At 43.3% G+C, this 277249-nt stretch overlaps 1 protein-coding gene across 2 annotated transcripts; it reads right to left on the reverse strand.

Annotated features, from left to right (window-relative positions):
• Positions 1–18072: 18072 nt before the first annotated feature.
• LOC132827395 (apoptosis-inducing factor 3) lies at positions 18073–150052 on the reverse strand. 2 transcript variants are annotated; one of them, XM_060844062.1, is made up of 21 exons: positions 149988–150052; positions 112921–113191; positions 76945–77161; positions 74849–74958; positions 72311–72420; positions 68625–68669; positions 66115–66211; positions 62307–62419; positions 60236–60322; positions 57622–57713; positions 54011–54141; positions 51537–51652; positions 49429–49500; positions 47930–47993; positions 47180–47256; positions 46697–46814; positions 40139–40237; positions 34170–34245; positions 32291–32329; positions 24569–24673; positions 18073–18921 (listed from the first exon to the last, which is right to left on the reverse strand). In XM_060844062.1, exons 2-21 carry the CDS (start codon positions 112949–112951, stop codon positions 18882–18884), a joined length of 1839 nt encoding a protein of 612 aa, XP_060700045.1. In that variant the 5' UTR covers positions 112952–113191; positions 149988–150052; the 3' UTR covers positions 18073–18881. The 2 variants fall into 2 exon arrangements, with proteins under 2 accessions (XP_060700045.1, XP_060700046.1); XM_060844063.1 differs by lacking the exon at positions 32291–32329.
• Between the last annotated feature and the right edge of the window lie 127197 nt (positions 150053–277249).

Here is a 277249-nt window from a genome sequence, read left to right on the forward strand (position 1 = left end):
CTGGGTCAAATTCATAAGCTTTGCAGATCACAAGGCAATGCAGAGAGCAAAACTAATTAGATCACTTTTTCAAAGAGTCAGCTCAAACATAATCAACTAGATGGCCTTGTATTTTATAACCTTCTCCTTCTCCTTCTGAATTTTGTAGTGATTTTGAGGGTACCATTCACTTCTAAAAAGAAATTTTAGTTATTAACTGAAAGAATTATGCTACCAGTGTGTCATATTTTAACAAAAGCTTTTACTGTGTAAGAGTTAAGCAAATAAAGTACTATAAATTCAATGTTTCATATTGCATAAAAGTTTGTTTTAAGTCTGAAAGTCTCAATAGCACATCGTTTGTTCTGTTGTTATCTCTACCAAGGAGCTCTCCTGTGCTGTATGAGATCTTGAGGATTCCTTCACTTCATCTGGATTGAAACAAAGGTGTGCCACAGCTCTCAGAAATTCTCTTTGATTGCCCTCAGTATTCCGATATTTTTGTGGTATCCTTCCACTAGCCTTCAGCTAAGCAACCCTTCAACACCTGATGATTGAGAACATCCTAGCGCAAGCATGGATCTCTTCACTTCCTTGCTCAATGACTCCAAAATCTGACGACATTCTTTGGTTCTGATGATCTTTTTGCTTCTGATCTGTAGCATCTGACAAATTCCATCTTTGTACCTTAAAGTTGTTCCCGGGCTACAACTTAACTGCTGCAGTCACCCCCTCTCTCTGCCTGTTTCCAAGCTGTTCCAGTCGCACACATAAAGTTACCTAGTTTCTGTAAAAAAGTTCACAGGTAAACATAAAATTAAAAGTGTAGTTCCTGCACACTTATTCATAAAAACATAGAAATGTAAAACTAGGTGCAGATGTCGAACTTTTGGTCTTCAAGCATACTCTACCATTCAGTATCATCATCTCAGATGTTTTATCTCAATGTCATATTCCTGCTTTCTCTCCATATCCCTTGATGCTTTTAAAATTAAAAGGTTTATCTTTCTCAGTCTTGAGTATATTTATTGATTTGTCCTTCACAGCCATCTGTAGTGGAGAATTCCACAGGTTGACTTTGGATGCTGCCTGACCTGCTGTGCTTTAACCAGCAACGCATTTTCAACTGTGATCTCCAGCATCTGCAGACCTCATTTTTTATCCTTTGACTGAAGACGTTTTTCCTTATCTATGTCCTAAATGGTCTACTTTGTACCCTGAGATGCTATCCCCTGGTTCTAGACTCCCCTGGGAAAACATCCTCCTTGCATCTGGTATGTTTGGCCCTGTTAGAATTTTAGATGTTTCGATCAGACTCATCTTTTCTTCTAATCTCTAGTGAAATTAGATTCAGTCGAATCATTCTTTCCTCATAGGATGTCCTGCCAATTTAGCTAAACAAATATTTCCTGGTACTTTGTAAAGCTATAAGAGGTGAACAAATGATCAGCATTCTATGTAGTTTCCTTGTTCGCTGCTTAATACCGGTTTTAGACCTATAGATCAAGGTCACCATTCATCACAATGTCTAAGCTCTGAATCTATGTGAAATGTAGTGGCCTTTGCCTGGGCTTATGCTGATATTGATAGACTTTTGTTAAGCAAAGTTGTAAAGGTTTACAAGATCAATGTGGGTAAATGGAGCTAATGTGTATCAGCCAATATGTAATTGAATATCAAAGCAGGAATGATATACTGCGGTCCTGTGGCTGAGCAATTGCCTAGTCACTACACACCATTTTCATTTACAAAAACTATTATGAGATATTATTGAAGCAATTTTTTGAGTTATTGTGATCTTTATGCAGGAAGGTGAATATACCTGCTTGTTATCCAATTTTTGTTTCTCATCAATGCCTCAGATCCCATTTCCCAAGGACCACCATAAGCTATTTCTAGTTATGGTCGTTATTTTATGTTTCTAGGCTGACTGCTCTCCACAGCCATAAATCAGATCGATGTGCCACTTCTCCTGAAATCTCTCTCTTTCACTCACTCCCTCTCCCTCTCTTTCACTCTAAGATTGGCATAGCAACCACTAAAGAACAGGAGAGGATTCCATGGGACAGTGCTCAAAAGCTATCAGGAGTGGTAAACAAAAGTGATGGCAAAACAAAACATAGGCTGAAGGACAGGGATTTTTCCCAGAGACAAGGGAAAACATGGAAGGTGAATGGAATGATCCTCTGCACATTCCTCTGCATTTCCTCAGAACTTAATTCCAGAGAAGAACTGAAAGGGAGAAGAGGATTAGATCACATCTCCAACTATAGCCCAGGAAAGATATGCAAAGCTCTCAGATCCAAAAAAAAAGCTAACAGAAATAAATAGAAAGTTGAAGGAAAGTAATTCTCCTGATCCTTTTCAGCGAATACTCCTGGTTCAATTATAAAATCATGCAGCACAAGAGACTATTCAGCTCTTTGTATCCAAGCTCCTTGAAAGTGCATTTGAATTAATACCACTCCCTTGCTCTCCCCCGTAGCCCTTTTCAGATATTTATCTGGTTCTCTTCGGAAGTTAGTATTAAATATGTTTCCACCAGCCTTTCAGCAGTGCATTCCAATCTACAACTTACTGCATAAAGAAATGCATTCTGCTTCTCTCCACTTTTGACGATCCTCTTCATATAGTCATTTGGCAGTACAGAACTTGAGTTTTGTTGAAAGTAGATGCATTTTTCTTAAGGCTTTAGTGATGATCCGTAGCTCAGATTGTGGTTGAAGTTATTGGTCGGTTTGCAGAGCTGGTTGATTTTCCTGCAAACGTTTCTTGTCCCTCATGGGTGACACCTTCAGTGCTGTGTAGTCTCTGCATGAACTGCTGTTGTGATCTGCCCTGAATTGATAAGGTTCTGTCTGTTGTGATGGGTAGTCCTACCTCTGGTTTTGTGCTGTAGTGGTCTGCAGATGGGCTCTATTTCAACGTGTTTGTTTGTAGAACCAGTGGATGAATACCAGGTCTGCAGGACAAATGTGATATATAAAATACAATGCAGCAACTGCAGGAAACACCACATAGGACACACGGGCAGGAAACTCCCCACCAGAATACATGAGCATCAGCTTGCAACAAAAAAACATGACCAGTCCTTCCTCATATCAGTTTAGAGTGACAATAAAGGCCCACATTACGATACTGGGATAGGTTAAACAAAGACAGGCTCGGGAATTCCTGGAGGCCTGATATTCATCCACTGGTTCCATAAACTAACATGCTGAAATAGACCTCATCTACAGACCACTACAATATAAAACCGGTAATAGAATCATCTACCACATCGGACAGAAAGGTATAAATTTGGGGCAGATCACAACGACTGCGCTTCATCTGCAGGGTACCCAGAACCGAAGATGTCACCCAGGAGGGAGATGAAACGTTTGCAAGATAATCACATACATTTTCTCTTGCCCTCATCAGAAAAACACACTAGAAATACCAAAGTCAAAGGAAAACAACATTAAACCTTATGAGAGGAAAGGGCTGATTGGCTGCCAAGATATTAGCTGCTTCTACCAATCAGTGTCAACTTGCTAACCAGTCAGCACTCTCCTCTCATACAACGAGAACATGTAACAGTGAAAGCAGGACATTCAGCATCATGATCATCCCCAACTGTACTTTCCTGCCTTTTCCCAATGACATTTGATTCCTTTACTGGTTAAAAATTTGTCTATCTCAGCCTTAATGACCCAGCCTCTATTGCACTTTGTGGTAAAGGACTCCATTGATTCACTACCCTCTGAGAGAAAAAAATCCTCCTCCTCTCTCATAAATTTGCAACTTCTTATTCTGAGATTATGCCCTCGGTTCTAGACTGTCCCACAAAGGGAAACAACCTTTCCACATCTACACTGTCAAGACCCCTAAGAATCTTGTATGTTTCAATAAGATCACCTCTCACTCTTCTAAGTAATACAGATGCAAACTACTCAACCTCTTATCACAAGACATTCCTTCCTAGTGAGCCTTGTCTGGACTGCCTCCGATATATCTTTCCTTAGTTAAGGGGCCCTGGCATCGTGGCTCAGTGTTAGCACTGCTGCCTCACAGGACCTGGGTTCGATTCCAGCCTCGGGTGACTGTCTGTGTTGCGTTTGCAAGTTCTCTCTGTGTCCGTGTGGTTTCCTCCGGGTGCTCCAGTTTCCTCTCGCAGTCCAAAGATGTGCAAGTTAAGTGAATTGCCCATAGTGTTCAGGGATGTGGAGGTTAGGTGCATTAGTTAGGGGTAAATGTAGGGGAATGGGCCTGGGTAGGTTACTCTTCAGAGGGTTAGTTTGTTCTTGTAGAGCTGAATGGCCTGTTTCCACGCTGTAGGGATTCTAATAAAACTGTTCCCAGTGTGAATGCTGCTGTCCCTTTATTTTGGTTTTGTTTTATCTATTGCTCTGATGAACACAATTCATAGCGTCATAGAGATGTACAGCATGGAAACAGACCCTTCGGTCCAACCAGTCCATGCCGACCAGATATCCCAACCCAATCTAGTCCTACCTGCCAGCACCTGGCCTATATCCCTCCAAACCCTTCCTATTCATATACTATCCAAATGTCTCTTAAATGTTGCAATTGTACAAGCCTCCACCTCTTCCTGTGGCAGCTCATTCCATACACGTACCATCCTCTGTGTGAAAAAGTTGCCCCTTGGGTCTCTTTTATGTCTTTCCCCTCTCACCCTAAACCTATGCCCTCTAGTTCTGGACTCCCCTGCCCCAGGGAAAAGACCTTGGTTATTTACCCTATCCATAGCCCTCATGGTTTAATAAACCTCTGAGGTCAACCCTCAGCCTCCAACGCTCCAGGGAAAACTGCCCTCGCCTATTCAACCTCTTCCTATAGCTCAAATCGTCCAACCCTGGCAACATCCTTGTAAATCTTTTCTGAACCCTTTTGAGTTTCACAACATCTTTCTGATAGGAAGGAGACCAGAATTGCACGCAATATTCCAACAGTGGCCTAACCAATGATCTGTACAGCCGCAACATGACCTCCCAACTCCTGTATTCAATACTGTTACCAATAAAAGAACGCATACCAAACGCCTTCTTCACTATCCTATCTACCTGCGACTCCACTTTCTAGGAGCTGTGAATCTGCACTCCAAGGTCTCTTTGTTCAGCAACACTCCCTAGGACCTTACCACTAAGTGTATAAATCCTCTTCAACAAAATGTCTCAACAATGTTCGAGTTCTCTTCATGATGAGACACAGACCTGAAATGTCTCAGATTCAGCTTGAGTTAGCTCATCTCAGCTGGGTTGTGATGAAGTGCTGCAGCAGGACCCTGAGCCAAAGCTGTCACCATTCCCACCCAGAGTTCAAACAAAAACCACAGGTCAAAGGAAGGGACGAGGTTAGACTGTGACCTGGGTCGAGAGAGTGGTGCTGGAAAAGCACAGCAGGTCAGGCAGCATCCGAGGAGTAGGAGAATAGACATTTTGGGCCAAAGCCCTTCATCAGGAATCTTGCTGCTCAGAAGCTGCTGTGCTTTTCCAGCACCACACTCTCGACTCTAATCTCCAACATCTGCAGTCCTCACTTTTCCTTAGACCATGACCTGCCCTCCTGCCTTCCTTGTTTGTCTAGGCTCATACTCAAAACAAAATTGCCATTTATCTGAGCTGCTGAAGCCACCCCAGCATTGCAAGTAAATTATGATGCTGAAATAATGAAAAGCTTGATGCTTTGAGATCTCAATGATCCTAACAATTTTCTTTTTAATAGGATTTATTTTTAAATCAAATCACATTCAATATTCATGACCTTTCAGTGTGAAGAGGGGTCACAAGAATGGGAAAAATGTGTTTGGTGCTAGCAATTTAGGCTCCTCTTCTGTTTCAGGTTAATTCTGCAGTGTCCAATCCAGTGAGGAATTACCAGTTCTGCCGATAGAAATATAAGCACCTGATTGCAGACAACCCTTTATTCCCACCATAAGCAAGAGGACGTTCCTCTCCCTTTTCAGTGGACAAATGTCTTGTATGAACATTTAATTAAGGTACTCAAACTGTGAAGAGATTTTCTTACATTCAGTCCTTCCTTTGACTACTCAATTGAACTTGTACTACAGTTTTACTAATAAATGTTTTTTTTTTAACAAATATTGTGTGTTTGTCACTCATATTGTAGCTGATTGCATTCCAAATCTGTTAGAAACCCTACTATCTTATCTGTAAGGTATCAATGGAGAAAGTGAGGACTGCAGATGCTGGAAATCAGAGCTGAAAATGTGTTGCTGGAAAAACGCAGCAGGTCAGGCAGCATCCAAGGAGCAGGAGAATCGACGTTTCGGGCATGAGCCCTTCTTCAGGCTCATGCCCAAAACGTCGATTCTCCTGCTCCTTGGATGCTGCCTGACCTGCTGCGTTTTTCCAGCAACACATTTTCAGCGTGTAAGGTATCAATATTGAGCAATGATTTTAGATTTGATAAAGGTGACTGTGTCAGGTGTATATGATTCAGCTAGCAAACTCAGTTCAAATTCGGACTGAGTGCATCCATTTGCTGGAGAAGAAAATCTAAATCTTTAATTTGTACCAATTTAATTGAGTTTGTAGTTGGCATTAAACTGAAATCGATTGTTTAAATTCTGAAGGTATGTGCCTTTAGTGTTTTTTTTCCCCAAATCTTGCAGTGAAATAACAAATTCATTAAGAACCAGCTGAAACTGGATCCTGAGTCAGATTGACCCTTTGTGCTGGAAGCATAGAGTAGTAGCCAACTTCATATGACGAAGCACTGAAGTGTGGCTTAAAATACAATCCTGGAATTGAGTGTCTGATGGAGTTAAGTGGTGGAAGAACAGAGGTATTTGGTTGTTTTTTTTTCTAATCAAAGCAGCTGATTGGTGAATACTTTCAGTAGTGCAAGTAAGGTCTTTACTTTGTGTTTAGACCTCTAGCCTTTTGTGCCTCTATTCTTAAATATTGCTTGTTAGATATATTGGTGTAAAAACTAATATTTACAATCAAGGGTAAAGAGTAGGGATATTACAGTGAGGGAAGAGTGCTATGATAGACTTGAACAAATTACAATGAGAGGGTGAAGGAATTAGTGATTTTAGTGGGCTTAAAATTCAATTTGTCCCCAGGGTCAGGTGAAATATATCCCAAGCTACTCTGGGAGGTGATTGCACTGGCCCTGACAATCATTTGCAAATGGTCTTTGAACACAGCAGAGATACCAGAGGGTCAGGGGTCAGCTAACATGGTACCATTAATCAGGAAGGATGATAGAGATGAACCAGAGAACTATAGGCCAGTGAGTCTAGCAACAGTCCTCGGGAAACCTTTGGAAAAAGAAAAAGGACAGAATTAATCTTTGCTTTAATTAATTGAGGATAGATCACAGCTTTGTCAGAGGGAGAACATGTCTGACAGGCTTTTGACAACATCTTATCTGGGAGATTGGTTAGGAAGGTAAGAGCCAGTGGATCCAGGATAACTGGGGAACTGGATCTAAATTTGGCTTGATGGTTGATGGGTGGTTTGTGACTTAATGATGGGATGTATCCAGTAGCATAAGACTTAGGTGCAGAAGTAGGTATTTTGGTCCATTGAGTCTGAACCACCTTTCAATGAAAATGATTGATCTGATAATCCTTAACTTCATTTTTCTGTTTCTCCTCATAACCCTAGATTCCCATACTGATCAAAAATCTACCTCAGTCTTGAATAATGACCCAGCCTTGACAGTTCTTTGTGATAAAGAATTCCACTGAACCACTAACCTCTGAGAGAACAAATTCTTCCTCATCTCTGTCTTAAATGGGCAACTCCTTATCCTGTAATTATGCAGAATAAGGTCCTAGACTGTTGCCCAAGGGGAAACAGCCTCTTCACATCTACTCTGTCAAGCTCCCCAAGAAATTTAAATGTTTCAATAAATATGGTCTGTCATTCTTTTAAACTCCAATGACGACAAGTACAACCTACTCACCACTCATAAAACAACAAAGCCTTCCATAACCAGGATCATGTACATATGAATGATCCAGATTAAGAATGTAGGAGGTATGATCAGTAAATTTACAAATGACACGAACATTGGTGGTGTGGCAAATAATAAAAGGCCAGCCTTAAACTCCAGGGCAATATTGACAGGTTGGCCAGACGGGCACAACGGGTGGAAAGGCAGGTTGTAATAGGCATGCAAACAGTTTACAGGGAATTACTGATAGGTTAAGTGGGCAAGAAGTTGGAAAATGGAATATAATGTGAGAAAATGTGAACTTGTTCATTTTGGAAGGAAGAAAAGAAGAATATTTATATGGAGAAAAGCTGCAACACAAAGGGACTTGGAAATAATTGTGAACAAAACACAAAGTTTGCAAATAGGTGCAGCAGGTAATCAGGAAAGCTAATGGAATGTTGGCCCTTATTTCAAGGGAGATGCACTATAAGAGTAGGGAAGTCTTACTGCAACTGTACAAGGTGCTGTTGAGACCACATGTGGAGTACTGTAAGCAGCTTTAGTTCCCTTATTTCAGGAAAGGTATCATAAGACCATAGATTTAGCAGAATTAGGCCATTTAGCCCATTGAGTCTGCTCCACCATTCAATCATGGCTGATATGTTTCTCAACCCCATTCTCTAGCCTTCTCCCATGACCCTTGATCTCACTGGAGGCAGATCAGTGAAGGTTTGTTAGAATGCTGCCCGGTATGGAGGGATTGTCTCATGTGCAAAAGCTAAACAGGTTGTGACTTTGCTCACTGGAATTTAGAAGAATGAGAGGTGATCTCACTGAAACAAAGACAATTCTAAAGGGGATTGACAGGAAAAGTGCTGAGAGGAATTTTCCCCTCATGGGAGAATCTAGGACTACAAGGTATAGTCTCAGAATAAAGGGACACCAATTTAAGACTGAGATGAGGAGAGATTTCTTCTCTGAGGGTTGAGAGTCTTTGGGAATCCTTGCCATAGTAAGCTGTGAGAGCAGAGTCCTTCAATTTATTCAAAGCTGAGATAGATAAATTCTTGATTATTAGGGGAGATCAAAGGTTATGGGGAAAGGGCATGAAAGTAGAGGTGAGGAATGTTGGAGCAGCCATGATCCTATTGAATGGCAGAGCATGGTCAAGGGGCCAAATGGTCTTCTGTTCTTATCTCTTGAGATCTAACAGTGGCAAATGGAATTTAATTCTGATAAACATGTGGTGATGCATTTTAAGAGGAGTAACAAGGCTAGGGAGTACACGATGAATGGTAGGACCACAAGGAAATGCAAAGGATCAGAGGGACTTTGAATTGTATATCCACAGATCCTAGAAGGTTTTAAGACTGGTGGATAATGTTGTTAAGAAGGCCTGAGGGATGCTTATTTTTATTAGAGCTGAAAATGCATTGCTGGAAAAGCGCAGCAGGTCAGGCAGCATCCAAGGAGCAGGAGAATCGACGTTTCGGGCATAAGCCCTTCTTCCTGAAGAAGGGCTCATGCCCGAAACGTCGATTCTCCTGCATTCCTGAAGAAGGGCTTATGCCCGAAACGTCGATTCTCCTGTTCCTTGGATGCTGCCTGACCTGCTGCGCTTTTCCAGCAACACATTTTCAGCTCTGATCTCCAGCATCTGCAGTCCTCACTTTCTCCTCGCTTATTTTTATTAGTCAAGCATTGAATACAAGAGCAGGGGGGTTAGGATGGATGTGTTTAAGACATTAGTTAGACCATAGCTGGCAAACTATGTGCAATTTTAGTCACCATACTATAGGAAGGATGTGAACTAGTGAGGTTGCAGTGGAGATTGACCCAGGATGTTCCTTTGAATGGTGAACATCAGCAATGATGAGAGACTAGTTAGGTTCATTTTGTTTGGTGCAGAAAAGACTGGGAAGGGACCCAACTGAAGTGTCCAACGTTCTGAAACTGAAGTCTTCCAAAAGTCATTTGAAATCCCAAAGCCTGTATGACTATAGACAAAGTGCTGGAATGTGGGATTCGAACAGATAATGCTTAATGATCATTGTGGTCACAATAGGCTGAAGGGTGCCTTGCCATAAAACACTATAACCGTAGCAATTAATAAATTAAATACGATATGATAGAGATGGCAGGCCAGGTGATGTATTGCTGCTGCAGCTTGTGGGAGTTGCTGGACACCAAGAGGATCTAAGATGAATGTTTGTAGCTTGAGCAACTTCAGATATATATTGAGGAGCTGGAGTCTTAGCTGCAGACCTTACATTAGATCAGAAAGGGGGCAAGTGAACAGCACACTCTGCTCCAGCAGACAGATACAGCTTGTTCTGTGATCAGGGACAGGAGTGATGGCTGCAGGTGAGGCAGTTATAGGGACTAAGAGGTAGTATTTGGGGAGCTTCAACTCTTTCAATCATCTAACAGTTACAAGGTTCTTGCAAGCCAGATGAGAGCAGGTACGGCAGACAGGATGAGTGAATTGACCACAGCACCTTCATACAGGGAGTTGTTCATGGGTAGTAGTTGAGATATATACTATTCTGTACAGCTGTGAGCACACATCCTGAAGGCTGTGTTGTCTGCTCTGTGCCAAGGTAAAGGATATCTCCTCAAGGCTGGAGAAGAACTTTCAATGGGAAGGGAGGCAATCCAGTAGTTGTCATTTACCTTTGTGCCAACCACATTGGTAGGACTAATAAGGAGATTTTGGTGAAAGGTTTTGAGCAATAGGGACATAAATAAAAAGCAGAACCTCCAAGGAGACAATCACAGGATTATTACCTGAGACATGGACAAACTGGCATAGGGTAAATAAGGTCAAGGAGTAAAACGTATAGCTCAAAGATTGGCGAGGGACAAATGAGTTTCAGTTTGTGGGGCACTGGTACCAATACTGGGGTAGGAGTGAGCTATTCTGGTGGGATGGAGCTGTGCTGGGACTAGTGTCTTGGCAAATTGAATGATCACAGTTGTAGAGAGGTATTTAACCTAAGTAGAGGGAGGAGGATTCTGACAAGGGGATATGTATGCTTATAAAGTAAAAAGACTTGACAGTATTACAGGACAGCTATTTAGATATAGATTACCAGAGTGGAACAGGAAGGCAAATAGTATACAAACATAAAGTAAAACAGGAAAAAGGGTCAAAGGGTGAAAATGGCAAAAGGCAAAATCAATGACTTCTTCCTGAAATGCACGTAGGGCTCAGAATACATCAGTCTTCATAGTAGAAGATACTCATAGCATTCTCAAAATACAAAATCAAGGGGCAGAAAGAAGAGAGGAAATAAATGCAATCACTTTTACTTGAGAAAAAGTACTAAGGAAACTAATGAGGCTAAAGGCTGATAAATAGCCTGGACCTGAAGAGATTACACCTGAATATGATCATCAGATCAGCCATGATCCCATTGAAGACTGGAGTAAATTCAATGGGCTGAATGGCCACTCTCTGCTCCTATACCTTATGGGAATATGAGGAAGAACTATTTATATGACAAATGAACCTCTCAGTCTGTGAAGGTAATGGATATGAAAGATTTCAAAAGAAAATTGGATGGCGTTTTGAGCAAAATAAACTACAGGGATTGAGTGGGACAGTGGGACTGATTGAATTGCTGACAAAGAACCAGCACAGATTTCATAGACCAGCAATGATTCTGCTGTAGGAGTTTAGATTGTCTCTGGTGAGAAAAATGGATGGCAGTTTTACTGAGCAGGTAAATGCAGGATGTCCCATTGTCAGTCATACAACTTGGATCTTAAATGAGGATGTCATCTGGTGGATTCACGTTCAAAGACTGATGCATGTTCATTGTCTCTCTCCATCTTTCTGTGGAAGATTTGGGTTGACTTGATATAAAGTGATGGCTGGCTGGAAGTAACTTTTGAGGAAGATTTATTTCAGGAGGTTTGGATTGTTTATACACAATGAATACCTAGCTGATTAATCATTGGATTTATATCTAAAACAGCAGTCCTCTGGCAATGAGTTATAAACTAAGGTAACAGCAATTGCCTAAAACTGGGAGAACGTTCTCCTACAGTTAGCTGAGTTCTGTTCTGCAATGTCTGTTATTGCAGTGGAAGTACAACAGGGTCAATGGCATGTAAAGATTCAAGATGAGTCAGCGTTTTGTCTTCTGTCTTTGTCTGACATTCCCGTGTCTCACTATATCACTTAGGGCTGAGCCGGTTGAATTTTTGGAAGTATGGAATTTTTGTTGTTGACTGTAACTTGCTAACCTTAAGCTGTCAGCCACGATGCCAAGTATTTCTGATCTCTCTACCACCACCTCAGCCGACATGTCTAGACATTTACAGCTAGAGGGCCAATTGGATTTAAAAATACAGTTGATCCCAAGAGTTCAGATTTGCTGAAGGTTATCAAGAGCACATTCTTATCCTTTGCTGGTGGATCATGTATTTCGTGGAATGTCTGCCTCTGATATTTTGATTGGCCAGAACTAAACAGCTCCACTGCTTTCACTGAACTGTGGTGCTTTGATATCAGTCATGTCTCTAGAAGTAACACTCTCAATCCTGACTCAGCAGCTTGGATTCAAGCTCCACTTCACTAGCCTGACCACATCATCTAGACAAACATTTCAGTACTGTGTTGTCAAGACTAACCATCTTCTGAATGAGAATTTTTAATCAAGCCCCCACCTAATCCTCTCAGGTAAACATATAGGCTGCTCTGTCATTCAGTAAGATCACAATGATCTGATAGGTGGCCTTATTGCCTACCCCTGTTACCCTTTACAGCCCTGGTTAGTCAAGAATTTATCTACATCTGCTTTTAAATATTCAGTGATCCTGCCTTCACCATTCTCTGAGGGGAGAGGGCTGCACCAACTCATAGTCTATGAGAGATCCTCATCTCTATATTCAATGGGAAACCCCTTATTTTAAATGTGAGGACTGGAAGAAAGATACATTTTGCTGAGGGTTTTCATCTTCCACTCATCAGGACCTTTGCAAGAACTAAAAGGAAACAATATTTTGTACTGTATGAGGGGAGTATGCTAACTGATTCACAAATGATTCTGATTGGTAACCACATTGCCATGGACAACGCACCAGTTGGACAATGACTGACAGTTAACTGTCAAGTTTTTAATTTTGAAAATGTTTTTTCCTAGTTCCAATCTCTCCCACAAGGGAACCATCCTTTCACCTGAGTCGAACAAGTTCTCAAAATATCTGTGTTGTAACATGAACAACTTTGACACGAAGAAGTGGCGGTTAACATAAGTTGTGCAGAAATTTAAGACATCCATTAATGTAGGGTGTATTTCCATTGGACCCTGAGTTGAGGGAGGGATCTGGTGTTAATAACATCAAGAAACAATTTTGAAGTTATCCATGTAGAATTTGCAAGAAGCTTTCCCCTTTCCCTTTGCATTTCTTTGAGTTCCACTGCCATCAAGCTATTCATCTGTGGTTTAACAATGTACTCTATAGCATCTAATTTTTATTCCAGTTGGCAAGTGATCTGACTTTAAGACCATAAGACCATAAGACATAGGAGTGGAAGTAAGGCCATTCAGCCCATCGAGTCCACTCCGCCATTCAATCATGGCTGATGGGCATTTCAACTCCACTACTTTACTAACTAGAATCTTGTCAAAGGCTTTACTAAAGTCAAAGGAAGCACATTGGTGATGTATCTTGTGTGTAGTCACAGGGACTGTCTTTTGTGAATCCTGTTAAAGTTATTTCAGTGAGAGCAAATGCAAGGACCGTGGAGAGAGAAGGGAAGTTGAAAAGACGAAAGTTGGGCAGATTTTGTGATGAAGGAGCCCATTGCCAACATTAGCTAGCATGGGGACATTAAGGGATGTAGAAACTGAGAGAACAGGCGGTGGTCTTTTGGACAAAATGGGCTGAGAGAGGCACAAGGGGAGATCTGAGAAACTCAGGACTGACTTTTTATGGCCCTCCAGGAGCAGGGGTGGACAATGCCAAAATGTTTCGTGGCCAGCCAGTGTTCCAGCTTCCTGACCCAATTGCCAACACCTCGGATAAAATTAGTTTGAGGGCCAGCAAGAAATAGAATTGCTTGGCCCAATGTAACCTGTAGGCTCATTTTAATTTTTGTGTCTCTGGGAATGATGGAAGTCATGAACAAGTTCCTTGTGATAAAGAAAAACAAAGAACTGTGGTTACTGGAAATCAGAAACTGAAATTGCTGGAGGGAAAAGCTCAGCATGTCTGGCAGCATGTGTAGAGAGAAAGCAGAGTTAACATTTCAGGTCCATTGATCCTTCTTGAGAACTCTGTTTTGTCACTGGACCTGAAACGTTAATTCTGCTTTCTCTCCACACACGCTGCCAGACCTGCTGAGTTTTTTTTTCCCAGTAATTTATGTTTCTGATTTCCAACAATATCTGTTTGTGTTGCTTGTGATAAATCCCATCTGTCCAATGGCTGGGCTTTGACCATCATGATGAGGGTGGCCTTTATTAAACATGTTGAGGACACACCAGGGCCCTTGAGAAGCCCCTTTCCCCTCTGGGACCTCAGTACAAGTCCCTTAAACTCTTGTGGAATGACACAAGCAATGTTGCATTGTTATCGGTGAGAATGGCCTCTTCAGACAATGTGGTAGTTGAATCACCTCAAACTCAGCAAATGAGGAGGCAATTGCTTAGCTACAGGGATTTTGAGATGAGTAAATAACTGTTGCATTTGTCCACACCTTTCATGCCATTTTCAATGTCTTAGGGAAGATATTTAGTAAATTTTCAGCTATTTCTTTATGACATAATACAGAACTGTAAATGAAATTGAATAGATATGGCTGGGTCAAAAATTTCAACTGAATTGGCTTTGTCCTAAACAAAATTGCCCACCGCCCATAAGGTTGATGGGTGACTAAGCTCACGAAGAGACTTGTTAAGGGTAGGGAATGGAGACCAACTGGGATTCGGCTTGGGGACGGTGGTTAGTGGGGCAGGGGGAAGGGGGAGCTGATCAACTGCCTGTACAGCAGGCAGCAAGCTGGGGTGCCAACAGTCTGAGCAAGGTCTGCAGATCCTTTCTGCCAACCCTGGTGGTGGGCAGCTAAATGCTGCATTGTGGATGGGTTTCATCATCCCCCCTCTCCCCTTACTTTTTAATTCAAGTTGTTAACAAGTGCCAGAGGAGACATTATCACCTTGAAGCAGCCTCCCCATTCCTTCTCTTCTTTCCAGCTGGGATGCTTGCTCTGATTGGTCCTCCTGCTTTGAGAACCAGCCTGAATTGACAGGGACCTGTCACTACACCAGTAAAGGACTTGTTCGTGGAATAATTATTTTCCACTTGAGGATAGACTGGAAAAGCTCTGGCTCTGCAGGGAACACATAGCCCATGTATTCAGGACCATACTGGGAAAGAGGGGTTTCTGGGTGGAGGTTTGACTTGATGGGTAACTTCTCATACACATTGAAGATGAGAAGCCAGAGGAGGGGGCTTTGAGGAGATAGTGAAGAAAAAAGCCAAGGGTTATGCTTATCTGATAGTGCTGAAGTAATGTGGGATAGGAAAGAAGATTATCTCAAAGGCACAATAAAAGATAAAAACTATGGTTCTTTTATCTTTGCTCAGCCAATATTCCAGAATTCTCACTGTAACACCATTGTGAGAGCAATTTCAACAGAACCTTTCCTGCTTCCATCCTGATACGTCCCGTTGTGAAGGATTGTATTGTCTTGGAGGGAAAGCCCACCAACACCATCATTTCATGGCGATCAATGATGGGAATGAGATGTAGACCTGCCAACATCTTTAATATGTTGACAGTAATTTAAAAAGTAGCCTATGTGACTTGAATAGAACTGTCATGTTGAAAGAGGATGGTTAAGATTATTTCAGACACAAGATCATTTAACAGATATAATTAGGGCTGTTGGGTGTTTTATGGTATCCTACATTGATATTGGTTCCTTTCACTTTGTTTGCCTAAAGTAAACTGGTAGGAGACATTTCAACTTTAGTCCAAACACTTAGTTCTGATCAAGGTTTGTGCGAAGATTTGTAGCTCAGGTGCTCGTTGTTGTGGTTCTGTTCGCCGAGCTGGAAGTTTTTGTTGCAAACGTTTTGTCCCCTGGCTAGGAGACATCATCAGTGCTCTGGAGCCTCCTGCGAAGCGCTTCTTTGATGTTTCTTCCGGCATTTATAATGGTCTGTCCTTGCCGCTTCCGGTTGTCAGTTTCAGCTGTCCGCTGTAGTGGTTGATATATTGGGTCCAGGTCGATGTGTTTGTTGATGGAGTTTGTGGATGAATGCCATGCCTCTAGGAATTCCCTGGCTGTTCTCTGTCTGGCTTGCCCTATGATAGTGGTGTTGTCCCAGTCGAATTCATGTTGCTTGTTGTCTGTGTGTGTGGCTGCTAGGGATAGCTGGTCATGTCGTTTCGTGGCTAGTTGGGACAACACCACTATCATAGGGCAAGCCAGACAGAGAACAGCCAGGGAATTCCTAGAGGCATGGCATTCATCCACAAACTCCATCAACAAACACATCGACCTGGACCCAATATACCAACCACTACAGCGAACAGCTGAAACTGACACCCGGAAGTGGCAAGGACAGACCACTATAAATACCGGAAGAAACATCAAAGAAGCGCTTCGCAGGAGGCTCCAAAGCACTGATGATGTCGCCTATCCAGGGGACGAAACGTTTGCAACAAAAACTTCCAGCTTGGCAAACAGAACCACAACAACTTAGTTCTGAACCTGTTCCTGTTCATTATTCAAGATTCTTACCCACACAGTAAGCCCAATTCATGCCAGTGGTGTGAACTAGCCAAGCTTGCAGAATGTCAATAATGTTATACTTTGAAGAACTCCTCAACTTGTGTGATAAGGTTGGAAAGTCCAGGAATTGAAAATGATTCTATTGTTTGAAGACACAGTCTGATCAGAGACTAGTTAGTTTGTAATTCTGTACTATCTGTAATAGTCCTGTATAAAACCATTGATGACAGTGCATAATGAGATTCATTGTTGTGATTTGATTTATAAATATAATTGGGCCTGGAAATTATGACTGAGTCCTCCTGATTGCTCATTGACTGGCAGAAGATGCTAGGGAACGGAGTAGATGGGGTGGGTGTGGGGGGGGTGTTAAAGGCATGTTCTGTCGTCACTCTAGGTTCCACTAGTCTCCTGTTGAAGGAATTTTTAGTACTCAGGCCTGCATCAGGCCAGACCCATCTCTGAAGATGTACATGTAGGATATTAAGGCAGAAGTTCAGATGATTTGCCATTTCTGCATAACCAGTGATACTGGTGATAGAAGCCTGATTGACAATCTCCACCATTTCAACCTCAGAGAAGCCTCTCCCTGGGACTTGATAGAACCATAACAGCAGCATAAACACAGGGGAGATTAGGAAGCTTTGGTCATCATTTTAACAAATTCTGTAGAGAGAAAACAACAAGGTATACTCTCATAATTCTTGGCCACATCCCTAAACCTCTGCCAAACTGAATTTAGAAATGGAAACTGTTCTTTATGATTGAAAAGTGTAAATCTAGTGTTTGAAAATAGTCACCATTTCAATTATTATTGAAATAACTGGTTTATATATTGACTTACAAATGGCCAGCAAAAATGTCCTCAAAATGTCTCCATCATTGTAGTTACTTGGCCATAAGGATGTAATGATTCCAACCTTGCAGGAAGCTTTTTTGTGATAGTGATACCAGATTTGTCAGGTTTGTATCCCTCTTGCAGTGTCTGAGGAAACAGCTGGGTTAGGAAATTTAGGGTCTGAAGATGACCAGTGATCTCCTGCTGTATCTTCAACCATTGGTAAATCAATCAAAAATTACACTCTGCCCTCAAGTGCTCCCCAGGCAACCAGCTTCTCTACTTTCTGTGGATAAGCAGAAAGGAGGATACAGTGAGCATCATTTGAGTTAAATCCAGCTAACCATACTCCACCATATGATGTTGGTGTTAGCTGTGGTTCAGTGGTTTCTTATCTCTGAGGTTAAAGGTCATGTTCTCAAGTCCCTCTCCAACAATTTAGGCAGATAATCCAAACTGAGACTCTAGTGCAGTGATGCGATGATAGAGATGTCAAACTGAGTCTCTCAAAGGCCACCCAAATCAGATTACCAACCCCTGCCCCTCCAAATCATTACAAAATCACAGATCATCCTTTGGCCACTCCTCCTTTTATTGTATCAGATGCTGAAGCATGTGATCAGGACCACCAGAGTTGGAAGCCAAAGAGACAGAACAGTCATTTGAGAGAACCAGAATTACTTTTTTTTTAACAAAAGAAAAGTACATTTTCTCATTATTGCTGAAGACGTTTAGCAGAAGCCACACCAGCCTTTTATTTTGTTGTTGAAGATCAATGTGAGAGTCTTGTCTGACTCATTCTGCGACTCATTCCCTCAGAGCAGTGAGCTTCAGGAAGAGGTCTGGTCGATGGGAATGTGAGATGCAGGGAGAATGCCCACGGTCAGTCATTCCTGTCGCTGGACTGCAGGGTGAAGCATGCAGCAGGTGTGGCATCCATTGAGCGGCGTGCATTGGTAAGGGCACGGGTTAGAAGGCCTGCTTTGCCCTTCGTTTCGGTTGGCACCTTTGCACAATGAGCTGCTTCGTTTGCATCCAACATTGAAAGGTAGATATCATTTGGAACCTCACGCAGCCTGAAACTATGAGGAGCTGTGAGGCGGCCGCACCACTCACTGGGGCGGGAGTGGAGGTGGGGGGCATTCCTGCTGTGTAAAATGGGAGCCAGAGCACCTTTTGGTCAACGTGGCCGCAGCCGCCAAGGCGGAGGGGGAGGGTTGATCACCGCCTTGTCCTAAAGAGCACGGCCTCCCCCCACCCCGCTCCACCATCCCCCCTCAGCACGACCTACTGCCGGTGACCTCGTGCCTCCTTGGAAAGGACTGCCCAACTGAGCTGCTGAGGTCTGCTCTGAACCGCGGCGATGCCAATGGCCCAGGGCCCACTGGCGACTTCCTCCACTATGTACCTTTGCCAAAGAGCCAGCACATGTCCCCCGTCCTGAAAGACAGAAGAGATCCCGCAGGTTGTTGTAGAGTTTACACAGTGTAATCATTGCTTTAAACCCAGCCAAACGATAATGTACGGGAAAGTCAGCAACCCATCAGGGTTCAGGAATGAGTAATTAGATTAGATTAGATTAGATTACTTACAGTGTGGAAACAGGCCCTTCGGCCCAACAAGTCGACACCGACCCGCCGAAGCGCAACCCACCCATACCCCTACATTTACCCCTTACCTAACACTACGGGCAATTTAGCATGGCCAATTCACCTGCCCCGCACAGCTTTGGACTGTGGGAGGAAACCGGAGCACCCGGAGGAAACCCACGCAGACACGGGGAGAACGTGCAAACTCCACACAGTCAGTCGCCATGATTTGGCTCAGATTTTATGAAGGACTTGTTTAATGTGGTTTAGCCCCTGATAGCAATCCCCAGGTAAACCAGACGCACTCCACTGGGTTTGAGCAATCAACACAAAGGTTGGAGTTACCTTGGCCAAGAATTTTGGCTTTTGAATCTTGGCCTGCTGATTGTCACCAAACACGCCATCTATTATTCCTAAACTAGGTTTAGTCTGAAAACTTTTCACCTTGCTTTTCTTTTCCTGTAAGTGATGGATTGACATCTGCTCATGACATTAAACTACCCCTAAGAATCCAGGTGACTGGCTAAACTTACTTCCCTAACCACTGCTGCTGTATCCATTCTTTATTTAAAGGGCCCAGAGGCCGGAGTGTTGTTGGTATCACGTGTCATCGTTCAAATATAAAAGAATGAGAGGCAACCTTATTGAAACATATTAGATTTGCAGGGGACTTGAGAGCTGAGATGTGGAGAGGTTGTTTCCCCTTGTGGGAGAGCTTAGGACTAGAGGGCATCATCACAGAAGAAGGAGCCACCCTTTTAAGACAGTGAAAGGGGAGTGAATTCTTTACAGCAGAGGGTTGTTGACACAGGGTCAATAAGTGTATACAAGGCTGAGGTAGATTTTTAATCAGTAAGTGATTCAAGGGTGATGGGGAAAAGGCAGGAAAGTTTAGTTGAGGATTATCAGATCCACCATGATCTCACTGAGTGGCAGAATAGAGTCGATGGGTCGAACAGCCTACATCTGCTGCAAAGTCTTATGGGATTGAGGAAACCTAAGCAATGGTGTGAAGGCAGTTTCGTTTTAAGAGCTGTATGGGTGTATTCATTGTTCTTCTGGTGTGTTAATGAGGGGTTACGTTCACTGAGTATGAGCCTTCTTGTTTCTGAAAGCCCTGCACTTTCAGCTCTCGGTTTGTTCTATTGCTTGGTAACAATTCTAATTGTCTTGTTCTGATATCTCAGTGTGAACCCTTCAATCCCAAAGGCACAGATATCTGCTCAAAATCAGACAACCAGAGTTAAATAAAATGGAAAACAAGACATAATGCTCTCCAAAATGTACAATCTGATGAAACAATTAACTGTCTAGCCAAGAAAAAGCCCACTAACTGTTGACATCCAGTCAGATGGTCAGTTATTACTTAAAGGAGAAACATATGTCAAAGATTATGACCAGATAAAATGTTTACAACTACACAAAAATCACAGGCAGGAAATACCAGCGAGTCCATCAAGCCTCCCCTGCACTCTTGATTACCCAGAAAATGTGATTTGATACTTCCTAACCCCAGTGACAGGCAATTTTCTGTAAAAGGAATCCTTCCGTACCATAGCTCTGACTGTATATCTCTCTCTGGTTTTCCTCCACATTTCAGTCTTTGAGCTCCATTTAAGCCCTGAGTCCCACTGCTTGCTCTGTCAAACCCATTCTGAATAAACTGCTGGAGACCAACTTTCATTCCTGGTCTCCATGTTAGCTGATATTGTTAAAGACACTATCTTTATGTGTTGTCTCTCTCTCTCTCGCTCTCTCTCTCTCCTTTCAATCATCCCCTTCAAAATCAAACTGCTAAAACCACCATTCTTGAAAACTACCATCATATTCCTAACCTCCCATTCCTTTCCAAAGTCCTTGAACAGGTTGTCACTCCCCAAATCCATGTCCATCTTTTCCGCAACTCGGTGTCTGAATCATTCCAATTCAGGTTTCTGTTCCTATGTCTGTGCTAAAGCTGAACTATCTGTCCTTGTTCTTCTTGACCTTCAGGACTGGCAGGGATCAGAACATGTGGTGCTGCTTTAACTTTAATTGTCCCACCACTGACGGCAGTGCCTTTAGCTACTTGGGCATACGCTCTGGGGTTCTCTCCCTGTTTCAATAAATATTTCCACCTCTGTTTCCTGCCTTAAGTCACTCCTTTCTGACCAAATCTGCTTTTTGTGCCTTGGTGTCAAATTATATTCTTTCAAAATGGCTTGGAAAGCGTTAGTATGTTAATGATGCTGCATAAATGTATATTGGTGTCAGCTGTTATTGGGAGTGGCAAAACACAAGTTTAAAAAAAAGGAACAGTAAGACAGTATGAAATAGGGGCAGAATTAGGCCATTCGGCCCATTAGGTCTGCTCTGCCATTCAATCATGGCTGATATGTTTCTCAGCCCCATTCTCCTGCCTTCTCCCATAACCTTTGATCCCTTTATTAATCAAGAATCTATATCTCTCTGTCTTAAATACATTCAATGACTTGGCCTCCACAACCCTCTGCAGCAATGGGTTCCTCAGATTACTCAACCTCTAGTTGAAGAAATTCCTGCTCATTCTCAGTTCTAAAGGTTCATCTCTGCATTCTGAGGCTGTGCCCTCAGGTCCTAGTCTCTCCTTCCAATGGAAACATCTTTTCCACATCCAATCTATCCAGGTCTCTCAGTATTCTGTAAGTTTCAATGAGAGCCACCCCCCTCATCCTTCTAAACTTCATCAAGTACAGACCCAGAGTTCTCAACCTCATATGACAAGCCTTCATCTCTGGGATTATTCTTGTAAACCTCCTCTGGACCCCTCCAAGGCCTGCATATCCTTCCTGAGATACAGGACTCAAAACTGCTCACAATATTCCAAATGTGGTCTGACCAAAGCCTGATACAGCCTCAGCAGTACATCTCTGCTCCTGTATTTTAACCTCTTGAAATGAATGCCAACATTGCATTTGCCTTCCCAACCACCAACTGAACCTGCACGTTAATCTTAAGAGAATCCCAAACCAAGACTTCCAAGTCCCCGCCATGCTTCAAATTTATGAAGCTTTTCCCCATTCAGAGGATAGTCTACACCTCTATCCTTCTTACTAAAGTGTATAACCTCACACTTTCCTACACTGTGTTCCAACTGCCACTTCTGTGCCACTGCCCTAACCTATGAAGTCCTTCTGCAGCCTCCCTGCTTTCACAACCTGTGGTTGTGTCAGCTGCAAACCTAGCAACAATGCCCTCAGTTCCTTTGTCCAGATCATTTAATATCTCATGTGAATAGTAGTCCAATACTGACCCCTGCGGAATTCCATTAATCACCAGCTGCCATCCTGAAAAAGGCCCCTTTATCCCCACTCTCTGCCTTCTACCAGTCAGCCAATCTTCTTTCGCTCTTTCCTCTAACAAGGGTGAAAATAATGTGGAACATTCCTCTTCAACCCACCCTCCACCCCCCACACACACAAAAGTGATTGAAATTAATCCAAAAGATCACAGATATCCCACTTATGTTAACAGGTAAATAGCTAATGGAGGACAAAACTCCCAAATACCTACCATTCGTGATGTACAAACATCCTTGAGATCGAGAGCAAAAGAGGAAAAGAGAGAGATACCCTTAGGTGAACATTGTGAGACTATGTACATAATTGTTGAACCACTTCACTAGTCCCTTGTGCACAGTCTGCATGCAAGCTGTAGCTGATAAAACTTGACTTATGCATTCTGAAAATTGCAGTATATTATCAGTTCTTGTCTTCCCATGACAGGTATTACAGTAGAAGTGATAGGATGATGTCAGCAGTATTAATGGGTTTTGGTGAGGAGACCTCCCACAACGAACCACCTATTTTCAATCTTCTGTGTGAGGCAATTCTGAACAGAATGGTTAGAGACACTCTCAAAATTGAGTCAAGTGTTTTGATAATTCAGAAAGTAGCGGAGGAAAGGTAAACCTCTGTATGGATACTGTTATATTGTAAAGCAGACCTTTCTTCTCTTTTGGAAAAGGGTAGAATGAGCAGTTTGATGCTCTGCTGCTCCACTGCTCCAAGTGAATTAGCTCTTTCTCCTTGCCAGTGTAAATGAACAGACATATGGATGTATAGTAGATTGGAAATGGTAGGTAGTCCATTCAAGCTGCCCTATACAATTATGGTCTCTCACACGCTTCATTCACTCGGATCCATGCAGTCAGCTGGGAGAGGCAAGGAGAAAGCAGATCGAAAAACCAAAGCTAACTGAGGAGTAAAGTGTCAAGAAATGTTATATCCTAAGCTCTCAGGCAAACCTCACTGCATAAAAATGATATGCTTCTCATTGTAAGCAAATTCTCTGTGACAAAATGCACCTTTAAGAGAGGTTTGTTCTGTCCTGTTTCTCTGGAAGTGGGGTGTTGTAAGTGTCCTGGAGAACTGCCTGCTCTATGGAAAGCAGGTGAATAGCTTTGAGTCTATTTTTAGACAAAAGAAGCGTGACTGGGTAGAGTCAGGCTCACACAAACCCAAGGCTTAAGTTCTGCTTTCTTGAATTTGCGGTTATTGGAGTTGATGCAGCTCTCTTTCTGCTGCTGTTAAAAAGCTTGCGGGCTCTACCTGCTGCTAGATTCAGACTTTCGGGCTTTCCTTTCTCCTCGGCTGGACAAAATAGTAAGTGAGGGAAACCCGTTTTGCTGAACTTGCCTTTGCCAAGGGTGTGTTAATGAGATGCTGCTATATTGCTACAATTGATGATAATAGTTAAATAATGTATTATTTTGTTAAATATTTCAATATTGTTAAACTTATACCAATTCTTCTATATTTGTTTGTACTTCAACTGTGGCTAAGAATAAAATGTGATTTGATTAAAGCCTAGTGGTTTGACCAATCAAATCACCTCTGGAATGCAGTGCCTTTAAATAGGATAAAAGGTAGGGTGTAGGCTATCACTTTGATATGTTTTGAGGGGGTTTGGCTTGCTCCATAACAGTGACACAGGAAAATCTCTCACTCCATGCTGTTTTGCTTCTCTCCTGGCTTAGGATATTTTATAACAGGTGGAAGTAGGAAAATAAAAGTGAAAAATTTTTTAAAAAGTGTCTGTCCAACTTGACCAAATTGGGACTACAAAATCTGACTAAATTCAATCTCAGACAGGAAGCAATTTTGGACCAGAAATTAGCAATGGACATGGAAGATGCCTCCTTTATTTGAATATGATTTCTCAAGAGCTGTCAATCTCCGATGCTAATCTTTTCCAGCAACTTGGAGAGTGCTCAGAACAAAGAATAATTAATATTTCAGTCCTGCCCTCTTTAACATGCTGATTGGTCTTGCATTGACTTATTCTAAAATGTGAGGGAAACTGCTCCACTACTAGGTTCAACATGAGATGAGTGATCATCCTATCTGTGCATATGTGCAACCTCCCCTACCTTACTGAAGTCCCTGCTCCTGTCACAACATGCAATGAGGGCAATATCACACACACACACACACACACACACACACACACACACACACACACACAATAGTGACACTTACTCAACATCCCTTTTCTTGATTGTCCTTCCAGACTGCATGACCTCAGCTACTTTAGACACGATGGGGTCATAGTTCATGCTCGACACAGCAATTACCTCATCGCTCCTAGAGAACATGAACACAAAATAAGGTATCGTTCTTTCAACTGTAAATATTTATTTTGTGGAATTTTGCATTAGGTAGAGGGAAGGTCAAAAATGCTACTAAAGAAGAAACAAGAGCCACCTCGAGTTATCTAAGCATGTCGCCCATCTACATAGGTTAACTTAAAAGGAGAGAAAAGATCAAAGCAGCAAAGTTAGTTTTGAAATTCATCCAGCTGAAAGTGAACTTGTTAAGTTTGGTCTTTGTCAGTATGGGAAATGGTTAAATTTTGGATTACAAAACCCTTATTCTTATCGGACACCAGTGTCTGTCTTCCAGAATTTTTTTTTGTTCAAGCATTCAGGTTATATCCCTAGATGTTGTCAATATATTCTGTAAACATCTAGCTTGACATTTGTGATTCATGCTAGAGGCACAGCAATAGATTTCATGACTTCACTGATTTTTTTTATTCAACCTGTTAAGAGATGTTATGACATACCTCTGGAGCTGGTCAGACTTGAATCTGAACAACCTAGACTTTCAGAGTCAGGTACACTACCGCTGCACCACAGTGGCCCTGAGTTGTCTTTATTTTTATCCTGAGCTGTTTTGTGGTCACCTGAATGCAGAGCCAGATTCATGTGTGCTGAGGGCTGTTGATTGGTGGGGGTGGGGGAAAGAATCAGGGGAGAATCATAGAATTCCTACAGTGCAGGAAGAGACCATTAAGCAGATCATATCTGCATTGAACCTCTGAACAGCTTCCCACCCTATCACTGTAACCCTGCATTTCCCATGACTGACCCACCCAGCTTGCACATTCCTGGACCGACAAGGCAACTTAGCACTGCTAGTCCATGGGAGGAAACTGGAGCACCTGGAGGGAACCCACACAGACACAAGAGAATGGCTGTGTGGAATTTGCACAGTCACCCAAGGCTGGAATTGAACCTGGGTCCTTGATGTTCTGAGGCAGCAGTGCTAACCACTGAAGTACGCACCTCTGAAGTTGCTGTCTTTGGGGATCATCTACAACTTCAGCTCCCAGAGACACAGGGCAGCCAGTGAGCAAGATATTGCTGCTGAGTTATTTTTGCTGGCAGCTGAAACTATATAAATCTTACAGTTTTGTCGATGTGGTGGGCAGTCACTGATTCAAGTGCAGCAGAATAATGATGCTCCCCTGTTTCAGTTTGTTCAGCTGTTTTACTGCTCAGTCTGTCAGGGAATAAATCGGGTAAAGCCAGCTGACAGGACATGGCAGGTATCCTTAAATGATTCTTTGCATCATTTCTGATGAAGGAGGTTTATAACTTTCATCTTCAGTGTCTGGATCTAAATTGTTTGCCCACTTCTTAACCTCCAGCTCCCCGAGAGGGTTTTAGAATATATTAGGAAATCAACAGTGAGAAGATAATTAAGGTTTTTAAAAGTTCATTCATGGGCTATTATTACCCATTCTTTTTTCCACTTGAACTGAATGAGCTGCTAGGCATTCTAAGAGTCAACCACATTGCTGCAGGTCTGGAGTCATGTATAGGCCAGACCAGGTAAACATAACCAATTTCTTTCCCTAAAGGATGTTAGTGAACCAAATGTAAGCCAGGACTTTTTTCTATCTTTGGGAATGAGTAGGGTGAGTAATTTGATGCTCTGTAATCCCACATCTCATGCTGTATTCGCAATTTCATCCTTCCCGTAATCAATGATCTGATCACAGCCTCATGCAAAGTGCTTGAGAATGTGGGCGGAGCAAGTGACTGACTCCAAGAAGGTTCTAGACAGAACCATACTCCCTGCAGAGACAAGTGTGCGTTGAAAGATATCCAGCAACTAAACCTAAATATAATGGAGAACATCAATTTAAGCTTTAAGTGCCAAGGGCAATTAATTTATATCAGATCAAGGTATCAATATGGATATGAAGCAAAGGCACAGTACTGGTCAACCTTGATCTATGTGAATGGTAGAGATAGCTTAATGGCTTGTAGTGGTTCTGTTCGCCGAGCTGGAAGTTTTAGTTGCAAACGTTTCGTCCCCTGGCTAGGAGATATCATCAGTGCTGTGGAGCCTCCTGCGAAGCGCTTCTTTGATGTTTCTTCCGGTATTTATAGTGGTCTGTCCTTAATGGCTTGAATGGTCTGTGCCTAAACTTCCTATGATTATTGAACCTGATGATGAGGCTATGCTCTGAAAGCCTGTGATTTCAAGTAAACCTGTTGGACTCTAACCTGGTATCATGTGACTTCTGACTTTGTCCACTCCAGTCCAAAATCGGCACCTCCACATCATCCTATAATCCTGTAGGAGGTGCAGATCCACATTGTTAATGTGGTTAACTCTGACTGGCAATAGATTGGGAAAAGGGAAGATGCGACAAGGCTTGGGAGACTTTTACACCAGTAGCTGAAATTAAGCAGACAAATGCAGTTGGTATGAAGAAGGCAAATGGTATGTTGGCCCTACTGTAGTGAGGATTTGCCGACAGGAGGAGGGATGTCTTGCTGCAATTGTACAGAGTCTTGTCTGGAATATTGTGTCCAGTTTGGGTCTCCCCATCTGAGGAAGGATGTCCTAGCTATGGAGGGAACGCAACGAAGATTTCCCAGAGTGATTCCTGGGCTGGCAGGATTGATATATGAGGAGAGACCAGAGTCCCAGGTTCGATTCCAGCCTTGGGTGACTGTGTAGAGTTTGCACATTCTCCCCATGTCTGCGTGGGTTTCCTCCAGGTGCTCCCACAGTCCAAAGATGTACAGGTCAGATGAATTGGCCATGCTAAATTGCCTATAGTGTTAGGTGCATTAGTCAAAGGGAAATGGGTCTGGGTGGGTTACTTTTCGGAGAGTCGGTGTGGACTGGTTGGGCAGAAGGGCCTGTTTCCACACTGTAGGGAATCTAATCTGTATGGAATCTAATCAGTTCAAACTATGTTCACTGGAATGAGGGGGATTTCATAGAATCTTCCAAAATTCAGGGCAAATGCGCAAAGGATGTTTCCAACAACTGGAAGTCCAGAACTACCCAGAGAATGGTGAGCCCAAAACATTGAATGTTTTCAAGATAAAGTTCTTGTTGCTAAAGGAATCAAATTACACAGGGACAAAGAAGGAAGAGGGTACTGAATTTGGTGATCAGCCACGATCATATTGAGTGACGCGGCAGGTTCCTTTCAAGCCTTGTTTCTATTTTTTAATGTTTCAACATTTCTATTACAGCTGACAGGGGTCTGATAGGTAAAATCATTGGAAGTGTAAAGTGAACACAATAGGCAGGAGCGGGAGGAGATTATTCAGTCCACCGAGCCTTCTCTCACATTCTCTACGATCATAGCTGATCTCAGGCTGTAACTCCAAAATAATGGGCAGACAATCTGATTCCATCTATTGGGAGAGTTAGGTTCAGTTGACCCTTTTGCATTTCGAAACAGCCACAGAATCTACTGACCATCTGCAAAGGCTTGGAAGGCCCACTAATATTTACTCCCTCTAGACTTTATCTTCTCATGCATGCCTTATAGGGGCAGCATGGTGGTCCAGTGATTAGCACTACTGCCTCACAGCGCTAGGGACCTGGGATTGATTCAAGCCTCAGGCTACTGTCTGTGTGGGGTTTGCAAGTTCTCCCTGTGTCTACGTGGGTGTGCTCCGGTTTCCTCCCACAGTCCAAAGATATGCAATTCGGGGAAATGGCCATGCTAAATTGCCCATAGTGTTAGGTACATTAATCAGAGGGAAATGAGTCTGGGTGGGTTACTGTTCGGAGGGTCACTGTGGATCTGTTGGGCAAAATGGCCTGTTTCCACACTGTAGGGAATCCAAACGTTTTGTCACCATACTAGGTAACATCTTCAGTGAGCTTCCGGGTGAAACACTGCTGATAATTCTTGCTTTCTATTTATATATTTGAGTTTCTTTGGGTTGGTGTCATTTCCTGTGGTGATGTTATTTCACAAACACTACATTGGATAAACAGACAGAAATCTAGCCACCTGGGTACATGAACATCAACTAGCCACAAAATGACATGACCCCCTCTCACTAGTATCCTTACATATAGATAAGGAAGGACACCACTTCGACTGGGACTACACATCCATCCTTGGACAAGCCAAACAAAGACACGCACGAGAATTCCTAGAAGCATTCCAACCAGAACTCTATCAACCAACATATCGAGTTAGACTCCAACTACCACCCCCTGAAAAAAAACAGGAAATGACATCACTGCAGGAAATGGCATCACCAACCCAAAGAAACCCAAACATATAAATAGAAAGCAGGAATTATCAGCAGTGCTTCACCTGGAGGCTCACTGAAGATGTTACCTAGTATGGTGACGAAATGTCTGGAAATGAAGCTTCCAGCTCAGTGAGCAAACCTACATCCAGAACCTCAACCTTAGCTTCACAATTCGCTAAGAATAATACTTATGTTGGAGTGTATTATGTACAGAATACAGAGGACTCCCAGAATACCAACTCTTGTGCAGCAGCAAGTCTTTTCTATTGGATATCAGTGGCCAGTGTAATCAAGGATTTGGGAATAAGTTCAATTTTCATTGCTGGCTTTATAATTCAAGACAAAGCTGTTTAACCTCTTCACTGCCAGAGTACTTGGCCACACACAGGAAGCTATGTGACAGAGTTACTGATTAGCTAGGTTTCATGTCAGTTAAGTAATTTGTTTTAAACATCAGGGATCATGCTCTGCATACGGCAAATTAAATAAGGTAAACAGAAAGCTGTCAATGTATATATATCTATACATATACACATATCACTATATGTATATATATCAATGTCTCCTTTTTCTCCAGAAATTCATACATCAATACCCCTACCCTATACCTCTATATAATAGTGCATGTCCCTATACATTAATACCTGTACACTACACAATTATACCTCAATGCCCACGTCCCTTTACCTCCACACCATGCCTTATACCTCCATATTTGTTCTTCATCACAGTGTATCCCAAACCTCTAACCATCTATAGTCATACTCTCTCTTTCACTAGTTACTTTAATATAACATATATCTTTAGCTCCATACATCTACACACATGATGCTACATTTTTATATATCTATAGGTTACAATATTCCCTACTAACCTCCACCTATATGACCATCCCTCCAAAGCTCTATAGGTTGTGTTTCTAACCCTATGATCCTGTATTTCAATGCCCCTACAACTCTGGCATTGTAAAGTTACTTATGTGCTCTAGTGACCTATCAGCTCTACATTTGCATTCCTATGATATTATTTCATGGAATCATATACTTTTGCAGCACATGGTTGTAGATGGAAAGTATTCTGCCTGGAGGTCAGTGTTGAGTGGAGTCTCACAGGGCTCTGCTCTTTGTAGTTTTATAAATAACTTGGATGAGGAGGTTGAGGGGTGGGTTAGTAAATTTGCAGATGACACAAAGGTTGGAGGTGCCGTAGATAGTATTGAGGGCTATTGCAGGCTGCAGCACAACATAGACAGGATGCAGAGCTGGGCTGAGAAATGGCAGATGGAGTTCAACCTGAATAAATGCAAAGTGATGCATTTTGGAACGTCGAACTCTAATGCTGAATATAGGATTAAAGACAGGATTCTTGACAGAGGGATCTTGGTGTTCAAGGACATAGATTGCTCAAAGTTGTCACCCAAGTGGATAGGATTGTTAAGAAAGCACATGGTGTTTTCGCTTTCATTAACAGGAGGATCAAGTTTAAGAGCCGCGAGGTTTTACTACAGCTCTACAAGTCCCTGGTGAGACCACATTTGGAATATTGTGTCCAGTTCTGGTTGCGCTACTATAGGGAGGATACAAAGGCTTTAGATAGGGTGTAAAGAAGGTTTACCAGGATGCTGCCTGGACTGGAGGGCTTGCCTTATGAAGAGAGGTTGACTAAGCTTGGAATTTCTCTCTGGAGAGAAAGAGGAAGAGAGGTGACCTGATCGAGGTATACAAGATAATGAGAGGCATGTATAGAGACTTTTCCCAAGGCAGGATTGACTGGTACGAGGGGTCATAGTTTTAAGATATTGGGAGAAAGGTATAGAGGGGGCATTGGAGGAGGTTCTTTATGCAGAGAGTTGTGAATGAATGGAATGCGTTGCCAGCGGTGGTGGTGGAAGCAGAGTCATTAGGCACATTTAAGCGACTGCTGAACATGCACATGGACAGCAGTGAATTGAGGGGTGCGTAGGTTAATTTATTTTACCTTAGGACTAATCCTCAGCACAACACCATGGGTCAAAGGGCCTGTTCTATGCTGTACTTTTCTATGTTCTATGTTCTATAAGGAGGTCACTTAACCCTTGGTACCAATGCCAGTTCTTTGCAGGAACTACCAACTTATAATCAATTCTTCTCTCTTACTCCACAGTCCTGCTATTTTCCTTTCCACCAGTCACTTGGGAAAATTATTGTTGAATTTTCTTCCAGCACCATTTCAGCAACACATCCCAGATCACAACAGCTCGCTGTATATAAAATAAATTGTCTGTTCCTATTCCAGTTTATCTTAAAATTCGCTTATTATCTACATCCTTTCAAGGGAAAAAGGAAGTTTTTCTGATATTCACAGGACATAGCAACATAGGGCTTAGTAGTAAGAGTAGGTCATTCGGCCCTTCAACGCTGATCTGGTTGTGGTGTTAACTCCACTTTCCTGCCTGCATGCTTTAACTCTTGCTTCACTTGTCCATCAAAACTCCAACCCAGTCTTGAATAAATTCAATGATCCACCCTCCACTGTTTAAAGGCGAAAAGAATTCCACAATTAACCCTCTGAGAGAAAAAAATTATCTTCAACTGAATCTTAACAAGGGAGACTTCTTATTTTTAAACTGTTCTGGTATCTCCTACAAGAGGAAACATCTCCCAGTACCCATCCTGTTAGATACTGCCAGGATCATATAAATTTCAATAAGATCACTTTTCAGTCATCTGAACTTCAATGGTTAAGGCCCAAGCTTTCTTCACATGGTAAGGTATATACTGAATGAACTGTCTCTGAACTGCTTCTAATGCAATTATAACCTAGTTCATATAAGGAGACCAAACCTGTACACAGTGCTCCAGATATGGTCTCACCAAGCTGTAGTACACTACAAGACATCTTCCTGATTTGAATATCCAGTCTTCCTTGTAATAAATACCAACATGTCAAAGCACTGCCTGATCACTTGCTGTACCTGCACAATAGCTGTCTAGACACTTAGCTATTATCCTAATACTATTTGTGAGACATAATTGTGCACATATTGGCTGCTGCATTTCCCTGCTTTATAACAGAGACTGTGCATCAAAAGCGTTTCATTGACTGCGACATCCAGAGGTTGTGAAAGGTGCAATGTCAAAGCAAGATCTTTCTTTCTAACTGATCGATTATTAGCTTCCCACCAATGATTGATAAATCAGTTGGCATTTGAACTCCATTGGAGAGAGATTTGCCAGTGTTGCAAGGCATTTGACCCATACTGAGTGAGTGGCCAGCAGTGGGTAGAGAAGAGGTTAAACTGGGCTATGCGTGTGTGAGTAGGAATGGCCGTCAGCACCATGATTGTGAGAGACAGAGAGAAAAACTGTTGTTCTGATGGTTTGCACCACCAGTGAGCTCAATGCTCTGGTATTACCTCCAGGTCTGGATGCAGTTGTTCATTCCAGTAGCTTTCCTAAATTGTAAAATAATTTAAGTTTTAACACTGGACACACACTCAAGCATTATTTCATATAGAAAGAAACACTTATAAAGAGTCAAAAATGCCCATATAAAGCATTAGAGAGGTCCATTCTGCTTGGTTCAATGGATGATAAAAGACCTCTTATTATAATTTATCAAGCAGAATTATTGAGGTCCATTTTGTAATCATGATCCTGCCATCCCCTGCAGTGGTGGTGTCCAGCAATTTCTGTGAATCCTTTCCATGGAATTGTCTGTTCTAAAATATGCTAAAAGTAGAAGGGACTTCCATTTTCGGTGCAGCCCCCCAAATAGGAAGTGCAGAAAGTCAGCATACTTCTCACCATCTCAAGTTGTTCTGCATTAGGCACCACCCAAAGTCCATCCACTTCCATGAAAGTTTGGAAGGTTCAAAGGTGTGAGCCTCAAAAGTATCTCACTGGTCTCATCATGGCTATCGACTAGTTTGCCCTCTCCCCACTCTCCACCTGCCTTCACAAAAATGATCTGGCTTGGGAACATTGCAAATGGTGTTGGTGGCCCACCTGCATCAGTGAAAACCTAGCCCCAGAGAGGTTCCCTTACAGCCCCCCAGTTAATTGATTTGATTGATGGGTCTTTGGATTTTTTGCAGGGAACGGGGTCAGCATAAGACGAGTAGCCAGGTAGGGAGGGAGAGTGTAGCAAGTTTATTAATCTTGGGGAGAGCAAGTGAGGAGGTCAATTGACAAATTTATAATGAATATTTCAGGCACAGGGTGATTAAGGAAATATCAAAGCATGATTAAGCAGGTACTGGTTGTTTAAGGGGTAAGGCTCAATGGATGTTGCCAGAAATGATCCACTTGAGTGTTGGGTCCACTTTTGCACTAACTGTAAATGGATGATTTAGCTTTGGCACAAGCTAGAAATGTGCTGATGAAACAACAGTGGTTGGCAGCCAACAAGGAAGACAATAAAACATCAGGAAGACAAAGACAGGTCAATGGAGTGTGCACAGACTGGTTAGTGTGAGCTGGAGCTTAATGTGGATAAGTCTAAGGCAATGTATTATAGAAGGAAAGGAAGGTATTGAGGGTGCATGCAGCAGGGGTATCCTTATAATAGGCAACAGCTCTTGTAACGTCAGCTTTATACTATTGCCCCAAAACATCATTATGTTTAAAAGGAAAATGTTGAATCATGTGAGTGATGTACTGGTTACTGAATGTCCTGAATATCCCTGAGTCATCTTCTGACAAGGCTTTGTTTACTGGTGTTGGTATTGGCAGAGATCGGTGCAGAAAGCAAGATGCCTGAGGAACTTTGTCACTGTTACTGAATAGAATTATTTTCAATATTCGAATGGTTTGTGGGTAAATAGAACAACACCAAGTCTGGATGTTGTTGTGCACCCACATTTCCTACATCGCTGAAGTGAGGTCAAAGGTCCATTGGGATAGCAGGAGTCAGAGGTCAGGTATTCCATTGCAGGAACAGACTGGATCATAATAGGATTTCTGTACCCTACCCCCACCTCAATGTTCCTCAATGGAGTCATTATAATTACTCAGGGACAGAATTGTTGCTCGCTACTCATCAGCTACTAAAGTTAGTATGGCCACTCAATGTAGGAAGTCCTTTATCAAGTTGTCAGAAGAAAGAAAACGCAGTGTTTGATGATACTATGGTGATATTTTACCACCACATGTTGGGAAATTATTCTGGTTAATGCTTTGTTAGTCAAAGCTCTCTGATAAATGATCAATTGATTCAGAGTTATCAGCGTAAAAACACCCTATCATATACGACAAAGTAACATGAATGAACTGCCAAAGAGGACAGTCACTTACTTGGTGTAGAAAGCCACAAACTTCCGCTCGTCCAGGTCACCCTGGATGATGACATCATCGAACCCTTCCCCATGACCTGCAAGAACCAATGAATTGTAAAGACTGAAAGTTTTTCTATATCAGAAAGATTAAGAAGTATGTTGATAAATGGCATGGATTCATTGTGAGGTATGTCACTCATTGAAGAAACTGGCTGATTTTTCTAATGATGATTATATGTTGCTTCTCCTGAAATCCATTTTGAAAAGGGTGATATGATAGGGTGCAAGGCTGGAGAGATTAAATATGATCATCTAAATTAGAAGCAGGAATAGGTCAATCAGACCCTCGGGTCTGCTGCACCATTTGGTATGATCAGAGCTAATCTAACTCTAGTTTCCTGCTGACCCCCATAACCTTTGATTCCTTTGTTAGACAAGAATCTATTAAATACAGCCTTACAACTGTTCAATGCTCTGCTTCGACCACTCGTGTCCTTTCTGAAACAAGAGAGCAGAATTGCACACAGATGTGATCTCAGCAATGTCCTATACAGCGGTAGCAAAGCATCACTACTTTTAGCTTCCTTTCTCCTTCTAGTGAACAACAATGTTCTCTCTGCCTTCACTTTATTCAGTTATCAGCTTAAAGACACCCTCACTCTATACAATAAAGCTACATAAAAATTAACTGCCAAAGAGGACTTGCATATTAACTTTTGTAGATCCCAGATCTCTCTGCATCGCAGTATTCTGCAAACTAAGTAAAATCCTGTTTGTCTATTCTTCCTGCCAAAATGAACACAATCACATTTTCCCATTTTATGCTTCACCTACCAATTTAACTTATTTATATCTCTACAAATTCTTTATGTCTTCTTCACAATTAACTCTCTTACCTATCTTGTGGCATTAGCAAATTTAGCGATCGTTCATGTCTTCCACTGATGTGAATTATAAATAGTTGAGGTTCCAGCACTGTTCCGAATGCACTCTATTTGTCATCTCTTGTCCAAATCAAAAATGACAATCTAACCCTACTCTCTGCTTCCAGTTAGCTAACCAATCTTCTACATACACTAATATCTTCTTCCCTACACCATAAAATCTTTCTTTTTGTGTAATAACTTTTGATGTGGTTTCTTGTCAAATGTCTTCAGGATATATACAAATACATGGATTCCACTTTATCCACATTGTTTATTACCTTCTTCAAGAATACTAATAAATTAGTCAAACACAATATCCCTTCCATATTTATATTAAGATTTCATAAGTGTTGTGTCATAACCTCCTTAATAAGAGATGCCAGATGTTTCCCATGACAGATGTTAAACCAGCTGGTCTGTAGTTTTCTGATTTCCATTTCCCTCTTTAGCTTGCAGAAAGGAGTTCCATTCACAATTTTCCAAACTCTGGGACATTACCAAAAGCTCTTGAGTTTCAGAAAATTGAAACCAGTGTATTCAGTCTTTCAATCATTTCTTTCAAGAGACGAAGATGAAGTCCATTAGGACCTGGGAATATTGCCAGTCTTTAGTTCTAACAATTTTCTACATACTTTTTCCTTGGTGGTTATAATTGTTTTAAGCTCCTCCTTGTCTCTCCCCTCTTGATTTATAATTATTGCTAGAATATCATTTTGTCTACCATAGCAAAAACATATGCAAAATACCTGGTCCATTCACCTGCCATCTCTTTCCTTTCAATTAATAATTCAGCAGACTCACTTACTAGAAATCTGACACACACTTTAGTTACTCTTTTCCTTTTTACATACTGTAGAAACTTGTACTATTTGTTTTTATATTTAACTTAGTTTCCTCTCATGCTCTAATTTCTCCCCTTTGTTTAGTCAGTCTTTTTTTATATTATGTAATTGTCTGTTTTGCTACTAATCCTCACAATTGTATGCATTTTTTTTCAATTCCATACTTCTAACTTTCTTAGTTAGCCAGGGTTGGTGTGTACTACCGAGAATGTAGTTTTTCCCACTAGGATATATCTTTGCTAAGTATGAAGTAGCATCATAAACGTCTGCCATTGCATCTCTACTGACCTATCCCTTTACCTAATTCCTGGTTTACATTAGCTAGCTCTGTCTTCATACCCTCATTCTTGTCCTTATTTAAGTTTAAAACACTGGTCTTAGACACATATATCTCACCCTCAAATGGAACATGAAATTCAATGTGATATGGTCACTGTTCCCTAGAGTTGTTTATAATATGAGCTCATTGATTTTTCATTTGACCCACTTCTCTCCCTCAAAAGGAACAATTATTTTATGGTCACTGTTCTATAGTGGTGCTTCTAATGTAAGCTCATTAATCATTCCTGTTCCACTGCATAGTATCAGGTCTAGAATAGCCTGCTCACTGTTTGATCCTAGAACTCGGTGCTCTATGAATTCATTCTCCAGATCACCTTGCCAGTCAACTACTTCACCAATCCACATCTAGATTAAGACCACCCATGATTAGAGCCATACCCTTCTCACATTTCCCCACTATTTCTCCGACAAGTAGAGAAGCACCAAGGGCCATGACTTCTCTCCATGCCCTTGCCACCATTCAATCTAATCAAGTGACCTAAAGCTTCCAGCACATGTCATTTTAATTCCCTGAGTTGGTCCCCTCTGTGCTCTTTGTCACCATCCATTTGCAGTGTTTCAGTGGAGCTTGAACAAATTAGCTAGCTCTGTCTTCATACCCTCATTCTTGTCGATATTTAAGTTTAAAACACTGGTCTTAGACACATACTTCTCACCCTCAAATGGAACATGAAATTCAATGTGATATGGTTACTGTTCCCTAGAGTTGTTTATAATATGTGCTCATTGATTTTTCATTTGACCCACTTCTCTCCCTCAAAAGGAACAATTATTTTATAGTCACTGTTCCATAGAGGTGCTTCTAATGTAAGCTTATTAATCATCTCACCTGCCAATCTTGCTCAGTACCTTCACAGAATTTGCAGTTCTCTTTAACACAGGCAAGCTTGAGGGTCTGGAGGAACTTACCTTACGGATCCAGCCCTCCTTACCTCCTTTTAGCTGCCAGGTTTCCTGTGGCTATTCTGACTTGAATTAAAACAGGAAGTTTGTATAATTGAATGACAGATTCAGCTCCCAAGAGCCCATTAGTCCCTACTTGTTATCCCACGCCTATTACAAAAAATATGGATAGACTGAAGGAGTTTGAGCACAGGTTTCAAATTTTTCATATTTTACTTTCACCCACTTCATCCAAAACAAATGTTTTTGAGGATTAAAAATAGTTTTCACGTTGTGAAATCTTCAAAACACCTTTTCAAAAACCTGAACATCCTTCTCACTGAATTTCCTTTAACCACCCTTTAATTTTGGGGCCATCCTTTAACATCCTTTTGGGGCAGCACGGTGGCTCAGTGGTTAGCACTGTCGCCTCACAGGGCCAGGAACACAGGTTCAATTCCAGCCTCGGACGACTGTGTGTGTGGAGTTTGCACATTCTCCCTGTATCTGCATGGATTCTCTCCCATGAAGGGCTTTTGCCAGAAACGTCGATTTTCCTGCTCCTCAGATGCTGCCTGACCTGCTGTGCTTTTCTAGCACCTCTCTAATCTAAACTCAGGTCAGGTGAATTAGCCATGCTAAATTGCCCATAGTTCTCGGTGCATTAGTTAGTGGGAAATGGGTCTAGGTGAATTACTCTTCGGAGGGTCGGTGTGGACTGGTTGGGCTGAAGAGCCTGTTTCCACACTGTCGGTAATCTAATCTGAATTTATTTTCCTTCCACTTCACTTGGTTCTATCCCAGTTTAAATGATATTCTTCTTTCCAGTTCTAATATATATTCAACAACGGAGACAGAGAGGGTCTGAAACATTGGTCTGGATTTTGCGTTGAGAACAACAGTAGGGCTAACGGAGCCATTATTGCTGCACCCTTCTCACAATTGCCCATTATTTCTTTCTGTTCTTCCTATTATGGCAGATTAAATCAGACAATAACTGCCAGTGTCTGCACATCCATTATGAAACAGGGAAATCTGGAACTTGTAGCCCTGATTAACATGCTGCTCCACAGGCTGTGCTGTAACAGTACTAAGGTCATCAACTTGACATTGCAATTATTGTAAGGTTGTGAAGTTGTTCTGCTTCTTTGTTTAACACAACAGACAATGCTAATGCTTTCGATTGCATGTAAATGTTGAATGTAGTCATTCATAATTAATGCTGAAGCACCTCTCTAGCTGTGAAAACTTTATTTTACAAGTGTGGAATTTCACTCATTCCTTAGAACTTAGCATTGGAAAGTTGTTGAAATAATAAAGATTATTATTCTGTATCATTTCTTCTGATTTTTTAAATAATTCGGGTTTGCTTCCCCCTTTTTATTTTGCTTCCTGTGCCTGATTTAAATCTAATTTATACTTACTGATTTAGAATCTGCTTGTCTCAATGGCATTCTTCAATTAGCTTGATTCAAAAGCCAACATTGCTTATCCTCCTCAACCATCTTGCAGATCTCCCATACAGGCCTCCAGTTACAGCATTAACACTCCAATTACAGTTGCCTGCAGCTGAAAAGCTTATGAAAATTCTTTGGGTAGCTCTCAGCTCAGAGATCTGTAAACTGAATCTCTTCACTGCTGACTGCAAACTCTAAGCCATTGACCTATCTCCTCAGAGGCGAAAGGATCTTCTGTGTGTTTCCTACATGTTCACACTTATTTACAAGTCATAGAGTCATACAGCACAGAAACAGACTCTTCAGTTCAACCAGTCCATGCTGACTGTAATCTCAAACTAAATAGTCCCACCTGTCTGCACTTGGCCCATATCTCTCCAAGTATTTCTTATTCATGTACTAATCTAAACGTATTTTAAACATTGTAACTGTACCTGCATGCATTATATTCCTCTGGAAGTTCATTCCACACACAAACCACTCTGTGTAAAAACAATTGCCCTTCATGTCTTTTTTAAATCTTTCTCTTCTCATCTTTAAAAATATGCCCCCGAGTTTTGAAATCCCTCACCCTGAGAAAAGACACCTGCCATTCATGTTACCTATGCCCCTCATTATACTGTAAGCCTCCAAAAGGTCAACTCTCAAGCTCCTATGCGCCAGTGAAAAAAAGCCCAGCCTATCTAGCTTCTCCATAAAGTCAAAGCGTCAGTTCCTGGCAAAATCTTGGTAAATTTATTCTGAACCCTCTCCAGATATCCTTCCTGTAATAGGGAGACCAGAACTGGACACAAAAATCCAGAAGCGGCCTCACCAACTTCTTGTACGATCTTAACATAATGTCCCAACTCCTGTACTCAAAGCTCTGAACAGTGAAGGCATGCTAAATGCCTTCTTAACCACCTTATCTATATTTGATGCAAACTTCAAAAAATTATGTACCTGGACCTCTAGATATCTCTGTTCTACAACACTACCCAAGGCCCTACTTTTAGTTGTATAACTCTTGTCTTTGTTTGTTTTACCAAAATGCAATACCTCACATTTATCCAAATTAAACTTCATCTGTCACTTTTCAGCCCATTGATTCAATTGATCAAAATCTCTTAATAATCTTAGATAACCTTCTTCACTTCTATTATACCACCAATCTTGGTGTCATCACACACTGACTAACTACACTTTCTATATTCCCATCTAAATCATTTCTATAAATGACAAACAAAAGTGGACCCAGCTGTGATCTCTGTGACTGGTCATCACTGGTCACAGGGCTCCAGTCTTAAAATCAATCCTCCACCGTTACTCGCTGTCTCCTGCCAATTGGCAAGCTCGCCCTGAATCCCACATGATCTAATTTACTAATTGGTCTACCATGTGGAAACCTTACTACAATTTCCTGATCATTTATAAGAAGGAAAAGGTGACTTATTGCAATCTGATTTTGCTTCAGTGGAATTCTGAAATCCATGCAATGGTTTGACACCCATCCAAACTATGTAAATATTCCTGAAAGGCAAAAAATTAGTGTGGCGTTACCTGCATAGCGAATACTTTTCCCAAACATAGCAGTCCAGAAGTACGGCACTGTGTTAATCTCAATTCCTTTCCCCAGGATGTTGAGAGCAGCTATTCTACCTGGGAAGGACATAAACATAGGGACAATCAGTTAGTGCAAAGCCATAAGAAATAGAAACAGGTGTTAGCCAATCAGCCTTTGAGTCTACTCCATGTATCATTAAGATCATTGATAATTTTCTTCTTTAACACCATTTTACTATACTATTCCTGTATTCCTTAATTGTTTTTAATATTTATAAATCTATTAGTCTTGAACATACTCAATGACTGAACCTACACAATCAACTGGAATGGAGAATTCCAAAGATTCACCACGTACTGAGTGAAGAAACCCCTCCTCATCTCAGTCCTCAATAGCCAATCCTTTATTCTGAGGCCATGTCTCCTGGTTCCAGATACATCCAACAAGGTGATAACATTTTTTCTGCATCCACCCTATTGATCATTGCAAGGTAATCTCTCATTTTCCAAAATTCCAGAAATTGTAGGAATTAGTTTGGTAAACTTTCACTGCATTCCCACAATGGATAAGGAAACCAAAACTGCCCACAATACTCTTCTTCATAACTTACTACCCTACCTCTCTTTATGTCATCAGCAAACTTTGAATCTTACCTTTGGTCCCTTATCTAAATCATCCATATAAATTGTAAACAGTTGAGGACCCAGTACCGACTCCATGGTACATAATTCGCTACATCTTGCCAATCTGATCCATTTACAACCGCTTCCAGCTAATCTTCAATCCAATCCATTTGAACCCTCAACATTCACATTCACACTCATCCGTTGGTAAAGAAATTTCTCTTGAATTTCCTATTGAATATATGAGTAGCTTGGAGGTAGTGAAGACTGCTGATGATGGAAAGTCAGAGCTGATAAAGTGTGGAGCAGGAAAAAGCACAGCAGGTCAAGCAGATTCAAAGGAGCAGGGGAATCAATGTTTCAGTTCGGGACCTTTCTTCATGTCTGAGTAGCTACCTTGGATTTATGGCCTTTAGAAAATACTGCTTCTACTTTATATCTATCCTATCAAACCACTTCATTTTCTTAAAGATCACCCACTAAGCCACCTTCACGAGAGAACGGAGCCCCAACTAGTTAAATCTTTCATGATATTTACAACCTCTCAGTTTAGCCATCATCACTATGAACCTACTTATGTTTACACCAACACCTTGCAGACCTTTTTTAAAATTTGGAAACTGGAACTGATCATAGTTTGCAGTTGTCAGCTGTAAGTACAATAGCAGTTTGAGAATGATTTTATGTTTTTCAAACATTCCTAGAAATTAACCCCAGTTCTTGGTTTACTTTGTTATCGATTTATTACCTTCTGCTACTTATTTTCATTTTTTTTTACATTTAGATAATTTGTATTCCTAGATCCCATTCGGACTGTTATCCAATAATATGTTGTCTCTTTATTCTTCCTACAAAAATGCACCTTCTCATGTATATTCTCTTCCATTCTATGAGTTCCACAGTCAAAATCTCGTTCTTGGTTCACTATCTGTTGATGGTCCAGTCTGAGGAAGTTTCTTTGGCTGCTTCTTAATCAGTGGTGGTTTGTCATTGCCTTTCATTTGCAGAGTCAGGGTGACTATGTTAGCTGGAATGGGAATTGAATCTGCACTTTGGCAGGTTCTTTCTAGACCACAAGCTCGTTGTCTAAGCTCCCTCTCTCGTGTATGCATACAGACATGAATTTGTCAACTAACACTCATTCTGTAAATTTATTAATGTATTCAGGTACCTTGTTAAAAATTACACAACACCAGGTCATAGTCCAACAGGTTTATTTGGAAACATTAGCTTTCAGAAACACTAGCGCTGCTCCTTCATCAGGTGGTCGTGGAGTATAAGATCGTAAGACACAGAATTTATAGCAAAAGTTTACAGTGAGATGCAACTGAAATTATATATTGAAAAAGATCTGGATTGTTTATTAAGTCTCTCATCTTTTAGAATGACCATGTTGGTTTCAGTTCTTTCATATATAAATTCCAAAACTTTTTTAACTTACATTCTCAAGTGAACTTTAACAATAGGTGCCATGTCAGCTCAGATCATGCATTGAAGGTGGGAGGTGTCCTGTGTGAAGCTGTCTGAACCCCAATGTTCCGACTGATTCTATTTCTAAAAAGGGATTTCCAGAATCCTATATGGATTTTTGCCATTCTGTGGTCATTGTTTGTGAGTTTAGTTTGTGTTTCTGCTCAGTGCCCCTGCTCTTCAACATATGCTTGTAGAAGCAGCTGATGGTTGGTATGGAGAGCTGAGAACAGTCCTCACTTCTCTGATGGCTCTAAGGGGCAGCTTTTCGTGTTTGCTTTATTATTCGATCATGACGGATCTAATTATGGGTTAACTGGATTTTCCTGCCTGTACCCTCGACTCCCCTGTCAATGCAGTCAATCAATTTTGTTTTTTTTACATCAAGTTTCCTGTACTTGCAGTCTTGATTTTCAGGTCAGTTGCCTTCATTTCTACTCAATTACGTTTGACAGATCCAGTCTGCCTCGGTTGCCCCTCCAGGAGATTATGTGACCTTTGCAAGTTGGAGCAGTTTTGCTTTCTTACAGAAGTAAGAGAATGTTTTTTTTAAACATCAGAGAGACAGTTGTATGAAATCTTTGATTGATACCAGGGTCAGCTCAAATCATAAGAATTTAAATGACATTCAGTCTTGTTGAATCTAAAATTGAACTATTTCTGACCTGAGCTATATACTTTTAGCCCAATTCTTTTATGAGTTTCAAAGAGACATCTGTCCCTTTACTATTGTGTAACTGGGCACTAAAAAGGCTATTATCTCATTTACTCTCCATTTATGCTTTAGCCCCACAAAGCTATATACTCAGCCCCTATTAGACTCCCTATACACTCACGACTGTATGGCCAAATTCAGCTCTAAGTCCACTTACAACTTTGCTGTTGACACCACAGTAATGGGTCAGATCTCAAACAATGGCAAGACAAAGTACAGGAAGGAGGTAGACATCTTAGTGGTGGCATGGTATAAAGACAATCATCTCTCCCACAGTGTCAGCAAAATGAAGGGGCTAGTCATTGACTTCAGGAAGCGAAGAGGTGGGCACAGCCTGTCTGCATGAATGGTGCTGAGTTGGAGATGGTCGAGTGCTTGAAGTTCATTGAAGTAAATATCACCAATGATCTATCCTGGTTCTTCCATGTTGATGCTACAGTCAAGAAAGCACATCAATGCCTCTACTTCCTCAGAAGGCTAAGGAAAATTGGCATGTTGACAATGACTCATCAATTTCTACAGATGTACCGCAGAAAGCATTCTATCTAGGTGCATCATAGCTTGGTATGGCAACTGCTGTGCCCAAGGCAGCAAGAATTTACAGAGGGTTGTGAACACAGCCCAGTCCATCATGAAAACCAACCAACCTTCCATTGACTCAGTCTACACTCCTGCTGCCTCAGGAAAGCAGCCAACACATCCAAAGACTCCTCCCATCCTGGTTATACTCTCTTCCACCCTCTTCCATTGGGCAGAAGATACAGAAATTTGAAAACATGTGCCAATGGATTTAAAAATAGCTCCCCCCCCACCCCCGCCATTGTCAGACTTACGAATGGTCCTTTCATAATTAGATTTGATCTTTCTCTGCACCTTCTCTGTAGCTGTAACACTATATTCTGCATTCTGTTGTATTACCCTGTTGTACTTATATAAGATTCTGACTTGTCTGGTTAGCATGCAAAACAATACTTTTCACTGTATCTCAATACATGTGACAATAATAAGTCAAATCAAATTAAATCAAATCATTTGGACAGGGTGCACTCCTTGTGAAATATTAACCAATCTAAGAATGTCTTCCCTCGATCACTCCCTCTGCAAATTTATCCAGCACAGAACCAGTCTAACAGACAAGGAAGATTTTTTGGATCTTTGCTTTGTGATTGTTGACAACTTTTCCATCCTGCCCAGCCTAACATCATATGAACTTGTAGCTGCAAGAGCCAGACATTTACAGGTTATGGGTAATTAGCAGCAGAATTTCATTTAAAGCAAGGCCATTGGGTACATAATCAAAGTAGAAATGCATGTTCTTTTGAACGCAGAGTGTTTGAATCACCCACCTTACCAATCAGTTTGCAATTCCACGGTGACCACAGTGTATAATTGCTTACTGTTATCAACTTGCTAACGTTAGTCTTTAATAAATAGTCTTTGCATGGAACATCATTATTTAGACTACAGCCTTTGCACATTATTCAGATGCTTATAAATATTTTACTATTGCTTTTTATATTATTTAATAATTACATTTTCTCATCCAACTTTGTTTTTTCAATTACTTCTTGACCTCGTTTCTAACCTATTCATATTGCCTATTTATCATCCTCCTTTATTGTCTGTATTTATTGTGTGCCGTCTTCTTCAGTTTCAATTTTGCCCTTATCTCCCCTATTCATTCATGGGTTTCAGCGCTGGAGTGTTTGTTTTAATGTTTTTTTAAAGCCAAGTACAATTCTCCCAAACTCTATTAATCACTGTTTTCAAATTTCCCAATTTTCTCTCTGTTAACATCCTTCTCCAATTTTTCTTTCAAAGTTCCCATCTCATCTGTTCAGAATCAGCTTTATTTCCAATCTATTACATTAGTCTTTGTCTTCTATCTTCCCCAATTCTTATTTCAAATGAATGCTATTGCTAAGATATCAGCCTCTGGTTCCTTCCCTTATCTTTTCTGGTTCATTTCCCCTTACCAGATCCAAAATGAATCATCCTTATCAGTGTTTGCAATCAATCTTTCTTTCTTCGTAACTGAAGATGCTAGCCTGTCATACATACGGACATATCAAACAGACTATTCAGCTCCTTGAGTTTCTTTCACCACCCAGCAAGATCTTGAATAATCTGGCTGTGTTTTAAATTTGATATTCCTAATGAGCCCCAATAACCCTTGATTCCCATGTCTCACAAGAATCTATCCACCTCTACCTTAAAAATAGTTAATGACCCTGCCTTCTGAGGCAAAGAGTTCCAAAGTCACACAACCTTCTGAGAGAAATTCTCCTCATTCTCTGTCTTGATGGAGAGAATCCTAATTTTAAAAAACTCCCCCTAATCCTGGACAGAGCCACTGGAGGAAGCATCTTTTCTGTGGCGACCTTACCAAGACCACTCAGGATCCAGTTAAGTTCTCCCATCGTTGGATAACAACGGCAATGTCCATTCTTTCCTGCACTTCTGTCCTCACCTCTTCCAGTGCCTCCCAAAAGCCACCATAACGTTTTCTTTATTCTTAATTTCCACATCACTAACCTCTCCATTCAATGGATCCTCCTCTGGCATTTCTGCCACCCCCAGAATGATGCGGTCACCAAGTTTACCTGTCCCTACCCCCCAGCACTTTCAGCATTTAGAAGCAACTGTTACCCCTGTGACACATAGCTTCATTTCACCATCACTCACAACATGCCCTCTCTCCTACCCATGGCACCTTCCCATGCAGATGTAACACTTGCCCCTTTATACTCCCCCATCTTTCCCACTGTGCAAACATTCCTTCCAGGTGCCAGGGTGATTTACATTGCTTTCAATGTAATATATTTAACTCCCCGCTAATGACAATATCTCCTTGATATAGGGAAGTTCAAATGATGATTGGGTGATAGCTTTGCACAGCACCCCCATTCAATTTACAAATGCGTCACCAATCTTCCAGTTACTTGTCATTTTACTAATGGTGATCTTCCCTGTTCAGAGTGTGGTCCAGGTGTAATCAAGTGTAATATATTGCTTATTAACATTGACAGGAACCAAAGCAGAGGGAATGAATGAAATGAAAATATAATTAGCTCTATAATGGCTAATCTACTCCTTTAGATTAGTGGCAGGCAGAAAAATTATCCCCTCTCCTCATTGCCATCTTATTCACTCCATTCTCAAGCTCCATGTTTTATTGGCCCAGAAATTCTGGACAGTTTCTCCTCAATATATTATGAGTGATGTTCCTTTAAGAAACTCATCATGCAGATAAGCCTGGATGTCATCACATGACCAAAGTCACTCTGCATTGTAGCACCCAAAGGATGTTATTCTTTATTCTCTGTACTAGTTGAACTGTAGATAAACCCATTAGAAATCTTCAAGTCCATGTACCTCATTCATGCTGCACTTAGATAGCACAAGCAATTATTTTCTTCCTCATCTCCCATTCCAATCTTGACTGGACATCAGCAGGATTCCCAAAACCCTGCTGACCTTCCATCATGATTATAGCAGGAAGAATCCTTGCAGAATTCTGAGCCAGCCCCTTACATCTTTTCATCATGGGAATGTCATAAGGATAGCAAAATAATAATTCTGTGTAGGATCTTCATTCACACAGTCTGTGAATGGTGTTGTTAACCCTTTCTATAACTCCTCTGGTTAGTGACTGAATATGTGGACAGGTAGCACCCACAGCACTAGGATGCAGAAAGGTCTCACTGCCCTCTTGCCCAACTGTGCCATTGGGGAGTGTCACTTACCGTGCATATGCGCCATCTGCCAGTGACCCACGTTCACCTTCTTATTGTTGCGAAAGGCCAGTGGGAAAGTAACAACATCACCAGCGGCAAAGACCCCAGGTACATTCGTTTGCATGAGCTGCAGGCACAAGAGAAGGGGAAAGCTTGTCAGCTTCCTTTCTAGTTTCCTATAGCATGATGCTAAGCTGTAAACAAGTCATTTTAATGAATTATTAGGAGGTGTGTGTTATCGGCAAAGCTGACTTTATTTCCCTTCCCTAGTCACCTGGAAAATGTAGTGAGGCTTTGTCCTTAATAGAACTGTTTGATTTTATATTGTTATTTTGTGGGATGTGGATGTGCCTGGCTGGACCAGTATTGATAACCCTTCCCTGATTACCCTGGTGGGGAAGAGTTGCCTTTTCCAGCCACTGCAATCCTTGGGGTATCAGGGTGCAAATGTGTAACAAAACTCAAGCCACGTCTTTGTTGTATGCACATTACCTTATTGACAGGAAGGAAGCCTTTCGAATCCATGTTGATGCCACTCTGTTTTAGGAATGATGTAGCTGGAACTACGCCTACAGGAGAAGATTAAGAAGCGTGATGCATGGGCTGAGATGATGCAGTAATGTACATGGCAAGTGCCCACACCCCAAAGTAGGGAATTTAATTAACCTTGTTTCAAATGACTGGCCAATAGCTGGGTTTTAGAGCCCCAAAGAGGAAAACAGGTCATCTTAAAATCACTTCATTCACTAAGAAGTACTTTACACCAGTATCTGTTAGATTGTGCAGTCTGTTCACTGTCTCGCCATCATAATATGTCCTTTCACTGATTGTCTCCTGCAGTCAGCATGACACTATCCCATCACTATTTCACTGGGGTCACTACAACCTAACAAACCTGAATCAATGTTACATGGTCGGGTCAGTCACCCATTTTACCGTGATTGCAGGGAATGGAGAGGAAAATCTGAACCCATTAGTTTGTCACTAGATGGACTAAGTTAAAGGCAACCTCCCCAAAGTTCTAGATGGTGCGTTCTCTCTCCTTATGTCCCAGGTATATCTCAGGGCATTCTCACCATGAAAAGGGGCGGTGTCTGAATATATTACACCGAGAACTGCACATAGCTCATGGCACAGCCACGGGGGAGGAGTGAGCTCATTGTCCTCACCCTGGACCAAGGCTAAACAGAGCATCTAAGCTGTTTAATTAGAAGCCCCTGTAATTCTCGGAAACGCACTTACCAATTCCCACGATGCAAACATCTGCTCTTAGGATCTTCCCACTTTTCAGAACAACTTCTTTCACCTTTATTGAGATAAAACAGGAAGTGTCAGCAGTTAGACATTTCATAAATGCAAACCACTCCAGGGAAAAGTTTGTGTTTTGGGGAATGTCGGATCTGTTTTTTTTCCCTCCTTACCCAGTGTCATCGGCAAACACCATCCTTGCCCACCCCCCCTCAGTGAAGACAGAATGGAGTATGAGACTAATCTGTTCTCAGATCTCTGGTATTGAGCTGCTCTATAACCAGTGCTCCTTTATTCATGAGCCTATTGCTGGTGTCTCCCCCTGTGCTGGTCCAGCCGCACTGAGTGCCACTCATTCATTTGTCATGTTGTGCCTTCCCACAGATGCCAGTCACACTGGGAACATCCCATTGTCTTCAGACTTAAACCCAATATCTCACATGGGCGTCTGACTTACAACTACTGCCAACCTCCCCATTGCTTCCCTGGGATGCTGAGTGACATGATCACTGCCTGGTGAGTGTCGACTTACCTTCACCTCAAAGAACCACTGAATCAGAGTCGTACAGTAGGAAAGTAGACCATTCGGTCCAACCAATCCATGTTGACCATAATCTCAAACCAAACATAATCCCACCTGCTTGCTCCTGCAAATTCCTCCAAACCTTTCCTATTCATGAATTTATCCAAACGTCTTTTAAACATTTCAAGTGTACCTGCATCCGTCACTTCCTCTGGCAGTTCATTCCACACACGAACCATTCTCTGTGTAAATCAGTTGCTCCTCTGATCTTAAAAAATGCCCCCTAGTTTTGAACCACCCCACCCTTGGGAAAAGACCCTTATGATTCTCCTTATCCACAGTCTTTTGTAAACAGCAATGAGGCCACCCCTCAGTCTCCTATACTCCAGTGAAAAAAATGTCCTAGCCTTTTCAGTCTTTTTTTCATCACAAACCCTCCATTCCCAGCAACATCCAGGTAAATCTTTTCTGAACCGGCTCCAGTTTAATAATATCCTTCCTATTGTACGATGACCAGAACTGCACACTGTATTCCAGAAGAGGTCTCACCAACGTCCTGTACAGCCTCAACATGACATCCCAACTCCTACACTCAAAGGTCTGAGCAGCAAAGGCAGGTGTATCCAAATACCTTCTTAACCACCCTGTGAGGCAATTTTATCAAATGATGTCGCGGGGCCCTTAGATGTCTCTGTGCTTTACTGCTCTGTGAATCAGCCGTCTCCCACCCAACAACCTGAGCGACGTTTCCACCAGAAAACATTGCAAACAAAAGCAATGCTAATTGCAATAATGGACAGCTAACAATCAGGGGACAAAGCAGGAGACTGAGTTGGATGACCAGCTAGGATCATATTGAGTGGAGAAGCAGGCTCCGAGGGCTGAATGGCCTACTCCTGCTCCTGTTTTCCAGGTTTCTCTGTTAAAGGGGACCATTCTACAGCAACATCTTAATGCAACTTTTCAGTACCTTTCCATCCTGTCCCCGCAGCTCCGAGACCTCGTTCTGCAGATAGAACTTCACACGATTGGTCTCAAACATCTGCATCAGAGAAAACAAATGCAGCCAGTGAGTAGAATCAAGACGTGAGTAACATCATTGCTCATAGCTTGAAGGTCCAGATCAGTCACCCTCACGGAGGATCATGGGAGCTAACTGCTTACTTTATTCATTTGCAGGATAATTCCAGAACATTCTCTTTGGAAAATGACTTCGAACCTCACCTAGAGTGATCTGGAATAGTACAACCGGTGCCTTTTGAACTAATTTTAATAGTGGAGTTGGCGACGTAACTGTGCATGTTAAGCATTACTCCCTTCACATTTCCGTCAAATGTTTTTAAGGCTGAAAGGGAAAACAACTTGTACAGAAACAGCAATTTTCCTGACCTTCCAAAATGCTTTTCAGCCATTCAAATACTCCTGACATGTAATTACTGTTGTAACATGGTAATCACGGGAGCCAATCTGTGCACAGCAAAATCTCACCAATGGCAGCAATGTGAAACCACACAATCATCGATTTTAGCCATGCTGTTTATACAGTCATGAGGGGCATAGAATAGCCAAAGTCTTTTCCCCAGGGTAGGGGAGTCCAAACCTAGAGGGCATAGGTGTAGGATGAGAGGGGAAAGATTTAAAAGGGACCTAGGGGCCAACTTTTTCATGCAGAGGGTGGTGCATGGATGGTATGAACCAGAGGAGGTGGAGGCTGGTACAATTACAACATTTAAACAACATTTGGATGGGTACGTGGATATGAGAGGTTTGGAGGGATATTGCTGAAAATGTGTTGCTGGTTAAAGCACAGCAGGTCAGGCAGCATCCAAGGAACAGGAAATTCGACGTTTCGGGCCAGAGCCCTTCATCAGGCTGATGAAGGGCTCTGGCCCGAAACGTCGAATTTCCTGTTCCTTGGATGCTGCCTGACCTGCTGTGCTTTAACCAGCAACACATTTTCAGCTCTGATCTCTAGCATCTGCAGACCTCACTTTTCACTTGGAGGGATATTGTCAAATGCAGGCAAATGGGATTAGTTCAGTTTCAGAAACATGGTCAATATGGACAAATTAGGCCGAAGGGCCTGTTTCTGTGCTGTATGACTCTGTAAGAGGCAGAAAAAAATGTCTTAATGTTCACCTGAGAGGGCTGCAGGGCCCCAATTGTAGATCTTGTCTGAAAGATGGTACCTCTGTGAATAGTGTTCCCTCAACATTGCACAGAAATGCTGGTTATTAAGAGTGGGTCACAATTTCATTTTTGTTTATTCACAGGATTTGGCTGTCACTGGGTAGGTGGGCAATTATTGTCAGTCCATAATTGGTGGTGAATGAGGATTTTTACCCAGTGACAGTACAGGAACAGTAATGTACCGTATATACTCAAGTAATAGTTGATCTCATGTAAAAGTCGACCTCCTATTTTTGGCCAAATAATCTGGAATTTTCCATATATCTCGGGTAAACCCTAGTTCTTCACAGATAACAGATCAATGCTTATGAGTCAGTGTGCCAGCTGTCATGTCCCACTCCAGTCTTCCAGTTGTTCTGCTCCATTCCCAGTCTTCTAGTCCTGCTCCGGGTTTTCAGAATTACCGTAATTTTTTTTCTTCATTTGTTCATAGATCAATTGGGCTACTGTTAATGATATGGCATGAATTTCCGCCCCTCAAAAGTACAATCCGTGTAATAGTCAACCCCATAAATTTAACCTGAAAAAGTAGTGAAAAATAATCAACTATTACTCAAGTATTTAAGGTAGTTCTAGATCATGACAGTGAGTGGCCTGCAGGGGAACTGGCAGGTCAGGGTATCCCCATGTATCCGCCAATCTCACTCTTACCATTGAATCATATCTCCTCCATTGACACCCTTGTAAATCAATTAAGGCATGAACAAATTAACTGGGAATCATTTCATTAGCAAAACCAATCAAACTCTGTCCTTCAAGATACCTTTCGCTGCTGAGCATCTTGTCTGGTTTAGTCTACACGAAGATCTCTTCCTACAAGCAATCTTCACCTGTGCCTTCAATGTGTGCTCATTGCTAATTATTTCTCCTTTGCCTTCTCTTGCTTACCTTCATGATTGATCGTCCAACCTTCTCTCCCAGCACCTTCCTGAAAGGAATATTTTCCATCCCCACGACGGACACTGAGTGGGCTTTATCAGTGAGGTAGGCTGCTACTTCCATCCCTGAGGAGAACAAATCATTCTGTATTGCAATCTCCACTCTTGTCCTCAGATATAAGGTTTAACTTCCCTTGTATTTTACCAAAGCTGAATTCTTATTGAGTTTCTTTTTGAAGTAACCAGGTTTGAGATGTTCCCTTAATGTGACTTCACAACGTGTGTGGCAGACTGAATCAACCCAGCATCGTCGTGATGGAGGTCTTCACATTGCTGTCTGTGAAGGTGCACTGAGGACCAGGTTTGGGTGACCACAGTATGAACTGAACGTGCTTTTCAGCATTAGTTGGCAATGGCACTCAGAGAGGTGGCAGATATGGTTTGAATAGGATATGTGAACAGGTACCAAAATCATGATAGCACAGAATGAGGCCATTTGGTACATCACTCCTGTGCTAGCTTGGTCGGTCTCGTTTTCCTTTTCTATCCCTATCGTCCAGCAAGCTTACTGCCTCAAGTACTTTCCATTCCCTTTCAATATTATTGTCTGCCCCTAACTTCCGCATCCCCTGTTGACAATGAATCCAGAGCATAACCACTTGCTGAATGACACATTCTTCCTCATGTGTCACAGAGTCACTGCTTGTACTTTTTTTCAATCTCTCTGACTGTTCACTGCTTGCCGCGTGGTTTCCTGCATGTCAGGACAACAAACACAGACTGGGTGACCATTGGCAGAACACCTCAATTCAGTCTGCAAGCGTAAACCTGGTTGCTTGACTTTTGGATTGAGCAGCTTGCTCTCACACTCACATCTCTGTGCTTGGTCTGCCGCAACATTCCAGTGAGGATCAACATTAGCTCGAGGAACAGGACCCCATCCCCTAATTGGCCACTTTACAGACTTGAGTCGAGTGTACGGTGCTGGAAAGACACAGCAGGTCAGGCAGCATCTGAGGAGCAGCAGAATTGAGATCTCAGAGTTGACAAAACATCGATTCTCCTGCCCCTCAGATGCTGCCTGACCTGCTGTGTCTTTCCAGCACCAAACTCTCAACTCTGATCTTCAGCAATCCTCACTTTCTCCTAGACTCAACATTGAGTTTGTTATGGACCAGACCAGAAGTAACTGAACAGAATAATAGATGCAGTACCTATTACTAATCAACTGTTCCATAAACACACCCCTCTGGAGAAAAAGAATATTCAGATACAGATTCTTACATGCAGTTCTCCCACCCAGGAGGGAGACACATCAAGAGTAAATTCAGAGAGAGTAGCAGCCAGGAGACATTCACTGAAGGTTCCAACTCTTTTGAGACCCCAATAATTTTTTGCTTAAAGCGAAAACCTAAAAACCCAGAAATCCTGACCTATGAGAGTTGGCCACACCCACTCAAGCTGTTTTTTTTAAAAGAACAAGATCTCTGTTTACTGTAGTGCTTCTGGTAGACTGCTTGCTGCCTCTGCCTTACAACTTCTCATCAAAAAAACACCAGGAGGAAATAACTTCTTGGTCACAGTATTGTGATTGTCACAAGCTCAACAATTTCAGATCAAACCTGTCCCCCGTTCTGATTCTGTTTTCTGGACACACGTTGGTCTGAATCTTGTTCTTCATGTTTGCAGCATTCAGACCGAGCTGTTTGTGATTCTACTATTCACAGTGAGTCTGAACAAACGCCTTGTTTCTTTCATGATCAATCTCTTTGCCTTTTCTTTCACCGTCTGTTTGGTATTTAATCTCTCCCACCCTCCGCCGTAACCCTGAGCTTCCCCTTTTCCTCTTCTCCATCACCATCCTTCCATACAAACATATGGATTAGGAGCAAAGGTAGGCCATTCTGCCCTTCAATCCTGTTCCAATGTTCATTAAGATCATGACAGTTTGTGTTTTAAATTCCGCAGTGTCAACCCCATCACATTTCTACCTCCTTCAGTTCTGATGAATCATCATCTTCAACTTGAAACATTAGCTCTTTCTTTCTCCACAGACCTGCTGAGTATTTCTAGCACTTACTGTTTTTATTTCGCTGTGTTGTACTTGAACTGGAAGTGACAGATGGAGCTGATTGTATTGTGGGTAAGGTGGGAGGTGCATTTGAAGTTTGATTTGTGTGCTGCTTTTCTGAGCTAAAGTGCTGAATACCACTCTGCTTCAGACATTGGCACTACTGAGCATGGTGATAACTGAGGTATTGTTTTTTAACACAGTGAATCTATCATATCATTGCCATTTATAGCAACTCTAACAGTTAGTGTCAGAAGTGAGAGTTGTATATTCTAACTTTGCAAGTCCTGAATTTGAAACTGAAATTCCAACAAGCAGCAGTTTTAAATCGTGGACTTAAATACTCTCTGGGAAATATTGGAATAAGTTTACTCCTGATTGACTGGATGAAAGGATTATTCAAAAAGCCGTACCTATGAAGGAAGCTCCCACTATAACAGCGTTCCTGTCGTTGGCTAGTTTTGCGATGCAGTTTGCCTCCTCGGGTGTCCTGAGCTGGTACACGTTCTCCAAGTCTGCCCCTTGGCACTGAAGTGGTTTAGGTCTGAAACATAAGGAATGAGGCTGTGACTCTGGGGATGAGGCCTCCATGTGGTGAGAGAAGAGCAGGAAGGCAGGATTAAGCTGGGCAACTGGAATAGACAGGAGGGGCTGATTAGCCTCCTCTATTATCATGAAGTTTCTCTGATTTCTGTGGTGTCGTATGATGTTTCTGCATGGCCTCCCACTCTGTCTCCTCCATTCAAAGACACAAAGTCACACAGAAATCACAGGGCAGACTATCCTCCCCCTTCGCAGATTCATCCTTGAGAATAAAGCAAAGATCAACCCATGTATCTCTCGTCCAACATGGGACAGCAGATTGTTGTTTTAAAAATCGTTGGTTAGGCCTCAGCTCAAGATGATGTCCAGTTCCATTTGCCACAGTGTAGGCCAATCATGATCTTTAGAAGAATATGGTGGAGATTAACAATACCAAGGATGAGGAACCCAACAATGTGCAGATGCTAGAGAAGCTAGGGTGTTAGGGAGATATAGTCAAGGCAACATGAATGAGCTGAAAGAGTAAATGAGGAGAACTGCTGTCCATTTGCATTTGAATTAGAAACTAGATTTGAGACTAAAGTTAATAAAACAAACAGGGTACAAGAAAATAATTTTTTTGAGCAGCTTGTCTTTATGATGTGAAATTCTTATGATGGAAGCAAACTCAATAACATTCAAAGCAGAATTGGATAAATATTTGACAAGAAAACATTGCTGGGCCTTGGGGAAAGCACAAAAGGTAACTGATTGGCTAGGTCTAAGCATTGACAAGGACATAATGGGCCAAACGGCTTCCTTTGATGCTGTAAGACTTTTCTGGGGGGGGAGGGAAGTACATTAACCTCCCAGAGCAGGGAGTTGGGTCAAGTTGCAGTAAATAATTTTCAGCCTTTGAATCATGAACCCAAGCTTCCAGTCATTTCCAATATTAATGCTGACAGGACAAGGATGGACAAAGAACTCACTGGCAGGAAGCAAATCAGTCCCTGAAACCTTCCTATGAGGCAGTGTGTCTTCAATTAATCAAAGTCTCTATTCATAAACTCACCTGGGCCAGGTTTCTCAGACTTGGAAAAAGCAGGAGATGAGAAAGTGCTGATCAGAGATCTCCCTGAGCTGCGTGGATGCATGCTCACATAACAATCCAAATGTAACATTATGGTAACAACCAAGTCTCAGAGCAGAGGCAGTTCCTTTCAGATTTGCACAAATGTAGCTGCTCAACATCCTTAGAAAGACTACACAGTGCAACATAAAGTTACCCAATCCAAATTGAAATATACAGAACATTGGTCCTGATCCATAACGCTACGATTTTTACGGCACTGCTTGTGGGCCAGGAGGACCAGGAGTGTTTACCACAAGCTCCTATGTAACTCCAAACCCTGCAATTGGACAATCATTGCCAACTTTGTCAATCCCTCCCCCACATCCAAACCACACTCTGTGATCACTGACCTCCCCAAGCTTCTCCGTCGCCATCCATCACAATCAGTTCGCGCTCTCCTCTCACAATCACAAAGCCATTCTTCCAATCACACTTTGCCACAACCTCCCCACAATCTCTACCACCTCCTCCTGGCCTTAAGCAAGTCTCCCCTGATTGGTAGGTTGTACTTTAGGCTGACTTTCAGTTAGGGAATCTGGGCAAAAGGAATAAAGTGTGGCTGTCAAACCTTGCATCTTTCAGCAACACGGTACCTCTGATTCCACATCACTGACCCAATAAATTGAGGTCGTAGTGTAATATTTACGTGAATAAACAGAGGGGACAGTAATTTTGAAAGCAGACATTAATGATTGGAGTCTGCAGTTGGTGTAAGGCTTGGTGTGGATGTCCACTGTCTGTGACATTACTATCCCAACTCCCCACCAGCTCTTAGCAGCCTATCAAACATCACACTGATCGAAGCAGAATCTTAATTCTCACTCCATTGTGCCTTGTATAACTGCTGCCAAGCCAAGGCCATACAAAGAGAAAGTTGTAGAGTTTGAGAAGTTAGAGTGAGGTATATAATTGGGCAGTCATAGAGTCATCAAGACCTATAGCACCGAAACAGATCCTTCAATCCATCCTGTCCATGACAACCAGCTATCCCAATTTGATCTAGTTCCATTTGCCAGCATTTAGCCCATATCCTTCTAAATTCTTCCCATTCATATACCCAACCGGGCACTTTTTAAATGTTGTAATTTTACCAGCCTCCACCACTTCCTCTGGTAGTTCATTCCATACACACACCACCCTTTCTATGAAAAGTTTACCCCTCACCTTAAACCTGTGCCCTCTAGTTTTAGATTCCTCCACCCTAGGAAAAAGATATTGGCTATTCACCCTATCTATGTCCCTCATGATTTTATAATCCTCTATAAGGTCACCCATCAGCCTCCAATGCTCCAGGGAAAATAGCCCCAGCCATTTCAGCCTCTCTCTATAAATCAAACTCTCCAGTCCTGGCAACATCCTTGTAAGTTCTTTCTGCATCATCTCAAGTTTAACAACATCCTTCCTGTGGAAGGGTGATCAGAATTGTACACAGGATTTTAAAAGTTGCCTCACTAATGTCCTGTACAGCGGAACATAACGTCCTATAATCAATGTTCTGACCAATGAAGACAAACGTGCTAAACGCCACCTTCGCCAAGCGGAGAGTCCACTTTCAAGGAGCTATGCACTTGTACCCCTTGCTCAGCACAAATTACATACCTCTGTACAAATCCCAATGAAAGAAAAAGTAAACTCCTCAGCATCCTCTGCCCTTCCCTCTCCCCAGCACATGACCAAATGGATTTGTAGCATATTTACAGAAGGGGATGGAAAAGAGAGGCTGAAAATACATAGGGATGGCATGCACTGCCACATTGAATTTACCTATAAGGCTGTAAGACAGAGGAGCAGAAGTAGTCCATTCAGCCCATAGAGTCTGCTGCTCCATTCAATGAGATCATGGTGATCTAGTAATCCTGAACGACATATTCCTGCCTTATCCCTGTAACCCTTGATCCCCTTACTGATTAAAAATGTGTCTATCTCAGCCTTGAATATACTTAATGACCCAGCCTCGACGTATCAATCTACAGATAGTGAATTCCTCAAACCAAATTGGAGGGTATTGTTTTTGGCAGCCATTCTACACTATCAACATCCCCATAAACATCGAGTATCTAGTTCACCAATATTTCATGGTGTTGATTGAGAGAACAGTATTTTCATTGCCATCACAGGTTGATTTGAACCACTCCTCCAAGCAGTTTTACTCCAATGACACAGCAATCTAAGTTTGGATAATGGGGTCAGGTCCTGGGGCAAGGCCCCATTTCCTGTCACAGAGTGTTTTCAGAACAGTCAAGCTATCATTGGTGTATCAAGGAACGCTAGCTTTGTGCTCCATCTCCTGCTTTCTTCACTACACCCACCCCCCACTCCACCACATGAGGTAAATGGGAAAAGCAAAATGTCAAAAAAACATAAACTCACCTGCTCCCAGTTGCGATCAGCAATTTGTTGTACTCCATTTTGAGTCCATCTTTAAAGTGAACTACCTTACTCTTCACATCCACTGAGTGAACCTGCAACAAAGGACAGCTGAAGGTCAGTTTGGTATACACTGTTATAAAGGGAATTACAACCTTCCTTTATAGCAAGGATTGGTTCCATGGTTTCACACCTTCTCCTTATATGGGTGCCCCACACGAGATTTAAGAGCAGCTCCATAGGTCCCAGCATTTGAACTTACTCATATGCGAGAGTTGAAACAGGAACTGACTTGCTTTTGTTGCTACTGCAGCCAAATAGCTTGCTGATTGTCATAGTTCAGAAGGGAGGAATGGCTATTCAGGTGTCTCTGGAGCTCCAGGCCAGCACCTCTGGGAAAGGGATGGCAAGGGATGGCTTATTAAGTGTATGGTACTTTGCAGGAGGGGTATACTAAGAATGAGAGTTTGAATATTATTAGAAGTAGAGACATATTGACAAAGCTTTTCATCTATGATCTGCTTGTACTGCTCACAAAACAAAGCTTTTCACTTTACCTAGGTACAAGTGACGACATTAAATCAAATCAAGTCAAATCTTATACAAGATGCAAGAACACCAAATCAAATTGTCACTACAATTTATACTGCAGGAAATAAAGTTGCTAATTGATTATTGAGTAATCTCTGATTGTCCAGGGACCGGCCACATAGGGAAAGCACCAAGCAAAGAACATCAGTTTAGCTCATACCATGGCTCATTTACATGTGCTCGAAGTGACGTGTATTCATTTGCAGAAATCCCTTCTCTGAAATACATTCAAGCCTTGTGCCAGTTTCAAAATATCTGAGAACTTTGGAACTTATAGTTCCCTATTGTTCTCTCGAAGGCAATGTCTCAGTGAATCGGAGTTGACATGGCAACTAATTGACATTCTTTCCTCCTGTAGGTATAGATTATGAGGGCTTGATACTTGGCATTCTTGCACGGATCCTGATGAGTGCAAGGCAAAACCTTCAGCTACAAGTTCCTCCTTTCAGCAATATTCAAGGATGAGAGTACTTTCAGAATAGCAGGACATCTCATTACAGTGGTCTATGAATGCATTTTATGAGAGCATATTACAAGCATTATTGTTAAAACGAAGGTGGACATGATCTTTAAGAACCAAATCAAAGTGATGATATCATGATGGCTGATGGTATTACCAAGGATTATTTAAAAGATGGGATGTTTGTGAAAGTGGACGCATGTTGTGAAAATGGTGAAGTGTTCCTGCAAATTGTAATGAGGGTGGAGGTTACATGTGAGAACTGTAATGAGGGTAGAGGATATAGATGAGAATACAATAAGGTTGAAGGATGTCTGAGAATTGTAATGAGGGAGGAGGATATTACTGAAAACTCTAATGAGGGTGAAGGATATAACTGGGAATTGTAATGAGAGTGAAGGATATAGATGAGAGTTGTAATGAGGGTGTAGGATATAACAGAGAATTGTAATGAGAGTGGAGGATATGGCTGAGAATTGTAATGAGAGTGAAGGATATGGCTGAGAATTGTAATGACGGTGAAGGTTGTGGCTGAGAATTGTAATGAGATGGAGAATATAGCTGAGAATTGTAATGAGGATGGAGGATATAGCTGAGAATTGTAATGAGGGTGGAGGATATAGATGAGAGTTGTAATGAGGGTGTAGGATATAACTGAGAATTGTAATGAGAGTGGAGGATATGGCTGAGAATTGTAATGAGGGTGAAGGATATGGCTGAGAATTGTAATGAGGGTGGAGGATATGGCTGAGAATTGTAATGAAGGTGGAGGTTATCACTGAGAATTGTGATGAGGGTGGAGGATATGGCTGAGAATTGTAATGAAGGTGGAGGTTATCACTGAGAATTGTAATGAGGATGGAGGATATAGCTGAGAATTGTAATGAGGGTGGAGGATATGGCTGAGAATTGTAATGAGATGGAGAATATAGCTGAGAATTGTAATGAGGATGGAGGATATAGCTGAGAATTGTAATGAGGGTGGAGGATATGGCAGAGAATTGTAATGAGGGTGGAGGATATGGCAGAGAATTGTAATGAGGTGGAGAATATGGCTGAGAATTGTAATGAGGGAGGTGGATATGGCTGAGAATTGTAATGAAGGTGGAGGATATGGCTGAGAATTATAATGAGGGTGGAGGATATGGCTGAGAATTGTAATGAGAGTGAAGGATGTGGCTGAGAACTGTAATGAGGTTGAAGGTTATGGCTGAGAATTGTAATGAGGTTGAGAAGATGGCTGAGAATTTAAAGAGGATGGAGGATATGGCTGAGAATCGTAATGAGGATGGAGGATATAGCTAAGAATGGTAATGACGGTGGTGGATATGGCTGAGAATTATAATGAGGGTGGAGGATATGGCTGAGAATTGTAATGAGGGTGGAGGTTATGGGTGAGAATTGTAATGAGGCTGGAGGATATAGCTGAGAATTGTAATGAGGCTGGAGGATATAGCTGAGACTTGTAATGAGGACGGAGAGTAATACTGAGTTTTATACTGAGGAAGGACTACATTATCAGAAAGAAATGAAACAGTTGTTTGGTCAGCTCTGTTGTTCACTCACCTCCCTCTCTGTTTGCACCTCAATGTCATATTGGGATAAGAATTCTTTGGAACGTAGTGTTATCTGCTCAGCCTGACACTCGAGGGACTGAAAACACAAGAGATGGCTATGAACACTGTGACACAAACAAGCATTCAATCCCAATGGTGCAAAGCTCACTACTCCTCTCACAGACATGAGAGGTCCAGCCTTCCACAAGATGAAGAATTATGTAATGTACAATTCTGATATCTTTCTTTGTTAAAACAAGATTTATAAAGAGCCATGGGAAAGACGCATATACAAAGTGACACTGCACTCTCGTTGAACTTGATAATACTGCTCAAACTCTGTACTTTCACCATCTAGAATGACAAGCAGTAAGTGTATCAGCTGTAATTGCCTCTCCAAATGTTACACTATTCTAACTTAGACCCATATCAGTGCCCTTTCATTGTGGCTGAGTCAGAATCCTGGACTGCCCTACAGATTCAACAGGGAGACATTGTCTGCACTTGAGCACAAAAATGCACAGATTTAAAGTAAGTGTCATAAAGAAAAGTGTTTTTCATGCAGTGGTGGTTGAGGTCTGGAGTTTACAACCTGAGACTATGGTGGAGGCAGGTTCAATTGTAGGAATTACACTGTTATCTTATAATGGAAATGAGGAGGAATTTCACTTCTCAGAGTGCCAGGAATCTGTGGATAGTTTTGGAAGCTGCGTCACTGAATGTATTGAAGTCTGTGTTAGACAGATCTTTGATCCGCAAGGGAGGCTCAGATTTATGGGGAACAGACAGCAAAGTGGAAATGTGGCCAAGATTCAACCTTACTGAATAGGAATGAAGGCTCGATGGGCCACACAGCTTCCTCCTGTTGTTCTGTCTTATGTTCATAACCTGCTGGTATTTTCTGAGAGCAATAATGCATAAAGAAAGGCTCCTTGATAATATAGATGACCCAAGGCTGTGAGTTCCTGTCACTTCCAGACAGGAGGAAATAAAAATAATAAAAAGAAGGGTGGCATGGTGGCTCAATGGTTAGCACCGTTGTCTCACAGCACCAGGGACCTGGGTTCAATCCCAATCTCAGGTGACTGTCTGTGTGGAGTTTGCACATTCTTCCTGTGTCTGTTTGGGTTTCCTCCATGTGCTCTGGTTTCCTCCCATGGTCTAAAGATGTGCAGGTTAGGGTGAATTGGCCAAGCTAAATTGCCCATAGTGTTCAGGGGTATGTAGGTTAGGTGCATTCGTCAGGGGTGAATATAGAATATAGAGTTGCTCTTTGGAGAGTTGGTGCGGACCTGTTAGGCTGAAGGGCCTGTTTCCACGCTATGGGGATTCTAAGCTGTTCATAAAAAGGAATAAATGTGACAAGAAATGAGGAATAATCAACACAGTTCAGCCTTTATAAACGAGCTTAAGTTGGCACAGGGTGCAATGGAGACCAATCCCCTGTCATCTTCTGTGACTGACTGTTAGTGCACTCCTTGGAATATGGGAATGAAATTGGACCATTCAGTTCCTCATGTCTATTCTGCTATTCAATGAGATCTGGACTGCCTTACCATAGCGCCGGATCGCACAGAATGCTGATCTACTACAAGCCTCTTCAACTCAGTCCTGAAAGTTCCAAATATCTCAGAATCCAGTGGCCTTTTGATGGAAGGGAGTTCTAGATTTCAAATTAAAATAGCTAGACAGAAAAATTCCACTACTAAAATGCCCAGCTCATATTTTATTATATCCTCCTTTCCTGCACTCCTATCCCAGGCAAAATAGTTTCTGCTGAAGTAGCCTATCAAATCACTTGAGAACTTTAATTAGACCAGCCTCAACCTTCAAGGGAATGCAAGACAAATTTATGCGGGCCACCCACTTCATTTAATCCTTTTTAATCCCAGACTCATTCTTGTGTGTCTACACTGCACAACCTCCTGAGTCAATACATTCATCTCTTTGACTGTCACAGATTCTTGTCTGGAAATACCAGCTATCCAGCACAGTCCAGTATTCGCAAACAAGAGTTGGTTGTATTTGTTCGCATGTGCCATCACATTAGGCTGGGGTGGGTTTTAGATACAGATACAAACCTTACTTAGTTTAGGTCTGTCATAAGGCAGGTGTGTCTCCATGGTGCACATGACAATGCGTTCTGTGAAGCCTTCCTGTCTCAGTGTTTCTGCACAGACCAGTCCTGCAGGGCCTTAGGGAGGGGATTGAACACAAACAAACAATTAGCTTCCACTCACTGCCATGAACGAGATACTAGTAGCACCCACTAGGGGGAAGTGACAGTGTAATGGTAATGTTACTGGGCTAGCAATTGAGAGCCCCAGGCCTGGGGACATAGGTTCACATCCCACCATGGTAGGCCACAAGATGTCAAATCAATAAAATCTGGAATAAAGGACTGGCCTACTGTAATCAATATTGTCCCCAAAAACAAAATCTTAGTTCACTCATGTCCTTTAGCCTCTCCTCCTGTCAGGGAAGGAAATCTGCCTACATGTGATATGGGATATTGCTATAGGGTGCATATAGTTGACTCTTAACTGCCCTCTGGGCAATTAGGGATGGGTAATAAATCCTGACTTTGCCAGTGATACCCACATCCTGTGAATGAATTTGTCTTCATAGAGCACTTTTCACTTCATATACTATAGCTTGGCATTTCACAAAAACACAGATGGAATCGGCGCTAAACCAGTGAAGGAAGTTTTGGGACAGGAAATCAAATGTTGGTCAAAAGAGATAGATTTTAAGGAATGTTTTAAACAAGGTGAGAGACAGTGTGTGGTGAGGTTTAGATAGGTGTTTACGAGTAAAATGGCTGAAGGCACTGCCACTTGTCAATGTAGGGCAATGGAAATTAACAAGGTTATGCTAAGGTTTGAGGATGTTTGAGGCTCCAGTTGTATGGAGAGGTGAGGATGCAAAGTTTCTGAGAACTGTAAAACCAAGATGATGGTCTACTGAGACCCAGTGTAGGTCAGGGTAAATGGGAATTGTTCCGAATTCAGAAACAGACAGCAGTTAGCAGCACTAACTTCCACGAACTCTGTTCTTGACATATTATTCATTTCCCTGGAAGCTCAGGTATGTTGTCCTCTTCATCAATTATGAAAACTGAAGTAATTATTCAAGAAGTCTGTCATTTGCTTATTTTAATTTTCAATATTACCCTGATCTCTTCTTAAGGATTCCATTAACCCCAAACTATACTTTTTTTCCATTTGTAATAATCTCTGTAAGCTTATTTTTATATTTCCATTTTGCTTCTCAAGCCATCTTTACTCTTTCTTTGCTGTTTGTCATAATTCGGCTAGATTTACACTATTTTATGTTATCTCCTAATCGGTTTGCATAGAATCTACGTCCTCTGCACTGCATGCTGTATTGTTCATAAGACAACTAATCTGAATGTGACCCTATTACTCCTTGAATTACACTTAACTGATTGTTTCTCTTGTCATTCCTTGTCTCATGGGGCTTGTGCCTTGATTCAGTACAGGAAACACTCTGTTTCCTTGATCAAGATAGATGCTCCCTGTGTTTTAATATTCTTATGGACAGAGACACTTTAGCACATTGATCTGAAGTCTGTTATCACACTGTGGCTTGTCTTTGATTCGAATATCAGCTGTAGATCCAATGGTAACATTCTGTCCTTGAAGCTCTGGCCTCACTCTAGAGATTAAAATATACCCCCTTGGCTGATGCTACAGTGCATGGCTTCTGAGAAGTTGACAGCACATCTTTCGCATGAGACATTAAACTGAGGTCCTGCATGCAGATGTGGAAGATTCAGTGGCACTGTTTTATAGAAAAACATACCAATATTTATCTGTTGATCAACACATGAATAAATGTCCAAAGATGTGCAGGTTAGCTGGGTTGGCAATGCTAAATTGTCCAGAGTGTCCAGGGATGTGCAGCTTAGGCAGATTTGCCATTGGAAATGCAGGGCAACAGGGATAGGGTCGAGGGATGGGTCTGTGTGGGATGCTCTTCAAGGGTCGGTGTGGACTCAATAGGCCAAATAGCCTGCTTCCACACTGAAGGGTTTCTATGATTCAGTATGACCAGATGAAATAGACATTGGAGAAGGCCTTTCAGCTCTGCAGGCCTGTTCAGCCATTCACTAAGATCATGGCTGATTTGCTGGTGTTCAGAATTCCTCATTCCCATCTACCCCAAGAACCCTAGGTCCCTCTCCAATAAGTATCTGGCTAACCTGGCTTTAACACCATTCAACCACTTTGCCTCCACCACCTTCTGAGTCAGAGACTTCCAAAAGTTCAAACCCCCTCAATTAAAAAAGTTCCTCATTTTTGTCCCTTAATTTTGAAATGGTGTGACTCAATCACACAGGGAAGCATCTTTTCCACATCCAACTTTTCAAGAATTTTCCGGATCTTGTAAACTTCAATCAAATCATCCCCTCACTCTTCTAAACTCCAGTGAATACAAACCAAGTCTGTCTCATCTTTCCTCATAAGACAACCCATTCATACCGGGTATCAATCCAATAAACCTCCTCTGAACCACCTCCAAATGCATTGCTATCCTTCCTTTAATAAGGAGAGCATGAGAGATGTGGTGTCACCAATGATGTGTATAATTGAAGCATAACATCCTTACCTTTATGTTCAAACTCTCTCATAATGAAGGAAAACATCCCATTAGATTTCTTAATCACTTGCTGTTCCACAATCCTAACCACTTGTGACTCATTTGCTAGAACACTTCAATCCCTCTGTACCTCAGAATTCTGCAAATATTCTCCTTTAAAAAGTACTCTGTTTTTTCATTCTTCCTGTCAAAGTGAACATTTTGTCACATTGTACTCCTAACAGATTTTTGCTCACCCACTCAACTATATTGATCTGCATCCTTGTTATGTCACCTATGCAACCTGTTCCATCCAATCTTGATGTCTTCTGCAAATGTAGCCTCTTGCATTGATATAAGTTGTACAAGGTTGAGCCCCCAGCACAGACTCCTAAAGAAACCTTTCATCATGTCCACCCACCCTGAAAAGAAACGTTTGGTGAAAGTTATACTTACTACTTTTACAGTTTGATGCAACTGTTTCAGATACAAATTAATTTTGGGAAGTTGACAACAACGGATCCAATGCCTCATTAATTATCATTTTTAAGACCTTGGGACGAAGTCCTTGTGGATCTGGAGATTTATCAACCCCTAACCATTTACTCAGTGCTGCTTCCCTAAAGATTATAATTTCACCAGGTTCCTCTCTTCCTTCAAGCTGATGAGTTACAGTTATCACGAGGATGGTTTGGATCAGTGAAGACAAAAGGAAAACATTTAATAACTGCATCTGCTTTTTCTTTATTATCTCCTATTACTTTCCCATTCTCACCCTCCAGAGGACCAACACTCACCTTACCTACTATTTTCCTTTTTAAATACCTATAGAAAGTCTAGCTACCTGATTTCAAATTCCTGGCTAACTTCCTCTCATTCTATAATTTCTTCCTCCTGATTAATAATGTTTAGTCATTCTCCACACTTCTTTATATTCTAACCAGTCATTTGACCGGTCACTCACCTTTGCACAATTTATATACTTTCCCCCTAAGTTCAATGTTCTCTTTAACATCCAAAAACCAGATTATATCTGGTCATTATTATATTGCCTTTTGTGGCACTTGCAGTGTTCCTGGTTAGCCAGTGTCATACAGTTACAGCACTTCAAAAAGTACTCAGTTGGTCATGGGGGGGTGGGGGGTTGGTCTTTGGAACTTTCTTAGGTCATGAAGGTTGCTATATAAACGCAAATGTTTATTTCTTTTAAGCTGAAGTTCTCAATCCTTTCATTTTCCCCAACCCCACAACACACACACACACACACACACACACTTGCACAGTTACCTGAGCCAATGATGAGCACACTGGTGTTGCTGAAGCTACTGTCACTCAGAGTTGCACACCTTGACATCCGTTTCACCCTCTTTTGTGACTGAAGAGCCTGGGAGCGAAAGGACAGATGACAAAATCACAATGGCAACAATTCTGGGATGGAGAGCTTCAGCTGGTTCTGTGCTGATCGGAGCCGACAATGTGGTGAGACAGTGCTGTGTATGAATCCAATCCCTACAGAAGAATCATGGAAGTGTTGTGGTGCAACAGTAAGCCATTCTGTATATGTACCAGCTCTCCAAATGAGCAAGTCTCAATGTCATTCTCCTGCCGTGCCCCCATAACCCTTGCACAATATTCCTATTCAAATAAGCATCCACTAACATCTCAATTGAACCTACCTCCATCATACTTCAGGGCAGTGCATCCCAGACCCTTTATACACATTCTGTCAGAATGCTCTCTCTCCAATTAACATTGCTTCTTTTACAAATCTCTTTAAATCTGTGTCTTCTTGTAATCCCCTCGCGAACCATAACAATTACTCCCTGTGGGCTCGGTCCGGTGCCCTTATGATTCTGAAAACTTTTATCAGATCTCCTGTTAGCTTTCTTTCTCTCCAAGGAGGACAGTTCCACACTCTCCAATCTACCCTCATCACTGAGATTCCTTATCCTTGGAACATTCCCATTAACCCCTTGTGCACACTTTCCAATATATTCACATCCTTCCTACGGTGTGGCGACTAGAGTTGTACACAGGACTCCAGCTGAGCTGTAGCATGTGTGTTGTATAAGAGAACAATCCCACCAGAAGCAGTCAGCTGTCAGTATTCAAAGCAATGCACCTTTTCTCCTCAAAACCCAGTATCACACAAAAAAAACTCAATGAATGACACATCTGGTAACAGTGCAATTTGGACTGAGGGTTGAACTTTTATTGAAGGAACATTCAAAATCAAGATTTCAAATAGTTCTGGATTTCGATTGAGACCACAGCCTCTCAAATCAGTGACAGACTAAAGCAGCAAGTAACAGAATAAGCGTGCTCTACATTTAGAGCATGTCAGAAAAACAGAAGATATTGCAACCATTCAACGAGTTTGGAGAGATAAAGAGGGTTAACCTTTCAAGTTGCCCTTTCATCTCTTTTTTTTCTCTTTTAAGATTCAAATTTCCCACATCTGCTGTGCAGAATGTTGCTTTTGGTCAGAGTTAGTGACACAGTGCAACCACTAGTGGGCATCACTGAGTCTGGCAGTACAAACAGCTTGGAGGTTTCAGCCCTGCTGAAGAGAGAGGAATTGAGGGGTGCAGGGGTTGAGGGGAGAGAGATTGAGAGATTGAGGGGTGGAAGAGTTGAGAGGTGAAAGAGTTAAGGAGTCAAGGAGTTGTGGAGTTAAAAGGGTAGAAGGATTGGGGTGAGGGGGTTGAGGAACGGAGGAGTTGAGAGTTGGAGGGGTTGAGAGGTAGAAGGGTGAGGAGTTGGGGAATGGAAGAGTTGTGTGGTGGACCATAAGACCATAGAAGCAGAAATTAGACCATTCGGCCCATCAAATTGGCTCCCCAATTAAATCATGGCTGATAGGTTTTTCAATCCAATTTTCCCACTTAATTCCCAAGACCTTTAATCCCCTTGGCAATCAAGAATTTATCGATTCTATTTTAAATATACTCAATGAACTGGTCTCCACAGCCTTTTGGTGGAGGGTTGGAGAGTGGAGGAGTGGTGGAGGGATGGAGGAGTTGAGGGATTGAGCATTTAAGGAGTTGAGAGGCAGAGGGCTGGAGGTTCAACTCAGCCGTAGCATAGTGTGGGAACAGGTGCTGCACAAATAGAACCCCAACACTAAATTGGAAAAGCCACTGCTTTATTCTGAATGGTGTGTTTTCACCCCTCTCAAAGAGAAGAATAACCGATACCTTCTGGTCAGGTTAGTTGCAAGTAAAAGAGGAAAGCCATGTTGAACTCAAAACGTTAACTGTGTGTGTGTGTGTCTTTCTCTCCGTCCCTCCCTAGATGCTGCCAGACCTGCTGAGCTTCTCCATCACTTTCAGGTTTTGTTGCAGTTTTCCAGCTTCCTCAGTACTTTGCTTTTCTTTTAGGAGATTCCTTTACTAAGCGAGCTAGGGCCTGGAGTGTGCTATCTGAAAGGACAGTGGTGGAAGCAAGTTCAATGGGCACTCATTCAATCGGATTGGATAAATTCTTAAAAAAGAGAAAAATTATTGTGGAGAAAGAGTGAGGGGTGGGGCAAGGGTATACCTGTTTCAAAGGGCTGGTAGAGATACCATGGACGAAATGGCTTTAGGCTATACTGTACAAATTGATGATCAGATGCAATGGCTGGGACAGGTTTTGTTGTGAGGACCTGAGGGCACTCAGTGTGAGGTGATCTCACGCAAACCCAGTTGGTGTATTCCAGTTCAAGGGTAGTAAGGTGAGATTTTCATTTCAACAATCTGAGCCTGGATTCACCCCAAGAACAAATCGAAGGACAAACCTCATAAAGACACTGTTACCTGTTTACTTGCTCGGACCATCACTTTCTCCTTTTCTATTTTGACCTGCGAAGATGAACGGAAGTGGTTAGAGTGTCTGCTTACATAACAAGCTAACATGGATGTGCAGTTACCACAGACCCAGCAATACAGTGAGATCGCAGCCATGTTTGACAGTTTTACAATGACATTGGGTAAGTACACGAGGGAGAAAAGAGCAGAAGGACATGTCGATGAAGTGAAGGGGTGCAAGGAAGGCCGATGCGGAAATTAGCACTAACACAGACCATCTGCAACCAAAAGGTGAAAGCACAGAAGAGACCCTTTAGTCCAGCGGGTGTATACGACACCTATCTACATTAATCCAAAGTTCCAGCACTTGGCCCATTTACCTGATTATTATGACACTGCACGTGCTCATCCAGAAAATTCTTAAAGGTGGTGAGGTTTCCTGCCTCTACTGTCCTCCCAGGCAGTGCATATTGCCAACATTGCTAACCAGTGCCTCTTTCAGTGCTGATGGTCAGGTGGTAACTAAGAGTTTACAATTGTGTAATGTAGCCCTAACCCACTATTGCTCGGAGTGGCTGGGTGTAAAGTTCCCTAGTGACCCATTCTGACAAGAAGGACAGGGCACAGGCTCCCACAGTGAAGCTGGACCCTGAACAGTCGCAAACTCACTTTGTCAACAATGCCCCTGCAACTGTCCACACCACTGCACAGATATCCTGGGATTCCTGGCACCAGTACCAACTTTAAAAGCCCACCGTGCAACTGGTCAAGTGCTGCCAGTCCAGAGCTGCCTGGTGTGGCCCATAAAGAGGAACTGGTCTCCCGCTTTGTGGACAGGGTTCCTGTAAGTTCTGGTGGACAGGATGCTGCAGAAGAGGCCCACCCTCTACCCCCAGGACTGGCAGAGGAAGCTTGCCAGTTCAGTCTGAAGTCACCAGCTGTCTCAATGTCCATCAGTGTATGGCACAGCGGTCAAAGCTCCGTCTTCCCTCTGCACCCTCACACTCCCTCTATCTCCGCTCCTGCACTCACCTGCTACCAAGAACCATGCTCCACCATTTTCACTACGTGCCTTCTCTCACTCAATCTTACCGTTCTAAATCCCACACACCACTAACCCTGCATGCCCTCTGATCTGTCAATTCACTCACTTGGGGCACCTCACCATCTCTCTCCCACCTACACCAGCACCATCAGCTGTGCCACCCTCTTCTATCTCACTCAGTTCCTCTATTTGTCTAATTCCAGGAGTAAACAGCCGACAGTACAGTGAAGAGTGGGAAGATGGGCAGTGACTCCCTGATATTCGGCTCCTCACCCCCCACCAAGGACAGGGAAATGACCCTGTCCAATGAGGATTGAGACTACTCATGATGACTAAATTGCTTATGTTTCAAAACAAAATAAGAGTCATTGTCTATTGCTGTGCTACAGACCCTTTACTGCTGCTGCCCATGTACTGTTAACATTGCTGATCTTTAACCCTTTATATGTGAGAATGTCAGGGGATGTAGATGTGATGAGTCAGGCTTAGGGTCAGGGCTAGGGTCAGGGCTAGAGTTAGGGTTCGGCTCAGAGCTAAGATTAGGGTCAGGGCTAGGGTCAGCATTAGAGTTAGGGTTAGGCTCAAGGCTAGGGTTAGGGTCAGGGCTGGGGTCAGCATTAGGGTCAGGGTCAGGGTATGAGTTAGGGCTAGAGTCAGTGCTAGGGTTAGGATCAGGGCTATGATCAGAGTCAGAGCTAGGGTTAGGGTCAGGGCTAGGGTCAGGTTTAGGGTAAGGGTCAGTGCTAAAGTTAGGTTCAGGGCTAGGGTTAGTGCCGAGGTCGAGCTTAGGGTTAGGATTAGAGTTACGATTAGGGTCAGGATTAGCATTAGGTTCAGGGTCAGGGCTAGGGTTCATGTCAGGATTAGGGTCAGAGTCAAAGTTAGGGTCAGGGTCAGTTTCGGGTCAGGGTTAGGGTTAGTGTCAGGGTCAGGGTCGGAGTTAGGGTCAGGATTAGAATTAGGATTAGGGTCAGGATTAGGTTAGGATTACCGTTAGGTTTAGGGTCAGGGTTTGGGTTAGGGTCAGGGGTAGGGTTAAAGCCAGGATTAGGATTAGGGTCAATGTCAACATCAGGGTTAAGGTTGGGGTGGGGTTAAGATCAGTGCCAGTGTCAGGGTTAGCCTCAAGTTTTGGGTTAGGGTTTGGATTACTATTAGGGTCAGGGTTGGGTTAGGGTTAAGGTTAGAGTTCCGGTTAGGGTTAAGTCAGGGTTAGGGATATAGTAGGAGGGAAAGGAAGAAGATAATCTTCTGAGAGCATAGAAATGCCATGTGTAATACTTCTTTGGAAATTCGTTCTCATATTTGTAAATATATGTCCACGTTTCATCATTGGCTGTGAGAGTGAATGTCTGTCCAGCAGCAACTAAAAGATTGAAGGAACCGAGTCTCACAATCCTTTGCACTACGCAAGGTTTCATTGTTCTAAGTGTGGAGGTGAACTGTGTGAACCTTGGAAGGTACTTGCAATTTTGGCAATTAGGGTGAATCTTTCCAGACAGCAATACAGTGGCTTGGGCATCGAAGCTGTCAATGGAATTGGTTCCTGATGCTGCTTGATGTGGTGAAGGGAGCCTGGGGCCAGGATCTGATTCCACTCAGTGAGTAAATGCCTCAGGTTCATATCCAGCAGGTAGGTATCTTTTCCCTGTACTGTGTGGGGTCGGAGGAGGGGGGGGGGTGGTGGGGGGAGGTATATGCTTGATGCTGTTGCCCTTTGAACAGCCTTTCATTGGACATAATTGAAGCCCCCCATCCTCACAGACATAAACAAAACCAGAAATTGCTGGAAAAGCTCAGCAAATCTGGCAACATCTGTGGAGAGAAATCAAAGTTAACATTTCCTCAGAACACACAGACATACCCCTGGTTCCCCGGGAACCAAAGAGCTGACCATGACCCACTCCCTGGATGGTAGAGATACAGACACCCCAGAAATTAGAGATACAGGCACCCTGACCACCTCAACCTGACTGTGTCCAAGCCCCTGGACTGATACTGGAGGCTGCTCTTGACTTACTGTACAGGGAGCCCTAGCTGAAGGGTGGGTGCCTCGACTTGATTGAGGACAATCCCCCTTAGACTTTGAACCAGGCTGTTCAATTGAGGCACGGAGAGTATGGTTTCCAAGTAGGCTGCTGGTGTAGGTGTGGTGTAGGTGTGAGATTGATGTAGCACAGTGCCTTACAACACCATGGCCAGTCATTGACTGATGACCACTGACAACCATGACTAGCTGCCTGATAAAGGGTAAGTCAGGACAGGAGGACTGCAGGCTTCAGCTGAGGGGCCTAGAAACAAAAAGGCAAGACAAGGCAGAGATGCTGTGCCCAAGTAGGCTTACAGGGAGTGAGTGATGAGACAGCATCTTGAGATACAGCACGGTCCAACCATGACTTGGCAGGTAAAAAAATGTGAAAGGTGCCAATGTGCTCCAATGTGCCATGCTAATGTGGCACCTATCTGGTGCCAATGTCTGTAGATGGGGTGAGGGGGATATTGTGAGCAGTTGCTGCCTTTGGAATGTGCCCAGGTCAGTGACTGGCTACATCAGAGAAGCAATGGACAGTGCCAAGGTTGGGTCTGGGGGTGGGTGGGTGCGCGGGTGGTGTGGAGATCTTGTAGCGGTAGGGGACACGGCAACACTTACCTGAAACCTAGGTAGACTGTCCAGTCCAGGAAAGTCTTCGATATCCCCCGTTGCAACATTAAAACAGGCTCCATGCCAGGGGCACCGAACCCGCCCATTGGTCAGAACACCTGAGGATAGAAGGTCAAGCCATTTAGAATGAGTAAAATCACTGGTACAGTTACCACACAGAGGCTTTATTCTGTTTATACCTTGTGACTGTCACCAATATGGATGCAATGGAGAGTGGGAGATGTGGGTAATAAATCATTTCTGTCTTCTCGTCCAGCTGGTAGGTGTTCTTGTGCCAGTGTATGTCCCTGCACACCACAGCCTGGACAAATGGGAAACATTCACTCCCATCTGAGTCTGTACAGCTGATGTGTGCCTCATTCTGTCAAATTATTCCTACTCTAGGCTTAGGCAGCATCCCTCACCCCTCTTTAATTGCCCTGAACAAGGTGGTGGTGACAGGAATGGTGTAAGTACTTGCAGATTTTGACTCAGCGACAGTGAAGGATGAAGGACCCTGAATTGGGAATGGTGTGTGTCTTGGTGGGGAACTTGCAGTTTGTGGTGTCCCCAAACATCTGGAACTGAGGATGGTCTGGATGGGACAGCCTTACTGTGCTACATTATAAGCCTTGGCAATTCACTGCAGTGCAACCTATGGGAGGTATACACTTCATCCTCCTGTTAGGCCGATGTTCACAAATGGGCCAACATTTCCAGTTTGTCAAGCAACAGAGAGAAACAGGGTGCCTTCAATCACCATCAGCTTTAATCAGGAGAAAATCGAGGGCAGCACAGCAGCCATTTTCACTGTCACATCTTATATATGGCACCATAATGACTCCTTCATTAAAGCACTGCACAGGGACTGGCCATTATTGCTAAGAGCAGGCCCCCTAAGTTGAATCAACTAGGCAAAAGTGAGGACTGCAGATGCTGGAGATGAGAGTCGAGAGTGTGGTGCTGGAAAAGCACAGCAGGTCAGGCAGCATCTGAGGAACAGGAGAGTTGACGTTTTGGGCAAAAGCCTTTCATCAGGATTCCTGATGAAGGGCATTTGCCTGAAACATCGATTCTCCTGCTACGTGAATGTTGCCTGACCTGCTATGCTTTTCCAACACCACACTCTCGCCCCGAAGGTGAATGGCCATCCAACATCCATAATTGTGGACCTGAGCCCTGCATGGCCCCTCATGTCCTTTGCTTGTTAACTATTGTTCTCTGCCTCTTGAACCTGCATCAGTCAACAATTTGTTGGATGAATTTTTTTCAAGATACCCCATATAGTATTTGAGGTAGCATATTGGCATGGATAAATGATTGACCGGCTAAAAGGAAGTGCAGAATAGGCAGAAATGGGTCTTTTCTTGACTAACAGGATGGCACACAGATCGGTGCTAGAGCCTCAATTGTTTATAATTTATATCCATGATTTGGTGAAGGGAAATGATAGTTAAGTTCACTGATGACACAAAGCGAGGTAATAAAATGCATTGTGAAGAAGACATGAGGAGTCTACAAAGAAGCATGGATAGATTACATGAATGGACAAATGGAGTATAATGTGGGAAAATGTGAAATTGTCCACTTTGGCATGATAAATAAGAGAGAAGCACATTATCTAAATCAGAGATTGTAGAACTCCAAGATGGGTATGCTGGGACATGAAATGCAAAAGGCTAGTCTGCAGATACAGGAATTAATTAGGAAAGCTCATAAGAAGTTATAATTTATCCAAAAAGAAATTAGATACAAAGGTAGTGAGGTTTTGCTTCAGTTCTACAAGGCCCTGGGGAGACCACATCTGGAGTACTATCAAGGTAAAGTCATCATAGTCCTACCAGATCATAGGGATCATTAGAGAGAGAGGACTGATGCTGTGTTTAAACACCTCAGACAAGGAGAGAGATTGGGAAGGAGATTCCTTCTTGGTCAACTTATTCAATGCATTGTAGGCAAGTACAGAGAAGGTTAATGAGATGAATGCCTGGAGTGGGCCGTTTGTTCTATGAGGGTTAGTTGGACAGGTGGAGCTTAGATCTGTTGGATTTGTATAAAACATGTAAAATCCTGAAGTGATCCTGACAAGGTGAATATGGAGAGGATGTTTCCTCTTCTGGGAGAATCCAGAACTAGGAGTCACTGCCTAGAAAACATGGGTCATCCATTTAAAACAGAGATGAGAGGAAATCCTTTCTAGAAAAGGGTTGTGGGTCTTTGGGACTCTGTTCCTGAAGCAGAGTCTTGGAATATTTATTAAGGCCGAGGTAATTAGATTCTTGTTATTCTATTACCTGAATTTACTTTGTGTAGTATGATTTGCCTGTACTGCATGCAAAACAAAACCTTTCACTGTACCTAGGTTTTGTGACAATAATAAAACAAATCAAATCTTGTTCAGCACGGGGGTAAGAGGTTACTGGGGTTAGGTGGGAGTGTGGGTTGTTCTTACTATTAGATTAGTCATGATTTCATTGAATGTTAGAGCAGACTCAATGGGCTGAATGGCCTGAATTCATATGTTTGTATATAACTCTGTCCACTGACCTTTTACCAGGGGAGCTCCATAATGGGGACATTTATGACCTATTGCACAGTATTCTCCTCTCTCTTTAATCAGCAGGGCCTTCCCACAGGCCACATCCACTTCTCGCATCCTGTGGGTGAAAAACACTTCATTCAATCACAGTCTAGTATTTTTAGGCTTTACTCACACTTCTCTAAGCCTCACTCCACCCCACCTCACCCACAAGTAGGAACTCTCTGCAACTAGTACTGCCTGCCTGGTCCTGTAACTTGGTGACACAATGGGAGGAGGTGTACCCTATGAAACAGACTACTGTACCTCCTGTAATGTGCAAATGGCTCATCTTTAAAATCTCATTCAAATAGGTTTGACCATTTCTCCCCATTTCTGTAGCCTCTCCCAGCCCTAAAACCCTCTGCGATTGCTCTCCATTCCCAAGTGTGTATGAACAACCATCTCCACTGCCCTCCTCTGCTGGATATTCTAACAGAGATTCACTTGCCTTTTGAAGTTGTGAAAGAGCTGCAATATGGCTACATACCTGTTGGTGGCGCTGCTGGGTCACTTATGCCATTTTGCTGATTGACTCCTCAGAGTCCAGTTAGTTTCACTCTATTCGCAGGGCAGGTTGAATTAACCTGACAGTATGAGAAGGAAACACTGTTGTGTCCAAGGTGCACTTCCTTCTGACTATTTACCCGAGGTAGGTGCCAGTCATGCAGCAGGCTAAATTAGATGAGATTCCCTACAGTGTGGAAACTGGCATTTGATCCAATAAGTCCACACCGACTCTCCGGAGTGTAACCCACCCAGCCCCATTCCCCTACATTTACCCGTGACTAACATTTACCCACGACTAATGAACAATTTAGCATGGTCAATTCACCTGACATGCACATCTTAGGATTGTGGGAGGAAACCCACAGACACAAACTGTCAGTCACCCAAGTTGGGAATTGAACCCAGGTCCCTGGCGCTGTGAGGCAGCAGTGCTAACTGCTAGGCCACCGTGCCATCTCTAGTTTGGTACTGACAGCTATTCTATTTTGTAGGTTATTGACTGTCAGAGACAATAGCTCAGGGTCAATTCAATTCAACAAACTGATTGAACCCTGAATTTCAGATTGAGGTCACTTGTTTGAAAACAGCCAATGACTGCAAAGGAAATCTCCGAGCTACTCTCTGACCTTGAGTAGTGGTGTACATGAAACAATAGATTAATAATATTTCATTAAAAGTAAGTAAACAGTAAGTAAACAAATGAGGGGGATATCTCATAGAAACCTGTAAAATTCTAACAGGACTAGACAAGGTAAATGATGTTCCAGGTGACTAGGGAGTCCAGGACCAGAAATCACAATCTAAGGATATGGGGTAGACCAGTTAGGTCTGAGATGAGGAGAAATGTTTTCACCCAGAGAGTGGTGAGTCTGCGGAATTCTCTGCCACAAAAAGCAGTTGACGCCAAAACATTGAATGTTTTCAATGAAAAGTTAGATATAGTTTTTTTTTAGATTAGACTTACAGCGTGGAAACAGGCCCTTCGGCCCAACAAGTCCACACCGACCCGCCGAAGCGCAACCCACCCATACCCCTACATTTACCCCTACCTAACACTACGGGCAATTTAGCATGGCCAATTCACCTGACTCGCACATCTTTGTGACTGTGGGAGGAAACCGGAGCACCCGGAGGAAACCCACGCAGACACGGGGAGAACGTGCAAACTCCACACAGTCAGTCGGGAATTGAACCCGGGTCTCAGGCGCTGTGAGGCAGCAGTGCTAACCACTGTGCCACCGTGCCGCCCACCGTGCCGCCCAGTTCTCAGGGCTAGCGGGAAATCAAAGGCTATGAGGAGGAAGTAGGAACAGGGACTGCGCTGGATGATCAGGCATGATCATATTGTATGGTGGGGCAGGCTTGAGGGGCCGAATGGCCTCCTTTTCTCCTATTTTCTATATTTCTATGTCTCTGTCGCACTAAGAATTGTCTGAAACGAGGGCTTCAACTGCAATCTCGTCCTTTAGATGAACTAATTTAAGGTGGTTTCCCTGGTCCAATGTTAATCCTGTCACACAGTCATCTCAGTTGTTGCTCAGGCCCTAATACTTACTGTCCATCCTGGAGCTCATTGACATGACACACTGCTACCTCCACCATGTCCTTTGGATTCTGATAGAAGTCGACTGTGATGGGCCGCTCATCTATGTGCTTGGTGCTTCCATTGGCCTTGCACGTGGGCATAGGGCTGACTTTGCCATTGGGTGAAAGACTTTCCTTCTCTTTCTCTTTCTCCTTGTCAGGAGCCATCACTTCAACTTTGACTTCAACTGAAAAATAGACAGTGACCACAAAAGAAGGATAAACCAGCAGAACGCTAAATGCTAAAACCATTGAGGCATATTATTTGGAATAAGATTCACATGTCTTGCAAATACATCAATAGGTGTACTAGTATTGCAGCAAATTCCAGAATATTCCAAATCATAACTGAGCATGTTCAATCATTGACAGAATATGTGCCAAAAGTTTATATAGTCTTTAAAATGTTCGCTGATAAACTGTTTGCCGTGCCTGGAAGCTCACATAGTTTGCATTGTACATTAATATATTCTCATTGAAAACAAAAAATGATGAAAATGACAGCTGGTCAGACAGCATCCGTGAGAGACAGCAAGTCAATATTTCGGGTCTAGATAGCTCTTCATCAGAGCTCACATCAGCTCTATGAAGAATCACCGAAACCCGATATATTATCTTGCTCTCTCTCTCTGTGGATGCTGATTGCCCTATTTTAATTTTCAGCATTCTGTGTTTTCAGTACAGATTCCAGCATCAGCAGTAATTTGCTCCTATTTACTTTATTTTTCATTTACTTTACTTCCTCTTGCTGTAAAGGAACATCATCTCAAGGGCTAAGATTACAAAGGGAAGGACATTGTGCCTCGCTTGTACAGGGCCTTATTCCTGAACTTGGAGTTTGGCACCACACCACCACCACCACTACACTACCACACCACACCACCACGTCACACCTCACCACTCCACCTCAACTCACCACACCACCACCACCACTACACTACCACACCACACCACCACGTCACACCACCATTTCACACCTCACCACGCCACCTCACCACAGCACACCACCACCACTACACTACTACACCATACCACCACACCACACTACCACGTCACACCTCACCACGCCACCTCACCACACCACACCACACCATCACCACACCAAACCACCACACCATCACACCATATCACACCACACCAAACCACACCACACACCACCACACCACACCACCACACCACACCACCACACCATATTACCACACCACACCACACCATCACTACACAAAACCACCACACCATCACACCACACACACCACACCATCACACCACACACACCACACCAAACCACACCACACACCACCACACCACCACACCACACCACCACACCACTACACCACACCACCACACCACCACACCATATTACCACACCACACCACCACAACACCACACCACCACACCACAACACCACACCACCACACCACACCATCACCACACCATCACAACACCACACCACCACACCACAACACCACACCACCACACCACAACACCACACCATCACCACACCACCACAACACCACACCACCACACCACACCACACCACCACCCCACCCCACCATACCACAACACAACACAACACCACACCACCACCATACCACCACACCACAGCACAACTCCTTCACCTAGAAATAGCTGCAATGTAAATTCACCAAATTGATAGCAGGTTAAATTTGTCGTAATGTCAGACCTACACTGTTGTCACTGAACAGCAACAGCCTTTATTGAACATGATTCTCAACAGAGGATGGTACAGGAGTTGAGAGGCCATATTTCGGCTATACAGGATATTGATTAGGCCACTGTTGGAATATTGCGATAATTCTGGTCTCCTTCCTATCAGAAAGATGTTGTGATACCTGAAAGGGTTCAGAAAAAATCTACAAAGATATTGCCAGGATTGGAGGATTTGAGCTATAGGGAGAGGCTGAACTGGCTGGGGCTGTTTTCCCTGGAGCGACGGAGGCTGAGGGGTGACCTTATAGAGGTTTACAAAATTATGAGGGGCATGGATAGGATAAATAGGAAAAGTATTTTCCCTGGGGTCAAGGAGTCCAGAACTAGAGGTCATAGCTTTAGGATGAAGGGGAAAGATATAAAAGAGAACTAAGGGGCAGCTTTTTCACACAGAGGGTGGTACGTATATGGAATGAGCTGCCAGAGGAAGTGGTGGAGGCTGGTACAATTTCAACATTTAAGAGGCATTTGGATGGGTATATGAATAGGAAGGGTTTGGAAGGATATGGGCTGGGTGCTGGCAGGTGGGACTAGATTGGGTTGGGATATCTGGTCGGCATGGAAGGGTTGGACCAAAAGGTCTGTTTCCATGCTGTACATCTCCATGACTCTAAGCAAGGTCATCTCACCGGGAGCCCTGTTGAATCAGGTGCCATCATCATGTGATCTGAGACCATGACAACAGCACTGTTCACACATGCTGTATTTATAACAAAGGTGTACTTCCCTTGACTTTACAAAATTAGGAAAAACTGGTTATATAAACCTGGATTGTATTACTCAGAAAATAAGATTGAGAGATGGTCTGATCACAGTATTTAATATTAAAAGCATTTAATTGGATAAACACAAAGAAATGACTTCTTCTGTTGGAACAATCTACAGCAAAGTGACCTAATTTTCTAATTAGACTGAGGTCATTCAGAAAGGAGAAATGGTGATAGTACCCTGGAATTATTGTAGTTGTGGCGTAGTGGTGGTGTTATTGGATAAACAGTCCAGCAGCCAATGTTCTGAACAATTGGGTTCATGTTCCAGCGCTGCAGCTAAGGGAACTTGAAATCATATCCAGCTGAGCTCAGCGATTATCAACTGGTGTAAAAGCCCATCTGGTTCACTACTACCCTTTAGTGTAGGAACGTTTTCCCTCATTGCCTGGTCTGGAACATCTATAACTTCAGACCTAGACTCACCACGCAATGTGATTGATTCCCAACCACTTTGTGAATCGACGGTTAGGGATTGGCAATAAATGGTGACCTTGACTATTGTGTAAACGTCCCGTGAATGAATTAACAAAAATAAAGAGAATTGGACGTTTCAAGACTGAGATTGGCAGATTTTTATTAGTTCACAAAAGGCAAGTGTTTGGAATTCAGGCACAGTTCAGCCGTGGCTTAACTTTGCAGGTCTCTCACCTTCACATGTGATACTTCATATGCAATCACATGGGGCTAACAATGAAGTTGTGGAGTTTTTTTATAGCTTGAGCTAAGGAGCCCACATTAGCCCTACATCAGTGGTTGTCTATGAGTGTGAAAGTGTTCATACTGTTTGATTGAAAGTGTTTGTACTGTCTGAGTTCCACCCACAATGATGTCACCATTAGAACTAAAGAGAAGACTAACTAAGGATCGTGAAGGTGGTCGAGCTTGCCTCCTATCAGTGCCTGTAAGAATGTGTCTCATGTCACTGCAGCATGTAGATATTAGCAGAGGTGGAATAAGCTGTATCTTCTAGACACTTCTAGTTAAGGTGAGAAGATGTCTATTCTCATCCACAGGAGAATATGTGGATCTGGAGACAAGTATACCAACAATGTAGCGGCGATCAGCAGTGGTAAACTGCTCACGTACCTTGTGTGAAAATTATTAGTTGAGATCTGAAGATCTATTCAACCCCAGAGAACAAAACCCATCATTGAAGACTGCTTCAAAGAATTATGGAAAACCTTCCAGACCCACTTTCAAAACAGCTCTCTGGCAGAAGTGCAGGCTGCACCGTGATACAGTGGTCAGTGGCAGGGACTCCCAGTCTGAGTAAGGAGTCTATTATAAAGGATGAAATTACGACACACCTGGATAGTAGTAACAGGATAGGTCAGAGTCAGCATGGATTTATGAAGGGGAAATCATGCTTGACTAATCTTCTGGAATTCTTTGAGGATGTAACTCTGAAGATGGACACGGGAGATCCAGTAGATGTGGTTTACCTGGACTTTCAGAAAGCTTTTGATAAAGTCCCACATAGGAGGTTGGTGAGCAAAATTAAGGTGCATGGTATTGGGGGCGAAGTACTAACTTGGATTGAATGTTGGTTGGCTGACAGGAAACAAAGAGTAGTGATAAACAGCTCCATTTCGGAATGGCAGGCAGTGACCAGTGGGGTACCTCAGGGATCAGTACTAGGACCAGAACTTTTTGCAATATATGTTAATGATATAGAAGATGGTATTGGCAATAACATTAGCAAATTTGCTGATGATACTTAGCTGGGTGGCAGGGTGAAATGTGATGAGGATGTTAGGAGATTACAGGGTGACCTGAACAAGTTAGGTGAGTGATCAGATGCACGGCAGATGCAGTTTAATGTGGATAAATGTATGGTTATTCACTTTGGTGGCAAGAACAGGAAGGCAGATTACTACCTCAATGGAATCAATTCAGGTAAAGGGAGAGTACAGAGAGATCTGGGTGTTCTTGTACACCAGTCAATGAAGGCAAGCATGCAGGTACAGCAGGTAGTGAAGAAGGCTAATAGCATGCTGGCCTTCATAACAAGAGGGATTGAGTATAGAAACAAAGAGGTTCTTCTGCAGCTGTATAGGGCCCTGGTGAGACCACACCTGGAGTACTGTGTGCAGTTCTGGTCTCCAAATTTGAGGAAAGACATTCTGGCTATTGTGGGAGTGCAGCGTAGGTTCACGAGGTCAATTCCTGGAATGGCGGGATTACCTTACACTGAAAGACTGGAGTGACTGGGCTTATATACCCTTGAGTTTAGAAGACTGAGAGGGGATCTGATTGAAACATATAAGATTATTAAAGGTTTGGACACTCTCTGGCAGCAGGAAACATGTTTCCGCTGATGGGTGAGTGCCGAACCAGAGGACACAGCTTAAAAATACGGGGTAGACCATTTAGGACAGAGATGAGGAGAAACTTCTTCACCCAGAGAGTGGTGGCTGTGTGGAATGCTCTTCCCCAGAGGGCAGTGGAGGCCCAGTCTCTGGATTCATTTAAGAAAGAGTTGAATAGAACTCTCAAGGATAGTGGAATCAAAGGTTATGGAGATAAGGCAGGAACAAGATACTGATTAAGGATGATCAGCCATGATCATATTGAATGGTTGTGCAGGCTTGAAGGGCAGAATGGCCTACTCCTGCACCTATTGTCTATTGGCTATTGAGTACAGCCACTGAATAAGCAGACTTTGGCAATTTTATACTTTTATAACATCTCCGGTCCAAGGGAAAACTTTAATTGGTGCAGTAATTTAGGATGAAACAGCGAAATAACTTGCAGCTCAGTTAACACATAGATACCAACAGATTAGCAAAGCACAGAGATACCAAAGGCCAAGACATAGACTTGAAATCTGGGATCGATAAGTCAGGAGCCTCAAAAAAACGCAGTAATTAGAAGCGGGTAAGTGTTGGGCAAGTTAAAATGTGAGCAGTTTTGGGTTAACAGGGGAAACTTTCCAGGAAACTTCAATGAGGCTGTAAAGGCCACGATTCTTCCATTTCAGCTACAGTGGAGGCTTGCACAGTGCTAAGAAAGTAGTCATGGGATCATAGTTGGCCAGGTTGGATTTCTCCTGCTTTCTGTATACATACCTGGGCAATGTTCCACATTGTCAGGTAAATGCCAGTGTTGTAATTGTACTAGAAGCATTTGGCCATGGGAGCAGCATATTCTGATGCACAATTCTTTAATACTACAGCCGGCCTTTACAGTATCCAGTACCTCCAAGTGTTTCTTAATATCATGTGGAGTGAATTGAATTGGCTGAAAACTGGTATCTGTAATGCTGGGGGAGGCAAAGATGAATCATCCACTTTGCACTCCTGGCTGAAGATTGCTATGAATGCTTCAGGCTTATCTTTTGCTCTGATGTGCTTGGCTCGTCCAGCATTGGGGTATTTGTGGAGTCTCCTCACCCAGTGAGCTATTTTATTGTTCACCACCATTCACAACTAACTGTGGCAGGACTGTGGAGCTTAGATCTGATCTAATGGTTGTGGCATCATTTAGTTCTGTCTATCACTTGCTGCTTCCACTGTGCAGGTAATCTTGTCTTGCAGCTTCACCAGGTATATTTTAGGTATGCCTGGTGCTGCTGTTGGTGTGCCTTTGTGCACTTTTCACCGAAACGATAACACCGGCAAAGAATGGTGTACTCAACACGTGATAATTGAATATTGGGAAGTGGTAGCACTGTGTTATTCTGACTGACTATTAATCCAGAAACTAAGGCTAATGTTCTGTTGTATCATCTATAGCCATGGGTAAAGTGCTGGAGGACTAGAAGGTGGCTAAGGTTGTGCCTTTACTTAAGAAAGGCAGTAAAGAGAAGCCTTGGAGGGAACTATAGACTGGTGAGGCTGATATCAGTGGTGGGTAAGTTGTAGGAGGGTATTCTGAGAGATAGGATTTACATACATTTGGAGAGGCAAGGACTGTTTAGGCATAGTCAGCACAGCTTTGTGTATAGGAAATCGTGTTTCACTAACTCAATTGAGTTTTTTGAGGATGTCACCAAATGCATTTCTGAGGGCAGAGCTTTAGAAGTTGTCTAAATGGACTGTGGTAAAGCCTTTCACAAGGCTCCGCATGGCAGACTGGTTAGTGAAGTTAGATCACATGGGATTCAGGGTGAGCTTGCCAATTGCATACAAAATTGTCTTGACAGTAGGAGACAGAAGGTTGTTTTTTTTGGACTGGAGACTAATGACCAGCGGTGTTCCACAGGGATCAGTACAGGGTCCACTGTTGTTTGTCATTTATATAAATGTTTTGGATGAGATCTCAGAAGGGATGGTTAGTAAGTCGGCAGTTGGTATCAAAATTAGTGGCACAGTCATAAAGGTTACAGCTTAAAAATACGGGGTCGACCATTTAGGACAGAGATGAGGAAAAACTTCTTCATCCAGAGAGTGGTGGCTGTGTTGAATGCTCTGACCCAGAAGGCAGTGGAGGCCCAGTCTCTGGATTCATTTAAGAAAGAGTTGGATAGAGCTCTCAAAAATAGTGGAATCAAGGGTTATGGAGATAAGGCAGGAACAGGATACTGATTAAGGATGATCAGCCATGATCATATTGAATGGCGGTGTAGGCTCGAAGGGCTGAATGGCCTACTCCTGCACCTATTGTCTATTGTCTATTGTCTAGTCATCAGTGAAGAAGGTTATCTAAGACGCCAAAGAGATCTTGATCAATTGGGCCAATGGACTGAGGGTTGGCAGAATTTAATTTGCCTAAATGTGAGCTATTGCATTTTAGTAAAGAAAAAAAGGGCAGGACTTCTGTAGTTCATGGCCTAGGTAGTGTTGTTCAACAGAGAAAGCTAGGGGTTCAGGTATGTAGATATTTGAAAGTTGCAGCACAGATAGACAGGGTGGCTAAGAAGGCGCTTAGCACACTTGTTTTGGACATTGCTCGGACCAGTGAGTATAGGAGTTGGGACATCATGTTGAGGTTGTACAGGACATTGGTGAGGGCACTGTTTCAGTACAGTTCTGGTCATCCTGCTGTAGGAAGGATAATATTAAACTGGAGAGGGTTCAGAAAAGGTTGACTAGGATGTTGCTGGCACTGGAGGGTTTGAGTCATAAGGAAAGACTGGATAGACTGGGACTCTTTTCACTGGAGTGTAGGGGATTGAGAAGTGACTTTATTGAGGTTTATAAAATCATGAGGGGTGTAGATAGGGTGATTGACAGGTGCCTTTCCCTAGAGTGGGGGATTTCAAAACTAGAGGGCATATTTTTAAGGTGAGAGGAGAAACATTTAAAAAAAACATGAGGGGCAACTTTTTTACATAGAGAGTGCTTTATGTGTGGAATGAACTTCCACACATTGTACCTGCAGGTACAGGTACAATGTTTGAAAGGCATTTGATTAAGTAGATGAATAAGAAATGTTTGGAGGGATATGGACCAAGCACAAGCAGGTGGGATTAGTTTAGTTTTGGAACACAGTCAACATGGACTGGTTGGACCGAGGGGTCTGTTTCCATGCTGTATGACTCCATGACTGTGTGAGTTTGTAGCATGAGTTCAAATCCCATGGCCGAGGGCAAAATTTGAAATCAACAAAACTAAAGAAAGGCTACCCCAGTGACAACCGTGTGACCATGGCCGAGAGCCATAAAACCCATCTTTAGGGAAGGAAATCTGCTGGCCTAACCTGGTCTGGCCTACATGTGACTCCTAATAGCAACATGATTGACTCTGAAATGGCCCTGACAAAGTTCAAGGGGCAATTAGAACGGCTGGGCCCTGTGATGGTCACTTCTTTTTAAAAATAATAAGTAATGATGACAGATTCAAGTCGAGCTCGCGAAACCACAACTTGGTGGCTCCGTAGTTAGCACTGCTGACTAACAGGTAAACAATTGCAGTAAATAATGTTAATTCTGATAAGATAATGAGACCAGAACGTGTCTATCCTCACCCATTTAGACTACATCGGCCCTGGAGAAAAGTACACCCTAAAGGGTATTGGTAGCAGCACCTACAATATGGTATTTAGCCTCACCACATGACTACAGTGACCTCTGGAAGGGGATTGGGACAGGTTGACTTGAAGATCTTATCATCATTATTGTGTCCAGCCCAAAACTGAAATGTACCCTATTCTTCAGATTGCTGGCATTCAGGATTAATTTCACCGCAAAGAGCAGAACAACATCAAGAAAGAGTGAGTTATCCTTTATGACTCCCAAGTTTGGGATTATAAACCACACCCATTCATTGAAAACTTTCCAGAAATATCTTGAAGAAAATCCAATTGACCAGGCTCAACAAATTGTACAGATGGCCAAGTTGATTAGGATCTGCTAATCAAACAGTAAGAAGATGCAGGTGATACTAAAACAGGCGGCACAGTGACTAGGTCTGAGGGAAATAAGAAACTACAATTGGTTATTGGAAAGACTGGGGGAATAGGGTTCAGAAAAGAAGTGGGAGTTGAAATTTGATGTCGTTGGGTGAAATTGAAGAGGAATTTTACAGGGATAAAAATCAGTTGATATGGAAGCTTACGGTGTAATGTGAGGGTTCAGATGGAAAGCAAACACCTAATTTGAATAAAGATTCGTGCACCTTGTGTCTTTCACTGTGTCTCACACCTGCACACACACAACATGGGTCCTGGGGAAAAAAAATGAGCACTACTGCAGTTAGGCGGTAGTGTGGGGGTAAAAGAAAATAAAAAAAATTTAGAAAGCAAAAAAAAAGTGACACCTTGCAGTGGGTAAATTCATAAAACAACTCATTGAATTCTGGGTTGATGGCAGGAAGCAATAGTGTATAAAAAGTGAAATGCATTGTTAGCTATAATGTCATACTGAGTTTGAGTACTGTACATAGAATTTGGTTCAACATTAAAACCATTAGCAAAGTTACAGCATGAAAAGAGGCCATTCAGTCCATTGTGTCTATGATTGCTGTATAAATGAACAACCCTTCTAATCTCACTTTCCAGTACTTGTCATAGAGTCATACAGATGTACAGCACATCCTTCAGTCCAACTCATCCATGCCGACCAGATATCCTAGCCTAATCTAGTCCCATTTGCCAGCACTTGGCCCATATTCCTCTCAAACCTTCCTATCCAGATGCAGCTCGTTCCATACACGTACCACCCTCTGCAAGAAAAAGTTGCCTCTTAGGTCGCTTTTATATCTTTCCCCTCTCACCCTCTCATCCTCTACTTCTGGACTGTCCCACCCCAGGGAAAAAACCTTGTCTATTTATCCTATCCATACCCCTCATGATTTTATAACCCTCTACAAGATCCTCCCTCAGCCTCCGAGGCTATAGGGAAAACAGCCCCAGCCTATTCAGCCTCTCTCTATAGCTCAAAACCACCAACCCTGACAGCATCCTTGTAAATCTTTTCTGAACCCTATTCTTCCAAAAGGAGGAAGACCATCCCTTGGAGGTTGCAATGTTTCAGGTGCACATCAAGGTTCTTTGTAAATGAAGTGAAGATTTCAACCTCAAAGACCAAACTGGGGAGTGAATTACAGTCACCCACCAATCTTTGGACAGAGTTTTCTTGTGCTCCCTCTAATCCTTCCACCATTCAGTTTTAATCTGTGCTCCCTGATAATTGACCTCATTGCTAGCAGAAATAAGTCTTCCATGTCCACTTCATCCAAATCAGAAATCAGAAAGTGAGCACGATGTACCTTTGTCAGGATGTGATGAGTGGAGTTCTGAGTTCTGAAACCTCAAACCGTTACAATTTATCAGTGGCTCAGATAAGAAGAATGAAGTCATGAACTCAATTCACAGACAACACCGAGATAGATAGGAAAGTAGGTAACATAGAACACATATGGAAGTTGCAGATGGATAGAGACAGGTGGAGTGAGTCGGGAAATATTAGGCAGATGGGTTATAACATAGAAAAATGTGATGTCATTCACTTTGGCACGAAGAATAAAAAAGCGTAGCCTTCCTGAAATGGAGAAAGACTGCAGAATTCTGAGGTGCACACAGGTTTGCCTGTTTAGTGTGTTAGTCAGAAAATGTTAGTGATTGGATATAGCATGTAATCAAGAAAGTCAATAGATTGCTGCCTCACAGTGCCTGAGACCCGGGTTCAATTCCCGACTCAGGCGACAGACTGTGTGGAGTTTGCACGTTCTCCCCGTGTCTGCGTGGGTTTCCTCCGGGTGCTCCGGTTTCCTCCCACAGTCCAAAGATGTGCGGGTCAGGTGAATTGGCCATGCTAAATTGCCCGTAGTGTTAGGTAAGGGGTAAATGTAGGGGTATGGTGGGTTGCGCTTCGGCGGGTCGGTGTGGACTTGTTGGGCCGAAGGGCCTGTTTCCACACTGTAAATCTAATCTAATCTAATCTAATCTAATCACAGGACGAACTGCACATAAACGTAAGGCTGTCTTATTTCAGTTATACAAGACGTTAGTGACAGCACATCTCAAACACTGTGTATAGGTTTAGTCTCCTTATCTAAGGGAGGATGTAAATACATTGCAGGCAGCTCAAAAGGGATTTGTTAGATTAATACCTGGAATGAGTGGGTTGTGTTATGAAGATAGGTTGGGAAGGCTGGGCTTGTTTTCACTAGAGTTTTGAAGAATGAGGGGTGACTTGATTGAAGTTTACAAGATCTTGAATGGTTTTGACAAGGTGGATGTGGAAAGGATGTTTCTGCTTTTTGGTCAGTTTAGGATGAGGAGGCGCTGTTATAAAACTAGGGGTTGTTCTTTCAGCACAGAGATGAGGAGGTTTTTTTTCTCTCTTAGAGGATTGTGCCTCAGAAAGTCACGGAGGTGGGCACATTGAATGTTTCTTTCAGATAGAAATGAACAGATTCTTCTCAGGCAGAAGAACCGAGTGTGTCCAGGGGTGAGATGAAAATGTGTGATTTGAGGCATAAACAGATCAGCCATGATCTTATTGAATGCAGAGCAAGCTTGAGAGGTCAAATGATTTACTTCTGGACATACTTTGCTGTTTGTAAGGCCTTTGTATGTTTGTCACCCCTCATCCTTCAAGTACTGTCACTAATCCTTGATTAAACCATCACCAGTCACACTCCAAGGTCTCTCATTTCCTCTACCCCTCCCATCATCCTCCTGTTTACTTTATATTCCCTTACTCTGTTTGCCCATCCAAATGCATAACCTCACACCTCTCCAGATTGAAGTCCACTTGCTAATTTTCTGCCCACTCAACCAAACCATTGATATTTTCCTGCAGTTTGTAACCATCCTCTGCATTATCAAACAGATGGTCAATTTTGATGTCGTCTGTAAAGTTCCCAAACATGCCCCCACATTTATGTCTGAATCATGAACACACACCAATAACAGCAAGGGACCTCTGTGGAATGCCAATGTGATGGGAATTTCCAATCACAAAGACATCCATCAACCTTTACTTTTTGTCTTCTGCCACTGAACCAATTTTGGATCCAACTCACCACACTCCCCCATTTCCTAAGGGCTTTTATCTTTCTCAATATGGGACCTTGTCAAATGGTTTGCTAAAATCTATGTGCACCTAACATCCCCTGCATTATCCTTTTCAATCCTTGTTAGTTTCTCAAAAATTTTAATTGAATTAAAATGACCTTCCCTTAACAGAACCGTGCTGTCAGTCCCTGTTTAATCTGTGCCCCTCTGAGTAACAGTTAATCCTATCTCTCAATATTGATTCTAGTAATTTGCCAATGATTAAGGTCAGACGCATTGGTGGAAAATTGTTTGGCTTATTCCTCGCACACATTTTTTGAATAATGGTATGATGTTTGTATATTTGCCTCACAAACCAACAAATCTTCAATCCTTAGAGCATCCAACATTTCCTCCCTGGCTTCCAGTAGCAGCCTATCCATCCCTGATGACGTATCTACCTTCAGGAGTTAATTCCATCCAGTATTTCTCTTCTCATTCTGCTTATTTCATTGATTATGCAACGAAATTGCAAACAGATTGGCTGCCGTATTTCCTATATCCCAACAGAATTTGTTTGAAAACTTTTGAAGGACATTTAAGCGACTCTTGGATTGGGACATGGATGATAGTAAAATATAGGGTATGTAAGTTAGTTTGATCTTAAAGTAAGATAAAAAGTCAGCACAATAACGAGGGCCGAAGGGCCTGTACTGTGCTGTACTGTTCTATGTTCTATGTTTCCATCATCCCTGTCCTTTGCAAGACAGAGACAAAATACTCCCTTAGAACCTTGTCCACATCTTTTGTATCCATGCACAAGTTATCGCATACATCTGTAATAGTCCAACACTTTCCTTTACCTCTTAATGTACTGAAGTGAATTCACTTCAATTGAATAGCTTATTGTCACATGTATACAATATAAAATACGTTGAAATGTGTGTACCATCACCATGCACAGGCACCATTCATACTAACTTAAAATAAAACAAAAAATAAAGAAAGATAACTTTAAAGAGAGTCGAACGTTTCCTTCTCTGCTGCTACAGTCCTGCTCCAGGCTTCCCCAGTCCACACCATGTCATTGGCAGGGGTCCACTCCACACAGAAGCAAGAGTCTCGCTCCAGACTTCACTGCTAATAAAACATCTTTGGATTTTTCCTTATTTTAACAGGAGTATTTTTTCACATCCCTTTCCAAATTTCCCTTTTCACTTCACCTCTATTCTTCCTATATTCCTCTAAGCTTCCTAAAGTATTAATTTTTTTGAGATTGTCATAAGCTCTATTTTTCTGCCTTATCTTACAAAGATGATATAGTCCTAACAGATAATAGGGCTGCTCTGTCATTAGAGAGGGGCAACTAGTGGTGGTTTAATCTGAGGATCACCTTGCCTCAGGGGAGGTTAAAGGTTGAGATTCCTTTGTTGTAACCTTCGGCCATGAGGGAATTGAACCCACACTATTAGCGTCACTCTGTGTTTTAAACCAGCTATCCAGCCAACTGAGCCTCTGTCCGTAATTGAATAGTTACAGTATAGGTACAGTGAGGCATGGACTGATTTGGAGAAGTAGAAATACAAACAGAGACTTGAAAAAATTGGTCTGCTGTTAGTTAGAGCAGAAATTGTGACTTGATAGAGGTGTTTGAAATTATGAAAGGATGGGATAGAATAGATAGATGTTCTCTAATAGTCGAGGGTTCAACTGAACGTTAAACACCAACGCTGACCAGTTGGTCTGAAAGACGTCTAATTCTAACTCTAATTTCTGAGTAAAGTCTGAAAATGGCAGTGTTCAACATGATCATAAAGGTTTCTATGTAATTGTAAAGCGCCAGTGTGTTCCCACATGATAATCTTGATGTGAAACCATGCCGTTCAGCTTTAAGGTTGACGCAGAGAGGAGCCTGCTGTGCCTCACAGATGAACAAATCTGCTGACCAGTAAAAGTGAAGCTGCTGCAATCTGCTGTTCAGGATTTTACCCACTGTGTGAAATTTTAATTAGGAGAAATGGCAGAGCACGGTCACAGGACTTGAAGGGCCTTCAATCATTTTGCAGAGTTGGAAATTGCTGTTAACCTGTTTTTTTTTACAGACTGTGCTGTACAGTGTGGAAAAGAGTCATTGCACAATAAATGGGGCCACTTGCATCTTTCAAATAAGTGACCTGTCTTTGCTTTCCTTCAATTCATCAATTCCCTCATAAGTTGCTATTAATTCCACCCTCTTAGAGGATAACAATGAAGTCAGCACAATCCAACATGAATTTCTCTCCTCCTGTGAGACAGCTGTTAAAATGCACGGTGTTTTTAGTCGCTTGAGCTGAGATCTGAATCTTTAGCTGGCTTTCTCTGTCTATCTGATTTTACTTACTGTTCAGTGAATGCAAATCCCTAAGTACAAGCAACATCTCAGCTCTGTTGCTGAACTTAAGATGGAGAGGGGACTCTGCGCTGTCAGTAATGTACAGGATTGTCTGTGTGTCTCTCTGCGAGTGCACAGGGGTTTATACTGAGACCACAGTGATGGGGGCTGGCTGCAGCAGCTTGTCCTGAACGTGTTTAACTGCACTCTCATCACAGGAGTTCAGACCCTGCCATTCACCAGATGGCTTTTGTCACAAGACACTTGTTAGCCTGATTACATTCCTGTGAAACACCTTGGGCCATTTCTCTACATTAAAGATGCAATTTAAATGCACGTTATGGTTAATGAGATAAATTTCATCACACTCTGACACTAATGAAAGTGATATGACCTCAAGGAGTCTCTTAGCATCAATTCCACTCTCAGGCAATTGCCTATGTGGAGTTTGCACATTCTCCGCGTGTCTGCTTGGGTTTCCTCTGGATTCCCGATGAAGGGCTTATGCCCGAAACGTCGAATTTCCTGTTCCTTGGATGCTGCCTGACCTGCTGCGCTTTTCCAGCAACACATTTTCAGCTCTTTCCTCTGGGTGCTCTGGTTTCTTCCCACAGTCCAAAGTTTGGCCATGCTAAATTGCCTATAGTGTTCAGGGGTGTGTAGGTTAGGTGGATTAGCCATGGGAAATACAGGGTTACCGGGATACAGTAGAGGGTGACTCCAAGTGGGGTGCTCTTCCGAGCAAATCTATACCGAGTCGGTATAGACTTGTTGGGCCAAATGGCCAGCTGCCACACTGTAGGGATTCTATATGCAGGTTTAGTGGATTGGCCATGCTAAGTTGCCCCGTGGTGACCAGGGCTATGCAGGCTAGGTGGATTAGATGTGGTAAATGTGGGGTTACTAGGTCTGCGTGGGATGCTCTTTGGAGAATTGGTGCAGACATGGTGGGCTGAATGGTCTCTATCTGCACTGTATGATTCTACTATTGCTTCATTCAGGCCTTTGTGAGGAAAATGTTGCATCACTGCCCGTGATGGGTGGATTTTCTCAACTCTGCTCCCCAGCACTAAGAAAGAAATAATTAATTGCATTTATTTAACATCTGTCATAACCTCCTGACATCCCAAGACACTTTATGGCCAATTAACTACTTTTGAAGTGCATGCAAAGCTGATTTACACACAGGAGGCTCACCCAGTTGAAAATTAGTTAATGACTAGATAATCTGTTATTGTGATTGAGGTGTAAATAATGGCCAGAACGCCAGAGAACTCCCTCACTTCGAAGAGTGATGTGGGACCCAAGGGGACACACAGTAAGTAGATGGACAATATCTCAAATTCCATTGAGAGACCCTGCAGCCTTCAGGGCTCAATATGGGGTTCAATAAATTTAGAATCTGAACACCTCATTCCACCCCATCCCAACACCCCTCGCCCTTTCATGACATAGGCTGCTTTCAGCACAGCCAACCCATTTTCACCACTTCATGGTCCCTATTATCAGCTTTACTCCTTCCCTGGTTTACCATAATCTGTCCCTTCATCTGCCTAATTATCTTTCTTCCTCTGAGCTTTGTCTCCACCTATTCACCTCCTACCTCCCACCACCCCGTCTTCAGCTTTATAGACCATCTTTCCCTAGGTGCTATCAGCTCTGAAGAAGGGTCACTGGACCCGAAACATTAACTCTATTTTCTCTCCACAGATGCTGCCAGACCTGCTGAGTCTCTCCAGCAATTTCTATTTTTATTTGAGCACTAGGTTATTTGAGGACCTTGGTTAGCATCTCAGTTGAAAGACAGCGCCGCACTCTGACTCCTTGGTTAGCATCTCAGTTGAAAGACAGTGCCGCACTCTGACTGTGTCGCACCCCTTCAATGTTGCTGGTCAATACTAGCCTGGGTTTAAGTTTCTGAGGGGGTGACCTGAGCCCAACAGCTCCTGCCTGCGGCAATAGTGCTGCCCGGGGTGATTCTAGTTACCTTGAGTAGCACAACATTGAAGCACAACATAAATGTTAGAGTGAGATGGACCCGAAGTGCGGAAAGTGTTGTTAACTTGTTAGTCTGTGGTGAAGAGCCTGTCCCTTTAATAGGGCTGAGTAACTGTGCACAATTATTTCTTGCCCTTATTCCCTGAAAAAACTCAAAGGGGATTCTTATAGCTCATTCTCGGATGCCTCTGCAGCTAAGAAGTTTGAAATTAAAGTATACAGTAGTAACTTTGTTCTGACTTCCTGGGCCATGCTGTGTTCAATAATCCCTCTCTGTAATCCTTCAAGTAACAAACCTTTTAGCTGCTGATTAGTTCTCCTTGGGTTACTGAGCAAGAACTGTCATCTGCTCCCACTATTCCTGTGACATGCCATCCACATACAATCCCTACAGTGTGGGACCAGGCCATTCGGCCCATCAAGTCTACACTGACCCTCTGAAGAGCACCCACCCCTACCCTATCATCCTGCATTTTCCATGGCTAACCCATCTAGCCTGCACATCCTGGTAATCATGGACAATTTAGCACGGCCAGTCCATCGAACTTGTACATCTTTGGACTGAGGGAGGAAACTGGAGCACCAGAAGAAACAGATGCATGCACGGAAAGAACATGCAAACTCCATACAGACAGTCACCAAATTACCTGGTGCTGTGAGGCAGCAGGGCTAACCACTGAGCCAATGCGGCACAACTTTCCATCTTGATTCCTCCTTTTCCTCTGAGTTCCATTTTGTAACACAATCATCCCAGAGACAGACAATTGTGCATTCAACTTCCATTCTAGAAGATTGGGCTCAACACAGTAGGCTGACACTCCAGCGCAGTACTGACACAGTGCTGCTCTGTCAGAGCTTCCATCTTTTGAGTGAGGTGTTAAACTGAGACCCTGACTGCCCTGTCAGTCATCGAATATAATCCTATGATTCTATTCAGCAGACGAATAATGAATCATGCAGTATGGAAGAGGCTCTTCAGCCCATCAAGTTGGTCACGTCAAATTTGCACTAAATTTACACTAGTTTCACTTTCCAGAAGGATGGAAATAACTTTGAATGGCATTTCAAGAGTTCTGTTTAAAGATTATAAGGTTACCCACTCCAGAACAGATCTACCCAGTGTCTTAGGAGCGAAATCTCTCCCTGAATCAATATCACAAAGTCAGATTAGGTCATATAAGGTGCTATATTAATGCAAATTTTCCTGTCTCGTTTTTCTCTCCTCTGCAGTCACCACAGGAAATTTGCTGGGACAGAACTTTCACCTTTCCCTCATGGTCTGACACAAACTCTTGTTTAATCTTCAATGGGATGAACTGGCAAGGCTATCACTGATGATCCCGGGCTGCTCTGGAACCGTGTAGCTGGCTGGGCGATTTCAGAGGGAAGTTAAGAATCGATGTTGCAGTGGGTCTGCAGTCACCATGTAGGCCTGATCAGGTAAGGGTGGCAATGGACATTAGTGAACTAGATCAGTGATCGTTGTTGTGCCCAGATCACTGTTTATTCCAAATGTATTAATTGAATTGGAAGTGCCATGATGAGATGTGAACCAATGATCACAGAGCAATATTTGAGTTCTTGGGATTATCCATCCAGTGACATTGCCACCTGCAGCACCATCTCCCCAAACTGCCAGGGAAAGTCCTCTTTTAAGTATTTTTAGCAACTTTGTGCTGATATTATTGCCTGTGTTTGGGAACTCCCCACTGTTGTCAATTGTGGGGATGGGAATGACAGCGTCAGGAATTAGCAATTTATGTTCATTCACTTATGAGATGGGAGCACTGCTGGCTGTCCAGCATTTTATTGCCCGTACCTAGTTGCCCTTGAACTGCCATGCTGCAGGTTGACCCACAATTACAGGACTTTTACCCAGCAATAATGATGAAACACTCATATATTTCCACGTCAGGATGGTGAGTGGCTTGGAGGGGTACTTGGAGATGGTGTTCCCATGTATCTGCTGCCCTTGTCCTTCTAGATAAAAGTGATTGTGGGTTTGGAAGGTGCAGTCTGAGGAGCTTTGGTGAATTTCTGCAGTGCATCTTGTAGATAGTGCACACTGCTGCTACTGAGCGTCAGTGGTGGAGGGAGTGGATGTTTGTGAATGTTGCGCCAATCAACCGGGCAGTTTGGCCTGGATGGCGTCCACCTTCTTGAGTGTTGGGGCTGCATCCATTCAGGCAAGTGGAGAGTATTCCATCACACTCCTGACTTGTGTCTTGTAGAGAGAAGACAGGCTTTGGGGAATTAGGAGGTGAGTTACTCGGTGCAGTATTCCTCGCCTCTGACCTGATCTTATAGCCACTGTATTTATGTGATGGTTCCAGTTGAGCTTCTCATCAGTGATAACCCCCAGGATGTTGATAGTGGGGAATTCAATGACAGTAACTCCATTGAATGTCATGGGGAGGTCATTAGATTGTCCTTTATTGGGGTTTGTAATTGCTTGGCATTTGTGTGACACGGATGTTATTTGCCATTTGTCAGCACAAGCCAGAATATTGTCCAGATCTTGTTGCATTTGAACATGGACTGCTTCACTACCTTCAGAGTCACAAATGGTGCTGAACATTGTACAATCATTGACGGATATCCCCACCTTATGATGGAGGGAAGATTATTGTTGAAGCAGCTGAAGATGGTTTGGCCTAGGACAGTGCCCTGAGAATCTTCTGCAGAGGTGTCCTGGAGCTGAGATGACTGACTTCCAGCCGATCTCTGGAACTGCTGGAGTCAATGTGCTACAGCAATGTAAAGGACCAGGTCATCTCAAGCCAATGCATTGATTTACTGGAAAGGAAGAGAAGTTGCCTCAGTATTAATGCGACTTTTAAAAGTTGCGCCCTCTTATAGGGTGTTGGCTATGTCTTCTGCAGCAGCCAGTCTCAGCCGTTTCATGGTGGAGCAGCCAAAGGAGATGGCTCTGGGAGGGAAAGCAGCCCTCAGAAGGGCTTCCAGCTGTTCAGAGACATGTGGAGCTTTTGCTGGTCAAAGTTAGGGTCTCAGATGATATGATTATTTATGATGCTGTGAGGGAGTGTAGAAACTAGTGTAGAAACCATAGGCCTCCACCCCCCCCCCCCGAGGACAAGAGTTAATGATCTCTCAAGGGTTCCCAAGAAAAGCCAAGGCACATCCACTATCATTGATTCACTGCCTTTACTCACATTCCTACATACTCAGCTCCTTCCCAACCAGTGAGGTGGCACAGTGGCTCAGTGGTTAGCTCTACTGCCTCACAGAACCAGGAGCCTGGGTTCGATTCCCACCTCAGGTAACTGTCTGTGTGGATTTCGCATACTCTCCCTGTGTCTGTGTGGATTTCCTTCAGGTGCTCCCGTTTTCTCCCACAGTCCAAAGATGTGCAGGTCAGGTGAATTGGCCATCACAAATTGCCCATAGTGTTAGGTGCATTAGTCATGCGTAAGTATAGGGTAGGGGAATGGGTCTGGGTGGGTTACTCTTCGGAGGGTCGGTGTGGACTTGATGAGCCGAAGAGCCTGTTTCCACACTGTAGGAAATCTAATCTAATCGTATTTGGGTATCCTGATAAGTTACCTCTGTACAAAGTAGCATTGGACCCAAGGTGGCTCAGTGGTTAGCACTGCTGCCTCACAGCACCAGGGACCTTAGATTGATTCCAGCCTCAGGCAATTGTCGGTGTAGCATTTACACCTTTTCCCTGTGTCTGCATGGCTATGCTCTGGTTTCTTCCTACAATCCACAGATGTGCTGGTTAGATGGATTGGCCATGCTAAATTCACCATAGTGACCAGGAATGTGTAGGTTAGGAGAATTAGCCAATGGGAAATGCAAGGTTACATGGATAGGGTGGGTCTGGATGGGATACTGTTTGGAGGGTCGATGTGAACTTGATGGGCTGAATAGCCTGCTTCCACACTGTAGGGAATCGATGATGCTAGATACTGTTCTGGTATCCTTGTTCTTTGCGACAAGATTTCCTGCACGTTTTGAGATAGGCAAATAAGCTTTGTCTTTACTCCAAGGTGTTTATTGGAAAGATTGTATCAGACCACCAGTGTGAAAGCCAGTGGTTGGGTGAGGATGAAAATCCAAAGCATCCACAACTGTTATTGTCATGAAACCCTTGTGCTCATGGGGGAAAGTATCCATAGCATTCAAAGCTTTCTGCCTCATCTTCTTTCCTTCCAAAGGAATAGCTGGCTCATAACCAGCACTGAGGAACACAACCAGAGCGGGAGCATTGTAACTAAAACCCTTTAGTTCGCATTAACACCGTTAGACAGGCAGGGGAGGTTCTAGAAGACAAGAGAACATTGGAAGTGAGATGGCAATAAAAGTTGGTCCAGGTTGTAAAATGCTCATCACTGGCTTTGGCAGCTTTATGTGTTTTTCCCATATTAAGCAAGGGCCTCATCAGATGAGAGAGTACCATTTTGTGCTGGGTGGCTGAATAAATCCCACAGTGCTTTGGGTGGCTTACAGGAAGGAACCAGTCAATCCAATTACCGTTCAAGCACTCTCAGAACAGTATCTTCTGGCATGCTCAGAGCCACACTGTTACCCTTCATCACCTACTGTAACCTGACGCAACACAGCACCAGTTTACTCAGGTCCTCAGTCAGGGTGTGGTAGTTGACTGCTGCCATTTTGTTGAGTTGAAACAGGTGCAGTGTATGTCCATGTTCTTTCCATTTACAAAGATCAGGATCCCATCTAATAATAGATGTAGCTTCCAGCACATGCAGGTATGCCACTCTGTAAGCCTGACTGACTGCCCTAAATGGGTTGAAAGTGTAATTCTTTGCACACTCAGGGCTATCCAGCAAATGTTGTCTGTGTGTGAAATTCATATCTAATGCTGGACATTGTGTTGCAAGTTTCGCAGTTGGTTGAGTATAGTCAGTCCCATGCTTGTGACCATCCAAAGAGGGGTGTTGTTTTCTATGATATACCAGTCTTTCGGACATACTGCCTCCCTACCTGGTTTCAGACCAACACTGACATTCATATACTCATTTGTGTGCTCGGCAGAACATCTTTTTGTTTTGATGGCAGCATCCTGTTATTAATTCAAATTTACTGATGCCGCAAAGATACATAGAGGCATACAACACAAAAACAGGCCCTTCGGCCCAACTCGTCCATGCCGACCAGATTTCCTAAACTGGAAATTTAGGAAATTTCCTATCCATTTGTCCTACCAATGTACACACCTGTCCAAATGTCTTTGAAATGTTGTAATTTTATATGCCTCTACCACTTCCTCTGGCAACTCTTTCATATTCTCTGTGTGAAAAAGTTGCCCCTCAGGTCCCTTTTAAATCTTTCCTCTCTCATCTTAAACCTAGGCCCACTAGATTTGGACTCCCTCTTCCTGGGGAAAAGGCCTTGGCTATTCATTTTATCTATGTCCCTCATGATTTTATGAACCTCTATAACGTTTACAAATCTCCATAAACCTCAGCCTCCTACATTCCAGGGAAAGAAAGGTCAGAAAGGAAGCTCTCAAGAAGATATAAGGAGGTTATGAGGAGATGTACGTAAGTTAAGTCAGTGGGAAATTATTCGCAAATCAGGTATAATGTAGGAAAGTGTTGGCAGAAATAATTAAAGAGCATATTATTTGAATGGTGAGAGCTCCGAATTGCATGTGTTGCAAAAGATACACAGATGTGGTATGTAAGTAGTAAAGTTAATGGAATATAATAATTCATCATGAGAGGAAGTTAATACAGAGGTAGGGAGGTTTCATTTCAGTTTAGTAGGGCACGGGTGAGATCATATCTCGAGTACTGTGTAAAGTATTGCTCACCTTATTGACAGAAGGATGTAAAAGTGTTGGAGGTATTTCAGAGGTTTACCAGACTAATGCCTCCTGAAGAAGGGCTCATGCCTGAAACGTCGATTCTCCTGCTCTTTGGATGCTGCCTGACCTGCTGCACTTTTCCAGCAACACATTTTCAGCTAATGCCTTCAGTGAGCCAGTTGGCTGATGAGTAACAGTTGGCCAGGCTAGACTTGTATCTGATGGAGTTGAGGAGTGATACAGGTAACTCGATTGGAACATACAAGATCCCGAGGGGTTTTTGAAAGGGTAGATATGGAGACGATGTTTGCTCTTGTGGAAGAATCTAGAACTAGGAGTCGCTGTTTAATAATTAGGAGTAGACAATTTAAAACAGAGAGTAGGTATCATAGAACCATACAGTAAAGAGACCCTTCAGCCCATCAGATCTGCATTGATTAAGCTACTCAAAATCTACTCTAGCCCTACTTTCCAAAATTTGGCCCTTAGTGTTGAATGTTATGGCTTTTCAAATGGTCACTCAAGTACTTTTTAAAGGTATGTCAGGTTTCCTGCCTCAGTTACTCTCCCAGGCAATGCATTCCAAATTCCCGCTGTACTCAGTGACAATCCAATGTCTCAAATCCCCACTAAACCTCCTGGCTTTCATCTTAAAATGATGCCCACCTGTTATTGGTCCTTCAACTCAAGGGGAACAGCTACTTTCTATCCACCCTGTTCCTGCTCCTCATAATCTTGAACACCTTAATCAGATCCCCTCTCAGCATTCTCTGCTTGAAAGAAAATAATCCTACCTTTTCCGTTCCTTCTTAAGCAGTATCCTAGTGAATCTACAACCCCTCCATTACCATCAAGTGCACACAGTACTGCAGCTCTGGCCTCAAAATAGTTGTAACGTAACCTCCCTGCTCTTATAATCTATAGCCACAACTGATAAAAACAATTGTCCTGTGTGCCTTAACCCACCATATTAACCTTTCTGCTGCTTACAGGGATCTGTGGTTAAACATCCCAAGATCCCTGTGTTCCTCTGAGTTTCCTAGTGTCCTGTCATTCATTGAGCACTCCCTTGTCTTGTTATTTCTTCCAAAGTACATCATCTCTCACTTTTCAGTGTTACACTCCATCTGCCACTAATCTGACAATCTGACCAATTTGTCTATCACCTCCTGTAACCTAACACCTCCATTCTCACTGTCAAGTGCCCAGCCAATTTTTGTGCCCAGTCATCTGCAAACTTACTTATTATCCTTCCCACATCTCACCAAATGGTTAATATCATGGACAGAAAGAGACCCAGCACTGATCCCTGTGGTGTGCCACAGGACACTGGCCTCCAGTCACACAAACAGCCTTCTACCATAACACCTCCACCCCCTAAGCCGATGTTGGATCCAATTGGCACATTGCCGTTGATCCCACATGATTTCTTTCTTTCTCTCAAAGAATTCTAAGTTTTTGGAGCTCTCATCCTGAGAAGATGATGGAAGCAATGTCCTTGAATATTTTTAAAGCAGAAATAGATGGATTCTTGTGAAGTGAAGGTATGAAAAGTCATGAGGGGTATGCAGAAATGCAGATTTGAGGCTACAATCAGATCAGCCATGATCTTATTGAATGGCAGAACAGGTTTGAGGGGCTGAAGAGAACAAAGAACAAAGAAACTTTACAGCCCAGGAACAGGCTCTTCGGCCCTCCAAGCCTAAGCCAATCCAAATCCACTGTCTAAACCTGTCACCCAATTCCTAAGCATCGGTATTCCTCTTCTCCCCATCTACTCACGCATCTATCCAGATGCATTTTAAAGGAATCTCCTGTGCCTGCCTCTACTACCTCTACTGGCAACGCGTTCCACCCTTTGTGTAAAGTACTTGCCGCATGTACTCCTGCTCCTGATGTACATGTTCATATACATAGGGCCTTGTGCTTTGTAAAAATAAAGAACATGAACATGCACAGTGCTTGTTTCAACTCAATAAAATAGGTGACAGCCATTCTCTGGTTAATTTCTCAGGCCAATGCCCTGAGCAATCAGAATTAATCTAAGAGAAAGTGAGGACAGCAGGTGCTGGAGACCAGAGTTGAAAAATGTGGTGCTGGAAAACACAGTAGGCCAGGCAGCATCCGAGGAGCAGAAGAATCGACGTTTCGGGCATAAGCCGTTCTTCAGGAATTATTCTGCCTGGTTAAAATCTGAATGAAGTCTGGCAGTTAACTGTCAATTGCCATTAACTGCTGCACACTCCATGACAAGGCTGCTACCAATCAGAATCCTCTCGCCAACCAATCAGCACACTCCTCTCAGAGTGTGCTGATGAGTACGCAAATCAGGAGAGTTCTTATTGTATAAAACACTGATCCCTACTGAGAATAAATTGTGGAAATGAGGAGACTTCCTGTTCCTTCACAGAGGCAGGGGAATGACCATCCTCAGCTGAGGAATTTAAGGACCTAGATCTTCAGTATTCCTAAGAGCCAGTGTTCTTCTTATGTGCGGCTATTGGTAGTATTTCCATGCACAGTGTGTGGTTGAAACATTGGAGAAGTGGGAGGAATCCAGCTGCAGAAATTTGGAGACTGGAACTGTGGAGGAGATTTAAGACGAATAACTCCAAAGGATTCTGCCTTCTGCATCTGCTGGCACTACCTTGGGTGCTTTCAACAGATAATATTCATAAAGCTTCTCAGATCTAACTATGACAATTTAATGTGATGCCATGAACCACCAGCATCATTGAGCTTTGTGTCCAGCCCCAGTACTCAGCCAGTAAATGTCACTGTTTCTCCACAGGATGGCCCTGATATTGTTTCCTTAAGGCCTCCAACACTGATTGCATTAGAGGGAGTTTCAGTCAGTCAGTCAGACACACACACACACACACACACACACACACACACACACACACACACACACACACACACACACACACACACACACACACGAATTACTTGCCATGAACAGAGGAAGGCAATCAGAAGCCAGTTCCAATGGGACTGTTGTTTTGCTGAGACAGATGTTATATCTGGCTAACAAACCTTCAAGGAAACTATCCCAGTCACAGATCACTGCAGCTCAATTCATTTGGAAAGCTTCTATAGTTGACCTGATGTTTGATGAAGTAAGAAAGCTGATACAGAGGGTGTCAGGAATCTCCGTGGATAGCCTGAATGGGTGTTATGAAATCTTTGGGTGAAAAGTTTATGCAAAGTGTCCATGTTCTGAGTTCATTACTGTCTGTGTTTGGAACTTTCTAGAGTTTCCGATGTTGGCACAGGAACTTCCTTTGCTCTTGAAGGCACTGGGAAACTCTAACATATTGAACAGCTCATAACTGCATGTGGAACAACCTGGATAGCAGTTAGGCTGGACTGTCCGGTGGTAAATGAAATTTGCGCTCTGCAAATGCCAGGCATTGACCATCTGCAAGAGAGAATCAAACCAAATCTCCCTTTGACACATTACATTGCAGAATCCCTCTCCACCGAAAGCTTATCATTGACAAGAAAGTTAGCTGAGCCAGCCATTGTAAGTTCTGTTTTAACAAGAGCAGTTTTGAGGTTGTGAATTTTGCTGCAAGTAACTTGTCTCCTGTCTCCTCCAAGCCTATCATCATGTACAAGGTTCACTTCAGGAGAGTGATGACTTACTCTTCACTTACCTAGTTTACCCCAGCAACCCTCAGGAAACTCAATGCCATCCATTACAAAACCGCCAACCTGATAGGCACCTCATCTACCAGTCATACAGTCATAGATATCTACAGCACAGAAAAAGGCCCCTTTGGGGCTATCACATCCATGGGAGTCAAAAATCCCACTGACTGTGACTAGATGTTGGCTTTCCAAAGTCTGGGTGTTTTGTATATTTGCTTCTCTAGTTCTTTTTGTTTCTCGGGTTTCATTGAGAAGGAGGTGAGTAGAGTACCATAAGTCCAACCTCAGTCACTTTCTTGGTCTAGATGGTTAACCACAGTCTGACTCCTGTTCCAGAGGCCACCAATGGTTTCTCCTGCTCCTTCACACACCTGTTTGTGCATATAACTGGGGTATATGATGATGGGGCAGAGAAAGTTCCCAAAGCAACCCCACAGGAATTCAGGGTAATGGGGATTTTGACTGGTACAGAAACTGTTGTTCTCTTGAAATGAGCTTCCATCAGCAATCAGCAAATCCTTCCTGCGTTAAACAGAGATTTCCGTGCCACTGACAACCAGAACGATTTAAGTCAGACCGTCAGACTTGGGTTGTAAACAATGATAAGTGTATGTGTGTGTGTGGTCTCCCCTTCCCATATCTCTGTCACATCCACTAGTGGGTGTTCTATTTCTGGTTTCTTACACATTCTCCATTTCCTTCACCTTACCTTTGGTGATTGGGTCTTCGGTTGGTGGAATGCTCTCCCCAAATCTCTTTGTCTCTGCATCTTTTTCTCCATCTTTAAGACAATCTTCAAAACTTACTTCTTGGAGCAAGCTTTAATCATTAATCCTGTTATCTTCCTATGCAGTCTCACATTTTGTTTGATTGTAGTCCTCTGAACTTTTTTTGCATGTTTTTTTTAATGACATTAAAGACGCCATATAAATGCAACTTCGAAGCATCGAAAAGTAAGAATGGGAGTGTGCCATTCGGCCTATCGGGCCAACTCTACCATTCCTTTCCACAACAAAAGATTAAGAGGGATTCCCATTGAATGTTCCATGCTCTCAGACCAAAGCTGTCTCTTTTAGTGTAAATATTAAAACCCTTACACAATGTCTGGGACATTATATGGGTTACTAATCAGGAAAAGGAATATCAACTTTGTTAAGTTGGTTAAAAAGAAAAGGCCTCCTCCCAGCAGTAGGGGATGTAATGGTTTCATGGTAATGACATTGGACCAATAATCCCGAATCTCTCGGCCAGTATTCTGGGGACATGGGTTTGAATCCCACTAGGGGCTGATGATGAAATTGATTTCAGTACAATCTGGAATAAAATGATGGCCTAGTGGTGACCATGTTGGTTGTTGTTTAAAAACCTCTCTGGTTCACTCATGTCCTTCCTTCAGGGAGAGAAACTGGCTGGTGTGGCCTTTCTGTGACTCAGGGCTATCAGCAATGACCCTGAACTGCCCTCCAGACGATTAGAAATGGGCAATAAATACTGGCAACGCCCACATCCATGAATGAATAAAAGAACAATAATCCTCTGATATGATCTTTGAAAGCTCAAGTTGATGAAGATGGAACTCTCCAGTTGTGACAATCATATTTGGAGGAATAAATTGCCTGTTGTTTTGTATATGTAGCTCTCATAAAATTATACGCTTGGCTGCAATGACTCTTACTTATACATATATGTGGCAGGATGGCTCAGTGGTTAGCATTGTTGCCTCATAGCACGATTCCACTCTCGGGTGACTGTGTGGAGTTTACATGTTCTCCCTGTGTCTATGTGGGTTTCCTCTGGGAAATCCCACAATCCAAAGATGTGCAGGTTAGGTGGCTGGCCATGCTAAATTACCCATAGTGTTCATGGATGAGGAAGCTGGGTGAATTAGTCATAAAAAGTGCAGGGTTACAGTGATTGGGTAATGGGTGTAGGTCTGGATGGGATGCTCTTCGGACAGTCAATGTGGGCCAAATGGCCTGCTTCTACACTATAGGGATTCTACCATTCAACCGTGAGATAGACCAGGAGGATTTTGTTATCCTTGGTCATGGTTGTTAATGTTGCAAATACTGTGTCACTGTGGTAACAAAGAGCAGATGACACTCAATGGGGAAATTAGGGGAGAATCTGAAAATCTTCTCATCTATAAAACACATTCACTTAATAATGGCTTCTCATGGCTTGTTAATTGAGAGGATTAGTTCACTGGTGGAACACACATACAATCAAACTACTAATGCACCAGGCTGCAGTTGTGAGACCACATCTGGTGTACTGCATCCTGTTTTGGTCTCCCTACCTAAGAAAGGATATACTTGCCACAGAGGGAGTGCAGCAGAGGTTCAGAGTGTGAATGGGACCAGCATCGTATGAGGAGAGAATGGTTCAACAGAGCCTGAATTCAGTTGAGTTTAGAAGGATCAGAGGGGATCTGATCGAAATGCATAAAATTCAACAGAGTTGGATGGACGAGATACAGGAAGGATGTTTTCACTGCTGGGGGACATAGCCATTTAGGACTAAGTCATATATTCATACAGTCATAGAATTGTAAGAACAGAATCCAGTTCATCCATGCCGACCAGATATCCTAAATTAATTTAGTCCCATTTGTCAGCATTTGGCCCATACCTCTCTAAACCTTTCCTACTCATATACATCCAAATGCCTTCTAAATGTTGTAATTGTATCCACCTCTACCACTCCATCTGGCAGCTAATTCCATACATGCACCACCTTTTGTGTGAAAAAGTTGCCTCTTACGTCCCTTTTAAATTGTTCCCCTCTCACCTTAAACCTATGCCCTCCAGTTTGAACTCCCCCTTGGAGACCTTGGCTATTTATCCTATTCACGCCCCTCAAGATTTTATAAACCTCTGTAAGGTCATCCCTCAGCCTCTGATGCTCCAGGGAAAACAGTCCCAACCTATTCAGCCTCTCCCTCTAATTCAAACCCTCCAACTCCGGCAAAACCATGTATACCTTTTCTGAAACCTTTCAAGTTTCACTGCATTCTAGTTATAGCAGAGATAAAGAAATTATTTTCCATCAAAGGGTGGTGAACTTGGAAGACTATGGAAGACAAGTCAATGAATAGATTCAAGAAAGAGATAAATACGTCTTTAGATTTTAATCGCATCAAGGGGTGCGGGGATAAAGAAGGATTCTTTATGGCATTGGGATAGAGTTCAGCCACAATCATATTGATTGGCGAAGTGAGCTCAAAGGACTGAATATATATTCCTGCTCTTGGTTTCTATATCTGTGTCTAGGCCTGACTTCAATCGCTGTGGAGAAAGTGAGAACTGCAGATACTGGAGATCAGAGTCAAGAGTGTGGTGCTGGAAAAACACAGCAGGTCAGGCAGCATCCGAGAATCAATGTTTCGGGCAAAAGCCCGTCATCAGGAATCAGAATTCTCATTCCTGATGAAGGGCTTATGCCCGAAAAGCCAATTCGCTTGCTCCTCAGATGCTGCCTGATCGGCTGTGCTTTTCCAGCGCCACGCTCTCGACTTCAATCACTGTGCGAAACAATAACAAGCAGGGAACGTGCAGTACCAAAATCAGATGACTTATCATCTTTGACAAAAGGCTGCTTTTCTCAGGTCAGGCATTGACCTGAATTCTACAATTTTCAACACATCCCAGGTTGAAAAATGCTGGTGAAAACAAAGGTGGAAGATTATCTTAGCAAAGGACTTTGTATATAGCAAAGGATTCAGTCATCAGCCACTGGTATATACTATATCACTGCTGCACTCTTGAAGAGTGCATTTGGTTTTAAGTAGCTGCAGCAAGACCCATAGGTCAGAAGGGAAAAGAATTTTTGATTTCTAAATCCAGCTAATAGCCGTGAGCAAGTGGAATGAAATCTCTTTGAGGGAATTTAAAGTTTGAGGCACAGAGTTAATGGATTTGTCAAATCCTTCCAGAAAATGCAAATCGTTCCTCAGGGGGTAGGGGTGGGAGTTATTGGCACAGCTTACAGCAACAAGATTGCATTATGGGATGCATTATTGAATAACGCATCCGCCTGGATTTTACAGGATAGCGGTTAATTGCTACTGGTGTGACATTCCCGTCTGCCAAGTTGTCCACTTTGAATGGAAAGAATGAATTCAGTGCAGTCTGACTGACTCACTGTTGCAGTTTTGTAAAATAGAAATAAAACTTCTCAAACAAAATCACAAAATTCTGGAAAAACTCCACAGTTCAGACAATGCTTCACATCAGTGCCCTTTCATTGAAAACATGCTGAGCATTTCCAGCATTTTCTGCTTTTATTTCAGTTGGTTGGCATCTGCAATATTGTTCTTGTTTTAAATTAAGATTTCTCCCTTTACTCTGATCGTTAATGAATCGGATGCCGTGGATCTGTTGACTATCCACTTCCTTCTACACCACTGCACATCAAGAACACATTGAGTGTTCCTGCAATTAGTGTTTCGTTTGAATTTCCAAACTGAATTCCAGTTAGTCACTGTGTGGTATACAAGTGTGTTTGTAAAATGGGAAGGTCAATTAGCTTAGATGGCTATGGTGTGATTCAGAATTAAGCCAGTAGTGTGGGTTCAGTCCCCATACCAACTGTGGGAATAATGGAGGCACTGTCTCTTCACCCTGTAGAGTGGTTACTCTTATGTTAAACATAACCCATTGTCTGTCTCTAATGGAGAGAGATGCCAGTGCTGTTTTTGCGATCTACGGATCCTTTCAAAACCATTCATAAAAATTGAATTTGGTTATTGTTTCCTACAAAGTCATGAAGATCTTTGAATCATTAGGCTAGATCTTCAGGCACTGACACCACCTTCTGGTCAGTCTTCAGTTCCTCAAGGGTTAGTCTCCTGCTGGCTGGTATGGAATGCCACCCACCCTCTCTGTTCCCTCCTCCCCTCCCCCACACCTGCCTTCACCCACTCCAGCTTTTAGATTCCATTCAACTTCCATCATTGGATGGTGTGCCAGGATACTTGACAGCTCTTGGTGAGATCCGAGGGAATGGATTCCAGGGCAGAATCCTCTCCTCCTGAAGGTGGTGAGTTTGACAATGGAAAAGCAAGTTAATGAGATGGGTAGTGTCGTAGCAAAGCACAATGTAGTGATGCCCCTGGCATCAAGGCATCAAGGTTGCATTCAACAGAGTGCGGCATCAAGGAGCTTAGGCAAATATGGAATCCACAGGAATGGATGGAGCAAGCTCTCCATTGGTTGGTGTCATGCCTGGCCGATAAAAAGATGGTTTTGGTTGTTGGAGGTCAATCATCCCACGTCCAGGACGTCTCTGCAGGAGTTCTTCAGAATAGTGTCCTGGGTCCAACCTTCTTCAGCTGCTTCAGCAATGACCTTCCCTCTACCATAAAGTTAGATGTTCGCTAATGATTACATTTGCAAATCCTCAGATCCTGAAGCAGTCCATTTTCAAATGCAACAAGGTCTGGACAAAATCCTGGCTTGGGACGACAAGTGGAAAGCAACATTCACACCATACAAATGCCAAGCAATGACTATCTCCAAAGAGAGACAAGTTAACCATTGTCCTTTGAAATTCAATGGTGTTACCATCAGTGAATGTCCCACTATTAACATCCCGCGTGTTGCTGTTGACCAGAAACTGAACTGAACTCGCCAAAAAAACACAAAGGCTACAAGAGCAGGTCGGAGGATAGGAATACGGCAGTGAGTAACTCACCTCCTGACACCCAAAGCCTGTCCATTATCTACAAGGCACAAGTCAGGAATGTGAAGGAATACTCCCCATTTGCCTGGATGAGTACAGGTCCAACTTAACATCAACTAGGACAGAGCAGTGACATGACTGGCTCCACATCCACAAACATCCACTCCCTCCACCACCTATGCTCAGTAGCAATAGTGTATACTATGTACAAGATGCATTGCAGAAATTCACCAGAGATACTCAGAAAGCACCTTCCAAATCCATGACCACTTCCATCTAGAAGGACTAGGGCAGCAGATACATGGGAACACCAAAACCTATACATTCCTTTTCAAGCCACTCACCATCCTGACTTGGAAATATATCGCCGTTTCTTTATTGTCGATGGATCAAAATCCTGGAATTCCCTCCCTAAGGGCATTGTGGGTCAACCCACAGCAGGTGGACTGCAATGGTTCAAAAAGGCAGCTCAAAAGGTGCAAGCAGGAATGGGCAATAAATGCTGGTCCAGTCACGTACGCCCTAGTCCCATGAGTGAACAAAAAAAAGGAAGAACCAAACTAGACTCTGAAGTATTTTGATTTTATTTAACTATTTGCCTCAACTAGCTGTTTTCTGTCCTGATGGCAATATTTCTTTAACCAAAGTGATACTGACCCTCTTTTTCCTTGAGTCCCATTTGTGTGAACCAGCCTTTTATGTGGCATTTCATATTCACTCCAGAACCAATGGTAACCTCATTAATCTGGTCAGCTTTAGACTTGAGGATCTTGGATCTTAAAAGAGAATCTCTTTTGGCCATTTTAGTTGATGGAATTTAACCAAAAGTAGAAAAATGCAGGATGATGTTGCTACTTAGTTTTCCTAATAGCTCAATTGCAATCAATCTTTGCAGTAGCTTTTGACTACACTATAGACGTTTCAAAGCCTCTCTTTTAGGAGCCCTCTGTTTTTGCTTTAACATCTCTCTTTCCGTTAAAGAGCTGTGAGGTTATTTCTTTATACTGCAAGACGGTGTTGCCAGCGCGGGAGATTGTGTTCAGGCACCTGAACTCACTCGCTCCAAGCTGACAGCATCCTTCTCTTTCTCTCCTTTCTCACCTTTTCCTTTCTCTTCTTTCTTTCCTTCATCCTCTGACAGTCATGGGAAAGCTGGACGGTGCTTGGCAGGTTGTCAGCTGTGGCGGAGGCAGTAGCTGCTGTGAGAACTTCTGGCTGCAGTAGGCCAGGAGCATGGACTCAGTGGGTTGTCAGCTCCTGACTGCGGAAGGTCTGAAGCCTTGAAACTCTAGAGGCCTGGGACACTTTGCAAAACCCCTAGAGCTGTGTTTGAAGGCTCCTTGTACAGAGGATGAACTCTATTTATGTAATTTCTTTTCATCTTTTTGTAACTCAAAATGACATTGGATTGTGGCAATAAAACACTTTTCACGGTATTTTTCTAGCTGTATGTGACAATAAGTAACTCATAATACACGAAGTACCTTGTTCGAGATTCTCTGCTTTTGCTGAGTCGCTCTCCTTCCTTTGCACTTTAGTAGGCACCTGGATAATGAATGAGTGGCTCCAGCTTAATTTTGCTTCCAGTGCTGAATCAACACCATTACTGGACTAAGCAATAACTCCTAAGTCTTCCACTGTCAGCACTTGAACCTGGCCCCAAACTCAGTGCATAAGCAGTTCAGTTTGTGAGCCTGAGTGGACAGTGGCTGCCAGTCACAGTTCACAAAGGAAGAGAAGTAAGGATGTTGTATCTAGATCTTGTTCTAAAACATATACGTTGAACTGAATTGGGTTTATTGTCACATATACTCAGATGAGGACAGAGAAAAGCGTATAAGTCACCAGTTATGGGGCCATCTTCGGTACAAAGAAGCCAGGTACAGAATCATATTGAACGGGCCTACATCTCTCACTGCACAATGGTCCTGAAATTCTGCTGGGAAATTTCCCAACCTTCTGCTGCAAGTCCATCAGAAACTGAGGAGAAAATGGTCCAACTAGAAAGGATTCATTCCCCACTAGCTTTACTTCACATAAGGACCAGCATAACCAGGTAACAGATCTGGAATTAAGTGCAATTAAGAGTCACGTATGTTAGTCATAAGTAGGATGCCTCATCCATAAGTGCTGATATTAATTGCAGTACCTGATATACCTTCACCACCCCATGCAGCTACCTGACGACCTTTGAATTTGTAAAGATTAATACAACACCATTTGATGCGTTTATCACTCCATATCAGGTTCAGAAAAAAATTGTTAGGTGGTGGCTGGGAATTGAAGGTTTGAGTTGTAATGAAAGGCTGGATAGTCTGGGACTTTTTTCACCAGAGTGCAGGAGGTTAAGGGGTGACATTATATATTAGATTAGATTAGATTACTTACAGTGTGGAAACAGGCCCTTTGGCCCAACAAGTCCACACCGACCCGCTGAAGCGCAACCCACTCATATCCCTACATTTACCCCTTTACCTAACACTACAGGCAATTCAGCACGGCCAATTCACCTGACCCGCACATCTTTGGACTGTGGGAGGAAACCGGAGCACCCGGAGGAAACCCACGCAGACACGTAGATGGTTATAATATAATGATGATGGGTACATGAATAGGAAAGTTTTAGAGGGATATGGGCCAAATGCTGGCAAATGGCAGATTAATTTAGGATATTTGGTCAGCATGGACGAGTTGGACCGAAGGGTCTGTTTCCATTGTGTATGACTCTATGAGGGGTATAGATAAGGTGAATGGCAGGTGTCCTTTCCCTAGGGTGGGGGATTTCAAGACTAAGGAGCATACTTTTAAGGTGAGAGGAGAAGGTTTAAAAAAGACACTAGGAACAATTTGTTTTACACAGAGGGTGGTTCGTGTGTGGAATGAAGTGCCAGAGGAAATGGTAGATGCGGGTACAGTTACAAAGTTTAAAAGGCATTTAGATAAGTATATGACTAGGAAGATTAATTTAGGATATTTGGTCAGCATGGACGAGTTGGACCGAAGGGTCTGTTTCCATTGTGTATAACTCTATGACTCTATGAGGGGTATAGATAAGGTGAATAAGAGGGATATGGGCCAAACGCAGACAAATGAGACCAGTTTGAGATTATGGTCAGCATGGACTGGCTGGACCGAAGGGTCTTTTTCCATGCAGTATAACTCTATGACTCTATAAGCTGGGCATTTTGTGTTTTACTGATATTAGACCTTCTCACCTGCATTGCTTGGTTCAGTAATTCCACCTGGTCAGCACATTGTATGCATATCTGCAGCCTAGAAAGTGGATGAGGGCATTATCTATTCACAAAACATTCCACCATTCCCCTTTTAACAGAAACACTCATCTGTTTATTTTAAATTGGTTGGCACCGTCAAATGTTAGATGACCACATTGAGCAGTCAATCAATAATACTGACAGCAATAATTTCTTCGTTTGTATCCTTGGACTTTCCAAATTAATAAATCTGACCCAGCCAGCTCTCCAAATTATATCAGTTTTCATAATTTTAATATAAAGGATGCAGAATATTGCACAGAAATGAAACAGGGTGGCATAGTGGCTGTGTAGCTATCGCTGTTGCCTCATAGAACCAGGGATCTGGGTTTGATCCCACCCTCGGGTAACTGTTATGTGGAGTTTGCACATTCTCCCTGTGTGTACATGGGTTTCCTCCCAAGATGTGCAGGTTTAGGGTAGATTTGCTTTGCTAAATTGCCTATAGTGTCCAGGCATATATAAGCTAAGTGGATTAGATTAGATTACATACAGTGTGGAAACAGGCCCTTCGGCCCAACAAGTCCACACCAACCCTCCAAAGAGCAACCCACCCAGACCCATTCCCCTACACCTAAAACTATGGGCAATTTAGCATGGCCAAGTCACCTAACCTGCACATTTTTGGACTGTAGGAGGAAACTGGAGCAAACCCACACAGACACAAGGAGAATGTGCAAACTCCACACAGACAGTTGCCTGAGGTGGGGATTGAACCTGGGTCTCTAGTACTGTGAGGCAACAGTGCTGACCACTGTGCCACCCGATTAGACCTGGGAAATGCAGTGTTACAGAGATAGGGTAGGGGGCACGTAGAGGGATGCTCTTTGATGGGTCAGTATGGGCTCAATGGGCCACATGCAGCCTGCTTCCACACTGTAGGGATTCTCTGACTTTGCAAATGATTTATTCTTAAAGGTGTCAAAATTGGTTTTAGTCTTGATGAGTGTGATTATTCATGTGGAGAATCAAGCTGAATAAATAAAGTCAGTAACACAGTGCAGCTTTAAGCGTACTGAGAAATTGAGAGCTCTCATGATCAGTGAGAGAAATGTTTTTTTTAATAGGATTGTGTTGGAAGCTGTTGTGGAAATTTGGTGCTCTCAGGGATAAACAAGTTTTCAAAGGCTCCCTAAGCTGCAATGAGTATGGATGAAAGAGATTTAAAATTCCTCTGAGCTCCCCCTCACTCAGCACGTTGACATACTTCAGTCAGAATTATTCAAAATGTATTGAACCCTCCTTAATTAGGAGGAGAAATTAATGCAGCATTTGAAAGGGTAGTCACCTGGTTTTGGCTTTGAGAAACATCCTCCCATGACTGGGCCAAGCGAAAAGGTTGGTGCGTTGCTATAGAAACTGAGGAACAAAGAACCGCTGTATCTTGATGTGGCTGATGAGCAGCTGTTTCGAGCCACCGAGTGTTGTCTACGTCAGATGGAAGGTCGTTACAAGAAAGCCATGTTTGTAGGGCCCGTGCTTGTTAGACGTGGCTGTTCAGACAAATCCATGATAATGACCAATCCATGCTGGGCCAGTGATTATCCACTTGTCACAGCCTAAGAAAAACACCAATAACAAAGAGGAAATATTCATATTCTTTCTAAACTGTTTTGCACAATAGCTAAACTGAAACCAAAGCATAAACACTCAACCCACATCCCAATATAGTTTCCTACAGTACTTCTGATATTTTTATTAACAACCAGTTTAGACACATTTCTGGTGGGACTTGAACTTTTGCCTTCTGCCTCAGAGATAGGGACACTACCACTGTGCCACAAGACAGCCTCCTTTATGTTTCTATATGCTGCATTTCCCTATTCATTCATGAAATATGGGCATTGCTGGCTGGGTCAGTATCTCTTACCCATCCCTAATTCCCTTTGTGCAGGGGATGCCAGGCTGTTGTCTTGAAACTCTGCAAGCCATGTTGAGAAAGAACAGCCATAACACTTTGAGGGAGAGAGTTCCAGGATTTTGACCCAACAGCACTGAAGGAATAGCGATATATGTCCAAGACTGGATAGTGAATGGCTTGGAGGGGAACTTGCAGTTAGTGGCGTTCCCATGTATCTACTGCCCTTGTGACTCTAGGTGGAAGAAGTCATGGATTTGGAAGGTGATGACTCAGGAGTCTTGGTGTGTTGTTGCAGTACATCTTTGAGAAGGTGTACATTGCTACTACTGAGAGAGTGAATGTTGAAGGTGTTAGATGGGGTGCCAATCAAATGGACTCCTTTATCCTGGATTGTGTCAAGCTGCTGGAGTGTTGTTGGAACTGTTGCATAGAGTGGTTGTATGTTTAATATCTCTGACAGCACAGCACTCCCTCAGTAATGCACTGAAATGTCATCCTGGATGTTGTGGTCAATTCTCTAGAGTGGGGCTGGGAATCTGCAACCATTTGAGCATGCTACCATTGAGCCACAGTTCTGTAGTTCAAGAGTCATCTGCAACCCTTCCACCTCCGCTTTTGACTCCTGGCAATGTGATTGGTTCACTATCCTTCTTTGTTCACACTCTACTCATGGTGGAGTACAGACTAAAGTTTCAACAAAATAGCTCAGATCTGAAATGTTTAACTGTGTTTCTCTGACCTGTTGTGTATTTCCAGCTTCTTCTGCTTTTAATTCAAGTGTCTGTGCATCCCAGTATTTTGCTTTTGTTTTAAATTGAACCATTGGTTTTATTTCTGTTTCTCTTGCTAGCCTGTTTTCCTTTGGGCATAATCAGTGTCTGAGGGTCGTGGTTAAACACAGACCCATCATCATTTCCTGCAGTGAATTGAAATTGATGGTGGTTCTTAGAAGCAAAATGGGTCAGATTACACATGATTGGCAGGTAATGGTTAGCGTTATTGTTTCATTTTGAGGTTTGCATCATGTATCTGTTTAAAGGGAAACTTCTCTACCTGTACGTTTGGCAGTTTATGCTTATGTTGCTTAGCCTTGCATTACAGGGATTTAGAGGGATATAGAGTCATAGGGATGTACAGCACAGAAACAGACCCTTCGGTCCAACTTGCCCATGCCATATATTGCAAGTTAATCTACTCCCATTTGCCAGCATTTGGTCCATATCCCTCTAAACCCTTCCTGTTCATGTACCCAACTAGATGACTTTTAAATGTTGTAACAGTACCAGCCCTCACCACTTCCTCTGGCAGCTCATTCCATACACGCATCACCCTCTGTGTGAAAAAGTTACCCCTTAAGCCTCTTTTAAATCCTTCCCAATTTAAACCTAAGTCCTCTAGATTGAACTCCCCTACCCTGAGGAAAAGACCTTGTCTATTCACCCTATCCATGTCCCTCATGGTTTTATAAATCTTTGTAAGGTCACCCCTCAGCCTTCGACACACCAGGAATATTAGCCCCAGCCTATTTAGCCTCTCCCTATAGTTCAAACCCTCTATCCATGCAAACTTCCTGTAAATCTTTTATACACTCTTTCGAATTTAACAACATCTTTCCTGTAGCAGGGAGACCAGAACTCAATGTTGTATTCCAAAAGTGGCCTAACCAATGTCCTATACAGCTGCAACATAATGTCCCAACTCCTATACTCAATGCACTGCCTATGATATATGAAACATGAGCAAAGATGCTTGACAAACAGTGCTGACTACAGAGACGGGTTGGGTGAGAGGAACACTGAAAGTCTTGAGGATATATTGAATACGAATAAAATCATTAGAACATGGTTTGAACAGGAATCACTGCTGAAAATTCAAAAAAGAGACAGTTTGAGAGCATTTGAAGAATGGATACAGCTAGAATATCTCCCGTAGCCTGATGTACAGGATTACACAGATTTCAGAGAGCTGTATAAACAATGTCTTGTCACAGGAAGTTACTGAAATGGCCAAGTGTGTTCAGAACTGACAACAAGGAGACAATGGGGACTGCAGATGCTGGAGAAATCAGAGTTTCAGATCCTGACCAAAAAGGTGACTCTTCTGCTTCTTGGATGCTGCCTGACCTGCTGTACCTTTTCCAATGCCATGCCCCATTATCAGTGACAGACAAGTGTTTAGGAGTTTAATGCTATGAGCTGTATCTGTGGGGTGGCTGTGAATTTGGAGCAGTCAGTGGATGCTGGCATTTCAATGCGTGAAAGTAATTGTATTTTGTCGCCTCACTGTGGAAGGGGCTGGTAGTGTAACCTTACCTCTAACCCTATTGCAATGTATTCAGTTGATGAGCAGTGTGTTAAGTGACCAGATCGTTTATTCTGGTGATGTTGATTGAGGGATAAATATTAGGAATAGCTTGCCTGTTCTTTTTCAAAATGGGATTTCATTAATTTTTATAAAATAGGTCAGGTGGCTGGCTCACCCCATCGTACCAAACCCTGAAATGGTCCCTATAACAGTGAGGGGTCAGCCATGGGTAAGACCCAACTCTGTGGAAATTAATTAATCCACCTCCACTGCCACTTGCTGCTGGGAGTTGAAAGTAGGTAAGAATATGAAGGCTGTTTTCTCAACAAAGTTGGTGCAAGGACAGGAAGGAAGGGGGTGTTGCTTCGTTGGACGACATGGGTGTATTGTGCATGCCCTAAAACCATAAGCCCTCCCCTTTGTGCCTATCTGCCTATCACCTTGTCCACCTATCCCTCCACCCAACCATTCCGTACAGTGCTCAATCCCTCTGACTGTCTCCGATGTCCATGGCACTTCTGTGTGAGCTTCCTTCAGTTCACCATTCTCTTCTGACACCGTTGGCACTGCAAAAGCTGCCCACCAATCAGAGCACAGGCTCAAATGACTCAATGTCACCTCATAAGCCAATCCCTTTATACCTACCTAGTGAACTTTCTCTGGTGTGCCCCCAATGTCAGTATATCTTACCATCAATAAAAAGCCCAATTGTGCACAGTATTCCCATTGTGGTCTGACTAGTGTGCTGTATAGTTTTAGCAAAACCTCCCTATTGTGAAAATCCAATCTCTTTGAAATCAAAGCAAACACTCCATTTGCCTTCCTATTTCTCGCTGAACGTGGATGATTCGTTTTTGAGATTCATAGATGAGGATTCCCAAATCCCTCAGTCCTGTAGTTTCCTGAAGACTTTCTCCTTTTAAATAATATTCAGCTCCTCTACCCTTCATGTCAAAGTGCATAGGGTCATGGAATCTTAGAGGTGTACAGCATGGAAACGGATTCTTCAGTCCAACTCACCCATCCTGACCAGATATCCCAACTAATCTAGTCCCATTTGCCAGCATCTGCCCCATACCCCTCCAAACCCATATACCCATCCAGATACCTTTTAAATGTTACAAGCGTCAACCACTTCCTTTAACCCCACATTTCCCCACATTTTATTCCATCCAAATTTTCACCTACTAGCCTTCTAACCTTTGATTGGGATAATCCAAAAATATCTCCCTTATGCCAGTTCTCCACCTTCCACTAGTCAGCTGTTCCTCTGTCCATGCTATTATATTATCTCCAACAGCATAGAGTCATAGAGATGTACAGCATGGAAACAGACCCTTCGGTCCAACCCGTCCATGCCGACCAGATATCCCAACCCAATCTAGTTCCACCTGCCAGTGCCGGCCCATATCCCTTCAATCATAAATCTGATTTGTAAACCAAGTTGGAACACAACACAGTACAATTGTAAGTACAAGAAACATTCACACGTTGGATCTTTAAAATGAATATTAATACAGCCTGATATGAGATCTCATTCATAAATACAAGCATATGTAAGACAGAGAGCGGCGCGAGCTGGGCGGAAGTGAGGTTGGAGCGCAGAGCTGGTCGGGAAGGTAAGTGATTGGTATTTGAGTGGGTGTGTTCTAGACCTCAGGCCCTCCTTCGTAGGGCCTCCCTCCCATCCTCCTCCTCTAACCTAACTTTAAAGTCCACAGGTAAGCGACTCAGTGTTATTGACTCAGTGTTCTTGTTTTGGAGACAAAGCGTATAGTCATGGCAGCGCAGGCAGTGGAATGTTCCTCCTGCAGGATGTTTGAGGTAGGGGTGACCACCGATACTCCTGCCGACTTCGTCTGCAGGAAATGCAGTCAGATCCTGCTCCTCACCGAACGAGTTAGGGAACTGGAACTGGAGTTGGATGAACTGAGGATTATTCAAGAGGCTGAGAGGCTGATTGATAGAAGCTACAGGGACATAGTTACGCCGGAGAACAGAGGTAGCTGGATAACAGTTAGAGGTGGGAAGGGGAAGAAGCAGGCAGTACAGGGTTCCCCTGTGGTCGTTCCCCTAAACAATAAGTATACAGCTTTGGAAACTGTTGGGGGGGACAGCCTTGCAGGTGTAAGCTGTAGTGACGGGGTCTGTGGCGTGAGGTCTGGCTCTGAGACTCAGAAGGGAAAGGGGGAGAGGAGGAGAGCGCTAGTTATAGGAGACTCTCTAGTTAGAGGGACGGACAGGCGGTTCTGTGGACATGGGCGAGACTCTCGGATGGTTTGTTGCCTCCTGGGTGCCAGGGTCCGAGACGTCTTGGACCGTGTCTTCAGAATCCTTAAGGGGGAGGGTGTGCAGCCAGAAGTCGTGGTACACATTGGCACCAACGACATAGGTAGGAAGAGGGGTGGGGAGGTCATTCAAGAGCTCAGGGAGTTAGGCTGGAAGCTAAAAGCTAGGACAGACAGAGTCGTCATCTCTGGGTTGTTGCCAGTGCCACGTGACAGTGAGGCAAGGAACAGGGAGAGAGTGCAGTTGAACACGTGGCTGCAAGGATGGTGTAGGAGGGAGGGCTTCAGGTATTTGGACAATTGGACTGCATTCTGGGGAAGGTGGGACCTGTACAAACTGGACGGGTTGCACCTGAACCAGAAGGGCACCAATATCCCGGGGGGTAGGTTTGCTAGCACTCTTCGGGGGGGGTTAAACTAATTTGGCAGGGGGATGGGATCCGGACTTGTAGTCCAGCAAGTAAGCTAGCTGTTTGTCAGGATGTCCAAGAATGTAGGGAGGCTGTGGAGAAGGTAGCACTGACAGGGAATACTTGCGGACACAGAGGTGGGCTCAAGTGCGTATACTTCAACGCAAGGAGTATCAGAAATAAGGTGGGTGAACTTAAGGCGTGGATCGGTACCTGGGACTACGATGTTGTGGCCATCACGGAAACGTGGATAGATGAGGGACAGGAATGGTTGTTGGAGGTTCCTGGTTACAGATGTTTCAGTAAGATTAGGGAGGGTGGTAAAAAAGGAGGGGGGCTGGCATTGCTAATTAGAAATGGTATAACGGCTGCAGAAAGGAAGTTTGAGGGGGATCTGCCTTTGGAGGTAGTATGGGCTGAAGTCAGAAATAGGAAAGGTGCAGTCACCTTGTTGGATGTTTACTATAGGCCCCCCAATAGCAGCAGAGATGTGGAGAAACAGATTGGGAAACAGATTTTGGAAAGGTGCAGAAGCCACAGGGTCGTAGTCATGGGTGACTTCAACTTCCCAAATATTGATTGGAAGCTCTTTAGATCAAGTAGATTGGATGGGGCGGTGTTTGTGCAGTGTGTCCAGGAAGCTTTTCTAACTCAGTATGTAGATTGTCCAACCAGAGGGGAGGCCATATTGGATTTGGTACTCGGTAATGAACCGAGACAAGTGATGGGCTTGTTAGTGGGTGAACATTTTGGTGATGGTGACCACAATTCTGTGACTTTCACCTTGGTTATGGAGAGAGATAGGTGCGCACAACTGGGTAGATTTTACAATTGGGGGAAGGGAAATTACGATGCTGTAAGACAGGATTTGAGGAGCATAAGTTGGGAGCATAGGCTGTCAGGGAAGGATGTGGTGGAAATGTGGAACTTTTTCAAGGAGCAGATACGACGTGTCCTTGATATGTATGTACCTATCAGGCAGGAAAGAAATGGTCGTGTGAGGGAGCCTTGGTTGACGAGGAAGGTTGAATGTCTAGTAAAGAGGAAGAAGGAGGCTTACATAAGGCTGAGGAAACAGGGTTCAGACAGAGCAGTGGAGGGATACAGGATAGCCAGAAGGGACCTGAAGAAAGGGATTAGGAGAACTAAGAGAGGGCATGAAAAATCCTTGGCGGATAGGATCAAGGATAACCCCGAAGCATTTTATGCGTATGTGAGAAACATGAGAATGACGAGAACGAGGGTAGGTCCGATCAAGGACAGTAGTGGGAGATTGTGTATTGAGTCGGAAGAGATAGGAGAGGTCTTGAATGAGTACTTTTCTTCAGTATTTACGAACGAGAGGGACCATATTGTTGAAGAGGAGAGTGTGAAATGGACTGGTAAGCTAGAAGAGATACTTGTTAGGAAGGAAGATGTGTTGGATATTTTGAACAACTTGAGGATAGACAAGTCCCCCGGGCCTGACGGGATATATCCTAGGATTATGTGGGAAGCAAGAGAGAAAATTGCAGTACCGTTGGCAATGATCTTTTCGTCTTCACTGTCAACGGGGGTGGTACCAGGGGACTGGAGAGTAGCGAATGTTGTGCCCCTGTTCAAAAAAGGGAATAGGGATAACCCCGGGAATTACAGGCCAGTTAGTCTTACTTCTGTGGTAGGCAAAGTAATGGAAAGGGTACTGAGGGATAGGATTTATGAGTATCTGGAAAGACACTGCTTGATTAGGGACAGCCAGCACGGATTTGTGAAGGGTAGGTCTTGCCTTACAAGTCTTATTGAATTCTTTGAGGAGGTGACCAAGCATGTGGATGAGGGTAGAGCAGTGGATGTAGTGTACATGGATTTTAGTAAGGCATTTGATAAGGTTCCCCATGGTAGGCTTATGTGGAAAGTCAGGAGGCATGGGATAGAGGGAAATTTGGCCAATTGGATAGAAAACTGGCTAACCGGTCGAAGTCAGAGAGTGGTGCTAGATGGTAAATATTCAGCCTGGAGCCCAGTTACAAGTGGAGTTCCGCAGGGATCAGTTCTGGGTCCTCTGCTGTTTGTAATTTTTATTGATGACTTGGATGAGGGAGTCGAAGGGTGGGTCAGTAAATTTGCAGATGATACGAAGATTGGTGGAGTTGTGGACAGTGAGGAGGGCTGTTGTCGGCTGCAAAGGGACTTAGATATGATGTAGAGCTGGGCTGAGGAGTGGCAGATGGAGTTCAACCCTGCCAAGTGTGAGGTTGTCCATTTTGGAAGAACAAATAAGAATGCGGAATACAGGGTTAACGGTAGGGTTCTTAGTCAGTTGGAGGAACAGAGGGATCTTGGGGTCTATGTACATAGATCTTTGAAAGTTGCTACTCAGGTGGATAGAGCTTGTAAGAAGGCCTATGGTGTATTAGCGTTCATTAGCAGAGGGATTGAATTCAAGAGTCGTGAAGTGATGTTGCAGCTGTACAGGACTTTGGTTAGGCCACATTTGGAGTACTGTGTGCAGTTCTGGGCGCCTCACTTTAGAAAAGATGTGGAAGCTTTGGAGAGGGTGCAGAGAAGATTTACCAGGATGTTGCCTGGAATGGAGAATAGGTCATACGAGGATAGGTCGAGAGTTCTCAGCCTTTTCTCGTTGGAACGGCGAAGGATGAGGGATGACTTGATAGAGGTTTATAAGATGATCAGAGGAATAGATAGAGTAGACAGTCAGAAACTTTTTCCCCGGGTACAACAGAGTGTTACAAGGGGACATAAATTTAAGGTGAAGGGTGGAAGGTATAGGGGAGATGTCAGGGGTGGGTTCTTTACCCAGAGAGTGGTGGGGGCATGGAATGCGCTGCCCATGGGAGTGGTAGAGTCAGAATCATTGGCGACCTTTAAGCGGCAATTGGATAGGTACATGGATGGGTGCTTAATCTAGGATAGATGTTCGGCACAACATCGTGGGCCGAAGGGCCTGTTCTGTGCTGTATTGTTCTATGTTCTATGTTCTAGATATGTGTAAATCAGGGATTGTCTGTAACTTAATGTGTGGCACAGTTTTGAAGACATGGCTATGTTTTGAAGAAGACCAGCAAAGTTACTCCTGATATTCTGCTCAATATGTGTCCCTCAGGCAACATGACAAAACTAAATGATCGGGTCATGTGAGAGTTTGCTGAAGGCAAATTAGCTGCTGAAACAAAACCAGAAATTGCTGGAAAACCTAAACAGGGCTGGCAGCATGTGTGGAGAGAAATCAGAGTTAACGTTTCGGGTCCACTGACCTTTCCTCAGAACTGCTGATTTCCTGACACTGCAACAGTGACAACAGTTTTAAAGAAGTATTTCATTGACTGTAAGTACTTTCAAATGGTCATTTACAAAAAAAGAGTATAAATGCAGGGCTGTCTTTCTCTTTTCTTTGTTCAAGAACGTGGCTTTGATACTATGTTGTACCATGTTGTACCACGGCGTAGGTGGAATAATTGGCACTGTAATGTGTATGGAGGTTGGCACCAATAGTGTTAAATAGTGCTGATGCTACCAAATGACTGCGAGTCCCACCATTGTATCTGTTAGACTGCAGCATAGTGTGTGGGGCTGTGGCTATGAAGTATTTGGCTCCTTATCATCACTGCAGGCATTATCTGTGGAGTTGGCACCACCGTGAAGAGAGTGCAGGAAGCGTGCTGATGGGCAGACCTCTAGACTAGGCATAAGTCTTTAACTTCTGTGTTCGGTATAGCCAGCTCCTGTAGGGTTTTCATATGTGGTTGCCAATTCTCCAGGATGGGCCTGGGAGTCCCCTGGAATGGAAAAGCGATCTCCTGGAAGTGGTAGTGGGAAACCCTGGAGAAAACCTACAGTGGTGATCACAAGAACCGTGTGTGTACCATTTTTTATATACTCTTGTTTTTTCTTTATAAAATTATCGCTGCTAGGGCAAAGGCTTTCTGAAAGTTTGTGATTTTGAAGTAATTGTGGATTAAGATCTGTATTCCAACAATTAAATGATCTGGAGGAAGGTATAGGTGGTAGGACTATCATGCTTGAAGATGACACTAAGGTTGGTGGATTAACAGATAGTGAAGGGGACTGTCAGAGACTGCAGCAGAATGTAGATAGATTGGAGAGTTGGGCAGAGAAATGGCAGATGGAGTTCAATCTGGCAAAAGCGAGGTGATGCATTTTGAAAGATCCCATTCAAGAGTGAATTAGATGGTAAATGGATAAACTTTGGGGAAAATTGATGTACAGAAAAATCTGGGTGGTCAGGTCCACTGTACCCTGAAGGTGGCAATGCATGTCAATAGAGTGGTCAAGAAGGCACTCAGCATGCTTTCCTTCATCGGAGGGGGTATTGAGTACAAGAATTGGCAAGTCATGTTTGTAGTCATATTAGACTTTGGTTCGGCCATATTTGGAATACTGCGTACAGTTCTGCTTGCTACATTACCAGGAGGATGTGGATGCTTTGGAGAAGGTGCAGAGGAGGTTCACCAGGATGTCACCTAGTGTGGATGGCACTAACTATGAAGAGAGGTTGAGTAAATTAAGATAATTTTCATTAGAAATACCAAGGTTGAGGATGGACCTGACTGAGGTCTACAAAATCATGAGAGGTATAGACAGGATGGATAGCAAGAAGCTTTTTCCCAGAATGAGAGATTCAATTACTAGGGGTCACAAGTTCAAGGTGAGAGGGGAAAAATTTAGGGGAGATATGTGTGGAAAGTTCTTTACACAGAGGGTGATGGGTGCTTGGAATGTGTTGCCAGCGGACATGGTAGAGGTGGGCACGACAGCGTCAGTTAAGGTGTATCCTGACAGATACATGAATGAGCACGGAGCAGAGGGATACAGATCCTTAGAAAATAGGCGATGAGTTTAGATAGAGGATTGAAGGACCTGTTCCTGTGCTTTCTTTGTTATTTGTTCTTTAGAGGAAACCCACACAGATGGGGGAAAATGTGCAAACTCCGCATAGGCAGTTCCCAAAAGTGGAATTGAAACCGGATCCCTAGCGCTGTTAGGTAACATATTGAACAGCCAAGACTGGGAGTGTGGAGACAGGAGTTCATGACACAAAATCTCCAGGAAGACCTTCAACCAGAAATTGCAATCCAGATGAAATGAGCTTGGAATTCTCTATTCAGTCCTATGTAAGTGGTGGTTAACTGCACATTCCAGTGATCCTATGGGGTTGGTTGCTGTGGGGTGGTTGCTATGGGACATGTCACATGATGAAGGAAAGCAGTGGGGTCATGATTAACACTTGCTTCTATAAAATGTAATCCCCTATCTGATGGAATATTACTACCCAGTACTGTAGCCTCTGCTTTGGCTAACAGATATACCGGGTGTCCCTAGCACTTTCCCTGTTAATATTTCTGCTTGTATTTTACGTTTTTTTTATCATCTTGAAGAGTATTGAAATGTGCAAATGAGATACCAAAGACTCAACTTTGCTGTTTGTCTCAATACAATTGCCATTCTACCTACTTGAGGTCATTTCAAATTAAGCTGCCTGTGCCCTTACGCATACCAAGTACTGTTATCTATTACCATGTGTTTGCCCGTTTAAATTGGCTCCTGTTCAAGCAAAGCCTCATTTTAAGCTTCAGCCTCCCCCCCCCCCCATTTCTTCATGCTTCCTGAGAGAGCTATTGATGCCATGTTGCTTTGATAGTCTGCTGATCGCCAAGTGCTGGCTAAGAGGTCACTGGGACACCTTACAGAACCTCTAGACCAGTGATGAACAATGTTGGGTTTAAATATCATTACAAGTTGTCTTTCAAACTCAAAGCGCAACACCCTGTTGTAATCGACATTGCACTGTTACACAACTCATTGAGCACTTGAGATTGTCCCTGCCATACAAACCAGATTTCAACACAACAACCAAAGATTACTTTGGAGTCAACAATTGCCTGCTCCAGCCAGTTCTCATCTATTAGAACAATGGGGTCAGTGAGGTTCTGTCTGGATTGTAACACCTGCCACAACCGTGCTCAGTTGCGGACAATGACAGCTTCCTCTGATGCCTTCGCTGTCCTCCTCCTCCTCTCCTCGGAAGACTGCTCCTGTTTCCCCAGTTCCTCAGTATCCAGCACTTCGCCACATTGCCTGCTCCAGTTGTGAAAGGCACAACATGGCAGGATGATGTGGCACATTCTGTCTGGACAATACTTCCAAACTCATGAATGGTCCAAGCAGAGGAACCACATCTTCAGCAGCCCTTTACTCTGCTCCACCATGGCACTGGATGGGCATCATTCAACTTGTGCTCTGCATCAGTCAGGGCTTACACAAAGGTGTCATGAGCCATGGTCACGTGGAGTAGCCTTGTCCCAGTAACCAACCTTGAAAGGCAGTCAGTCTCTCAAACCCAACAGGTACAGGAGAGTGCTCCAGGATGTTGGCGTCATGGGGTAGTGGGCACACACTTCCAGGAAGTGGTAACAGTGATGACAGATCACCTGAACATGCAAGGAAAGAAATGATGGTGAATTCTGCAGCATTGTGACTTGGGTCTGTCAGTGTTGTGTGTGTCTGGTTGATGGTATCCTACACCTGGGGAAGCCAGCTTTGTTCCTGAATCCTCCTGACCAGGGCTGCAGTGTGGAACCTTGTCTTGGGGGAGTCAACTGAACTGATGTGACCTTGCACGGATGGAATCAAGCATTGTCCTAAAGCACTAGTGGAAGCATGACTGAGAGATCATACACCCGGGCAGCCATCACTCCCTGAAAGGAGCAAGTTCCAAACTGTGACCTCCCACTGCTGTAGCCCTCGGGTCCCACTGCAGTATCTGGCACCGGGTCCCAGAGCATACATCGCGCTGCAGCTCACTCAGGTCAGAGGTGAGCGCTAACATCTCAGAACAGACAGATTAGCAAATTAGTCTGGGCTGGGAACCTCTGGGCAGCCTATACATCCCACCATCCCTTCCCGGCTGCTCCTCTGCTACTTGGGCCTCCATTTTCACTGTGTCTGGTAGGCCACCACAGTGACCAGCAGCAAGCTCCATCACACTCAGTCAAAAGGACCTACTGTCGAGTCCAGAAGGACTGAAAGAGTCTCTTAGATCACAGACCTGCAAGTGAGGGCCAGGCACAGTGGATGTGGAAATTGGGAGACAGGTTTGCACTGGGTGTCAGCAGGTTTAGTTCCCTGCAGAAGGTGTTGTGCTGGCTAAGGGATGCCCAACCTATACTCACTTCAATCACTAAAACTCACACTGTGTTCAGTACTTTGATTATGATAGAACACTCACACAGAACCCTTGGGAGGTGCGTCAATTGTGGTTGGCTTTCATCCAGCTGTAGCCCTATTTATATTTTCCTAATCTGCCTGTTCTGATATGTTAGTGCTTAACTCTGGAGCAGGTGGGACTTTAACCTGACTCCCCAGCTCAGAGGTATGGACGCTACCACTGGAGCTATGGACATTATCTCTGTGACCCCTGGCTCAGAGGTACAGACATTACTACTGTCCCACTGGTCTTTTACTTTTAAAAAAAATTCTAATCTACCTATTCAGAGTTAGCCCCTGGTTTGTATGTGAATTGTGCTTGTCACTGACAGTATCCATACTCCTCAACAGACAGCAACATCTCTCTTGACTTGAATGAGGCCCAGCTCCAGCAGTTTCTGCCCAGTCTATGTGATTGAATGAAGAGTAGTGCATTTGCTACACAGACAGCTGGCACATGCTGTCGATTTCAGATTGATGTCTCAGTGCCCTATCCAGCAAGATCATCCCCATGCCCCCCCCCCTCCCCCCCCCCAGGACATTCTATGTGTCTGCACCTAAAAGCCCCCTTTGAACAGCAAAGATGGCAGTCAATAGTTAGTTTGCTAACAGGCGTGACCTGGCATGGCAAATCAATGCAATACAACACAAGGCCTACATGCAGATAGGCACAAAGTAAGTGAGTGTGAAGGAAGAAGCAGCCGTGAGGTGCAGTCTGGAACATTCTGTGAGCTGGACTTCTGCTCTTCCACGCAATGTGCTCCTCACTGCAGCTTCTCAATGCTGCTATGCCCTGCAATGTATGCCTATGTCTTGTGAGCAGGCTGCCAGTGCACGAGGTTGGTGACAGGATGGTTGCAATGGGTTTGGAGATGCCCAGATGCCTCTGTCCACAGACGATGGATGCGTGAGATGTCACTTGCTGCCCGGTGCCCAAGATAGAGGTTGTTGGCAGCAAGTGGGCATTGAATTCCCCCAGTTCCATGATCTGATCTCCCCATCAAGTTTTCCCCAATGTTTAGTTTGTTTGGTCAGAAAGAAGGGGTGACTACTGTTAATCCCCTTCAATTGATACCTCACCATTGCCTGGCAGGCATCTCGCTATGCCACCTGTGAATAGATGGAGTGGGATAATCTCAGTGTCCGGGTGGGCTTTGTTACACTTAACACCTGATTCCACCACAGCATCTCGCTGTAGCTCACATTACTGAGACCCCTATAAAAGAGACCCCTTATTTCAACATGCATGCAAATGGTGCATTAAGCAGACTCAGACAGGACATGGGTAGCAAGTCAGATTATTTAATTCTGTTATAGCCCTTTAGTAATTAACAGCCACTTTCAAATGGCTGGTCCGGAAATTCTCTTGCTGTCCCAACATAGCTTTGGGAGCCAAATGGAGAAATTGCCAGTATATGCAGGATCTCCGCCTGAAGGATTTGCACTCCCTCGGAATCTAGAGAGGACTTCCTGGAGAGTATCATGGCCCGTGGCCCCGGCAGCAATCTGCACAATATTGTGTCTGTTGTTCAAGTGGACATCAGCTGTGTGAATGTGAGATGAGCCAAGTCACCCATTCACATGCAAATGTGCTGCGTTTGTCCAGATTCATGTCTTCCTGAGAGTTTCGCCGGAAGTTATGCAAATAAGTGCTTTGAGTTTGGAGAAAAATGATCCAACTGGAGTCTCTGAAGACAATGAGATAAGCCACAGTTCCTCTGGCTGCTGAGGAATTAATTAAAAGCACGAGACGTGCTAAAATAAAATGCTGGGAGGTGTCAGCACACCCTGCAAATACTGTGCCATCGAAATGTACACTAACTTTATTCATCCATTCTGCTTCACTTTAGGGAAGGAATATATTGACCTTGGCTACTTGTGACTCTTACCTGATGTCTCAGTGGTCTAGAAAGCCAATTAAGAATGGGCAACAAATGAAGGCCTTGCCATGTAAAGGCTTCAAAATGGCCAACCATTAAGTGCTCAGAAGCAATGAGCGTAAATCATCAGAGCCTTCTGTCAACTAGACAGCATTAGCTTCATTTGTTCTCTTTGCTCCCAGGAGGTTTTAATACTGCCCTTAATAGACAGGCCCTGAAATACAATGGACATTCTTACAATCTCCAGATAGAATGCTTCAAATCATAGAATCATACAGCATGGAAACAGACCCTTCGGTACAACCAATCCATGTTGACTATGTTCCCAAACTAAACTAGCCCCGCCTGCCTGCCCATATGCCTCCAAACATTTCCGATTCATGTACTTATCCAAATGACTTCTAACTGTACCTGCATCTATCACTTCCTCTGGAAGTTCATTCCACCACGAATCACTCTCTGTGTAAAAATGTTGCCCCTTTAATATGTTTCCCCCGCACTTTAAAAATATGCCCCCTAGTTTTAAAATCCCCCAACTCCAGGGAAAAGGCACCTGTCATTCACCTTATCTATGCCCCTTATGATTTTATAGACCTTAATAAGGTCACCTCTCAACCTCCTACATGTCCCAGTTGATCCAAACTCTCTTCATAATTCAAATCCTCCATTCCCGCCATTCTCCTGGTACATCTTGATATCTGCCCCCCTGAAGTCTCACCAGTCTCCACCCCTTCTCATTGATAGACAACATTCTGGTGGAAAGAGCAGAATTTCAGAAGCTGGGGCTGCATGGTGACTCCTTCCTATTGACTCCTTCCTCCTCAAGAGATGCTACTCTTTCAGCTCTGAAACAATGCCAGCTGCCCACTAGATTCGACGGAGATAGTCTGGCTGGCTATTCAGAGATCTATTGGAGCTGAGGGTCTGGGAAAGTGAAGGACTGAGTAGCAGAACAGGCGTGTAGAGAGGGGGGCAGCAATTGGAGGAGGTGAGGAAGAGAGCTCTGCTATCCTAGAAAGGCAGAAGAATTCTCTTTCGGTTGATGGTGGTGAATCTGAGACAGAATTCAGAGCTTTCAAAGCAGTGTTGCAACTCCTTGCCCTCACCCTCACCCTCACCCCTACCTCTCAACCAATGCCACACCCTCCCCTACCTTCCCCCTTGTGGCCCTGCCTGTTCACACTCTGGGCTCACACCGATTTACTTCCTAATCAACCTATTCATAGATGTTATTGTACAACTCTGGATCAAGCCAGGCCTCCTATCCCACACACTACCACTGTGCCACAGGAGGGCCCTCACAAGCCCTTCAGAACTGCACAGCCTGCAGATAATGAGGAAACCAGGTTGCACATTGAAATACGATAGTGCAGACCACAGGCTGCTTGAATCCCGTACCCCCCCGACCCCCAATTGCCTGGATCACTCTGAAGCCATCGCATAGGACACCAGAGGGCACAGTGTCAACGTCCAGCTCTTGGTGCCAGCCAATCAGCAAGCAGCTGAGGAAAAGGAGCTAATGAATGAGTACACGGCACAGTGAACAGCTTTGTAATGGTGGATGTAAGTATACATGCCGGCATTCCTATCAGTGTGCTGCTGGAGGGTTTCCCAGCAAAACGCACCTCTGCAGTCAAACTCAGACTGGCACCTAAATCTTACCCCCTGACTTAGCAGCAGGTCACTGTACCCAATGTCTCACCACATACAGATCCCGCCTCAAATCTATCCTCTTAATTATTCTGCGTCAACAGTTATCTGCCAGTTTAAAGCTGACCACCTTTCTCACCACTGTCTCCATGGTGTTGGTCCACTGTGTGTCGAGGAGACACCTCCTGGGTATCTGAAAGAAGAGAGTGAAAAGGCTAACGTTGTGCTTTTCAGAGTGTAGTGGGGATGTGAGACAGATTTGAACTATCTGCAGCTTGTAAACTGTGCGATGAGAGAAGGAGCATTGTGTACGGGGGTCTTGCCATCTGCAATGGTTTTAGTTGTGCCCAGCAGCATCTCTGCTACAGATTGTGTCTGTCCCACTCCAGTTAGTTCCTGTTGCCTTCTCAGTTGCGCGCCACCTTTTCTAGCCAGACCGAGTGAAGTGTGTCAGTGAGCGTTGCTCACTGCATGTTTGAGGAATTTGTCATGGCTGAATAGTTGGCAGAGTGTGCAAGCTGTGAGATGTGGGTGTGAGGGTATGCTGGAGGACGAGAATGTCAGGTATGCATTCTGATTGAAAGAGCCATGGGGGTGTGTGGTAAATTGAGCAGGATAGAAGGTTAGTGCAGCTGATCAGATGTAACATTCAGTGACCTCAGCTACTTGTGTGAGGTCAATGGATTTTCTGGCGTGTGGTAACTAGGTCCTGTGGCTTTACACCTGTGAGAGGCCTCCCGAAACACCTCCCTGTGGACACAGGACATCTTTTCTCCTCTCTATCTTCTCCTCAATGTCTCTTGTGTCCATAAAGCTCACAGCTGACACCATGTAGTGTCACTTCTCATTGTGTCTTAATTTACAGTCACTTTCTGCATGCCTGCTGCATCCACAATGCAGCTCACATTTAAGGAATGCTTTTAAACAGGGCTGATCACTGTGTCCACTACTGAAACATTCAGCAAATCAACAGCCTGGTCACAAGTTAAGCTCTGGACCATATCGTAATTTTTAAAACCTTCCGGTATGTAAGTTGGCCATTCAGTCTGTCTTACCAGTATTGCCTCTTCGAAAGAATTATCAATTAGTCCCAATCACTTACTGTCTCCTCATATTTTTACTTCAGGAGTATGCATGTAGACTATACTCTAGATGTATTACCTGTGCAAGCCTATTTAGGGGAGGCAATGGCCTGGAAGGGATTATCGCTGGACTGTTAATCCAGACACCCAGGTAATATACTGGGGACCTACATCTGAATCTTGCCAATGGCTGATGGTGGCACTTGAACTTAATGACAATAAAAATCTGGAATTAATAATCTACGGATGACCATGAATCCATGGTCAATTGTCAGGAAAAAACCCATCTGGGTCACTAATATCCTTTAAGGAAGGAAATGGTAATTTTTGTCTGGTCAAACCTACATGTGACTCGGGACCCACAGCAATGTGGTTGACTCTTAACTGCCTTCTGGGCAATTAGGGATAGACAATGAATATTGGCCGATCCAATGATGCTGCCATCCCATGAATAAATAGGAATAAAAATTATATTATTGTGATTTGTGTATTAACGTATTTAAGAAGCTGGCATGAATTACTCTGTTTCTGCTGTTAATTGTCCAAAGAGTACATTTGTTTGCCATTTTATAAGACAAGGAGCATGGAATCAGTGGGCGACATAATTGCTAACAAGGCATACACCTAATTAGAACCAGCTACTTGCCCAAGGTAAACTATATCCAACAGCGTGAGGAGCCCATGCTCTATTACAGGAACAAATAAAGTACATGCATCTATGGAACGTGCAAGAACTCAAAGAAACTAACAACATGTGCTCTTAAAAAGCATAGGTTCTTGCTTGTTTCACCATCTCCCCAACCCACCACTCAAATACAGGCTAAGATATACCGAGAATGCCCATCCCGAGTGGAATCTCTCTCCCTGGGGCAGCAGTGGCAGCATCAGAGAGGTCACAGGAAGAACATTGAAGAATGCAGAGTTGGAGTACATGGTGGGGCAATGGGTGAAGACCAACCTCATGAACTGCAGAAGCAATGATCAGCAGCAAACTGGGCAGAGGAATGAAGAAAGAAAGAATTTGGGATTTCCATCCCCAGCTCGCTGGGCTGTAAAACGGTGAAGGAGATTGTCCAACTGATTATCAAACCCAACCAGATGCTCATGTCCATTGAAATCATGAAAATCCGGTGTTTCTTCTAACAGTCTGTGACACCACTATCACACCAATCTAACATTTAAATAGCACCTTGCATGTCTTAAAATCCGATACAGCCCAATTCAATATTTAAGAGACACTATGGTGATTGTCTTTGTAGTTAGATTCAGCAGCCGGTCTGTTCTCAGCAAGGCTCCAGTTACAGCAATGGGAGTGAGCAGTCAGCCTGCTTTCACTCCAGATGCTCCTCTTCTGTCCAGTCAGTTCTTTTTCTCTTTCCCTCCATTTGTGTTTTCAATACAAATGAGCAAAAATACAACAGATACCGAATGCCATCATTTTTCTCTCCATCCATCGGCCTATGGAGATGAATTTGAGAGTAAGCAGCAGGATTGTCAGGAGCAGTGATAAACGAAGTAAACTCCCTACAGCATGTCAGCAGCTTTTAGATTGGATTACTTACAGTGTGGAAACAGGCCCTTTAGCCCAACAAGTCCACACTGACCCGCCGAAGCGCAACCCATCCATACCCCCACATTTACCCCCTACCTAACACTATGGGCAATTTAGCATGGCCAATTCACCTGACCTGCACATCTTTGGACTGTGGGAGGAAACCGGAGCACCCAGAGGAAACCCACGCAGATACAGGGAGAATGTGCAAACTCCACACTGTCAGTCGCCTGAGGTGGGAATTGAACCTGGGTCTCTGGCGCTGTGAGGCAGCAGTGCTAACCACTGTGTCACCGTGCCGCCCACTATGATTCTCATTTATGATTCTCAACAGATTGTGATGGAGTGAGAGATCTCCATATTCAGTACCCTGTATTTACATCACTCCATTCACACAACAAACTTTGACACAACAATATGTCTAATAAATTGATGAAAGCTTTTCTCAATTCAGTTATGTTACAAAAGAACATGTTTAATATCTTCTCGCATTCAATCTTACTCACCTTGCTGTAGAAACTGAACGTTACGTACTGCACTTAACATTCAAACTAAATTTAAATTATTAAGACTGCTTCCTGCTCTCACAAACCCAACCAGATATCCAGAACTACATATAGTAGGAGACAACCCTGACTGTCCACTAAGGGTAATTAAACCCTCCCACCCAATCAGCAGTGGGTGTTATGGGGGGAAATAAATTTAGCTAAACATGCAACTGCAAGACTAACATATTCCACGAACTACTCTCTTCCAATGCCCAAGCCTACAGCTCAAACTAACTAGTGGCTGTGGAGTGACTCTCAGACGGAACTACTTTCTGCAAATTCAGCCAGGGTCAGGAAGCATGGTCTAAATATTAGAACCAGTCCCTCAACGTGCAATTAGGAAATAGTTCAACTATTCAATGGAAAGTGTGTCAGTAAACCGGAACTCTCATTTGCAAATAGCAACAACTATTGTAAATCTTTAGTGTATTTTTCCTGTCCAACAGGATGAAGAGATATGGTATGAATGTGGGTAAATAGAGTTAGATTGCAGATCAGCCATGATCACATTGATCAAGGGGCTGAATAGTCTCCTCCTGTCCCTTTGTTCCAATGCAGACAAGGTTGTCATTGATCCTGAGTCAGATTAGAAGCAGGATTCTGGGGTGAAAGGCCAGTGATTGATGTGTGACTCTGTCCTTGCATCTAAATTTCTACAGGGAAGAACTGAGTCTGAGCATCCTCCAATCCTCAATCATTGCCCAACTGCCGTTTTCCGAGCATTAACAATTATATTTGAAGGGTGGAGGTCAGGACAGGTCCAGCAGAAACAAGAGCAGGAGTAGGGTGTTAGCCCTTGAACCTGCCCTGTAATTCAAATAGGATCTGAAACTCCTCACTTTCCACCCCTTTCCCTGTCACCCTTGTGTAGTGATTGGAACCAGGCAGATCCTGTTGATGTCAAGATCCTTGATTGGAGTTGGTAACCTGGGTCAATCAGGAAGCCCTGGCTGACCAATATAACCAGGGGAAGAAACCTCCTTCTCTGTTTTCGGTTGCACTTCAGTCCCACGCTCCTGCTCTTCGGGCACCCGGTACGGAGGAGGGAGGGCAGGTCTGAAGACCTCCTCATGGGTCTGCTCCTGGGTCTGGTAAAACTGGCCATAAACAGGTCCAGGCAGTGGGCAGTGGAGGGGGCCGTTAGGGCCGACTGCCTGCCCCTCTTCCGCGGTTACGTTAGGGCCCGGGTGTCGCTGAAGAAGGAGCACGCGGTGGCCACCAACACCCTTGAGCTGTTCAGGGAGAGGTGGGCGCCGCAGGGAGTGGAGTGCACTGTTTCCCCCTCCAACTCTATTTTGATTTAATCCCTGCCCTCCCCATCCCTGTTTGATCACACAGCATTGCCCTTTGATGTGAAGGGCACTGCTTGTCACTGGCCACTCGGGTGTTTCCTTTCTTCCTGGTGGTGGAAATTGAATAAAGATTTGTACGCCTTGTGTCTTTCACTGAAGAAAAGAAAGGAAAAGAAATGACCAGGGGAAGGTGTGCAGGCCACCCTGATGCCAATCGCCCGACAGCCGGAAGGTGGGTAGGCCATTCTGAGTGCTGACATCCCAAGAAGGGGTAATTGGGATGGGCTGTCCTTGAGGTGGTGGGAAGGTGTGTCAGAGTGGCCAACAGCCAGAAGGTGGGTAGGGGCAGGCCGAGATCCAGAAGGCTTGTGGGCTGCACTGTGCACCGTTGTCCCAGGGAAGGGGACGAGCTGTCCTACAGGTGGCCGGAAGGTTTGTCAGGGCAGTCCACAGGCCGGATGGTAGATCGGGGTGGGTGAGAGCCAGATGGTATGTAGGGGTAGATTGAGAGCTGGAAGGTGGGTAGGCCGTCCTCAGCGCTGTCACCCTGGGCACGAACTGGGGTGGGCTGTCCTCGAGGTGGCCAGAAGGTGTGTCAGGGTGGACCAAGAACTGGAAGGGGTGTGGGGCGGGCTGCCTCAGAGTGGCTGGAAGGTGGGAGGGAAGGGTGGGTGGGTGGCTTGCTGGTTGCTGGGGGTGCGGGGCTTGGGGGGAGGCGGGGTCTGCATTGTATGCACTGTTTTTCAATCTAATTGGACTGTCTTGTGTGTATTTGTTACTGCTTCTTTTGTGATGACTGAAGGTGGGATTTCAGCTTTGCCCTCATTTCCCTGGTTGAGCCTGGCTTTGTAGCCCCTCTCCCTTGTAAGTTGTTGTTTCTCTGTGTACAGCTGTTAATGTTAATTGTTCATAAACTGTATTGTTTAAATAAATGAATAAACAGGAAAAAATATAACCAGGGGATTGTACTACCAATGTTTGGGGGTTTATGTTTACAAAAAAACAGGAGGTTAAAATCTCCTCAGTTAGGGACTGACTCTGTGCTGGCAGTATGTGTGCACATGTGAATAAAGATGATTTGGTGATGGGAGACCAGCCTCTGCAGTTATTTCACCTACTGATCAAGAATCTATCTATCTCAGCCTTAAATATACACAAGGACTCTGTCTCTACAACTCCCTGTGGCAAGAGGTTCCAAAGATTCACAATCCTCTGAGAGTAGAAATTCCTCCTCCTCTCAGTCTTAAAATGGCACCCTTCATTCTGAGACTATTCCCTGTGGTCCTAGTCTCTCCCATGAGGAGAAACATCCTCTTAAGATTTACCCTGTCAAGCCCCTGAAGAAATCCTATACATTTTAATGACATTACTTTGTATTCTTTTAATTTTCACATTCTCTGAACAACGCCCAACCATCCTAAACCCACTTAATCTTCATCCTGTTCAATCAACCATCTCTCACAGGTCACCATCACCCAAACTTTGAAGATAACAATGTGCCCAAAGGTTTCTATCACCAGTGAGATACTCCAGTTAGAATCAGAAGCAGAAATGGAGAATAAATGAACGTCTTACATAAGGAAAGAAAAACATATTTTGGAGACTTTGGAATACTAAAATACAGGTCTTCAAGGCCTATGTACAAGTGGGTAAATGATCACAGATTAACTGAGAAGGTTGCACCGGGCTTGAAATCTAATAGACCTCATGCAAGGACAAACAGACTGCCCATCACTGAGTACATCTATAATTCCTCACAGGCAAATCATTACTTGGTGTAATACAAACTGCCTTTCATTTCATATGTTTGCAGCTGACATTGACCAAGTGATTGAGTTGCAAAGGAATATTAATAACAGGAAACAATACTAGATGGTGTCAAGATTGAAGGAGAATATCGTGGAAGAAAACAAACTGCATCTGAAAATAAGACGTAGATCAAATAACCCATCTGAATAAATCAGATAAAGGTGCAGCACAAAAATATATACATGTACGTGCACATAGATTAAATGTACATTTATACTGATAGAATACTTTGTAAAGATAGAGGCATAATCCATGAATGTATAATTTAAATACGGGAAACACTGCTATAACCTGTCTAGTAAGTGGATAAAAGTACCTTGGGGTGGAATTTCTGCCAGGAATGTTCCGAACGTCTGCTGCACCCTCAGTGGAGGGTTAGTAAAATACTGTAGAGAAACAGCCAGTACCGTGAGACAATGGAGAAATCGCAGAGAAGCTACGTGGAAATTACATTTTTTAAAATTAATTCATGCAATGTTGGTGTCACTGGTCAGGCCAGCATTTATTATCCACCTCTAACTTCCTACAGAAGACCTAAGAGTCAGCTACATTGCTGTGGGTCTGGAGTCACATGTAGGACAAGAGATTTCTTTCCCAGAAGGGTTTTTACTGAACTTGGCAGCAATTACATTGATGCCATTACACCAGCTTCATTATTGAATTCAAATGTCATTACCTGGGATGGTGGGATTTGAACCCATGGCCCCAGGGGTTCTGGAATGCCTATCCAGTAACACTACTTCATGGCCTCCCCATGTAACACTTGATTCCAGATTTTTAATTAAATTCCAATTAGACCATCTACAATGGTGAGATTTGGCCGCATGATGGCTCAGTGGTTAGCACTGCTGCCTCACAGAGCCAGGGACCTGGGTTCGATTCCACTCTCGGGTGTCCGTGTGGCGTTTGCATATTCTCCCCATGTCTGTATGGGTTTCCCCCGGCTGCTCCGATTTCCTCCCACAGTCCAAAGATGTGCAAGTTAGGTGGATTGGCCATGCTAAATTGCCCCAGAGGGTCCATGGATCTTCAGGCTGGATGGGTTAGCCATGACATATGCAGGGTAATGGGGTGGGGTGGATCTGGATGTGATGGTTTTCAGAGGGTCGGTGTAGACTTGATGGGCTGAATGGCCTGCTTCGACACTGTAGGGATTCTATGGTTGAACCCAATAGCTTTGAAAGGTGGCACTTACGCCCAGGCCTCCTGATCCAGAGGTGTGGGACACTACCACTGCACCACAATAGTCCTTGGGATGAGCTTATATAACGACCAGAATGCGTGATAAATGATAAATCGTTAAAACTAATCAATTGGAAAAGGAATTCCAACAAGATTTCAGCAAAAAAACATACGGATCATGCAAATCCATTCCCCACATTAGCAAGATCAAATTTCACAAATTACAACTGAACTAAAAAGAATAATGATCGAGGAAAATGTGTTTTCTGTTGAGTTGAAATATTACAGTGTAATAGAACACTTTCATTTCTGCAATAGTGCGGAGGCCTATAACTATGAGATCGTTGTAAGAATCAATTATGTAGCTTAAAACTCAGGGTGTGTTTGAAATAGTTCCGACCCTGAAGAACTCTTGTCTTAAAACATTCACAAAGAAGAACACTTACAGCACCCATCATCCTAAAACTTAAGTCTTCCATCTAAAGGAATTAAAAGTCCTCGACTGGGTTAAAAGGTTTAAAACAAATAAATCCTTCAGGTTTGGTAATACGTATCACAAAGTACTGAAAGAAGCTAAGGAGTCCATTTTACAGGTAGTGAGACAATGGGAAAATATTAATACAGCTAGATTGAAAACTATCTTCACAACCTTGTTCAGGAATGTAATTAACCAGAACAGAACAGAGTTGTTATGGTCTGGAATGCATTGCCTGAAAAAGGGGTGGAAATAAATTCAGAGAGACCTTAAAAAGAGAATTGGTGTTGCTTTTAAAAGGGAGGGGGAAATGGAAGGATGATGGGAGACAGAGCAAGGCAGTTTTAAAGAACTTTGATTTGGCCGCACTCAGATTATTGCGTTCAATGCCAGACACCACATCACAGGAAGGATGTGGAGGCTTTGGAGAAAGTGCAGAAGGGTTTTACCAGGATGCTGCCTGGATTAGAGCTATAAGGAGAGGCTAGAAAAACTCAGGTTGTTTTCCCTGGAGTGGCAGAAGCTGAGGGGAGACCTGATAGAAGCCGATAAAATTATGTGATGCGTAGAAAGGGTTGATGGTCAAATTCTTTTTCCCAGAGTTGAAATCTAAAATTAGGGGGCTTTGCGTTTAAGGTGAGAGGGGTAAAGTTCAAAGGAGATGTGAGGGGCAAGTTTAAGAAGCCAAGACGTATAAATAGAAAGTGGGACATAACACCAGCGCTTCACCAGAAGTTCTCACGGATAATGTTACCTAGCATGGCATTGAAAAGTCTGCAAACAAACCTTCCAGCTCAGCGAGCAAACTTACAACCTGAGGGATATATGCGTTCATCAAAAGAATTTGGAGAGAAATTTGTCAGAGCTCTTGCTAGAGAGTGGTAGGAGTCTGGAACACACTGCCAGGGGTGGTGAATGGAGGCTGACACGATGGGAATATTTAAGGGTCTTTTGGATAAGCACACGAATATGCAAGGAATAGAGGGATATGGACCAAGGGCAGGCAGAAGGGAGTAGTTTAATTTGGCATCATGTTCAGCACAACATCATAGTCTGAAGGGCCTGTTTCTTTGCTGTACAAGTCTAAGTTTGACAAATCAATAGCTCATACAGAGAGTAATCACATGATTCAAAACAGTTAGAGATATATTTATTCTCAAACTAGTGATTGTATTGCTGATAATTAACAATTTCACAAAGAATGATATCAGTGTTTAAGTTTTGGGGAAACTTAAGTTCTGAACAAAAGTCTCAGACAAACAATTCTTTTTTCAAAGGTCTCTACATCAGTGGATTGAGTACCAGTGCCGAGCTCATTGATAAATGAGCAAAGAGGGAAGTTAAACAATGAAGATTTTGAAGCTTCTATGGGCTTCACTTTAAAGATCCAACCCCAGTGGAATAGAGAGCAGAAAGTTAACTTCCTCTTTACTTCCCTTTCAGATTTATACATGTAGCGGTATTATTATTGTCAATGTGGATCGATCAAACTAAAATAATTGTTTCCCAAACTATGGCAAGACCTCTGACAAATTTCTCTCCAAATTCTTTTGATGAACGCATTTATCCCTCAGGTTGTAAGTTTGCTCACTGAGCTGGAAGGTTTGTTTTCAGATGTTTCGATGCCATGACTAGGTAATATCATCCGTGAGAACTTTTGGTGAAGCGCTGGTGTTATGTCCCACTTTCTATTTATGTGTCTTGGTTTCTTAAGGTGGGTGATGTCATTTCCAGTTCTTTTTCTCAGAGGATGATAGATGGGGTGCAAATCGATGCGTTTATTGATGAAGTTCTGATTAGAATGCCAGGCCTGTAGGAATTCTCATGCATGTTCCTGTTTGGCTTGTCCTACGATGGATGTGTTGTCCCAGTCAAAGTAGTGTCCTTGATCGTCTGTATGCAAGGATACGAGTGATGTGGGTCATGTCTTTTGGTGGCTCAATGATATTCAGGTATCCTGGTTGCTAGTTTTCTGCCTGTTTGTCCAATGTAGTGTTTGTTATAGTCCTTGTATGGTATTTTGTAAATGACACTCATTTTGCTGGTTGTTTGTATAGGGTCCTTTAGGTTCATTAGCTGCTGTTTTAGTGTGTTGGTGGGTTTGTGGGCTACCATGATGCCAAGAGGTCTGAGCAGTCTGGAAGTCATTTCAGAGATGTCTTTGATGTAAGGTAATGGGCTAGAGTTTCTGGGAACATTGTGTCTGATGTTGTTGTTGGGTTTGTTGTTGAGAAATCAATGGACTGTGTTGATTGGGTATTCATTTTTCCTGAATACACTGTATAGGTTTTATTTTTCAACTGGTTGTTATTCCTGGGTGCTGCAGTGTGTTGTGGCTCATTGAAATAATGTCATGATGCAGCTCTGTTTGGGGGTGTTGGGATGATTGCTTCTGTAGTTAAGTATTTGGTCTTTGTGTGCTGTTTTTCTGCAGACGCTGGTTTGAAGTTCTCCGTTAAATGTTTGCTCTACTGTGACATCTAGGAATGGGAGTCTGTCGTCATTCTCCTTGTCATTTGTGAATTTTATGCCAGTCAGGGTATTGTTGATGGTCTTGGAGGTTTCCTCTAATTTGTTCCGTTTTGTAATCACAAAGGTGTCATTCATGTAGAAGACCCAAAGTTTGGGTTGAATAGTTGGGAGAGCTATTTGTTTAAGTCTCTGCATTACTGCTTCTGCTATTAACAGTATCCTTACCAGGATACATGAACATCAACTAGCCACTAAAAGACATGACTCACTATCACTAGTATCCCAACATACAGATGAGCAAGGACACTACTTTGACTGGGACAACACATCCATCATCGGAGAATCCAAACAGGGACATGCACGGGAATTACTAGAGGCCTAGCATTCTAACCAGAACTCCATCAACAAACACATCCATTTGCACCCCATCTACCATCCGCTGAGAAAAAAGAACTGGAAATGATATCACCCACCTTAAGAAACAAAGACAGATAAATAGAAAGTGGGACATAACACCAGCACTTCACCAGAGGCTTTCACTGATGATGTTACCTTGTCATGGTGATGAAACATCTGAAAATAAACCTTCCAGATCAATGAGCAAACTTATAACCAGAACCTCAACCTGAGCTACAAATCTTCTCAAAAATCACAAGCATATATCCCTCTTCCCACTGTTCAACTCTCTAATGTCTGACTCGGTGTGTGCAGGAGATATGATACAAAGAGCACAACTTTCTCCTTGATCTGACAAGTGGGTCTGATGGACTGAGTGAGAGACAGGCTCTCATTGTGATCTTCCCCACGGAGTCCAATTAATGGGCAGAGGGCAGAATGTCTGTCAGTGGGCTTTGGAAATGGGAAGCTGAAAATGTGTTGCTGGAAAAGCGCAACAGGTCAGGCAGCATCCAAGGAACAGGAAATTCGACGTTTCGGGAATAAGCCCTTCATCAGGACATCGAATTTCCTGTTCCTTGGATGCTGCCTGACCTGCTGCACTTTGCCAGCAACACATTTTCAGCTCTGATCTCCAGCATCTGCAGTCCTCACTTTCTCCTCTTTGGAAATGGGAAGGTCAATCTGCGGCCTTACAGTTTGAAAGCAGCTGCAGGTTGCAGTGGAAGATGAGTAAGGGAGGGATACTTCAAAATGGCAACACTCTCTCCAATCTCCTTTAACATCTGACATGAAAGATAGCTTTTGAAGCCAGGCCTGCTCCCGGCATCCAATTTGCCTCTATTGCCTTTAGGAGCCTGGAGGCTTACTGGAAAATGCCAGTCAGCCTTTTTCAATTGACCTTAAGTAACCTTACATCAGATCGGCTAACCACCATGTGTGATGAATAGCCCCTATCTTTCCTCCCCAAAAATCCCTCGGGGTGGGGGCAAGAGAAAGGCATACGGGACAAGACACTATTTTTAGCATCGATCTGGATCTTGTCAGAGCTAAAAGCTGAGTGCAAAAGTCTGCTTGTATTAACAGTTCTGTCAGTCACACTTTTTGCGTCATACTTTGTACAAATTCTTAGTGCCTGGTTCACAATGCATTGAGTTGAGTCAAACCTCATCTCCCTGCAGAAGGACAAAATCAGAACTGAATTGCCAGGGAGATTTTGAATCACATTTAGACAGAGTCAGACGCGAGAAGGATCATGTCACGACATAGTAAGGATACATGAAAGTGACAAATCACGGTTGAAGATAAAGCAAAAGCTAAAATCAATTAGATCAAAATATGTTTGCAATTTGTCCAGGCCATTGTTATAAGTCTCCCACTATGGTTGCTAGTTGCTACTGAGAATTAGTTTCGCAATAAGGATATTAAGAGGTCAAGGTTTACGGTAAATTAATTAAATGTACTGTTAGGATAACATTTACTATGAATTAAATTCCTTTTATCAATATGGGCGATTTAAATCTTGTGTTCTTCCAGGTTCCCAAGGTCTTCCCAATTAGTGAATGAGACTCAGGGCATAGAGCTACCACAGTGTGGTTAATTACGAGAATTAAAACCACTCAGGGAAATCACTTTTTCAATGTCACATTGTTCCTAACATTGCATTGCATTCATCAGAAGGTTTGCAATGGAAAGTGAGTCACTGACCTGGATCCTCATATCACCATTCAATTGTAACAGTTCTGTGAATGACCTCAGACTACAATAGCTCCATGGAGGTGTCTATTGGAGCCATAATTTTAAAGGAACAAGCCAAGGTAGCAGCTACACATCACAACCACAGTCTATCTAGACCATGCCACAGCCTCTACTAAAGTTATAAATTTGAGTTCCCATGTTACATAAACAATATGATGAGCTCCATTACTGTTCCCCTTAGTGCGTTGACTATAGGAATTGGGATGCTCTGTTGCAGCTGTACAAGAAATTGGTTAGGCCACTTTGGAATACTGCATTTAGTTCTAGTCTCCTTGATATAGGAAGGATGTTGTTAAATTTGAAAGGGTTTACAAGGATGTTGCTGAGGTTGGAGGGTTTGAGCTATAGAGAGAGGCTGAATAGGCTGGGTCTATTTCCCCTGGAGTGTTGTAGGTGGATAGGATGAATAGCCAAGGTCTTTTGCCAAGGGTAGGGGAGTCCAAAGCGAGAGGGCACCGGTTTAAGGTGAGAGGGAAAGAGGTGGTGCATGTATGGAATGAGCTGGTACAACTACAACATGAAAAAGGCATCGGGGTGGGTATATGAATAGCAAGGGTTTGGAGGGATGGACAAAATCCTGGCAAACGTGACTAGATTAATTTAGGATATCTGATCCGCATGGATGAGTTGACCAAAGGGTCTGTTTCCAAGCTGTATAACTCCATGACTGGATGACACTGAGCCACATACGGATGGGAAGGTGTATGTTTGAAGAGATTGGTTCCATATATAAAAGGGGGTCAGAGATGCAGAGAGGTTTAGAGAAGACATTTCAGAGCTGAGGGCCTAGGCAGGCGAAAGCCAATGGTATAATGATGAAATCAGGGATATACAAAAGGTAGGAAGAATTGGCCGATTTCAGAGATTGCAGAGGATTGCTGGAGGGTTTCATGGAGATAGTAAAGGGCAAGGCTTTGGAGAAATTTGAAAACAACAATGACTACACTTCAAGAACATTTCATTGGCTATGAGATCTTTTGGGGCACTCGAGGGTCAGGAGCAATATTCCCTTTAAATGTTGTTATTGTGCACATCCTTTGAATAAAAGCAAATTGCTGCGGATGTAGGAATCTGAAACCAAAAGAGAAAATGTTGGAAAATCTCAGTAGATCTGGCAGCATCTGTAAGGAGAGAAAAGAGCTGACGTTTCTAGTGTAACTGACCCTTTGTCAAAGCTTTGTTTGAGTGTATGGTTCTATTATATTTTTTGCGTGTGTCTACACAGACATTATTTATCAGAATACAAGGTGGGCATAATATCTTGCAGAGTGCTGCATCGTCATGCACTTACTCAGCTTAGCAAGAATATGGATCAATTATAAATGTAGTAATGTGAGATCTACATTCTTGTGAGTGAACTGCAATAGGTTTAATTGAACAGAACTATATCAGGATGGTAAAAGAAAAAGTCAGACTTGGAGCCCTGCATACTCAGCCTCCAGCTCCATGTGAACTGAAGTCACTATGACCTATACTGCAGTTTAGTGGCTGTACTCAGAGTAGAAGATACAATTCCCTTCATTCTGCATCTTCCCCAAAGTTCTTTTACCTCTTTTTCCCATTATCATTCAGCCATGAACATTTAAAACTGCTAATGCTCTTGCTGGAACCCCACAGGTCTCTTGTGCTTCAGGGACGGATTTCCAGCAACACACCTGGTTCTCAGAGAGTTTGTAGGACGTGTGTATGTCCTTGACATTTCTCCAATGACTGGTCATTGGGCTGGCCCCCAGCTCCCCTGCATTCGGCCCAGTGAAGCAGTTGAGGCTGCCTCATTGAATGTTTTTAAGGCAAAGATAGATAGATGTTTGAACATTAAAGGAATTAAGGGTTATGGTGAGCAGGTGGAATCCATGAATAACGGAGCAGGCTCAGATGGCCTATTCCTGCTCCTATTTCTTATATTCTTATGATCAACAATTTCAACACATTGTATATTTACAAGATCCACTTTGTACTCGAACACCTCTGCCTGTCTGGGTGGCTTCCTATTAGTTACTAGAAGTTGTTGCATTTTCCGTCTATGGGCCTTTGCTGCGGTTTGAAGTTTTTTTTTCTGTAAACACTCCACACTTACAGTGATGTTCTCTGTGCGCCATTGCTATAACTTGTTGTATACAATTGGCTTCTGCCTGTGACTCTGCGGCTCCATTCAGCCTGATTGTAGCTTCAATTGTTTTCGAGTTCTGAGTCTGGTATGACCGCAGAGCTCTTTCTAACTCCATTGTTGCCAGCAGCTGAGACTTTGGGGTCACTCTCCCGGCTGTCGCAATTTCTGAAGCAACACTTGCTTTCACTATAGACTGGACCAGCACAAGGCCACTTTCCCAGAGGTGATCTGACTATCTAAACTTCATTAACTAATGGTGACTATGTTGATGTTGCTGCAGGTTCTGTGGAATGAGTAAATCATTTTATTTATTCTTTACCTTCTTCAAGAGAGGACTGGTTCTGATTGAAAGAGACCATTGTGCGGACTAGGAGCTGTGTCCCCTGACTCTGACAGTACAGGGACATCTGAAATTTTAGTTTCAAATAAATGAGCATCTTATGGGCTGGTTTCATTCTCTGCAACTAAACCCTGAAAAACCATGGAATACCCTTGGGTGCTGGCCACCTCTTTCTTTGACCTTCAATTTCCAGTTTCTGTTTTGGGAGAAATGGTGGAAGGTGGGCTTCGTCCCCAGCCTCCTCCAATGCCTTTGGCTATTTAAAACTTCACAAGCCGCTTCACTCAATAAGGAACTGAAATGATTAGGAATTGTGTATAAGGTCTCACGATCTCCTTTTCACTGCAGCAAAATATAACATGCATCTGGCTTCTCACTCTGATTCCTGTACCCTTCCAAGTCTCAAAGTGGATCCCTGGTGTCAACCAAAGCATCTTAACGGATCGAAAGCTCTGCTCCAGAACCCAATTTAAAATCAACTGTCTGCCATTTCTTTCACCTCTGTTTGCCAAAAGTCATCTAACGTTTCATCCAAGAAGAATTCATTCATAGATTAATTCCAGAGATAAAAGATGCGGCTCACGAGGAGAGATTGAGCAGCTTCAGCTGATACTCCTTAGAGTTTACAAGAATGGAAGGAGGTATAATCTAATCGAGGTTTATAAGATACTAATGGGATTGACAGAGTACACACAGCGGATATTTCTCCTTGCAAGGCAATCTTGAATGGGAGGTCAACGTTTTACGCTGGGAGCTGGCAGATTTAAACAGAGACGAGGATGAATTGCTTCTCTCAAAGGAAGTCATTACCTCAGAGAGCAGTGGGTTATGGGATACTGAATAAATTTGAGGAGGAGATAGATAGATTTTTAATTGGTAACAAGTTAAAAGTGAAACAACTCCTCATGGCCAGTATTTTATCACCAAGTCACCCTTTATTTACACATACATAGTACTGGACATTGGTCCAATTTCCTCAGAGTCAGCTCTCAGAGTAAGGAGAACCTCTGACACTCCTGTTTCTATCTGTCAGCCAAGGCTCCCAGATTCACAGCCCTAATCAGTGAACTCATATTCTATGAGGTAAAAGCAATGACTGCAGATGCTGGAAACCAGATTCTGGATCAGTGGTGCTGGAAGAGCACAGCAGTTCAGGCAGCATCCAAAGTGCAGCGAAATCGACGTTTCGGGCAAAAGCCCTTCATCAGGAATAAAGGCAGTGAGCCTGAAGCGTGGAGAGATAAGCTAGAGGAGGGTGGGGGTGGGAAGAAAGTAGCATAGAGTACAATGGGTGAGTGGGGGAGGGGATGAAGGTGATAGGTAAAGGAGGAGAGGGTGGAGTGGATAGGTGGAAAAGGAGATAGGCAGGTAGGACAAGTCCAGACAAGTCATGGGGACAGTGCTGAGCTGGAAGTTTGGAACTAGGGTGAGGCGGGGGAAGGGGAAATGAGGAAACTGTTGAAGTCCACATTGATGCCCTGGGGTTGAAGTGGTTCCGAGGTGGAAGATGAGAACACTTGGAAAACTTCAACCCCAGGGCATCAATGTGGACTTCAACAGTTTCCTCGTTTCCCCTTCCCCCACCTCACCCTAGTTCCAAACTTCCAGCTCAGCACTGTCCCCATGACTTGTCCGGACTTGTCCCACCTGCCTATCTCCTTTTCCACCTATCCACTCCACCCTCTCCTCCCTGACCTATCACCTTCATCCCCTCCCCCACTCACCCATTGTACTCTATGCTACTTTCTCCCCACCCCTACCCTCCTCTCGCTTATCTCTCCACGCTTCTGGCACACTGCCTTTATTCCTAATGAAGGGCTTTTGCCTGAAACGTTGATTTCGCTGCACTTTGGATGCTGCCTGAACTGCTGTGCTCTTCCAGCACCACTGATCCAGAATCATATTCTATGAGGTCCATCTGACTGACCTAGTCACAGCTACAAAACGGTTATGGGGATTGGGCAGAAAAGTGGAGTTGAGGCCAAGATGAAATTAGTCATGATCGTATTGAATGGCAGAGCAAAATTGCCAGGATTACCTGCGCCTGCTCCTTGTTCTTATGTTCTTATCCACCCTTGCTTATGGTATTAACTTTTTGCCAGGTCAAACATAGGATTTCTTCTCAAACTCTAATGGAAGATGAATGCTTTAACGGCATAATTCCTTAACGCATTTTCTTCTACAATACCTCGTTCCTTGAGAATGGTGTCCGCACTGTTGCTGATCACATGCAATACACTCTTGTCCCTTGTCTGCCTTCTTCTTGAGACCTGCTTTTGCAACATGACATCGGCTGAACTGTTAGCACTAACTTAGCTGATACACAGCTTTGACAGCACCCTCCACCTAATCTAGAAGGTCAATTAAAGGGAAAGTTTTTCCCATTATCCAGATAACTGAATTTTTTTTGTCCTCATGCTACAGGGGTGTTCTCTCGAATAAGTCTCTTCCTGGGTGTGGAAATTTATTGTTCACTGCAGCCTAGTGATTTCTTCCTGTTGCTAACCGTGGGTCCTGCCATGGGGGTTTCCCCTGCACTTTCTCCACCTTTTGGGTGTTTTTTCCTGTTCTAAGGTTCAGTGCTGAGATGTGCCTTGAAGCTGATGTCTAGTTGGGCACCACCATTGCTGAACTTTACTTTGGCCATTTCCCTGCCTCTGGATTTGCAGTACTGAGTGGGGCTGGTGGTTTCCAATCACTGGACTTCATATTAGGCTCTTACCATCTTCTGATTCCAAGCTACTGTGGCCATTTCCACCAATGTGAGTGAACTTGTGAGTAATAAAGAAGACTTTATTGAATAAAACTATGTAAACAAGATGGTAAGAGATGATAGCTTACAAAGAGACACACGTCAATGGTCCATAATGTCAACTTGTACAGGAATGTCCTTTTGTACAGATTCAATAGTTATTCTTCCACTCATTTGTGGGACATGGGTGTTGCTAATTGGCCACCATTTATTACCCGTCCCTAGTTGCCCTTGAGAAGGTGGTGGTGAGCTAGCTTCTTGAACCATTGCTGTGAGGTGACCCACAATGCCAACTGAGAGGGAATTTCAAGTTTTTGAATCAGCGACAGCAAAGGAATGGCGATATACTTCCGAGTCAGGATGGTGAGTGGCTTGGAGGGGAACTTGAAGGTGGTGGTGTTCCCATGTATCTGCTGCCCCATGTCCTTCTAGATGGCAGTGGTCCTAGGTTTGGAAGATACAGCCTGAGGATCATTGATGAATTTGGTGAATTTGGTAAAGATACAATTGCCTTCATTCTGCGCTTTCAATGAGCTAGCTCTTCACATCATTATTTGAATGGTTCAGTGATTATGTCCCTTTTTGTAGTTACTCACTACGCCATCAGAGGGAGCTGTTTAATCTTTTTGCAACTTAATAATTCTTCAACCTCTGATAAAAACCCTCTGCTATTCTAACCCATTTAAAATAAAAGCTAACATTGCAAGCGGTCATTTGTAACAGATTCCTGGTGACTAATTTTACAGAGACAGCTTGACACATATGTCCAGTTTTTGCTGGGCACATTGCATTGATTTTAAGTGAAAACAGAGGAGGTGAGGAAGCTGTCACAGTGTTTGTCAATTTTATTGTGAGAAAGCCATTCAAATCCAGACAATCCAAATGGAATAAAAGTGTGATTTTTCACTGGGAATTTATTTCATTGATTTTGTCTCCTGACCAGCAGTCACTTCATGTGGCTGATCACCAACAAAGTAATGAACAGCTCAGCTCTTCACTTACTCCTGTTCACTGCTCCCTCTGAGATTCTTGGTCCAAACACATTTCAGGATGTTTGGCAGGTTGTTGAATAATAAACCCTCGCTGTTGAAAAACATGTTCTCAGACCCAGAATTCCACACTTAACAGCACCAGTGTCAATGTATTGAGCTCCTGCATTGTAAGTGACAGCCAGCTGTTGATATCCTCTTTATAGCACAACATTATCCTCTTTGAAATTTATTGCCAAGTGCTCATTTACCTCAGTACAATACATTCAAATATCCTTGGAAATGGTCCTTGGTCAAATTCCCAGCACTGATTCACTTGTCCCCACCAGGTTTAACCCTTTCTCCTTTCCTTTGGACAGGGTGTGATATCTGCAATCTGTAGCCACTGTTTCAATATATGCTGTTAGCTGTCTACACAATTCACTGCCAGGTTTCGACCATTTCATTCACCTCAATTGATTTATGGCCCGTGATTCAACTCACTGCTACTGTCTATTCTTATTTGCCACTGCCATGTTTTTATTACCCTGCTATTCACTGTCAAGGGGCTGCTACTGACATTTAGCTATGTGACATGTACAGTTGATGGCAGCTTCTTTGTCATGTCACCCGTTGTCCTCCATATAATTCATTGGCATTCCCTATCTCTAACTCACTTCCAAGTGTTTATTATCCTTTCCAAGTTTGCCTGCGTTCTAACCCAAATGATCATCTTTTAATCTCGGGATTCATCAACTAGTTATTTTCCATGTAATATGCTCCCTACTACTGCACATCTTCAATGTAACTTATTGTATGGACTTATTTTTCATGTAATTCATTACCTAGTCATTCTGAAATTTCACCAGGGGGTTCTGCTGATCTTCAGTAATAAATTATTGTTTAATGTTTAATTGAGACCATCTCAGAGCCTTATCTTTAAAGTCCCTTCAGCCCTCTTTGTAACGGAGAGGGTAGGGGGTGTGAGGTGGTTTGGAAAGATACCACAGTGTGAAACAGTTATAAAACTGTGAAACAGCAATGAAAGTGGAGGGAAAAGATTGACTCAATCTTTGACAGCTGCCAGTCGCCATTCCTGCCTTTCCTGTACAAACTTGTGTTCAGGCTTATGGTTAAAGAAGGGTTTTCCACTGCTTGTCTTCCAACAACAGCAGTGACAGACTATAGACTTGCAGAATTGTTGCAGAACACAAGGACATCAGTTAGCCTGTCACCCAATAAAGTAATTCACCTGGAGTCATCCCCTCTATCTCCTTACAAGCTTGCACTAATCAATGAGGTCTTCTGGCTTATATCGCTTCCTCAAACACCATTGACCAAAACACAGATTATCTGCTCTTTATAATATTGTTGGCTATGTACTATTTTCTATATAACCTCCGCCCCACTAACGTCTGCCTTCATATGAGTCATCCACTTATCCCCTGTCAGTGCTGAATTACCCTTTGTCAGAGAAGTTTGTCAGCAGCCAAAGGGTTAATGCAGATCTCTGAAAGCACAGGTCAGTTCTGCCACTCAGTCATTTCAGGAGAGGAGCAATTCAAAAATACAACCGATCAGGTCCTTATAATGCAATAATCGCCCATAGGATCCTGTTCACCACAAACTCTGAGCAGTAATTAATATGTGCACAAAAGGTCAAATAGACAGTCAAGTCCAATTGAAGCTTACACCCTGCGTTTTGCCTTTCAATATTACTAGCACTGTACTTCCAGTATAAGACAAAACCTAAAGACAGACTGCTAAAGATTGCATGTTCAGTCAGGATGCCATATAGTTGTCAGATGCTCACAATACTGCAAATATTTATTTCAGAAATTCATGCTGCTCTTGCCTGCATGCAGACAGAAGCGAGCAAGGTGGGGTTTTTTTTGCCAACCAGGGTTTTAGGCATTTCTTCCTTAACATTTCTTCTGGGTCAGCCAGAACAGCTGAGAATGTTACCTGATTTCTGCAGGGATGCGGGCACAGTGACACTTACCTGAGCTCAGGCAGCTGATGCAGACTGATACTTCCCAGTGAGGTTTTGTGATTTTTTTTTCCCCCTCAAACCGATCCAAGATACAGAATTCCTTTATCTTTGCTGTTGGAAATAATACACACACACAAAAAAAAGGCTCTCCGTCTTCCTCTGCTCTGACTGGTTGTAAGCGTGTTTGCCAAGGAATTTCCTGAGTGGTAATCACATGAGAGCGAAGCCTCGGCAGCAGAGGCGAACTGAAGGAGACAGTGTGTGGATTGCAGCGGGGAGCTCTGGCCAGTAGCAACAGAACAGCATTGGTAAAGGGGCAGGATGCTAGCGCAGCACGGATTGAGAAACAGCCCTCCTCCTCTTCTCTGTCCCTCCCCCCGCACCCCCTCCACCTCTCTCTCTCTCGCTCTCTATGAACACTGTCCTCAGGAAGGCTGACTCAGACTTTCTCCCCTACAGCCCTGAGGTACTGCCTTCATCTAGCGCAAGTGAATCCTGCTTGTCATTTCTGAGATGGGAAATTCCCTTTATGTTTTCCAGCGCCTTCATTCCTTCTTGTCGAGGACTCTGGGGAGGTTTGGAAAGATACTGCACAGTTGGCAACAAAAGTTGGAGGGATAGAGGATTTGAACCAATCTTTGGCAACTTGTCAGTCAGTGTTCCTGCCTGTTTCCGTATGGATTTGCAGTCAGATTTAGATTGAAGGGAACTGGGATCCCACAACAGCAGTGAGATGCCACAGAATCACAGAACTGTCATTGACTCACAGAGATGTACAGCATGAGTAGACCCTTCGGTCCAACTCATCCATGGTCGAATTAATCTAGTCCCATTTCGCCCAAATCCCTCTAAACCTTTCCTATACATGTACCCATCCAGGTGGCTTTTAAATACCCATCCAGCCTATCATATTAGTGTCAGCCCTCTGATGCAGCAATCCACCCGTTATCACGTCCTTGCCTTCTCTCTCTCTCTCTGTCCTTTTTAGTAAATAATCCCATTCTCGCTTGAATGTCTGAATTGACCCTGCCTCCACTAAACTCTGGGGCAGTGCATCCCAGCTACTGTCCATTCACTGCATGGAAAAGGACCGTAGGTCTCCACGGCTTCCTTCGCCAATTGCATTCAATATGTGCTCTCACTTTTTCAATTCTCCCACCAGGGCCAACAGTTTCTCCCTCTCATTTTTTTTGTCCAGGCACCTCATGATTTACACATTTCTATCAAACCTTCTCTCAATCTTTGCATCTCCAAGGGCAACAGTCCGAATTCTCTAATATATCCATGCAACCAAACTTTCTTATCCCCAGAACCATTTTTTGTGAATGTTTTTTGCAGTCTCTCTAACTCCTTCACACCTTCTGTAAAACCTGGTTGAGAGTGTGGTGCTGGAAGAGCACAGCAGGTCAGGCAGCATCTGAGGAGCAGGAGAATCGATATTTTGGGCATAAACCCTTCATCAGGAATGCGATGAAGAGCTTGTGCTCGAAAAATCGATTCTCCCGCTCCTCAGATGCTGCCTGACCTGCTGTGCTTTTCCAGTACCACACTCTCGACTCTGATCTCCAGCATCTGCAGTTCTCACTTTCTCCCTGTAAAATCTGGTGCCCTGAATGAAACAGAATACTCCAGTTGAGGATGAACCAGTTTTTAATAGAAGTTGAACATACTTGCTCTTGTATTCTGTGCCAATATTAATAAGGTCTGTGATATTAGGATGCTCTCTCAACCTGTACAGCCACCTTCAATGACATGCACATATTCACCCAGATCCCTCTCTAACAAGCCCCTTTAAAATTGTACTCTTTATTTTGTCCTTCTACGTTCTTACGACTAAAGTAAATCATTTTGTATCACTCTACATCAGGATTCAGTTGCCACCTGTTTATCTACATCCTTTTGAAGTTCCGCACAGTTTCTAGCCAGAGGTCACAGTGCATCCAAGTTTCACATGACTTGAATGTTTTAAACTTGCACCCCAGACACCAAAGAAAAGTCATTAATATTGATCAGGGAGACCAAGGGACCCAACACCATCCCCTGAAGAACTCCACAACAAACCTCCCCCCAGTCCAACACATATCCATGATCCATTCTTTCTCTTATCAGTCAGCCAGTTCTCTATCCTTGTCACAACTGTCCTTTCATTATGAGGATTATAACTGAGCTCACATGTCTCTTGTGTGGCGCTGTATCAGATACCTTTTGGAAATCCATGTACAACACATCTTCAATTTGCCCTGAACAAATTTATTTTGATTTTCCTTATTAAATCCATATTTGACCAAGGGCCTATTAGAGTTGGCATTATCATTTCTAAAAGCTTATATGTTACCACAGAAACACCGAATGGCCAGGACTTGTTGGGCTTATTTTGAACTAAACTAATATTTGCAATTCTCACATTCATTGACACCATACCTTAAGGGAATGGCTCCTCAATCCCCTTTCACTTCTCTCAGTATACTTGAATGCATCCTGTAACTGCTAAGTTAACAAGTTAATGATGACTCAGGGACAAATTGATAATGCCATCATGACCAATGTTTCCCACCACCACCACCATCATTACTACCAAAGCTGGCAAGGCCCTGAATAAATACATCAGTTTGTTCCTACTGTGACTGCCAGAGGTCCGTTGATGTGTCCCACAATTGTGAAATGATGGCTTGGCAGCTACTAAAAAATAACAGAAGAAACCTTCAGGGGAAGCCTCCATCTTGAGGTGACTTCATCATTTCCATACTGGCAACACCCACCTGTTCCAGTGGAACTGCCACTATTCACAATCTTGAACTTTCCGATTGGCCCATTCTACCTGCACAGCCTGATCCACCAACCCAAATTGGACAGAAATACTAGGATGGGGGCGAGCTGTTAATTCACTGACTAAACGGCCACTTCCAGGAAGATTACACAGTCGAGCAGAACTTGAACACCATTGGGATGAGGACCCAGATAAGGCCTGGATGTTGGAAAATGTTTGCAGGCAACACTCAGCCCTTCTTGTTTGCATTTGGAACTATCTCTATAAGATAATCAGGTTTAAGTTAAAAATGGATTCAAACTCAGGTCAGAACTAGGGGGCAACGTCCAGGATTTCCAAAAATGTTCAAGGATATTGACAGAATAAATAAGTTGAAACTGTTCAGAACAGTTATTAATAAGAGGACATAAGTTTCAAGTGGGTGGTGTGAGATTCAGGGGAGGCATGAAGGAACCAATTGTTAACAGATGAAGTGTTAGGATCTGGAAAACATTGTACAAAAAATGAATACTTGGAATGGAAAAGATTGCTGAGTTATGTTGAGAGGGCAGAGGATCAAGACCATACTCTGAAATGATGGGCCAAATGGCTTTCATCTGGCTAGATCAGTGTATGTTTCTATCAGAGACTACAAAGAGAAAGGATATTTAGGAAAAGTCCATCATGATTACAGATAGTCACATGGACACTGATAGCCAAAATAAATGGAGTCCACATTGAGAGTGAACAAAGGCAAAATGAAGAATATGGAAGAACATGTAAGGAAAAGCTTCCATTATTAGATTAGATTAGATTACTTACAGTGAGGAAACAGGCCCTTCGGCCCAACAAGTCCACACCGACCCACCGAAGCGCAACCCACCCATACCCCTACATATACTCCTTACCTAACACTACGGGCAATTTAGCATGGCCAATTCACCTGAATTGCACATCTTTGGAATGTGGGAGGAAACCGGAGCACCCGGAGGAAACCCACGCAGACACGGGGAGAACGTGCAAACTCCACACAGTCAGTCGCCTGAGGCGGGAATTGAACCCCGGTCGCTGGCGCTGTGAGGCAGCAGTGCTAACCACTGTGCCACCATGCCGCCCTTTTTTTTTCAGACATTATATTAGCTCTTTAATAACTTCAGGATGTACTAAAGCACTTTAAAGCCAATAGTAATTCTCAAGTAGAGGAATAAGTACTGCCCATGATACTCCCTTTCTCCAAGCAGTATGGTGGCTCAGTGGATAGCCCTGCTGCCTCACAGTGCCAGGGACCCGGGTTTGATTCCACCCTCGGGCGACTGACTGTGTGGAGTTTTCAGATTCTCCTGTGCCTGTGTGGGTTTACACTAGATGCTCCAGTTTACACTCACAGCCCAGGTTAGCCATGCTAAATTGCCCATAGTGTCCAGGGACGTGCAGGCTAAGTAGATTAGTCATGGGAAATGCAGGTTATAGGGAGAGGGTAGGAGGTGGGTCTGGGTGGAAAGCTATTCGGAGGGTCAGCATAGACTTGATGGGCTGAATGGCCTGCTTCCACATTTTAGAGATTCTATGGTTCCTCTTCAAATATCTATTACCCCTACCCGAGTGAGCAGATGAGACTTGGGTTTAGCCTCTCAACTGAAAAATGACATCTCCATTTCTCTAATCTTGTACTGGAGTCTTGGCTCAGGTCCAGGCAAGGAAATCTGGATCTACAACCAGCTGAGTCAGGGGGAGAATGTGGTCCTCATTGCATCACAGCTAACACTGCGAATTAAACTGAGATTGGAGACAGTGCAACTAACCACTGGAATAAATGATAAAATGGAGCTTAGGGAAAAAGGGTGTGCAGATGACTCTTTCTGAGTGTTTGCCTTTCTCCTGTTTTAACCTGGGGAGCCAAGAATTCTGTCTGCATTAGAAATACTTTGGCACCCACACATATCAGCATTTTATAAACAGCCCAGAATGTATGAATTATTCAAAAAGCCCACTCTCATGCTGCATTGATGTTTCAATCTTTGCCCAGTACCTCATCTCTCGTCATAATTACAATGCATCACTCCAGCCTGTACTGGAATAAATCTTATCAAGTCATGTGATATAACTACAAGAGCTTATCTCAAGCTGTTTCCCCAACTACTTCTTGCTGGTAAAACCTCTCATAATGAATGAATCCATTTGTATATATTGTATAAATTGCAATACATTAATGAATCAATGCTCTTCAAGATTGAAGCACCATTGCAGTTTGTGGCAACACTCCAACATTTTGATTACATAGTGCAGCTTTCAGCCCTTGTGTTAATCTGTGTATATTCTCCAGTCCAATATCCTTCAGCCTGAGGATTTACCGGACTCTATGACCAGAGTTCTAAAGTCATGGAGTTTTTCAGCACAGAAACAGACCCTTCAGTCCAACTCATCCGTGCCGACCAGATGTCCTAAATTAATCTAGTTAAAAATCACACAACACCAGGTTATAGTCCAATAGGTTTATAAACTGGTGTTGTGTGATTTTTAACTTTGTCCACCCCAGTCCAAGCACCTCCAAGTCATAAACTAATCTCATCCCATTTGCCAGCATTTCACCCATATCCCTATAAACCGTTCTTATTCTTGTATCCATCCAGATGCCTTTAAAATGATGTGATTATGCCCACCTCCACCACTTCCTCTGGCAGCTCAATCCATACACACACCACACTCTGTGTGAAAAAGTTGTCCCTGAGGTCCCTTTTACATCTTTGCCCTCTCACTTTAGACCTGTGCCTTCTCGTATTGGACTCACATAGCATAGGAAAAAGACCTTGGCTATTTACTCAATCCATGCCCCTCAGGGTTTTATGAACTTCCTTAAGGTCACCCCTCAGCCTCCAACGGTCCAGGGAAAATAACCCCAGCTTATTCAGCCTTTCCATACAGATCAAACCCTCTAACCTTGGCAACATCCTTGTAGATCTTTTCTGCATGCATTCAAGTTTGACAACATCTCTCCTGTAGCAGAGAGACCAGAATTGAATGCAATATTCCAAAAGTGGCCTAACCAATGTCCTGTACAACCGCAACATGACGTCCCAACACCGTTACTCAAAACACTTTTAGAATTCATCACTAATACTCACCCAAGCAGTAAAATGATACATTAAATCAACAACAACTTGTATTTACACAGCACCTTCAGTAAAATACAATATCTCATAGCATTTATAAGAATATTTTCAACAGGATTTGACACTTATCCACATGAGGAGACATTAAAAGTTGAAATTAGTCAAAGAGGTAGGTTGTTAAGGAGCATCTAATGGAGAAAAGAAAGAATGAGGAGGAGGGAGGGTCCAGGAGGGGAACTCCAGAGCTTGGGAATGAGCCAGACGTAGGAGTGGTCACCAGTGATGGAGAGATAATACCAAGGAGTGTGTACAAGAACAGATTTGGAGAAATTGTGATACCTTGGAGGAAATCGCAAACGGAGGGAGCTGTGAGGTTATCGATAGATTTGAAGGCAACAATTGGAATTCTTAAATCAAGGCATTGCTTGACTGGGAATCAACTGACAGTTGAAGGGAAGTTGGAGTGAGTCATGTGAATAAGAAACAAAGGAAAGCCACTTGGCCCTGCAGCCTGCTCTGCCAATCAATAAGATCATGGCTCATCTGACTTTAACCTCAATTCTACATTCCTGTATATCACTGATAATCTTTTATCCCTTTGCTTTAAAAATATTTAAGGATTTTGCATTCACTGCCTTTTGAGGAAGGGAATTCCAAGGATTCAAAACATTCTGAGACTGTATTTTTGAACGATGACTCCTAGTTCTAGATTCTCTCACAAGAGGGAATATGCTTTCTATATCTCCCCAGTCATACATTTCAAATAAGTCATCTCTGATTGTTCTAAACTCTAGATTGTATGGACCTTGCCTGTCTAGCCTTTCCTCATTAGGCAATCTGTTTATTGCTCGTATTAATCTAATGTGGCCAGACGTGCTGCTCAAAATGATGGATTTATGAAAAGTGGACAACAAATGAGACATTACACTTGAACTTGAATGGAACGGAATGGACCTGAATGACATCCCCAGGACAATCAGAAACACCAAGTTGTTTACCAGACACAGGAGCACCTCACACCCTCGTGTGGAGAGGGCTACCAGACCTATGTGCGCCCAACCCCTCTAGGAATGGATGCTCAAGTACAATTCTGACATAGAACATAGAACATAGAAGGATACAGCGCAGTACAGGCCCTTCGGCCCTCGATGTTGCGCCGACCGAATCCTACCTAACCTATACTAGCCCAATAACTTCCAAATGCCTATCCAATGCCCGCTTAAATGGCCATAAAGAAGGAGAGTTCACCACTGATACGGGCAGGGCATTCCATGAACTCACAACCCGCTGTGTGAAGAATCTACCCCTAACATCTGTCCTATACCTACCACCCCTTAATTTAAAGCTATGTCCCCTAGTAACACCTGACTCCATTAGCGGTAAAAGGTTCTTAGTATCTACCCTATCTAAACCCCTAATCATCTTATACACTTCTATCAGATCTCCCCTAAACCTTCTCTTCTCCAATGAGAACAGCCCCAAGTGCCTCAGCCTTTCCTCATAAGATTTTCCTACCATTCCAGGCAACATCCTGGTAAACCTCCTCTGCACTCGTTCTAAAGCTTCCACATCCTTCCTGTAGTATGGCGACCAAAACTGCACACAATACTCCAGATGAGGCCGCACCAGAGTCTTATACAACTGCAACATGACCTCAGGACTCCGGAACTCAATTCCTCTGCCAATAAAGCCCAGTACACCATATGCCTTCCTCACAGCACTATTTACCTGGGTGGCAACTTTCAGAGATCTGTGTACATGGACACCAAGATCCCTCTGCTCATCCACACTACCAAGTAGCCTACCATTAGCCCAGTAATCCATCATCTTGTTATTCCTACCAAAGTGAACGACTTCGCACTTAGCTACATTGAATTCCATTTGCCACATTTCCGCCCAGCTCTGCAACTTATCTATATCCCGCTGTAACCTACCACTTCCTTCCTCACTATCCACAACTCCACCGACTTTTGTGTCATCCGCAAACTTGCTTACCCAGCTTTCAAGTCCTTCCTCTAGGTCATTTATAAAGATAACAAAAAGCAATGGTCCCAAAACAGATCCTTGTGGTACACCGCTAGTAACTGCGCTCCAAGATGAACATAATCCATCAACTACTACCCTCTGTCTCCTTCCAGCCAGCCAATTCCTAATCCAAACCTCTAATGTATCCTCAATGCCATACCTCCGAAGTTTTAGCATTAGCCTACCATGGGGAACCTTATCGAACGCCTTACTAAAATCCATATACACAACATCTACTGCTTTACCCTCATCCACTTCCTTGGTCACCTTCTCAAAGAACTCAATAAGGTTTGTGAGGCACGACCTGCCCTTCACAAAACCATGCTGGCTATCCCTGATCACGTTATTCCTACCCAGATGTTCATAAATCTTATCCCTTACCATTCTCTCTAAGACTTTGCCCACCACTGAAGTCAGACTCACTGGCCTATAGTTACTAGGGCTATCCCTACTCCCTTTCTTGAACAATGGGACCACATTCGCTATCCTCCAGTCCTCTGGTACTATTCCTGTTGACAACGACGACATAAAAATCCAGGCCAATGGCTCTGCTATCTCCTCCCTAGCTTCCCATAGGATCCTGGGGTAAATGCCATCAGGCCCAGGAGACTTATCTATATTCATCCTTTCCAATATTCCCAAAACCTCTTCCCTGCATATTTCCAGGGCATCCATTCTAATTATTTGTGATTCCATATTCACATCAGCAACAGTGTCCTGTTCCTGAGTGAATACTGATGAAAAGTACTGATTTAATGTCTCTCCAATCTCCTCCGCCTCCACACACAACTTCCCACTACTATCCTTGACTGGACCGATACCTACCCTAGTCATCCTTTTATTCTTGACATACCTATAGAAAGCCTTTGGGTTTTCCCTAATCCTACCAGCTAAAGACTTTTCATGTCCCCTTCTCGCTTCTCTTAGCTCCCTCTTTAGCTCCTTCCTGGCTACCTTATAACTCTCAATCGCCCCTACTGAACCTTCACGCCTCATCTTTACATATGCCGCCTTCTTCCCTTTCACAAGGGACTCCAATTCCTTACTAAACCACGGCTGCCTCACAAGGCCCTTTACACCATGCCTGACTGGTACATACCTATCGAGGACACGCAGTAGCTGCTCCTTGAACACTCCCCACATCTCATTAGTGTTCTTCTCTTGAAGCCTGTTTTTCCAATCCACACATCCTAAGTCATGCCTCACTGCATCATAATTTCCCTGCCCCCAGCTATAGCTCTTGCCCTGCGGCACACGATTATCCCTCTCCATCACTAAAGTAAAAGTCACCGAGTTGTGGTCACTGTCCCCGAAGTGCTCACCTACCTCCAAGTCTAACACCTGGCCTGGTTCATTACCTAGAACCAAATCCAATATAGCCTCCCCTCTTGTTGGCCTGTCGACATATTGTGTCAGGAAACCATCCTGCACACATTGTACAAACACCGACCCATCTAATGAACTAATGACATCAGCATGTCAACATCTGGTTGGGTCAAATCAATCAGAATGATCAAACCCTGATTAATCTATTGGTGGACATCAAAGACCCTCCCAAAAAGGGCATGAAGACTTCGAACAATCACCACAACACCACCCTCAGGAATGGTAACCCAGGACTAACCACTGTGAAGAGAAGGCACCCCTGGGATCACTGGGAAAATAAGACCAGATGATCATTGCCACGTGGATCAAGACTAAGATCTAATGTGTTGGTATATGATCATCCAGAGTTAATTAAAGCACAAAATATTTGATTAGATTTATAGAGTACACTGTTAGTTTGTAGAGTATTTAATTATTATTATATTATTTGTGTTAATAATCATGTAATATTATTAAGATTTGACTCGCAATTTGTTTGCTGTGTGGCAAGCGCCATATTAGTAAACATTCTCAGAACGGATTCCAATGCATTAACATCCTTCTGTAACTACAGTGATGAGTACTGTACACAGTACTCCAGATGTGGTCTCACCCATGCTCTGTATAGCTGAAACATAACCTTCCTGCTTTTGCATTCGAATTTCCCTCACAATAAAACTGAACATTCTATTAGCTTTGCTGATTACATGCTCAACCTGCACACACGAACGTTCTGCGAATGCTGTACTAAGACACCTTTGCTTTCAGATCTCTGCAGCCTCTCACTGTTTAGATAATACGCTTTTTTAAAATTCTCTTTGCTAAAACGGACAATTTCACGTTTGCCCACTCCTCACCTGCGTTCTGTATGTTATTAAGGATGCCTTGTGATTGTGGAATTAAAATTATAGCATTCCAAAATCAAAAGCACTGCATCTTTGAAAAGAAGAAAGCAAGAACTTAGATTGAATCAGCAGCTTCAGGATGTACCAATGCACCTTATCTTCAACATCAATAGCTGAAATGTAGGAAAGTTACAGCAGGCCTCTCAAACCAAAAAATCTCCTGCGGTGGGGTTGATTGAGGGACAAATAACCTTTAATACTCAATATTATAACAATATTACATAGTAGATCTCACAAATAAGATAAAATAAAGCAGCTTTTAAAGATTAATCTGTCCTGAGTTTTACCTCTATTATGTTCCAGTTTGCACACATGCAATGTACTCATATACATTTCTGTCAGCAGTGTTTTAGCACGGACATTAACCTGTTCAAAATGGCATTCAGGAGTGTAAAGAACACTAACAGAAACATATCTGACCATTACTGGCTGAATTTAATGGGTAGAAATAAATAAATTCAGTAACAGCATCAAAATTGATAATGTCCAGGCACCTGTAGTCCTGAAATAATCGCATTCTTTCTTCCTGGGTATCTTTCTGGGAATTGTACTCTGTCGAGAGGAGAAGCAGGTGCAGAGACTCTGGAAAGTTAGCAGGAGAGCAGAGGGAAGTGCATTGTATTCGTAGAGGGATTCTTACCTTCCCATCAGAAGATAAAGCAACATAGCTGCAGTTCTATGTGGTCAAACTGTGCCACCTTATATCACATGAGAAGTACCAGTCAATGCCACATTGTCCTTGGCAGTCCGTACCACCATGGGTCTGAACTCTATTGTGTCCACCATCTCCTTCCAATCTGCCACTGGAGCTATCAATAACATCAGTCAATCATTGGCTGACGTTGACATGAAGTAGGTGACCTATTCCATGTTTCCTTCCTCTGCAGGTGAACAGCTTTGTACAGATTGCAGCCTTCATCCGAGTCCAGGGAGTTGATGTCTAAACCCGTTCCTTTGCAGCCTCATTCAAACAACCCCTCTCCCTCCATGAATCGCAAAGATGGCCATTCCATTCATGTGTGACCACCAGTGGATCATCACCAGCAGCACGTACTGTCGATCAGTCGTAGCCCTTTGGGCATTCCAGGTGGACATTCCAGGTTCCTATGCTTTTGTAGTTCATTTCCAATGCCCATCCCAGTTTTCCATCCTCAACGCAACTATGCCTGCCCACAGCTATCAACTAATATTGCAGAATCCCCACAGGAACACACCCACAAGCAAAGAGTTTAGCATGGGTCATAATTTTTATGACTTACTCAAATACTTGCATGTTCATGATTACCCCAGTGTTGTGTTTATCTCAAGTATTTTCTTCTCTAACTGAGTGACCCCCAAAAGGCAACTGCTCAAGAGAAGCTGTGATGTTCCCAGTCAGTCTACTCAAGGAGCTCAATCCTAAAAGGCTTTGTGCTGCGGTAATACAGACTGGCTCACTTTTTGGCATTGATTCAAAGTTTCAGGTAGCGTCAGAGGTGCTATTATCATGATGAATTATGTATTCTTCCCTTCCCTGCTACCAAACAGTGGATCACTCTTCCTGCAGATCACTGGGAGGCTAGCCTGCAGAATACCCAAAACCCTAATCACCCCACCTCGCAGTTTGCTCAAACTGTTGGAGATGCTACAGCCTGAAGGAGTTTGCTGCATACTATTCCAGCGCTACAAACTCCAAGTGGCCTGAGGAATTTTGCTGCCTTATCTGCTCAGTTGGATTATGCTCCACAGTTGAATGTGGAGAGACAATCTCAAGCACTGCTACCCATCTCATATTGTCCTTTCAGTTGTTGTGAGTGAGCAGAGTGAATAACAGCAATGGAGCCTCGTGGCTAGTGTATCCCCACTGTGTCAGGATAACAGAAAGCATGAATTCATCTAAGAGAAGCCATATTTCCTTTGAGCATATCCAACCTCCTTGTAACAATCAGGTGTATTTCACCCAGTTCATGTGAGCTAAAGGAGAACTGTCTGCACTGTCATGATTTGGAGCAACGCTCCAAAAGCTAGTGCTTCCTGGTGGACTATAACCTGGTGTTGTGTGATTTTTAACATCTGTACTGTGACATGTTATACCCATTCAACTAGAGAGCCAGACAACCTGAGAACCGCAAAGCAGGAGTAGCAATAGTTCAGCTCCTACCTGCCAACCAATAAGGAAACCAGCTGCAGTTCTTGCTACGGATCCATTACTCCCAATAGGTGCAGAATAAAGATATTGCCTTTACAATTCTCAACAAGTAGGGTCGCTGAATTATATATTGATGGATTTGCTTTATGGAGCGACATATCAGCTCAGATTTAATTCCCATGTGATAATGGAGGGAGGTATGCAACACTTTCCCAGCTTCGAGCGAAGTTCAGCCACTTTCCTCGTTATCACGGAACCCGGTTTTATGGCTTTGAGAGTTAATCATTCACTCTTTATAGCCCCTGTAAAGGAGCAGGTTCACTGGACTCTCTGGTGTCAAGATCATGACAGGAAAGAAGGTTAGCAGATCTGGAGCAAAGCTCCAATTCGATTGGCTGGGATTGAGAGAACACACTTGGTTCACCAGGAGAAAACGTGACGAACGAAAGCAGGTTCAAGCATCCATAGAGTTTCAATAGAGGACATGGTCTTCAGAACGCCCCACCAGAGATGAAAGGCAGCTTGTTACAACCTTCATTTGTTCTGCAAATCCCTCATGCCTGCTAACTACATATAATTTGAATGCTTTGACAATATTTTGATTGTGGCATTCAGCCTTGATGTGCTGTTATAGATAAGCAGCAGAAAGGAGTGCATTGTATATTATAGTCCATAGCCTGTGCAATTGGGATGGGTGGGGCAGTCAATGTTCCAGGGTCAGATCAGTGAGAAGAGGGGTTCTCATGGGATTCTAGTTTGTAGCCAAGATTATCCATATAAATACCTTTAGAGCAGATGAGGAGGAGTTTGTTTATCCATTTAGATTATGCAGAACCTCAGAAATCTATTGATCCTTGTCCTCCAGTCAGTTAAAATGTTACTCAACTTTGTCCCACAAATTAACTACCCTATTCATCACCCTGGAGTTCCTCTCCTGTGGCTCAGGCCCACTCTTGCTGCTCAGTCAGATAGTTCTGAAAACATATTTTGCTCTAGAGACTTGAGCACAAAATATCATCATCTTAAGATGCTGCATTAATGCAAACTTTTCATTTTCTTGATAGGATAGACACTGAGAGATTGTTTCCACAGCACAGTCTTGAGATAAGGGACTATTCAGACAGGACTGAGAAATGTAGGCATTCCTTCACACATGAATCCATGGAATTCTCTATCCTGGAGTGTTGTGGATCATTCATCATTTGATCTATTTAAGGCTGGGAAAACAGCCTGTTGATATCTCAAGGATGTGAGGAATTGTCTGTGAGGTTGATTTGAAATCCCTGAGAATAGTTATGATTGTATTGAATACAAAGCAGGTTTAATCCACAATATGGTCTCCTCCCGCTTCTATCCCGTGTTCATATTCCTGTTTGTGGCAATTTGCTGCAGGCATCTGACAGGACAGACCTTCCATTCTGTCTTCCCTCCACCAAAGGAGCTGCAGATAATGCTAGTGATCACTCACATTAGTTATTGCTGTGTGTTCCTGTCAGTATTATAGCCTGCAATCAAAAGCTTGCTTCTGTAAGTGGGGTGTGCAGAGTTTTCCCAGTGCTTGTGGACAATAAACAATCTCCCTCACACACAGAATAACTGAAAACAGATCAGTTTCTCATTGTGGCATTGTTGGCTGATGGACCCTGCTGTGTGGAAATTGGCTACATTACAACATTGAGCAGAATAGCTGGGCTGCAGATGGATGAGACATTAAAAAAAAAGACTCACTATGTCAAACCCTTCTGATTTCACGAGAAGTGAATTGAGGAGCGAGTGAATGACTTGCTCAGGAGACAAGTTGACCACTCCAATCTTACAATGAATTTTTATTTTTTAAAACAAAGAGGATTCAGGAGCTTTGAGGATCCAGTTAAGGGTAGAAGGAGGTGAATAGGTCCACGAGGTAAGGAGTTTTATGGCACTGCGTGTGGGCCAGGAGGAGGACTGGTCCTTTCAAAGCATCAACAAGCTTCCCTTGACTTCGTTGGATCCTCAATCAACTGGCTCCTGCAATATCAGCTACCCCGGTGAGAAGCCCCATCATATCCTTCACCCTGATATTCCTACCCTCCACAGCATCTGCATTCCCTTTGATGCCTTTATTAGAGTCTGCTTCTGTGATGTTTGTACCCCAAGGTTAGACCTACACAATACCCAGAGCCCATGCGATATCCACAGTCCCAGTGATGCCTGCAGCCCCTAGAATGTCCGAAGCATGCACAAAGTCAAACATTGCCTGTGATATTAGTACTTCTGTCTATGTCAGACCCTCATGGTATCTGATGTATGTACCTGGCTTGGCATCCTGTTGATCCTGTGTGGCAGTCTCCTGCCCCTGTATGGGGGTCTCTCAGCCTGGTGTGGCAATGTCTTGTCCTGTGGTGGCAATCTCTCAGCCCGGCATGGTGGTCCCCAGGCCTGGCGTGGCTTCAGCATGGAAGCCTGGGCTCAAAATGAATCAAGGTGCAGCATACACTGGAGGTTAGGTGCCGACTGGAATAACTGCTATTCTAAACTTTCCCTATTTTCTAATTTATTCCTATGATCTGTATTGCTGGATTCCTTCTTTTTATTTTACTAATTCTTTTTGCTCTGACTATTCTTACTGAAGAATATGTACCTCGGCACCTTTATACCTAAGAGCAAAAGGCCATAAGACATCAGGGCAGCAATTAGAGCATTCAGCCCATCAAGTCTGCTCCGCCTTTCAATCATGGCTGATAAGTTTCTCAAATCCATTCTCCCACTTTCTCCCTGTAACCCCAATCCCCTTGATACTCAAGAACCTATCTATCTCAGTCTTAAATATACTTAATGACCTGGCCTTCACAGCCTTCTGTGGCAATGAATTCTATAGATTCACCACTCTCTGGGTGAAGACATTCTTCCTTATCTCCATTCTAAAAGATCTTCCCTTTACTCCAAAGCTGTGCCCTCAGGTCCTGATCTCTTCTACCAATGGAAACATCCTCCCAACATCTACTCTATCCAAGCCATTCGGTATTCTGTATGCTTGAATTAAATCCCTCCTTATCCTTCTAAACTCCATTGAGTGTAGAACCAGAGTCCTCAAACATTCCTAAGATGGCGCCGTAAGTAGTGACTTGTAAACTTTTCATTGTATTCATGTGAGTACGTGTGACAATAAAGCTAATTCAATTCAATTCAATTCTATAAGGCAATGGGCCTTGATAGAAATTAAGAGCAAGTCCTGCTGATAAAATTGGCCGTGCATACCTTTCCTTCTCGATTGTCTGACCAACGATTTCTGCAGTCTCAGTCCTGCACTGTCTTTCAAGATCCCAATAAGTATGAGGGTTTCTATTCCCATTTTCTAGGCACTATTCAGTGAGCGGCACCGTGGTTAGCACTGCTGCCTCACAGCGCCAGAGACCTGGGTTCAATTCCTGCCTCAGGCGACTGACTGTGTGGCGTTTGCACATTCTCCCAGTATCTGCGTGGGTTTCCTCCGGGTGCTCCGGTTTCCTCCCACAGTCCAAAGATGTGCGGGTCAGGTGAATTGGCCATGCTAAATTGCCCATAGTGTTAGGTTAGGGGTATGGTGGATTGCGGGTCGGTGTAGACTTGTTGGGCCGAAGGGCCTGTTTCCACACTGTAAGTAATCTAATCTAATCTGAATTAAGCAATGAATTTTATTAAGCATTTGAGAATGCTTTCAGTGCACCAACAAAACCTTCATTTTATTGATGGGCTATACATCTTGGAGAGCAGACAGCTACCATTACAGAATTTGCCTAATTTCTGTTTGATTCTATGAAGGTGCTGCACACGATCACACGAACTTACAGTAAGAGAGAATAAATGCCCACCCTACTCTGCAATCAGCATGGAATTTGCCTGCTCCTCTGTCCTCACTCCAGTGTTAGAGCTGCAAATAAATATATTTCAACTCAAAACGAGGCATGGCAGTGTGGGGCTCTCTTTCACAAATGGAATGTAAAGCTGGATCCGTTGTTTAATCTTAAAGATGACAGTGATAGATATTTATTTAGCAAAGATGGGGCAAAGGTGAGGATATGGAGTCAGGTCACATGGTCTCATTGATTGGAGTGGAACAGATTTGAGGAGCTAAATATGCCTACATTTATTTATATGTTCTTTTAAAAATAAAAATGTCAAGAAGGCCACCCAAACCTTTTTGCCTTCTGGCACGTGTTAAAGAATTATAGCACAAGGATACGGAACTCCAGCAGAAATTCCCATCAATTCCTGAATATGTCTTGACACTTTTTAAAAGTTTGTTCATGTGAGCATTGCTGGCAAAGCCAATATTTCTGCCTGTTTGTAACCAACTGAGGGAATGGCATGATGAGCTAACTTCTGCAACTGGTAAGACCCATGAAGGTACATGGTGCAAGTACAGATAGTGCTATCAGGGAGTGAGTTTCAGAATTTTAATTCAGTGAGACTGAAGGAACAGCGGTATATTTCCAAGTCAGGAAGGTGAATGGCTTGGAGGAAAACTTGCAGGTGGTAGTAATGTGGCCCGGTATCTGTTGCCCTTGTCCTTCAAGGTAGTAGAGATCGAGGCATTGGAAGCTGCTGTCAAAGGAGGGATGTTGAGATGCTGCAGTGCAGCTTGTAGATGGTACACATTGTGTTCAGTAGGTGCTGTTATGACAGTACATGTTGACAGTGGTGGACAGGGTCCTGATCAAGTGGACTTGCTTTATCTTGATATTGTTGAGTGTCCTGAGTGCTGTTGGAGCCATACTCACCCAGGCAAAGTGTTCCATCCTGTGTACTGTGTCATTCCCCACTGTGCATTTAGGGAATGATCTTCTACACATGTCAGCTGATTCAGTTGTGAAAAGTATGATACCAAATTGGATTTTTTAAAAAAAATGATTACTAATTGGGATTTCCTTGACAATTCATTGCAGAGACATCAGCACAAACTCTAGCATGACACTTCAATGCAGAGCCGTTGGAGTGCTACTGTACCTGAGGTGCTGTCTTTCACAGGCAAAGTTACATTGAAGCCCCATCTGCCTTCTCCTGGGGACAGAAAAGGTCACCTGGCGCTAATTGACAGGATAACATGGGAATTCACCTCAGGAAGCGGCCAATTTCCCTCAACCAACATCACTTAAACAGGTGATCTGGTCAGAGGGTTTTGTTTATAGGAACTTGCTGTGCCTAAATTGGCTGCTGTCTACATGACTACAGTGACTGTGCTCAAAAAGTATTTCATTCGATGTCAACCACTTTCTGAGGGCCTGAAGGTTGTGAAAAGGCCCGGATAGCTGTCAGGGTTTTTCTCTCTTAAACCTTTAGGCTGCGTGACAGCAATCCAGCGTTGTGGTTCACATCAGCATGAAGTGACAGTATCTGAGGAGAGATGTCTGGGAACAGTGAGATCTCAGATGGTAGACTCTCCCGCAGCCTGACTCACAGAGTTCCGAGTTTGTACCATCTGCAGGAGAACTCCAACAAGAAAAACAGGAAAGGCCGATGACCTGCTCTCACAACCAAAAGGACTTCAGCTGAATGTTTCCACTCATTTGGGTTTTATTTCAGATTTCCAGTTTCAGAAATGTCTGGTGTTTGCTGCAGGAGAGATCCAGCTTTTGTTTTACAAAATCACGGAATAGGAACTGACATCTCATCTCCACATGCTGCTGCTCCCCATTCTAAGTCTAATCTGACCAGTATATCCTTCAATCCCTTTCTTCATCAGGTATTTATCAAGCTGTTCCTTAAATGCAACTATATTTCCATCTCAATCGTAATTGTTTCCACATTCCTACCATTCTTTGAGTAGAGATGCTTTACCTTTATTCCCTATTGGATTTATCGGTGACTGTATCAATCCTGGGAGAAAGTGCGGACTGCAGATGCTGGAGGTCAGAGTCGTGAGTCAGGTGCTGGAAAAGCACAGCAGGTCAGGCGGCATCTGAGGAGCAGGAGAATCAACATTTTGGGCATAAGCTCTGGGTGAAAAGCTTATGCCCAAAATGCCGATTCTCCTGCTCCTCAGATGCTGCCTGACCTGCTGTGTTTTTCCAGCGCCCTACTCCCCACTATATCAATCTTGTATGGTTTTAGGAGGTTCACAATTACAGTGACCTAATTCAGGCAGTCGATAATTTATAAGTGATTATCTGACAGTTTATCGAGTTTGTTCAGGAGCAGCAATTGAGATAATGATACATTTAGTTAATTAGATAAAGAATGTATATAACAATGATAGTGGTTCACTGTTACCAGTGGACTGTTGGCGAGAAATGTGTTAATCTCTTTAAACATGGTGGGGGTGCCAGCATCTCGCTGTCCAGTCGAGATGTTAGAGAACTCTTCCCTCAGTCTTTCTCCTCTTCGGCTGGTCCATCTTCTGCCTGAGGAAGGAGCGGGGGCTCCAAAAGTTTGCGATTTAAGATAAACCTTTTGAACTACAACAGGTGTCATGTAGTCTTTGACTCTATCTGGAGAAGATAGCTCTCTTAGGACTGACACCTCCCTACAAGGTGAGTATTTCTCTCTGCCTCTGAACATTTTTGTTATATCACCCTTCTAGGGATAGGTTACTTTCTCTGAATTGTCTGAATCCTTTTGACCCATGACTGTGGGACAACTACACATAACGTCAGATGACCTTTATCCCTTGCCCATTTCCATTTGAAGGTTAATTTTCATTCCTTCTAAGAACAAACTCTTTTCAGTTTCAATAAAAATAAATTGAGAGTAGGGTACTTTTGGCACGAGATGAACTGCTAACACTAGTTCAACGGAGCATCGTGACCTCTGTGATTCTTTAACTCTTCCCTTTTGTTTTCCCAAAGTTAAATACGGTTGTAACTGCTGTTGAATGACACATAGTACACAGCAAATTCTCGGAATATTCAGTTTTTTTAGGGACCCCAATAACTAGCACCTGGAAATAATACTACTGGTCAGAACCTATCTTTTTATACTAAGCCTTTTTTTTCAACTCTGTGACTCTGGAAACATCTTCTCCCTGTCCCAAGCCTCTTCATAATTTTAAAAACTGCTATTACCTTTCAGCCAGCACTTTTCTGAGAAAGCAGCCCTGACCAATTGCCTTTTCAGCTAGTTACACCCTTTCCTTTCTGGTGGCAATTATTGTCAAGAAGTGTAAAGGTGTGGAAGGTTTAATTTTGAGAAGTGCGATGAGCAGCAGCCACTGAGATGATATTATACAGACTTGGGGGGAGAACAGCTTAGGGCCTCGAAGGATTGGAACTTACTAGCTGGGTCTTCCCCATAGTCTCCATATAAGACTGAGATCCTACAATATGGTGAGCAGTGGTGAGGGTTTATCCTTCAACATGACTTAGTCCAGAGATCTCAGCTACAGCAAAAAAAATCAAGTTCCTATTTTAACAGGACAGCCATCTTAAGCAAAAAATACCATGAGATTCCTCCAGAGATTAGAAAGAAGCAATCATCAGTTTAAGATGAAAAATACATTATCTTCAAAGGAAATCCAAGAGATCGAAAGGTTAAAGACACTCACACTATCAAAGTCATGATTTGGAGATGCTGGTGTTGGACTGGGGTGTACAAAATTAAAAATCACACAACACCAGGTTATATACCACTCCAAAAGCTAGTGTGTTTCCAATTAAACCTGTTGGACTATAACCTGGTGTTGTGTGATTTTTAACTATCAAAGTCAACAGTCTTCAACCAATCTTCAGGGTTTGAGGAGAATGTATTCTAGAAGAAAAATGAAACCTCTAGACCTCTGTGGAGACATGAGAGGTGAAGGGAGGTGAGAGTCATCAAAATAATTATATACGCACATGTAGGAATACTCAAACTAGAAAAAATACTTCAGGGGTGATAAGGTGTAAGGGTCTGGAAGAGTTAATGCCTTAAGCAGTATCCACTATGACAATGCCATAATAACTTGGTGGAGAATAGCTCAGGATCTTAAAGGTCTGAGACCTTCCTCAGTCTCTGTAATTATGTCTATCATATTAATGTAACTTGCACATAGTTGCTATCATGCAATAGCAACAAGACCTTCTTGTTCGAGTACCAAGTGGTTTTCCTCAACCACACTGATCCCTATGTGGAAAGAGGATCATAAAACTATGAGACCCTGTATAAACAGGCCATGCAGCCCATCAGGTCCACACCGACTCTCCTTAGAGCATCTTACCCAGGACATACCCTTACGGAGGTATGGCATTGAGGGTGCATTAGAGGTTTGGATTAGGAATTGGCTGGCTGGAAGGAGACAGAGGGTAGTAGTTGATGGACTAGGTTCATCTTGGAGTGCAGTTACTAGTGGTGTACCGCAGGGATCTGTTTTGGGACCGTTGCTGTTTGTCATCTTTATAAATGATCTAGAGGAGGGGCTTGAAAGCTGGGTGAGCAAGTTTGCGGATGACACAAAGGTCGGTGGAGTTGTGGACAGTGAAGAAGGATGTGGCAGGTTACAGCGGGATATAGATAAGTTGCAGAGCTGGGCAGAAAGGTGGCAGATGGAATTCAATGTAGCTAAGTGTGAAGTCATTCACTTTGGTAGGAGTAACAAGAAGATGGATTACTGGGCTAATGGTAGGCTACTTGGTAGTGTGGATGAGCAGAGGGATCTTGGTGTCCATGTACACAGATCTCTGAAAGTTGCCACCCAGGTAAATAGTGCTGTGAGGAAGGCATATGGTGTACTGGGCTTTATTGGTAGAGGAATTGAGTTCCGGTGTCCTGAGGTCATGTTGCAGTTGTATAAGACTCTGGTGCGGCCTCATCTGGTGTATTGTGTGCAGTTTTGGTCGCCATACTATAGGAAGGATGTGGAGGCATTGGAACGAGTGCAGAGGAGGTTTACCAGGATGTTGCTTGGCATGGTTGGAAGATCGTATGAGGAAAGGCTGAGGCACTTGGGGCTGTTCTCATTGGAGAAAAGAAGGTTTAGGGGAGATTTGATAGAGGTGTATAAGATGATTAGGGGTTTAGATAGGGTAGACACTGAGAACCTTTTACCGCTAATGGAATCAGCTGTTACTAGGGGACACAGCTTTAAATTAAGGGGTGGTAGGTATAGGACAGATGTTAGGGGTAGATTCTTTACGCAGCGGGTTGTGAGTTCATGGAATGCCCTGCCAGTAGCAGTGGTGAACTCTCCCTCTTTATGGTCATTTAAGCAGACATTGGATAGGCATATGGAAGTTATTGGGCTAGAGTAGGTTAGGTAGGATTTGGTCGGCGCAACATCGAGGGCCAAAGGGCCTGTACTGCGCTGTATTTTTCTATGTTCTATGTGTTCTATGACAACCCCCAGCTACCACCTCAACCCAACCCCATATTTCCTATGGCTAACTCACCTAGCCTGCACACTTTAGCATAGCCAATCCACCTATCCTGCACATCTTTGGACTGAGGGAGGAAATCAGAGGAAACCCATGCAGACGCGGGGAGAATGTGCAAACGCCACACAGTCCATGACTGGAATCGAATCCAGATCCCTGGCGCTGTGAGGCAGCAGTGCTAACCACTGAGCCACCACTTAGAGAGCTTTTGTATTCATCCATTCATCGGACATGAGCATCGCTGGTTGGACTAGCATTCATTGCCCATCCCTGATTGCCCTTTGAATTGAGTGGCTCACCAGGGCCATCTTAGAGACAGCCATATTGCTGTGGGTCTGGAGTCACATGTAGCTCAGATCAGGTAAGGAAGGCAGATTTCCATCCCTAAAGGCCATTAATGAATCAGAAAGGCTTTTACTAAAATCAATAATGATTATGTGATTACCAGCTTTCAATTCCATATGTTCCCAGTGATGGTGGGATTTGAACATCAGTCTGGGTCTCTAGAATGCTAACTCACTGACTAAACCACTATGCCACCACTATGCCACCTCAACTGCACAGCTGCAATGTGCAATGGCGAAGATTTAGCTTAAAGCGTCAATGTTGTTACTACTTTTTGTTGTCTCTCCTATGCTTCTATATCCTGCCTTTGGAGACCAGCTCCATACTGGCTTGTGATGGACAATGCAAGGAACCAAATCTGTCTGAAGTGTCCTCCCACCCCCTGCTGCCTGGAAACAGAAGCCCCCCCAAACGGTTTTCCAGCACAGAAGGTCACCCTGGCCTGAGAGGTTTGCACCCAGGCAGATACAAACACTGGTTCAGCAGTAGCTAAAACTAACAAAGGCAGCGTGGCAGCACAGTGTTAAAAATGGGCTGATTGCGATAAAAGAGACCTGTCTGAAAAACTGTAATCTGAGGTGGGGCAACCAATAAACCCACCCCCAGTGAAATCCATGATTATTCAGTTATTCCAACAATTTACAGCTGAGGCCTTTATCCTGAAGTGGTTTGCTCTGTTAAGGTCAAGTGATCCTGTAGAGCACAGTCTTCCTCAATGTTCAGCCAATACAATTACAGTTTTGCTCAGGGATTAGAATTACTGCAGCATGGCCCACCAAGTTCATATATGAGACAATAAAGCAGGCTGCATAGACTTATTCTAAATTTATTTCTGGCCATTTCTGACAATTATTTCTGACAATCATGCTAAACCTTTCCTGTTTCAGCATAATTAGAATTGTTTTAATCTACTTTGGTTTAGGTTAGTTTTTGGAGGTTAATTTTAAGACTTAATTGTAAATAAGTCTTGAAATTGTAAATAAATAAATGAATAAATTGCTAATTGTAATTGTCAGGCTCAATGAACCATCTATTGGCAAAACAGGATTATTTGATTTGATTTATTGTTGTGGTGTGTACCTGGATACAGAGAAACGTTTTGTTTTGGTGCAGTACAGGCAAATCATCACATACCAAGTACATTAGGGTAATAGAACAGAGCGAGGAATACAATGTTATGGCTGCAGAGAAGGTACACAAAGAACAAGATCAACATTAACTTTGAAATTTGATGAGGTCCATTCAGAAGTCTAATAACAACGAGGAAGAAGCTGTTCTTGAATCTGTTGGTACGTGTGTAAGCTTTTGTATGGACGTATTGGAACACAGGAATAGGAGTAGACTTTTCAGCCTCTCACGCCTGTTCGACCATTCAAATAGATCAAAGCTGATTTGTATTTTAAATTCTCCATGGTTCTACCTGCTCCCAGATCTCTCCCATTGCCATTTGTGAGGCAGTATATACCCATTTGGATGTTTTTGACAGTATCCAATATTTAATGCTCATCAGCAACTTGTACAATTAACTGGCTGGATTTGCATCTCTCAGGCAAATTGGCAGAGTTGGGGTAAATTCCTCCCCTCACCAGCCTTCCCTCATGAAACACTGGCCCAAGTGATGGGATTTTCATTCTAGTGGGATAGAGTCATGTTTACAGACCCAGATTGGAGGTTGCTGAGTGCCAAAGCTGGTTAAAACGTCTGCCTAGGTTTCCGAAGTTTCCATAGCTCTATGAAAATGGCAAGCCAATCTACTTGGCCCCTGTTGAGCTTCAAGACAAAAACCTATAGCTCCTCATGTTCTTTTTTGCTGGCCATGTGATAGTTTCTGCAGGTGTGCTGCAAGACAATACCATGTCAAACAATTTCAGAACATTAGCTAATCCTCTTGTTTGTATCCAGTTTTGATGGCACAAATAGGAGGCAAAACCCATGAAAGTAGCAATCACAGGCGTGAGTTCATGGGAACAGCAAATTGCTCAGTTTTGGTTAGTTATGTCCAGGATTAGGGGTTGGCTGAGGAGCTGTAGTTCAGACATTAACAGTTCAGTTCAGTTACATTTCTAACGATGGGAGCTATTTTCTGTAGTATTACTTACGTAAGTCTGAGGAGCTTAAGGGTCACTTAAGTAAAGTTAAATTGTTTACCTCAAAGATGTTCCATTGGAATCCTCTCGGGTCAGTTCAGACCTCAGTAACTTCTAAAATGGTGATGACCAAAAGGAGATTAAAAGTGAATTAAAATAGCAAAGCTGAGGAAAAATTATAGTTAAGGCTAGCATAGGGTTAGATAATAGAATGGTTAAATTATAGAATACATGAATTCTGTTATTTTCTTTCTGAAAATATTGATAATGCAACTTCTATTTGAAACATATCTGTGTTTTAACACTCTCATATACTTGCTTGCTCATCTTTTATTCAATAAATTCCACTTCGATTGCTAATAGCCTAAAGCATGGTCTGATGGGTTACTCATATTCTACAGACAGAAAATCTCCATGGAGACATGGAATTGATCCATTGGCTAAAATAATTAGGAGAAAAGCTTTTATGTCAGAGAAAATGTACCTGTATATCAGGATTAGTGGATATCCTGTAAAGGCCACAGGAAGTTCAGACTTAACAAATATTTGTGCTCCATCTTCTGTCTCCATTGAACTTGCTGCTCCCATGAACTTGAGCCTGTATTATTTTACCCCCATGGGTTCTGCCTACCATGAGATCTCGGTATTGGGTGTCTATATTACATGCCTGAAGCTGCTCTACTTATCCAGACTGTCTCTACTCTGAGTCCATAGAACATAGAACTGTACAGCACAGAAATGAGGCCTTCGGCCCACAATGCTGTACAGAACATGACACCGAATTAAACTAATCTCTTTTGTCTGCTCATGGTCCATATTCTTCCATTCCTTGCATATTCATGTGCTTATCGAAATGTCCCTTAAATACCCCAATCGTATCTGCCACCATCACCACACCTGGCAGCACGTTCCGGACTCCTAACACTCTCTGTGTAAATAGAATTTACCCCTCACACCTCTTTTGAACTTCCCCCTCCCTCCTCCTTAAATGCATGCCCACTAATTTTAGACATTTCAGCTCTTGAAAAATACTTTCCCGTCAACCCTGTCTGTATTCTACAGACTTCTGTTAAGTCTCCCCTCAGCCTCTACCGTTACAGAGAAAACAACCCAGGTTTTTCTAGCCTCTCCTTATACCTTATACCCTCTAATCCAGGCAGCATCCCGGTACACCTCCTCTGCACCCTCTCCAAAGCCTCCACATTCTTCCTTAATGTGGCGACCAGAAGTTAACACAATGATCCATTGCATTTCTGTCTCCACCTTATCTAAAAGTGAGGATCTGACTGTAAGCAGATCCTATAAATGCTTCATTTACATTCTAGAATACAAAATACTGATTACAACTCTCTAACATGTTTCATCTCTACTTAAAGTCTCAGTAGCATTTTTGAATGAGTTACCTCAGCACGTACATCAACATCATTAATATATTCATTCTCCTTAATGTGATAGAGTCTAAGTGAGAAGCTTCAAGAAAGTTATTCATCATTTTTATTCCATAGATTGAATCGCAAATTATGTGATTTTTGGAGTTCTGTTGAAAATGGTGGCCTTTGAAGTGAACTAGCAATTTAAGGAGTCAGTGTTGTGATCGTTGAAGGACTCAGAAGCATAATTCACTGTTGTCAGCCCATTTTAAAAGTCAGGGAAAAGGGGAAAGCGATGTGTGGTCTGTTGGTATTTGCCTTCTGTTGTATTAAACTACTTGGCATGGCATTTAACTGCATTTTAAATATCAATTCATTTTACCTTTGATCACTTATCTCATTGTGTTCTGTGGTATCATGCTGCTTACAAGTTTGCCTTTGAAAAAGTAGTAAATACTCTTCAAAAGCAAATGTATGTGATGAAATAAAGATGTAAAAAGTGCAAAATAAATGTAAGTTCTTTCTTTGAACATGTAAGTTAGAATCATGAAACCTCTTCAGCTCAACAAGTCCCCACTGACCCTACAAAGAGTAACCCACCCAAACCCAATTACACCTGACTAATGCACCTAACCTACACATCCCTGAACACTATGGGCAACTTAGCATGGACAATCCACCTAACCTGCACACCTTTGGATTGTGGAAGGAAACCTGAACACCCAGAGGGGACCCATGCAGACATAGGGAGAATATGCAAACTCCACACAGTCACCCAAACCTGGAATCACTCTGGCATTGCTAGACAGCAGTGCTAACCACCGTGCCACCCTGTTTTGAACCAAATTTGCATTTCTTCACTTTCCATGTTATCCCCTTCCACCTTGCTTTCCTGATACTATCTGAGCTACACTTAAACATTTGATTTATATTTCATGTCCTTCTAGATTGTACTTGCTATTCTACCCTGAAAATTCATGGAATCAGACCTGTTGCTCTTTACCATACTGTTTCTGAGGTATTATAGTTTATGGTGTATCGACTCAAACTGAACTCAATATAATCTGTGATCTTATCCATGCTCCATGAAACCTCAGCAAAATGCCCCAGGGAAAAAATAAACTCCTCTTTCAAGAAAGGAGGGAGGCAAAAAAATGGGAAGTTTTAGGCTAGTTAGCTGGACACCTGTCATTGGGAAGTTGTTAGAAATGATCTTTAAAGAGGTTACAACTGGTTCACTAATTCCATTTGGGGAAGGAAACTGTCATCCTTACCTGTTCTGGCCTACATGTGACTCCAGATCCTGAGCAATGTGGTTGACTCTTAATTGCCTTCTGGGCAATTTGAAACTGGCCAAGCCACATATCATGAGTGAATTTAAAACAACAAACAAATCATTTAGGAGGAGAATTCCAAGGGATCTAGGTGTTCCAGTGAACAAAACATTAGTGAAATAACTACATAGAGGCCAGATCCTGTCACCAAATCACCCTTTATTTACTTGTGCACAGTACACTGGCTGTGGCTAGCCAGCTCAGAGTCAAGCCACACTGAGGAGATTCTGATCTCCTGATTATATTGGTCAGCCAAGGCTTTCCTGACTGATCAAGATTAATAACTCCAAACAAGAACATCATAGTTAATGAAGCCATGATGTGGAGGAGCCGGTGTTGGACTGGGGTGGACAAATTTAAAAATTACACAACACCAGGTTATAGTCCAACAGATCTATTTGGAAGCACTAGCTTTCGGAGTGGAGCAGTATATGGGTGTCTTATGATCTTGTTCCACAGCTACCTGATGAAGGAGCAGTGCTCCAACATCTGGTACTTCCAAATAAACCTGTTGGACTGTAACCTGGTGTTGTATGATTTTTAACATAGTTAATTAAATAATCCTGGTCCCAATCACTACAATTAGTATACAGGTAAGCAAGCTGATTGAATACTATTACTGAAAGAAGAATGTATATCTTTCTGAGGCAGTTCAGAGGTAGTTTACAGGAAAGAGTAGGTTGCCGAATGAGAAAATGTTGGAAGAATGGGTTTGGCTTCACTGGAATTTGTAGATCTAGAGGGTGATTTGATTGAAGTTCAAAAGGTCCTGAATGGTTCTGCAGAAGATGAGCATGAAAAGGATGTTTACTCTAATCCAGAACCAAGGAGACACTGTTTTAAACGTGGGAGTCACCTTTTTAGGATAGAAATGGAGGGAATGTTTCTTCTCTCAGAGGGTTGTGTGACTTCAGAACTCGGCCACAGTAGTCAGTAAAGATGGGCTCATTGAATACATGAGAACATAAGAACTAGGAGCAGGAGTAGGCCATCTGGCCTGTCGAGCTTGCTCTGCCATTCAATACGATCATGGCTGATCTCTTTGTGGACTCAGCTCCACTCACCCATCTGCTCACTATAACCTTTAATTCCTTCATTGTTCAAAAATCTATCCATCTTTGCCTTAAAAACATTCAATGAGGTAGCCTCAACCGCACCATTGGATAGGAAATTCCACAGATTCACAACCCTTTTGGTGAAGAAGTTCCTCCTCAGCTCAGTCCTAAATCCGCTCCCCCTTATTTTGAGTCTATGCCCCCTCATTCTGGTTTCACCCATCAGTGAAAACATTCTCTCTGCTTTTATCTTATCTATCCCCTTCATAAATTTATATGTTTCTGTAAGATCCCCCCTCATTCTTCCAAATTCCACTGAGTTTTATCCCAGTTTACTCAATCTCTCCTCACCTCTGGAATCAACCTTAGTGAAACTCCTCTGCGCCCCCTCCGGTGCTAGTACATCCTATCTCAAAACTGTACACAGTACTCAAGGTGTAGCCTGTACCCTATACAGATGCAGCATAACCTCTGTGTTTTTAAACTCTGTCCCTCTAGCAATGAAGGACAAAATAACATTTGCATATATAAAGGTAAATCAATTCTTGTCAGGCAAAGAATCGAATGCACAAACAGATCAAACATGATTGGGAGAGCAACCTTGGTGGATCAAATAGCCTACTTCTGTTCCCAGTTCATACGTTGTTATTTATTGGCTCAGCCACAGTATTCGAGGAGAAAGTGAGGTCTGCAGATGCTGGAGATCAGAGCTGAAAATGTGTTGCTGGAAAAGCGCAGCAGGTCAGGCAGCATCCAAGGAACAGGAAATTCGACGTTCCTGATGAAGGGCTTATGCCCGAAACGTCGAATTTCCTGTTGCTTGGATGCTGCCTGACCTGCTGCGCTTTTCCAGCAACACATTTTCAGCTCAGCCACAGTATTAACATCAGAAGCTAAGCTCCACACTGTGTTCAGTTTCAGTTTGAATTTAACAGGCAGGAGAAGGATTAATGTCCAGGACAATGAGAAGGAGGAAAGAGGATTTATTTTATATGTAGCTAATCTCCAGTGGCTCAAACCTGCATTCCTTTTGTCCAGCCAAACCAGCAGGGCTGAAATTCACTGAGCAATTGAGATTCCCATTAATATTGGCTAAACATCTTTATTAAACATTCAACCTGACTGCTGTGCAAAGAAACAGAGGAACTGAGAAAATTAAATCTTCAGATTCTTCTTAACTGAGAAAAAGTGATTTTCAGATGTTGCATCATTTCGTTTGTAAAATTGTAACACAAAAACAATGGTTGTCTTGAATACAAATCCTCTTTTTTAAACTCCCACCCCCACAGCGTCCATTGACTTGAGTATAAAATATAGCCTCAGATTCAAGCAACTGAGCAATGCATTCACAGGCAGCATCTTTCACATGAGGTTTTAGACAGAGTCCTTGTCTGTCCACCCAGCCAGATATAAGATCTCATGATACTGTTCTGATGAACAGGTTTATAAGGAGACGTTGAATAGGCTGGGAGTTTTATCGCTAGAATGTAGAAGACTGAGGGGTGACCTTATAGAGGTCAATCAAATCATGAGAGGCACAGAAAAGGTAGATTGCCAATAGCTACTCGCCATGGTAGGGGAGTCTAAAACTAGAGGGCATAGGTTTAAGCTGAGACAGGAGAGATACAAAAGGCTCTGGAGGGGCAAGTTCTTCACACAGAGGGTGGTGAGTGTCTGGAATAGGCTTCCAGAGGTAGTGGTGGAAGTGAGTACAATTTCATCACTTAAGAAACATTTAGACAAGTACATGGAGGGATATAGACCAAATACAGAGCAAATGGAACTAGTTTATTGTGAAAACAGATTGGTGGGGACAAGTTGGGCCAAATGGTTTGTTTCCATCCTGCAGACCTCCTTGACTCGAAGACAGTGCTAGAGTTCTCAACAATGGCCTCACCAATTATTATCTTGCCACTGAAATTATTTTTTTAAAAACAACAAGTTACTGTAATATATAGTTTTGGGATCTAGCTGTGTACAAATTGACTTTCCCTGATTTCTAAATTACACATTAATGTAGCACATTAAAAATCAGAAATGCTTTGAAACAAGTTCAGGTTATGACAAAGGCTTCTTTTATTGTAAAACTGCTGATAGTTATAAAGTTGTTGTGTCTCGCTTATCTACATAAAGGAACATCAACAGACATCTCAAAGCCACATTCCTCAATGCTCAGTCATTTCTCACACTCCCATATCTATTTCACAAAGACATCTAACCACTTGCAGTGGTTTAAGGACATTAGGAGGTCCTCAGGATACAAGCCAAATACTGTACACCCTTTTGAACTAATCTAGGTTAGTAAAGTTCACATTAGAAGCTGCCCGGAAGGCCACACGTGTAATTGAGCCATGAAGCCAGAAATAGTGCCTAAAGTGTGGTTAATGAGGTCGGTGATCCCAGATTCAGCAGTGTAATAGCTGATGCTATATGGCAGGAAAAGATCAGATCAGCTAAGGTTTCCACTTCTGGGTTTGCAGTGCAGTGTTGGATTGTTGGCGCATGTGTGTGAACAGTGACTGAAGATAATGGCATCCAGTATCCTCAGTGTTGCTGACAATCTCGTCACACTGTGTGAATCATGACTACATCAGCAAGGTACCGACAATGGCTCATATCAATCAGGACATTCAGAAAGGAAGGGAAAATTCCTTTTATTTGAATGTCCTACTTTTTTCATAAGTAAGTAACTACAACAGACACTTCACAGAAAATGCAGAAAGTGCATTGCAATTTTTGACATCCCACATTACGACTTCAATCCAGTTGCAACAAAAAAGACATTTTCTAATCATGAAAAGAAACTACTTACATTTCCATGAAAGCTATGAGCTGCCTGATGGATTTGTGGTCAAAGGTGGTGTTCTTTATGAATGTTTCCATGAGGGACAGGTCCAACTATTTGGAGCGTTCCACCGCAATGAGGCCAGTCCCACCTTTCGCTACACCTGGGACAGGTAGACCCTCAGTGCGTAGCAACACTTGGTGTTTGCGTACCAAGTACTTACGGACAGCTTGATGTAGCTGACACACAAAGGTGACTATCAGGATGAGGACAACATTGGGTATGTTCATTCCCCTGCCCCCCAACCTCACCAACACCCCCCCCCCCCCTTATCCAGAGCTTTGTACATGGAGTCCCTGTGGACACGGTCCACCTTAGATCTTCAGATGAAGTAGACGATGGCTCAAGTTCTGCAATGGGTCAGGTTTGGGGGATGGACCAGACCTGCGCCATGTACAACACCAGCGAGAGTACCTCACACCTGAAGACCACCATTTTATCTGCAATGGAGAGGGAATGGTGCTCCCAACAGCCCATTTCTGCCTCACATTAGTGATATGCTCCTTTTAGCACATATCCCAGCCCTTCTGAACGATATTCTCAGCATCTCAGGTAACCTGGCCTGACAGTGAAGGGCATAAAGGATCGGTCAGCCTGATTCCCAAAGGACATGGCCTCACTCTTCCTTTGATTTACCTCGGCTTCTGATGCCAGTTCGAACTGGTCATGGATGAACAATGAGTCTGTGCACTGACAGTAGATCTGAGCAGAAAACAGCCACGTCATCCGTGTGCAGGGAGGCTCTGACCTGCAGGCCCCCTTTGCCAGGAATAGTCACCCCTCTCAGGCTTGCATCCTTCCTGATGGACTCAGCAAAAAGTCTACACAAACCAAGAGAGTGGGCAGCCCTGCCTGACTCCAGATCAGATCGGGAAGCTTCCTGCTTCCCACCCATAGACTGAGACTGCACTGACAATGTTGGTGTAACGTAGTTGGATTCAATTGCAAATTCCCTCCCCAAAGCCCATTTTGGGAGCATGTCCCACATGTAGGTGTGCAACATCCTGTCAAAGGGCTTCACCTGGCCCAGGCTGATGAGGCAGGTGTCCACCCCCTCCTCCCCCTCCCCCATCCTGCAGGTAGGTGATCACATCCCTGAGGAGCATGGGGCTCTCAGAGATCATCCTGTGCGGTACAGCGCAGGTTTGGTCAGGGTGGATCACCGATTCCCAGAGCAAACCTGATCCTTTCGGTGATGACCTTACACAGGATTCTGTAATCTGCATTCAGCCATGAGACTGATCACCAATTTCTAATTTCCTCTCACTTCCCCTTCCACTGGGTTTCCTCATGGGTTCCCACATGCTCCTTGCCAGCAGCATAATGCTGTCCACCTCCAGCAGGTCCTGGCCGAACAAGTCCCACAGAGCAAAATAGAACCCGGCTGGTAAACCATTACCTCCGGGAGCTTTACTCTCCTCAAAGGACTCCAGGGCTGCAGTCAGCTTGTCCCAAAGTAACAGCTGGTCCAGCTTCTCCCAAGTGCTGTCGTCTAAGACCTCCATGATAGAGGACAGGAAGGACTGGGAGGACATTTTGTCTGTGGGCTTCATGTCATATAGAAAGGGAAATAAGTTAACTGAATGAGTGTATTGGATAGCACTTGGAAGACTGCTGCTATTCATTTGCAGAACAGTGATGCTGGAAGAAGCTCTCTAGAAATGGTGTTCCCCTGTCACAGTCGCTTCTGAAACTCCTTTTCCAGATGAACTTGCAGAGAGCTACAAGCAAGTGTTCTCAGTGTAGAACAGATTAACTTGTGACCTTTAGTATTTGATTACACAACAACACATAGCATTGTCTGGTTGATGAGGACACACATACCTGGAACTTCTGAGGAGTTGACCAAGAGTTGTAGTGGCCATTACAGAGAAACAAAGTCTCAGTTCAGGGAACCCAACACCGCTGATGTCAGCAGAGGAGTGTGAAATAACAACCGGTGCCAAATGCAGGCTGCCGCTTGGTTTTCATCACTGAATAATCACTGGGTTTTTCCACTATCAATATTTAAAGAGACAATATGCTGTTTTGAACATCAGGTGACATTGTTGTGCTGCAGAATAACGTCAAGTGGGATCTGCATGCATTCATTTGAGTTGTCATAGAATTTGGAGGTCTGTTCACATCTGTCCGAGGGTCACATTTGTTGGATTCATAACGTTATATTCAAGAGAGGAAATTGATCAGCCAAGATCTTATTGAACAAGCTCTGATTTCATACAATCACATGCTGCTGCTCCTGCTTAGGGCCAGATTTGCTTCAGATCTGAGAGGAGAGAGATCATATTCTTATTGTCTGCATTCCTACAGGACTCCCTCACTTGGAATCCCGGAAAGAAAGCTGGCCGGTGGTTTTGTGGGAACAGAATTGAGGGAGTGCTGTGGATAAGATTGCAGGTCCATCACCTGAATCCTGGGAGAGTGGGAGTTGTCTCTCAGGAGAGATTAGGTCTGTATTTTCAAGCAGGAGAGGCAATCCCATTGAAGCATAAGAACATAAGGAATAAGAGCAGCAGTAGGCCATTCAGCCCTTTGAGTCTGCCCCACCATTCAATCATGATCTACCGGAATGTCATTTCCCTGCACTACTCTCAAGTCCCTTGATGTCTTTAATATGTCGAAATGTATAGATCTCTGTCTTGAACATACACATCACTGAGTCTCCACCGCCCTCTTGGACAAAGAATTCCAAAGATTCACAATGTCCTGAGTGGAGAAATTCTTCCACATTTCAATCCTAAATGGCTACCTCATATTCCGAGACTGTGCTACCTGGTTCTGTTGTGAGTTTAGATCATAAGATCATAAGACATAGGCACAGAAATTAGGCCATCCAGCCCGCTCTGCCATTCGGTCATGGGGCTAGAAGAACACAGCAAGCCAAGCAGCATCAGGTGGTGGACAAGTCGATGTTATGCGCATAGCCCTTCTTCAGGACTGGGTGGGTGTTGGGGGGAACTGCAGATTAGGGGGTGGCGGGAGCAGGATGGTGTAAGCGGGGATGGGTGAAGCCAGCTAAAGGGTACAACCTGGTTGGTCAACGGGAGGAATGAATCTGGTTGGTGGCAGGGAGCAGTGGAAGGGAGGAGGAGGGGCTGGGAAGGGAGTCAGGTGATGGGAAAGGAGGTTATTTGAAATTGGAGAACTCCATGTGGAGTCCGTCAGGGTGTATGCTGCCCAGGTAGAAGATTAGATTAGATTACTTACAGTGTGGAAACAGGCCCTTCGGCCCAACAAGTCCACACCGACCCGCCGAAGCGCAACCCACCCATACCCCTACATTTACCCTTACCAACACTACGGGCAATTTAGCATGGCCAATTCACCTGACCCGCACATCTTTGGAATGTGGGAGGAAACCGGAGCACCTGGAGGAAACCCATGCAGACACGGGGAGAACGTGCAAACTCCTCACAGTCTGTCGCCTGAGTCGGGAATTGAACCCGGGTCTCTGGCGCTGTGAGGCAGCAGTGCTAACCACTGTGCCACCGTGCCGCCCACAAATGTTCCTCCAATTTGCGATGTGGTTCATTGTGGTAATGGAGGAGGCCAAGGATGGCCATGTCAGAAAGGGAGTGGGATGGGGAATTGATGTGGGCGGTGACTGGGAGTTCCGGCCGGCCCCTAAGGGCCCGGCTGTGATGCTCAGTGTACTGTTCCCTAAGTTTACTTTTGGTCTCCCCGATGTCGAGAAGACCACCTGATGCAGTAAACTAGGTTGTAAGAGAGACAGGTAAACCTTTGTCTCACTTGGGAGGACTGTTTGGGGTCCTGGATGGAGGGGAGGAGGGTAGCGTGCCAGCAGGTTTGCATCTTTTCCAGTTGCAGGGAAAGGTACCTGGGGTTCAGAGGCATTAGTGGGGAGAGTGGCACAAACCAAAGATTGCGGAAGGCAGAGAGATGTGGGAACGGGAAGATGTTCTTGGTGGTGGGGTCTAGTTGGAGCTGATGGAAATGTTTAAGGATGATACGTTGGATGCAGAGAAGGATGGGGTGGTAAGTGACGACAAGGGGTCCTTGTCTTTATTGTGTTGGGGGGGGGGATGCGGTTTAGAGCAGTGGAATGGGGAATGGAGGTGGTGTGGCAGAGGGCTATCTGGATGACAGAGGGGAGGAAAGCATGTTGCTCAAAACAGGTGGGATTCTTGGGAGTGGAATGTCTCCTCATCTGCGGAGATGAGGTAGAGGCAGAGGAATTGGGAAAACGGGATGGAGTTCTTGCAGAATACTTGGTGGGAGGAGGTGTAGTCCAGGTAGTTATGGGAGCCTGTGGGTTTTTAGTAAATGTCCATCTGGAGACTGTCACTGGAGATGGAAATGGAGAGGTCAAGAAAGGGGAGGGAGGTGTCCGAGATGAACCAAGTCAATTTAAGGGTAGGGTGGAAGTTGTTGGTGAAGTCAATGAACTGCTCTAGTTCAGCCTGGGTGCAGGACGCTGCACTGATGCAGTCATCAATGTAATTGTGGAAGAGTTGGGGCACAGTGCCTATGTAGGTACTGAAGAGGGACTGTTCGACATAGTCAACAAAGAGGCAGGAGTAGCTAGGGCCCATGTGGGTGTCCATAGCCACCCCCTTGGTGTGGAGGAAATGGGAGGAGTTAAAGGAAAAGATATTAAGAGTGAGGACTAGTTCGGCTTCCCCCACCCTCTCCTCTGTCATCCAGACAGTCCTCCACTAGTATAAAGCCACCCCACTTCATATGCAATAAAGTCAGAGCCCCCCCTAGTCCTCACCTACCACCCCACCAGTCTCCACATCTGACACATCATTCTTAAAAACTTCTGCCAACTCCAATTGGACCCCACCACCAAGAATATCTTCCTCTCCACACTTCTCTCTGTCTTCCGCAAGGACTGTTACCCTCGCCAGCCCTTGGTTTGTGCCACTCTCCCCACCGACACCCTTGAACCCCCAGGTACCCTCCCCTGCAACTGGAAAAGATGCAAAACCTGTTGGCACGCCACCCATCTCCCTTCAATCCAGAGCCCCTAACTCCTTCCAGGTGAGACAGAGGCTCACCTGCCTCTCTTCCAACCTAGTTTACTGCATCAAGTACTCCCGGTATGGTCTTCTCTACACCGGGCAATGGTTTGCTGAGCATCACAGCTGCATCCACATGGGATGACCGGACCTCCCAGTCATCGCTCATTTTAAGTCCCCATCCCACTTCCTTTCTGACACGATCCTCTGTTGCCACAACGAGCCAAACCACAAGTCAGAGGAACAACGCCTCATCTTCCGCCTGGGCAGTTTACAGCATGGAGGACTCAACACTGACTTCTCCAATTTCAAATAACCTCCCTTCCCTTCCCCCATCTCCAATCCCAAACCCTCCCCTTGCCTTCCATTGCTCCCAGCCACCACATTCATTCCTCCCATTGACCAACTAGGTCATACCCTTTGCCTGTCTTCAGCTAAACCCACTTCACAACCCTGCCCCTGACACCCTCTTTTCTCTGGAGCTCCCCCCAAACTCACCCCCTGTCCTGAAGAAAGGTTACACCCGAAACGTTGACTTCTCCAGCTCCTGATGCTGCCTGGCTTGCTCTGTTCTTCCAGCCTCCTGCTCGTCTACCTTGGGTTCCAGCATCTGCAGTTTTGTTGTCTCCCACCATTCAGTCATGGCTGATAAGTTTCTCAACTGCTGAAAATGTATTGCTGGAAAGGCGCAGCAGGTCAGGCAGCATCCAAGGAACAGGAAATTCGATGTTTCGGGCATAAGCCCTTCTTCAGGAATCTTCAGGCTGATATGTTTCTCAAGCCCATTCTCCCGCTTTCTCCCCATAACCCTTGAACCCATTGATACTCAAGAACTTATCTCGCTCAGTCTTAAATATACTCAATGACCTGGTATCCACAGCCTTCTGTGACAATGAATTCCATAGATTCACACTCTCTGGCTAAAGAAGATTTTCCTTATCTCTGTTCTAAAAAGGTCTTCCCTTTACTCTAAGACTGTGTCCTTGGGTTGTAGTCTCTTCTACCAATGACAACATCTTCCCAACAGCTACTCTGTCCAGACCATTCAGTATTCTGTTTGTTTGAATTAAATCCCCCCTCATCCATCTAAACTCCATTGAGTATCGGCCAAGAGCCCTCAAACATTCCTCATATGTTAAGCTTTTCATTCCTGGGGCCATTCTCATAAACCTCCTCTGAAAACACTCTTAAAGGCCAGTATGTCCTTCCTGAGATATAGGGCCCAAAACTGTACACAATACTCCAAATGTGGTCTGACCAAAGCTTTATAGAGTCTCAAAGTACATCCCTCCTTTTATGTTCAATTTTGTGTCCAGCAATTTGTTTTAGTTAATCTGGTAATGCTTTTGTTGCCTCCAGTCAATAGGAAACTGGACATAGATACCACGGTATTGAAGAATCTGACAGATTTTATTACAATTAACAATGATATAGCAGCATTCCATTCCTCAGGCCCAGTGTATTTGAGCTAGTATGAAGCTACTAAATTACACAGAGTAGCATCCTTCCCATAGTATGAATACCAGATAAAATGGAATATGAGACTTCTATATCCTCGGATCAAATACTATGATACAGTTCTGATATCATGAATATGTCTCTTAAAGGTATACTGATGTACTGACCATAAGTCATAACACAAAATCTCCTTTCTTCCAAAAATAAAATTTTATTCTAACTAAATAAACACGTATTGATAAATTGATAATTTTACAATAAGGTTTTTAAAAAGTGCTTTTAGAGTCATACAGTCATACAGAATGGAAATGGGCCCTTCAGTCCAACTCGTCCATGCCAAACATAATCCCAAACTAGGGGTAAAAAATGAGGTCTGCAGATGCTGGAGATCACAGTTGAAAATGTGTTGCTGGTTAAAGCACAGCAGGTTAGGCAGCATCCAAGGAACAGGAAATTCGACGTTTCGGGCATAAGATTCCTGATGAAGGGCTTATGCCCGAAACGTCGAATTTCCTGTTCCTTGGATGCTGCCTAACCTGCTGTGCTTTAACCAGCAACATATAATCCCAAACTAAACTAGTCTCATCTGCCCGCTCCTGGCCCATATCCCCCCAGACCTTTCCTATTCATATACTTATGTAAGTGCCTTTTAAATGTTGTAACTGTGCCAGCATCCACCACTTCCTCAAGAAGTTCATTCCACAGACAAACCACCCTCTGTGTAAAACATTTACCCCTCATGGCTTTTTTAGATCTCTCTCCTCTCGCCTTAAAGATATACCCCCAAGTCTTGAAATTCCTATCTTAGGGAAAAGACTCCTACCATTAACCCTATTTCCACCCCTCATGATTTTATAAACTTCTATAAGGTCACCTTTCAACCTCCTAAACCCAAGATAAAAATAGGCCCAGCCTATCCAGCCTTTCTTTATAACTCAAGCCTTCCATATCCACAACATCCTGGCATGTCTCTGCCGAACCCTCTCTAGCTTAATAATATCCTTCTTATAACAGACAAAAATTCCAAATTTCAATGTAATGCTTTCAAGGTTGGGCAACTCAACCTGATCTGGTGATCATATACCCATCTGGAGAGGGACACACTGTTCTCTTTTGTACTTGTTTGACAGTTTGGTTATCTTGCTACTAGTTGTTGAATAATCACCATCAGCAGAGTGTTCTTCCTCACCCCCTTGATGCATGAGTGGCGAGCCATACACTGGGCTAAGCTGATTCCAGTCTCTTTGCAAAGCAGCATCATGTTCAGTAATGATTTTGTATGATCTGAGGTGGTTAAATATTCCAGACACTTTTACTGGTATCCTCTCAGTATATGTATTTATATTTCTACATTACACTCTCTACCTAGTGCATAGTTCTGCTATTTCTCTATCTGATCACTCAATGTGTATCTCTTTCTTTCACTTCTATCTTTGAAGAAGAGCATCTTGCATTTTGAAAAGGTTAGATATTTGGCAAGGTTGTTCACACTTGCTTTCCCAGAATCATTTATGTTGGGATAATGATCCTTTCTCCATCAATGATGCACAAAAATGAAGCAACGCAATCTTGCTTTGTTGCTTGATAATCAACTAATTGTAGCATCATAGGTTCTAGAATGATTGAGCATGTACAGTGGGGTGATGATGTGAAAAGGGTCACTCCCCATGAGTAAACTTGTCTTGCAATGAGACGCCACTGTACTGTGATCCAATAGTGGACATCATTTGATCCTGATGCCAAATTAACTGAAATTGGTGCTCTTCATATCAATGATAAAAATCACACAACACCAGGTTATAGTTCAACAGGTTTAATTGGAAGCACTAGCTTTCAGGTCGATGAAGAAGTGGCACTCCGAAAGCTAGTGCTTCCAATTAAACCTGTTGGACTATAACCTGGTATTGTGTGATTTTTAACTTTGTACACCCCAGTCCAACACCGGCCTCTCCAAATCATCATATCAATGGCTGTTGCACTGGTTCGATGTTGAGTGGTCAAACTAAAGGAAACTTAGAGTGCAATCCATTACAAGGATGTCATCTTCGCTACGAAATGCAAATAGATCCTATCAAGGAATGGATGAATATTGCGTGAATGTAAAGTCTCACTCCGCTGCTGAGATTGATGTTTGCATGTCTCACATGTGTTCACAAGTCATTGCATATCCTGTTTCATCCCTGGTCAGTATCCAGAGTCATGTACTAGCCTTCTTGTGTGTTCAGTATCTCTGTGCCCTTGGTGTAACATGGTCATAATATTTTGACATAATGCTTTTCGTATCAGAATCTATTGGCCTTGAAATTGACTTGTTGTGAAATATCAAGTTTGCCTGACATTTATGGCCAAAAAGAATAAATCTTCTCAGGTATTTCTTTATCATTGCCAGATCATTCCTGGATAATGACCTTTTGCAACACTTAGAGGTCATCTTCAGCTGTTACCAAATTGCAACTGTTCACCCAGGCTCTGGTCAAAGTGTAACACCTTAGGAACAACTTAAACTTTGCAATCTTGTCATAAGTGACTTCTGTCTAGGTATTCTAGATCTCCGGAGAATAGTTCCTGACACTCGGCTAACCAATAGACTGGCCTTAGATATGCTCCTAGCTGAAAAGGGGGGTGTTTGTGCCATGATCGGCTCTCAATGGTGCACTTTTATTCCTAACAATCTGGAGCATCTCTGTGTGGGTCAAGAGGAATATCTTAGTCTTTGTATGGGTTGGATAATCTGCTTAGTGTGTCAGTTCTCTTCATCCTGGTATCTGCCTTCTATCTCACTTCCAACTCTTTTCCTTGGACCTTGAACCAGTAAACACTGAATAAATAGTGGTGCACTAGTTAGAGCAGATCACTTCAAATAGATTTTGACCTGTTTCAATGGTTTATTTCTTGACAAATGCATACACATGAAACTGCATGATGCTGAGTACAAGACCTAATGTCTTACATTCTACACAGAATAGTGGTGGAACTGTAAATGGTAGTGGACCATTAAATAAGTACATCCCATAACTGAAGCAACGAACAGGAGGTGAAAGCTCTGAAAATAAATCAATTTTCAACGAGTCCGGAGTGTCACTACAAAATACGAAGCTAAAGCATTTGCAATAACCTCCAGAGGTCCCCAGCATCACGCATGTCACTGTCAGAGGTGCCTTAGTGAGCCTTACTGCAGGCAGAACACACACTGCTGCCACTGTGCAGGGGATAGGAAAGGTGATGCCAATTAAACAGGCTGCTTTGTCCTGAATGGTGCCAAGTTATTACAGTTGTCACTCACTCAGGCAAGTGGTGAATATTTCATCACATCCTGAGTAGATGGTAGAAGGCTTTGGGAGACAGGAAGTGAGTTAATCACTGTAGTATTCCTAGCCTTTGACCTGCTCTTGTAGCTACAACATCTATATGACAGATTTACTTCAGTTTCTGGTCAGTGGTAACCCCAGGATGCTGATAGGGGTATTCAGCGATGCTAATACCATTTAATGGCAGGAGCAATGGTCAGATTTTTCCATGATGTAAATATTCATTGCCTGGCACTTGTGTGATGTAGTTGTTACTTGCTGCTTAGCAGCCCAAGACTGGACGTTATCCATCTTGGGCTACATATGGACAGGGACTGTGAGATGTCCCAGATGGTGCTGAGCATTATGCAATCATCAGCAAACATTCCGAATTCTGACCTTATGATGAAGGAAGGTTATTGACAAAGCAGCTGGAGATAGTTGGGCTGAGGACACTAGCCTGAGAAATTCCTCCAGAAGTGTCCTGGAGCTGAGATGTCTGACCTCCAACAACCACAACCATCTTCCGATGTGTCAGATGTCAACCAGTGGAGTTCTTCTATTCCCACTGATTCCAGTTTAGCTAGGGCTCCTTGATTCCGCACTCAATCAAATACAGCCATGATGTCAATGCAGCCAATTTGATTTACTCCATGTAACATATATAAACGGTTAGAGTTATAAACAGGAACTTACCTCCTGTCTCGCAAAGCCAGTCCACCATCTCCTCAGGAGTCTGATGAAATATTCCCCACTTGTTGGAAAGACTGTAGTTCATGAAACCATTCCAGCAACTAAAGACTTGTGCTCCAGAACTTTCTGCTTCCTAAGCCAGCTGTTCCAGTACGATTACAATACTGGCATCTATTCGACAATGTGTAAAGTTGTCCAGGTATATTGGTGCACAAAACGCAGCACAAATCCAATCTGACAAATTAGCTTCCCATCACTCACACTCAATCATCAGCGAAGATTTAGAAGGAGTCATCAGCAGTGCTAGGTTTGGAAAATGTGTATTTCTGTGTTACATCTTGTCAATGGTACACACTGCTGCTACTGAGCAATGGTGGTGGAGGGAATGGATGCCAATGGATGTGGTGAAAATCAAGCGGCTGCTTTCTCCTGGATAGTGTCCAGCCTCTTGAGTATTGTTGGAGCGACACCCATCCAGGTGAGTGGGAAGTATTCCATCACACTCTTGATTTGTGACTTCTAGAAGGTGGACAGGCTGTAGGAGATCAAGAGATGTGTTACTAGCCACAGTATTCCTAGCCTCTGACCTGCTCTTTTGGGCACTGTATTTAGTCAGCAAGTCAGTTGAATTTGTGGTCAATGATAATCCCGAGAATGTTGCCATGATCTTATTGAATGGAGGGAGCAGGCTTGAAGGGCCAGATGACCTACTCGTGCTCTTACTTCTTATATTCTTTGTTCTTATTGGAGATGGAATTTAAATCTGTTTAATCTACTTAAATTATAGTTTGCCTTTTGATTCTCCCTACCAAAGTGCAGGACCTCACACTTTCTTATGTTCAACTCCATCTATCAAAGTTTTGGCCATTCACTGAGCCTAGCTAGACTGTGTCTTGTTGCCGATTCCTTATGTCCCCATTATAAAATGCCCTCCCACCTAATTTTGTATCATCAGAAATGTAGATACATTACATTCTGCCCCCACATTAATATAAATAGTAAGTAATGGAGACTCTTAGACTGATCCCTGTGGCATTACTCTCATAATGTCTTACCAATCTGTTAAAGACTCATTAATCCTAGCTCTGTCTTCTGAGTTTTTACCAAACCTCAATCTATGCTAGTAGTTTATCCACAAAAGTGGATACTTTTATAGCCCTTGAATGGCATTTGTCAGTACTCCTCCATAGAAATGTGTGAGGCGCTACCAACTCTATCAATACAGTCTTCCAGCTGTGGAATTAGGTACCAGTCTGTCTTCGTGATGCCATTCAGTTTTCTATAATCTATACAGAGTCTAGTCCAGTGATGGTGCTTTTGATTTGCTAAGGTTTTTATACTTCAAGCTCTTTGCTCCAGGTTCCTTCACATTTTCAGAGGAAACACGGAATACTGTTACACTAACTGCAAAGTCTCCTATTTGCTAATTAAGGGCAACAGGACATTGGTTAGGCCACTTTTGGAATACTATGTTTAATTCAGGACTGTCTTGTACAGGAAAGATGTTGTGAAACTTGCAAAGGTTCAGACAGCTGGGACTCAGGTATGTTCATCAGCGCGGACTCGAGTAGACCCATCAGTGAGGACTCGAGTAGACCTAGCAGCGCAGACTCGAGTAGGCCCACCAGCATGGACTCGAGAAGGTGCAAGACCGCAGACTAGAGTAGACCCAACAGTGTAAAGAATGCCCAATAGCACAGACTCAAGTAGGCGCAATAGCGTAGACTCGGGTAGGCCCAACAGCATGGACTCAGGTAGGCCCAACAGCATGGACTCGGGTAAGCCCAACTGCATGGACTTGGGTAGGCCCAACAGCATGGACTCGGGTAGGCCCAACTGCATCAACTCGGGTAGGCCCAACAGCATGGACTCGGGTAGGCTCAACAGCATGGACTCTGGTAGGCCCAACTGCATGGACTCTAGTAGGCCCAACAGCATGGACTTGGGTAGGCCCAACAGCATGAACTTGGGTAGGCCCAACTGCATGGACTCGGGTAGGCCCAACAGCATGGACTCGGGTAGGCCCAACTGCATGGACTCGGGTAGGCCCAACAGCATGGACTCGGGTAGGCCCAACTGCATGGACTCAGGTAGGCCCAATAGCATGGACTCGGGTAAGTCCAACAGCACGGACTCAGGTGGGCCCAACAGCATGGAATCAGGTAAGCCCAACAGCACGGACTCGGGTAGACAAGGCAGTGCTGACTTGTGGCAGCAGCGTCTGAAGTGAATTTGGGTTCCCGGCACTTCTGCATTGATGAGGCAGTCCTCGTGCTATTTAATGGCTGTTCCATTGGAGGCGAGTTTGGGTTCTTGGCAGCATTTGTGTCTAGCATAGATTAATGGAAGCAGCGGTGGAGGGACTTTGTGAGACTCAACAGCATTAGCAGCGGCTGCATCGGTGAGGTGGCCCTGAAGCAGATTCATGGTGGCGGTGGAGTCGGGTTTGGGATGCCAGAAGCAGTGGTGGTGTCAGCGTTGGTGATGGCTCATAGTGGCGAGGGCATTGATAGAGGAGAGATGGTGCCGAAGAGTGGCAACTTGTTTTCCAATGGTTGTGACATCTCTCTCTTTCTCTCTATCTCCTCTCTCTTTTTCCCTCTCTCCCTGTCTGTCTCCAACAAAGACTGAAGTCGGAAGAAAGCCAGTTATTTTCTCTCACCAGATCATGTCATAGAGTTGTACAGTTTGGAAAGGGACTCTTTGGTCCAACTCGTCCATGCTGACCAGGTATTCTAAATTACTCTAGTCTCACTTGCCAGCATTTAGCCCGTATCCTTCTGAACTCTTCCTATTCATATGCCCATCCAGCTGCCTTTAAAATGTTGTAATTGTACCAACCTCCACCACTTCCTCTGGCAGCTTATTCCATACACACACTACCCTCTGTGTGAAAAAGTTGCCCCTTAGGTCCTTCTTAGATTTTCCTCTCTCCTTAAACTTCTACCTTCTAGTTTTAGACTCCCCGATCCTGGAGAAAAGGCCTTGACTATTCACTTTATCCATCACTCTATTCATGATTTTATAAATCACTATAAAGTCAACACTCAATCTCTGACGCTCCAGGGAAAATAACCCCAGTCGTTTCTGAAGAAATCTTTTCAGCTGTAGGGCCTGCCTGAGTCCACGCTGTTGGGCTTACTCGAGTCTATGCTGTTGGGCTTACTCGAGTCTATGCTGCCCCCACTCGAATCTATGCTAGCCACGCTCACTGCCATCGATGCCGTCACCTCGAACAAGGTCTTCAACAAGAAGTGGGTAAAATAAAAGAGTAAAGAAAAGGGAAAAGAGAGAGAGAGAAAAAAGGAAAGAAATGAAAAGTAGGCAGAGCAGACAAGCCATAACCTCAAAAGTGCTACTCCACCGCCATCTTACTGGAATGTATGTAACTTCTAGCTCCATTCTGGAATAGTAGGCAGGTTTGGTATTGGAGAACAAAATCTGATGGAGCTGCTAAGATTGGCCAGATCTGATTGATAAAAGCCATTGGGAATAAAGATCACTTTGAATTTTCCTTCCTCTGGAGAACAAGTTATTTTGCATTTGGCTCCTTGACAGAGTAATTCTGAGATCCATAGTCCTTCGTCATGGGAAACTGATTGTGTATCCACTGCTGTGCTGCAGACCCTGCCCTATTTTTCTCATAGCATTGGGGCTAGGGATAGGGCTGGAAGCTTTATTGTGAATTGCTAACATAAACCTTATTGTTAATTTGTAAGGTGTCAGAGTGGTGGAGGTAGGTACAATTACCATATTTAAAAGGCATCTGAAGCATATATGAATAGGAAGGGTTTACAGGGATATGGGCCATATGCTGGCAAATGGGACTAGGTCAGTTTGGCATCTGGTTGGTGCTGATGAGTTGGACTGAAGGGTCTGTTTCCGTGTTGTATGACTCTATAAGGTCATGGACCTAGGTAGTCCTTTCACCTCACCCTCAGCCTGTTATTCAAGTCCTGGAAAGATTTTAACATCAACGAAGGATGGCAAAGAGTTTAGTACAGAAAGAGAAAATAGGACGTGAATGTCAACTTGTTAGAGATATCACTCTAAAAGCATTGTGTGAAAAGGAAGCAATTATTGAAAGTAAATCTAAGTCCCTTAAAGGAAGAAGCAGATGAGATTACGGTGAAGAGTAAAGAATTGGCAGAAATATTAAGCAACCAAATACAGAAATTGCTGGAGACGCTCAGCAGGACTGGCAGCTTTTGTGAAGAGAGAAACAGAGTTCACATTTAAAATCCATTATGACTCCTGCTCAAAACTGTATGAAGTTTTTTGAAGAGTTATACTGGTTTCAAAACATAAACACTGTTTTTCTCCTCACAGATGCTGCCAGACCTGCTGAGTTTCTCCAGTATTCTCTGTTTATTTCAGATTTCCAATATCGGCAGTATTTCGTTTTTGTATTAAACAAGCACTTTTTGTGTCAGAGTAGCAGACTCAAAGCACATTCTGGCAGTGACAGAGATCCAAGAACCTATGGAAAATAAGGGATTTAATCATTATGAGTAAAGAAATAATGCTGGAGAAATCAGGTTAAAAGTTAACTAGCCCACGAATGCAATGGACTGCCCTCTAGGGTTTTAAAAGAGGTGGCCAAGCAGACGATGGAAGTATTGGCTTTGCCTTTCCAGTGTGTTCTAGATTTGAGAACAGTAGCTGTGGGTTGGAAGCTTGCAAACATAACTATTCTCGAATATGGGGGAGAGAGCAAACAGGGAATTGTAAACCAGTTAGCTCAATATCAGTTGAAAATGGCATCTGCATTTATATAAATGTAAATAAAAGGAAGTCAACAGTGAAGTGTGTGAACCGGAAACAAAAAGAGCTCTGAGGCAAAGAAGGAAGGAGGGGTAAGCATAGGGTTTGAGAATCAGGAATCAAATGAAGTCAGTAAGAACTGAGATGATGGTGACTAACACTTGGTGTGCATGAGAACTGTCGGCTAAAGGTGAGCTTTAAAGAGGGTCTTTCTGGGGAGAGAGGGAGGAGAATTTTGATGAAGGTATTCTAATGTGTGGAAATGAGGCAGCTGAAGGCAGAGTCAGAAATGTTGAGTCAAAGGACGAAGATGTTCAGGAGTCATGGTCAGAAATATCGAGGATTGAGGGAGAGGGATAGGGAGCAGCAATAGGAACTGGCAATACCATCAAGGTATGTAAACATGAGAATGAGAATTTAAAACGGTAGGCTTTGAGAATCAGGAACTAGTGTAGCTGTTAGCTGTAGTAGCTTCACACCAAGGAACACATTTTCCAGCTCAGGATATCAAATTGTCCAACAATTGGATGGGGAGGCAATGGCTCTAGTGGTATTATCGCCAGACTGTTCCTCTCGGGATGTAAGTAATGTTCTGGACCGCAGGTTCAAATCCTGCCATGGCAAATGGTGGAATATGAATTCAATAAAAATCTGAAATTAGAAGTCTAATGATGACCATGAAGCCATTGCCGATTGTTGGGAAAACCCATCTGGTTCACTAACGTCCTTTAGGGAAGGAGGCTGCCATATTTACTTGGTTTGGTGTACATGTGACTCCAGATTTACAGCAACATGGTTGACTCTTAATTGCACTCAGGACAAATAGGGATGGTCAATGAATGCTGACTTGGACAGAAATGACCTCATCTTGTGAATGAATTTTTAAAATCTGCAGGAGAGGATGATCAGGCAAAAGTGGACTCGTTAAATTTGAATGGAAAGTCACTGATCAATCAGTGGTAAGCATTCAAAAGTGAGATTCTATGGGCAGAATATAGACACATCTTTATAGAGATAAAGGAGGGTATTCTAAATCTAGAGGCCCCAGTTATCCAGAAACATGCAGAGTCAGATAAAGCAGAAATGTTGAGCTTTTAACAACCTCAGAAAGGTAATACTACAGGAAGCTTAGAGGTCAATAGAAATTACAGGAGGGAAGTGAAAAAGGAATTTAGGAAAACAAAGAGTGGATACAAAAAAAAATTGCCTATAAAACTAAAGGAAATCCAAACATGTCAATTATAAAGAGTAAAAGGATGACTAAGGAAAGGGCTGGCCTGTCAGACATGTACATGGTACATGTACATAGAAAAGGGGACGAAGCGTTTGCAACAAAAACTCCCAGCTCGGCGAACAGAACCACAACAATGAGCTACAAATCTTCTCACAAACTATGTACATGGTAACTTGTGCATGGATGTAGAAAACATGCAATGAATCTTCAGTGAGTATCTTGCCTCTGTCTTCACAAAGAAGAGGGATGATGCAGACATTGAGGAGGAATGTGAAATATTAGATAATATAAGCACAAGCACCGGAAGAACTGACCTCCTTCAAAGTAGATAAAATCACGGGGGCTAGATGAGTTATACTCTAGTCTGTTAAAGGAAGCCAAGGAGGAAATAGTGATGGCCTGAGAATCATTTTCTAATCCTTACAAGATAGAGGCAAGGTACCAGAGGATCAGAGGCCTGCATACATTGTACCTTGTTTCAGAAAAACTCCAAGAGATAGGCCAAATAACTGTAGGCCGGTCAGTCTGATCTCTGAGTGGGCATTTACTAGGGTCAACACTGCAACATAGGATGAACTGTTACTAGAAAAGGCACAGATTGGTCAGAGATAGTCAGCATGATTTGTTTAGGATCGGCCATATCACACTAACTGAATTGTAGATATGTAAAAGTCAGATGTGTGTAATTTAGTGGATGTTGTTTGTCTGGATTTTAGGAAGGAATTTGACAATGTCCCAAACGGTGGACTGGTCAGAAAAATTACTGGAGAAAATAGTGCTATGAGAAAATCAGGAAACTAAGTGTAGACATCAATGGATTTGGTTGTAAATGGACAGCAGTTTCCAGTGGTCAATGTTGGATCCTTTGCTTTTTGTGTTAATGATTTACACATAAAATGGACCGCACAATTGAGAAATTGGCAGAGAACACAAAAGTTGGCTGGATAGATGATAAAGAAGAGAATGGCAGATAACTGCAGGATGATACTATGGTTTACATTGAGTAGTTGGAAAAGTGGCAAAAGGAATTCAATTTGGATGAGTGTGAGGTTATGTGTTTGGGATTGCCTGTTAACACGAGGGCATTCACAATAAACAGGAGAGTACTGAGACGGGCTAGAGGAAGTGAGTGACATTGAAGTGCATGTCTCTGAGAGTGGCAGAACAGGTACAGAAGGTGGGAAAGAAGGTGAATAGGATGCTTTCCATCTTTGCTTGAAGTACGGAACACAAGAATATTGATACAATGTTAGAACTGTTTGAGACACAAGTTGGGCCACCACTGCGGGTTTGTATACAGATCTGCTGACCACATTACAGAAAGGATATAATTAGTCAAGACAGAGAGAGTACAGAGGAGATTTACATCCATGTTGTCAGATCTTGACAATTGTAGCAATGAGGAAAGATTAAAAAGTGAGGGTTGTTTTCCCTTCAACCAGAGGAAGAGTGACATCATCGAGGTGTATAAAATAATGAGGGCCTTGGATAGAGTGGAAAGAAAGATCTCCATCCCTAGCCAAAAGTTCAGTTACCAGGGGACACAGATTTAAGGCACTCAACAGAAAGATTAGAGGGGACATTGGGCGACACAGTGGATAGCACTGCTGCCTCACAATGCCAGGGACCCAGGTCCAATTCCAGCTTTGAGTTACTCTCTGTGCAGAGTTTGCATGGGTTCTCTCTGGTCTCCGTGTGTTTCTTCCGGGTGTTCCTGTTTCTTCCCACCTTCCAAAGATGTGCAGATTAGGTGTATTGTCCATGCTAAATTGCTCCATAGTGTCCAGGATGTACAGGCCAGGTGGATTAGCCATGGGAAATGCATGGTTATAGTGTTGGCATAGGGGTGAGGGGTAGTTTCTGGCTTGCTCTTCAGAAGCTTGATATGGACTCAATGGGCCAAATGGCCTCCATCTGCATTGTAGATGTTCTATGACATGAGAAAAATCTTTTTCACCCAGAGGGTGGTGAGTGACTGAAATTCACTGCCCAGATTAGTGGTTGAGGATGAAACCTTGAACCTGGATCTGTACTTGAAGCACTGGAGCCCGCGAGGTGACACACCCATTCTGGTAAATGGAATTAGATTGGGCTGCCAGTTTATTTCACCATCACAGACATGATGGGCATTTTACTGCATTGTAGCATTCCTATGGAGAAGTGAACGCTCATAATGGAGCCAGCAATTTACTACCCATTTAAAGTAATGAGCAAAGAAAATGAGACAATGTCTATTGCTGCCTTTCACAGTCCTCCATTTACTCTGCTCTCTTGATCCAAAAGGGATGCACTGCCAGGAAACTGTGCTCCGCCAATCTCTCCCATCCACTGCTAACACCTCATCCATAGACTCCTATCACATTGTGAGAGTTTGAGCAGTTTCCCTGCTGGCATCCTGCAGACTCACATTGAGCTTGCCTCTTTCAAAAGGGTTTTCTGACAGAATGTTTTCTTCAATAGGGGCTTGAATTAGATAGCAATTAATTTGATGAAAGCGCTCTGTGTTGTTTCTAAAGGTCAATGTGAAATCATTTTGTGCAGCCTTGGGCCAGTTCTTGCTGGGCATGGATCCAAAGAAGGAAACTGAGCCAATTTGGAACGATACTGAGCATTTTATTGCTAAGAGATCCCAGAGGGATGACTGATCTGGGGACCTGCTCCATGAGGGCTGTTTTCTGAAACTGCATGTCAGGGGAAACTCTACCTCTGCATTGGTTTCAAATGTACATAATTAGTCACAGAAAATAGGGACCATCATAAATTCCTCGTAATGACCTTAGTAAATATTTTTGATTCGGGAAATAAACAATTGGCACATTTTAGTAGCTTCCAAACTGCATACACAACCAAAAAAGTGGTTAGCACTGCTGCCTCACAGCGTCAGGGACCTGGGTTAAATTCCAGCCTCGGGCGACTGTCTGTGTGGAGTTTGCACATTCTCCCCGTGCCTGTGTGGGTTTCCTCCTAGCACTCAGGTTTCCTCTCACAGTCCAAAGAGGTGCAGGTTGGGTGAAGTGGCCATGCTAAATTGCCCATAGTGTTCAGGGAAGTCTAGGCTAGGTGCATTAGTCAGGACAAATGGAGGGGAATGGGTGTGGGTGGGATAATGTCCAGCAGGTCAGTGTGGTCTTGTTGGGCCAAATGGTCTGTTACCACACTGTAGGGATTCTATGATAACTTCTATGAAAAGTGACTTTGCCCAGAATTTTTTATTTTGTTATGAAGTTGGAAATGCAGTTTTTCCAGCCACTGCAAGGGGCGTAAGTGCAGTGTGGACTGGTTAGCCCATTTTTCTTCAGCTGTCATGCTTTTAGGATCACAAATCCTTCACTTGGAGCTTTCAAAATTCAACCAATCTCACAATTAATCTCCCTCAACTTCAGCCAAAGAGAGTACATTAGGCCTAAAGAGTCCAATGTCACCCACCCCAAAGGTCATTCAAGACTGTTAATTTCTTCCTGATAGTCAACAATACAATTCTTTATTAACTAGATTGCACTTATCTGATACTCTGAGGGACAGGCGGTACTCCTCAGAAAATATTCGTCCACTCATTTCTGTGCTGTTTTGACTCTATGACACTAAAAAGAATAGGATTTGGGTTCACCGAATATTTGATAGGGAAGAATAGATGAGTCATTTAAATTTTAAGCAAATGTATGAGATATATGGGTAGTATGGTGGCTCACAGCATCAAAGACCTTGGTTCAATTCCAGTCTCGGGTGACTGTCTGTGTGGAGTTTGCACATTCTCCCAACGTTACCTCCGGATGCGCTGGTTTCCTCTGACAGTCCAAAGATTTGCAGTTAGGTGGATTGGCCATGTTGAATTGCCCATAGTATCCAGGGCTATATAGGCTAAGTGGGTTAGCCCTGGGAAATGCAGGATTACAGGGACTAGGTGGGACACTCTTTGAAGGGCCAGTGTAGATTTGATGGGGGTTGAATGGCCTGCTTCCACACTATAGAGATTCTATGATATTATTTTAAGAAAGCGAGCAATTTTGGTAGCTATACAAAGAGCATGTTTTGCAAAGGAAAATAATATGCTGAAAAGAGAAAATAATTGGCTCCTATTTCTAGGAGAGATTTCAAATTTCAACCTCCACTTCTTATGAATACCAGACTTTAAAAGAAAGTGAGGATATGCATCAAATATAACTATCCTATTACCTTGATCCCCAACAGGATGAGACCCGATAGGTTCAGGGTGACTCAGATGTGAAGGTTTCTAATACCTGTGTTTCCTCAATGAATCTAATTATTTCGTTATGTTGTGATATTAATAATGATTTTTAGTGTTGCATTATTAAATGCTGGCATGGCAGAGACTCATTCGATCAATAATCATCCTTCTCTAATCATTATCCCGTATTAGGTGAGAGGGCCTTCACTGTAATTAGGTTCCCTCTCAATTTCCAAGAAATCCTTTTCAAATTTATATTTAAGAATCACATTGGTCAATCTCTTTGGTCAAGGTACACTTTCAGTAAGATATTAAGATGAGTGTGCTTTTATCAGATTGTGGTTTGATTTTTTGAACTAGCCTTGCAGATTAGTATGAGCTATCATCCAAGGACTCCAAGGACAGTGGGAGTAATCTTTGTCAGTAATTTCACAATGCTGTGAAGACAGATGATCTTGCCACACTGGTAATTTTTTGTCCTGAGGAAAATGCAACTTGCTGCATGCTTTGCTGAACAGTAAAATTTATGTTAATTTCTCATGTACATCCATGGGTGGCTCAATGGTTAGTACTACCATCTTACAGTGCCAGGGGGCCAGATTCGATTCCGATCTGTTTGGAGTTTGCACATTCTCCCTGTGTCCATGTGGGTTTCCTCTGGGTGCTCCTATTTGCTCCCAAAGTCCAAAGATGTGCAGTTTAGGTGGATTGGTCATGCTAAATTGCCTGCAGTGTTCAGGGATGTGCAGGTTGGGTGGATTTGTATTGGATTACACATGACAATGAAAGGATATTCCAATCTATTCTGATTAGCCATGGGAAATGCAGGGTTATAAGGATAGGGTAATTCTGAGTGGGGTGCTCTTTGGATGGTTGGTGTCGACCTGATGAGGTAAGTTACCTGTTTCCACACTGTAGGAATTCTATAATCCCATATATATTCATGTTTACTCATTTACAGAACTAATCATAATAGACACAGTCATTAGGAGGGATTGTACCTATCTGAGTTGTTTTTTCATTAAAATTGCAGTGAAAAAACTAAGCAGGAGAACTTACTAATACACTTTTCTGCATTTTTGAATACATTATAACACTTTCTCTGGTGGCAAATTACACAATTGTGGTCATTTGAATGGTTAATTTATTTTGTGGGACAGAGCCCTTTGATGTACCACTACATTAGAATATATCTAAATCACAGTACAACACCTAACAGTGATATTTGGAGGTATGCAAACATTTTAATTTTACTTTTTAGAATGTTTCCTACCCCTCAGCAGACTTCTTACATCAGCTGTGTATTGTCCTAGGAAGTACATTTCTTTCAGATTTGCAAAATGGTGACACAACATGATTTTCAGCTTTAAGATGAAGATGGCACGGTGGCTCAGTAGTTAGCACTGCTGCCTCACAGCACGAGGGTCCCAGGTTTGATTCCAGCCTCAGGTGACTGTGTGGAGTTTGCGCATTCTCCCTGTGCCTCCAGGTACTCTGGTTTCCCCCCACAGTCCAAAGACGTCAGGTTAGGTGAATTGGCCATGCTAAATTGCCCTTAGTGTTAGTTGCATGAGTCAGAGGGAAATGGGTCTGGCTGGGTTACTCGTCGGAGGGTTGGTTTGGGCTGAGGGGCCTGTTTCCACACTGTAGGGAATCTAATATAAAAGATGTTTACTGTAATAAACAGACTAAAAGTATTTTTGTCAAGATGATAATTTTGTAGGCAAATTCTGTTTAAATTATGGAACATAATGTTTACCTTTTATTTTTAACTGAACGAAAATATTACTCAACAAGTGTGCGTTACGCCATCCCTCACATCTACAATCAAATTGACAAAAGTGTTCTGGAAGATTAGTTTATAGAATATTTTTATGATTGTTTCTTTGAGCAATACATTGTGAAAGGGGTAAGGGATACAACTAAATCAGCCATTGCGTAATGAAGCAGGGCTGGTTAGTAATGTCATAGGAAAAGATTCTCTGGAAACTAGTGATCAAAATAGAATTGAATTCTACAGTAAGTTTGAAAGTGATGTACTGCAAATACAAACAAACAAAATTGGCCTGGATTTTCCAACAGCCAGACAGCTGTCATGCCAGTGTAGATTGGAGGTGTGCCTCGGGATGCTTCAGAGCCCCATTGTTACATACTCCTCGACACAGTTCCTCTTGGCTTGCAACTCTCCAAAAGATACTCACTTAAAAGAGAATGTGGAGGGTTCCAATGAAATTAAGTAAACTGTCACTCAGGTCAAATAGGAGAGTTCCTGAGTTGATAGAGAGCGGTTATGCTCAATGGGCTTTAGGAGCTGGGTTTCTACTTACAGAACATTTAGAGAGAGGTGAGTGTAGTGATTTTAACAAGGTTAGCCAGATGGACCTCATGGAATAGGAGTACTTTGATTGGAGTTGTTAATCTGGTCCAATTAGGGAGTCCCAGCTGACAGATTAGAAATAGGAGTGGAGCGAGTTCACCACATTACCACTCAGTGGGGATACCAACGAGTGAGTAAATGAATATCCTGGAATAAGTCAGGCAAGTCAAATACTTAAGGTATAGTTGTCAGCTTTTAAATAGTGAATCATAAATGGGATAGATTTAAGTAAAGAATGAATGAATGAGGTCACAGACATTTTACTCAAAAGAGCACATGATGGGCTGAGTGGCCATCACTATAATCACAAGCAAAGACCAATTGAAAGCACCTCAATAAATCAATCCTTGAGCAAAACATGCAGCCGGTATTCTGAGTATTTTTGATTTGACAAGGAGCTAAGAATGGTGTTAGTTTGTGTTTCCAATGCCTGAGAAGTGCTGTCCTACGTCACTGTTACATTCTCCAGGCTTTTCCCTACCCACCTCTTTGTGTCTCTGCTTTACTGCTTGAGGATGGTGCTGAGTGTTACAATAAGGAGCTGACAGGATCCCATACATGACCTGAAGGCCATTTTATGCCCATTTTTGCATTGCAAACCTTCCTGTGAATAAATGTAGCTTTGAGGGAAAAACAAATAGAAGTGTTAAACACCCTGTTCACTCTGACAGCTGGCTCTGTGGAGTTACTTCAGTGAGATCCATGGGAACTGAATATCTCCCCCTCCAATACATTTTTGAAGTATCTCCCTCCCTTGTTTCACTAGTTTTTTAAATGTCTTGTTATGGTTGCACTGCTGAAGAGCGATGGAGAGTGCCTACTATTTGTTTTTGTTTTGACTAGTTGATTGGGTGTTTAAAATAGAAAAACACTTATTAATATTAATTGATTGAGTGAGTTTGTGATGTGTTTCAAACTAAAATAAAACTGGGCACTTCTTCTTCTGAACAGGGATAGTGTTTAGAAGATAAAGGTCAAAGCTGGTGTTTGTGCTAAACAAGAGATTTAAAAAATATATAAATCTCTGAAAGTCTTTTGCTGTGTTTTTCAGCATATGTTAACATTTCTAGTCAATATCTTTTATCAGAATTCCAAACAGGAATGCTGACAGATTAATGTCTCAGATTTTGCGATTCAAAACAAAGGGAGACTGGTGCTGTTGATTAGGTTAAATCTGTTTATAAGCATTTAGTGAGCATTGTGAAATTGCTCTCCCCTATTTAGGTGTCAATTTCATTTGGGTGTCAGTTATAGGATATCTCTGGCATCAAGAACTGTTAAATCATCAAATAGTTCAAGTAGCCAATCAGCTTGAAGAATTCCCACAGATGGCACTGATTATCCTTTACTTACCATTTTATGGACAACAAAACAAAGTTCTGGCCATAATAATGGAATTAAGGTATATGTTAAAATATCATAAACGACCATTCAGTAATATGAAATAAAAGTTAACCTTGCTCAATGAAAATATCTTGAACCTTTATGATGAAATACAGAGAAGAGAATCCAGAAAAATTTGCTTTTGAGGTATTTAACAGTAACCAATGTTTCACAAGAATTTTAGTCACACATCAGTTTAAGTAGCTTTTACTGATAGAATAATAATTTAAAAAGAGATGTTCATGTCAGTCAATGATATCTGTGCTGATTGCTTATGAAAACACTGTATCAGTGCATCTTTCGGTAGAACTGGGTATCCCCAGCAATGTCTTCTGGATTTCTGAGTTGAATTGCATACGTATAAATGCTAGGAATTGCTGGTAGTTTTACAGTGAAACAAGGATGAATGCTGATTGCTTCACCTCCCTACAAACAGAAACATTTTTGTCGATGTCAAAGTCACTTGAGATCAATGCTGAAGATCTGGTGCTAACAAACAGACATTGGGAGCACCAGCCCCATTATTATTCTTTATTAGGGTTCATCAAAACTATGCCAACCTTTCGTCCCCTTCTGGAGCAACCTGCCCTGGTGAACATGAACATCTTGGCAAATTGCAAAGTACTCATAACACTGCACTGTAATGACCCACAGATTTGGTCCAAAATGCCAATTAGGGATGGACAATAAATGCCGGCCTTTCCAATGATGCCCACAGCCCATGAAGCACACAGTCACCACACAGGGTAACCTCCACTCCATGTAATTTCAACACAAGTTTTCAGTTGCCCCAATATCACAAAATAATTACAGACGAGGAAGGCGATTGAGTCAACCAGAGAGATCCCAAGAGATCTGGGTGCAACCCAAAAGTATGATTCAATTGTTTCCAAACTGTTTTCTGATCCATTACTTTGTTTGTTCCACATTCTGCTCATTCATTAAGTGAATAATTTTCCTGATATCAGTCCTAACTTTTATTGGTTTAACCAGTTTTCAGCTTTCATATTTCAATGCATTTTGTTGATAAATGTTTGATGTATCCTGAAATATTATATCCCCCTACTGAATTACATTTCCCAGACTTTCCTTGTAATCTGGAGCCCAGAAACTGGGGATACACCTTCTGGGTCTTCTCTGGACTGCATGTCATTTTTGATGATTGGAAATGGAAACAGTATTCAAAGTGTAATCTGACCAAAACTTTGTATACATTGATTGTTAACTATTTTAAATTATATTGTATTGTTGAGGTTGTGTAGTCCAATATCCGATTAGATTTGTTGCCCTGCATTGACTGAATATGTTTCTTTTTTAAAAGTCTCCTAGGCTTCTTCCAAATCTCTTTCATGTTTCAGCTTTAATGGCTTCTCTCACTAAAAGTGAAAGCAGTTACAGCAGGGGTCACATAAATATAGTGTACAACATCCTTACAATTGCATTTCTCCAGACATCCTCCTTACCATTAAAAACAAAGAAATGTATGTGTCATCATTTTCAGCCTCAAGTTACTCAATATACATAGCTAATAAAGATAATTATCACTCATGAACAAAAACTGTTTGCTCATTCCAATCTAGACCACTTTTATCTGTCCCTTTACATGCATTTCATCTATCACCTCTAAAGTATTCAGCTCTTTTAATGGTACGTGCGTAAGTTGTTATTGGCTAATCTCTGATATTTCCCAAGTTGGCGTTTCATCTCCAATTCTGGGGAATGCAGTTCTGATTGGGTTTTCATTCATAAAATACTTGTCCTTGCTGCATAAGCTTTCCTCTGTTCCATTGGCATCACATTGCAAGGTGCCTTCATTGCTGCAATTGCAGTACCTCAGTTCTGCCATTGTCATTTATCGTAGTTTGATGCAAGTGAAAACTGCCCCTTATTCTGTACCCCAATACCAAAGAACACCAAAAAGCACTGAGCTGGCTCGGAGGTTCACACTCTGATGACAAATTAGGCAAGAATTTTGTTAAGTTGCTCACAAATTCAAGAAATTGTTGCACAGATTGGGCATCAATTGGATTTGCGGTTTCTATTATAACACTTAGTTTTATCAGAATCAAGGTGAAGTCATTTCTTTGCCAATGCCTGACCTATCGACTTGACTCTAAGCATTTTCAAACGCATTGTTTCCTTGTTCAGCCTAAAGTTTATCGAGTGAGCTCTCTGAAGCAGTCTCCTGACTCTATAGTCCATCATAGGTCCATCTACTTAAACCAGTGCATAATCCACGCTACATGATCATACACAATCTACCTCAAAAGATCACTGACTATCTCACACTGTTTGTGTCGATACTCTCCTGGAGCCACGAAGAAGCCAAATATAATGTGCAGCCTCTCTACCTCCCAATGATGGCCAGAAAACAGCCAAAACTTGCCTATGCAGCGACCTTTGCCTTAGCAGGACATGGCATAATTTCTTCAATGGATGGCATGGCATAATAAGATCTCTTCAAGTCTTTATTGAGATCTTATGGATTTATGCAAGTCCCACATAGATTGGACGGTTAAGAAGATGTTTAACACGTTTACCTATACTGCTCAGTCCTTTGAGTATAGGGTTTGGCAAGTCATTTTGAGGTTGTACAGGACATTGATGAGGCTTCTTCTGGAGAATTGTGTCCAGTTTTGGTTGCCCAGTTATAGGAAGGATATTATTTAGCTAGAGAGGGTTCAGAAGAGATTTATCAGGATGTTGCTAAATATGGAAGGTTTGAGTTATTAGGAGTGGCTGGATAGGCTGAGACTTTTTCCACTGGAGTGTAGGAGGTTGAGAAGTAACTTTCTAGAGGTTTATAAAATTATTAGGGATATAAGTAGAGTTAGTGGTACGTGTCTTTTCCCTGGGGTAGGGATTTCAAGACTTGGGGGCATATTTTTAAGATGAGAAGAGAGAGATTGTAAAAAAGACATGAGGTGCAAATTTTTAAACAGAAGGTGGTTCACCTGTAGAATGAATTTCCTCAGGAAGTGGTAGATGTGGGCATTTTTACAATGTTTAAAGGACATTTGGGTAAGTACATGAATAAGAAAGGTTTGGAGGGCTATGCGCCAGTTGCAGCCAGGTGGGACTGGATTAGTTTGAGTTTATGGTCAGCGTGGACTGGTTGGACCGAAGGTCTGTTTCCATGCTGTATGATTCTATGGTTCTATAATCCAGGGATTGTTTTCTCCAATACCATGCGGCTAATCCAGTCTTTAGGGGTTATCAGTTTCTCATCTATTCCTTTCTTTTCCAGCCCTTCCATTTTGTCTTCCAGGCTGGGTTTGAGCAGATGTGCTCCTCACTGAGCTGGTCTAACATTCTCATTGGCTTCAAACTGATATAAACCAGGAAGATCCCTGGACCCACCTTTGTGTTCATTGTGCAGCAGTTCAATGCAGTCTTGATGGGCCGAAGGGCCTTTTCTGTGCTGCATGAATCTGTGACTCAATGGTTTGTTGCACTGCAAAATGCTACAAATCTCTCTGGCAGTTACCAGCTCAAGTTTTAGGCTTGTTCCAGCTGAGGTGAGTGAAGTTTGCTTGATGCCCACTCTCTGGAACGACAGATTTTGCTTCTTCCATTGCGTTGGGCTCTGAGCTTCATTTGTCCTCTTGGCATGACTATTATACCACCACATAGCTTCGACCTTCCCTTTGAGGACTTAATTTCTGGGTCACCATTGAAACCATTTGACACAGGCGTGCAAATGTTTCACAGCGCACCGATATCTGTCTTTGAACTTACTGATGCCCTGCTTCTGCAGTCATCGGTCAAACAGTCATAAGCACGCTACACCAGATATGCCAACCTTGTCTTTGTTGCAGAGTCCTTCAGCTTTTAAAGACTGGATGCGAGTAGTTTTCTACCTACACTGTGCCAGTCAAGGCAGTCACTGTTTCCAAACAACATAACCTCAGATAGATGTTTACCGTGCGTGTAGCTGACATATCAGCTTACACAAAGACCGTGCAGAAATCGACAGACAGCAGTTTAAGCCACCTCAACAGAGGTGACAACATGTGGGCATCTAGGTGCAGGTTGTTAACATTCACTTACCCGTCACAGTCAAAGGACAGCAAAGCCATAGCAAATCCCAACTCACAATAGTGGCACGGGCAGGCGTCTGGCAATGCATGAGTGATTTCCATCTCGCTTCGTCTTGTCTGTTACCTTCTGGTTCTTTGACCTGGTTTAAAACACACCTGCCTTCATCATTTCAAACCTTAAGTAATGTCCATCACTGAGACTGCTGTCACCCATCCCCCATCACTCCTCTCCAAAGGATTGTGACCATTTCTAGATGCATTCATCTGCAGATTCATCAATGTTCACAAATTAACATTACTACGTCATAGAGTATGGAAACAGATCCTTAGGTCCAACTCGTCCACACTGACCAGGCTCCCCAAACTAAACTCATTCCATTTGACTGCATTTGATCCATATCCCTCTAAACCTTCTCTATTCCTGTACCTGTTTGAATGTATTTTAAACTGTAACTGTACCTGCATCTCCTACTTCCTCTGGAAGTTCATTCTCTATACACACAACCTTCTGTCTGAAAAAGTTGCCTATCAATACCCTTGTCAACATTTCCCCTCTCATCTTAAACCCGTGTCCCCATGTTTTGAACTCCCCAACCCAAGGGAAAAGACCTTTACTATTCACCTTATCAATGCCCCTCATGATTTTACAAACCTCTATAAGGAAGTTAAACCTGTAATTTACAAACCATGAGCAGTGGGAATGCTCTTTTACTTTTGAATGAATGCATTTCTGGGCTTTATTTATGATATTGAAAGGATTGGATAATATTGTCTCTGTGGAAAGACTGAGGGATTCAGGAACGTCCATTACAGGAGTGTGGATCTGGGAATCTGTAGAGATGAATCTATGAAAAATTGGCGTCTGAATGACTTTGCAATAGGTGAGCTCAGGAGATGAGGAGAATGGAGGATAAATAGCAGTGTCCTGTAAAACAATGAATATCAGAGAGTATAGTGATGTAAAACACTTAGTTGTGTGCAAATTCTACTAGTAATCTGCAAATATTTTCAGTTATACAGAGCATAGGTGAGACACATCTGGAGTATTATGCACAGTATTGTTCTTATTTTCAGAAGGATGTAAATGCATTGGAAGCAGTTAAGAGCAGGTTTACTAAACTAATACCTGGAATTATTATGAGTAAAGGTTAGACAGGTGAGGCTTTTATCAGAAGTGTTGAGTAAACTGTATAAGATCTAGAAGGGGCCTGACAGAGTATAAGTGGAGAGGAAATGTTCTCTTTTGGAAATATCTGAAACTAGGGATCGCTGTTTAAAAAATAAGAGATCATCCATTTAAAACAGAAATGCAGAAAAATATTTTCTCACCGAGTCATGAGTCTTTGGAACTCTCTTCCACAAAAGATGGAGGAAGCAGAGTCTTTGAATATTTTTAATGCAGAGGTGGATAGTTTCTTGTTAAGCAAGACACTGAAAGATTGTCAGAGGTCGGTGGGGGGAGGCAAGTTTTTAAATATAAACCAATCCACCCATGAGGAGCATAGATAATGTGAACAGCTATGACGTTTTCCCCAGGGCAGAGGAGTCCAAAACTAGAGGTCCTAAGGTTATGGTGAGAGGGGAAAGATTTAGAAAAGACCTGAGGAGCAACTTTTTCACAGAGAGTATGGGCGTGTATGGAACAAGCTGCCAGACATTTAAATGCCAGACAGGTAAGTGGTTAGGAAAGATTTAGAGGGATATGTGCCAAAAGCAGGTAAATGGGACAGTTCCGTTTGGGAAACCTGGTCGGCATGGACCCGTTGGGCTGAAGGGCCTGTTTTCCCTGCTGTATACTCTATGACTATGTGGTCTCACTAAATGATGGAGCAGTTCCCAAGGACTGAATGACTTGCACCAGCTTCTTGTTTGCATGTTCATTCAGGGAACAGAGAGTTCCAATGTGTGTTGCTGCATTTGACTGTTCCATGATATTAGTTATAATCAACACAGACAAGACAGGGTGAGTTGAGAGGTTTTCATCAAGTTGGTCAGAACAGTTTAAGAGTTATTAAACAGTCAACTTACTCACTTGGCAATCACAGGAGAAGGTGAGGTCTGCAGATGCTGGAGATCAGAGCTGAAAATGTGTTTCTGGAAAAGCGCAGTAGGTCAGGCAGCATCCAAGGAGCAGGAGAATCGATGTTTCGGGCATAAGCCCTTCATGGAATCCTAGTAGCACACAAACCCACCAACACTCTCAAACAAAAACTAACAAACTTAAAAGACCCAGTCTTCTTCCTGACCTCTCCGCCCCCACTCCCTCTCCGGCCTATCACCCTCACCTTAACCTCCTTCCACCTATCGCATTCCCAACGCCCCTCCCCCAAGTCCCTCCTCCCTACCTTTTATCTTAGCCTGCTTGGCACACCTTCCTCATTCCTGATGAAGGGCTTATGCCCGAAATGTCGAATTTCCTGTTCCTTGGATGCTGCCTGACCTGCTGCGCTTTTCCAGCAACACATTTTCAGCTCAATCACAGGAGAAGGCTATTATCTTCAGGCTGATGTATCATCATGTAATTAGAGGCAATGAGAAAAGGTGCTATTATAGCAAGCTCTGAGTCATTAGAAATCAGAAGACATCTGAGTCCAGGGAGGCAGGAAATGCAGTTAAGTGTTGGGGTTAGGGGTTCAGGAAAGGACCTAGTTGTTGTGAAGGAAGTGTGGTGTCATCAATAGTTCCGTGTAGCTGAGAGTGAGGGTGAAGGAAACCCATGAGCAGCATTTGCTTTGAGCAGCTGAGCAAAGTTACAGCTTTGAGGAATGCAGGAACAGTACCGGCCTGCTGAAGTTAACTGTCTGCAAAAAGCTGAAACTGTACCTGTGTGTAGATGCTGGAATCTGGTCTCCAGAGTCCAGGGGAGCGCAGTTATACTTGGGAAAGTGAACTATCAGAATGTGTACAAAGTTAAAAATCACTCAACACCAGGTTATAGTCCAACAGGTTTAATTGGAAGCACACTAGGTGATTGCTATGTGGGGTGTTCAATCAAGTGGTATCTGTCACTTATATTTACTTCAGTTTTATTCTAATTGGATGTTCGACTATAAGTTATAGAGTCATAGAGACAAACAGCACGGAAACAGGCCCTTCAGTCCAACCCATCCATGCCAACCTGATATCCTAATTAATCTAAGAACAACAAAGAACAAAGAAAATTACAGAATGGGCCATTCATCCCTCCAAGCCTGCAATAACCCAGATCCTCTATCTGAATCTGTCTGAGCTGAAAATGTGTTGCTGGTTAAAGCACAGCAGGTTAGGCAGCATCCAAGGAACAGGAAATTCGACGTTTCGGGCCAGAGACCTTCATCAGGAATGAGGAGAATGTGCCAGGCAGGCTAAGATAAAAGGTAGGGAGGGGGGACTTGGGGAAGGGGCGATGGAGATGTGATAGGTGGAAGGAGGTCAAGGTGAGGGTGATAGGTTGGAGTGGGGTGGGGGCGGAGAGGTCAGGAAGAAGATTGCAGGTTAGGAAGGCAGTGCCGAGTTGAGGGAACCGACTGAGACAAGGTGGGGGGAGGGGAAATGAGGAAACTGGAGAAATCTGAGTTCATTCCTTGTGGTTGGAGGGTTCCCAGGCGGAAGATGAGGCGCTCCTCCTCCAGCCGTCGTGTTGTTATGTTCTGCCGATGGAGGAGTCCAAGGAACTGCATGTCCTCGGTGGAGTGGGAGGGAGAGTTAAAGTGTTGAGCCACGGGGTGGTTGGGTTGGTTGGTCCGGGAATCCCAGAGGTGTTCTCTGAAGCGTTCCGCAAGTAGGCGGCTCGTCTCCCCAATGTAGAGGAGGCCACATCGGGTGCAGCGGATGCAATAGATGATGTGTGTGGAGGTGCAGGTGAACTTGTGGCGGATATGGAAGGATCCCTTGGGGCCTTGGAGGGAAGTGAGGGAGGAGGTGTGGGCGCAAGTTTTACATTTCCTGCGGTTGCAGGGGAAGGTGCCGGGAGTGGAGGTTGGGTTGGTGGGGGGTGTGGACCTGACGAGGGAGTCACGAAGGGAGTGGTCTTTGCGGAACGCTGATAGGGGAGGGGAGGGAAATATATCCCTGGTGGTGGGGTCCGTTTGGAGGTGGCGGAAATGACGGCGGATGATACGCTGTATGCGGAGGTTGGTGGGGTGGTAGGTGAGAACCAGTGGGGTTCTGTCTTGGTGGCGGTTGGAGGAGTGGGGCTCAAGGGTGGAGGAGCGGGAAGTGGAGGAGATGCGGTGGAGGGCATCGTCGATCACGTCTGGGGGGAATCTGCGGTCCTTGAAGAAGGAGGCCATCTGGGCTGTACGGTATTGGAACTGGTCCTCCTGGGAGCAGATGCGGCGGAGACGAAGGAATTGGGAATATGGGATGGAGTTTTTACAGGGGGCAGGGTGGGAGGAGGTGTAGTCCAGGTAGCTGTGGGAGTCAGTCGGTTTATAGTAGGTGTCTGTGTTGAGTCGGTCGCCCAAGATAGAAATGGAAAGGTCTAGGAAGAGGAGGGAGGAGTCTGAGACAGTCCAGGTGAATTTGAGGTCGGGATGGAAGGTGTTGGTAAAGTTGATGAACTGTTCAACCTCCTCGTGGGAGCACGAGGCAGCGCCGATACAGTCATCGATGTAGCGGAGGAAAAGGTGGGGGGTGGTGCCAGTGTAGTTGCGGAAGATGGACTGTTCCACATATCCTACGAAGAGACAGGCATAGCTGGGGCCCATGCGGGTGCCCATGGCAACTCCTTTAGTTTGGAGGAAGTGGGAGGATTGAAAAGAGAAGTTATTCAGGGTGAGGACCAGTTCAGTCAGTCGAAGGAGGGTGTCAGTGGAAGGGTACTGGTTGGTGCGGCGGGAAAGGAAGAAGCGGAGGGCTTTGAGTCCTTCGTGATGGGGGATGGAGGTGTACAGGGACTGGATGTCCATCGTGAAGATAAGGCGTTGGGGACCGGGGAAGCGAAAATCATGGAGGAGGTGGAGGGCGTGGGTGGTGTCCCGAACGTAGGTGGGGAGTTCTTGGACTAAAGGGGACAGAACCGTGTCAAGGTACGCGGAGGTGAGTTCCGTGGGACAGGAGCAGGCTGAGACAATGGGTCGGCCGGGGCAGTCAGGTTTGTGGATTTTGGGCAGAAGGTAGAAACGGGCGGTGCGGGGTTGTGGGACTAAGAGGTTGGAGGCGGTGGATGGGAGATCCCCTGAGGTGATGAGGTTATTGATGGTCTGGGAGATGATGGTTTGGTGGTGGGAGGTGGGGTCATGGTCAAGGGGGCGATAAGAGGAGGCGTCCGCGAGCTGGCGTTTGGCCTCAGCGGTATAAATGTCGGTGCACCAAACTACTACCGTGCCTCCCTTGTCTGCCGGTTTGATGGTGAGGTTGGGGTTGGAGCAGAGGGAGTGGAGGGCTGCACGTTCTGAGGGTGAGAGGTTGGAGTGGGTGAGAGGGGTGGACAGGTTGAGTCGGTTGATGTCGCGGCAGCAGTTGGCTATAAATAGATCGAGGGCGGGTAAGAGGCCAGCACGGGGTGTCCAGGTGGATTGGGTGTGTTGGAGGCGGGAGAAGGGGTCGTCAGAGGGTGGGCGGGAGTCTTGGTTGTAAAAGTAGGCATGGAGGCGAAGGCGGCGGAAGAATTGTTCAATATCTCGCCGCGTGTTGAACTCATTGATCCGAGGGCGTAGGGGAATGAAGGTGAGGCCTCTGCTGAGGACTGATAATGAAGGTGAGGCCTCTGCTGAGGACTGATAAATCTAAATCTGTCGCTTACTTTCTAAGGATTTGTATCTCTTTGCTCCCTGCCCATTCATGTATCTGTCTAGATGCATCTTTAATGGCCTAGGCTATCCTGCCCACCTCCACCACCTCCATTGGCAACGCATTCCAGGCACCCAACACCTTCTGCATAAAGGACTTTCCACACTTATCTCCCTTAAACTTTCCCCCTCTCATCTTGAACTTGTGATCCCTAGTAATTGAATCTCCCACTCTGAGATAAAGCATCTTGCTAGCCACCCTGGAAAAGCGCAGCAGGTCAGGCAGCATCCCAGGAGCAGGAGAATCGACGTTTCGGGCATGAGCCCTTCTTCAGGAAGAAGGGCTTATGCCCGAAAAGTTGATTCTCCTGCTCCTGGGATGCTGCCTGACCTGCTGCACTTTTCTAGCAACACATTTTTCAGCTCTGATCTCCAGCATCTGCAGTCCTCACTTTCTCCTTGCTATCCACCCTGTCTATACCTCAAACAGATTTTGTAGACCTCAATCAGGTCCCTCCTCAACCTCCGTCCTTCTAATGAAAATAATCCTAATCTACTCAATCCCTCTTTATAGCTAGCAGTCTCCATACCAGGCAATATCCTGGTGAACCTCCTCTGCACCCTCTCCAAAGCATCCACATCTTCGTGGTAGTGTGGCAAGCAGAACTGTATGCAGTGTTCCAAATGTAGCCTAACCAAAGTTCTATACAACGGTAACGTGACCTGCCAACTCTTGTATTCAATACCCCATCAGATGAAGGAAAGCATGCCATATGCCTTCTTGATCACTCTATCAACCTGTGTTGCCACCTTTAGGAAACAATGGACTTGAACACCCAGATCTCTCTGTACATCAATTTTCCACAGGGCTTTTCCATTTACCATATGGTTTGCACTTGATTCTGTTAAGATCCCAGCCATTTCCTCTCTCTCATCCCTCAGTAACCTGGGATAGATCCCAGCCGGACCTGAGGACTTGACAACCTTATTGCCTTTCAGAATAGCCAACATTTCCTCCCTTGTTATGCTGACTTGATCTAGAGTAATCAAACATCTATCCCAAACCTCAACATTCATCATGTCTCTCTCCTCAGTGAATACCAATGCAAAGTACTCATTAAGAATCTCACCCATTTTCTCTGACTCCATGTATACTTTTTCTCATTTGTCCTTGAGTGGGCCAACCCTTTCTCTAGTTATCCTCTTGCTCCTTATATACAAATAAAAGACTTTGGCATTTTTCTTAACTCTGTTTGATAAAGATATTTCATGACCCCTTTCAGCCCTCTTAATTCATCATTTCATCTAGTCCCATTTGCCAGCACTTGGCCCATATCCTTCTAAAGCCTTCCTATTCAAAGCTACTACTACCTGATGAAGGAGCAACGCTCCAAAAGCTAGCGTGCTTCCAATTAAACCTGTTGGACTCTAACCTGGTGTTGTGTAATTTTTAACTTTGTACACCCCAGTCCAACACCAGTGTCTCCAAATCATGACTTCCTATTCATAAACTCATCCAGATGCCTTTAAAATGTTGTAATTGTACCAGCCTCCACCACTTCCTCTGGTAGCTCATTCCATACACGCACCACCCTCTGTGTGAAAAAGTTGCCCCTTAGGTCCCTCTTATATCTTTCCCCTCTCACCCTAAACCTATGCCCTTGAGTTCTGGGCTCCCCCAACCCAGGGAAAATACCTTGCCTATCTACCTTATCCATTCCCCTCATGATTTTATAAACCTCTATAAGGTCACCCCACAGTCACCACGCTCCAGGGAAAACAGTCCTAGCCTATTCTTGTATAGATATTGTAGATCATATGACTGTTCTCACTTTGTGCATAAATGTCTATTATTGGTTGTTCAAAACTGGGGAATCTTGTGGCTTGGAGGTAATGGCGTAATGGTATAATCTGGAGACTATTAATTCAAAGACCCAGGTAATGTTCTGGGGGAATATGTTTAAAGCCTGCCATAGCAGATGGTGACATTTGAATTCAATAAATGTCTGCAGTTAAAAGTCTAATGATGTTCATGAAACTATTGTTGATCATCAGAAGTCAAAATCCCATCCCTCTTTAGGGAAGGAAACTGCCATCCTTACCTAGTCTGGGCTACATGTGACTCCAGACCCACAGCAATGTGGTTGACTCTTAACTGCCCTCTAGCAATTAGGTATAGGCAATTAATACTGAGCTTAATCAATGATGCCCATATCCTGAAAACATCCATGAAGGGTTTTCTTTTTAAAAAGTAAGATCAGGGAGTTCTTCAAGAACAGTGACCTCAATCCAGAAAGCAGGTGACTGCAGCCCCCTGTGGTGCTAATGGAAAGATGTTTGTACTATTGGGTTTATGACAGGGAGAGTAATCACATGAGGATATCTAAGTAGGCTTAATAACTCAGTTCAGAAAGCACAAGGGTTAAATTTAGAAGCACATTTAGTTTCTCTCCTAGAAAGTGTTCAGGATAGTTTGATCTCAGCAGAGTGGATGTTTTGTGAATTTTCCAAAGTAGAAGAGTTGGTTGGAAACTAACAGCTTATTAACACCGATAAAGTTTAGACTCTGTGAATAGCTCATGTTAGCAGACTTGAGAAGGACTCATCAAATTCTATCTACAATCTACATTTAAAGAACCTTTAAGAAGTCACTGGAGTAGGTGCTTAAAGTGTTGAAATAAGGATGTCATTTCTCTGGACTTGAGTCGGTAAAAGAAAGTGTTGGAAAGCAGTTGTAACTTTGTATTGTTGCATGTTTAAGACCATACTTAGACAGTTTGTTTTGCTCTCATTTCTGTTTCGATGTTAAAGAGAATCATTGGAATATGCTGCAGCAAATAACCACCACATTAATTGACTAAACAAAAAAAAACAAGCCAAGTTTCATTCCCAGACCTAATGTATCCTGCAGTACCAGCTACTGGGATATAGCTTACTGCTAGTTCCAAAATAGTGGACTTAAAGATGATGTGGAAGTGTTGGTGTTGGACTGGGGTGGACAAAGTCAGAATACCAGGTTACAGTTATTTGAAATCATAAGCTTTTGGAGCACTACTCCTTCGTCAGGTGGAGTCAGAGTTCTGAGGAAGGGTCACCAGACCCTAAATATTAACTTTGATTTCTCTTCACAGATGCTGCCAGACCTGTTGAGCTTTTCCAGCTATTTTTGCTTTTGTTGCCTGGCCATTGCTGTTTGTGAGAGCTTGTTGTGCATAAACTGGCTCTTATGTTTCTGACCGAACAGTGAGCACTTTTTAAAAGTACTTCACCATCTGAAAAGCTTTTTGGAACATCCACTGTTCATGATAGACAATTATATAAATGCAAAGATTTTGTTTTCTCTTTTTCTTTCTTAAGAAAAGACCTTCCACCATCACAGGGAGGAATGTTAATTAAATGGGTGTGAAATGAGACCATGAATAATGAAACAATAATTATGATGGCTTGTTTTCTTAATTTTCCTTGTACAATATAAGCCAGGCCAGCAAAGCTGTTAGTTCAAGTAACCGTCAGTAGAATCTCAATTAAAACCTTCTAACTTGTATATGATTCTGATGAATTGTAGCCAATTCTGACCATTCTCTCTCACTGTGACACTTCAGCAGATTCTTTCCCATTCTTTGTCTGTTCCCACTGTATAGCTGTCCAGCCAATTTTGCAATCACCCTTGTTGTCTAGAATTGCGAAAGAAGACAACATCCACTTTGCATTACCCCAAACATTTCCAATTCTCCTTCAGTTATGGTCAAAGCTGACCCACCACAACTGTCAGACAGAAGGTTCTGTCCTCAAGGGTTAATAAATCCAGCAACCTGAAGGAAACATTAATGTGAAGTCACTTTTTTTGCAGCGTCATGAAAATTCTGCTGACAATTATTGCTATTTTTATATTGAGTGACAGCCCTGTTCAACCTTTGATAAATGTTCCCTTATGTTAATGTCACATTCCACACAATATTGCTTGTTTTGTTGTGCCATTGCCTTCAGGGTATCAATTACATTGTCTTCATCGACCAGTTTATCTTGTTCAGAAACAAGTGGCTTTAAGGAAAATAATTTGACTGCATTCCTGGACCTCAAATTTTTTTAACCCTTGTATTCCTATCCAAAGCTCTGACATAATTTAGCAAAACCAGCAGTTTAGCAGGCTTCTAAAAGATGTTTGGTTTTATGTTTTAAAACCAGCAAATTATCAACCATTTTCTTTCACCAACACAAAGTGATGTAAACTGGGAGCATCCATTCATTAGTTTGCGAAAGAAAGGCACTTTGTTTTTAGCTTTTCATTTTTGTTACAACATACACATTCCTACATGCAAACAATGACAACTGTGTGCTTACGAATTGTTACAAATTATTACAGCAATCTATGTTGTCGCTGCAAGAAATATAATTTCACACTTCTGCCACTTGGAACTCATCCTTGACCTGCAAATGTCAAAATGTCGGAGAACCGAGCTTATTGAATGGAGAAAAAGGATGCTTAACTATGTCTCAATAGGAGCACAACACATTCAGTGAAGATGCTACTGAACTTTGGTGCCTCCTTATAGCTGTTTGCAGCACCGTCATCTGAGGAATTAGAAGGTTCAGAACACATTTTGATTGACATTACACATCTTTTTGCACATCTCTGTTTTCTTGGACAGATTTGCAAAAGAGAAATGGATTCCTCCACCTTAACGAATAATTAACTTCACTTTGAATCAACAACTAACTTATAAGCCCCAAACTATCATATAGTCAGCTGCAGTAATAAGATACTGCCTATTCTGACCCAACTAATCACGTACACACTGAATAACAAACAATTTGAAGTATATACCACAAATAGAGGGTTTGTAGGAGGGAAAGCAGTACCTGTTTGCAACAAAGCAGAAAATGCTGGAAATGTTCAAAAGGTCAGGAGTTAGCATCTCCAATTGATGGATAGCCTCAGAAAGTAGCGTGCACTGCCGTCCATTGAATCCGGGATGTCTAGGAGATCTGAGTGGATCTGAAACAGGAAGAGGTGGAATATCAGCTAGAATGGAATAAGTTGGAGTCAGAGATGGTGACTAAGGAAGGAGATGTGAGACAGGAAGCAAGTTTTTGTAGGTACTCGATCAAACACAAAAGGAGAAATCAAAACCAAAGTGGTGAGCAAGATAAAAGGGCTATACAGAAATCCTATCTGAGAGAGGAGCACGGTTTTTTAAAAGTGGCCATTGTTGAATGGGAAGTGCCAATGAATTAAAGACAAATACAAAAGGTCCTCAGAATGAAATGTTAACTCTGCTTCTCTCCACAGATACTGCAGCTGAGTATTTCCTACATTCTCTTGTTTTCTTTCAGCTTTGCACCACCTGCAGCATTTTGCTTTTGTGTCTTTTGTATCAAACTGGTTTCTGGATGACATGCCTGGTGCTGGGAGACTGGAACTGAATTGATCTCTGTGACAGTTTCAATACTCTGATACCTGAGCCAGAAGGGCTTGCTGTGCACCACTGAGCTGTTGATATTTTATCAGGCTTGGCCTGATTCAATGTCCAAATGGGGTCAGAAATGTTAGACAGTCACTGAATTCAATAGAGTATCCAGAAGAAATCTCTTCATCTCAGGCAAGCAACTTACTACCTCATAAAGTAGTTGAGACAAACAGTTTGATATATACATGAAGGTGAAAGAATAAGGATATGGGGATAATGTTACAGTTATATGAAGTCAAGGGCTGCACTTTGAAGTGTAAAGATTAGCACAGACAAGTTGGACCAAATGTTCTGTTTACCTGCTGTGCAATTAATCTCATTTATAGGTAGGCCAGTTCTAGCTGGACAAAATGCAGGAATTGGAAGTGCCGGTGTTGGACTGGGGTGGACAAAGTTAAAAATCACACAACACCAGGTTATAGTCCAACGAGTTTATTGAGAAGCACTAGCTTTCAAAGCGTTGCTTCTTCATCAGGTGGTTGTGTCACAGGAGCAGCGCTTTGAAAGCTAGTGCTTCCAAAAAAACTCGTTGGACTATAACCTGGTGTTGTGTGATTTTTAACAAAATGCAGGAACCTTACTTATACAATGCAGTGTTTTTAGCTGGGAAAACATTATTAGTGTTACTGAACACATGTAACCTGAACCTGAGCCTTACATATATGGGTCTACTTTCTCTAGATGTAAATAACCGGGATCTGTTCTTTTGATGTCTCCTTATCACTATTTGTGTAAATTTCTTTGTGGTTTGAATTGCAGATAGTTAAACAGAGAGCTGTGGTTTTATATCAGTTAGAAAGTTGGTGTATTTTAAACAAAGGTGAAAGCATGTCAGCCAGTTGACCGAGACAAACCATAATAACTATCAACATTATCTGAGATAATATTTCTGGCTGAGATAATATTTCTGTTGCCATAACAAAAGTGTAAAGGAAGCTTGTGCAAATGATATAATTCACATTCTGATGAATCAGAATTTTCCAATGGTGACAGATGATTCCAAAGGTGACAAACTTCAAAAGTATCGCACTTTGAGATGTTCCGAGGTCATAAATCTTTTGCTTTTAATGTAATGACACTAGCTGAGTGTTTACAGTGACATGGGCAAGCAGATAATGACTTACGGTGAGGTTTAGGGAGCTGGGAAGGACTACAGTGGTGGTCATAGTGACAGGTGGATGCAGCAATAATCTCAGTCTGTTCCCTAATCATTTTGCCAGCTTAACATGTAGCTTTATTGAGATGAATGTGATTTTATGGTAGGTAACAATTCATGCATCAAACATGATAAATATAGGTGCTAGGAAGTGAGGTATTCATTGTCTTTGAATGTCTTGCATTTAGTTTGATATTGCCATTTAGTAGTTCACAACTGAACATTTTAAAACTGAGATTGATAAATGTTTCTTAGGCAAGAGATGAAGGATAATGGATCCAAGACAGAATTAAGATGTAGATTAGCAATTACCTAATTGGGTGGAGTAACCTGGTCCAGGGACTGAAACATCTACTCCTTTTGCAGTTGTTCAGTCTTAAAATCAACATCAATCCCTATTTGGCTCATAAGAACATAAACAGAATGTAATTTTAAAAAAGGCCATTTGTCCCGTTAAACATAACTTCTTCCACAAAGTGGTTGAGTTTACCTTTGAATTAAGTAAAGCAGATACATGTTGTGATTTTTTTCATGTCATCAAATTCAGAATGGAAAATGCAATTGTGAGTTCTGAAGCTTTTTACCTAGATCCAAAGATTACCTTCTCCTTCATTAAAATAGAGCATTTTGGGCGGTTTTAGCCTTTTTTGGGGGCTGGGGGCTACTTGTAAATAATTGCATCTGTGGGTGATTTCATACTCTGAATCTGCTCAGAAACACAAATCTTCACATGTACTAAGTTTGGGTTCTCAAGGAAGATTGCAGAAGGGCATGCCAGGAGTAGCACCAAGTACACCAAAATAACCTGGTGAAGCCACAACCCACTTGCATGTCAGACAGCAGAAACAAACTACAGTAGACCATACTAACCGAACCCACAACCAGCGGATCAGATGTAAGCTCTGCAGTTCTGCCACTTTCTACCATCAAGTTTTGGTGGACAACTGAACATCTAACAGGAGGTTGAGTCTCTACAAATATCCCCATCCTCAATGATAGAAAATCCCAGTACATCAGTGTGAAAGACAAGACAGAAACCTTTCTGATCACCTTCAGTTAGGAAGGCCAAGTGAATGGTCTAGCTTGGCCTTCTCCAGCAGTATCCACCGTCATAAATCATCATGAGCCAGTTTGATACAACTCCACATGATGTCAAGAAATGAGGATGCTGCAAAAGCTATGGACCCCTGATAATATCCCAGCAATTGTATTGAAGACATGTGCTCCATAACTAATCATGCCGTTACCCAGCCTGTTCCTGTATAGCCATAATACTGGCATCTACCAGTAATATGGAAAACTGCCTAGAACATTCTGTACAGAAGAAGCTAAAAAAAGTCCAATCTGGTCAATTACTTTCCATCAGTCTGCTCCTAATCATCCATAAAGTGATGGAAGGGACCATCAGTAAGTGCTGGCAAAGTGGCACTTGCTCAACAGTTACCTACTTACTGACACCCGGTTTGAGTTCCACCCAGGGCCAGTCAGCTGTTGACCTCATTATAGCCTTGGTTCAAAGATGGGGAAAAAAAAATCCATAGATGAGGTGAGAATCAAGGCAGCATTTGACCAATTGTGGCACCAAGGAGCCCTTGCAAAACAAGAGTGAATTGAAATCAGTCGGAAAGCTCTCTGCCGATTGGAGTTATTCCTGGTACACAGGAAGGTTGTTGTGGGTGTCAGATTTCAATCATTTCAGCTCCAAGATATCTCCACAGGGGATCCTCAGGGTAGTGTCCTAGGTCCACAGTGAGTAACTCACCTTCTGGATCATCACCATCGACATGACACAAGTCAGGAATGTGAGGAATATTCCCCATTTGCTGATATGAGTGCCGCTCCAGCAGCACTCAAGAAACTTGACACCATCCAGGACAAAGTAACTGCTCTTTTGGCATCCCATGCACAACCTTCAGCATCACTCCCGTCACTGCTGAGCCACAGTTGCAGCACTGTGTGCCAGCCACAAGGTGCACCGCAGCAAGTCTCTTTTGCCGGCACATTTAAAACCATCAACCTCTACCAACCAGAAGAACAAGGGCAGCAGAATGCACAGGAGCATTACTCTCTAAACCAAACCTCAATCTGATTTGGAACTATATTGGTGTTCCTTCCATGCTGCTGGTTCAAAAGGGGAGTATTCCCTTCTGAATAGCACAGCATATTTACAACTGATTGATTTCAATAGCTCAAAAAGGCAACTCGCCATCACCTTCTCAAGGGCAATTAGGGATGGGGCAACAAATGATGGCTCAGCCATTGATGCCTACACCCCATGAATGATTTCTTAAAAAATCTCTACTTATATCAGTGAAATATGGGCAACCTATTGAAGCTAAAAGGAGAGGCTGTACAGGTTCCATCTCAAGACTTCAATGAGACGGCGTCTCCAGGCAAAGCACGTAGTAAGCACATAGAACAAGGCAGCACACAGTAAGCAATGACCCCCTATGTGTTTTCCCCCTTGGTGACCCTTTTGGCTAAGTCATGTTGAGTCAAATGGATGATGGCTTAACTCCCAAAAACATGCACCATAGTGAGATTGGCATTGGCACAAGATCAACAAGTCATCCACAACTTGTTTTGGGCGGTACGGTGGCACAGTGGTAAGCACTGCTGCCTCACAGCGCCAGAGACCCAGGCGACTGACTGTGTGGAGTCTGCACGTTCTCCCCGTGTCTGCGTGGGTTTCCTCCGGGGGCTCCAGTTTCGTCCCACAGTCCAAAGATGTGCGGGTCAGGTGAATTGACCATGCTAAATTGCCCGTAGTGTTAGGTAAGGGGTAAATGTAGGGTTATAGATGGGTTGCACTTTGGCGGGTCGATGTGGACTTGTTGGGCTGAAGGGCCTTTTCCACATTATAAGTAATCTAAACTACAATTCGATAAGATGCCTAAATGAGCTTCCCTTTGGTCAGGCCGGAAGATGGTGCATAGGATCCATGCCCAGGACCAGATGACTAGAGATGAGTAGACTAGCACAGCGCAGATAAAGCAGAGTTTAAAAGAAATGGTCAGATGACACGAAAAAGAACCCACTGAAAGAAGAGATCATCAGTTGACCTTAGATCAACCCTATTCATTTGTGCCAGTTGTGGAAGACTATGCCATTCATGAACCCACCCCTACTGATACAACAGGCAACATGCAATCCAAAGGTGACATACACTCCAGGAACAGCCCATCATCTCATGATGGACACCATCACAATTTTGATCACATTCCCTCTTAGTATCTCCTCATTCCTGATGAAGGGCTCTGGCCCGAAACGTCGAATTTCCTGTTCCTTGGATGCTGCCTGACCTGCTGTGTTTAACCAGCAACACATTTTCAGTTCAGCACATTCCCTCTTAACCCATGTTGCCAGTTAACAATTGTAGTGATGAAAAATAATCTTTCCTACTTTCTCTGAACAGACAGCATGAAGAAAGAAGCTACTCTGTTAATCACAAATCTTTTACAGGGCAGTGCTTCTGTGAACCAGAATAGACCGGATCAACTATGAACGGGAAACAAAATGATTATATTTTCATTAAGAAATTCTGGGGGAAAGCATAATGCAGGACCACACCAAGGGGTAAGAGAGAAAATAAGGTAAATTGAGATTGACACGACTGCAGGTTTGAGTAAAAGATCTTTTGCATATTTTTGTTTATTTGGGGATTCTATATTTGTTGCCATTTGTAGTGCTCGAGATATTCCAGTTTTTTTCATGACATGTACTCTCGCCCTGTGGGGGTTATTATCGAGATTAGATCTCACCCTCATAAATGATGGTCAAAGTTTGTCATCTGACTTGTGTAATACTGTGACATGCAGCACAGACAAACATTCCTTGCATGTCATAGACTGATTGGAAGAAATTTGATTGAAACTCAACATTTTTCAGGCAGTCAGCTTTCAAATGACAGGGTCTCACCCTTAACCAGTAAAGAAAGGAGCAGTTGATTTGTTTTGTTTTGATTATATTGGTGAGGGATCAATGATGGTCACGATACCATGGAAAATCCTGTGGTCTACCCTAGGTAGACAGAGTTGCAGTTCAATGTTTCATTGTAAGGATGACACCCTCTGCACTGTACTAAAATGATATCCTGTGTTATGCGCTCAAGTTGTGGATTTTCTTCTTAATCATTCATGGAATATAGTCATTCAACATTAGTGTGCCATCCCTAATTACCCAGAGGACAGTTAAGAGAAAACACTGTTGCTGTGGGCTTGGAGTCACATATTGGCCTGACAAAGTAAGGATGAGAGATTTCCTTCCCTAAAGGACTTCAGTAAACCAGATGATATTTCGTCACAATTAATGATGGCTACATGGTCACCACTGAACTAGCTTTGGATACCGGAATGTTTTATTGAATTCAAATTTCTCCAAATGGTGGGCTTTGAACTTATGTCCCCCAAACATTAACATTAACTGAGGCTTTATCCCACATCCTCCTGAAATAGACACAACAGCCCCATCAAATCACGTAAACTGTCACATGACAGAAAACATTTGGAAATTTGGTGGTGCAAGTGAGCCAGCCTGAGGTAAATGAAGGAAAATAGGGAATTGTGATTAAAAAAAAAACACTAGACCAGTACCTTTGGAAGCAAACATAAGAGATGTGCCCTTTCTGTAAACGGTTTAATATTAGCTGGAGGTCTACAGTGTGGCTCAATGTTAGAGGCTTGATATTGGACTTGACAGCCATTGACAAATCCATACCCCTTTCATAAAAGCAAAACATTACAGATGTCGGAAATTTGGAATAAAAACAGTAATGAAAAACCCTCAGCAAGTCTGGCAGCATCTGTAAAGAGCAACAGAGTTAGCATTTCACCTCTTTCACGTTGACTTCCTCGTTCAGACAGTTTCCCACGCCAATCGATGTTCTACTATATGAGCATCTTGTGAACAAAGTTGGATCCATTGAGGGGCTATATGTTGCTGTCTTTTCCATCAAATGGTTAACAGTTCAAAGTCGTTGCAGAAAGATGATAAAGCTGGGTTGGACTTGCCAGCCAGAATCTGAATGACAGTTGGGTAGATGGGGGTGAGCTTTTTATTTTCAACTGCTTCATGCTTCTGGATTCCGGTAATTTATGAGCCGGGAGCAGGCAGGTAGGGCTAGTTTATTTGGGATTATGGTCAGCATGGACTGGTTCATCCAAAGGGTCTGTTTCAGTGCTGTATGGCTCTATGATTCTATGATTCCATAACAATAGGATTAGAATCCCCTACAGAGTGGAAGCAGGCCTTTCAGCCCATTGAGTCCACACTGAGCCTCTGAAGAGCATCCCACTCAGACCCACCCACCTACCCTATCCCTGTAACCCTGCATTCCAATGTTAATATGCCATGCAAGAGATTATTATGAAGACCCCTGATTTATAATGACTGTTGATAGTCTGTGCATTGGCAACTAATTTCTATAATTCTGTACCTTCTTGGTTAAAAATGTAAATCATCCAGCCTTGAATATTAATACAATTTGCTTTAATAGTCCAGTTCATCTTATGCACCTTTCAAATAAGCATAAAGATGTGCAGGAAGAGATGTCAAGTTGCTGGTAAATGTAGAAAAGCACTGAAACACAGGAACAATGACCTTTAGCAATGCTGGAAACAAATAGTTAGAGGCTTGTTAGAACTGAGCTATGGAATTCGAGTCAGTTTCTGAGTTTTCGGTTGACTGGTTTGTAGAAATTCAATTGAACTCTAGAGAAGCATCATATGTTCTATAAAACCTAACAATAGGGAGCTCTCTGGGGCTTGATGCCGGGGCTGGTCCAGTTGGGTACAGATATCAGAACTGGAGAGGCAAATGGACCAGAGGAGAATTGGGAATAAATTCTCAGCATCTGTGAGTTCTAAGGAATGGCATTTCAATGTTGCAATGATGAGATGGATCTGAGTGTTCTGGAAATGGGAGGGCTTTGTAGACGTAGGAACAGGAGTAGGGGATTGGCTGAAGGTTTGGACTAGAGTTCTGGGATGCAGAAATATAGGGATGGCATGCTTGTGATGCTACTTAATGCAAAGCTTCCTGGCAACTATCACCATATGATACAATCTGACTGAACCACAACAGATCACTATTCCCAACTTTTAATACACAAGGGTGAGGGGTCTTCTGTTAGGCTTGTAACCCCGTGCTTGTAGATCTCTGAAGCTAGCAACTTCTCCACTTAACATTTGCTTGATTGAAACTGGATTCTAGCGTGATCAGGTGGGATGTCAAACTGAATTTCTCCAAACAGATGCAATATATCATATAGCGCATCAGCATGCAATGCGGAAAAACATTCAAGGAGCTCTTGAAGTGGCTTTCCACTTGGTTAGTTAGCAATTTTGTGCTATCTTTGCTTAAAATGGGCATGACGTCTCGAGTTATAGAGTCATACAGCACATCCAGGCCCTTCTGGCTAACTCATCTATGCTGACCAGATTACCCAATCTGACCTAATCCCATTTGCCAACACTTGGCCTATTTCCCTCTAAACCCTTCTTATTCATATATACCTCCAAATGCCTTTTAAATGCTGTAATTGTACCAGCCTCCAGCACTTTCTCTGGCAGCTCATCCATATTTGCACCAACCTCCGTGTAAAAAAATTGCCTCTCAGGTCCCTTTCAAGTCTTTCCCCTCTCACCTTAAACCTATTACCTCTAGTTTTGGACTCCCCCGCCTGAGGACAAGACCTTGTCTATTCACCCTATCCATGCCTCTCATGATTTTGTAAACCTCTATTAGGTCACCTCTCAGCCTCTGACACTGCAGGGAAAAAAGCCCCAGCCTACCAAACCTCTCTCTACAGCTTTCCTGACCATACCCAGGCTTTAAAAATGTTAACTCTGTTTCTCCCTCCAGAGTTGCTGCCAGACCTGCTGAGTTTCTCCAGCACCTCATATGCTTTGGCTCAGCAACTGACTGCAGCTTCTCAGAGTTGAACCTCCACCATTAAAGATGCATAAAGCCAAGTTTTGATTCTGCTTTATTTGCTTGTTTGGAGTCTCCTTCATCAAGAGTATTGATCATTAATCCAGGAGAGTTGAGAAGATGCCAGAAACAGTTCAATTGCTTCATGCAATCCGCAGTTCAGCCTTTCCTTTTATGATTAACAAAGTCAGCATTGTTATGAGGCACTAGGTACAGCTTTCTAAACAGAATCTGCACAGGGAAGGGACTAAAGTGAGAGAGAATCTCTGCAGTCGACAATCACACATTGCTCATTCCTACAAACTTGTCCGACTTCAGGTACAGTGGGGACTAGTCGATATGGATATAACATATTGCACATTTCCGGGGGGAAATTTCATGGACTGAACCCAAGGTGGCAAGCTAGAGCTCAAGCCAAGCTGACAAACCTTCTGGTGACTTATCTCCCTCTGTGGCTCAGTATTAAATTCCACCTGACTACAACCCTGCGAGGTGTCTTGCGATGGTTTACTTGGTGAACCATGCTCTTTGAAACGTTATAACTAGTCTATTTACCAATTTGCTAGAGTTCCTGTCAGGATGCCTCAAACCTTTCAGCTCCAAGGTGAGGTGCGATGAACTGGGTCCTCTGGTTATCCAGCCATCCCTTGGTTAGTCGTGACAAGGTTAATTTTAAAAGTCTCCCTTCCTGAATTGTGATGGAGGTATGATGTCGTTGCATGAACAATATAGATGTTGTAGAATGTTAATCATTGTGATTGAGAAAGGATCAGCACCAGAGTCTGTATGGTTGGATCACTCACTGGGTCATCATTGGTGAAGATCTTTAGAGTCAAACAGTCATAGAGATGTGCAGCAAGGAAACAGACACTTCAGTCCAACCCGTCCATGCTGACCAGATATCCCAATCTAATCTAGTCTCATTTGCCAACACTTGGCCCATATTCCTCTAAACCCTTCCTATCCTTTTAAATGTTGTAATTGTACCAGCCTCCACCACTTCCTCAAGCAACACATTCCATACATGTACCACCCTCTGTGTGAAAATGTTGCCCGAAGTCCCTTTTATATCTATCCCCTCTCACCCTAAACCTATGCCCTCTAGTTCTGGACTCACACACCCCAGGGAAAAGACCTTGTCTATTTAGCCCATCCATGCCTCTCATAGTTTTATAAACTCCATAAGGTCACCCCTCAGCCTCCGCACTCCAGGGAAAACAGCCCCAGCCTGTTCAGCCTCTCCCTACAGCTCAAATCCTCCAACCCTGGAAACATCCTTGTAAATAATTTCTGAACCCTTTCAAGTTTCAAAACATCCTTCTGATATGAAGGAGACCAGAATTGCATGCGATATTCCAAAAGTGGCATAATCAATGTCCTGTACAGCCGCAACATTCCCTCCCAACTCCTCCTATACTCAATGCTCTGACCAATAAAGGCAAGCACACAAAACGCCTTCTTCACTATCCTATCTACCTGCAACTCCACTTTCTCAGAACTATGAATTTGCACTCCAAGGTCTCTTTGTTCAGCAACACTCCCCAGGATCTTACCATTAAGCGTATAAGTCCTGATCTGATTTGCTTTTCCAAAATGCAGCACCTTGCATTTATCTAAATTCAACTCCATCTGCCACTCCTCAGCCCATTGGCCCATCTGATCAAAATCCTGTTGTATTCTAAGGTAACCTTCTTCACTGTCCATTCCACCTCCAATATTGATGTGATCTGCAAACTTACTAACTATACCCCCTATGTTCACATTCAAATCTTTTATATAAATGACAAGAGGCAGTGGACCCAGCACCGATCCTTGTGACACACCACTGGTCACAGGCCTCCAGTCTGAAAAGCAACCCTCCACCACCACCCTCTGTCTCCTACCTTTGAGCCAATTCTGTATCCAAATGTCTAGTTCTCCCTGTATTCCATGACATCAAACTTTGCCAACCAGTCTACCATGAGGAATATTTTCAAAAGCCATACTGAAGTCCATATAGATCACGTCGACCACTCTGCCCTCATCAATCCTCTTTGTTATTTCTTCAACAAACTCAATCAAGCTCATAAGATATGATTTCCCATGCACAAAGCCACGTTGACTATCCCTAATCAGTCCTTGCCTTTCCAAATACATGTGATTCCTGTCTCCCCAATAACTTGCCCACCACCGGTGTCAGGCTCACTGGTCTATAGGTCCCTGACTTTTCCTTACCACCTCTCTTAAATAGTGTTTTGTAAATGGGAAGAATGCACAGAGCAAAGATACACTGTTTATTCAGTCCTCAGCTCCAAGGTTGCATCATTTGAGCTTGTGTTAAAGTCTACATTGTTCCATGCATTTGCAGAGGCAAAGAGGTTTGCATGATTTGATTCACAGACTGGCTTCAATGAAATCCAACTCTTTGTGTTTTTGCATTTTGACACTAGTCAGGACTGGGAGATATTGTACGCCTGTTGGTTTTGATGCACTACTGACCATCTACATTAATGAGTTGAGGGCCTTGTTCAAGTGTTTAAAATGAACTGATCTCTTCCCACGTAGGGAGAGAGCTGGGTGAGCAGAATAGAAAGCGTTTACGATGAATCCCAGACAGTCCTTACACCTTCCAGATATCGTAGACTCCAGACGTACTCTTTTTTGGTGACTCTTCAGGAGTTCAGCTGTCTTCTAGTTACAGGGAGAAACTGAAATGATTTTACTATGATTCCAAATGTTGCAAATGATTGCAACCGTGTGATACAATCGGCCATTTTGTCCTGTGACCTTATTTCCACCAGCACTGAAATCAAAGTACCACTATAACAACTGAGGAATCCCAACTGGGAAGGAACTTCATTTATTATTGAACAGTAAAATAGAGCCACTGCTCATTGCATCCATGAGTCTTTTTTTCTCATTCTTTTCTCCTCTACCCAGAAGTGTTATTATGCACAACTGAATGACCTTCCCACCATCAAAATTGTGACTCCTTTTGTAACTGGTAAACACATTAGTCTGTTTTATTTAATTTAACCTATTTTTCTAATCAACTTGTTCAGTGATGTATTGTACTTGAACCCAGGCTACCCGCTGTAGGCTATCACTGCGCCACAGGAGGGCCCCCTCAAGCACCAGGGCTCAGGTGATGAGTTCCAGCTCACAGACAATTGCCTGTTACCAAGAAAACTCATACTCAACAAGCTCCACAGGGAAGCTTATTACTGATTCCTTAAGGACTTTAAAGGGGTAATCACAACTACAAAATCATTTTGCTGAGGGTGTCATAGCCACTAGTCATGGTCTGAAGAGTGAATAGACAGTCTCTTAATTTAATGTACCTTTGCGCTGCACTTTTGTAAGCTTTCTTCCCATTCAAAAAAACAAGGATCAGATAAGGTTTCAGATTGAAACAATATGGTACTGTCAGGATCTGGGATAACTTCTTGAGATTGTGTTGGAGACAGGTTCAATTAAGGCTTTCAAGAGGGAATTGTAATATTATCTGAAAAGGAAGAGTGTGCAGAGACACTAGATAACATGGTCCAATGGAGAGCTAGTATGGGCACTAGGGGCTGAATATCCTCCGAAATGTGCTCTGTCTGATACATTCAGATAATTGCAGGTGTCAATCCCACCCACTGTTGAGTGACCTTACCAAAGTACCTTCACAAACTGCTCACTGCACGGGTCACTGGCCTTTAGTATCTGTCAAAAGCTATTGAAATGTTACGTACTGTTCCTGCACAGCTGAGTGATTAATTAACCTTTAAGCAGGCGATAAGGTCAAAAGTCATCACCGTGGGATCTCTGCGAGCAGTTTCAGATTGGCGTCCTTGTGCAGAATACAGGGTTGGGTTCAATAGCCACATAGAGAATTTACTGACATATTTTTTGCAATTTTGTTTCTCTTTTCAATTCGAGACAATACACCTTCCACATTTTGGAATCCAGCACCCTCGTTATTCTGGAAGCCAGTCATGAGAAGACCTTTAGGAATGATTCAGATGGGGAAGGTGATTATTCTTCCTTACATTCCACCGTCCCCCACTCCCTCTGCAAAGTTGGGAGCATGAGCACTCACCCACGTTCTTTGCAGAATAGTCACTTTTAAGTTAAGAAGAGATATACCGCACTCAAAATGTCAACTCTGGTCTCTCGCTACAGATATGTTGCCGAAACTGTTGAGTTCCTCCAGTATTCTCTTTGTCTTCCCGTTCCCTGTTTCTGCCTGGATTTCTGGATTCTCTGCCCTGCTAGGAGAGATAGCTGACAGTCAGCCATGAGAGGCTTGGACCATGTGGAAGGACAATGGCAGCATTTGTCTAGGCTGGTTGTGTGGAATGGATTGTGCGTGCAAAGATAAAGGGGGGGGGCCACTTAGGAGCAAGATGAGGAGGCATTTCTTGACTCAGAAGGTGGTGAATCTTCAGAATTCTCTACAACAGAAGGCTGCCGGAGATCAGTCTTTGAGAATGTTTAAAGCAAGGTTGATAGATTTTTAATTATTAAAGGTGTGAAGGGTTGTGCAGATAAAAGGCATTGAAGTGGCTGACTGATTTATTTATTGTCACATATCTCTGGTGACACTCCAGGCTACCGCAGCCAGGAGTCCACACTCCAGGCCTACCGCAGCCAGGAGTCCATACTCCAGGCCTACAGCAGCCAGGAAGCCCCCTTTGGGCACTGACACCACTGACGTTGACAACCTACTGCTGCAGCTAGGAGTCCACACTCCAGACCTACCACAGCCAGGGGTCCAAGATCCAGGCCTACCGCAGCCAGGGGTCCGCACTCCAGGCCCTACCATAGTCAGGAGTCTACACTCTGGCCCTACCAAGCCAGGGGTCCATACTCTGTGCCTACCGCAGCCAGGGGTCCACATTCCAGACCCTACCATAGCCAGGAGTCTATACTCCAGACCTACCACAGCCAGGTTTCCAAGTTCCAGGCCTACTGCAGCCAGGAGTCTACACTCCAGGCTCTACCATAGCCAGGAATCTACGCTCTGACCCTACCACAGCCAGGGGTCCATGCTCTGTGCCTATCTCAGCCATGAGTCCACACTCCGGGCTTACTGTAGCCAGGAGTCCACCTCCAGCCCTACCACAGCAGGAGACCATGCTCCGGGCTTACTGTAGCCAGGAGTCCACCTCCAGCCCTACCACAGCAGGAGTCCATGCTCCGGGCCTACTGCAGCCAGGAGTCCATGCTCCTGGCCTACTGCAGCCAGGAAGCATGCTTCAGGCCTACCACTGTCAGAAGTCCATGCTCTAGGCCTACTGCAGCCAGGAGTCCATGCTTCAGCCCTCCCGCAGACAGGAGTCCACAGTCTGGGCCCTACTGTAGCAAAGAGTCCATGCTGAGGGCCTTCCGTAGCCAGGAGTCCCAGCTTTGGGCCTACAAAGCCAGGAGACCACACTCTGGGCCTATTGCAGCCAGGAGTCCTCGTCAACACCACTCTGACCTCCCCACAACAACAGGAAGATGCAGAAAAGAGAAGGGAAAAAACACAAGAAAGAGAGTGAGAGAGAAAAGGTTGTGACAACCTGGAGCAGTCAGGCTCAGCCCGAACATTCTTGTTCACTGGGAGACCCCGGGATGGGAGTGAGCCGCTGCCACTAGAGACCTCCTGCACTCACCATTCCCCTGGCTTTAATCAGTCATAATTGTGTTTTATGGTGGAGCAGGCTTAACGGACTGATTGGCCTACTCCTATCCCAATGTTCCTGAGCTGAGGGTTAGGCTTTATGTGAGGAGGTGCTCTCGACAAGATATAGCTGATCTACAGATTAATGCTGGGACGTTAGAGAGTGAGGGTGAAAGTGCAGCACCTCACCTGCCCTCAAGAGATCATTGACTGTCTGGTGGCACTGAATCCAGGAGTGCACTCCTGCTGCTGACAGAGTCCAGAACTTTCAGCCCCAACTGTTCGAACAAGAAGCTGGCATCTTCCTCCTGTCCATGGGAAACCGTGTTTCTCTTCAGGCCCTCACAGCCCGAGGCAGGGTCTCTCGAGAAGAGTCAAAGAATCTCAGAGGTGGTTTGGTCATACTGCAGCTGAGTCCAACAGCCCATCCCAGTGATAATTAAGCACTTGACTCAATATCAACCCCCACCACATCCCAACACCCCAACAGCAGCCACAACCCTCCTGCAGTTCCCAAAAACCTCTACCCAGTGGGGTTAATTTTGCTTTTGGGTGATAGAGGCAAACAGGCAATGCCAGGTCAATTGAAAAACATTATTGATTAATTGTATCAAATCAGTTGCCTGCTATTACATTTCCCTAGTAGATGCCTTGTTGTAGTTGTCCCCAGTCTCAAGCTTCCAACTCGGCACCGCCCCCCTTGAATGGTCCTAGCTATCCATCTTCATTCCTTCCCACCCATCCACTCCACCCTTCCCTCTGACCTATCATTTCCAGATACACCTTCATCTACCTACCACATTCCCAGCTACCTTCCCCCAACCCCACCCCCCCCCCCTCCCATTTATCTGTCAGCCCTCCGGGCCCACAAGCTTCATTCCTGATGAAGGGCTAATGCCCGAAACGTTCATTCACCTGCTCCTAGGATACTTCCAAACCTGCTGTGCTTTTGCAGCGCCACACTCTCAACTGTGATCTCCAACATCTGCAGTACTCACTTTCTCCTGTAGAGGCAGCATCCCTACTCTGGACAAGGAGACTGTGGTTCAAGTGCCACCTGCATGAGAGGTGTGCAGTCACATCTCTGAAGAGTTTAATCCGAGATTATCTGCATCCACCTGGTTGTCAGTTCTACCAAAGTCAATAGAAATGAAAATCAGGACGGAGAGCAACTGTTCCAGTATTATTTACTGTACTTTACACTATCTCCCAATAATCCAAATTATCCCCAAGTGTTATTCTACTATGGAAATAACAATTCCCCTGCCCTATGTATACAAAGGAAATGATTGTATTAGAATTGGCCAAAATGTATAAACCCTCCAACCATTTGGGAAGAGGGAGCTCCAAACCCTACTGTGTGATTTGATTCTCTATGACCCAGGGCTTAAAACCACAGTTCTCAACCACAACCACACACAAAGTGGGATTGTCACATTTTTGACAAGTCACAGAAGAGAAACCTACAATTGTTTTACTCCCAGCAACGTGTGGAGACAATAAGACCTTTCACCCAGCCTTGTGGGGAGATTAAACTTTCCTTAGGGAATGCAGTTGTTGGCAAGGAATGACAATATAATATCGAGTCAAGGTTTTAGCTTTCCCAGTCATCAACACTAAACCAAAGAAACACTAAAAAAAGAAATCCCTCTGGTACCAAATATTTTCCTTCCCAGTAGACAGCAGACTGTCAACAACAAATGCCTCGTAGAATTTTAACTCATTGCTTTCAATAAGCCAATTTCCTTATCGTTATAGAAAGGTTAGAAATGATCTATTTGTGAACTGATGTTTAGATTAAAAATTGAAGAGTGTGGCACTGGAAAAGTACAGCCGGTCAGGCAGCACCTGAGGAACAGGAGAGTCGATGTTTCAAGCATAAGCCCTTCATCAGGAATGAGGGGGTGGCCCATGGGGGCTGAGAGATAAATGAGAGGGGTTGGGGGGGGAAGGTAGCTGGGAATACAACAGTGGGGGTGAAGGTGATAGATCGGAGAGGAGGGTGAAGTGGAGAGGTGGGAAGGAATATGGACAGCTCAAGAGGGATGTGCCAAATTGGAAGGTTGGATCTGGGATAAGATGGGGGAGGGGAAATGAGGAAACTGGTGAAATCCACATTGATCCCGTGGAGAGTCCCAAAGCAGAAGATGAAGTGTTCTTTCTCCAGGTGTCAGGTCATAGAGTCATAGAGATGTACAGCACGGAAACAGACCCTTCGGTCCGACCCGTCCATGCCAACCAGATATCCCAACCCAATCTAATCCCACCAGCCAGCACCTGGCCCATATCCCTCCAAACCCTTCCTATTCATATACCCATCCAAATGCCTCTTAAATGTTGCAATTGTAACAGCCCCCACCACTTCCTCTGGCAGCTCATTCTATACATGTACCACCCTCTGTGTGAAAACGTTGCCTCGTAGGTCTCTTTTATATCTTTCCCCTTTCATCCTAAACCTATGCCCTCTAGTTCTGGACTCCCTGACCCCAGGGAAAAGATTTTGCCTATTTATCCTATCCATGCCCCTCATAATTTTGTAAACCTCTATAAGGTCACCCCTCAGCCTCCGACGCTCCAGGGAAAACAGCCCCAGCCTTTTCAGCCTCTCCCTATAGCTCAAATCCTCCAACCCTGGCAACATCCTTGTAAATCTTTTCTGAACCCTTTCAAGTTTCACAACATCTTTTCAATAGGAAGGAGACCAGAATTGCACACAATATTCCAACAGTGGCCTAACCAATGTCCTGTACAGCTGCAAAATGACTTCCCAACTCCTGTACTCAATACTCTGACGAATAAAGGAAAGCATACCAAACACCTTCTTCCCTATCCTATCTACCTGCACCTCCACTTTCAAGGAGCTATGAACCTGCATTCCAAGGTCTCTTTGTTCAGCAACGCTCCCTAGGACCTTACCATTAAGTGTATAAGTCCTGCTAATATTTGCTTTCCCAAACTTCAGCACCTTGCATTTATCTGAATTAAACTCCATCTCCCACTTCTCAGCCCATTGGCTCATCTGGTCAAGATCCTGTTGTAATCTAAGGTAACCCTCTTCACTGTCTACTACACCTCCAATTTTGGTGTCATCTGCAAACTTACTAACCATACTTCTTATGCTCGTGTCCAAATCATTTATGTAATTGAGAAAAAGTAGAGGACCCAACACCGATCCTTGTGGCACTCCACTGGTCACAGGTCTCCAGTCTGAAAAACAACCCTCCACCACCACCCTCTGTCTTCTACCTTTGAGCCAGTTCTATATCCAAATGGCTAGTCCTCTCTGTATTCCATGGAGATCTCACCTTGCTAATCAGTCTCCCACGGGGAATCTTGTCGAACACCTTACTGAAGTCCATATAGCTCTGCCCTCATCAATCCTCTTTGTTACTTCTTCAAAAAACTCAATCAAGTTTGTGATACATGATTTCCCACACACAAAACCATGTTGACTATCCCTAACCAGTCCTTGCCTTTCCAAATACAAGTACATCCTGTCCCTCAGGATTCCCTCCAACAACTTGCTCACCACTGGTGTCAGGTTCACTGGTCTATAGTTCCCTGGCTTGTCCTTACCACCCTTCTTAAATAGTGGCACCATGTTTGTCAACTTCCAGTTTTCCGGCACCTCACCTGTGACTATCGATGATACAAATATCTCAGCAAGAGGCCCAGCAATCACTTCTCTAGCTTCCCACAGAGTTCTCGGGTACACCTGATCAGGTCCTGGGGATTTATCCACTTTTAACCGTTTCAAGACATCCAGCACTTCCTCCTCTGTAATCTGGACATTTTGCAAGATGTCACCATCTATTTCCCTACAGTCTATATCTTCCATATCCTTTTCCACAGTAAATACTGACACAAAATACTCATTTAGTACCTCCCCTATTTTTTACAGCTCCACACAAAGGCCACCTTGCTGATTTTTGAGGGGCCCTATTCTATCCCTAGTTACCCTTTTGTCCTTAATGTATTTGTAAAAACCCTTTGGATTCTCCTTAACTCTATTTGCCAAAGCTATCTCATATCCTTTTTTTTCCCCTCCTGATTTCCATCTTAAGTATACTCCTCCTTCCTTTATATTCTTCTAAGGATTTACTCGATCTATCCTGTCTACACCTTACATATGCTTCCTTTTTTTTCTTAACCAAACTCTCAATTTCTTTAGTCATCCAGCATTCTCTATATCTACCAGCCTTCCCTTTCACCCTGACAGGAATATACTTTCTCTGGATTCTTGTTATCTCATTTCTGAAGGCTTCCCATTTTCCAGCCATCCCTTTACCTGCGAAAATCTGTCCCCAATCAGCTTTCAAAAGTTCTTGCCTAAAACCATCAAAATTGGCCTTTCTCTAATTTAGAACTTCAACTTTTACATCTCGTCTATCCTTTTCCATCATTATTTTAAATCTAATAGAGTTATGGTCGCTGGCCCCAAAGTGCTCCCCAGCTGACACCTCAGTCACCTGCCCTGCCTTATTTCCCAAGAGTAAGTCAAGATTTGCACCTTCCCTAGTAGATACATCCACATACTGAATCAGAAAGTTGTCTTCTACACACTTAACAAATTCTTCTCCATCTAAACCCTTAACTCTATAACAGTCCCAGTCTATGTTTGGAAAGTTAAAATCCCCTACCATAACCGCCCTATTATTCTTACAGATAGCTGAGATCTCCTTACAAGTTTGTTTCTCAATTTTCCTCTGACTATTAGGGGGTCTATAGTACAATCCCAATAAGGTTATCATCCCTTTCTTATTTCTCAGTTCCACCCAAATAACTTCCCTGGATGCATTTCCGGGAATATCCTCCCTCAGCACAGCTGTAATGCTATCCCTTATCAAAAATGCTACTCCCCCTCCTCTCTTGCCTCCCTTTCTATCCTTCCTGTAGCATTTGTATCCTGGAACATTAAGCTGCCAGTCCTGCCCATCCCTGAGCCATGTTTCTGTAATTGCTATAATGTCCAAGTCCCATGTTCCTAATCATGCCCTGCGTTCATCTGCCTTCCCTGTTAGGCCCCTTGCATTGAAATATATGCAGTTTAATTTATTCGTCCTACCTTGTCCCTGCCTGCCATGACTGTTTGACTCGCTTCTGTTCTCAACTGTACCAGTCTCAGATTGATCTCTTTCCTCACTATCTCCTCGGGTCCCACCCTCCCCACCACCACCCACCCCCCTCCCCCGTCCCCTGCCCCCTCTTACTAGTTTAAATCCTCCCGAGCAGTTCTCGCAAATTTCCCTGCCAGTATATTAGTCCCCTTCCAATTTAGTTGCAATCCGTCCTTCTTGTATAGGTCACTTCTACCCCAAAAAAGATTCCAATGATCCAAAAATATGAATCCTTCCTTCATATACCAGCTCCTCAGCCATGCATTCATTTGCTGTATTCTCCTATTCCTGCCCTCACTAGCTTGTAGCGCCGGGAGTAATCCAGATATTACTACTCTCGAGGACCTCCTTTTTAAATTTCTGCCTAACTCTCTGTAATCTCCCTTCAGAATCTCAACCTTTTCCCTTCCTATGTCGTTGGTTCCAATGTGAACAATGACCTCTTGCTGGCCCCTCTTCCCCCGTGAGAACATTCTGCGTCCTGTCTGAGCCATCCTTGATCCTGGCACCAGGGAAGCAACACACCATTCTGCTTTTGCTAGAATTTGGCGATGGAGGAGGCCCAGAACATGCATGTCCTTGGCAGAGTGGGAGGGGAAGATAAAGAGTTCAGCCACAGGGTGGTGGGGTTGCTTAGTGAATGTGTCCCAGGGATGTTCTCTGTAATGTTCCACAAGTAGGCACCCTATCTCCAATGTATAGGAGACCATACCGAAAGCAACGAACACAATAGATGACGTGTATGGAAAAACAAGTAAATCTCTGTCAGCTGAGGAAGGACCCTTTAGGGTCTTGGATTAAGATGAGAGGGGAGGTGTGGGCGCAGGTTTTGCATTTCTTGATGTTGCAGGGGAAGGTGCCGGGAGCGTCAGCTGTTGCTCCCATCAAGGAGGTTGACCAGCTCAAGAACTTCATGAACACCTTCCACCCTGACCTCAAGTTCACCTGGACCACCTCAAATATTTGCCTCCCCTTCCTGGACCTCTCCATCTCCATTTCCAGTGACCGACTCAACGCAGACATCTACTTCAAACCCACCGACTCCCACAGCTACCTGGACTGTACCTCCTCCCACCCTGCCTGCTGGAAAAATGTCATCCCTTATGCCCAATTCCTCCGCCTCCGCTGCATCTGCTATCAGAAGGACCAATTCCACCAAAAAACAGTCCATGTAGTCTCCTTCATCAAAGACCACTATTTCCCCTCCCATGTGATCAACGATGACCTCCAGTACATCTCCTCCACTTTCTGCACCTCCACCCTCGAACCCCACCTCTCTAACCTCAACAAGGTCAAAACTCCCCTGGTCCTTACCTTCCATCCCACCAATCTCCGCATACATCGCATCATCCTCTGCCATTTCCGCCACCATTTTCACGAACAGACCCCACCACCATGGATTTATTCCCCTCCCCACCCCTATCTGCATTCCAGAGAGACCATTCCACGCCCCCCCAACCAACCCACCCTCCACACCTGGCATCTTCCCCTGCCACCCCAAAAAGTGCAAAACCTGGTGCCCACACTTCCCCTGCTCACCTCCGTCCAAGGCCCCAATCTGACAGAGGTATACCTGTACTTCGACACACATCATCTACTGTGTCTGTTGCTCTCAATGTGGAATCCTCTACATTGGGGAGACAGGATGCCAACTTGTGGAACATTTCAGAGAACATCTCCAGGACACGCACTAAACAACCCCACCGCCCTGTGGCCAAACACTTCAACTCCCCTTCCCACTCTGCCAAGGATATGCAAGTCCTGGGCCTCCTCCACTGCCAAACCCTAGCCACCTGACGCCTGGAAGAAGAAAGCCTCATCTTTCGCCATCGGACCTTCCAACCACATGTGGATTTCACCAGTTTCCTCATTTCCCCTCCCCCCACCTTATGCCAGATCCAACCTTCCAACTCAGCACCGTCCTCTTGAACTGTCCTACCTGTCCATCTTTCTTCCTACCTGTCCGCTCCACCCTCCTCTCCAACCCATCACCTTCACCCCCCGCCTTCATCTACCTATCGCATTCCCAGTGACCTTCCTCCCAGCGCCATCACCCCTCCCATTTATCTCTCAGCCCCCTTGGGCCACTCCCGCATTGCTGATAAAGAGCTTATGCTCGAAATGTCAACTCTCCTACTCCTCGGATGCTGCCTGAACGCACCCCACCCCGACTATGCTTTTCTAGCACCATACGTTTTGACTCCATATCCACCATCTGCAGTCCTCACTTTCTCCTGCTGTTTAGAATAGAGCTAGAAACTCAAACCTGGGCATCAACAAGATCTTGTGGGCCATCAGCAGCAGAATTGTCTTCAACCACATGTGATGGTTCAGAATATCTTCCACCCTAACATTATCATTAGGAATCAGCTTGAATTCAATGAATAATACAGAAGAAGATGCCTGGAGCAGCAGCAGGTATAGGTAAAACAGAAGTGTCTGTAGTAAAGGGATTTAGGACCCCGAAGTAATCAATTGATGATGTCACAGAGTTGTTGCTCACTGGGCACAAGTAGCACATGGTGGGCAGAGTCAGTTGTGTATGATGAGATGAGTTTGGAGAGAGAGAGAAAACACATGCAGAGAAACCTGTGAAATGGAGTGACTAGCCTCAGGTAATAGAGTTTATGGAACAGTCTTTCAATAATGTACGGTCAGATTACAGCCCCATATATCTGATTAGTATGTATTGCGGTTTTTAATCTGAATAGGTAATAAGTAATTATTGAAGTGTCATAGTGTTATAGAGTCATAAAGCACAAAGACAGAGCCTTCAGTTCATCTAGACCATGCTGAACATAATCCCAACCTAATGCAGTCCCACCTGCCTGCTCCTGGCCCCTGTCCCTCCAAACGTTTCCTGTTCATGTACTTATCGAAATGTCTTTTAAATGTTGTAATTGTACACACATCCAGCACTTCCTCAGGAAGTTCATTCCACATGCAAATTACCCTCTGTGTAAAAAAAACTGAAATGATTGCATTGGAATTGGCCAGAATATCAGCCATTTGGGAAGAGGGAGCTCCAAACCCTACTGTGTTATTTGGTGGTCTGTGACCCGAGGCTTAAAACCACAATTAGATTCATAGAGTCATAAAAATGTACAGCATGGACAACCTTCATTCCACAAGCATGTCTTTTTTAACTCTCTCTCCTCTCACCCTAAAATTATGCTCCCCAATCTTGAAATCCCCCATCCTAGGAAAAGACAACTACCATTATCCTTATCGGCCCCTCATTATTTTATAAACTTCTATCAGGTCACCTCTCAACCTTCTACACTCCACTGAAAACGTCCCAGCTTATCCAACTTTTCTTTATAAATCAGACCTTCCATAGCCGGCAATATCCTGGTAAATCTCTTCTTTTTTTTTATAATATATTTTTATTAAGAAAAAATAGATTTTTAAATATTACAACAAATACAAAACAATGCAATTCAAAATAGTACAAAAACAGTATAAAACTAAACCCAAATGATAAAAAAAATTCCCCAACCCACCCTCCTATCGAATGTATAAACACATATAGAGAAGTCTAGAATTAAAAAAAACTAAACTAGCTATTTACCTAACTAAATAAATACCTAACAACAAACAAATAAATAGTAATAACTCAGCCCAGCCAAACAAAACACTCATACATTCACAGTTACTCCTCCCTAGATATTGGACTCATGAAACACAATCGTTACGGCTATATAAAAGCCCTTGTTAGATAAATCTGTGTCCAGGTATTTCAAAAAGGGTTGCCATGTCTTGTAAAAATTCTTAGTTTTGTGGTGTACCATATTTGTGAGAAAATCCAGGGGACTAGGCTCCATAACAATCTTCCGCCAACCCGACAGGCCTGGGGGCGTTTTCTGATATCCAACCTAACAAGATATTCTTCCTTGCACAGAATGTAAGAATATTGAAAAGTTTTCCTTATGCGAGTCTGCAGGAAATACAATGGGTAGGCCCAAAAGGAGCAAAATAGGGTCCTTCTCCACCCCACACCTAAAATCCTCTCCATTGCTCCCCCTACAGCGCTCCAATATGTTTGAAGCCTGTCACAAGACCAAAGACAATGGGTAAGAGTACCCGTACAGACCTTGCACTTGGGACATGCTGAAGATACCCCTGGTTTAAATTTTGACAAACAGTCTGGGGCTAAGTGGACCCTGTGAAGAATCTTCAACTGTAAAGCATGGGTCCTATTGTAAATTGATATCTTCCTTGCATTCTCCCAAATATCCTCCCATGCCTCTGAAGAAACTTCAACACCCAGCTGTCTTTCCCACATCTTGCAGAGTCAATCAGACTCATCTGAGGTGACTCATCTATTGGTGATGTAGAGTACTGACAGAAAGTGTACTCCTGGCCCTTAGGAACCCTCTTTCTATGTCAGGTTTGTAGGGATCAGTCAAAAGTGTGGTCCTTTTTTGAATAAATTCCCTAACTTGAAAAAAATGAAAGAGATCTCTATTAGGTAACTCATACTTCCATACTAACTGATCAAAGGACATCATTACATCTCCTTCAAATAAATCACCCATGCAAGATATACCCCTAGCTGCCCAACGTTTGAATCCTGAATCTGTCATACCTGGTTGAAAACTCGTCATTCCCACTAAAGGTGTAAACAAAGATGTTTTGCCAATATTACCTTCCCTCTGCCGAATTGCCCTCCATGCTCTAACAGTACTGATGACTATTGGGTTATGGCAATATTCCCTAACTGCCCTCACCTAGTCCAAAAACAGCAAACTGGTAAGGGGGCACCTTGCCTGGGAGACTTCGATATCTAGCCATATTGAAAGAGGGTCCCACAAACCCAATCACTTACGTTGGTCAAAAGCGAGCTTAATTGGTAATTTTTAATGTCCAGAAGGTCTACTCCCCCCAATCTGTGAGGCAACTGCAGTTTGGCTAATTTAATGAGGGGCCGTTTACGGTGCCAGATAAAGGAGCTGAACCAACTGTTCAGTCTCCTGAGTGTTTGTTTATTGAAAATCAGGGGGAGCATCCATACAGGGTATAGCAAACGAGGGAGAATATTCATCTTAATAAGCACTATCCGACCCAACCATGAGACTGGAAGTGCCTCCCATCTTTGGAGATCTTGTTTAATTTTTTCAAATAATTGAGTAAAATTGGCTTTGAACAGCCAATCCAGAACTTGGGTAATGAATATGCCCAAATACACAAAACCCCCCTGTGACCACCTAAAAGTGAATCTATAGTCACTTTCAAGAGCCAACTCTTTCGTAAGACCACCCATAGGCATAGCCTCTGATTTAGCAAAATTAATCTTATACCCTGAAAAAGCGCCAAATACGTGAATGCATTGTATCAGGCAAGGCACTGAAAATGCTAGATTTGTCAGGAAAATTAGAACATCATCTGCATACAGCAAGATCTTATGTAATTTTGACCCCACTTCTGGAGCTGATATATTGAGATCCCCACAAATGGCCTCTGCCAACGGTTCAATCACCAACGTAAAAAGTAATGGTGAAAGGGGACAGCCCTGCCGGCTGCCCCGAGAAATATTAAAATTGCCGTTGGTAATGACCGCAGCGAGAGGTACACTGTAGAGAGAACCTTTACCCATCTTATGAAAACTTCGCCCAGACCAAACCGGTCTAGAGTATAGAAACGGTACGGTCACTCAACTCGGTCAAATGCCTTCTCTGCATCTAAAGAAATCACCAATCCCAGTATTGACTGCTGTTGGCATGCTTGAACTACGTTAAGCAGCCTCCTAACGTTATTGGAAGATCTGCGACCCTTTATGAAGCCCGTCTGATCCTCTTTAATAATAGAGGGTAACACAGTCTCCAGCCTTAACACAAGAGCCTTAGAGAGGATCTTAAAGTCCACATTTAAGAGCAAGATGGGCCTGTATGAAGCACAGTCTTCATCTGTGGATGAGTGCCATGCCTCTAGGAATTCCCTGGCTGCTCTCTGTTTGGCTTGTCCTATAATAGTAGTGTTGTCCCAGTCGAATTCATGTTGCTTGTCATCTGCGTGTGTAGCTACTAAGGATAGCTGGTCGTGTCGTTTCGTGGCTAGTTGGTGTTCATGTATGCAGATCGTTAGCTGTCTTCCTGTTTGTCCTATGTAGTGTTTTATGCAGTCCTTGCATGGAATTTTGTACACTACATTGGTTTTGCTCATGCTGGGTATTGGGTCCTTCGTTCTGGTGAGTCGTTGTGTGAGAGTGGCTGTTGGTTTGTGTGATGTTATGAATCCTAGTGGTCGCAGTAGTCTGGCTGTCACTTTGGAAAAGCTCTTGATGTATGGGTAGTGTGGCTACTATTATAGGACAATACAAACAGAGAACAGCCCGGGAATTCCTAGAGGCATGGCACTCATCCACAGATTCAATCAATAAGCACATCGACCTGGACCCAATATACCGATCATTGCAACGGACAACTGGAACTGACAACCGGAAGCAGCAGATTCAAACCACTACAAATGCCGGAGGAAAGATCATAGCAGCGCTTTACAGGAGGCTCCCACGCACTGAGGATGTCACCTAGACAGGGGATGAAACGTCTGCAACACAAATTCCCAGCTCAGCGAACAGAACCACAACAACGAGCACCCAAGCTATAAATCTTCTCCCAAACTATGAGGTACACTGGAGCATGATCAGAGATGGCAATATTACCAATCATACGGGATGCCACCAGATTCAGGGTTACCGCAGGGGTCAGAAAAAAATCAATCCTCGTGTGACATCGATGCGGATGGGAGAAAAACATGAAATCCCTACCTGTAGGGTGGAGACACCTCCAGACGTCCACCAATCATAATTCCCCACATAAACCCAATAACTGTTTAGTTTGTGCAGAGGATATCAAGGGACCTTTAAGCAACCTGTCTACGTGGGGTTCATGAGGCAGTTAAAATCTTCCCCTATAATGATGTGCCGAGACTTGAGACTTATCAGTTTAGAAAAAGCATCTACCAAGAATTTAAGAGGATGAGCTGGGGGACAATAAACATTTAAAATATCATATTCTTCCCCATATATGAAGGCTTTAAGAATTACAAACCTCCCGTATGTGTCTTTAACACATTCCAACAATTTAAATGCGAGATTTTTCCTAACCAATATCGCCACTCCCCTACTTCTGGTATTAAGTGATGAAAAATAAACTCGGTCAAAGTCATTCTGCTGTAATTTCAGATGCTCCTTGTCATCCAAATGTGTCTCCTGTAACAAAGCAATATCCACCTTCTCCTTTCTAAGACTCAAGAGTACCTTCTTCCTCTTAATTGGTGAGTGACTTCCCTTGATATTCCAGGTATGCCATTTAATCAAATCATTAACCATAATCTTCTGCAATTACATTTAAATTCCAGAGAGGAGGAACCCAAACCACAAATTGCTGAGCCTGAGTGTCGCATGATCCACCAAATATAAAAACTACATAACTACCCAAGCAACGATATTTATACATACTACAATTGTTTAACTTAGGTTAGTTTGTCCAAAAAGTCTCTTGCCTTCTCCGATGTGTCAAAGAGATGCATGGATCCATCTAATGTGATCCGAAGCACTGCCGAATATCTCAGGGAGTAATGAATCCCAAGCTCCTTCAATCTTCTCTTGACACCATCATATGATTTTTGTTTCTGGATCACCACCGCTGAAAAGTCCTGAAAAATCATGATCTTAGACCCCTCATAAATTAGGGCCTTTGGTTCCTTCCCCTGGAGTCTGGAAGCCTCCATGACTCTCTCCTTATCCCGGTAATGATAGATCCGCACCAGGAAAGGACGAGGGCATTGATCCAGACCCGACCTCGGTGCTGCGACCCGGTGAGCCCTCTCTATCTTCAATCCTCTCATGCCAGTCTCCAAGTCAAGGAATTTCAGAAACCAATCTTCAACAAATTCCGCAGGCCCCTCACCTTCCTTACCCTCAGGCAGACCGATGATCCGAATGTTTTTTCTCCTGCCCCTGTTTTAAAGATCATCCACTTGGTCACGCAAATTACGAACCTGCGTCTTCAGGGCTTGAGTCTCTTCCTTGAATGAACTGGCATCATCTTCCACTACTGTGACTCTGTGTTCCACCTCATCCGTCCTTTTCTCCAGGTCTCCCAGTTGCTGCTCATGCTTCTGCAGCATGAGAGAGACTGGAGCCAGCTTCTCTTTAATCGGTTTTCCCAACATCTCACGAGATTTCGAGAGCTGGTTCACCAGGTCCTGGAGAGTAATCGGCTCCGAGGCTGCTGCAGGCTGAGCTGCAGGCCCGGCCTCAGATGCTCCATCTCTCTTTTTAGGCATTTCTGGACAGCCGAAAATGCAGGTAAGTCAATTTTTAAATGTTTCTTGGGGCTCCACAATCTTTCCAACACCCCAAGAAATCCTGATGACCTGGGTTGGGTGGGTTAAAGGACCGTCCTGCTCCTGCTGCAATGCAAAGCTCTGCAGTGTGACCTTCTCAGATCACCGCCATCTTAGATCTCCCGTAAATCTCTTCTTAATCGTCTTCAGCTTTATAATATCCTTCCTGTAACTGGGCAACCAGAACTGGACACTGTAAGTGGCCTCTCCAATGTCCTGTACAACCTCAACGTGACATCCTCACTCATATACTCAAAAGACAGAGCAATGAAGGCAAGCATGCTAAACACCTTCTTAACCACCATGTCTATATGTGACACATACTTCAAAGAATTATGTACCTGAACCCTTAAGCTTGAAGACAAGTACTTGACCTTGTCTTCATCTTGAATAGTTTGTCTTGAATCCAAACTCACAGGTGTGATCTCATGGGCCTGACAAGAGTGGCAGTCAGGTAAAATTGCAGCGCTAGACTTTAGCATGGCATATGTGTAACAGAGTGAAGCAATATGACATAATAGGTCAGATAAGCTCTGCAGTCCTACCATGTCCAGTCAAGATTGGTGGTGAACAATTAAACAGCTCACTGGAGAGGGGGGGTGAACGTGGGCTGAAACAAGGTTGGCTTTCCATGATACAAAGGAGATAGTTAGGGCCTGGTGGCTGGAAGAGCTGTAGGTGTAGGCTGATAGAGACACTGGACTAAAGGAGAAACAGAGCAGAGGTGAGATGAAAAGCAATAGGTCATGGGGTAGAAATTGCTTGAGTTGACGATTCTCCTGAGATCTTGCACTTCATGGACGTCCAATTGTGCTTTGCAATACAATCATTCAAGTGCCAAAGGAAATAGGCTGAATCTGTATTCCTTTGCCTTCAGAACTAGCTAGCAATGCCATGTGAGCATGACAATCTGACCGGCTACTTCCAAAAATGTTTCACACGTCCCTTAAGTCACTTAGTTTCCCCTCTCTGAGGAACAAGCCTGCCTTTGGTATGGTCACAGTGCTTCTTTTGCTTATTTCATAATTAATGCAATTTTTTTCCACAGATGCTTTGTCACTTTAAATCTCTGGATTGTCAGGAATTTGTTGACTTCAAACAAGAAATTCGAGTTTACAAAGACAACAGCACACGAAGGATTTAAGACAGCGATGAATGGGAAGCAGGGACAGCACATTTTTTTTCTCTCTGACATCTGGTTTCATGTCCAGCCGAGACAAAGGAGACAAAAAAAATGCTTCTTCATAATACAGTACCGTGAATACAGTACACAGGATTGGAGGAAGGAGAAGTGAAATGCTGCTTCACCTGGAAAGAGGGTCTTGGCCCTTGGATGTTGAGCAGGGAGGAGGTGAAAGGGCAAGTGTTGCACCTTCTGCAGTTTCATGGAAAAGTGCTGTGGGAAGATAGGGTGGTGTTGGTGGTCATGAATGGACTAGGGCTATGTGTTTGTTGCTGAAAATGTGTTGCTGGAAAAGCGCAGCAAGTCAGGCAGCATCCAAAGAGCAGGAGAATCGACGTTTCGGGCATGAGCCCTTCTTCAGGAATGATTCCTGAAGAAGGGCTCATGCCCGAAATGTCGATTCTCCTGCTCTTTGGATGCTGCCTGACCTGCTGTGCTTTTCCAGCAACACATTTTCAGCTTTGATCTCCAGCATCTGCAGTCCTCACTTTCTCCTATGTATTTGTTGCACCCAATGTGTACATTGGTGAAGTCAAACACAGACTGGATGACCATTTTACAAAATACCTCCAGCACATGCGCAAGGATGAACCCTACCTTCCTGTAGCCAGTCATTCTAACACAGTGTCCTGCTCACATGCCCACTTGCCTGTCCTCAGCATGCTGCAATGCTCCAGTGAATCACAGCACAACAGCTTCAGATTTGGCATTTTACAACCTTCTGGACTTAATATTGAGTTAAACACATTCAAATTGTGAACCAACTCCTTCCCTTTCTTTTAGCTTTACTTGTTACTTTCTCTGTCACCATGTCCTCTCCCCCCCCACTCCAGTGGGTCTGCCTGTTCTTTCCAGTCTGGCAGTTAGGCACCCTCATTGTTCTGTCCTTCTCACATTGCAATCACATCATCTGAACTATCAACACTCCCAGCACTCCCACTATTGCATAAATGATGTCTCATCCACGGTTGCCATCAGCTCGAAAGAAGTCATCCAGTCTTGAAACATTAGCTTGCTTTCTTTCCATGGATGCTGCCTGACTCTTACAAGTCCAATATATCTCTTCTGTACCCTCTCTAATGCTTAATATCCCTGCAAAATATGATAAATTGTTGCAATATTCCAGCCAAGGCCTACCCAATGATTTATAAAGACTTTACATATTTTCCTTGCTTTTGTAATTAATTTCTCTCTTAATAAAGACAAGATTCCATATGTTTCTTTTCACAACCTTCTCAACTTTTCTACAAAAAAAGGTATCCTCCTCAGTGACTGGCTCTTTCTGAAACCTCTTCTCTAGTGAAACTTGTTTCAAATTGTCCTCTGTTTTAGCACATTGTCCTCCACCTCCACAAAATAATATTTTTAATCCTTAATCATCCCCATCTTTGTTTGGACTATTTTGTTTAAATATTTGTGTGTTTATAAATTATTGTTACTTTCCCATTTATGTTAAAATAAAGTCACCATCATCCCACTCTCTTATTAGAGACAAATAGGTGGTTGTCAGTTTAACCTGAGGGTCACCACACCTCAGGTGAGGGGAGAGATTGAGAAGGACAGTCCTTCATGGCCAGTGCTGGAATCAAAGCCACAATGTTGGTAATACTCAGTATCACAAATCATTTGTCCACTCAACTGAGATAATTGACACAATCATTTGATTGTTTTTATCTCTGTACTTTCTATTTACAGCTTAGTTTTCTAATGAATCTTACAACTATGTCTCATTTCAAACTTGACATCTTGCATTTTCTAGCATTGAATACCCTTCCATTTCTCCTCACGGAAATGTCTTTATTCCCTACCTGGATAATTGCTTCATTTTTCAATTTTCCATCCTGATTTTTAATTTCAATCAACTTAGCTCAGGTCTCTTTTCAATCGGTAAAGCTGGTGCTTAACCACATCAGTACTTTTATGCTTGATTGAACATTGTCCTTTTCTATAACTGTTTCAAATCAAACATTATTATGATCACTGTTTCCCAAATATTCTCCGACATGCTCCATTTGCCCCATTTCATTCTCCACCCCAAAAACAGCTTTGATTTCTCATTAGCTTGAAAACATGCTGGATCAAGACAGATTGTTTACATATATTTCAGAGTTTATTCCTTTCTTTGTCCTTTCAATTCTTATCATAGTCTATGGCAAAATAGTGGAAATCTGGAGTTTGTGTATCTTTCCGTAAATTTCCTGAAACTTTGTTCCTCTGTCATCTTCTCATTATTTGGTTAGCATCAACATGCATCAGCATCATAACTTCTCTATTGTCCTTTAAGGCTCACAATATAGACACTCAATGGCCCCTCAAATACATCAATTCACTCTAATGCTTTTTAGATTAGATTACTTACAGTGTGGAAACAGGCCCTTCGGCCCAACAAGTCCACACCGACTCGCCGAAGCGCAACCCACCCATACCCCTACATATACCCCTTACCTAACACTACAGGCAATTTAGCATGGCCAATTCACCTGACCCGCACATCTTTGGACTGTGGGAGGAAACCGGAGCACCCGGAGGAAACCCACGCAGACACGGGGAGAACGTGCAAACTCCACACAGTCAGTTGCCTGAGGCGGGAATTGAACCCAGGTCCCTGGCGCTGTGAGGCAGCAGTGCTAACCACTGTAAAATCACTCACAGGTTTCTTGTGGGGTGGTTGGTAGTGTCCCTACTTCTGAGCTAGACAAGTCTTGTTTGAGAACCACTCCAAGACTTGATGACCAAAGAAGGTGTGCTAATGTTCTGGTCTAACAGTTTGAGTGTTAGGTGCAAATCTTTTCAATATGCCTACAGCAGGTAATAACAGCACAGGAGTCTGTTGCTCAGCTAAAAGCCCACATGTGGTAGCTGTGAAACATCAGTGGTCTTGCCACAGGCTGCACTCTGTAACAAGTGTCCTCCTCACTTTAGAATACTACTAGAAGAAGAATAGTTCCTGCTAAACCTCCTATCTTTCATTCTGTAGACATGAGCTTATCAAAAACTTGGATACTAACTTGCACAAGGTCACATTCGCCCATCAACATCGTACTGTCTGTCTGGCTTCCAGTCTGCCAATGCACTGATTTTAAAATCCTCATCCTTATTTTCAATCCCAGTCATGGACTCGCTGCCAAGTCTAACCCATTCTCCAACTCTACCATTCCCTGAGATTTCTGTGCCTCTCCAATTTGGGTCTTTTGCTTACACAATTTTAACCCTTTCGTGTGCTTTAAGCACAATGGCTCAAACTCTAGAATGTCATCCTTAACCACTATACCTCTCTCTCTACTTCTCTCTCCTCCCTAAAGGCAGTCCTCAAATCCAACCTCTGACCAAGATTTGACCTGTCCTCATATTCTGTAATGTGGTTTGGTGTTAATTTACTCCCCTGAATGGCTTTGGGACTTTAAAGTTACTGCATAAAGTCTACTTATTTATGTAGTGTTATTATTGTCCGCTGGTCCACAAATGCCTTAATTTCAAAATAATCATCCCTGTTTTCAAATCCCTCCAAGGTCTTGCCTCTCTCTATCTCCAAAATCTCTAGGTGTGATTCCTCCAAGAACTACGATTCCTCCAACTTGGGCCTCATTTGTGCCTCCCCACCATTGGTAGCCATGCCTTTCACTTTTCAGGTGATGATTTCACCATCTAAACCCATTCACCCTACTCTTTCCTCCTCCTTCTTTATTATGCTTCTTAAAATCAGCCCTGAATTCACCTATCCTCTTAATTCATGGTGTTGCTTGGTGTGATGTAATGTATGGTTGGCAGAGTGGCTCAGTGATCAGTATTGCTGCCTTACAGCACTAGGCACCTGGTTTTATCCCACCCTCAGGTGACTGTGTGGAGCTTGAGCGCTCTTCCTGTGCTATTGGTTTCCTCCCACAGTCCAAAGATGTGCAGGTTAGGTGGATTGGCCCTGCTAAATTGGCCCATTGTGTCCTGGGATGTACAGACTAGCCAGGGTAAATGCAGGGTTATGAAAGGAGTGCTGGGATGCTCTTTGGACAGTCAATGCAGATGTAATGGGCAATAGTTTCTTTCTGCCCTGTAAGGATGCAATGTATGATGAGATTCATGGAAGTGGTGGAGGAGGTGACTTTGAGGCCAGTACAAGATCCGGCAGCATCACCAGTGGCTGCATCAGTGAGGTGGATCTGAAGTGCACTCATTGGCGGAGTCAATTTGGGCCAGTTTGGTACCAAGTGGCATTGGTGGCGTCTGCATTGGTTAGGTCCAGCAAGGACTCACACTGGCGACTTTTGTTCCAGTGATGTGCCCAGCCTCCAGGCCCATGACCCATAATGGAGCTCTTGACAAAAAGGACCATAAAGGTGGAAACTTTTTTAAAATGTTGTCATTTTTCTACCTTTGTATTCTATGTTTTCATTTATTTTCGTGTTTTCGGATGGCGCCAGAGACTGGTGAAACTGTACAACTCTTCTCACTTTGTTTTGTAACAAGTTACACATGACAATAAATCCATCAAATCCAACACTCCTGTGAAAGGTCTGGTGGGGGAGGGGTGTTCTCTTAAAATGAAGAAAAAAAAGTTGTCATTGCCTATCTGGCAGCGATGAAAATTGGAAAATCAGATGTGCCTCAAAAACAACATAAGGTCTATTCCAAGTGAGGATGCTGGAGGTTATTACTAGGAGGTGCTTATTTGTCAGGGATTGTGGCAAAGTATGATGGAATCAAAAGAGTGCTCAGTCCTAGCATTGTCAACATTTCCCCTTTGAAATCTGCTGTTGGGTAAGTGCTCAAAGACAGGAACGTGCATGTGAGATTTCCACAAGTGAGAGCTGGTACTCGATAGAAACGTCATAGAGTCATAGAGATGTACAGTATTGAAACAGGCCCTTCGGTCCGACCTGTCCATGCCAATCAGATATCCCAACCCAATCAAGTCCCACCTGCTGGCACCCGGCCCATATCCCTCCAAACCCTTTCTATTCATATACCTATCCAAATGCCACTTAAATGTTACAATTGTACCAGCCTCCACCACTTCCTCTGGTAGCTCTTCTGTACACGTAACACCCTCTGCGTGAAAAAGTTGCCCCTTAGGTCTCTTTTATATCTTTCCCCTCTCACCCTAAACCTATGCCCTCTAGTTCTGGGCTTGCCGACCCCAGGGAAAAGACTTTTTCTATTTACCCTATCCATGCCCCTCATAATTTTGTAAACCTCTATAAGGTCACCCCTCAGCCTCCAACGCTCCAGGGAAAACAGCCCCAGCCTGTTCAACCTGTCCCTGTAGCTCAAATCCTCCAACCCTGGCAACATCCTTGTAAATCTTTTCTGAACCCTTTCAAGTTTCACAACTTCTGTGTTGTTGCAATCCCATCATTGATGTATCAGAGCGTTGAGGATCAGTCATCACCCTGCGGTAAAAGACTGTTAATTGTATCTCCAGAAATCGCTTTATTTAAAAACACACACCATCACTGTTAAAAGTGAAGTCTCTCTTCTTTGCGGGAATCTCTGGTGCAAGTGATTGCTTGTTTTGCCCATTAAAGAGTAATTTTTCTTTGAAAAAAAAATCAAATAATTGGCCTCAAATAAGCAGATTAAACTTCTGACTTGCGGTGAGTCCCAGAGAAGGTCTGTTCCCAAGTCCCAGCCCTGTGCAGTCGCCTGCCATCCTCAGACAGGCTATTTCCAGCAGCTCAGTCTAAAAATGGAAGCAAACTGAATGGAATTTTGGGCCATAAGTCGTGGGAAAGGACTGCAAATAGAACAGCTTTGCAATCAGAACCTATATATCGTCCCGACCATGAAAAATATGTTGTCTGATAACAACTTTTGAGATGCTACAGATCTTGGTGAAACAGACTTACTACAGTTTGCCCCGAGTCAGATCTGCCATATTTAAGCATGTATTTCCTGATTGACTAGGCCCCAGCTAGCAATGGGCTCAGTACCTATCCTTAGGACTGAAGGTACAGGATCCACAGGATATGAAACACAGCAGCCCATCAAATCCACTCCTCTGTTCAACAAGATCATCTCAGTTTCACTTTCCCCACACTATCCCCATATTCCTTGACTCCTTTGGTGTCCAAAGTCACAGTCATATGACAAATCATGGCCCCCTCTGGAATAGAGAATACCAAAAATTAATAACAGTCCAAGAGAAGAAACATCCCCTCATCGCTGTCCTAAATGATTGACTCCTTAACCTAGGGGAAACAAAGTCCGAGTTTGTAAAAGTCTTAAAGACGTTTTATATGTTCAAATGATATCCACTTTCATTTTTCCAAACTGCAGGGAATCCTTTCTATTCAACTCCCTTTAGCAATACAGGAACCAAATTAGTGAACCTCCATTCATTGCCTCTAACAGAAGCATATCCTTTCTCACAAAGAATGGATGTAATCCAGGTGTGATTGCCTAGGGGATTAAAATTGGACCGCACTAATTGTTGAACCTGATGGTCATAATTCTAAACCCGTCTGCACTCATTGTGGTAGAGGTAGGTATGTTCCATGAATGCCCATATCCCAGCAGGGTTTGGTATTTCCCAATTTCCCAGACTGCTAGCCATCTCTACAAACACCACTGAACCAAACATCATTAAAGCAGAGATAGGCAAATTATTCATCAGTAAAGAAATTAAGGGTTATGGGGAAAAGGCAGGAAAGCGGAGTTGAGGATCATCAGATCAGCCATGATCTCATTGAATAGCAGAACAGTCTCAATGGGCTGTAAGGCTTACTCCTGCTCCTATGTCTTATCACCTTGTATTTTTACATGCCTTGTCTAGTCTGCCTTCTGTCCTCTTACAGGGAAGGTGCATTAAACTCACAGGAAGCTTCGGAACATGATTGCAGCAATTGGAAACAAGGACAATGAAACACTAAGGTAAAGAGACAATCCAAGGGCCATACTAAAGATCTGGAGACCTTAGTGGTAGAGGTGGACATGAGGAGAAACAGCCAGGAAACCCTCAAGTTCACTAATGTCATTTAGGGAGGGGCATTTGCCATCCTTACCTGTTCTGACCTACATGTGACTCCAGACCCATGGCAATGTGGTTAACTCATATCTGCCCTCTGGATACTTAGGGATGGGTAATAAATGCTGGCATGGCCAGGGATGCCTGCATCACATGAATGAAAAAAAAATCACCTTCAGAAGTGAATGGCAAGGGAGTTAATTCCTGGTTTTTGTCTCCAAGGACCTGGTCTCGGTACTCTAGAAAATGACCTCACGTGGATGGTCAATGTCAAGAAAATATATCTGCTATCTCTACTGTAAATGCGCCTCAAACCCATCTGCAGCTCCTGGCTCTCAGAACTTATACCAATGTTATCCATCTCATTCTCACCAACATCAGCCTTATATCTATTTCTGGCTGCCTCTATAAGCCTCCAGCTAATAAGTTTGGCAGAGACATCAACCACACTCAGTGCAACACTGACAATCTTCCCTCTCTCTTCTAGGACAAGGTGGTTCAGGAATTAAAGAGAACAGAGGAGAACTGATTGGGAGTTGGGCAACAAGAATTCCTGAGTCTCCTAAGCTTCCTGGAGGGCATCGCCCTCTGTATGACAGGACCAGCTGTGAGTGCGTCTGGGGTACCTGGCATTCGTGACAACTTTGAGAATGGTTCGATGTTCCTGATTCACACTCCTTCTCAAATCCTATCTTAACCTCACCCTGTCATTTGGCAAGCTGAACAAACTGCACATGGTACAACCTCTTTGCATCCAACCACTTGCTCCTGTCAATGCAAATTTCTGCTTTCAGAGCAACCCAAGAATGAGGAGGAGGAATGACAGCAACATTCCAGCAAAGCACTAACAGAGGAGCACTGTCACCAACCCAGATAGTCTCACTGCACCTATCCTTGGAGGTGTGTGTAGAGTTTGGGAACTGGGAATGAGGGAGTTACAGCCAGACCAGGGGTAAAAGATTTTTGGTTTACCAGCTCACCATACTTTAAGGTTGTGAAGACAAATTGCGCCGATCTGTTCAGCGCTGGAAAAGCACAGCCAGTCAGGCAGCATCCAAGGAGCAGGAGAGTCGACATGTCGGGCATAAGCCCTCCATCAGGAATGTTGGTGGGGGGGCCCAAGGTGGCTGAGAGATAATAGAAGGGGTTGGGGCTGGTGGGAAGGTAGCTAGGAGATCAATAGGTATATGACGGTGGTGGGGGGGGGGGGGTGATGGGGAGGGTGGAATTGAGAGGTGGGGAAGGAAGACGGACAAGTAGGACAGTTCAAGAGGGTGGTGCCGAGTTAGATCTGGGATGAGGTAGGGAGAGGGGAAATGAGGAAACTGGTGAAATCAACATTGATGCCGTGTGATTGGAGGGTCCCAAGGTGGAAGATGAGGCATTCTTCCTCCAGGCATCGGGTGGTTAGGATTTGGCGGTGGAGGAAGCCCAGGACTTGCACATCCTTGGCAGAGTGGGTGGGGTGTTAACGTGGTCAACCACAGGATGGTGGGGTTGTTCCTGGAGATAGTCTCTGAAACGTTCCAGAAACCCACCATCCTGTGACCAATCACTTCAACTCCCCCTCCCACTCTGCCAAGGACATGCAAGTCCTGGGCTTCCTCCGCTGCCAAATCCTAACCACCCGATGCCTGGAGGAAGAATGCCTCATCTTCCGCCATGGGACCCTCCAACAACACACATCAATATTGATTTCACCAGTTTCCTCATTTCCCTTCCCCCACCTCATCCCATATCCAATTCTCCAACAGCACCACCCTCTTGGACTGTCCTACCTATCAATCTTCCTTCCTACCTAACCGCAGCACTCTCCGCTCCAACCTATCACCATCATCCCCCACCTTCATCTACCTATTACCTTCCAAGCTACCTTCCCCCAACCCTACCCCCTCTTATATATCTCTCCCCTTGGCCCTCCAACATTCCTGATGAAGGGCTTATGCCTGAAACATCCACTCTCCTGCTCCTCAGATGCTGCTTGACCAGCTGTACTTTTCCAGCTCCACTCCAGCATCTGCAGTCCTCACTTTCTCCAAGTCAAATTATGCCTCCAGTGATCTCACTTGAAGACCTCAGTTGGGCAGTAAATAGGAGAATGCTGGTTGAGTAGGAACAGCAATATACAGGTTGCATTGATTGACCTTACAGTCACTGTCAAGTAGCATGGAGAAGTCTAGCTGCTAGTTGGCAGAGGGCATCGAGCAGGAATATCCCTCTCGGTGTCCGTTGCTCTGTCTTTCTGGAGTCCCAGAGGTTCTGTAACTGTAGTCATCTTCCTGTAGTGTCCTATGAATGGAATGGTCACTGTGCCCTTACCCACTAAAGAAATGCTTTCTGACAAATGTCAAATCTCCCAAGAATATTTCCAGAATATTCAAAATTACCTTACCTGAAAGTTGTATGCCTTTCTAAAGCCCTCCTGCCTAGCCCCTTCTATGGCTGGATGGTTGACATTGGTTAGCAATGAGCCAGTGTATGGATGGGCCTGCATGGTCCTAAATTGAGTTAGGATTAGTTAGTTAGGATTAGGCCAGAAGGGTCATATCATCCAGTGACATCACACTAGCTATAATGTTTCCAACATAGGTACCCATGTCAGTGTGCTTTTAGGTCGGACCCTCGAGATGTCTGAGGGGATTGTGAAGCCCTAAGGAGGAGGGGTATTGGTTGGGGGTTGGGGGGAGGTAACGTCTGCTCCCTTGTTAACAGAAAGTTGAGCTGAAGGATAACCAGCATCTTGAACACAGAGGTGCACCCCATATTAGTTAGAAGACAGCTGCCTGGGTTTCTTATAGTCGGAGCATTCATTAAGTCAGCAACCCACAATGCAAAGAATATTCAACACCTTGAGAGTGCATTCCAAGTTGAGAGTGCATTCCATCTAACACAGGCAGCTGTCATGGCAGCAACAGACACTTAAATCTCCATCGCATGCATTCTCACATGGAAGCCCTGCTTGCCCCAGGTATGCACTCGACCTGTTGAGCAACCTCACGAAGCAACTCACATTCCTGCAAAACACACCTTTCACATTCCAAACACACCTTTCAATGTTGCTGGGTAGGACTGAGAAACACAAAAGCCTCACATCAGCAGCTTCTGTGTGTTGTATTTTCTTACCCTATTCTCTTGGAAGGACAGAAACCAGTTGCGTATCAAGGACAGAGCTTAGCAAACAGTCAGCATTGAATGATCACTTAATGGTTGCAGGGAAAGAACTTAAAGACAGACACTACCCAAAGCGATATCTTGAATTTATATAGGACCTTGAACATTCTCAGCACATCTCAAAGCCCTTCTTAGCCAAAAGTACTTCTTCGAAAGTTAGCAAACGCAGGAACCAATAACTGCACAGTCAGATTCACCAGAGGAGGCACAGTGGATCACAGGGCCAGGGATCTGGGTTCGATTCCAGCCTCGGGTGACTGTCTGTGTGGAGTTTGCACATTCTTCCATTGTCTGTGTGGGTTTCCTCTGGCTGCTCAGGTTTCCTCCCACAGTCCAAAGATGTGCAGGTTAGATCAATTGGCTATGCTAAATTGCCCATAGGGACATGTAGGTTAGGTGTGTTAGTCAAGGGCAAATATAGGATAGGGGACTGGGTCTGGGTGGGTTACTCTTCAGAGGGTCAGTGTGGACTTGTTGGGCCAAAAGGCCTGTTTACATACTGTAGGGATTCTAAAACAAAAGCAATGCTATATCCACTCAGAAAACCTTTTGTAAATATTACAGATAGAATCATACAGCACGGCAACAGATCCTTCAGTCCAGCTCATCTGTATCAACTAGATATCTGAAACTGACTGGCCCATATCCCTCTGAGCTCTTCCTATTCATGTCGTCATCCAGATGCCTTTTAAATGATAAAAATGACATGACACCAGGGTTATAGTCCAACAAGTTTATTTGGAAGTAGAAGCTTTCAGAAGGCTTTGTCAGGTCATTAGTGGGGCAGGATACATAGGACACAGAATTTATACTAAAAGATCAAAGTGTCATACAACTGATGCGTGTATTAGACAAACTGAGATGGCTGTTAAGTCTTTAATCATTTAGAATGGGCATGCAGGTTTCAATTGATTAATGTATAAGTCATAGAATTTCTTTCAAGTCACGGCCTCGTGATAACTTGAGGTTTTATCAGTGTACAAAAAAGATGACATCTCAGCTAAGACAATGCATTAAAGGTACAAGGTTAAAGTCTGTCTATATCCTAAAAGCAAGAAGTGGAAGTGTAGGGAAGGTCTTGGCAAAGTGTTCATCCTCATTGATAATGAGTTGCAAGTTGTGAAGATCATGGTATAGTTTCTCCACTTCCGGGATGTATGGACAACAAAGGACATACTTTCGTTTGTATCCTGTATTTATCTCCTAAGGAGGTTATTACGGCTTTTTGCTGTGGCACATCAGAACTGTCAATGGATGAGTACAGCATCATATCCCATTTTTATGAGGGCATCCTTCAGCACATTCCAGCGTCTATCAAATTCCTCCTCATCCAAGTAGATACTGTGGATGCGTAGGGCTTCTCCATAGGGGATGACTGTTCTGATATGTTTAGGGCGAAAGCTAGAGAAGTGCAGAATCATGAAGTTATCTGTGGGTTTGAAGTACAGTGAGTGCTGAGGTGACCATCCTTGATGGAGATGCATGTGTCCAAGAATGAGACAGATACTAATCCATGGTAAGTCTGATGGTGGGATGATATCACTGTGTAACTCCTCGCCTTGGGTCAGAGGAAGAAAATGTCATTTATGCATTTGGTGTACAGTATTGGTCAGAGATACTGTGTATCAAAGAAGACTTGTTCAACTTGTGCATGAAAATGTTGACATATTGTGTTGCAAATTTGATCCCCATGGTTGTTCCGTGTGTCTGGATGAAGAACTGGTTGTCGGAGGTGACGACGTTGTGGTCAAGGATGAAGCAAATGACTTGTAGGATGGTACCTGGCGATTGGCAGTTGATGGTGTTGAGTACTGAGGCTGTTGCTGTGATGCTGTTATCATGCAGGATGCTGGTGTAGAGTTCTGAAACGTCCACTGTGACGAGGAATGTTCCTGTTTCAACTGGTCTGTGGGTGCTTCGTTTCTGTAAGAAATCTGTAGTGTTGCAACAGAAGCTGGGGGTCCCACATACAATGAGTTTCAGGATGCCCTCAACATAGCCGGAGAGGTTGTCACACAGGGTCACATTGTCTAATACGATGGGACGTCCAAATGTTGTAGTTTTGCGTATCTTTGAAAGGCAGTAGAAGTCCCCTGCACAACAATTATGTGGGAGGAGAGTGCATAGGGTAATGTGAAGGACTGGATCACAAGTCTTGATCAATCTGCTTAGTTCACAGATGTATTTGGTCAGACTGGCTGGTAGTTGCCTGTAGTATTCATAGTTATTCACTTGTTGGTACCCAGCCTCACAGTAGTCCGTTCTATTCTGGATGGTGATGGCTTCTCCTCTGTCTGATGATAATGTGGTGATTGAGCTTGAGAGTATGGATGGCGTTGTGCTGTGATCAGATGATGTTTTGTGCTATCTTGTGGGTGCGGCTGATGAATCTGACATTTACACAATCCCTGACAGTTTGAGCATACATGTCAAGTCCAGGGCATCGGCCCTCCAGAGGGGTCCAAATCAACTCCATCACGAATCCTTCGGACGGCTTTTCCGGTTTGTCAGTTGTCTCATTGGGTTCACTGCTGACATTTTGGATGAATTTGTCTGTGTCTGCCAAAAGCCCAATTTCAGTGGTGGAGCAGAAATTGAGCCCTCAGCTGAGAATTTTGATTTCATCCAGTGGAAGGGTGTGGTCCGATAAGTTGACGATTGATTTCCCAGTGGTGGTGCCATTTTCAATTGTGGTGCCAATGGAGACTTGGCTGCTGCTGGTGGTGAGGCCAAGTTTCTCCAGTTTCTTGTTCTTGGTGTGCATGTCCGTGGTGTAGCTCTGTCGCCTTGTCTGCTTGGCGGTTTCTCGTGACTGTACTGCTGTAACTTGAATGTAAGCTGGGAGTATGGACTCTCTGGGGATTTCAAGGTTATGGTGCCTGCTCTCGAGTTGGTGTACGAGATGATTAGGAGATTGCGAGAGGTGTGATGGCAAAGTCTCTCAGAGTAATCCGTGTTGTAGATCGATTTGATTGGGTTCGTGATCAATAGTCCTTTTGGGATCTTTCCTGCTAACTTGCATTTCTGCACATAATCTGTAGGCAGTCAGTCAACATGACATTTTATAAATTCCTATTTTGGAAATAAAACCAGTCTGACTCCAGTTGAGATGTAGACGGACTCTAAACTCACACCTTTTTTGCATTGTCTGAGCTGAGATGTCACCTTTTTTAATATACTGATAAAACCTTAAGTTATCTCAGGGCTGTGACTCAAAAAAGATTCTGGATTTACATATTAATCAAACAAAACCTACATCCCCATTCTAAGTGATTAAAGACTTAACAGATTTGATTAGGTTTGTCTAATATGTCATTTGATCCTGCCCCATTAGCTACCTGACAAAGGAACAGAACTCTAAAAGCTTGTACTTCTAAATAAACTTTTTGGAATATAACCCTAGTGTCATGTCATTTTTAATTTTTCCACCCCAGTTCAAAACTGACACCTCCACATTATGGCTTTCAAATGTTGTAATTGTACCAGCCTTCACCACTTCCTCTGGCAGCTCATTTCATGCGCACACTCTCTGCGCAAAAAAACTACCCCTCAGGTCCTTTTTAAATCTTTCCCCATGTAAGCTGTGAGAAATCAAAGATTTCAATTTCCAACTTCAATTTATATATACCCTTTGATGCCTGAAGTCAACAATTAAGGCATTTCACTGTGATCAACAAAACCTATCAACATCATGAAAGATGATGGCCTAGTGGTATTATTATTGGGACTGTTAATCCAGAGAGCCAGGTAATATTCTGGGACCTAGGTTCAAATCCTGCAATCAGCAACCAGTGGAATTCAAATTCAATTCACAAGAATTTGGAATTAAGAGTCTAATGATGACCATGAATCAAATGTCAGAAAGACTGAGCTGTTTCACTAATGCCCTTTAGAGAAGGAAACTGCCATCCTTACGTGCCTGGCCTACACATGCCTCCAGACCCATGGTAATGTGGTTGACTCTTATCTGCTAGATAGGCAATAAATGCTGGCCTAACCAGTGATGCCCACTTCCCATGAATAGATTTTGAAATATTGCAGCAGAAAAACAAGAGCTTGGGTCAAAGAGATAAGCTTTATAGAGTGTTTAGGAAGGTAGAGAAACAGATAGATTTAGTGGGGATATTCCAGCGCTTTGGGCCTTGGCTGTGAAAGATAGCACACAGCAAAGTCAGGGTGTATATGTGACTAGAATTGGGGTTTTATAGTCAAGAGGAAGTTACAGAGATAGGAATTCCAGACATGCCAGAGTCATACCAGACTTGAAACGTTAACTCTATTTCTCTCTCCACAGGTGCTGTCAGATCTGTTGAGTTTCTCTAGCATTCTCTTTATTTGTTTTAGAATTCCTCTGCTGCTGTTTAAGTAACCCAATGGGATGTTTTACACTGACCCGAGAGGGTAACAAAATCCCTACTTAATTACTTATTAAAAGCATGGCACCTTGTATGTTCAAGTTCTGGATAGGAGCTATGATGAGAGGTGATCCAACTCTTTCTCATTCTAACATTGAATAGCTAAATCTTTTTATTCATTCCTGGGCTTTGAACGTCACTGGCTAGCCCAGCATTTATTGTCCATTCTTAATTGCCCAGAGAACAGTTATAAGTCAACCACATTGCTGTGGTCTGGAGTTGCATATAGGTTGAACAAGGTAAGGATGGCAGTTTCCTTCCCTACATTAATGAACCAGATGGGTTTTTCCTGACTATCAACAAGGGGATTCATGATCATCATTAGTCTTTTATTTCCAGAACTTTATTGAATTCAAATTCCACCATCTGCCATGGTGGGATTTAAACCCAGGTCCCCAGAACATATCTGAATCTCTGGATTAACGTCTGGAGGCCATCGCCTCCCCCTAAGTGTCATGTGATATCCAAATTTTTGACACCAGTTGTTTAGTTCAAAGATCTTGTGGTTGACCTCTCACCAGATTATGTTTCCATGGAGTTGAGATGCATGCTTATCTTGGGCCCAAGTGAAATCCAAACCTGATCAGTGAAATGGAATAAAGTAAAAAAATCAACACCACTAAAGAACTATTAATTATATAACAATCATTTATTTTCTAACATTCTAAACTCAATGTTGTCCTTACCACGAGCCATTGGCATGTATCCGATGGATGTGCCGGTTGATATTCAGGGCTGTGGAGGGGATGACACTGTTACACATCTCCTTCTGGAATGTGCCCCTGCCAAGGAAGTTGGGGAAAGATGCAGTGGTTTTTGTTGAGGTTCATCCTGAGCAGCTCTGTGACACAGTACTCTGTGCTCTACAGTCTGTTCCCCAGGACGCACATTGAGATAACCATCAAATGCACCATAGATGACCACTGATGTAAGATGCTCTTTGGTCTGCCTGAAACTTGTTGGTCTTCCAGAACAAGAAGCTGATATCGACTGAGTGTTGCACACTGGCACATTCCAAGATCTAGGACTATGTGCTGATGGACACACTCAAGCTGGGGGAAGGTGCCACCAAGGCGCAATGGGGAAAGACCATTGTCTAAGGTCTTTCTGCTGAAGTTAAATGGGGGTCCGTTCAGTTATCAGGCCATCCTGGTACCTCAATTATATGCAAACATAATCTTACATGAGTAAGAGATGCCTTTGGTTTATTTATTGGCCAGCAGCCAACTCCAATGTTTGTCCTGTTTTCTTCATATGCCGTTGTACAAAACCGAACTGCTTCAGTAACGATATATGTATTTTTTTCAAATGAGAAAAGTATATTTTTGAAATAAAAAAATATCTTGTTATAAACACACCTTCCTTGACCATCAAGTCCTGGGATGGGATTCAACATGTAGCTTGTGAATCAGAAGCAGGGACGCTGCCAACTGAACAGTAAGACCTCTGACCTTATTTGTTCATTATTGTTTGTGCATTTAAATGTAAAGAAGGCAAACCATTAACATCCTCAGGGCGATATTTTCATTTTGAATGTTTTGTGCCTTAATTGCTGGAAATCTAGGGTAAATGTTAACTGGAGACAGATGAAAAATTACACCTTCTGGGTCAAAGATCATGAGACTGACTTTAACACAACACAACAGCAATGTTTGCACACACAGTGTCAACATTTACACACGTGAATGCAATAGTTCTGCTTATGTCAAATTGCCAATTAATGCATTAAACCTCCAACTTCCTAAGTCGCATAGGCCTCTTAATTATCATAGGCAAACATTTTGTTTACCTTTCTCAAGTCAATTAATATTCTATTTTTTTGCAAATATCTCATTTATTTCTTTTGAGATGTAGGTCTTGAAATGCTATGTTATTTCAGAAATCCTACCATGTTAAATAGACTTAGACTTACAGTATGGAAACAGGCCCTTCGGCCCAACAAGTCCACACTGACCCGCCGAAGCGCAACCCACCCATACCCCTACATTTACCCCTTTCCTAACACTACGGGCAATTTAGCTTGGCCAATTCACCTGACCCGCACATTTTTGGACTGTGGGAGGAAACCGGAGCACCCGGAGGAAACCCACGCAGACACGGGGAGAACGTGCAAACTCCACACAGACAGTCACCTGAGTCGGGAACTGAACCCGGGTCTCAGGCACTGTGAGGCAGCAGTGCTAACCACTGTACCACCGTGCCGCCCATCTTGCTAACCTCACAGACAAAACACATGCATTTATATTCTGTCTTTTGTGAACAACAGATGTCATAAAGTATTTTTTTAAACCTAATGAAGAGTAGTAACTACTATAAATTGGAAATTCAGCAAGCAATTTATCCACAGCAGTTTCCATAAACAATATGTGAACAGATATTATGTTTAGACGTTATTGATTCTTGGACAATACTGGGGCTCAGATAATTCCATATTCTTCTTAAAAATAAAGTAACGTAAGATTTGAACACACAGACTGTCCAAAGATCATGAAGCAATGATTCTTTATTTTACTGGCATCAGGTCATTTCAAACATACGGGCAAAATTAAGGTTAAACATGGAAGTTTCCACATAGAATTAAGCCTGTTGTTTATACTTGGTTGATGAAATATTCTGTTTGTCTGTCTAATCCTTCTACCCAACAGTCTTCCTTCCCCCAAAGATACCATTTCTTTCAGGGAGCATCTGCTTGGCTGCTCCCTGTGACCTCCCTCACCACTGCCACCTGCTGCTGGAGGTTCCATTATAAAAGGGCTAAAGGATATTTTACAATTAGTGGACAGGGCACGCAGTACCTCCGTTGAACATTCATTCAGAAGATAGCATCTCTGACAATGTGGCACTCTCTCCATACCAACCTGTAATCTTACCATCAGATTTTATGCTCAAATGCTGGAGTGGGATTGAACCACAGGTTTTGGACACAAAGGTGACAGCACTACATCCTGAACCACACCCCAATTGGAGCATAAGCAGTTTTTTTTGTTGGCTTTGCAATGGGGACATCACTGTCAGTGACTGAATAAGGACCTGCACTCACAGTAAATCTGTCCCCGCTGCTCTTCTGTGGCTATGAAGGGAATGCACGCATATAACTTTTATAGCACTAGGTCATTTCTACGTAATATCAACCAGAAGGCAAGTGGAACCTGTGTGCATCAATTGACAAACTTTTCAATATGTGAGGAGTTCAGCCACTTTCACATCATTAGCAAGACCTTAGCAAAGTAAAGGCCATTTGGTTACAAGAGGTTTCTGCCTCTCCCAGCATCCAGGATGTAATTAGCATCCCTATTCCTTCATGGGCTCCTACCACTAACCTCTTCAGCTTCCTTAATAGGTGGCAGGCAGCATGTAGAATGTATAGGACATTGATTCAGCACCGAAATACAAGGTTAGCTGAAAGGACACTTTTACCTTTTGTCATGCAGATTACGGAGGTTTCAGAAAAGGGAATAGTTGGAGTATTACTTACCTGACCCAATCAGATTATTGTACATTTTATAGCAATATTTTGCAGTTTTCTGGTGTTACGTATCAGACCAAACCTCCTTAAAATATTCAGAAGATAGTCTAGATCCTAGCTTTTTCTTATATTAAAGGTAAATGTAAGGTGTTGCACTCCAGATGCAATTTAATAGGTCAAACGACTGGATTTTAAGCAAAACACACTTTATTAATTCACTATAGTTAAAATACAACAAAAGAAAGAAGAAATTGGAATGACAACTCTGTTGGAAAATGTAACACAATAATTGATACGGTAACTATTACTATTACTAATTCCAATATAGTAACATCCCCTAAAACACCCTTGGCAAAAGGCAAATTCAGACACAGATTATCTCACATGTAACTCCCATAGAAGGTAGAAAACACCCACCCCACCACCACTCCAGCTTATGGCTATAACCATGAGAGGGAAAAACTCACTTCCATCTCTTCAAGATCCCAATAGCAACTGTTGAAAGCTAAACTAAAGATCCTGGTTTTGTGGGAGTTTGACCATACCCATTCAGGCTGCTTCTATTGTTCCAACTTGAAACAAATAACTCCAAAGCCTCACAAGCTGTTTACTCCAGTAGCTCTGGTAGACTGTTTATCGCCTCTGCCTTAAAACCTCTCTTCAAAAGTAGTTAATAATGAGCAACTAGAGTCATTAAGATCGGCAGCACAATGAGGCCCTTCAGTCCATCATATCTACACCGGTAAAAAACAACCATCATACAATCCAATTTTGTAACTAATTAAAACCTTTATAAAATTGGAAGCCTAGCTACCTGTCAGCAAACCCAGAGAATCAAATCTCCGATTTACCTTCTACAAATAGAACATTACAGTGTAGTACAGGTCCTTTGGCCCTCTATGTTGTGCTGACCTGAATACCTTATCTAGCTGCTGCCGTTGTCTGCAAGACTTTGACTTGAGAAAGAGTGTTCTTACTCCCAAAGCCTCCCACATCTGTGTTACTCTTATTTTATATTAATTGGTAATTCCAATGAAAGTTGAAAATGTGTTGCTGGTTAAAGCACAGCAGGTTAGGCAGCATCCAAGGAACAGGAAATTCGACGTTTCGGGCCAGAGAGGGCTCTGGCCCGAAACGTCGAATTTCCTGTTCCTTGGATGCTGCCTAACCTGCTGTGCTTTAACCAGCAACACATTTTCAACTGTGATCTCCAGCATCCGCAGACCTCACTTTTTACTCTAATTCCAATGAAAACCAATGTGTTATTTAGCTGACTAGTCTGAAGTGCAATTGCAGACTCATTATGTAAAAAATCTGGGCTTTGGATTTTTCAAAGTTTGATTTAGCTGTTAACTCGAACTTTCATTGACTTTCATTGATTTACTGCAAAAGCTCCACAGCAAGGTGGACCAAGTCCCTTGAAGCTATGTGAACCTACTCAAAAGACAGTATTAATTTAAACTTAGAATAACTGCTGCACAAAAGGGAGCCATTGAGAGGGAGGCAATGGCCTAGACATATTATCACTGGACCTATTAATCCAGAAACCTAGGCAATGTTCTGGGGATCTGGGTTCAAATCCTACCATGGTAGAATTCGAATTCAAATAAACATCTGAAAATAATGATGACCACAAATCCATTGTTGGAAAAACCCATCAGGTTCCTTTTAGGAAAGGAAACTGCTGTGCTTACCTTTTAGCTTTCAACAGTTGCTATTAGGATCCGAAGTTACATTTTCCTTCTCATGGTTACAGCCATAAGCTGGGGGGGGGTTCTCTGCCTGTGGGAGTTGCACGTGAGACAATCTGTCTCTGATTTTGCCTTTTGCTAAGGGTGTTTTTATGGGATGTTACTACATTGGAAGAGGTAATTAGTAATAGTTACTGTATCAATTATTCTGCAACGCCTTCCAACAGAGTTGTTATTCTAATTCCTTCTTTCTTCTGCCCATGTGTGACTCTTGACCCACAGCAATGTGGTTGACTCTTTCATGCCTTTTGGGCAATAAATGCTGGTCTAGCCTGTGACACCCTCACCCTGTGAATAAATAAACAAAACAAAGTTGGCCAATTGTGCTACTCTCTTCAAGACTTTCTCTTTTTGAATGACTATCCACCCTTTTCCCGAGCCAGCATTTATTTCCCTTTCTTAGCCAATTCTCCTTTAAAATCAATGTCTTTCTACACATTTTCAGGCAGTACCATTCCAGATTCTGATTGTAAGTTGGCATTCTATTGTCTCAGAAAACAAGGTATGGCACCATGTTTAACAAGCTATGTGTTAAACATTGCCTGGGGAAGTTCAGGAGCCCACTCTGATTTAGTAGTCTCTGCTGCATTTACTGTAGAGAAAGACAATGGTCTGAAAACTTGCTTCAGATCTTGACCACTCGTTCTTCATCATGCTGTTGCACCTTTCATAAATAACTCTATTCAATGTTCTTGGGTTCTGCCAGTGGAAACTTTTTTTTTAACCTACTCTACCTAGACCCTTCATGATTTTGAAAATCTATATTGAAACTCCTCAAAGTTTTCTCTCAATTAAGATGTTTCTACAATGCATGCATGTAAGTGAGCACTCTCATTTCTGGAGACATGCTTTTAAAGCTTCTATGTCTCAATCCTTGGTGTCCCTCCTAAAGTGTCGTTGCTAGAACTGAACACAATATTTCCGTTGAGCCCAAACTACTGTTCTCTAAATATTAATCGTAATTTGCTTGTTTTTGTACTCTGTGCCCATTTGCCTTTTTAACCACTTTCAAAACTGTCCTCCACTTTCAACCAAATGTATGCACATAACCCTGGGTTCCATGGTCTTCACTTATTTAGAAATGTTTTGTTGCCTCACTTCATTCTTCCTATCAAAATGTATCACTGCACACTCTGCATCAATGTCATGAATCTGGACTTTTAGTTAATTCTGCATAGGATTCCATATGTTTATTGATTGGATTTATATCTGGGACCTTGACTATTAAAGTGTGGTGCTGGAAAAGCACAGTAGGTCTGGCAGCATTCGAGGAACAGGAGAATCAACATTTCGGGCAAGAGCCCTTCATCAGAAATGAGGCTTGTGAGCCAAGGGGGCAGGGAGATAAATGGGAGGGGGGTGGGGCTGGGCATAAGGTAGCTGAGAGTGCGATAGGTAGACGAAGGTGAGAGCAATGGTGATAGGTCAGACAGGAGGGTGGAGCAGAAAGGTGGGAAGGAAGATGGACGGTGGGACAGGTCATGAAGGCAGTGCCAAGTTGGAAGGGTGGAACTGCGATAAGGTAGGGGGAGGGGAAATGAGGAAACTGGTGAAGTCCATATTGATGGTCCAAAGTCAGGTTACTAAAATTACCACTACATCCCCGTCTCCCCTGTCCTGCCAATGTCCTATTGAACTTTATTATTATCCTTCACCCAGTTTACAATGCAGCATTCCCAAACTTTAAAATTGTCTTGTCTACACAGATGATGATCATTAGCATCAAGAAAAGAACTGGTCTTAGTCCCAATCCTAGAGAACTCCAATTCTCTTCCTGTCTGAAGAGCAGCCATTACCCGATCCTCTCTGTTCAGTCAACTTTCCTTCCATGTTGTCACTGTCCATTTTCATCCAAAGTCTTCAGCTTTGCTGTCAAGCCTATTATGAGGCACTTTATCAAATTGATACCTTCCGGTTGTTCATGAACACCACATGAACCACATTTCCTTCGCCAACCCTTTTAATTAGATTAGATTTGATTTATTATTGTCTCATGTACCTAAGTACAGTGAAAAGTTTTGTTTTGCATGCAGTACAGGTGGATCATAGCATACGAACATCATAGGGTATTTGAACAGAGTGAGGAATACAATGCTACAGAAATGAATGTAAGAAATGTGAGAATATAATCCACAGTAGAGAGCTCACAAAGAGCCACCCTGTGTCGACACCATTTTGGTTATTTCTGATTCCAATCGAAACAGTCTTCTAAGTTTTATTTCTGGTCATTATATCATGGAAGAGGTTAAAAGTGTTAAGTTATGAGGCTATTATTCAATTGAATCCTGTAGATAATGTGGAGATATAACTGAACGGTTTAAGATGGCTAAAGACATTAAAGACTAAATAGAGAAGCACTATATTTTCTGGTGACAGAATCCAAAATAAAAGCACATAATCTTAAAATTGGTATTCGACAATCCAGGAATTATGTCAGGGAAGTCACTTCTTCTCACAAATAAACACTCAAAAAAAAAGTTTTGTTTAGGTTAATTGAAAGTTTCCGATCCGCGATCAGCAGATGTTTGTTGGGCAAAGCTAATGTAATGAAGGTAGAGAGATGGAGCTAAGTAGAACTGGGTTCAGTAAAATAGAAGATTTTGCTGAGTGTGCTGCCGGTTTATTTTGACTGAGTTGCTGAATGAATGGCTCTGTGGTTGTCAAACTAAATGGTGGGTCAGGCTCAGATGGGGCACTGGACTTCTCCTGTCCCAATGGGAGATCAAACAGGTTTGAGAGAATCAATGAAAGCTCCAAGCAAAGGTGCTGCTGAATGGTCAACTAGAATTAGAGTCATATAGATGTACAACATGGAAACAGACCCTTCGGTCCAACTCGTCCATGCCGACCAGATGTCCCAACCCAACCTAGTCCCACCTGCAGCACCCAGCCCATATCCCTCCAAACCCTTTCTATTCATGTACCCACCCAAATGCCTTTTGAATGCTGCAATTGTACTAGCCTCCACCACTTCATTCCAAAACGCAGCACCTCACATTTATCTAAATTAAACTCCATCTGCCACTCCTCAGTCCATTGGCACATCTGTCTCATTCCATACTTTCCAAAGGCCTCACTTCAAGTATTTTCAATGGTTATGAAGCCACAGAAATATCATCCCATTAAATGATGGTTTGTATTCAATGCTGTACTACCAAATGTTTCCATGATCTGATTGAATTAAAGTTCCTCCTCTATTCTGCTTGGTTTATAGTGGGCAACGTGCTTTAAAACTAAATTACCAAGTATAAAGGCAAATAGACAGTATTCTGCCTCAAGGCAGAGAATCTCATTCAAGGCTCAATCTGACCTGATTGTCTTTTTTTTAAACAAGCCCCATTTCTCCAATTATAAACACCACTTGTTTGCTAAAGAATGTTTATCTTCAGTTAAAAATATCTCAGCTAAAAAAAAGTTAGTAAACAGTTTTTCGATGGCCATTGAGACATTCATTCAGCAACTCAGTCAAAACAAGTTGGGAGCATATTTAATGAAAACATCTATTTTTCACAACCCATTTCAGCTGTAAAATGTACTATTGCCTCAAGGCTTTTTCCCCAGTCTTTGTTCAAAGATGGTCTGTGCATTTTAAAATGTGTAAAGGAAGGATATTATCAAACTAGAGAAGGTTTAGAAGAGATTTACCAGGATGTTGCCGAGTATGAAGGGCTTGAGTTATAAAGAAAGGAAAGACTATTTACCGCAGATGCTGGAATCTTACTGAAAACAACAAATGCTGGAGATCCCATGGGTCAGACAGCATCCATGGAGAGAGAGAGCAAGCTAATGTTTCGAGTTTAGATGATTCTTCATCAGAGCTCTGATGAAGAGTCATCTAGACCTGAAATGTTAGCTTGCACTCCCTGGATAGGCTGTGACATTTTTCAGGGTGTAAGTGAGCACTGCAGATGCTGGAGATCAGAGTCAAGATTAGAGTGGTGCTGGAAAAGCACAGCAGGTCAGGCAGCATTCAAGGAACAGGAAAATTGACATTTCGGGCAAAAGCCCTTCATCAGGAATGGCTTTTTTCACTGGAGTGTAGGAGGTTGAGAGGTTCATAAAATCATGAGGAGTATAGTGTTAATGATTGGGTTTTTTCCCGCTAAGATGTTGAATTTCAAGACTAGGGGGTGTATTTGTAATAAAAACCAAAAGAACTAAGGATAAAAAATCAGAAACAAAATCAGATGTTAATGGAAAAGCTCAGCAGGTCTGGCAGCATCTGTGAAGAGCTAACATTTTGGGTCCAGTGACCTTTCCTCAAAACTGATGGCAGCTGGAAAAGATGGTGTGCAGAGGATGGGAGGAACAAGATAAGGAGTAAGTGATAGGCAGGGATAGAGAACAAAGAGAATGAAGAACAGGCAAAGGAATGTATAACAATCTGGCTAGTAGAGTGAATATCTGTTAATGGGAACTGTTAGTGGCTAACAACAGTGAAAAATCATACAACACCAGGTTACAGTCCAACAGGTTTATGTGGAAGTACAAGCTTTCAGAGCACCGCTCCTTCGTCAGGTAACTAATGGGTCTTGGGCATAATTTATAGCAAAAGATCAAAGTGTCATGTAACTGATGTGATTTATTGAACAAACTATTGATCTTTTACTATAAATTCTGAGTCCCTGCCCCACTAGCTACCTGACGAAGTAGCAGCACCCCAAACGCTGGTACTTCCAAATAAACCTGTTGGACCATAACCTGGTGCTGTGTGATTTTTAGCTTTGTTCACTCCAGTCCAACACCAGCACCTCCAAATCATGGATAATAATAGTGTGCAAACTTAAAAATCACCAGGTTATAGTCCAACAGGGTTAATTGGAAGCACACTAGCTATCGGAGCACCGCTCCCTCATCAGGTGATAGTGGAGGACACTATTGTAAGGCACAGAATTTATAGCAAAAACTTACAATGTGATGTAACTGAAATTATACATTGAAAAATACCTTGATTGTCTGTTGAGTCTTTCATCTGTTCGAATACCATGATAGTTTCGGCAGACTATGTGATAACAAGGCCTGGTGTGTGGGGTTCACTCTGATTTCTCTTCACAGATGCTGCTATATCTGCTGAGCTTTTCCAGCAACTTCTGTTTTTGTTTGTGGCATATTTTAAAGATGAGGGGAGAGAGGTTTAAAAAAGACATGAAGGGCAAATGTTTTACATAAAGGGTGGTTCACATGTGGAGTGAACTTCCTGAGGAACTGGTGAATGCAGGCACAGTTACAATATTTAAAAGACACTTGAATAAGTACATGAATAGGAAAGGTTTGAGGGGATTTGGGCCAGGAGCAGGCAATGGGGATTAGTTTAGTTTGGGATTATGTTTGGCATGAACTGGTTGGACCTAAGGGTCTGTTTCCATGCTGTATGACTCAACGTCACTTAAATGGAGCTGTTTAATAACTTTCAGCTTATAGATTCGATCCTTTGTCAGCGTTTTGATTTTTTTCTATACATACTGTGTCAAATTCTAACAAACATATTTTTAAAAAACTGCTTCCTAAGTGGTGGTACACTCATTACTCTCACACACCTCCAAGTACCAGTAAAGATATGTTTTGGGTTGGGAACATGTTCTCAAAGTACATTGCAGTGCAATGGAAAATAAATCCTATAAGGAGGAGATAAATGGGAACACATTTTAACATAGAAAACAGGAGCAGGAGAGCATTCAGCCTGTCAAGCTCTTCCTACCATTCAACATGAGCATTACTCATCGTCCTACTCAGTCCCCTGTTCCCACTTGCTCCCCATACCCTTTGATCCCTTTAGTCCTAAGAAATGTGGGCGGCACGGTGGCACAGTGGTTAGCACTGCTGCCTCACAGCGCCTGTAGACCCGGGTTCGATTCCCGACTCAGGCGACTGACTGTGTGGAGTTTGCACGTTCTCCCCGTGTCTGCGTGGGTTTCCTCCGGGTGCTCCGGTTTCCTCCCACAGTCACAAAGATGTGCGGGTCAGGTGAATTGGTCAAGCTAAATTGCCCGTAGTGTTAGGTAAGGGGTAAATGTAGGGGTATGGGTGGGTTGCGCTTCGGCGGGTCGGTGTGGGCTTGTTGGGCCGAAGGGCCTGTTTCCACACTGTAAGTCTAATCTAAAAAAAACTGTAGTTAAGTGCTTCTTGAAAATATTCAGTGCTTTTTGCCTCAACTGCTTTCTGTGGCAGTAACTTCCAATGGTTCACTATTCTCTGTGTGAGGAAATTTCTTCTCGTCTCTCAGTCTGAAATATCCTACCCACAACTATTATTCATTCATTTAACTTCTAGGAGATGGGATAAGATTGAAGGAATGAGTTGCAGTGGAATTTTTAAATAGGTACAAAGGAGTGCAAATGTTCAAAAAAGGAACAGTTTTGTTCACTGGACAGCTACTGAATGGGGATTGAAAAGGTTGATTCACTGGAAACAGGATTGACTCAGAGATTAAATGTATGTGATGAAAGTGGAGGGAAGAGATTGCATTTCTTCAGAGTGACAGTATGAGCTGTGTTTCTAACAGTTCAACTTGGCCTGATCAAATAGTTCCTGTGCCCTTTGTACGTGTGTGCCATCTTGTGGTCAACATTTGGCAGCTTCACTAACATCTGTCCATCAGTCCCAAAGACCAGATATATACGATGGAACTGCAAATGGACGCTATCCTTTCAGAAGAGTCACTCAGATGTGTTTCCATGTGAAAGAAACAATGCTATGTTACCACAATCAATTTTCTACGCCCTCAAGTGATGTGGGCAAGTTTGGGAAAAATACAGCAAATAGGGTTTAAACGATGGGTTTTGAATCTTGCTAATGAGCAATATCTGCCCGTTTCCCATACCTCATCATCTCATTATTAACTCATCGCACTTATTCCTACGCGGCTCCTGATTCTCCTCTCCTGCCCCTGAGAAACTAGTCAACGCCAAATCCCGACGTGAAGGTCGGAACAAATACCTGGTTGCAGCGGCTTGCTGCTTGAATCTTGGGGCCTTCAGACAATGTCACCATCACTGCAAAGCCCCTGAATGGTCCCTGGACACTGGGCTTTTCCATCTTTCATCCAAATGACTGGGCCTAACCACAACATTCAGGCCTGTTTTCAGACCAACTCACACACCCGTTCAACCGTTCAGGACTTTGTGTTAAAGCTCAGGCAATGACTCAAATGTTTCTGCGAAGTCACACACACAGGCACACATGCATCTCATGCGTCTAAGGAGAATACACCTCATCGGCTGTTGGTTTGCCTTCTCAGCGCTAAAGTAAACTCATAAATTAGTGTTTCTCTTGTGCAATTAACAACTCTCCCATCATCATTTCCTATTACTTGTGTATGGTGTTATGCCTGTGGTTTTACCTGAGGTAGAGACAGACTGTTCCATCATCTGCTCTCAATGAGCAAGATTCCAAGGCTGACATCCTCTGGTTTTTGGAGACCATGAGAGGCCTTTGCTATTGGGATAGGGTGCAACATGTGTGACTCTGACTGAGGGGCAGGGCAAGGAATCAGACGTATGCACTTTGTGGAATGTCCAAACTTCCCTATTCCATCTCGCTCTTCCTTCTGATATTTCACCTGCAATGTAATCTGAGCCAACATATGTTTGATTATCTGTCAGTCCCAAAGTTCCCACAGAGCATCACTAAATTCTACAGGCACCAGTGCAAAGACCTTTGACATTATGACATTCATTCTAGTCATTTGTCCTATATTCCCTGGAGTTTTGAAGAATGAAAAGTTATCTACAGAGGAAACTCGATTATCCGGTATTCAGTTATCTGAATATTGAATCATCCAGCAAGATCGCAGTGGCCTGATCCTCGGCTAAACTATGTTATCTGACATTCAATTAATCGAAAGAAATACTCCACGCCCGTGCCCTTTGGATAATCCAGGTTCCTCAGTAATTGAAACACAAAGTTCTTGAGGGTAACTCGAGAAGATGTACCCCTCTCACTGTAATCCCTTCTGCTTTCAGTAGCCCCCATCTTTTTATTCCTAATGTGAGGATGTTGTCTCCAGAAAGGTTATATTGTCCTTGGTTTTTTGGAAGAGAGGGCGTAAAGGCACAGGTGCCAAAGTGTCGATTTTAACTTTAACAATGGAAGGGCAGTGGCCAATTCTCCCTATTCAGGTTTTTTCTAGTTTGTTTTAGCTGTGGCATTTACCAGCTGTATGAGTCCAGGGGAGTCGCAAACTTCAGTAAAGAACTCCTCTGACATTTTTCGGAGATTTCTCTCTGGATGTTGCTCCCTCCTACCTGAAAGAATTTGTGTTTGAATTTATCTTTTTGCCAAGGGGTGTTTTTTTATGGGATGTTACTGCATTGGAACAGTTAATGAGTAATAGTTACTGCATCGGGTCGGTTAAGTTTTCAAATGGTTGTTATTCTAAATTCCACTTTGTTTTGTTTGTGTTTCAACTGTAGTATTTAAATGTATTGTTTTGCTGAAAGCCAAGTGGTTTGACCACTTGTATCACACCTGGAACACCTATTTCACATCTGCCTTAAAATAAAAAAACGTTACAGTCTAGGCTACCTTCTTGAAATAATTTGAGGGGATCTGGCCTGGTCCATAACACTTATGCGCTAGCGTAGCCTTCAGCCATCTAAGGAAAAGGGTGTTCGATGATAACAACATTAACTCCAACACCAATATCATTGTTTACAGAGCTTGGTTGGTTCCCGCCCTCCAATATAGATCAGAGATGTGGACTATCTACAGCAGACACCTCAAAGTGCTGGAGCAGTACCACCAATGCTATCTGTGCAAGATCCCGCAATTCCGCTGGGAAGAAAGATGCACCAATACCAGCGTCCTCCACCAGACCAACATCCCCAGCATCAAAGCACTGATCAACCTTAATAATTTATTATGGGCTGGGTACATCATCCACATGACTGACACGAAACTCCCCGAGCAGGTGCTGTACTCCCAGCTCTGGAACAGCCGGCAAGCCCC

This window comes from Hemiscyllium ocellatum, chromosome 24, assembly GCF_020745735.1.
Source record: "Hemiscyllium ocellatum isolate sHemOce1 chromosome 24, sHemOce1.pat.X.cur, whole genome shotgun sequence".
Taxonomy (NCBI): domain Eukaryota; kingdom Metazoa; phylum Chordata; class Chondrichthyes; order Orectolobiformes; family Hemiscylliidae; genus Hemiscyllium; species Hemiscyllium ocellatum.

Bases quoted from the DNA above. Each gene is read 5' to 3' on its own strand.
- LOC132827395 (XM_060844062.1), bottom strand. From the start codon at position 112,951: ATGGGAGGATGTTTCTCAAAGCCAAAACCAG. The intron at 68,670-72,310 runs GTAAGTGTTGCC...TCATCTTCGCAG, and splicing joins ACAGTCTACCTAGGTTTCAG to GTCAAAATAGAAAAGGAGAA. The intron at 60,323-62,306 runs GTTTGTATCTGT...TTGTGTTTTCAG, and splicing joins ACAGACCTAAACTAAGTAAG to TCCCTCGAGTGTCAGGCTGA.